A 288,358-nucleotide genomic window follows, 5' to 3' on the forward strand; every position below is an offset into this window, starting at 1 on the left:
TACTTAACTTATTCCTTTGTTTTGGTGAAGCATGTCCTCCAGTAGCCTCCTAAAAAGGGTACATAATAAGACGTAATTTTGAAACCATGCAAGTCCAAACTTTATTTAAGCCCATACTTGGGTTGTCTGGGTTCAGAATTCTATATTGGAAATAATTTTCCTTTTAAATTTGAAGGCCTTGGGCCTCCCTGGTAGCGCAGCGGTTGAGCGCTGCACTGTGGGCTGTCTGCAGCCTCTGTAGCGCAGGTTCGATTCTCGGCCGGCCAGGGAGATGCCCACATGGCGTGGCAGACCTCTCCTGTCTCGCCCACTGCTCCCCTCAGCAGTGCTTTCAGTCCGTCTGCCTGTTCTGCTCCCTGCTCTCTATCTGGTGAATCTTCTCATCCTCCCGTGCCTCTGGCCTGTACCCCAGTTCTTGTATAAAAATAAATCTTTAAAAAAAAAGTAAATTTGAAGGCCTTGCTTTCATTGCCTTCTGGCATCCACTGCTGCTACTAATGAGTTTCTAAGTGTCATTCTGAAAGCATTCTTTTATATGACGCTATTTCTCCCCTTCAGGTACTTTTAGCATCTCCTTTAACCCTGGCATCCTGAAATATAGCCTGCTTTTATGTTTGTTTAATTCATTAGGCCAGCCACTCAGTGGATCCTTTTAATTTAGGAGACTCATTTCTGATATTTTGGGGAAATGTTCCTCAATTTTATCTTCTCACTTCCTTTCTTTTTTCTCTTCACCTCTTATTTATCTAATGTTGTATCCCATTCTGAATTTCTAAATTTATTTTATTCTTTCCTATTTTCCATCTCTGTCTTTTTACTCTACTTTCTGAAATTTCTTCCACTTAATCTTCCATCACATCTACTGAATGTTTAATTCTGGCTTATTTTTCTAATACTTTCAAGTTCTAATTTTTCCTTTTTTATAGCATCTTGTTTTCATTCCATGAATGTAATATATTCTCCTGGTTTTGAGACTATTACAGCTTCTTTGGGGAGTTTTATGTTCCCTGCATTATATGCAATATTTTTCAGATTCTTTTAGTTGTTTTGTTTTTTCTCTTTCATTGTTGGAAGTCCAGTGATCCTTTGCTATGAGGTTCTAAATCAAATGCCTGAAAGTTGTGTATCAATAAGCAGGGCTTATGGCCTCTGATTTTCACTGTAACAAATAATCATATGGCAAACTGTTCAATTGTTCATCTTGCTAGATGGAGTGGGCAGGGCTGGGTATAAGCCCAGTTGCCAGATTCTGTAGCGCGGTGGAAAAGGGGCACTGAAGACTCACGAATACCTACATTCTCTCAACACTCTTTTCAGCATAGAGCCTAGGAACACCAGCATTCTCTCCTTCACACATATCAGTTCTATGTCCAAGTGGGGCTTAGTTGCTCCACAATCCTCCAATCTTTTGCTAGAAAAGAGGCATAAGAGGCATGGTTGCCTAATTACAAAAGGAGGGCAAAAACATACTTTCAAGTAATCCCCTTGTTCTCAACTTTGCGCTTCGTTCCCATCTTCCAGGTTAACTTGTTCTTCAAATCCTTGGGTCTTTGGGGAGTTCTGGAAGGTGTGTTCCAAATTTCTGTGATGATGAGTGAGTGCCAGAATTGTGCTACCTAGCAAATATCTTTAAAAAAAGCAATACACTTAATCTTTCCCTTTTATAGTGAGTGAGAAAGTCACCGCTAAAATATATATACAAACAAAACCCACAAACCCAAAGTACCTGTTTTTGAGATAGTACTTAAAAAATTTGTGTCTGGCAATGTCCGAAAGGTTGTGTGATTATTTTAGCCAGCTATGTGTCTTCTATAAAAATTCTTATATTTGCAACCAAGCTTCCTCTTCCACCTCTCAACAGCAGTTGTATCCTTGGGTCAACTGTGTGTAAGCATCTCTTTCCCCTCATCAAGTATTTGGATGTAAGACAGCAACACATAATGGGAAGAGCTGGGCTGCTTCCTGGGAATAACTGCAAGACTACAGCCCAAGCTGAATCAATGTTACCTGGATCAATGCTAAATTTGCAGGGTTTCCAGATAACATCTAGGGTGCCAGTTAAATATGATTTCAGATTTTTTTTTTCTGGTAGAAGTATGTCCTATATTTCATTGTTTATCTGAAATTCAAATTTAATTGACCATCTTGTATTTCTGCTATATCTGGCAACCCAAGACATTTAAACAAATAACATGAGCTGCAATTACTCTTAAGCCCAGGGAATAAGGCACAACCTCCCAAATGATCCCAGGAATATTCATGTCATATGTCTTCCCGAACTATGATCCAAACCTACACTGAGCTAACATTTTTAAACTGACTCCATGCTGTTTGGGAGCGATAACTCTGGTACTGTCTGCTTGATACTCCAAATTATTTCAGTCAAGCATTTCTTTCCCATATCTCATTGAAAAGAACTCATTGTGACTCTCCCAGGTAACAGAAGATGGGCAGTCTGTAAGTATCAGATTATTGCGGTATTGTTCTTTTTTTGTCTCATACCCCAAACCTTCATAGTATCCATGTATGAGCCTCCTGCTGCCACCAACTGGAAGAGTAGGGCATTACATTCAATGATCACAAAATCATAAGCACCATCAAGATTGTTTTTAAATTGGCAGAGATGCATCACAGATATTTTTCTTTTAATAGCAATTTGACACAGATGAAATACCCAGTGGCCGATATCAGCTATTGTATCTCCATCAACTTTCTGTTGCTCATTGGTGGAATCATATGCCAGCAGTTGACATAAATTGTTTCATGAAGTCTCTGAAGTTTATCCATTTTCTGGGCTTTCCTATATATTGTAGTAACATGAACAAAACATGTCAATGCCTTGTGAATTTAGCACATACAACTTCACATGCTTCTAAAATACCTATTTATCCCCTTGGCTACTAGTGAGGGTTTAAGGGGTTTAATTAGGGGAGCACACTCTCCATACACATTCCCACTGCACTTGAATGGCTGTCCCAGTCACTTTTGTGATTCCCCATTATAAGCCATGTTCAGACTAAAGGTGTTAGGACTAGATCCAAGAAAGCAGAAATGGCATCAGTGGTCAAAAGCTTGGGGCAAATTACAGTGGTTAAATGTTAAATGTATTTTAAAACTAATTTCTTATGAAGTTTTTTTTTTTTATTTCACTTTGCACTCCCAGCATCAGGATTATAGCAGGCACATGGTAATGCTACCTGATGAATGACTAATCTAACAGGAGATTTAAAACAGATATGTTGTTCCAAAAGACAGAGTTCTCTAACATTGGAGTCAAAAATAGAAAATCATTTGAGATATGAGAATTTATGTATCAGTAAAAAAATAACCTAAGTGGCATCTAAGGTCCCTAGTTGTTTTAATAATCTACTAATATCAAAACATTGTCTCTTCCTAGAGAAATTCTGTGATAGGACCCCCAGCAGGATAATTCCCTAAAGGCAGCCTTTTGCCCTCCTCCTGCCATGTATCCATTTTTTTAAAATTCTCTTAGGAAGCTGGTGGGATTTAAAGACATGTCTGTGGTCTCCTGGGCTCAACAAATATGGATTGCTTTAACAAGAAGCTACCTATCTAGATGGAGAGAGAACAGTGCCTTTAAATAACATTAATGGTTGTGGATTTAGAAATCTTGTTTCCTTACTCCTTCTATATTTCTAGAGGCTCATTTCCTTCTTTATCCTAATGGGAAGGCCCATGCAGGGAGTGTACGAAAGTGCAAATTCACCCTAACCTGACATACACGACACACAAAAAAGGCTTATTCAGGTACATAAAAATTTGTGCAATCTGGAATTACTTCATATGGACAAACAAATGGGTTGAAAGCTGGGTCTTGATAGAGTATCTGACATTTTCTTCAAGTGTGTTTCATTTCTACAGCTTCAAAGTCATCTATCTGGTAGATGTGTATGCTGTATCTACTGACTCTATTCAGCATTTATAGAACATTGATGCCTTAAGCCTAGCAGGGTCTATTTCATTTGTGGAGAACAAATGACTGTACTCTGTTCAGCATGTACAAAGCTGTTGGTTTATTCAGCTGCAAAGATGGAGAAAGGTTTCCTTTGAGTGAATAGCAAAATGAGTTCGTGACCAAGGCATCTTTACTGAGAGGCATGTGCGCACACACACACACAGAGAAGAGTATGTTCTGATTACATAAATATCAACATACTTTAATTTTCAGACCTTCCTCCCTCTTCCCCATTTAAAGACGACACAGATTCTTGTAACATTTTAAAAAATTGCAAAACAATTTTTTACAGAACATTTACACAGAATAGTTTCTGATACATTCATTTTGCACTATCAGTTCAGTAATTTTCCATTAACAAATATTCTTACTACCTACTAAAATGCTCCCTTTTCCTTAAGATAACTAGTCTCAGCAAAAATTCTCACTAGATTATAAACATTCTCTCTTTAGAAAGTTGCTATACATTTATAGATGTGATTCCAATAACGTTTCAACGCTTTGATGCCACATTGCACACGGCACTTAATATGGCCAACAGAAAAAAGTAAAACCAACATAAGAATAAAGATGTATCTTTAACAACTGATTTTCTGACTCCCTCTTTATTGTAGGTGTGTGAAAAGATTCAGTGGTTTCATGCCAATTTTATATTGATTTCTATGTTTTGACTCAACTAAATACAGCAAGACTCTCTTATAAGGATACTCTTCCTTGTTCAACCGTTATAGAAAAATAATGATAAAAAACATCAATCTCAGACTGTATTAGACTGAGATGCTCTGTAGTAAGGGTCTTAAGTTAAAAAGATTCCTGAAGTTTGCAAAGGGTATGGAAAGTGCATAAACTATTGCTGCAGGAAACACTATACAAATAAAATGTTCCAGTCCACTAGAATTAATGTGAAGCATAAATGTCCTCACTCCTTTCCCACTGGTCTTCTGAAATGTGTTTTACTTACTCGCGACTAAGGTCCGGGTTCCAAGATGCAGGAAACATACTATTGTTAGGACAGGTGTTTGTTTAAAACAAATCCCAAGGTATGGTCTTATAGGCCAATTCAAAGTCAAGCCGGCACGAGCCTGTGACAGAATTTACGCTGTATTATAGATACCATAACAGGTCTGGGGCAGGGTAGACTGGGTCTGAAACTGCATTCTCTCCCCAAGAATCAGAAAGCCCAATAGGGTACCTTATCTAGGTCTATCTACATAAAAGCTGGAAGATAAATCCATAGCCCCATCATTTCCTTTTGTCGTTATTCAATTTAACTCCCTCTAGCAATGAATGTCAGAGACGAGCATGCTCTGAAAGATGTCACTGGGAGTTAATGACTCCACTTTCCATAATGTGGTTCCGAAGACTGGGTGACACAGGGAGTAGTGGCCTACTTTTTTCTTCAAATTAAAAAATATCTACTTTAAGAGTTCACTGAGAGAGCAAAGTGGGGAGAACTGAATGTGAACAGTCAATTTACTTTTTGTAATATGGTTGCTGCTGACCATTTCTCCACTGATGTTCTCATTTTATCCACAGGGCCTATCCAAGAGCATACAACCCACATTTTCTATAGAAGATTAGGGGATTCCTGGGTGTACATTCTGTCCCTGGAAGTACTCTGGCTTGTCAGGACAGAGCATTGTATGAGAAGGCAGCAGTCTCTCAGCTGTGGGCTGTGGAACTCTGTACTTCCTTCTCAACTGGCAACATGAGAGCTATCTGGCAAGTGGTCGATCTTTACAGCGATGCATTTAGGAGTTTGTTAACTGCCTTCTGGAAGTCAGTATAGGAGTAAGTGGTGTTGATGGGTTCAGTACGGGTTGTCTCCTTAACTGTTTTAGTTAACCAGCCACAACAACAACCAGAAACACATGAGTTTGGGGTCTGTCTTAGGTAGTCAAGTATGGGAGTAGCTCTGCTCAGTGTTCGGCTTAACTGTTTGGTAGCAAACTGCAGTGCTCCATTTAGAGTGGCCTGGTTTCTAGAAAGTCGGCTGGGACTGGTAAGGGGCTTTTGAAAAGGTGGAACTCCACATGAAGCCAGAGGGGGCCATTCAGGAATTGGTTCCAGTTTGGGTACACAGTGGGAGCAATGGGAGAGTCTCAGACCTATCTCTCGAAGTATATGGACAGGTGTGCTCGGGTCCAGGAGTTTAGCATGATAGAGCCAGGAATTAGGATTTAAAGGTTTCCAAGTGGTAGAATATTTTAAAAGGCACTTAACCTGCCACGCAAGACTCTCTAGAGGCGTGAGGTTGGGCATCACAGGGTTATCTTCTTCAGAGGAATCCCACTCTTCCCCAGAACTCTCATTCAGGTAGTCAGCATTTTCTTCTTCCTCACTTTCTGAGTCTGATAAAGGGTCAGGAGAGGGATTTCTGGGACCCATTGGAGTACAACAGAAGAAGGAATCAGAAGAAGGTACCAATCTATGCCAGCAAAACACTAACACTGGCACAAAAAAAAAAAAAAAAAAAAAAAAAGATGAAAAATCCTTTCCACAAGATTAATTTGTTTCTCAGTCCATGACACACACAGTATAGTATGCCTCTGGGTCACATCTCTGTGCAGCTCTTCAAGATTACGCTGTATATTCTTCGATTACAGAGAAGACATCTTAGTTCTCAGGACCAGTTCTGTGTGTAAAAGTGTTAGTCACTTACCAGCAGCAAGGTTAGAGTCTCTCCTTCAAATCCCGACTACCCAGGAAGAGAATCTAGGCTAGCCGATATTCTGAGTGTGGTCTCAAATGGTCATTATATTGTGAGACACTGGTGTACTCTGCTTTGTTGGCAGGGATATTTTATCTACTTGGTAATGAAAAGAAACTCATTGGCTGCCTTCGTTGTTCGCTGGAGCAGGGGGACAGTGGGGATCGGTTGTCAAGGACATCGGGTGTACATGGCGCCGATGTTTTCCACTGGTGGTGCAAATGCTCTTGGAAACTGGTGACTTAGTTGTTGGACTATCTGGAAAGGTAGCCTTAACCTGTGAATGAGAAGACTAGAGACATGATAATAAAGCCTGAAAGTACTGGGTACCATTATTGTCCATCCAGCTGTTGCGTATCCCAGAACGTGGGTGCTGAAGCCTTATTGGCTTTCCCACCTAGAGCTCATAGGCTTCGGCAGACTTCCCTAACATGAATGACTCCTGATAACACAAAACTAGAAGAGGAGTCTGGTTTGTGGCTGTTATGACCATACTCACAGGTATGAGAGAGGATGGCAGTTACTAAGCAGGTATACACTGCAGGCATTACAATGAATATAAACAAATTAAACTTACAGTTAAGAGGCAGATACTCGGACTATATTAAAAAACAAAATAAACTTCCATAAATGCTGCTAACAAGCCATTTTAAATCAAGATGACACAGAAAGGTCAAAAAGAAAAGGGTAAAAAAGGACATCTCACACAACCGAGAAACAAAAAAAGCTGGGGCAGCAATCTCAGTATTCAACAAAGATAAGGGATAAAAAATATAAGGCATAAAGATGGATGATAATACCAGTAAAAAGAAGAGAGTAGGATAACATACATGTCATAAACATACATAAACCTGAAAGCACATCCTAAAAATTTCTCAAGAAACTGATAAAATTGAGAAGGAAGAAGTATAAGCAGGGATGTTAAAGGCAGAAAAATAACTAAAATAGTTAATTCATTTTAGGTATTACATAAGAGTACAGAACTCTACACCCAACAGAACAGATACATGGGCACACAAATCTACACACATAAATCCTGTTATTGTTCCAACGATGTGCCTGCTTTGTGGTTGTGTACTGCTTTGCTAAGGCTATCCATCAGGACTCACCAACCCAATTCTTGGTTTCATAACTAGATCAGGGTCTAGTTTTTTTTTTTTTTTAAAAGATTTATTTATTTATTTATACAGCACTGGGTACAGTCAGAAGTGCGGGAGGGTGAGAGAATTCACCAGAGCCAGAGCAAGGAGCAGAGCAGGCAGAAGGACCGAAGGACACTGCTGAGGGGAGGGGAGCAGCGGGCAGCAGGAGAGGTCTGCGCGCCATGTGGGAACCTCCTCCAGTGGCCGGGGAGCAGCCGGGGATTGAACTGGTGCCACAGAGGCTGAGGGCAGCTTCACAACCCAGCGCTCAACCGCTGTGCACCAGGGAGGCCCGATCAGGGTCTAGTTTTAAGGGTCAATTTCATTCAGATTAAAGTCTCTGACCATAATTTAATAAAAGATACTAAAGGTTAGTTAAAAGTAATCCTCTTCTGGGAAACGAAGTAACTCAAGGTTTACATGGAAATCATAATATTAAGAAATATTAAAAGTTAATAATATAAACACAAGCCAAAATTTATATGATATGGCTAACCCAGCACCTAAAGGAACGAGGAAGTTAAAATGTCCACAGTTAAGCATTCAAGAAAATGGAAAAGAGAAATAGTAAAATAGGCAGAACAATAATAAATGAAATACTGTATAAATATGTAGGAAATAAAATAGTATTTGGCAGAATAATAAAGAAGATTGATAAAAGATGGCTATCTGAAAATAGGAAAAAAGAAACTGAGTCTTATCAAGAAAGGTTTAAAAATAACAAAAAGATTACTTATAAGAACATGACAAATGCTAAAAATAAAAATCTAGATGAAACAGCTCAGTTCTAGAATATAAACAATAAATTTTGTATAGGAGGAAATAGACTTCTAGACCATTAGGTATTACAGAAACTGAGAAAGTATCAAACTCCTATTAAATATATTAGGTTCATACAGTTTTAGCGGTAAGTTATACTAAGCCTTTAAGGATACTTACAAGTAGTATCACAAAAAAAAAAAAAAAAGCATATGAACAGACCAATCTCTTTTAAGAGACTAAAGTATTAATTCCAAATCTATAGAGGAACTAATTTAGAAAAGTAGAGCACATTTCACTTGAAAAATATACAAACAAAACCTAGTATTGTCTTAAAAAAAGCAGCATGCCACAATCATGTAGAATTTATTCCAGGAAAGCAAGAGAATCTTGATATCAGAAAATTTATAAATATGTCACCACAGTAATAAAGTGGGGGTAGGGGGGAAGACCAGATAATTTAATCAATGGTGGATTATCTAACCTTTCCCTAGTTTCCAATCAGCATCTACTTATGCTTTAAGAAACAAAGCACTTATCAAACTAGGAGGAGTTCCTTTCTCAACTGAGTAAAGGTTATCTAGCAAAAAATTTTAGCCATTATCCTGAATGAGGAACTACAGACACCTTCCTTTAAAAAAACTCTGGTAAGGATGACCACGGCTGACACAGTGTCAAATCTCCTGATCAATGTTATACACACCCAGAACAAACAAAACATAACAAAGGAAATAAATGACAGGCATACAAATTGAAAGAAAAGGGACAAAAGAATTTACCTATGATATGGCCATCTAGTTTGAGAAACTAACATATAAAGTATTAGAGCTAATAAAAGGGCTCAACAAAGCTCCTGGACCTGATAAACCTATGAACAGTCATTCATTCATTTATGCAGCACTTACTATTTGCCAGGTACTATGCTAGGAAAATGCCTAAATTTTGAATCATTTTAGATTCTAGCAACTCTATAAGATAGATACTTTCCTTGTCCCATTTTACAGAAGTTTTTAAGCTACCTGCCCAAAGTCATACTTCTACTAAGTCAAAGAATCTGAACACAGGTACTCTGAACTTCTATACCACAACAGTACCTGGAAAAGGAATTACATATTTACCTTTTACAATAGAGGAAAAAAACGAAGAACATCAAACCTATAAAGGTTCTAGGAACTAATCAACATGCAAGACCTCTATGAAGAATGTAAAGTTGTAATAAGGGACACAGAAGATAATTTAAAATAGACATACCTTGTTCTTGGAACAAATAAATATTCAAATTTAACATATACAATCCTAATATGCAAAGAAGAAAATTCTACATGTAGCCAAATCAACTATTTAAATGGAAGTACAAAGAAGGTTCTTGTCCTACAAGATATAAACATATATTACAAAAGCCACAGAAATTAAACAAATGGAGTTAGTTTAAGGGCAAACAATCCAATTAAATAGAACAAAGCTGAGAAACAGAGCCAATACAAAATTTTGGCATGCAAAGCACAATAAATTAGTACATAAAACCAAGGGGGAAATGCATTTAGCACATATTGGTAAAACTGGTCGATGATGTGAAGAAAAATAAAATTGTTATACCTATATAATGTGACATATGAAGGAAAACTCATGAAGGATTAAAGGCTAAACAATAATCTAATTACATTACATACTTAATGTGTAAAACCACAGAGTTAACAGAATATAACATCAGGGACTGTATTTGTGTCTTCCTTCCCAGGGAAGGTGTTCTTAAATTAAAATAAATAAATAAATAAATAAAGCATAAGACCCAAAACAATGAATTTAACAATTCAACATTAATCATTTCTGGATTGAACCGCAGAACAAAGTTAACTACAAAATCAACAACAAAAAAGATAGCAACCTCAATATGGAAATTGTGAAAGCACAAAAATATCCAGTTTACAGAAGAGAACATCCACTAGCTACAGGCTAGGAGAGAGCACCCTATTCTACTAGCATGGTGAAGATGAGGAAGCCAGAGCATGCCAAGTGTTGAGAGGAGACTGATGAACTCCTTTAGGAAGCAGCACTGCTGGTCAATTAGCATGGGACAGCCTTTCTGAAGGACAATCTGGCTGCACTACATAGTCTATTTGCACATCTCCCAATCTAGCCATTCTACACTTACTAGTACATGCAGCAGGAAAACCCCCCAAACAAAAAACCACAAAACAAAACATGTACGGTGAAGTTCTGTCTTGGATGGTAAGGAATTAGAAGCACTCTGGGTTTCCAACTCTAGAGAAACAGACATGTAAAATGCAGTGACAGCACATTAAAAGTAAACACACCAACACAGACAGACTAAGGGCATAGCTCTAAATGAAAAAAGCAAAAAACAAAGTATCAATATTCCACTTATGCCTCTCTATAGGAAATCACTCTACAGGTGATTTCCAGTGAGTCAGTAAACATCTCCAGTTTCAAATACACACTGAGTTGTGTTAATAAGGTCCTATGGTCTGGTTTCATGTCAGTAATCGTCCCCTAAGGAACATTTTTCTGGCTTCTCTACACATTGTTTTTATCTAATTCAGTTCCCAGCAGTGTCTGGCACCTATTAGAGGTTTAGAACATTTTTGAAGGAATTAGTGACAAAATGATGATGGCCTGCTGTAAGGAACTATACAAGCACGCTTTATTTTTATTTTAGGGAGACAAAACTCCCAAATTTTATTTAGGTAATTTGGCAAAATGTCTGACAAACACAAATGAAACTAATTTTTTAAGAGCAATAAAGTACTAAAGGAATATAAACAGAACTGTTTATGACTTTAAGAACAAATACTTTTAAGTTTATAATAGCACCCAGTTCAATCTGAAAACAAAATCAAAATGTATTGTCTTCATTTTATTAATTGAGATGAGAAGCTGCTGGCTTTATTTCTTCTGCCCATTTATATTTCTACCACGTTCATTTCAACCAGATCCCACTGGCAAGATTACTGGTTATTGTGTTAATCATAGTGTTCTTTAAAAGGGTCAACTGTACTTTAGCAGAAATAAGACAAAGTATCTTTGAAGGTATATGTAAATTCTAGAGTGAACTCATCATATCAGGCCTTTGTATTCCATGTATAATCTTCCCATGTCAAAGCTGAATTGACCACTCATTCCATATACTCTGGGGACAACTTAACTTTAATAGGTTTTCTGTAATTTTAGGACTAACTAGTTTACCAGACAAATTCTCTAGTTTCACTATTTCTTCAACTAAACTAAGTTTACTAAAGACAGGAAAAGATTTATTTCCATAGTTGTCGTTATTTGTTCTCTTTTCTCACAGCAAAAGTCAAGAAACAGGTAAGCTCTAAAGCACTAAGACTATGATATTAAGTTCAACACAGCATCTCTTTTTACCAGTCTGGTGGAGGTATGATTGATGAAAATTATATTCTCAACACGTACAATGTGTTGTTTTGATATATATACATTTACTGCTTATATATATAAGCAGTATATATATGATATATATACATATATATATACATTTACTGTTTTGATATATATACATTAACCATCAGGTTTGTTAACACATCCATCACCGCACTCACCATTACCACTTTGTGCCTTATGAGAATATTTGAGAACTACTTTCTTAGTAATTTTCAAGGATACACGGTTACTAATTAAACTGCAGTCCCTATGCTGTATTAGTTATCTGGCACTCAAAACAGAATGTTTATACCCTCTGACAAACATTTCAGGTTTCCTCCATCCTCTAGTCACTGCTTCCAATTTCTTAACAACAAAGATTCTACCTGTTGTTACTGAGTCTCACTTTTTTTTGGATTCCACATAAAAGTAGCATCTTTCAGTATCTGTCAGACTTATTTCAACAGCAGAATCTCCTCCAGGTTGGTCCACATTGTTGCAAGTTGCAGGATTTCCTTCTTTGACAAGACTGAACAGTACTTCATTATATTATATATAAACATATACATCTTCATCACCCATTCATCCATCAGTGGACACTTAGGTTGTTTTCTTATCTCGGTTGTTGTGAATAATGCTGCAATGAACATGGCAGGGCAGCTATATCTTTGACAGTGATTTTATTTCCTTTCAATATCTACCTAGAAGTGGGATTGCTGGATCATATGGTCGTTACATTTTTAATTTTTTTTTAAAGATTTATTTATTTTTATTTATTTATACAAGCACTGGGTACAGTCAGAAGTGCGGGAGGGTGAGAGAATTCACCAGAGCCAGAGCGGGGAGCAGAGCAGGCAGAAGGACCGAAGTACACTGCTGAGGGGAGCAGCGGGCGGCAGGAGAGGTCTGCGTGCCATGTGGGACCCTCCTCCGGTGGCCAGGGAGCAGCCGGGGATCGAACCGGCGCCGCGAGGCCGCGGGCAGCTTCGCAACCCAGCGCTCAACCCCTGCGCCACCGGGGAGGCCCACATTTTTAATTTTTTTTTTTAAAAGATTTATTTATTTATACAAGCACTGGGTACAGTCAGAAGCACGGGAGGGTGAGAGAATCCACCAGAGCCAGAGCGGGGAGCAGAGCAGGCAGATGGACCGAAGGACACTGCTGAGGGGAGCAGCGGGCGGCAGGAGAGGTCTGCGCGCCATGTGGGACCCTCCTCCGGTGGCCGGGGAGCAGCCGGGGATCGAACCGGTGCTGTAGAGGCTGCGGGCAGCTTCGCAACCCAGCGCTCAACCGCTGCACCACCGGGGAGGCCCCACATTTTTAATTTTTTGAGGAAACTCTACACTCTCCTATAATAGCTATGTCAAATTAAATTTCCACAAACATATATAGTTCCCATTTCTCCACATCCTTGTGAACACTTATCTTTTGACTTTTTGATAACAGTCATCCTAATAGGTATGAATTGGAATGTTATTGTGCTTCTGACTTGCATTTCCCCAATGATTAGTGACGTTAAGCACGTTTTCATCTACCCACTGGCCACCTGGATGTCTTCTTTGGAAAAATGTCTAGTCAGGTCTTTTGCTCATTTTCCAATCAGGTTGTATTTTTACTACTAGTAGGATGAGTTCCTTATGTATTTTAGATATTAACCTCAATGGTATAGATAGTTTGCAAATAATGACTCCTATTCCAAAAGTTGTTTCTTCATTTTTAATCTAGTATCTTCTAATTTTTTCAGATTATGATGTTCAAAAAACACTGAATTATTACAATAAAAAAACATTATTCCTAAAATAAATTAATCCAACTCTAGTTAGGCTGACCTCTAGTGGTCATATATCTCATTTTTCAGCATGAGAACTCTCATTTGTAGAAAGACAAGTCAAAAAAAAAGAAAAAAGGATATTGTTAGAAACTTCTGTCAAACAAAGTAACAAAGGTAGTAGCAGGTACCCAAAGCATGAAAGAGCTGAGCAACAATTAATGGCCACAAAAATTTTAAAAACGCTTCTAAACATTAGTTCTAATTTTTCGTTTACCGGCTAACTTTACGTGAAAAGGATAGTATATACAATGGCTCTCAAAGTAAAAATAGTTGACGCACTGTCCAGAGCAATGTCTGGCACATTAAGATCCACAAGGCGTCCATTATCGCTAACAAAATATCAATATAAGCCTCAAAAATATTGAAAATAGCAGTTTGGTGTGAGTATCCGGTGTCAGAACAAGGAAACCACCGCACACTTACTCAGAAATGTACTCATAAGCTGTCAACACATAAAAGTGAAGAGTAAATTCAAAAAAAGTCTTTTCTGCCAGGGAGGGAAGGCAACTCAACAGGACAAAGGTGCACAGGTGGTGCATTAGCGGGTTGTGGGTACTGACATGTCCTTTCCTGCCTGACATGATACCCTCAAAAAAAAAAAAAACAAAAAAAAGGCAAGTGTAAAGCCTCAGTTCCTGCTGGCAGCCACCCCACACTTACCTTACCCACCGCCCTAAACACTCCACTCCCAGCTCTCTTGAAGGCTGCTGTGTAAACCAGGCCTCGCAGGCTGGCCCGCCTAGAATAAGCTGCCTCTGAAGGAAGTCGTGCCTCCCCCCGCAGCGCTCCCAGCCGCCTCCCTCCGCCCTCGCAGCCCCGCACCGGCGAGGGCCGAGGCTGGACCGACGGCAGCCGCCGCCATCAGCCGACCCGGGACGTCTCCCTCTCAGTGGAGGCTGCCGAGCCCCCCAGCACGCCCGAGTCCCTCCTCCCGGGGCCCCTGCGCCCCTTCAGTCGGAGCAGGGCCTGTTCCCCTCATCTGGCGCCCAGTTCTCACCCACGGAGGATGCCTCCTTTCTTTCTCGCCTCAGCCCAGCTCCACCGCCCGCGAGGTCCAGCGCCACCAGCCCGGCCCCCGCCGTCGCACCGCCGCGGCGCTGGCGCGCTCAGCAGACGTCACTTCCGGGCGAGCCCACGCCCCCTACCCCAGCTCGACCTTAGGCGCATGCGCCCCAAGCGGGCTGGGCGAGAGAGGGGCGGAGCCACCTGCTTTCGCCCGCGCCGCGCGACGGGCTAGGTAGTCTCGCGATATTTCGTCCCCCGCGGGAGTTTTTGAAAGCTCTGGCGGTAACCACGCCCTGTCTCTCGGAGGCGGCGGGCCCCGCGTCTGAGGCCCGGGTCGGCGGGGGTGTCGCGGGTCATCGGCGGCCGCGGCGGGCAGGGCGCGCCCCGATCGGGTCCCGGCGCCATGGGGGCGGAGAAGAGGCTGCTGCCGGTCAAAGAGGCCTTCCAGCTGGCGCAGCAGCCGCACCAGAACCAGGCGAAGCTGGTGGTGTCGCTGAGCCGCACCTACCGCACGGTGAGCGGGCCCGGCCCGCGGCCCCGGCCCCACCGGGCTCCCCCGGCCCCCGATCCCCTGGCCCCCGGTTCCCCCACCCCCGCCCCCCCATTCCCCCGGCCCCCCGGCCCCCGGCCCCCACCGGGCTCCCCGGCCCCCGATCCCCTGCCCCCCGGTTCCCCCACCCCGCCCCCCCACTCCCCCGGCCCCCGGCCCCCACCGGGCTCCCCCGGCCCCCGATCCCCTGCCCCCCGGTTCCCCCACCCCCGTCCCCCCACTCCCCCGGCCCCCGGCCCCCGGCCCCCACCGGGCTCCCCTGGCCCCCGATCCCCTGCCCCCGGTTCCCCACCCCCGCTCCCCCACTCCCCCGGCCCCCCGGCCCCCGGCCCCCACCGGGCTCCCCCGGCCCCGATCCCCTGCCCCCCGGTTCCCCTACCCCCGCCCCCCGAATCCCCCGCCCCCGGCCCCCCTACTCCCCGACCTCCCCCGGCCCCCGAGTCCCCCTGGTCCCCCGGCTCCCCGACCCTCCAGGCCCCCGGCCTCCCCGACCCCCGGCTCCCCCGGTCTCCGCGGCCCCTCCGCCCCAGCCTCAGGGCTCCGGCACCCCTTTCTCCCCCCGGCGATCGTTGCTGCTCGGTCGGGGGGTGAGCTCGGAGGGCAGCGCGGGATCGCGCAGCGCTCGGGGGGCGGGCGGCTGGATCCGGGGTGCGCGGCGGGAGCCTTGATCCCCGGGGTCGTCCCTCCGGGAACTCCCCGCACCCGTCAGATGCGCCGGCCAGACCCGGGTTCACTTGGCTCCACCCCATGAGCAGCCGAGGCGTTGGGACCCGCTCTCCCCGCCCTGCAAATGCTGGTTTGTCTTGCGGGGATCTGAAGTGGAAAGTGCAGCCCGGCCTGTGGGGAGCTGAAGTGGGGACCCGGCCCCTGGGCTGAAGGGTCAGGGAGCAGCTGATGAGCATCCTCAAGGCCAGCGCGCTCCGATCATGCATCTCTACAGGACTGTATCCCTTGCTTTCGTCAACGTATACTCTGTAACCTAGTTGCCCTGGGCATACTTTCTCTGCAAGTAACGAATTATTGTTGTAACTTCTTAAATTCTAAACATAGTATTCAAATGGTATGTGTGCAATTATTTAATAGTGGTATGTGACTATGAAGAAATCTTGATTTTTTTTTTTTTTTTTTTCTGTTTCAGTCTCATGCAGCAAACAGCAATGCAGTTAGATTTAGAGTTTGCCAGCTCATAAACAAGCCCTTGGGAGGTATGCCAGTCTCTGGTGTAAAGCCCGCTGGGCTGGCGTACTTGAAGAGCTTCCTTCCTCTTCTCTGCATTAAAATACATCCATTACATGTTAATAAATATCATTACTAAAAGTTGAACTTTTTAAAAAATAATTCCAGCGTTAAACTTTTACTCTCTACAAAGCATTTCTCACATGCATTTATTTTAAGTGAGTTCTTTCATTTTGAGAAAAGTAAGAGTTCCTACAAAGAGGTCTATAATTTAGCAAATTCTTTGGCCTGTGTATATTTTGAGATTATATAATGTATATTTAGTATGCGTATGAATCAAGGTAGCATTATACTTTCTCTGCCTGCTTCCCTGACGGAATTCTGCCATAACAGATCCACAAGAAAAGCAGGACGAGGGAAAAAAATTATCTTGAGGTCTACGAAGTATTAGGTCGACATACCAGGGCTTGAAAGTATGGGATAGGATGTGAAGGTTAAATCAAAAGATATTGCCTTGTAGAGAAAGGCTTAGATGTGACAAAATAGGAAAGCACTTGGGTTCATGAAGAAACCTGTTGTTTACTAAACTCAATATGCCAAGCATATTGAGCATTCAAGGGTATTTAAAATAATCAAAGGATCCTTTCACTGTCAAAACTCACATTTTGTTTTCTCCCTGGGAGAAGTCAAACTCCTCTGGAGAGAACTTTGTGAACATTTACTCTTGGATGGTTGGGATAATTGAGAGTTTAGTAAAGAGTGATTATGGTTTGGGTTACGGCTGGTGCTTTCAGCGGTGTTGTACTAATGTTGGGTATAAGTAATTTTATTAATGCAGTTTGTGAAGGGTTTCATTTGTGTTTCAGATGGATGATAAAACAATTTTTCATGAGGAGTTCATTCATTACCTTAAATATGCCATGGTGGTCTATAAACGTGAACCAGCTGTGGAGAGGGTCATTGAATTCGCAGCAAAGTTTGTTACTTCATTTCACCAATCAGATATGGAAGATGATGAGGAAGAGGAAGACGGTGGGATTTTAAATTACTTGTTTACTTTCTTATTAAAGGTAAGAAACTAGAATTTGGGGGGAAGGATTATAGAAAATATTACTATGTTAAAAGGACCTTAGGAGTTTGCATATTTCAGAGAAAGAAATACCTTGTAATTGGCAGAGTATCTATGAATGAGTTTGCCTTTTATGGGACTTACTAAACTGTCATAAAGATTAAAAGTGGGCTTCTCCTTTATTGTTTTTTTCCCTCCTGGTCCAATGCTGTATTACTTTTTTAATTTTAGGAATATTTTACAAACAATACATCCATTATATGTTAACAAATAACATTACTAAAAGTTGAACTTTTAAAATAATTCCAGCATTAAACTTTTAATCTCTCCAAACCATTTTTCACATACATTTATTTTAAATGATTTCTTTTATTTTGGAAAGTAAGAGTTCCTACAAAGAGGTCTATAATTTAGCAAATTCTTTGGCCTATGTATATCTTGAGATTATATAATGTATATTTAGTATGCGTATGAATCAAGGTAGCATTATACTTTCTCTGCAAGTAATGAATTATTGTTGTAACTTCTTAAATTCTAAACATAGTATTCAAATGGTATGTGTGCAATTATTTAATAGTGGTATATGACTATGAATAAATTTTGATTTTTTTTTTTTTTCCTGTTTCAGTCTCATGCAGCAAACAGCAATGCAGTTAGATTTAGAGTTTGCCAGCTCATAAACAAGCTCTTGGGAAGTATGCCAGAGAATGCCCAGATTGATGATGATTTGTTTGATAAAATTAATGAGGCCATGCTTATTAGGTTGAAAGATAAAATTCCCAATGTGAGAATACAGGCAGTTCTGGCTCTTTCAAGACTTCAGGATCCCAAAGATGATGAATGCCCAGTGGTTAATGGTATGTGTAGCTTCCTTTTTCAGTTTGATGACTTTGTTGTAATTCTCATTAGACTAATTTGTATTATGAACTATGTAAATGTGGAAGAGTGTAGGTTTTTCATGTGTGATTAACAATCCCTAAATCTCTCCACCACCCAACTTAAAAAATAGAGTATCATGAGCACCTTTGAAGCCTGTCTTTTGTCCCACACTAGTTATGTCACTCTCCTCAGAGTCAATGATTTTCCTGAATTTTGGGTTATTCTCTTGCTTTTGTTCCAACAGTTGTCTAGATTTCTAAACAATGTTAAATTTTACCTATCATTTCATATGTTATATGGATCGTATTTTCTGTGGCCGTTTTCTCTAAACTTTATTTCTAATCGTAACATTCATTGTTACTGATATTTTTATGTACTGTTTGATAACATTATGTTGTATGAATGTAACAACAGCTCATTACTAATAATGATGGACCTTCTAAAGGTTTCCAGCTATTTTGCTATTAGAAAAAAAGTATTGTTGTTATAATCTTTTTTTTTATATAGGTAGCTTTTGGTACACAGAGTAACCAGGTTAAAGAGTTTTCCTGGTCCTCCCCTGTTAGCGCAGCGGTTGAGCGCTGGGCTGTGAGGCTGCCCGTAGCCTCTACAGCGCCGGTTCGATCCCCAGCCATGGGTGAGGATCCCACATGGTGCGACAGACCTCTCCTGCCACGCCCGCTGCTCCCCTCATCGGTGTATTTCGTCAGTCTGCCTGTTCTGCTCCCTGCTCTGGCTCTGGTGAATTCTCTCACCCTCCCGCACTTCTGACTGTACCCAGTGATTGTAAAAATAAATAAATAAATATTAAAAAAAAAAAAAAAGAGTTTTCCTAAGGTGTATACCTACAGGTGGACTTGTTTGGTTATATGCACTTCATTATAATGTATAAGTGATCTACAACTTACAAGTGATTTACCAATTAATAATTCCAGTAACAGTGCACAGAACCATTCCGAGATCTCAAGGGCTGTTTGTTTTCCATCTTAGGCTTCATGCTCAGTCCACTGACTAGCTTCTTCTTTGTATTTTTGAAGGAAAGATGGCAGAAAAATCTTAAGCTAAAATTAAATGTGGCACCCTAAAAAAATGCTTTTATCAATTTTAAGATAGCAAATTGTGGGCTATCTTGTGATGTCTAAGTAAATATTTCTTTGGTGTACTAAAACATATTGCTCCATTTTTAGCATATGCTACTTTGATTGAAAATGATTCAAATCCCGAAGTTAGACGGGCAGTGTTGTCATGTATTGGACCATCAGCAAAGACGTTGCCAAAAATTGTAGGGCGTACCAAGGATGTGAAAGAGGCTGTCAGAAAGCTGGCTTACCAGGTAAATAGGTCTACTATCTTGTGTAGGCGTAGTCTTAAAATACAAGAAGCCATATTCTTAAAATATTTTTGAAAATTATCTAGCACATAATAATGATTTCAGTTGAGATTTTTATTGACAGACTATAGATAAGTTATGTAAAATCTTACTGCTTTAATTATGTTATTAGATATCAAATTTTCAGGAGTTTTTTTTTTACATTAAGGAGATATTACTAGTTGTGAAATTTGTAATCTATATTGAGTTTAATGACTATCTTTTTTATTCTCTTTTTAAGGTTTTAGCTGAAAAGGTTCATATGAGAGCAATGTCTATTGCTCAGAGAGTAATGCTCCTTCAACAAGGTCTAAATGACAGATCAGGTAAGATAAATATCATTATATAACTTTAATAGATTTAGCAATCAGATTGAAAAGATTTAGGAAACGTGTCCTAAGTTAGGCTGAGTAAGCCTGTCATTCTATAGCCTGTTGAACTTTATCTTGGTATAGTATATATAGAACACATACCCTAGGATTAAAAGCCTTAGGTACTCCAAAGGAACAGAGTTTGTTTCAGCTTTCCTATGTTTTACAGATGGAGAAATGGTAGCTTAAGACTATAAAGCTAATTTACATCTGAAGTAGGTGAGGTTCTATTTTTTGAAATCCTCATTCATCCATTTAAACAGATGTTATGTAGCTTCTTTGTATATGTGAATGTGTTCATCAGAAACAGCAGTTAGAAATATTAGACCAGTATAATTTTCCTATTTTTTTCAATCCTTCCTTTCCTATGTTAAAATTAAAGAATGTGCTTTCAGGAATGATGAGGAATAATATAGTTTCAATTTCCAATTCTCTTGAGGAGACTAAGATGACTCAATTTTGCTGTAGTAAGAAAATCTGAGTTTGAAAACATTAATTTCAGAGGATAGAGGGATAGGACCACTTTAAAAACTAACCATAAATTTGGTTAGTGATATGCTTATATGACTTACTTCTGCATATAGCAATCACGTGTAACAGAAGAAGTCAGGCAACAAGTGAAGTAATAGGTGATATCTGAAGCCCAGTAAACCCATAGGAGAAGGAACACACTGATACTTTTTGTGGACTCTGAAGTGGTTGGGAATTTGGTTTTGACCCACTGTTATATTTGGAATTGAGCATCCAAATGGACTTCTGCAGCACCGTTGTATTTATTTCTTTAGTATACTTTGTTCTGCCCTTTAATCTCTTCCCAATTTTATTGTAAATAGTGACTTTATGTTAATGTTGATCTGAAAGAAGTTAACTATAACAGGCAAAATATAGGAAATGGAAACTAGAGGGAGCCTCAGTTCACTTTTGTTTCAAATGACTCAACAGATGCTGTGAAACAAGCGATACGAAAACATCTTCTTCAAGGCTGGTTACGTTTCACTGAAGGAAATATATTAGAGTTGCTGCATCGATTGGATGTGGAAAATTCTTCAGAAGTGGCAGTGTCAGTTCTCAATGCATTATTTTCAGTGACTCCTCTTAATGAACTGACAGAAATCTGTAAAAATGATGATGGCAGGTACGTAAAGTATTCATCATTCACAATGTGATACTGATGAACTGCTGCAATTCAAGTTAGTCCTCCCTCCATTACATCATTATTTTTTTTTTTTTGTATTGGATAAGTTAACAATTTCGTAATGAAAGGTCTGCTAATTTCCATTTTTTTTAACTCAATTCAGATTTTTAACTGGATAATAAGGGCATGCTTTCTCTTGTTCTCTTATTTTAAATGAAGGAAATTAATTCCAGTGGAAACATTAACTCCTGAAATTGCTTTGTATTGGCGTGTCCTTTGTGAATACTTGAAATCAAAAGGAGATGATTGTGAAGAATATTTAGAGCAGATTTTGCCAGAGCCTGTAGTATATGCAGAGTATTTACTGAGGTAAGATATTTTCCCTTAGTTTGGACTGTTACATGTGTCAACCTCCCAACCACTCCCCCTCAAAAATCATGCTTGATTGGAAATAAGTTAAAGAATTTTTTGGCGGGGGTGGGCTAGGATAACTAGGTATACATTTTGAATCTTTCTGAAGACTGTCCTGTGCTGGTCAGTAAAGTGAAACAGCAAAGTTAGTATGCTTAGGGACATTTTCTTAAAAAACTGCTAATATGGGATTATGAACATTTCTCCGCAAAGTTGATAATGATGATGTGTTACTCTTTGAAACGGATTGGCAAACTTTTTCTAAATGCCAGATAATAAATATCTTAGTCTGTGGACATGTTGTGTCTATCACAGTGACTCAACTCTGCTGCGGTATAAAAGCAGCCAAAGACCATATGTGATAAGTGAGTGTGACTTTTCTGATAAAACTTCTCTCAACTTTTGTGAATGCTAAAATATGAATTTCATATAATGTTCACATGACATGTAAATCCAGTCATCATAATTATTTCAGGTTTTAATAGAATATTCATATCAATGCTGTGTGCACCATGTTGGAATGTTTTAAACAGGAATGCGTTTGATGTAATGCCTAATAGTAGGCATTATTTATTTATAAATTTATTAATAAATGCTTGTAAGATAATATGAGGAAATGTTATATACTTAAATAACATAAAGGAGGACCTTTTTAAGAACTGCTTCATGGATTAAATTCTTAGCTTCTAAAAAATGAACATGTGAATAACTTGGGACCTTTGACTCTTAAGAGGTCAGGGGGTCCTATATTTCCTTTGTCAGTAAATCTGCAAGTTTTAAAATAAGTAACTTAAATCACATTTTTTATATAAAGAAAAACTTTGAAGATTGTGTTACAACTGTCACTGAAAGAATACTTAAGAAATAGGATTTTTTTTGAAGCAGCACCACTAGATAGGATTAATTTATTTAGATACAGAAACAAAATTAAATGCGAAATTGTTTCTTGATAACCTCAGAAATATATTTGCAGACACTTTGTAGCAGGAGGAGTCAATGACACAGAACTCAAATATGAACAATTTCCTGTCAACGGAGGTAATCACATGAAGAGAGAAATAAGGGATAGTTAATGAGGCTTCTCAAATTTAAGTAAGAAAAAGGGACACCAATACAAAAAGAGCTGAGTGGTCTCTTCATTATGAATATCTTAAATAATGTTTTAATATTATTTAGGCAAGGGTTGTAGAAGGTCTTATTTTGGGTAGTGACAGTATACTAAAAGGGTAGTTGAAGGTGTTCCTTTCCTTTTACCTATGTTAAAATAAGAATAATATAGACATTAGTAGGGACCTTAAGCAAGTATTATACAAATTCATGAAGCTATCTATATTCTGCGTTTGTCATTGTATTAATGGGTTACTTGTGAAATTACTATTATTACAATATCATTATTTCAAACAAAAGAACAATTATGAGGGAAGACCAGCTCTTTATGAATAATTGGGTTTATAGAAAAAGGGTTCAGCACTTTATCATTGAGAATAGTTGTGACGCTGAAGTAATTTCTGATCAATTTGAGAAGTATACTGGCATACCTTTGGAAAATTTCCTATTAGGAAATTTGAATCTTTGATGAAAGCACATTTTTCAAATTCTTTTGATTTAAGCCAGTAAGTTTGTTTGTGAAGGGTTCATTACAATAGCATGGAATTAACTCCATAGACCAAATTAATATAACAATGTATAACCATATTTGTACTAATATGAACTGAAAAAAGACCCCTTTCTAACCTCAGGGGTAACTGTTTGATATTTCCTAATAGATTGCAGTTTCTTAATTCTGCTTGTTTTAGTTATATTCAGAGCATTCCAGTTGTTACTGAGGAACAAAGAGGTGATTTTTCCTGCATTGAAAATTTGATGACCAAAGAGTTCATAGGTCAACAATTGATTCTAATTATTAAGTCTTTGGATACCAATGAAGAAGGTGGAAGGTATGTCTGATTGTTAACCTTTGTTCTAATTTGCTCATCTAAGTTACGTATTGAAATATAGTTGATTATTATATGATTAAATGTATTTCACCTAGCTCTCTAAAGTGCTATAAAATTTTCTCTGTTATATCTATGTAAATACATATAGATAAAATGGCATTTATGAGTTTCTAATTCATTTTTTCATAAAAACCAATAAAATTACCGGTTTTTGCTTAAAAATCTCGTAGAATTACTACAACTGCAGTTTATTCACTCTCAAAAGATTTGGTTCACTTCTGGTATTATGGTATTTCATCATGTTGATTTATGAAAAATTGTAGGTTCTCTATAAGCTTTTTTTTTTTTTTTTTGCAGAACATGAATTTTTGACCTAAAGTATATACATACAGAATTTTTTTTGTGGTGATAAATATAGACAACAGAACTGAAACAAATGTAATTGTCTGAAGAGTAGTTGAAATGTTAGAGGTAAAAAGTTCTTTTTACTGTGGTGACATTTATATTAAAGTTGTTCTTTTTTAATACAGAAAACGACTGCTGGCCATTTTGCAGGAGATTCTTACTATACCCACAACCCCAATATCTCTAGTTTCTTTTCTTGTTGAGAGACTCCTGCACATCATTACAGATGATAATAAGAGAACACAAATTGTAAGTAATTTTCCTCATTGTTGATCAAGATTAGTGATTTGGTTAATTATATGGAGGGTAATCTTATTTTCTCCTTTATGCTTTTTGTTTTTATTGCCTCTTAGTTTTGTTTCTTCATTACATTTTTAAACTTTAAACCAAAGCTCTCTTACACACACACATTTAAAAAAAAAATCTTTCTCTGAGCATAATTATCCTTATATTGAATCAATTTGATACTGAATCAATTTGAAATGGGATAGGTTAGGAAAGAGGAACTGGCTGAAGTTGTAAGTATCTGGGTTCAGTCATCTTTGACACTTTCTGTCATTTTTAACTTTGGACATATTTAAGTTAGCCTTAAGTTATTTGGCAATATATAAAATGAGAACAGCAATGAAGCCTTTCATTGTTTAAAGAAATAATGTTCATAAAGTACTTAGTAAATACAAAAATAAAATGTTATGTATTATACTGTTACTATTTCCACGTGTTATTTTCTCTGGGGTTATCAAAAAAGACTTGCATCATTGCTTTTTGGAAATTCTTATAATCTCAGAATTGCAGATTAATTTAACTTTTGTCCCCCCAATCTCACCTTATATACTAATTCCTTCTACAACACTCTGCTGGTAGTTTTCTACATCTTTTTACCTTCATTTGGGATACAGCCTCTTCATTATTGATCCAACTCCAATGTTCCAGTGGCTCCAAATGGAAAGTCTAGAGTTATGCTGTAATTATTTACACATTGTATTTCCAAAGAAAGAATAAAATAGTATTCTATTTGGTATATTTGACTATCGTGCTGAACAAGGGAGGGAAGTTTAGGGTTTTAGGCATAGTATTTTAGTTTTATGACCCTTAGTTAGACACTCTATTCACCTTTTTCCTGTTTTTCAAACACTATGTGAGAGATAATTTATCTATAATGTGTACGTGTGTAACTAACTTCCCATAATTTTAGATTGCAAAACCTTCTTGGAATTTTATGTAGCAGCTTGGTGTCATTTTCTGATACAGGATATATGTTAAAGAATGTACTTTGAATAACTTATCAGGTTACAGAAATTATCTCAGAGATTCGGGCACCCATTGTTACTGTTGATGTTAATGATCCAGCTGATACAAGAAAGAAAGAACTCAAGGTAAATTTCTTCCAAATTAAAGAAATGCTTGAGTATAATGTGTTGTGCAGTCTTTTATATCTTCCTGCTGTACATTTTCAAAATTGTCCTTAGACTCAAATTGATTAAATATTAAATTATAAGAGTATCTAATATGTTACCAGATTGTATCAGTCTGTAAGATTTGCTGGTTTCCATTATAGGGAACTACAAGTTTTTGTGTTTTTTTATATATTTATTTTTTGTTGGTATTTTGAGAACTACTAGTTTGTCTGTATAGGCACACCCCAGTCGCAGTTTCCGTTCCAGACTATTGCAATAAGGCAAATACTGCAATGCAATGAATCACATGAATTACTTTGTTTCCCAATGCATGTAAAAGTCATGTTTCCCTTATTCTTTGGTCTACTAAGTGTGCAAGAGAGCATTATGTCTAAAGTAACCAGCCCCGTATATACTTTAATTTTAATGCATTTTATTGCTAAAAAATGCTAATCATCATCAGAGCCTTCATAATCTTTTTGCCAAAACCCACAATTTTTTAGAATTATATCTTATTTTATGCTAGTTTTGGCTTGATTCTGTTTACCTTTTATGTTATTGAGCTTTAAAATAATACTCTTTAGTTTACTACTGATTTTTATATTATTAGTTTTTGCTTGATTTTTACACAATTTATTTTTCCATAGATGGCTGAAATAAAAGTTAAACTTATTGAAACAAAACAAGCTTTGGAAAATTGTATTACCTTACAAGATTTTATTCAAGCTTCCAAATTAAAAGAAGAAATAAAAGCTTTAGAAGATGCCAAAATATGCTTGTTGAAAGAGACAGAGCAACTTGAAATTAAGGAAGTCCACACAGAGAAGGTATAGATTACTTTTTCATACTAAATTTCAGCTGTTTTTAATCATCTTAAATCTTGTTTTCTTTCTTAACTCAGAAAGCTGCCAGAATATATTCACTTTGGAGGGATGTATAATACACCATGAATTAATATGAAAAAAAATTCTTTTTCTCCTATTCCTTTCTATTTTGGACTTTGAAAGGCCTTAATTAACTTTAATTATTGTAGCTAGAACTTTATTTCCTCCTTTGTTATTCTTTTTTTTTATTAAAATCTTTTTTTTTTTTTAAAGATTTATTTATTTATTTATACAAGCACTGGGTACAGTCAGAAGCCTGGGAGGGTGAGAGAATCCACCAGAGCCAGAGCGGGGAGCAGAGCAGGCAGAAGGACGGAGGTACACTGCTGTGAGGGAAGCAGCGGGCGGCAGGGGATGTCTGCGCGCCATGTGGGACCCTCCGGTGGCCGGGGAGCAGCCAGGGAGCAGCTGGGGATCAAACCGGCACTGCAGAGGCTGCAGGCAGCTTAGCAACCCAGCGCTCAACCGCTGCGCCACCGGGGAGGCCCCCCTCCTTTGTTATTCTAATTCCTGGAATCTTAAAGTCTTTCTTACTTGCCAAGGAAACTTGCCTTCCAGTGGTTTCTTTTTTTGGGGGGAAGGGGTTTTCTGGATGGTGTCTCGTATGGTTTAGAAAAGGAGACTGCATCACTTTTCAGCCTTTTGACTAAGATCAAGTGTAGAAAAGGAGACTGCACCTGTCTATCCTTGTTTGCCTAATTTGTGAAAGACTCATACCTTTCTGTTAGGAAAAGAATTTTCATGGTAACCATATTAACTTAGACATATCTTTCAAAACTTAGCTACTCTTTTGTATTTAGAAAAAGTGAAGTAGCTTTGTTATTTTATATGAACTAATAAACTTTCATATCTAGCATCATTTTAAGTTGTTTCAGTAGTTTCTTTTTTGATTTTAGCCTGTATTTGATAGATTTATTTTAACTAAGATAGAATGGTATCAATTTCTATAATGTTTAATTCAGTAGGTCTTTTAGGATCTTGCCTTTTGTATACATCATTATTTTACCTTTGAAGTGATAATTAGTATTTTCATAAAGAAAATGCTGGGTAGGAAAGAGTTTGCTATACAGAAGCATTTCATGGCTTTTGTCCTTGAGCTCTCTAGCCATGCATACCCCCACTCCCAACACCTCTCCTTCCCAGTGAGTCTCCCTGAATTTTACTTTCATAGCTAGTCGTTTATGTCTTTTGTTTGGCAAAGTCTGTGCCTTCTTACAGGCTCTTAAATTTAAAGAGCAAATTTAAACTGAAAAGATAAACTAAAAGAATGATATAAATTGCATGTCTGAATTAGGGAAGTATTAACACAGGTGGCATGTTTCAATTACTATCTCTTTACCTTGATCTGCTTTCACCATTTGTGTGTTCGTTTGCCCTATTTAAGGGTTATTGCTACTATAGAATAGCACAGTAAATGCTACGACCAGGAATGTATAGGGATGTTATGGAAATGCATTTAACCCAGGCAGAATGCTATTGGCATCACCAGAGGAAAAAATTGTTTAACTTGAGATTTGAATATATTGGAATTAGTAATAGAAGGATGAGACAAGAAGGTCTTTATTTATTTATTTATTTATTTATTTATTTATTTATTTATGCAAGCACTGGGTACAGTCAGAAGCACAGGAGGGTGAGAGGATTCACCAGAGCCAGAGCGGGGAACAGAACAGGCAGACTGACTGACGAAATACACTGCTGAGGGTGGAGTAGCAGGTGCTGCAGGAGAGGTCTGTGCACCATGTGGGACCCTCGCTGGAGGCTGGGGATCGAGCCGGCGTTGTAGAGGCTGCGGCCAACTTCACAGCCCAGCGCCCAACCACTGTGCCACCGGGAGCTCCAAGAAGGTCTTTTGGTTTGGAAGACTGGGTAGATGACAGTGGTATTTATGGAGGTAGCACAGGAAGAGGAAAGATTTGGGTAATGATGAGTCAGTTTCCTTTTGGAGGTTTTAAGTTTGAGGAAAGTATAAGAGGAAATACTTTGTAGTAGTAAACCTTAGAAAATAGGTAGGCTAGCTCTTAGACAGAAAATGGAGTTGTATGACTGGATAAGATTGCCCAGGAAGTAGGTGTAGAGTGACAGTATACCTTAGAGAAAGCCCTAAGAATGCAAACACTCAAGAGAAGGGCAGAATACACTCTTACTAATGCCTGATTATTCTGTTTCATTTTAGGATGATGCTGAAACACTGCAGAAGTGTCTTATTTTGTGCTATGAACTCTTGAAGCAGATGTCCACTTCAACAGGCCTAGGTGCAACCATGAATGGCATCATTGAATCTTTGGTATGTTGGTGACCTTTGGGCTTTATTTTAACCCTCTCCTTATTCATTTTGTGAGCTGTGTGTTCCTTGGGGTTCAAAAGAATGAAAAGATAACTACTTGAACACTGATAAATACAAATGATAAAAAGAAATAGAAATATAGTGACTACTTCATAATCTTCTCATGAAGATGAAATTAAAATAATACATGTAAAGGATCTGGCTTATAAGTTGTTCTGTTCTTTATTTATTTATTTTAAGATTTATTTATTTATGCATACAAGAGCTCAGGTACAGGCCAGAGTTGTGGGGGGTGAGAATATTCACCAGAGACAGAGTGGGGAATAGAACAGGCAGATGTACTGAAATACACTGCTGAGAGGAGCAGCGGGCGGGCGAGTCAGGAGAGGTCTGCTGTGCCACATGGGCTGCTCCCTGGCTGGGGATCGAACTCGTTCTGCAGTGGCTGCGGACAGCTTCATAGGTTGCACCTTAATCCCTTGCACCACTAGGAAGGCCCCTGTTACTATTCTTTTAAAAGGTTTGAAAATACTGAAAGAGATGTGTGATATCTTCATTCTTTGAATAGTAAAAGGAAAAACAAATGAATCAGGAACATGTAAGTACTGGAATCTTGTGCACACTCTCTCATAGAAAGACTATGAGGAAGCTATATTGTGAGTCCTGTGGAAAAAATGTGATCATTGCTATATATTTAAAGGTATTTTTAATAAGGTAATCCTTCATACATAATCCCCATTGTACTGACCACAATTATTGCAAGACTCTAAAACAACATTATTAGACATACGATGCAAACGATGTGCATCTTTGGGTTTCCTGGTGGCTACGTTTAAAAAAAAAAAACTTTTCACAAAGATGGAGTCAAAGGTAAAGAGGGCAGTCCCTGCCCCCCCAAATTGGAGCCAAAGCAAAAGCACTGATGCCAAGAGAGCAGTACTCAGAGCGCACAGCCGTGAGAGCCGCACATGACCCACCTCTTGGAGGCCCAAGACACTGTGGCTCTGAAAGCAAACCAAACGCCCTGGGAAGAATGCTCCCAGGAGAAACAAGCTTGCCCACTGTGTTCCTCATAACCAACAAGTTAACCTTAAAGAGGATAGAAGACAACAACACATTTGTGTTCACATTTGTGCTACACATTTGTGTAGCACCAAGTCGAACAAGCTATGCAGAAGCTCTGGCATCATTGTGGCCACGGCCATCCTGATGGAGGAAGAAGACAGTGTTCGGCTGGCTCCTGACATCCTGCTTTGGATGTGCTAAAAAATTGGGATGAACTGGCTAATTTAAATAGAAATTTTTTCACCGTAGAGGCAAAAGAAACATGTGAAGTTAATTTTAATGTTTAAACCTGATATACTCCAAATATTATCATTTTCATCATTTACTCAGTATTCAGACTATTGAGACATTTTACTTTTTCTTTCCCTCAAATTGTATTGATTGCCAATTATTTACATAACTGTATTTACGTAACTGTAATTTACGGGCACCTTGATATGTGCCCATACTTCACTCACCCTCTACCCGTGCTCTGGTGCGAATAATACCTTACCACCTCCCCTCCTCGCCCCCCTCTTTTTAAACAGCTGAGTAGTATTCCATGAGTGTGTAGCCCATAATTTCTTTATCCAGTAGTCTGTCCATAGCCTGTAGGTTGGTTCCATAGTTGTGTAGTTGTGACTAGTTCTGCTGTGGACATAAGAATACATAAATCTTTTCATATTAAATGTTTTTACCTTTGGGTGACTACCTAGAAGTGTTACTGCTGGATCTTATATATTTCCACTTTTGAGGAGCAGGGGAAATCTGTCCTATTTTCCATAGATGCTGTACCAAGTGATATTCTTACCAACAGTGGATGTTTCTTTTCCTTCTCTATCCTTGCCAGCATTTGTTTTCAGTCTTTTCTGCTATAGGCTGTTCTCACAGGGGTGAGGGGATCCTTTGTGGTTCTGATTTGCATTTCCCTTCCAATAAGTGACGTTGAACTTTTTTCTTGTGTCTGTCAGCCATCTGAAAGTGTTCTTTGGGAAAGTGCCCATTTTTTGGATTGGGTTGTTTGGATTTTTTTCTCTTGTTGAGTTGTATGAGTTCTTTATATGTTTTGGAAATGAACTCCTTGTCAGATCTGTGATGTGCAAATATTTTCTCCCAGTCCACACATTAGCTTTTGTGGTGATTTCTTTAGCAGTACAAGAACTTTTAGTTTGATGTTGTCCCAAACAACAGAATGTAAATTATCTCAATTTTTTTATATTAATTACATGTTTACAGTGACATTTTGGTTTTAGTGGGTAAAGTAAAATATAGTAAAATGAGTTCCACTTGTTTTCATTTTATCTGATTACTAGAAAATTTAAAATGATAAATGTGACTTGCAATATCTATATTGGACAGTACTGAATGGGAGGTATCAAAGTCAGGCCAATTGAATAAGTGAAGAGCAAGGGGTAGTTTGGTGTGAGTAATACTGCAAAAGTCTACACGATGAGGGATATCATTATGTTGATGGAGTCTGACCATTGTCCTGTGAATGTTTAGAAGCCATTGAGTGAGTTTTAGCTGGTGGAGATAAGTGTCACATGATCAGACCATATTTCATTCTGGCTATTTTTTTTTTTTTTAGCAACTTAGTAGTAGTTTTTTGTATTTATTGGTAATTGACTTTTTTTGAATTAATAGACAGTGTGGAAATAAATCTACAAAGTCATGTAGACATCATTTTGACAATGCTTTTAATATATGCTTGTAAATTTTTTTGCCTGCTGAAAGTTCTTTTAATTTCTAATTCACTTCAGATTCTTCCTGGAATAATAAATGTTCATCCTGCAGTAAGAAATCTGGCTGTTTTATGCTTAGGATGCTGTGGATTACAGAATCAGGATTTTGCAAGTAAACACTTTGTATTACTATTGCAGGTAAGATTTTTCTTAAAATTGTAATTGTACTTCTTGATATAAATGCATATCTGCAGTCATACTTCTACTAGTGCTCCAGACTTAATCTACTCCCATGCTTATTGATGATGATGGTGATGATGATGGATAACTTTTAGGGACTTTCTATCCTTTGATTTTATATAATCTTCATTATTTTTAAATAAGATAGGCCATGAGAAAAGTAAAATAAAATTTTCTGTCCTAATGAAGATTATGTTTTAGAAGAAGAAGCACACAATGAAAAATAATACATAGTATATCAGATGGGGGAAAAAAAAATTAAAGTAGTGAAGTGAAATAGGGAGAAAGAAGCTGTTTGCTCCAGAAAGGTCTCACTAATAAGATGAAGTGTGGGTCAATACTAGAGGAAAGTGGGAGAATAAATCATACAGGTGTCTGGGTAATGTGTTTCCAGGGGAAGGGGAAGAGGTAGGAGGTAGGAGGTCTTGTTTCACGTCTTCAGGGAGCAGGAAAGATAGTTAGGACAGACTAAGCAGAGAATGGTGGGAGAGAGGATTTGCAGGCTACAAGATATCCATTTCTTGTAGGAATATATAGACTGTAAAATTGTCAGCCTTCACAATAAATGAGATGGGAAGAATTGGAAGATTTTGAGTATAGGATTGATCTGACTGGCATAGTATTGGTGTAGACCAGGGATTGGCAAACCTCTCTGTAAAGTGCCATTGAGTAAATATTTTAGATTATGCAGACCCTATGGTCTTTCTCAATTACAAATCTATAACATATGAAAAAAAGTCATAGACAATACATAAATGAAAAGGCGTGGCTGCAGTTCAATAAAACTTTACTTATGGACACTGAAACTTATTTCATGTAATTTTCACATGTAGTACTACTTTTTAAAGGCCATTTAAAAATGTACAATTGTTCTTAACTGGAGACTTTACTGAAAAGGGAGCAGACTGGATTTGGCCCATGAGCTTAAGTTTGTAGACCGCTAGTATTGAGGGGTACAAATGTAGAAGCGGGGATACTTATGAAAAAGATATGGCAGCAATCCAGTTTGAAGATGATAAATGTCTATGGAATTTGTTGTGACAGGTGAGGCAAGAAATTGAAGATAACTAGGAATATTGGCCAGAATAACTGGAAGGATAAAATTTTCTTTTCCTGTGATGGAGAATATGGAGGAAAATGTTTTTTGTTTGTTTGTTTGTTTTTAAAGATTTATTTATTTGTACAAGCCCTGGGTACAGTCAGAAGCACAGGAGGGTGAGAGAATTCACCAGAGCCAGAGTGGGGCGCAGAACAGGCAGACTGACGAAATACACTGCTGAGGGGAGCAGCCGGTGCAGCAGGATTGTTCTGCACACCATGTGGGACCCTCGCCGGTGGCCGGGGATCGAACCGGCACTGCCGAGGCTGCGGGCAGCTTCGCAGCCCAGTGCTCAACGGCTGTGCCACCGGGGAGGCCCTAGAGGAAAATGTTTTATGGCAGGTAGATTAGTTCATTTCTGTGGCTAGTAAGTTTGAAGTTTGAGATCCCAATAAGCATATTGAATAGGCATTTGTGTGTGAGTTTGCAGTTTGGAAAGAGATTCAGGCTGGGAAGATGAATCTGGAAACCTTAAAGATTCTTTTACAGTATTCAATGCCTAGAGACCTAATGTTACTTGGGAAATGAGTGTGGATTGAGACATCTCAACTCAACTCTAGTTCCCAGAGACTCAGAGAACGTTTAGAAGTAGAAGAGATGAAGAGGTACCAGTAAAGACTAAGGTGAAAAAGACAGTAGGGGACAGTGTGATCATCTAGAAGGCAAGTGAAGATAATATTTTAAAGAGGACAAATAACTTAGCTGTCCAGTACAGGTGATAGGTTGATAAGGATTCATAATTGGTCGTTTTTGACTAGCAAGGAAGTGTTCTTAATTTTCCTGAGAGTAGTTTATTTGAAGGGCAAAAGCTTATTGGAGTGAATTGAAGAGAGAATTTTGGTAGGGGAATTGGAGACAGGCAGTGTAGACCTACTTTGCAAATTTTTGTTGTTGTTGTTGTTAGGAGTAACAGAAATGGGGTAGTAGCAAGTGACAAGGTAAAACGAGTTTTTTGGTTTTGTTGAAATTTTTTTAAGATAGAAAAAAAATGGCACCATGTTTGTGTACTCAGGAGAATGACTGACTTGAAAGGAAAAACTGGAGAGGGCAGTTGCTGGAATGGCATTGAGTAGGCAAAATGGGGAGAGTCTAGTTACCAGAGGAGTGCATTTGACTTTAATTCCCTTGGACATTTGTACATTTTGGGCCTAGCTTAACTTGTAAAATATACCTCCTTCCACCTTCCCATGAGAAAAGACTGTGATTCATGGAGCATCTTATATTGCCAGTTATAATGGGATAAAAAAAAACTACAAGGAATTTTAATGTGAATCACTTGCCAACAGGTAAATTTAAATAGCAGAGGAGTACTTTGAGTGCTCAACTTGAAAATAACATATGACAACATGCATCATTATTTTCATTAGAAAGATTATTTTAAAAGACTGAACGCAATTCAAATTTAATTTCCCCCCAAGATAAAATTCTTATCTTGAACTATCCTTTGATGAAGCATATGACATTGCCAAGAAAAAGAAAGCATACAATTAGGGAGAACATGAGGATGTCATGTGTTCTGGAAATGGTCAGAATGCTTGTGGTTTTTATCAAAAGAATAAAATTAAAACCATATTTGTGTCAAATGATAATCCTCAGGAATTTTAGGGTTTTGTTTTAATTTTTCTCTTTTGGAGGACTTGGCATCTAATCAATTAATTTAATGTGCTGTGTGATGAAATTCCTGATACTGCTTTGTTAATATTTATCATCCCATGCTGTTACTATCAAAGAAAAATTTCTATTTGTTAAATCCTTTTGGAAACTTGGAATGTCAGTATTATCTTTAAAATGTGTAAAGTTTTTCTCAAATGAACTGGAAGAAAAATCTTGGTACTTTGTCCAGATGAATCATTTATAGTGCATACATATGTATATATGATTTTTCTCTAGGATGTAGAATGAAACCCCATGTATTATAGCAAGTCATTACTTTTTACATCAGCAGGTATTGACAGTGGGGATTCTGCTGGTAATTTTGAAGTCTTGTTTGCTATTATGAGGTTTATTATTGGCTTTTGAAAATCCTACATTTTCAAAGAGGTTTTGCTTAGATATTAGAACAATTCTCTAGTTTACTGACATTCTAGAACATAGGCCTTGAAGTGCTAGGATAAGCCCTGATCATTAGGTTATTTTAAGTTGAAGAACAATCTTACTAGAACATTCATTGGCAAAGCATTAATGAATGATACTGAAAAGATGTCAAGTTGGAGTATTGGTAGATGTTGTTGGAAGTAGACAAATATAAACTTTCTAGTATTGCAACAAAGGAATACCGTACAATTCTTTCAAGATTTATAAGTGCACATAATCTTTAAAGATGAAATGTGTATTTGATCCCTTTAATTTTGGCTGAGAAGCAACTTTGAGCTTTAATCTTTCTTCATGGGCTAGCCGTTAATATTTGCCTGAAAGAAAAAAGGTTTTTTAGGGCCTCCCTGGTGGCGCAGCGGTTGAGCGCTGGGTTGCAAAGCTGCCCGCAGCCTCTGCAGTGCCGGTTCGATCCCCGGCTGCTCCCCGGCCACCGGAGGAGGGTCCCACATGGCGCGCAGACCTCTCCTGCCGCCCGCTGCTCCCCTCAGCAGTGTCCTTCGGTCCTTCTGCCTGCTCTGCTCCCCGCTCTGACTCTGGTGAATTCTCTCACCCTCCCGCGCTTCTGACTGTACCCAGTGCATGTATAAACAAAACAAACAAACAAACTAAATAAATAAAAAAAAAAGCCTCTATTAAAAAAAAAAGCATTTAAAAAAAAAAAGAAAAAAGGTTTTTTTTGTAATTAAAAATATGAGTAATTTCACATTCAAATACAATAAAATTGTTTGTGAAGTTTTTCGTGTATTTAGATGCGTAACTTTGTAATTTTCTGGGGTGGAATTTTAAGCTTTGCTATAGGATCTAATAGGTTCATGAATAAAAGAAGCTGACCACTGGATAGATTCTGTTATTTATGTTTAGAAAGTCATTTTTAGGGCTATAATTTGAAAATTTTAGATTAAAGGAAAACAGCTATCTTTGGGGTAAAAAAAATCAGTTCTTTTTCATTAAGTTTTAGTAATAAAAGTGATTTAAGAAATGTTTACACACTTATTAGAAATACAGTAGAGGGAAAATGATTTCATTTTAAAATCATTGTTAAATCAATATCCAGTACTGAGAACTTACTGCTAGCAGGTAAGGGACTGAGAAGGATAAGGAAAACTTAATGCTACTGAGAAATTAGCATGTTTAGAATTTGGAGGATGGACTTATTAGTACATTCTTATAAACTTTTAGGTTAGGTGGATTTGCCCATTTTGCCATAAGAAAATAATGTAATAGGTATGTTTTGAAAGTTCCTTCAAAGTTTTATAAATTTTAGCCATCTTTCTTGATTAGCTTATTTGACTAACTTGTTGGTGATTTTCATTCATTTTAAAGGCAAGCTATATGGCTGTATGTAGTATCAATGACCAAAACTTAAGTGCATTTATGAAGATAGTAAGTTTTTTCAAGATAGAAATATTGAGCTCTTTTTGTTTTTTTAAATGACTTTGAAAATTTAACATGTAGGAATTCAACTTTCTTTACTCAAACCAGATTTATACAAACTGCTGGGCTTTATAAAGTTGTCTAATTCATTGAAAATTAAATTCACTGTTAATAAAATCTGAGAGTTCATTGAGCTAATAATAAGAGAAAATCTTACCTTTAATGAAACTTGCCAATCTAGAAGAGTGTTGATGTTCTAATGTATGGTTTTCATCAGCTAAAATGTAATGTTTATGTCCTAATAGATGACTCAAAACAATTTCAGTATAATTGAACAGAGTTCTTAAAAAATAAAATCACAGTTGAACATGTTCATTCTTTCTTAAATACAAGAATAATACAATTTAGTTCACTATAGTTCCAGGAATTTTTTTGACTGTGCAGATGGTCTTATTAAGAGGATATGCAACTAAATGCTGTGGTACAAATGAAAAGATGGAAATTACAGTTCTACTTCTGAAAAAACGGATTATGTAGACTATTGAAATTAGATAAGAAAATAAGATACATGTTAATTTTATGCAACACAAACAATGACTAGTTTACTGAATTTACTTTTTGGTGGGGAATGTTCAAATTTAGGTTTTGCAAATTGATGATGTGACAATAAAAGTAAGTGCTTTAAAGGCGATCTTTGACCAACTGATGACATTTGGGATTGAACCATTTAAAACTAGAAAAGTCAAAACCCTTCAAAGTGAAGGTGAAGAGGTAAACACTGAAGAGCAAGAGTCAAAAGAAACTGAAGAAGAAACTGCTACAGCCAAGAATGTTCTGAAACTTCTTTCTGATTTCTTAGATAGTGAGGTAAGAAACAGTATTCTTATGTACTGTCATTTCAGCGTGCCTGTTTGTGCTCCTTAGGTTTTTTAGTGCTGAGGTTTAAACTTGCCCAGCATTTTCAAAATTTGCCTTTTGAATGTGATGCTTAAATCCAAGTTTCACTTCTGGCATAATAAAGAAAAACACGGGTCCAACTACATTGTGTTTGTAAGGGCCTCTTGTAGAACCAAAGACACAGATAAGCTGAAAGTGAAAGGATGAAATAAAAGGTAATTCTCTGCAAATAGTAACCAAAAAAGATTTGGTTGTTTGTCCTATTATCAAATAATTTTTAAATTTCGAGTTATTGCATCATCCCGTGGTGATGTGCACAAGGCTGTGGGCTCGCTAACGTGGCATGGGTAGGGAGTGGTTGGACATAGAATCTGTTTGACAGTAAAAAGTGAATAGATTTTGGCCTGGTTTGTTTTTTTCATAATATGCTACATTAATCTCTTTCTGACTAAATTAGATTCTGTAACTTTGTCTTTATTTTTGTCATCACCACTAGAAACTCTCTTCATTTTTCTGAGTTATAGATAACAGTCTTTTACATGCTTTAAAGAATTGCAGTCCTGTCCCAATTGAAATTCCCAGCATTTTACTTCAGATAAATTATTATTGCCAGTTTTTCTATGCAGAAATTAAAAAAAAATGAATTTTAAGGGAATTGGAGTTTTCATAGCAATGCTAATAAATTTGTCACTCTGCTTTGACGTAAAGGTGAGAAACAATCTTCTCATTTACCTTTAACAAATTCATAAATAACGTGTGATTGTTGGATAGTTTTTATAGAGAAATATTGTAGGACAGGCTGCAATGTTAGACTTTAAAAAGAAATACAAACTTGTTCTCATGCAAGTCGTGTTTATTAGGTGTCTGAACTCAGGACGGGGGCTGCAGAAGGCCTGGCCAAGCTCATGTTCTCTGGACTTCTGGCCAGCAGCAGGATTCTTTCTCGTCTGATCCTGTTGTGGTACAATCCTGTAACCGAAGACGATGTTCGACTTCGACATTGCCTGGGCGTGTTCTTCCCCATGTTTGCTTATGCCAGCAGGTATCTAGTCACATCAGCCAAATGAGATTTGGCTTGAAATTACAACCAGGCACCAGTGAACTATAGTTATGATATTTTGTTGCTACTTTTTTTTCTTCATTGGTAAGTGGTGAGATGAAAAGAATTTTCTTAGATTTTTATCAACATGAATCACTTGGCTCTTTCCCAGATGAAAATTTACTATGTCTTGATTGGGTGAATGTTTAATTTTTTTTCAATCATGTTTTTTCTTTGCTATCATACTTTGAAATCTTTTCTCCACAGAACGAATCAGGAATGCTTTGAAGAAGCCTTTCTCCCAACTCTGCAAACACTGGCCAATGCTCCTGCATCTTCCCCTTTAGCTGAAATAGATATCACTAATGTTGCTGAGTTACTTGTAGACTTAACAAGACCAAGTGGATTAAATCCTCAGGCCAAGAATTCCCATGATTACCAGGTGGGTGAGTATGTTTGCCTGTGCATGGTGAGGATGATGCTTAGCATGCCGGCCACTGTTGTTCTAGCAGAATAATCACTCTCAAAGATTTTTTTAAATAAAAGCTACATTTTGATCTTGAGATTTCTGGTCTCTATGGTGGTGCTTAACACAAAGTAAAAACAAAAGCTATTTTGGGAAATGTGGAGATAATCGTAAAAATATAAGTAATCAATGCTAACATTTTTGCTACTAGAAAGAAGTTAGCAAAAATTCATCCCCCTCGCTCCCTCCACCCTATGGACTGGCTAATCATTCTGAATAATGTCCTGTGTTATGTGGGACTCACTGAGTTTTCAACTGTTGGCTTACCTGCTATGTTCCTGATTCATGGAAGGAGAATTCAAAGAGTGAAAATAGCCTCAAGCTGATCTTTGTTTTTAATTATAAGAAGATAATTGCAAACTGTCCCACAAATTAACCTTAAGCTGGATTTTTAATTCTTTAATATCATTTCATCATGCCTGTCACTATATTGAACAATAATGTACTATTAATGATTTCTAATGTCTGATTCAGTTGAAAGTTCTGCCCTTCTCTAAACTGATATTTAGTGACTGCACACTCCATTCAGGTAACTATGTTATATGCGAGTAAAGGCAAAGTCTAGGAAGGGCTAGTCTACAGTCACAGAGTGCTTTAGGATTGTAGAAGAGAACTCCGTAAAATTAAATTATGCCTTGTTGGGATTTAAGGAGTGGTTTGGTGGAATGTCTTTTTCTTTTGATTCATGTGATTAAGTGTAGCTGGTTGTAAAGTCATGTTGGGGAATTATGGAAAGATGGTTCTAAGTCCTGAGTTGGGACTGTTTGGGCAGAATATAAGGGTAGGGAATTTGGGGTCAGCCTTATTGACACTCCCTAGGCAGAGTGTGTAATGAAAGGGTTAATGGGATGAAAGTTACTTATTAGGAAGATTACTTTAGTGGGCAGATGAGGTGAATTGTTAAGAGAAAGATAATAACAATAGAAAAAGCAGTTAAAAACCTTCATGATTAGCAGATAAAGCTTGTAGAAAGAAAATAATGGAAGATAGCAGTAGAAAGAATAGTAGAAATTGACATAGCAAAGTAATTATGGATAGAAAAACCTAAAAGAAAATGCTTTGAGAGGCAAGGAAACTAGAGGAGTACAAGGTAATGCTAACTAAGTTCCTAAGTCTGGGTGACAGGTGCTGTTGACATTTAATTGGCAAGGATTCTCACCGTTAACATCTTGGAGGAGTGAGAGAACTAGACTGGAACATAGGACGAAATGCAGCTGTCTGGCGCTGTTGTGGCCTAGCTGACTCCACAGGAAGCTTCAGAATTGAAATAGTTTTGAGTTGTCTAGAATTGAGGCAAGACTGGGCCATTGTACCTGTGCATCTACCAGTCATTGGATGTGGACAACCCTCAGGGAAGAGGTGTGACTTTAGGCAGGACCAGCTGTCTTCAGTCTGGATCAGTTCTATAGACCTGGGAACTTTAACCTCCAGAAACACTGAGCAGCTGGATGAACGTCAGCTGGAGGATGAATGAATGCTTCATTAGTAGAGGGGCAGGTCTGGGGCCCTGTGCCACAGTGTCCACGACAGAGTAGTTAAGGGGAGCTCACTTGGGGAAGGAATATGTGACGTTTGGTTTTAGACATTTTGCATTGGATTATGGCAGGGTAGAGATGTTTGCAACATTTGTATCCAGATGTGAACTCTCTTGTAATCATATCCTTTTCAATTTATGATTACTTTTTTCTTTTTTTTTTTTTTTTTAAGGCTTTAACAGTTCATGACAATTTGGCTATAAAAATTTGCAATGAGATCTTAACATGTCCATGTTCTCCAGAAATTCGGGTGTATACAAAAGCCTTGAATTCTTTAGAACTCAGTGGCAGTATTACTAATGATCTTCTGGTTCTATTAAATGAGATTCTGGAGGTAAGGAAATTCCTAATTACTCTTATAATCCTAGTTACTCTTATAATTCCTAATTACTCTTATAATTACTCCTATAATCCAAGTAGAATTTAATTATTTGTATTAAATTATATCCTAGTATATTGTGATTTCACTTATTTGAATATTTCCATCATTCAATTTAACAGCTTTTTATATTGTTTTTTTTAACAACCTATCACTGTATAGATTTTTTAAACATTAGAAAATGCTACATTTTAACAAAATATTAATGTTTTCTCTTACAGCAAGTAAAAGATAGGACATGTCTGAGAGCGCTAGAGAAAATCAAAATTCAGTTAGAAAAAGGAAGTAAAGAATGTGGTGACCAAACTGTAGCCGGACAGGATGCCACTACAAATATGACCGTTTCTCAGAAAGAAGACGGTAACACATACTATCTGAGTATTTCTAAAATTCTGTCCTTTTCTTTATGAAGACATTTTTTTTCTCCTCTTACATGTGGGTAGATATCAGAAAAAAAAATGTTGTAACTAATCCTCTTGGGAAAGCATACTATGTATGATAAGTGTTTACTTTTCTAGTTCTTTGGTGTGTTGTTTTTTTTTTTCCTACCATATGACTTTGTATACCGAACTCTTAGGAATTCTGCTTGTTTTCCAAATATTCACACCTTTTGGAACACCAACTCATGGTAACTTTTCAGTAGCTGCTAATAAGACTGGTTATCGTTTCTGTTTTATGAGAAATTGACTTGGAAAGATCATTCAGTATTTTTTATGAGGCTATTTTTTATTTACATTGCATTACTTCCTTTAATAGAAAAGAATAAAGAAGCATATATGACTCCTCTCAGGAATATAAAAACAACCCAAGCATCAAAATCCACTCAGCAAAAGACTAACAGAGGTAATGTATGGATTGACAAGCTTTACAATAAAACTTTCATTTTTATCTTTCCAGGGAAATAATTACTTTGTAAATTTCCGTATCTTTGTTTCCTTAGGAATAAAGCATTTTAAATGTTTTAGGTATCTTAATGTTCTTCATTCTTTCAGCTGAAACTAGATTTTGCTTTATTTGTAAAAGATAATATCAATATTAGTGTTCCTTCAAGTGCTTTTGTTTGAAAGTAAATGATTCAAATTAACATTGCAAAGGACTGTTTGGGTTCATGTTTGTTATCAAATGACCAATGAATTTATATTAGTTTGTATTTGATCCTTTATATTATTAAGCACTTTTGTTGCTTTTATTTTTGTGGGCTTTTGTTTTCTTTTTCCATCTTATTTCATATTTTCCCAAAATAATGCATTTCCCAAGGGATATCCAACAATAGGGGATTTGTTGGAGTAAAGTATTGACTGTTAGGGGATCACTTATGTACAAAATTTGAAATTCAAGATCTTTTTATTGTTTTATTGTTTTCTTATTACAAAAGCAATGCATGCTTATTACAGAAGAATCAGAAAATACATTCAAGCAAACTAATATAAAGAACACTAAAAATCCCACCCATGAGCCAACCATTATTTTAATCCTTGAAAAATATTTTTTGAGGCCCTTTCCTATGCGGATTTAATTTTCTAAATGGCATCTGGCCTAATAATGTTTTGTATCCGATCAATTATTTAAACATAAGTTGCTGGATATTGTTCCAAATTAGTCCCATATTGTTGGATGTTTTCTTGGGGGAAACTCCATGAGAAGTTTAAAATCAAATAAGTGTTTTGGAAAAAATAAAAGTCTCACATGAATAAGTAGGGTATACAATTTTTCAACCAAATGGTTAGACTGAACAATATTTATTCATAGTGCTTTTCGTCACAAAATAGACCATGAGAGCCACTTTTTTTTTAAATAGCTCAAATTTCATTTTATTTTTTATCACAAATGAGTAGCATCACTGGCTAAATTTTGTCTTGCAAATTTTTAGTAGGCAGGTAGAATTTTTACAATCCCCAGCATATAAACTCTCAATTTTGCTACTGAAATATGGGTTAGGACACATATTTGAGTTGGTCATGTGTATTTTTGAAAATTTTACAGGAAGCCAGTGATTGAAATTGTTTCATTAGGACCTGTGTATGAACTTTCTAAAACGTTAATTTTCATTAGAGTCTCCATACACCTTGTGAAATAATAGAGGTTTTCTCTTTTTTTTCCATATGCTTCTTTCCCCCAAGTGCATTTAGAATTTGCCTCCTTATAACCTAATTTCCATATTTTCCCTTGTTATCGGAGTTTGCCACAGAAATTAATTTTAATCTTGTTTGGATTCCTTTTGTTTGTGATCTTGATAAATGCTATCAAGGCGGCTGGGAACTAGGAGGAAAAGAGAGGATTTGGGCAGCTCAGAGACTAGATTAAAAGCAACAAGTAGTTGATTATACATTTTGGTAATTGTACTTACTATCTTTAAGGGCGGAGAAAGGTGACAGCTTCAGCTAGGAAGAACAGGAGACATCAGACTACTGAGGCTGACTCTGAAAGGTATGCCATGCACGTCTAGAAGAGAGCACTAGTTTCATTTTTTTTAAAATGTCTAGAAGTAGAAAATGTACTTCTATTGTAAAAGAGAGAAACTAAACATTTAACAAGGTAGTGAAAACTATGAACAGCTATGCCTTAGATATTTAAAATCCATTATTAGGAGCATTTGACTTCCTATGGCTTGTGTGCTTTCCTGTTGGTTGGCCCTTAATACCAGATCGTATATTCTTTTATTTCCATGTATTAATCCAATGACTTGGCATGCATGTGTGACTTCTGATCTTGAATTAGCAAAACCTTGAAATTTAGGTTTGGGTTCTCTACATTTACAATGATAGAATAATTTTGCCTATAATTTAGATATATTAATGATCGTGTTTTTCATTTCTGCCGATTACGCCACTTGTTGGAAACTGAAAGTTTATAGTTACTTTGGTTAAATTATAAGGTATGTTTTCTTAGTATACTACTTTACGTCATGTTTTCACTAAATTTAAATTATCTTTTGGGGAAACTTGCTGTTTACATTATTTTAGGAATTTATTGTCTGGGACTGCGAACTCATCTCTTTTTCACTTCGAGTTTCCCTAAAACCTCCATCGGCCTGTTGCTATGGTTTGGGTTTAATTACAAGCTTCACTGTAAATGTTTCTTTAAAAAAAAAAAAAATCCCCCCCCTTTATAATACCTAGTTCCTTAGGCATAAAAAATAAATAAAATTAGCTAGGTTTTCCGTAGTTCACTCTGCTGGAGAGCCAGTCAGTGTTTTTTGGTTTTGTTTGAGATTTTAGTTTTAAGCTTAGTTAACAGTATCATAATTATACAGTGATAGAATGACAGAAACAAAAATGTTTTATTTATAAATAAAATGTGGTTTTAAAGCTTGTATTAAATTGGTGTATTTTCAACATCTGTTTAGTGATCATGATGCTCCAGAGCCAGAATCGGAAATGAAGATGAGGTTACCAAGACGAGCCAAAACAGCAGCACTAGAAAAAAGTAAACTTAACCTTGCCCAGTTTCTCAATGAAGATATAAGTTAGGAGAAGAGATGGAGGTGGAGTCCTTTTTAAAATAGCCTTTAAAATTGTGTTTGGTTCATTGCTTTAATAAAGTTACCCTTGTGTCAAAATCAGGAGAAGTCTGATATCTGGTGGGACTTTCTGCTGTGCGGGTCCCTATTATTTTGGCTGTATTGAAGCATCAGGACACCATCTTCATCAATGGCAGGTTTAATCAGAATCTGAGGTGGGTACAGGAACCTGCTTTTTTAAACAGCTTCCCAAGTGACGTTTATGAATATTCATATTTAATGGCATTATGAACAACTTTTAAGTCCAGCTAGTAGCTTGCATGGACAACTTTTTTAAGTCTAGCTAGTAGCTTATGACTTGTGGTAGATTCAACATAGATAAAAGCACCTCAGACCTCACTTAACAACTATTTTAAGGGTAAAAGAAGTGCCACAAACTGGCCAGAAAGGAGCTTATCACTTCCAGGGAAGAGGACTAGCATAATGAACCTAAGTACCAGCATCCAGGTTCAACAGTTACAATTTTGATAATCACCAGCATGAGTAATTTCTCTTCCTAAAATATCTGCATATGATAACCCAAGTTTATTTATGTTTGTCATGATGTTTCCTGGGTTAAGGCTTTGTTTTTGGCATATCATTAATAAGGATAATAAATACTAGTGGGAAAAGAATGTGACAGGAAGTTGTCTTTACTAACTTATGAGCACTATTCACTGTCAATTTCATTTGTCTTCTGAAACTGGCACTTTGTCTGGCTCTTGAAACACTATGAAATTGTCCTCTTTCCTTACAACACCCAACAAAACACCTTTTATCCTTCTGATTACCTTTTTTTCCTCTTTAGTATTCAGAAGAGAAATGTCCTCACATTGGATCTATTTTACTAATTGTGCTTTTTAGGTTTATTTACCAGAGACTGTATATTTAAGGTGATGTCCTAAAATGGAGCTAAAGTAAGACTGTTGTGCTTTTTAGAACCAAATTGCTATATTACATACATATATGTGGTTTACAAAACTCAGAAATATAAAAGGAGTCTGAATGTTACGAAGAAAGCTTATTAAGCAAAAGGAAAAGGCAGATATGGTGTAATATAAAACCATGAGAAATAGATGATTGTTTTTCATTTTGTTGGCTCTGTGTCTTTTCCTGTGCTTCAAATTCTGTATGTAAGTTTTCTTGTGTAATATCCCTGTCATTAAAAAAAAAAAAATTGGGGGAGGGGTAGAGAGAAATAATTTAAAAGTACACACAATGTGCTATAAGTTAGTCTCTAGAAACTCCAATCCCATTGAGCCCACAGCCAGGCTGTCCGCAGGAAGGAGCCATGTTCACGCACACGGACCCCGTACCAGGGCTTCCTGTGGCATGGGAAACATTTAAGCACCAAACCTTTAGTGTTACTACTGAAGTTTTACACACAATCACAGAAGCCATTGCTGAAGTTATACTTTGCACTATTAAAGGCAAGGAATATTCTGTTTTTAAGACATCCCTTTACACTTCAATATAAATGGCCAAAGTACAATAAAGCCAATAGCTGTAAATCCATTTACATTACTTCATTCAAACTGGTAACTTACAGAAACCAAACAGTATTCTTGTCTGTAAGAGGCACAGATTTGCTAAGGAGTAAACATGCAATTGTGCCATTGCTCTTATAATCCAGACTTTATAGGCTTAAAAGTACAGAAAAAGAGAACTGAGCAGCTCAAATTCTCCTATGAATGGAACATGCTACTTGATAAACTATGATCAATTTTTCTATACATATATAACTTTGAAAGATACTTCCAAGAGATACCTTTGCCTTTTGCTAATTTGCATCGAGGTAGTTGGTATCCACCTGTTGTACAACTGTTCATGGGTCAGGTCATCATCACAAATCTTTACAATATTAACCTAAATCACTAACGCATTATATATTAAAACTTTGTGCACAGAAATAAATTTCGGGACAATAGTGTATTTAAACTTAAGGAATAAAAAATTCACAAAATACCATTAAAAAGAGAAACATCAAAATCCATTTGTACTGCAAAATTCCACAATGATCTGGTGTAAAACATGTAAAAAAACATACAAAGAATCTAATTAAAATGATTAATGCTAATGATTTAATATAAAGACAAGTCACAGGACTAGAAATATTTCAAGATCAATTGATAAATGCTCATTATTCAGCAGAAAGAATATTGATGTACAAAATAAGGATAGTGCAAGAAGAGCTGCAATCTATTTCTCTTCACTTTTGAGATTTTGGTCATGAACTGGACAGCTCGCTAGAGCTGCTGCTGTCAGATTCCATTCAATGGGACGATTAAGGCACATCTTAATGGGACTCAAAGGACAACTTGCTGTGTTCCCATCAGACAAATTCAGTTTCTCATCAGTTTTCATTTGGAGCATGCTGGAAAAGAAATCATAAAGCATTTTAGTTTTACTTTCAAAGAAATTACCAACCTGGTAAAAGAAAAATACAAGTTTTATCGTTTTGGCCCTCTAAACATTGGAGTAGACAGAGCACTTCTCATTCTGAAAGCACAAGAGTTGTTTAGCTCCCACCTCCTTACTGAAAACAGTAACGTGCAAGAGCGTGGTGCCTGACATGTCTCTCATACCATGGGACAAAACCCACTGCTTATACGGATTTCAACAGTATATCAGAAACATTAACCGGGTGAGCCTGGCATGAGTCATTCCTTTTTAACTCGTCCTTTAACCTCCCAGGAGACAAGAAGGAGTTAACTACTTGAATGCTGTCATGTCCTAGGCACATTCCCATGGATGCTCTCAGTCAAATTTCATAGCTAAGCAAGGTTGATACACTTACAAAGTCTCCATTAAGTGTAAGTATGGCTGAGGTACAGTAACCCAACTGAAACTGGAATACAGCCCTTGCTCGTTCACTTCAGCTTGCCTGCTAGCTCTGATGAGGCTAACAATCACTAGGAATAGAAAAATAGTTCTGGTTTGGTGGGAAGTCTCAAGTTGTCCAGACTATGTGGTGGCCAGCTCTTCAGACACCTGAGGAGTCCACAGGATACTCTGCCTGTTTCAAAGAATTTTACATTGATGGAAAAGTTGGCCTACTTGGATTTATATTAGGTTGGCCTGATTTCTAGTCAACATTATTTCCTAATGCATACCCTCTGTTGGGCAGACTGGAGTCTATTTCACAACCTCATGGAACACAATCCCACCTGCTCCCACCTAAGAAACTTGCCCCTGCATTCTTCAAAGCCTGGCGCAAATCCTATGACATCTCTGAATGTAATCTTTGTACTCAGTAAAACTTAACTGCACTTGTAAATTATTTGGGGTTCTCCACTACTGTTTCATGTCTGATAGCCTTTTACAGCATGAAGCATGTTAACATTCTTTACAGAGATAAGCAAAGTCCTGAATACACAGCTGCTCAAAAGTTTCATAAACATTTGTAAAAATCACATACAATGAAATATCTGACACAGAACGCTACTCTAGCGTTTTTTGATTCACAGAAATCTGATAGTCCTGAGGGGCCACTCCATACTGCACATGGAATCCCGAGCCTCAGCTAATATTTATAATTCACATCCTCAGATGGAAATCCTTATGTTATTAAAACCATTAAATAGCTCGCTATACATTTACTCATTTGACACTTAACTGACTAGTTAATACATCATTCTCAAGCTCTTTCCAACTACAGTCACTAATTCTCATTAATAAAGAGGAAACAACTGTCTAGAACTTAAGTGACTTGTCAGAGTTGCTACATAGCAGCATCCTGAAGACTTCCGTGTAGTATTTTTCTGACCCTTCCTTATTGCAACAAAACTCTTGCTGTTCAAACACAAAGTTAACCTGTTAGATCACATTTTAATGCTCTCATGCTCTCTCTTCTCCCCAGGGAAACAATCCACTGATAGGTATAAACAGATGAAACAGCGACAAACGATGGCAGCTAAAAGACTCATCAAATGTTGTGAATCACTTTAAAAAGCCAAAACAAAGATGTGAATAATACAAATAAATTTAAAATAAATAATTTCCACAGTAAGATTTCTAGGGTTTTTTTTGTGAGTAACCATCGGATACTTATCTTTTTCTGGGTTATTTCACTTAGCACAATGCCCTCCAATTCTATCCATGTTGCTACAAATGGTCAGAGTTTATCTTTTCACGGCTGAGTAGTATTCCATCTTGTACATACACCACATCTTAATCCACTCCAGTCATTGTTTTGTGACAAACAAGATCCAAAGCACAATAGTCTCATTCATGTCAGAAATCTTAACTGAATTTAAAAATATCTACATTGGTTACTATAGTTAGACTGATGGTCTTACAGATCACATAGTTTTTGTTTTCAAGTTAGCAAAACTCAGATTAAGAATAATGCTTTTCCTTCCCCCATGCACTGCTAGTTAACATTTATATTTACAAAACAAAAAAAAATTGCTGTTTACCATTTTGAAAAGCTAAGTTGTAACAATGATATTACGATGGCTTCCAACTCCAAAAAAAAAAAAAAAAAAAATGAAGGCTGGGAACAACAAACCATGGTCATTAAAAACATCTTTTTCTATTTTATGTCTGCTATTTGTTTGACAAGGGTGTATACATCAGAGATTACTTGAACAATGACATTATTGTTCCTTCGGATAGTTTAAAGAGATTTTTAAGCTCACTTTTCTAGACTCTGAACTCCAAATTTGGACACAAACTCTAGGGGTTCACAAAACCATACACATATATTATTCGTTTTTGTTTTTTTTTTTTTAAACTGGTACCATTAGCAGTAATAGACATGCTTGACTCAAATACACAACTAAAAACCAGGCACTGTTGGCCAGCAGGGTCCTGGGACTCCAGCCACCTCACGAAGGCTAGATAGAGCCCCAGGCACTGCAATGGCAGCTGGGGCACCTCCGGAGATGCCCTCCCCAGCTTTCAGAGATGGGGAAACTAAGGTTTATCCAAACAGAAAAATAAGCTGCTCTTTTCCAGTGTCCTAACCAGAAGTAGGTGGGTCTCTCCAGCCTGGATCCATCCAGCACCTCAACACTTACAATCCATTTTGGTATCTACCAAGAACCCACTTGAAAGCACTTTGGGAATACAAAGAGGAAGACAGTGCACATTTACAAAGATTTTGCAATTTAGGGTTTTTAGCAAATACTTGGAAGTTAGAAATTGGACTAAGGTGACTTACCAGTAATTTATGGAATCATCTATACACTTACACCAAGAGAAAGGTTAATAAATGTTCCTCAGCTTTTCCTGATGTGATTTTTAAACAATTTCCCGCCCTTTTTGTATATTTTTAAAATAGGTATTTGCGAAATTTTTAAAAATCACTAAATGTTATACAATGAAGTCTGCCTCTCCAGGAGCTACTGTTACCGATTTTTTGAGTCTTCTGCCAGATTGTATCTTTGCCTTGACAGATATGCAGCTGTTATCTCCTTTCCTCCCACACAGCTCTGTATCTTTTTAAAATAAGTGTATTTTGGAGTTGTTTCCTATTTTTATAATAAGTGCTTGATTCTAACAGCCTCATCAAATTCCACTCTGTGGATATATCATAATTTATTTCACCAGACTTCAACTGATAGACTTTAGGTAAGCCTATTCCAATCTTTTGCCTAAACGATCATGCGTTAAATATCTTACACGCGTCTCTAAGTATGAGCACAAATAATAGCTATAGAATTGAGGTCTAAGAATGGGAGAGCTGGTTCAAAAGTTTTAAATTTTGGAATTATTAAAGTGTCCCTCATAGATTACTATCTTTAGCCATGTCTGAAAATGTCTTTATTCTTTCACATTCTTACCAACAATGTGTAATATAACTTACGGATCTCTGCAACGATGATAGCTAAGAAATGATATGCCATTGCTTAATTCTGATTTCTCTTATGAAGGAGGTTAAACTTACTTTCCTGTCTTAGAAGCTATTTGTATTTCCCGTATGTGTTCTTTGCCAATTGAGATAATCTACGGTTAAGACTAACTCCTTGTGGTCTTGATTTGCATTTCCCTAATAAGGGACGGTGAACATTTTTTCATGTGTGAGTCAACATTACCTGATTAAAAGAAAAAGGAATACAACAGAAAACTAATAATAATCTTCACCTGCTATAAAAGAGCAAAACAAAGATTAATCCTTTGTTTTATGTGATTCATAACCCACTCTCCTCCCCCTCTAGTTATTAGTTGTATCTGATTTATGGTGATTTTGTAATAAGTCCATTCTAAATTTATTTGTATCATCAGTTCATCATTCTTTCATTTTGGGGCCTGTTTTATGTCATGACTTAAAAGCCGCAACAGCAGCAGCTATTTTATCTGATTCTGGCTTATCTAGCCACATCCACTCAGCACCAGCAAGTTCAGTGGTGCTCTGGCGAGTAAGGAGCTGCAGGGGAGAATAGGAAGAGTTGGGTTCATGTTCTGGCAATAGTCAACTCTGTGACCTTGGACAAGTAATCTCAGCCTCCTTCCTTCCTCTCATCTGTAAGGGGAAAAAAGTTAAATGACATCTTCCCTGCTTACCTTATACATTTCTGATGATCTAATGAGAGCCAGTTAATATGCTTTAAAACCATATGGAGCTGTAGACAAATGCAAAGACTTAGTTTAACTTGCATATTTTGGTGAGAAGGAAGCAGCTGGAAGAGAGGTGCTTGCAGTAAGACAGCTTTTATTTCTATCAAACTGGGACCTAGACAGTGAGGGTTAAACAAGGCCAAGAAGCACTTGAAAGGACTATCTAAGCATATTTTCAATATTTCATCAGAGATTCAATCTACTCTGAGATAGAGCCTCTCTAAACCACCTGATTGAAAGCTCACAAAATATTAGAAAATAGAATAGAATAGAATATCTTGGAAAGTATAAATGATGAAAATCTTGTGGGTCATGGGAATCCAAGCAATTAAGATTTGTGATTTAAATGAGTGATTACTGGTAATTTTAATATATCTAGCTTTAGTTTAAACTTGTACTTCTCACAGCAGACAATATGGTGCTGGCATACTGTAAGCTGACAGACAAGTCTGACAATGTAAGCTAGCCAAATTACAGGGAATGACACATTTTAGTGTGATAAGACAGGTCTGGAAATATAGAGCAATTGTTATAAGCCAGACACTATGCTAAAAGTTCTTACATTTCCTCACTTGATTCCAACCACCACCCACTGAGGCTCAGAGAAGTAAAATGACTTACCCAAAGTCACATGCCAAATAGTGGAAGTCGTCGGGGCTTGGGATCTACCCTCTCCTGCATGCTAACTCTTGGGCTGTGCATCAATTATGATCTTCCTTCATATTAACATCAGTTTATCTATTTCTTCAGAATACTTAACACATGACAAGTATCCAGTCTAAAAGTTTCAGACAGAAAGGAATCCCAGTGGGCGACCACATACCTGAATTAAGGAGAGCTACATATTTAGAGGATGACATTTCTTCACATTTAACTAACTGAGCAGCTCTAGTTTTATCTTCCCATTTCTCAAATAACAAAAGGAAAAAGTGCCAGAGCACAAGGGTGACAGGTTTTTGAGAGCTACCACAAAAGCATTCTTTAGATGGTGGGTTTCAAAGGACACATGTTCATCTCTTCAAAGGGAGAAGTCAGCTGTCTGCACCGATAAACTCGACTCAGCTGCAGGATCTGAAATTTGAATAGTTATTATACCTGGAACCATCGAGTTTGCACTTCTTTATTTAACTTCAAATTCTGGATGACTGGTTTATTTTTCCTCCGAAAATGATGTCTTCTAATGTTAACTGAGTAAACTTTTACTAATAGCTATTATGGCCCAGCACTAGCCGTGAGCCTAAGGTCTCCACAAATCTATCCAGTCATCATGAAAGGCTGTTAAATGTGCACAACTAGATGAAAGGCCTTTCATTAAGTAGTCAAGTGTATTGCCATGTTTTGTTTTGTTTTTTTCTGATACAGTAAGACATTATAAAAATCAAGTCACTGATACAACACTGAACTCTAAATTTGGTGGTTTCTGGGCTCCAGGAGGTATATACAGAGGACCCTGCTGTAAAGCATTGATTGAGTTGTATGAGGGGCTGCCATGAGTCCATCGGCCAGTTCTGGTGGTGACTGCAGCGGGAACTCCACTCAGAGTTTCCTCAGCTCTTTAACCAACACACCCACCTAACAGAAATATAAAGAAAGGGCTTCCAATATAAAGAAATTTGCGTAAAGTTTCATTTGCAAATTTTTGGGCTTCCTAACTACATTCAACATTGCTGGTCATTTCCTCTTGTATGGAGTGAGTTGGTGTCTCCTCTTTCACTTATGTTGAAGCCCTACAGAGCCTCCTCTGTAAAGAGATACAAAGCCTTTGGGAGATAAGGTTAAATGAAGTCATAGGGTGGGGCCCTACTCTGATGTGATTAGTGTCCCTCTAAGACAAGAAATGAGAGAACAGAAAGTGGCCATTGGTAACCCATCAACAGAGCTTTCACCAGCAATCAGATCCTCTAGCTCTTGATCTTAGATTTTCTGGGCTCCAGGACTGTGAGAAAATTAAGTTTATGTTATTTATGCTGTGCAGGTTGCATTTTGTTACAGTGGCCAGAACTAAGATAATCCCTTTCTTGAAACTTAAAACTTTTCCTTGGCTTTTAATATAAAACGCAATATTGGCTTCCCTCTGCCTCTACCTTCGACTGCAACTCATCCTACTTTACCTGGCTAACTGTCAGAATTTCTCAAGGCTGAGTCTTAGGCTTTCTGTAATTCCATACTCTCATTAGGATTTCTCATCCATATTCGGTTTCAGTCATCAATGACACCTACATCTTATGCATTGCTTTATTAGAAAGGCTTTTCCTGAGCACTGAACCTCAAGTAGCTCCCCCTCAAAACTAATCTTATCTTATCATTTAACTTCTTTATCAGAATTTACCGCCTTGTATTTTCTATTTCACCTTTTTCCCCATCCCACTAAAATAAAAGCTTGATGAAAATACAGATCCTTGTTGGTCTTGTTCAGCATTTTATTTTCAGCACATAGCCTATAGAAACTGGTTAATTATTTCTAGAAAAGATGAATCTGGGACTTCTCTTCTGGCTATGATGAAGTAATAGTTATCAGATTTACCCTCTCACTTTAAACTACTTTAAAAAATGTGAAATCATGTTTTTTAGACAATGGATAATAGAAGTGCAGGATGATAGTGATGCCTGAAAGAAGGTAAACAAAGAAAGTAACACCTGAACTTTGCTGGCTTACTGCTTGGAGCTTCCAAGCTACAGTATGGTAAGAGGTCCCAGGGCTCCTAAATCACTTAGGAAACTTGTTGAGTTGGAAGGGAGATTGGAGTTGAGAGTCCAAGATGACTACAACTGTGGGGCAGAATAGAGAGAGGGAGCTGCAGACATAAGAGGTCAGAGGTCTGCACTGGCATCCCCTTAAGTTTATAAACACTTGACCAGTGCATGAATGTTCCCCAAACCTGTAAAAAGGACCTCTGAAGAGTACTATGAGGAAAACCCCTAGAGTTGTAGACAGGACTGGATATAACTTGAGTTCCCATAAGCAAGAATGTAAAGATATAGCACATGTGGCTTTAAGTGGAATCCTCAGAAGGGCAGTGGTATGGTTCACTAGTGGGGGCAAATCTGCCCTAGAGCAAGGTTTCTCAGTCTTGGCACCACTGATATTTGGGGACAATTTTTTTTTGTTGTGGGAGTTGTCTTATGCATTGTAGAATATTTAGAATATCCTGGTCACCACCCTCTGGGCATGACAATCAAAATTATCTCCATACATTGCCAAATACACTCTGTAAGGTAAAATCAGCATTAGTTGAGACCAACTATCTTTAGGCTTGCCTCATAAAGCAAGAAATGAAAAAAATCAAAAAGTTTCTCAACAAGTTAATGGCCTCCTGGAATAAATTATACAAATACTTAAGGCATTCATTGCAAAAACAAACAAACAAAACTCCAACATATAATGTAAAAATTGACAATGTCTAGCATCTAATTAAAAACACGTAAAAATTCTAAATGTATGTACCTAATCTCAGCTTCAAAATACATGAACTAAAACTTGACAGACTTAAAAGATGAATAGAAAAACCCAGAATCATAATTGCAGCTTTCAATACCCATTCCTCAAGTATAGGCAGGACAAGTAGACTCAACTTCAGTAAGCATGTCAAAGAGTCAACAATACTATTAACTTCATTAACTGACATTTATAGAACGTTCCACCTAACAGCAGCAGAATCTATTATTTTCAGCAACACTCAGAACTTTCATGAAGACAGATCTGGATAGATTCTGGACCATAAAACTAATCCCCGTAAATTCAAAGGGATTAAAGCCCTATGAAGTGTATTATACAACAATAACCAATTAGGAATCAGTAACAGCAAATATAACCCATAAAGAAATCACAACAAAAATCAGAATTTGTGAAATATAGTTGAAGTAATGTTTAGGGGGATATTTATAACAGCATGATCATATTAGTAAAGAATCTTTCCACCACTACAATATGCTATATCAATGGTTCTCAAAGTGTGGTCCCTGGACCAGCATCACAAGTGTCCCACTCATACCAAGTAAAACAAAATGGTTGGAGTCCTGCTATGCCTTTTTTTAACAAGCCCTTCTGATGCACACTAAGTCTGTAAATCATTGTTTTTCAGCAGCACGCTTCTCACTGGACTACCATAATGGTGTACATTTTTACTCTTGTACTACAGCAATCATTTTCCACAGTGCAGGCAGAGATATTTCAGAAAGCAAACTCTGAAAGTCACACACCTCCCCCATCCACTCCCAATGATAAAAGCCACTGGAAGCGGAGAAACACAGCTATGAGAACCTGCATGGTCTACCCTCTACTTATTCCTCACTCACAACACCCATGTCTCTGAAGTCTATTCTACAACAATAACAAATTAGGACTCAGTAACAGCAAGTATATGAAAAAATCCTCAAATATTTGGAAACTAAACTGTATAAAAAACAAACAACTGCTCATGGCCTGAAAAAACAAGGGAGGGAAAATGGTAGCTAGGATAGCTGAATTAAGAATTTTTAATTCCTGGGGCCTCCCTGGTGGCGCAGCGGTTGAGCGCTGGGTTGCGAAGCTGCCCGCAGCCTCTGCAGCGTCGGTTCGATCCCCGGCTGCTCCCCGGCCACCGGAGGAGGGTCCCGCATGGCGCGCAGACCTCTCCTGCCGCCCGCTGCTCCCCTCAGCAGTGTACTTCGGTCCTTCTGCCTGTTCTGTTCCCCGCTCTGGCTCTGGTGAATTCTCTCACCCTCCCGCGCTTCTGACTGTACCCAGTGCTTGTATAAATAAATAAATAAATCTTTAAAAAAAAAAAAAAAGAATTTTTAATTCCTGAGTGAAGAAATAGAGAAGGGGATGTAGAAACTGGAAGAACAACTGAGGAAGAAATTTAGTTGGGAAGCACTGATGTCAGTCTTTTCCTAACTGGTAGTAGCAACTGGTTAAGAGAAGGGTGACCCTTGAACTTACCTCGAATAGGAAAAGAGGTCTGGAAGTTGCAGGGAGAGAATAAACTTTACAAAACAGTAAACTGGCACTCATCATTCCCCCAGCACTACTCTGCGGGATAAAGGCTGGATATCTCTAGTCCCATAGAGACAAAACAAAAGAAGTACACGGTAAGAGAGACATTGTGTGGGTGGAGGGAATGGGTAACTGGCTGGGGATGGCTGGATGTAACCTACTTTTAAAAATTCAATGACCTTTTTTCCCCTATGGACACCGTATCAAAATTCTACTGACATAAACAGGGCTTAACAAATTTTTTCTGCAGAGGATGATTTTTGGCTTTGTGAACTTTATGATCTGTTGCAGCGACTCAATTTGACGTCTGTAGCCCAAAACAGCAGACCAGACGCAAGGGCATGAGCAAGGTGGTGCTCCAAAAAAACCTTACTTACAAGACAGGCCAGACCAGCCTCCCAAATTTAGAGAATCGATTTTATGTTTGTACTCTTTTCCTCTATAGCCTAGAAAACAATCAAATTATCTTTCTCCAAGTTATAATTATTATGTTGCCAAAGTAAAAATTAGATATTTTTTTGATGAGTCCTCTGAGTTCCTCTCTGACTCTACTGTCTAATGTCCTATACCATGCCTGTTGGATCAATAGAAAAAGTGTCGGCTATTTGTTGAATTGAACAGTTTTCCATGAAAGAAATGAAGGAATTAATAAAGCACAGTATCCTGGAAAAAAATGCAGTAATTGTTGACAAAGCAATGGAATGTAAAATATCCAAGAACCATTTAAAGGAAAAACATCACAGCAAGGGATTACTAGAGGAGATGTTCTATATTTTAGTGAAGAACTATGGCAAGAGTTAGACACACTCCAAACTCAAAACAACTCTCCTTACTTCCTCTGAAGATCATAAGAGGGGAAAAAGTCAATTGCAAGGATAACAGATTTTTATTAAAAATTGCTGATTTCTCTGGAATATTTTAAATGAGTCAAAATTTTAATAACTTTACTTACAGCACTGGCAATAAGCAAAGTGGTAAATGAAAACAACCTAAGAAGTAATGTCAGGGATTTAATTTCTGTATTAAAACGTCTGTCTAGGGCCTCCCCGGTGGTACAGCGGTTGAGCGCTGGGTTGCGAAGCTGCCCGCAGCCTCTGCAGCGCCGGTTCGATCCCCGGCTGCTCCCCGGCCACAGGAGGAGGGTCCCACATGGCGCGCAGACCTCTCCTGCCGCCCGCTGCTCCCCTCAGCAGTGTACTTCGGTCCTTCTGCCTGCTCTGCTCCCCGCTTTGGCTCTGGTGAATTCTCTCACCCTCCCACGCTTCTGACTGTACCCAGTGCTTGTATAAATAAATAAATAAATGGTTTTTTAAAAAAAAAATAAAATGTCTGTCTACATTTCATCCAGGTCTGACCGAGTTAAGTGGGTTTAGACTTGAGAAGACACTGATCTTGATGCTCTCCTAACTTCACAGCAGGTATTTTCTCATGGTTTGTATTTGATGGTAAAGCCCCCCCGAACAGACTGTGACCACAGTTCTTCCTTTCTTAATTCAGCATGAAATAAAACCTAATATACAAAAACAAAACTCAGAAAATAGACTGACTAGAACGTGATCCTCTTTGGCTTACAGATGTTTACCAATGCCCTTTTAATGGTGAATGCTAATGAAGCACTTACAATTTAATTTCAATTACTCTAATTTATGTACACCAGGAACAAGTCCTGTGCATAGATGAACTTGTAGAGTCATCAATTTCTGGGAATATCACAGTGACTACAGAGAAACCCTAGAGAATAAACATAGAACTGTATAGACCAGGATTCCCCAAGTTATGGTCCCCAGACTGTGCTGTGAGAGGTAAAAAGTTGTGACATATATAAAGTCTGAAAAATCCACTGGGACACGGTGACTCAGTAAGAACAGGAAGGAGAACTGAGCACTTCGCCTTGTTATAAAGCCTACAGGACCTTTTGCACACAGGCCAGCCTGGGGGACTGGTGCTTCTTAGAATGCATCTTTTGGAATGCTTGAGCAGCAAACCAGATGAAGGTGACTGAGTCATCTGGAAATGTTTTTCTAGCAAAATTAAATTTAGGAAATCATCTACTCCACGCTTTGTAGTTTCCCCATTAAATACTTAGGATGTTGAATGAGAACTCATGAAGAAAATCTAACTACATTTTATTAAAATGTTTCAGAATATTCTGTGCCAAGCGTTGCCTCAACCATACAAGTTTAAAAGAACATCTTGAGTTAGAACTTAAAAACTATGGTAAGACATTCACAAGCAGGACCAGAGGAGGGGGCATGGTTAGTTGAAGGACTGCACTTTTCATCAACTACATACCTGTGCGAAAATCAGAATTCTGAATGGAAATTTTGAAGACAGATGACAAAGTGGGAGAAGCTGACAAAAGGAACTTTTTCCAGTTATCTCAGAATCCCATTCAGCTTGGATTCTCAATTTTAATGGAAAACCTTAAAATTTTAGGATGAATACTATCAGTTTAGTTGTGTCAAGTTCACAGTAGGTTATTCTAGTCTCAAAATTTCCTCAGAGGTATGCAAATCAGTTAGGAAAAGGCAAACATTTACTTTGGGAACTCAAAAGACACTGGTACTTAAAAGGTCTATATGATTATTATTTTCCACAGTCACTCCATTTCAGGTCATTATGACCTCAAAAATCACCTCTTGCAATTGGCTATTCACACACCCCATTTTGCCTTCCCTCCCCCATCTACATTGGTGGCACTATTAGAAAAGACTCTCCAGACTTACAGTTTGGTCATAGGGCTTCTCATTATTTGCAGAATGAATTCTCGGCTTGATTTCTGTCCTTCTGTTTTACCACCTTGGTGAATCAACTCCTATTGAATCAAGTGCCCACCTTCCTCTAAGCTTACATTCTGGCAGCTGAGATAAAATCACACAGCTGTTCAATCCTCTTATTTCTTCAAAGTCTTTTAAACCATATCCACACATCTCAAAATACCCAATCCCACCCCCCCGCCCCCCCGCCCAATACCTCTTAGACTACCTCTTGATTTATCTTCAACAAGCTGCCCATGAACTTACAGCTGGATCTGAGAGCACCTATGTTTGCGCTCCTCTGTTTTAAGAGGGGTGACGCTCTGGCCAAGGCCAGTCTCCCTAATGATGCCCTGTGATGCCCAATGATCAATTCAGGTCTTCAGCTCCATCGCTTGCCATTTCACCTTTTTTATCTCCAATCTTATATTTTTTATAGATTTCTTTCCATTCACATCCAAACTTTAATTTTAAAAATCCACCTTCAACCTGGCTTCCTTTCACACCACCCTATCTCCTGTTCAATCACTGCCATCTACAGTTTTCTGTACTTTCTTCTTTCTACATTTACTAAGATTTCTGGCTCTATTATTCCATCAAAATTGCTCGCTCCGAAATCACTAAAATAACCTCTTGTTCTATATTCAAACCTCAACAGTTTACACTGAGATGGTCCCCCTACTTGAAGCACTTTCCTCACACCATGCTCATGGCTTTCTTTACCCTGACTCCTTTTGAACACATCTTTTTTCTTCTCCATATCTTTGGGGCTCTGAGATCATAGGCTCTGAACTTTACACTAAACAATCTCTTCCATTTTCGTGGCTTCAATGATTTCCTAACTCCCAAAATCTTATCTCCAACTCAGACCCATGCTTCCTATACCTCTGTTCTCAGCTATCCCAGCAGATAACCTCAAATTCCTTTTCTAAAACTAAACATTAGTGTGCCCTCTTAAAACTTAGTGAATGTTCCTATCATCTACCCAGCTATTCAAGCCAGAAACCTGGATGTTACACCTTTATTCCTCTCTTCTTCAAAACACAGTAATTCTACTTCACAGATGGCTCTCAAATATGTCTATTCTTCTCCAATGCTGTCATGATTTGGGCTCAGAACACTTTTTACATTTAACTGATACTCCCCTTAGTAGCTTTACCCTTTGCCATCTTTGTATCCACTCCTGCCCCATCCTTAATTTCAATGTGATGCCTCAACTATATGAACTAAATTTTGCTCAGTGTTCCAAACAAGCCTGCTAATCCCTCCTGTCACCCAATTTTCCACACGCAGTTTGTTAAGTCTGAAACACTCTGTTTCCAACTTCTAAAACTGGGTTGTTCTTCAGGTCTCAGTTTAGATGTGACTATGCAAAGATCCTTGTCTAATTTGTAAAATCTGGGTCATTTTTCCACCTGTATGTTCCTACAATTCACTGCTCTCCTTGACCATGGCCTTTACACCTTTCTATGAGAACTGCTCATCGCTGTCCTCCATCAGAGGAAAGCAGAGGGCACCAACCAGCACTTCAGCCAACCCATTCAATTACACCATGTAATATCCCAATTCAAACACAAATACGCTCCCATACTGAGGAAATAAATGATGCAGGCACGGTTTACTCATGAATAGAAAGGAACTTTTGGAACCTTCTACATTGCCTAAGAGCTTATTTTTGTTAAACAGGAATAGGAAGGAATGACATTTCTTCTTTCTCCTTTCCATGTTCACAGTTGACAACATAGCAGTACAAATATAGAGAAGTATAAATTTTAAAACTTCTATGTATCAAACTATATCTAGACAGTTAAAACTTGAAATGTACAAAAATAAGAAATTTGTGTTAGAAAACTTTTCATCTATAGGTATATTCTGTAACTCATTATATACATTGTCCTAGGGATTTCTCTAGAAAAGTGCTGCTGTTAAAAGTCTCCATCAACAGTTATTCTACAAAGAAGAAAAACAGATACAAACTAATAATGAATTTTTGTGTCATTTCCAAAAAGGCAAAAAGGATGTATGGAAAACCAAGAATGAGAAAAAAATAACACTTTAGAAACATGTAAAATCAGATAAATAACAAATACGGCTATAAATACAACTTTGTAAAAATAAAGTCCTTGATAGATAGAAAAAAAATGTTAGAAAATAAAGAAGGAAAGTTATCAGCAAAATATAAATAAAGCTTTAAGCAGAACAGGAAATTGTAGTAGAATTTTTAAAATGAGAAAAGATGAAAAACAACCTTAAAGATACCAATTTTTTTCTAATATCCCAAAAGGGTTTTTTTCTGATTAATTTGAGAAAGGAATAGGCATCTTTCATCTTTTCTAAGATGATCTCATATTCAGTGAGATGGTGAAGAATCATATTAAAATAAATTTTCTATTTATAAATTTGTTAAGAGGCTGGAAGGACAAAATACGGTTCTGTTGTAAAACGAGTTAATGCAAACTACATTGATAAACCCTACCAGAATGAAATGAGGATGGTCTTAAAAAGGTTAAATATACTTTATTCTCCATTCATAGCAGTGCTTTTAAAATGTGTGCATTTTTTAGATGAATTACAAGGTTTTAAAAAAAGATTATTATCAGGATTCTTCCCCTTTTTTGCCTGACATTCTATTTGTTATGTTATTTTTAGTTAGCTTGAGGGCAAGAAACAAAGGAAATTATTTTTAGATTTGATTCATGTTTCATAATGAAGACTATTTTTGACCATCTTTAAATTTTAATCCTTGCATGTTAGATAATTAAAAACTTTAATCACTACATTTTAATTATTAAAATAGGTATTTTAAAGATATTCAGTTAAGTAATTGATTTTGGGGGGGTCATAAAAACCTGGTTATTTAATAATAACCTATTGAAACTTGAGTTTAATTACTGCTTTTCATATTTTATTATAAGACCTGATACTATTTCCTTTAGCTTTTAAAAACATTTTTAAAAAGGTAATAAAAATAAAACCACCAGCCCCTCAAAAGTTCCCCTGAAATGTATAATGTACAATGCAACCACATGATAAAAATACCCTTCAACTTGCAAATACAATCTGGCACTCCTCCAAGTCAGGGACTTCATCAATAAGCATGGGCATCTTCCCACAGGTTCTGAACTGTCTAACCCCTACCAGGGGGCAGACCAGGAACTACGACACTGGAACTCCAAGTTCATGTCCTATTTCTGCCAGGTTCTAAAAACAGCCTCCTTGATACACCAATGTCATGTCAGTTTAACTGAGGAAAGCGCATAATTACTTACTAAACTGATTTCAGTGCATTCTGAATCTAGCATTACCTTAACATTACCTGTCTGTGACTTTCTCCCTGCTATAGATTCTGTCAAAAGAAATCTTGATCTTTCTATCTGTGCAATCTAATTCAATGTCTGATATGAAAAAAAACCACTCAAGAAGTTTGCCAATTTATTGAAAAATAAAATCTTGTTTCTCAACATTCTAAATGAGCAGCCTTAAAGCAGTTAATAGTGACTGTGGGCTGATATCATAGCATCATTATATATGTTATAGTCTTTATCAGTTTAGCAAAGCAAAGGTCGGTCTTCCCACATAGTCTCAAAGTTATTAATTTATCAATCAGGACAATACATCTTTGTCTGTGGTGCAGTAACTTTTAGGTTACTTGGGCACATTTTTCTGACAAATCACTTTCTATATTTAAAATTTTATCTATCAAATGCACATGCAGGTAATTTTATATTAATGATATATGTTTAGAAGGTTTTTTTTAAATGTCTGCACTAAATATATTTTAATTTGCTTGAAATCCTGGATACATTAAGATGTGGGTAAGAGTGTTGTTACATTAAGTAGCACCTAATTTCATGAGTTTCAGACTAGGTGCCAAGAAATTAATTTGTTCAAATAATTTGGAAATAAGTGAAAACTGCATCAGTTGCTTTGTTTTTACCCAGTATCTCAGACTGTACTCAAGGCACCTACAATGAAACTTTAAAATTAAGTAGAGAAAAACTTACCTAATTGGGATTTTGAATAATAGTTTGCCATTTGTCCACTGTTGCAAGACTGCTGTTTATGTCTTTTGGCTGACATTTCTGACATTTCTGTGGTCTTCCATGGTGGTCTTTTTCTTTTGTTCAATTTTCTAACAGCTTCAGAACTATCAGAAGAATTCTTGTCATAGCTAACACACTTATTTAATTTACTACTGTCAAGCTGACCAATGTTTGTGTCTGTTGAAGGACTGTTTGTATTTGCAATTTCTATTTCTTTAGATTGCGTTTTAAAGGAATTGTGCCTAGCAGAATGGGATCTTAAGGTAAAGCGCTTTGATTCTTCTTTCTCAGTCTGATGATTACTTCCACCATTAACAGATTCGGAAGAGTAAATAATTGTGTTCAGTTTAAAAGTATTTCGGTGTTCAAGATAGTTGATTTTCCTCAAAAATATTCTACAGTCTTTTAAGGTTTTTGACCTCCAATTATTTGGACATATATTTCCTAGTCTTGGTCCCTTTTCAAAATCTTTCTCACTGCAATTTGTTCCATTCTCCTTTGCTTCTGGCTGAAACTGATGCTCTACAGTAGCAAGTGTTTTCAAGTCAGACACTGCCACCTTCTCCTCCAAATAGTCATCACTGCGTTCAGGTGGCAAAATAAACTGATTATTTCCTGTGTTTTTTCCTTGGAGTGGTAAATCAGTATTTGTTGTCCCCTCGGTCTTATTTAAAAATTTGTTCTGGCAAAAAAATCTGAAGTTCCTCTTTTTAGAGATCCAATCAGTAGCTCCACACTTATGCAACTTTCCCTCTCTTCTCCACCTTTCATGGTGTAACCTCTTAAACTCAGTCCTTTTTAATCTAGCTAGTGTTAAATTAGTTTTTACATTTAAGAGTGGAGAGCTAACCATTTTATGAAGTATATGCAACTTCCCTGCTGATTTTGAAGGAGAAGATAGTGCAAATTTTTTAAAGTGCTTTCTAAAGGGGCTGGTATTACAGTCAGAATATTTGGTCCCCAACTTAATTCCTTTGGTATTTATAACTTCCAAAGGGTTTCTAGCATTTGCTTTTCTAACTAGTGAAAGAGACTGTGTTTCTGTTGTCTGCATAAACCAGGTACGGAGTTCGCTCAAATTGTACTTTTTCCGGAAAAGCATTTTTACAGGTGAAACTTCAAGTTCAAAAAGACAGGTTTCCAAAGGGTTTGCTATCTTGAAATCGTTCTTCTCAATGAGTTCTCTTTTCTTATAAACACAATTTTCAGTTTCATCTCCACTCACCTGCACCCATGCATTTGTTATCTGCTCAAATCTATTGTTTAATTCCTCCAACAAGGAATCATTTGAAGTAGAAGCAGTCCACCACCTGAGCAGAGGGTTTGATGATATTATAGGATCCAAGGATACTTCAGAAATGGGCATTATTTTGTTATCTTCCAAACACTTTTTTGTATTCCTTGAATTTCTAGCTCCTGAGGTACCTTTGGAAGCTTTTATCCTTGATTGCATAGGTTTCTCCCTTTGACTTGTCCCTCTCTGTAACTGGAGCTTATACGACTTATGGAGCAGGGCATTTCTATAAATAAGTGAGCTGGAAGATGATAATGAATGCAAGAAATGCAGAGATGGTTTTCTATGCCTAACCGAGTGTCGCAAAGGTATCGCAGCAACCACACTTTCTGGCGCATCCTGAAGTGCTTCAGGCTCCGTGGGCCTCACATCCATCTCACCACCATGCTGGTCATCACACTTTTCTTCAGGTAGATTTTTTCCTAGCATATTCTCTGGTTCTATAGGAGGTAAGCAGCTGCTTATAGTTACTTCTCTTTCCTGAGGCGAAATTCTATTAATAGTCACAGATATGCCAGAGATTTTAACTTTTGCAGGTCTGCCAGGCTTTCTAATTATTGCTAAAGGCTTCTGATTTGGCCGAGTAATGTTCTTGGAAGGCTGAGGTATCAGAGACTTGTCCTTGATAGGTCTCACATATTCAAAGTCAGACCCCATGACCCCACTGTCAGTAGTCAACTTTGACACAGCACTTACTCTTTCACCCGAGTCCATTTTGTGCTCTCTAATATTTCTGAAACTATTATATTCAGCTGGAAAACCAGCGTTATTGTTTAAAGACACAGCATTGCTTAGGCTTATACTTCCTTCAGAAACGTGCCTTTTAGCTCTTCTTGATCTTCCAAAAATAACAGTTACTGTAATACTCTTTTTATAAATACCTTCTTTTACTTCTGATAGGAGAGATTCTGGGCTTTTCTTTCCAGCATTCAATGAGTCGTTTTGGCAAGTGGTGAGGTCTGTTTGATTAGCCTTAGGTTTTGGTGGTCTTCCAATTGGTCGCTTAATCTGTTTTACAACCTGGGGACCTATTTTCTTGGGTCGACCAGGTTTTCTTTTAAAAGCTGAATCAACAGTACTGCTTGAATTTTCCTGAGGTTCTTCCTGGGGCTTATCACTATTCTCATCTACAAGCATCGCAGAGGGTTCTATACTCTGTTTCTCATGATTACTTTTGTTTAGTTCTCTTTGAAGAGTGTCACTATCGCTGAGATTAGAACTACCATTTTCAAAGTTAGCACCAGGGATACTGTCACTTGTTTCTTTTTTTTTTTCAGTTACATGATAAGCTGGATGTTTTTCAGACGGATGATCAGTGTTTGATTCAGAAGCACCAACTGAAGTTAAAGTATATTTGACTCCTTCACTGCTTTTAACCTCAGATAAAAACATGAGTTTGACAGGACTAGAATAGTTGGAAAAAGAAAAGCGTTCACCGGCTTCATATCTTGTTGGCACATTTTCAACACTGGAAATCAAGTTACCTTTATCTGAAACAGACTTTTTCAGATTATCAAGTCTTTTGGTTGTCAAGTCTATTGTAGGCATATGACTACTTTTGATGTTGTTAGATGGCACCGAAGATTTTGATAAAGTCTGCTCTTTGCATACGACTCTACTTAGAGTAGGAGTCATTTTTTTGCCAACATTTTGATCCTTACCATCAATTTCTATCAATTTTTGGGATGCTTTATATCCTGATAATGACTGATGAGTCCAAGATTTTTGGGCCATATTTATTGTATCTTCCAAACGTTCCACAACAACTTGCAAATTAGAACTTATTGCAATTTTGTTTAGATCTATATTGTGTGAGCTTTCAATTTGAATATTTTTCACTGAATCTTTTTTCTTTGCAGATTTGGGGATTTTTTTGGCCTTAGGGGATTTTTTAAAAACATGATTATTTGTTATATATATAGAATACCACCCAGGGGGCACAATATTTCGTCTAGTTCTGCTCGGAAGTCCAGGAACGTCACTTTTCAAAGGACTTTCAGTATTACCTAATTTTGGATATGCCCTATGATTTTGCAATTTTTTTCCCCCAGATGAAGATTTCTCTTGTGATTTTCTTACGCTCATTTTCTCAGAGGAACTTGTTTTCAAGTTTTCTGAAAATGTATTAAAAGCCAAGTTAGTTTTTAAACTATGTAGAGGTAGTTGCAATGATTGTAATGCATAATCTGGTGAAAACGATGTTTCTGCATGATTGTTATCTTGAAGGTTTTTACAGTCTTGTAAAGAAGGCCCTTGGTAATGATAGAATTCTTCTTTGTCCACTGAAAAGATGTCACTGCGCATCAATTTCCTCGAACTTTTTTCAGTGTATTTTTTCCTTAAAAAATTGTCATCAAGACTAGCAAGTTCTCTTTTTATCTGTAAAGACTGCCTTCTAATCATGGGTGAATCAGGAGAACTGTGGAGTGCCAATAAGGTTTCTTGACGCTTTCGAAATCTTGTCTGAATAATTTTATTTTCTATCTTTTTATCATGTTGACTCAGTAATTCCATAAAACTGTAATCACTGGCCTTTGCATTATGCAAGAGAGAAGTTATTAAATCTCTCAACTTCAAATCATTATCTGTATTACAATCACCACTAGATAATTTTGTAAGATTTGTCATATCTGTAGTTTCTATTGATTTCAATTTTTCATTAATACGATCCATTAAATCTTGAAAAATCATAGTTTCACCTTTTTCATGATTTGTAGGATAATTATTGCTGTCTTCCAGCAAAGAATCAGAGTCACTAGATTTGTTAGCTTTATGTATTTTACCTTCATGACCGTATTTATCACCATTGATTTCTGCTGGTATGAGAGATGGAGGCTGGTTAATGTTTGCTTCAAGTCTGTTATTCTCTAAAGCTGAAAGTTCTGAGCTGACATCTTTGAAGTTTTCAGATCCTTCAGTCTGTACAGGTGATAATGGTGGGGGCGAGGGACTTCGAGACCTACAAACATCTTTAAGACTGACTGAAATGTCACACACCTCCCTTGCTGAGAGAGGAGTGTGAAAGGCCGAGCTTGTGGAGTGAACATTTGGTAATAATCCAGAGCAGCACCTGTGAGAACTGGAACTGTTTACAATTCCTCTATTCACTACTGTCTTAATGTGTTCAAGAGTTACAGTTTGGCAAGATAAACAATGTAAATCTGTGATACAGACTGGCAGAGGAACAAAACTAGCGCTTTGTCTTTCATTTGGTAAACACCCTCTTTCTGCCAGCCTATATTCACAGCTACAAAATAGACCATGTAAATCATCTTCAATTAGGGGCTTCTGAGATTCTGAAGACACAGTATATGATGTATTATAACAGCAAGGAGAAGCAGCATTCTGCTCTTGGGCTAGAAATTTCAACATAGCCAAAACTTGTTGCTGGTGATGTGTGCACAAAGATTCCAAAACTTTGCTTAATGCTGATTTTCCTTTTTCCATTTTAGTAGCTTCCTCTGATTTTGCATCAACAGTTGAACTAAAAATAAAAATCAAACAAAAAATGAATTACAGCAAAAATACCAGCTTTTATAAGGAGTTATAATTTTAAGTTTAACAAAAGGTATTTTGGTATTGCTGGTCTAATTCCTATAATAAGAGCTGTAATAATGACATCTTGATTATTGTTTAGCAGAAATATAATGAAGCACTGATAATTTCTGATGACAAAATATGAGTCAAAGCAAAGCCCTAATATTGCTTTATAAAAGCTGATGATTATAGATGATTGTATTTATATATTGCTAATGTTTAGTGCTTAGGATATGTTAAGACTCTCTAATGGAAAGTGCTTCAGAAGAAGTTAATTTTTTTGTTAAGTTCACATTTTAATAGTTATATTGAAAATTATCAGTCCATATTAGTGTTAAGGAAAATCAGATGTAGGAAAAATTCTCCTCTCTTTATTTAAATGATATTTTCAATGGTATTGATAATAAAATTTTAATAAAAGAGAGCTTTGCATAGTCACAAGGTAAATTAAGGGATTTAGACTTCATATAAATAACATAATGTTGTCTTCTCTAATAAGCTGCAGGCGTTTTAACCTAGTAAAATATAAAAAATGTAAGCTATTTAAACATGAAATCTAGTTTTAATTGATTTTAAATTCTACAGTAATTACATCCAAACTAAAGGCATTACTTACCTAATTATTTAATTTCAAATGCTGGAAAATGTCCCACTGGAGAAACTAATATACATCTAACTTTAAGACCCAAAATTACTTAGCAATCAATGTAGAAGTCTACAAAATTTTTTTTAAATTCAAAACCAGCAGCAAGAAGAATAAAATATATTAAAAGAATTCTGTTTCAGAAAAGTATTTAAATTAAACATATCACCAAACTCTGAACATGAAGTTGCCTCCCACTCATACTTTCTTATATTTGTTATTAGTTCCTGGTATGTAGAAATTTTATTTAGGGTTGGAATCAGGATATGCTGATTATGAACTGTTACTTAAGCATTCTGTCTAAATTAAGGGCTATTAATTTTCATGGGCTATTAAAAAATTCAAGGAGGTTTCTTTTAAAATGAAAAATGAAATTAATTTTTAAATAGTTTCCTAAAACTGAGCTTGTTTCATTGAGCTTGCTTGAGTATGCAAAATTGTAATTACATTTTTTTATAAAAATTACAGTATTTGAGTAGCAAAGACACCAAGTAAATTTTGAACGTTAGATCAAAACTTTTCTAGAAAACAAGAGAACTAGATTCGAACACTGTTTTACTAAAACGAGCATGTGATTAGATGTGAAGTAGCTATCAAAGTGAGAAGAGATATGAAATTACAATAAAACTTAAGTTCACTGCCGCCGCTAGAGAGATGAAGGCATGACGTGAGCCCAGTATCCTGGGATAAGATTTTTTGCAAATTTTTATCATGATTGGAGTGTGGAATGACGGAATTGACTCTCAAAATCACTATTAAATCATTTTAAAAAATATGTAGAGAACAAAGGCATGAGGAAATGTTAACTATCAAGAATGCAGATGAAAGTAGTATTGTAAAATCTTTTCCAGCAAATTTATAATTATAATTTTCATACAAGCAAAAGAAAACCCCAAAAAGCAATGATAGAAACACTTCCACAGTTTCTTTAAAGTTACATTACGGCCTACTAAACATATCTATGACTAAATAGTGACTTTAAGTTTTTCAGAATACATGACACTACATTTTAAAACTTAATATTTTCGTAACAGTTCCTGAAATTCCCAAAGGTTTTTTTCTGTTGGTAAGGTCAAGTACAAATTAGAAATAATAAAACTAACAACTATTGTTAAGCATTCTGAAAACTACTGATTTTTGTCTCTTCTGAGTCTAAGGAAATCTATAATTAATTAAAAGTTTCTTATTCAGTTTACTTCTTTAAATAATGGAATTTTGAAATTGCCAGTGGCTAGAGATTTCCAGCTAATGTTGTATGAAAAATAACTTGTTACAAATATTCATATATACATAACTATAGATTAAATTTATTAGATATTAGATAACCATGTTCTCAAATTTAAAAACTATACACATGCATATTTGGTGTCACAGTTTTTCCTGCCTGTATTTCTTACATGTTAGAATTTCAAAGAATCACCTAATATGTGAATGCAGTGTACCTGAATAAACTCCAATCTAGAATTTATTCTCAAGTGATTACATAAAGGTTCTAAAATTTTAACTGTCATAGTTCCCTTGTTTTGTACATTTTTTTTCTAGTCTTTCCCTGTCTGATTAATAAACAAAAACACCCCGCTTATTTTTTGTAAGTATGTTTCTAATCCATTTTGCCCATTACAAATTTTGTTGTTCAAACAATTCTTGGGATAAAGTCAATTTTCAGTTATTAATAAAACTGCTTCCTAGAGTGAATCAAAGAAGTCAGTGTAGTCAGTTTTTTCTTGCTTTTCTTTTTTTCCTTTACTGAATGAGTAAATCAATCACACACCAACAGTGTTGTAAATTTAAGTGCAAAAGCATTGAAGTGCTTTACTACAAATTACAACCTAGAAACACGTTAACTGAACAATTAAAATTCATACAATCAGATTTAGATATATAACAACACAAAGTAGAAACAGAATTACAGTACATTTACAACACAAGACAGATACATGAATTCATTAGAAAATATTGTAATAAATAATTCATGAATTATAGTGCAATTGATTTATGCATAAATATAACTAATTGCCTAACAATCAGTTTATATTAACAAAATCTGTCAAAATCAAGGCAGCCACAGAGTTTTACTAAATTACTGCGACAATGGAAATACTGCAATTAAAAAACAAATACAAGTATTTGTACTGTAAACAACTAAAAAAATCAGTCTCACTAAAGTTAGTATACAATTTAATATAAAATTGTCATTAGCTACCAGAAATGGTTTAAACAACTTTACTGAGCAGTAGTTTTCTAAAAACAGAGGCACTGTTTTTTCTTTTCCTTTTTTTTTTTTTTTAAATATAAAATACTTGAGGAACATTCAAATAAGTAGAAAGCACATACAGGTTGCTTTCACCTTCATTAAAAGTCTGCTGAAACTGGATTTTTCAGAAAATTGTCAATTAATAAGTAGTATCTGGTAACTAAATTTATAAAGTACTTTGAAAATTTAACATAAAGAACATCTGAATAGAATCACTGGGGAGAAGGGGATCCCATAAATTTCCCTGCCTTTCCTAGTTTGTATAATCAAAAGTTAACTCAATAATTAGAAACATTTTGTTTCTTTTAAAAGTTATGGGTTGATCATTACCTATAAACTATCAAAAAATATTTTAATTTACTATTTCTGACCAAAAATAAATAATACAAATACTAAAATGCTGCAAATTAACTATAATATCACCTATAAAACTACTGATCACTGTGAAGTCAATAGCAAAATGATCCCTGATTTTATGAATCCTGTAAAGTTTTTGGTCAGGTCATCTTTTAAATGATATAAAAGTGTTCTGTAAGTATCCCTTTACTATAAACTTCTCAATCAATTTATTAATGTAAATATAGTGTGAGGAATAAAAAAGCTCAATACCATACAAATACGTAATGCATTCAAACCCCCAAATTTTTGCAAGTAAAATTCTGTATAAAGAGGTCAATAAAATTGTGTTGAAACATTTATTTTAATCTTTAACTTTGTTTTTCAATGGGGGTCAGGGGGGATATATTAAATAATCCAAGTTCCGGCCCTCACAAAATATGGCTTAATTCTTTAAAAAGAAAGATGACCCTGACATCTGCTGTTTTGCAATCTATGATGTATTCTTTCTTGAGAGAATTAAAAAAAAAAAAGAGCAAGAGGATTCATACCCTAGTAGCAGGTAACATTAACAGCTGAAGAGGGGTCGGTATAGGGCTAAGAGACCAAACAACGACTTGGTTGTACAGTTTCCCACTCTTCAGTTTTTTTTAAATATATGTAAGCAGTTTTTAAATGTAATAGCTGAAAATCTCTTTAGTATTACATGTATATGTGATTATTAGATACACACAAACACGAGTGTAAAAACACAAGTATTTGACAAGGTGCACTTATTTTTTTAATTCAGCTTAAGTATTCCTTTTGGACTTAGGACAACTGGCTTAGAAAAATGATCAAAACCTGAATTTTAACAGAGAAAAGGGGCACTCGGAAAATTTTGACTATATGAAGCAAATCCCCATCCTTTATATGGAGGCACATGCTTTATACATTTTACCACTAAAACTGCATACTCCATAAATCCAACATGGATACTCTGAACCACATTTTAAAACTGCTATATAAAAATTATTGGTCTCTCTTATGAGTCTAGTAAAAGTTAAAATGCACTGCCCAGCTTCTAACTACCCAATTAGAGAGTTTACATTACTGAAAGTTCAAAACAGCTTCAGTGTTAAATATTTGTAAATCTATTCAAGACCCTGAACAAACTGCAAATTTGGTTATTAGCAAAATGATAATGTATCGCCCACCAAAATGAAATCTGTGATTCATTTTGATAAACTGAAAATGTTTTGAAATGTCACAGCAGCAAATATATTAAAGTTACACTGAGGTTTTTCAATAGTAGGAGTGTGTCACAATCCTTAAAATTTAAAGTAGTCATAACATCAACTAACCAGCACATTTAAACCAAAATTATCATTCTCAAGCTTTTTCTGTGCACATTATAAACATGCTCTAAGTTGCATTCCAACTTTCTTTTCTAACCTTACACATTAGCTTATTTTTCAAATGAAAAATGAAATTAAATTATTTTAATAATTAAATTTAAATTACTTTTTGTTCTCATATTCCATTAAAGGATTCTATCGTTGCTGGGGTTAACTATGTGTCAGGTTTTTTTTTAAGTATATACCTTATAAACCCCAACTTCCTGCTAAATCAACTATTAAATGATAAATATTAAATTCATTACACATATCATTTAAGGTTTTCTTTTCTATTCCGGGTGGATGCACCTGAGTGCATTTTGTATTTCATAGAATGCACTGTAGTGTACTAATACTGTATACATTAATTTTCCTTAGTATGGAGCTGTCTATTTAAACCTTGATTGGGTGTTTCACATACTTACAATAACTGTAAGAATGTTATATAAAAGTGTTACAAACTATTAATATCATATTTCCATTATAAGATGGTTCAACTGAATGGCTGGAGTGGTCTTTCACCAATAAAAATGTTTCACTTGACAATTACTTGTTTTCCAACAACGCTTTATGCTATTGACTACTAAAGAAAACCTGAATCTTTTTCACCTATTTATACAAGGATTAAATACAAACTATCAGAATTAAGTAAGCAACTATATAATTCTGTCCACAGTGAAAACCCTGAATAAAACTTTTTTCAAAAGGCATGTAAGTGGTTTTTGAACTGTAAAATTCCATGTCTCCTGTCAGAGTGAGCATCTGTAATTCCCACATGTGTGTATAGAAACACAAATACACACCTGTGCACATACACACATATGCAAACACACATACACACACGCACGCACATACACACATACAAACATTTTCCTAACAAGTAATCTACACAGGCTTGCTGCTGTTTTTGCAGCTGCCAGTCCCTGAATCTGTCATATTATATAACCCAGTGTCTGGTAATCGGAGTTTCTTCTTCGGAGGAGTCTTCAGTGTTCCAGATCTTTCTTTTACCTTGTATTCTAAAGTGCTGTGAGGTACCCCATAAATTCCTTGTGCTTTGGAAACACTCATTTTTCCACTCATTACCATTGCAATAGCCTCTTCCATTATTTCATGATCATATTGCCGATAACGGCCACGTTTTTTCCTGGGCTGTTTGTTATCTTTTCGATCCAATCCATCTTCAGTATTTTCAGAGGTTCCATCAACTGTTCCGTTTTTAGAATTAAGACACAAAGGAGAGAGGTCCCCATGTAGAAAATAAGAGTCAACACTTGAGTGAGTTACAGGCCCAGAACATTCAATTTTGTTCTGTTTAGGGAGTATGTTTTTCAGTTTTTGGAGAGCTGATCCTTCTAGGACTGGAGAGGTTTTGGAAACTTGATACATAACATCCAGTAGACCAGGACCATCAGGTTGTGGTTTTGAAACAGAACTTACTCGTAGCTGTGGAATTTTTAACTGTACAGTAGGATGTGACGTTTCATATTGTAGGCTTTCATTTTTTTCTTTAAATTGAGTAACCATTTTCTGTAGAGTTAACTGATGGAGGTAACTGGAAGCTGTTGGGAATTTTAATTCTGAGGTTTCAAGTAGACTGAGTTTACTTTTTTCTGTGCGCTCTGCTTGAGCTCTTGCCCACAAGGCTACTTTTTGCAGCACTGCACAAGTTTCTTTACTGTCTTTATATGAGTAACTATCATTGAAATCTCGAGTTTTGTTTTTAAAAGATGCAGGCTTCCCTGCTGGTAAGGCTTCTAAGTGGAGAAGTAAAGTTTTTTGAGGTATGCCATAAAGTATGCCTGCTTTATTTATGTCCAGTGCTCCAGACTGAATGTCTTTCAAAGCTTTTGAGAGCAAACCATCTGCAAACTCAGCACTTCTTTCCACATAGTCCTCTCTGTTTCTGTGTAGTCTCCTGGATGGATGGAATGAAACGATGGTAAACTGATGCATGAGAGACTCTCACACAGCTATGGAAGGGGAGGGTCCACTCCTTTATTATACTCCTTGCTTAGGTAACATCACTGCTTATGACTCTTAAGTCTGTGAGATGTAGTAGTTACTCCTTATCAAAGCCAACGCTACAGTCCTGGTAGGACAATGTGTCAATCATACGGTGGCCTTAACGGGCAGACCTTCCAAGAACATAAAATCCTAACTCAGTATTTGTAAAAATATTCTCATGATGTTGCTATTCCTCTGATAGATGCTTGCAGAGCAACACTTATAAATTTTATTTGTACAATTAGAGTTCCATTATCAAAAAATACCCAAATCCTAAGGAGTTTTTGTTAGTAGAAACGTGACGTTACCGCTAAACAAGTAATAAAAGAGTCAACCCCTTTAAAGGAAATTTGTAGCAGCAAGAATATTTCCAAACACATACATCCCATATTTCCACAAGACTAATTGTTCTCTAGACAAAAACTTAAAATTTGAAAAAAGTAGATAGTTATATCTGGATAAAATAATTTTAGATATTATAAATGTTATTTCTTTTTCAAATGTTATCATTGTAGTTTTAAAAGCTTCTTGAATAGAAAGTTACTATACCTCATGACTCCAATTCTATTATAGCATTAGTTGAAACAAATTGTACTTTATACCTAAGATTTAAATGTGACAATAAGATTCCTATGCAGTTTTCATGGGAAGATGCAAAGGTTCCAAAAAAAAAAAAAAAAACCAAAAAACCCCAAAATCCAACAGAACAGCATTTCACTACTAATTATTAATTTAATGACAGCTTTCAAAGCATGAAATGACTTTTTGTGGTGATTACTAGAGGTATTAAATAGTTTGCCACCACACCAAAAGCATAATGGAAAAAAAAGTAAACATTTTATGCTAGCCTTAAGAATTAATAAGTACAGTACCTTTCAAATTTGTTGGTTGTTTAAAAAATAAGTAATGAAATTACATTATTTTTCTTAAAACTGCCTCCTAAATATTTAATTTAAAATTCTCTTTACTTGTCCTGCTTCTCAGTTTGTATTCTATGGTTAAGTTGGTAGTTCATTTGGTAACATGAACTAAAGTTTGGTGATTGTTCTGATAACTTTTCTTTAACAGAAAGAATAAAAAAAGAAAGAGAAAAGACAAATGAAAGGTATGAGAGACGCACACTTATGAGTGACAATTCTGGAGGAAAATTGTATTTGTCAACCTATGCAGAATAGTAGTAAGAGTCCTCTGAAGAGTTATTTTATATTACTATTATATTTCCTAGATATTGCTTACCCAGCCATTGAATTTTCAGAAGAAGGATCACATAGGGATGACTCTTCAGATTTTATGCTGGTTTTCTTTGTAGAGAGATCTAACACTCCATCCCCTATAATTTTTGCAAGAGAAAAAACTTTATATTTGTGACAGAAAGATAATCCTTACATTTTAACATTTCATGGCTTGCTGATCTACTAATTTATGACTTAAAAATTAACACTTGTATTTGACATGTGGAATTACCAATTCAACTTGTAGTTAGCAAGATTATGACTGGGAAGGCACTACATAGGAAAAAAGAACAAAGGAGGAGTTGGCATTGCCAGTGATATGAAGCAACAAGCTATGATATAACATCTTGATCATCTTTCCCACTGTTTAACACTGAATAGCCATTTCATTGTTCATCCATGACTATTTTCTATTCAAGCTATGCACATGATGCTTTGGGAAAGCAGGAATCATGTACAAAACAGGGAATATGATGATGAATAAGAATAATAATCAGCATTTATTAAAACTAACAATATGTGCAGCAGGTAACCTGAGACTATGTACAACCAGTTTATTTTTTAGAACTCACAGTGTAAATTTTTACTTTTTTAAATAACTGAGTACAGAACAACAGCTGAATCACTGCCTATATAATATGTGGTGATTATATTTGTAATTGGATGCAACTACAGCTTATAACAACATAACCTTCAGGGAAAATGCTAGAGACAAATACCTAAGTATTTTGTTATTAAAATACAGGTAAAAAAAAAAAAAAAACTATTGCAACATTGAAACTTACATAACCACACCTCAATGATTCAAACTTCAACATCAAAAAGAACAAAAGTAACTAAAATTTGAAACAGCAGTAAATAATACTCTGTGTCTTTACTAACAGCTAAGAAACTGAAAATGTAAGCTATAATCATTATAAGACAATAAGTTTTAAAAATAAACTCAAAAATTCAATCGGCTTAAAAAAATTCAAGTAGGTTTTACTTATCACATAAATTTACCTTGGCACTTAAATGCTTGGCAAAATACTAAGAAAAAAATTAAACAAAATATCCTACCATAACCTACTATGTCTAATTTTTATGATGTTTGTATTTTCATATTGCTTAAGATCTAACAATTCATACAGCACCACCACCAAACAAATTTCAGGTTGTTTTTAAGTACTATTTAAGGACAAGAAAGCAGAATAAGGTTGGCAAGAGTAATGAGGGTAGGGCTGAGGAGGTTATTTTATTGAGTGTTGTGAGTACAGGCTTCTTTGACTTGAACAGAATCCTGAACAAAGTAAGGATATTAACCAAGCAGATCATGTTGGAGAAGGCTTCCAGAAGGAACAGTTTATGCAAAGGATATCATACAGAATCAAGCCTGGAAATGTCTGAGTAACAGCAACAGGTCAGGGTGGCTGAAGTGGACTAAACTTGGTTGAATGAAGAAAGATCAGAAATATTGTAGGAATGCAAATCAAAAACACTGGGCTTTGCATATAATGATGAGAAAGTTGATTTTTATTTTGAGATAGGAAATGAGCAGAGGATTCTAAGTGTTAAGACTGACACAATATTAATTTGTGTTCTTAAAGGCTCAATCTTCCACCAGGAGAAGACTCCAACGGGCTAAGGACAGAGCAGAGAAATATGTTTGGAAAAAAGCTGTTATTTCTCATCTCTGGGCTTTCATACTTTTAGTTTCTTCTGCTTACAATACTCTTATCTTGAGTCTCTCCACTTTCTATCCCCATGCTCACCCTAATTCTTACTAAATCTTACGCATTATTCAATCATTCAGGACATAACCCAGACTTGGTTGACTGTCATTGTTTTAGTTTTCTCTATCTGTAACACTTACCTATATTAATTAGCATTTAGTAGACTGTATTCTAGTTGCTCAAATACTTACCTTATCCAGACTATAAGCTACGTGAGGCAGAGACCACACCTATTTTATTCAACAGTGTATCCCTTTTGCCTAGAGCAGTGCCCTGCACATATTAAGTGTTCAGCAAGCATTTGCTGAATAGCATTTCAAAGAGCTAGAAGAAATTCAGCATGGCTAGAGGTTAGTGTGTGTAGGCTTAAAAGTCAAAGAGAGAATGGACAGATATAAAATACATGGCGTATGGTACTTCTGAAATTGTTACATGGGGTACACTGTCCCTGTTTATCCCTCCAGTACAATTTCATGCCAAGTCTCTAACTCCTCTCAGTCCTCAGACTTCCTCTACAGGCATCCATCTGCACTTCTTCAAACATGCTATGTGGCTGATCTCTCAAATTTCAGGAAGTATGAGGGCTGAGATGAACAAAACTCACTTTTCCATTATAAAGACTATAGAGCTCAGGAGCTAGAGAAATCAAAGCAGTTACCCTTAGGATTGTCCAAAGTAGAAAAACAAAGACAACAAGGGGAAAGGCAGCCTGGAAAGGAGGACTGAAGAAAAAAAAAGTTCAGGAATGGAGAAAAAGGGCATTTTCTTGCTCCTGCTGATGACTTGTATCTAGTTGAACAGCGACCACATCTATCACTGTCACTCTTTCACAATGAAGACATATAATTAACTAGACAGTTTATGTGTATATACATTTCCAATGTGCTAACAATTAACTTGATTAGTTAAAAACTCAACACTTACTATGGCAAATGTTCTAGGTCAATATATGTAAGTAGAAATGAAAGAGAATAAAAAATTATTTACTGTTCACCTATTGCTAGGTACCTAGGTTTAGTTTTTCAGTATTACAGTGTTGAAATGAAACTTCTAAAAGTTCTGTGTTCAAGTACAATGCAAGTGATGGGAACATGATTATTTTGCTGTATTTTTCTGTATATTTCAAAATTCTAATATTAAACACAAATTGCTTCCTTTACTGGTTGTAGACTGAGCATTTGTTTCTAATCAAACAGTAAAGCAAAATGTATAACAGAGAGGACAATGAAATGTTTCAACAAAGTAATTTATATATATATGACATATATATATATATATATATATATGACATTATCAGAGATAACTTTTAAAATGGATGGATGCTTAATAAAATTGAAACTATAATCAATTAGAAAATATCTTGAGTGTCAGTATTCACAGGGTTAATTTTTTTTCAGATTTCACTTTCAGTTAAGATCAAGATTTGAATTTTTATTTACAAATTGTTCTCAGTTCTGTATTTTTGTGCAAATTCCTGACAAAGGATCAATTCAAAGCAGACAAAAAGCAAGCCTCATAATATAGAATTATTTTTCCCTCCAAGATCATCATTCTTTCTCACCTCTTATCTAAACTCTGTCCATTTTTCAAAGTATGCATTGTGTGCTCCTGGACTGGCTAACTTCTACATATGCTCCAGAATGATCCCCACAAAGGTTTTCTTAACTTTTCTATAGCCATCTTTCATACTTGGAGTCCACACACCCTTTATATTATTCTATACTGTACTTCTGACAGTGATTATAATTTAACTACTTTAAGTGCCGATATATGGTAGGATGTAATAACTATGCTTAGAATCCATTTGAGATTTATATTATATTAGATATAATTACTTGAGTGATTTTCTCACAATATTCATTTTCTAAACAAGGACCTGAAAGAAGTCAATGAAGAATGAAGACTTATTGAGGACTCATCACTGACTTGCTAAACCATGTCACCCCCATCGCTGGTATACAGCATTAGACATAGCAGACTGTGACTGATAAAACAGTCATGAATCAATGAACTTGTTCACTGACAACACAATCAAAGACTGGTATTTGTATGGGAGAGATCAGCTTCACAGAAAGGAAAGCTCCACTTATGAGGCTAATGTTTTTTTAATTAGCAATTTCTCTGGTTCTCATCTTTTTTTCCTTCAAAAATGTTGTCAAGATTAATCATCATTAATCAATGAAATATAAGAACTTTTAAAAATATATGTAACTACTTACAATACTATTGGTCCCTAGTTGTTCTGTGAGGCAAATTATTACGCTCAGGGGACCACAACTGTGTATGAAGGTAAGTTAAAAGATCTTTCAAGTCACATTACCTACTGTCAATACTACATACATAAATATCACCATGGTTCAGTACATGCAGGCAAGTGAATTTTAATGACATACATTTTGTTGTCCCACAATCTGGTTAAAAGGAAAATATTCCAAATTAAATTTCATACAGATGTTAATACCACAAAAATTCCAACTATGTAACATTGAATATCATTAAGTGTAAACCTATGTTACTAGTTTTAATAACTATCTAATGCTCTTTCTACCTTTTTCCCTTGACCACTTATTATTTATTTCCTTAAATGGTTCTTCTTGTCTTTCTTTTAGCTCCTCAATGTTTTGTTGTAATCTGTTGCTGGTTCTAGAAGTTTTCTTAATTTTACTCTAAAGGAGATTCCTATAATTTCAATTATTACTCATTTATAGTAAATTGACTTCTAGAAAATATTAGTGATGTACATACAATCTAAATATATAAAACCATCACCTACTACAGTGTACATATGTTGTACAAAACACTGCACTAAGAGCATTTCATGTCTGAATCCATTTAGTGCTCACACCCACCCAACATAAAAATAGGCTTGTTAATTTGCAAATTTTACTGATTAAACTGAAAGTGAAAGAGAGGTTAATTATCTTGCCCACGGTCACAACTGTAAGTAGCAGAAATGGCATTCAAACTTAGGCAGTCTTATTGACGTGTATACTCATCTACAACTCTAATCTACGTAATGTTTTAAAATATGAATCACAGTCTAGATAAAATAATAAACTTAGTACTGTCAAACACTACTACTTAAGAAACACAATCCTGGGCCTCCCTGGTGGCGCAGCGGTTGAGCGCTGGGTTGCGAAGCTGCCCACAGCCTCTGCAGCGCAGGTTCGATCCCCGGGTGCTCCCCGGCCACCAGAGGAGGGTCCCACATGGCGCGCAGACCTCTCCTGCCGCGCCCGCTGCTCCCCTCAGCAGTGTACTTCGTCAGTCGGCCTGCTCTGTTCCCCGCTCTGGCTCTGGTGAATTCTCTCACCCTCCCGCGCTTCTGACTATACCCAGTGCTTGTATAAATAAATAAGTAAATCTTTAAAAAAAAAAAAAAAGAAAGAAACACAATCCTTCTGGAAATAATGTAGCAATATGTTGTAAAAAAATTTTTAAATATCTGCTCTTGCAGGTATCCATTATAAGAAAATACTGAATATGAAGATGGTTTTATATACAAAGACATACTAAAAATTATAACATTACTGATAAACACAAATGCAACTTCTAAACCTTAAGTATTTAGGGGCTCCCTGTTGGCCTAGGGATTAAGTATCAGTGTTATCACCTCTATGGACTGAGTTCGAACCCCAGCGAGGGAGCTAACTCATATATGGCAGAGCAGACCTCTCCTGTCTCACCTGCTGTGTATTTCAGCAAATCCGCCTGTCTCTAGTGAATCCTCGCACTACTGCACCTCTGGCCTACACCCCAGGTCTTCTATGCATAAAAAATAAATAATAAAATAAACCCTATTTAAAAAAAATATTATATTAAATATGGAACCTTCAATTGCTTCATTATCAGGCTTAACATAGTCATTAAGGGAATTAAAAAAAACATGGGAAACGGTGAGTCTACTATGTTTTAAAAAGGTAGGATAAAAAACTTGAACAGGGGTATGTAAGCAGCCATGTAAAAATACCACAAGAAATCAAATACAGAATAAAATCAGGAAGTAAACACAAAAAAAAAATGGCAGTAATGGTGATTTGAGAAAGATCTGAGCAGTTACATATAAATATTGTATATTATATATGATCTATCTATACTTTTCTTGTTTTTCCCAAGTTTTCCATTATGAGATTATACAAAAGAACCCCCCCCACAAACTTATTAACAAAAATACCAAAGTATAAAAGCACTCCCTTGGGTTTATCCAATATTGTCTTAAAATTATTTTTACTGGGCCTCCCCGGTGGCGCAGCGGTTGAGCGCTGGGTTGCGAAGCTGCCCGCAGCCTCTGCAGCTCCAGTTCGATCCCCGGCTGCTCCCGGGCTACTGGAGGAGGGTCCCACATGGCGCGCAGACCTCTCCTGCCGCCCGCTGCTCCCCTCAGCAGTGTCCTTCGGTCCTTCTGCCTGCTCTGCTCCCCGCTCTGGCTCTGGTGAATTCTCTCACCCTCCCACGCTTCTGACTGTACCCAGTGCTTGTATAAAATAATAAATAATAAAATAAATAAATAAATAATCTTAAAAAAATTATTTTTACTGTTACTAGTTTAATTACTGAGTTAATGTTTTAGAGTCATGAGGGAAGTAATCAATATTGGAGTAACACATCAAATAAGCTTTAACACTGGTTTTTCCTTTCTCATTTGTCACCTTGTGCAAGTCAAATGTTTTTTTAAAGAGAAGACACTTGTCTTCTTGATGTGTTTTATTTAGTGCAGATATAGCTGATATCCTACAGAATTCATTCATCTATTATTTAGCAATAATGCTAAGGGACACTATAAATCAGAAGAAAAGTGCTTACAGTGAATTCAAGACATAAAATTAGTAATGCTAAATTTAATGAGGAAAGTACTACTGGTAAAATTAAAGAAGGTGTCAGCACTTCAACAAAATACATTTAGAATTTTATTGTACCTTTTTTTTCTTTTTCAGCTATTGCTTCAAGTAATGAAGTAAAGCAAAGTTTCAAAAGGCTTCAAGTCAATACCTTGGAAAATATTTTAAAAAATGTGTTCTCTTTTATTTTCCCATGTTTTGCACTACTGTATTCTGTTTTAGGCCAACACTTCATTTAAAGTGTGGGACACATACTTATTACATCATCATCATATTGGAAGGATTTAGATTTGTTAACCACGTACTTGATAGCCCTGTCAAGCTATTCCAAAAATGATTTATATGGCTTTTTAAAAACTTTACTGAAATGTGAGTTCATAACAAAATATACATAGTTTAATGAATCTTTACAAGTTGAACACTCCTATGTAAATAGTACCTAGATTACCACCCTGAATCCAGGAGGCATGCCCTCCTTTCCTGTTTCCTATTCATTAATGTACCTCCCTCCCTCCCCACTATTTTCATTTCTAATAATTACATGCATGTTCTTTGATTCAACGATTTCACTTCTAGGAATTTGTCTTATGGTACAAATTAAGATTGAATGTAATACCTTAGCTCAAGCATGGTTACTTATATATCTGAAGACATAGATATAAGACAAAATCACAGAACAGAATGATTCCCCCTTATAGCCACCCTTCACTTTCAGCAATTACCTCAGTTTTTGCTACATATGCTCTTATTTCTATTAAAATATTTTAAAGCTAAATCCAGATGTTACTTTATTTCAATATTCTATCTTTATAAAATATGGACATTTTCAAACAACAATTCCTTGTCATTTTCTAATACCTGGTTTATTGCTATTTCTTCTAGTGAGTCCAAAATGTATTCTTGTTTGTATGTTTAAATTAGCAGGTAATTTGTGTCACAAATTTTTATTTTCACATTTTGGAAATCTCTTTAATGTCTAGTTAAATAGAAGACAGCTAGATTCTCAATATGCTTATGTATTTAATATATGTAGATATCATACAATACATAGTCTTTGGCTGAATCCACTATGTACTTGTGAGAGAATGTGAGTAAAAAGAAAAATATCATTATAAGGCTTGATCTGGTTATTTCCCTGGAGGAGTTTCAGGGATGCTGAGGGCTTCCTCCACCATATTTGAGAACCACTGGCTTAAAGAACTGCTTAAGATTCACTTTCATTCTTTTTGGCAAGATTACTTTAGATGATGCTACATATCATAAGGCACATGAATTCTATTGCAAATGATGAGTGTTCTGATTTCAGATATTGACGTTTGATCCTTTATTGTAAAGCTGCTCAAAAAAATTTTCAAAATAAAAGATTTCACTGCTAAAAAAATAACAAATCCAATAATTAAGTCTCAATTTTCATTTTAGTTTTCAGCAGCATTTGAAAATAATGAAGATTTTTAATCTGTAAGTCCAGTATACATCATATACACTCTAGAGATACAAAAGTAAATGAAGTTTCTGCTCTCAAAGGCAGATTACAATGGGAGACAAATATACAAACAATTATAATGCAGTGAGCAATGTACTATAATGACAGTTTTACAGGAATATAGACTAGATCTCATGGTAATAAAACCACACCAACAAGGTCAAGGAAGTCCTGTTTCCTCATTGCACATCTGCTCTTGTTTTGTATAGACTGGTAAATCCTTTACGGTTGATAAAGGAGCAGCAAATTTCTTTCCACACTTGGGGATATAGGAGAAGTTTTCACTTTTGCCCCAGAATAAAAAAGAAATAAAAAAATATGATATGATAATACTATTTGTGTTTCTTAGTATGCCAAGACAAAAAAGAATCATAGATTCAAGTAATGCTTGACTTACTTCCTCCCAGTTTCTGAGGTTCAGAGTATTTGTACAAATCTGTAAAACTGAAAGTGAACAAAGAAATACTTACAATATTTGAACAGTTGGTTAGAAAGTACACTGGAGAGGTGAACAGATATGTTTGCCTCCTGGTAACTATAAGTCAGAAGAATTTGTGGAAGAGAAGGCAAGGAAAATGAGGATTATGGAATCCTACTTATGAAGAACAAAGAACTTGAAAAGATTTGCAGGGAAAACAGAGGTTTAGAGAGAGATAGAAGACCATACTTGCAGGGATCACTTTATAGTTTGTTACTAGAGATAATACTAGTTTCAACAAATATAAAGCATCAGTAAGTGAAAGGAGAATTTCTGATACTGTTCTAGATATGGAAAAAACCCTGAAGGTTAGCATGGAAAAGAAATGTTTTGGAGATACAATAATTTCTATGTTTATAGTACTATTAAGTAAAATATTGTTTTAAATGGAAAAAAACAGAAAATGAAAGTTGCATATTTAAAAGCTATGCGCTTAATCCATCAGAGCTGTCTAACAGATTTTCTGCAAGTACTAACTGTCAATCAAAGGCTGAATTACATCTCTTAAACTATAGAATAAAGGAACCCTACACACTGGGATGGAGCCTGAGCAGGATATTCTTTTGTGTATCCTTTTCTTTGCTTATTCTTTTATCCTCTGAGAACTGTTTTTGTCTATTTTTCTATGGAGTACTAATTTTCTCATTGGTTATAGTGTGTTTTGCTAGTTGATCAGCTGCCAGTTACATCAGTTACAGATACTGTTCCCAAAATTGAGGTTTGAATTTTCACTCTGCTAACAGTGATTTTTATAATACTTAAGTTTTACATTTCAGTACATCTTTATGAAATTATCATATGACCTGTTCAAAGAAATTCATGTGTCCAAAGAAATTCTTCCTTCTTTTGAGTTCATATAATCCTTTATCTTCTCGTTAAGTTTTGTTTTTTACAGTTAGCCCTTTAACCCAATGAGAATTACTGAAATGAGTAATGTTTTTCCCTTCATGAGGGTAGCCTTGCACCTGAGTCATTTATGGACTATGGCATCCTTCTCAATGTTTCATAATGACATCTCTGTCTTGTACCAAGATTCCACTCAAGTTTGGAGAATGTCTATGTTCACAAATCTGTTCTATTGCATATGGCAAAAAGTGCTTTAATTACTGTACTAATTAAATCTTGATATTTTAGAGCAAGTCCTTATCACCTTGATTTGGTTATTCTTCACTCTAAGTATTATTCATAAATTTTAGGATTGGCAGATCTTTTTTTCACAAAAAAACAAAATTTTGAATAACTGACACTAAATCTGTAAGCAACATTAAGGATGAACTGCCATCTTTTAGAATCTTCCATTTGTTTAGAATACTCATTTGAGAGTCTTCTTTTATGTCCTTCAATAAAGTTTTATAATGTTCTTCCAACATAATTTTATTTCAAGGTGTTTTAATGTTTTTTTCTTGCTTTTGTTGCTATTGTAGATGAGATAATTTTAAAAATGGATTTTCTAACTGTTTTTTTTTTTTAATTAATACCGCAGTGCTCTTGTAAGTAGTACCTTTTTTGAACTTTATCAGCTTGAAAAGGTTACATAGATATTTTTTCATATTGTTTGTAAGCAACAAATCTGCTCATTCTTTCCTTATACCTATTGCTTAATGTTGTTTATTTTCATTTATATGTCTAAAATCATTTATATGTCATAAAATCATTAGGTTGTGACTTTTCTCGTAGTAGGAATGCTCATCTATTTTTGGTTTGATAAGCATTTTTTATCCTAAATGTGTTGGCTTTTGTTGAATTTTTTTTGTATTTACTAGTATGACATGATTTGTCTTTATTTTGATGAAGTGGAGAATCATAAAGGTTTTTCAAATGTGGAATCACCTCAGCCTTCTTAGCCACCATACATATATTATGTTTTATAATTAATACATTCAATTTGCTAATATTTATTTAGGATTATTGCACCTACTTTTGTAAGTAAGAATGGTCTGCAGGGCCTCCTGCAAAGCTGCCCGCAGACTCTGCAGCGTTGGTTTGATCCCCGGCTGCTCCCTGGCCACCGGGTGAGGGTCCCACATGGCTCGCAGAACTCTCCTGCCACCTGCTGCTCCCCTCAGCAGTGTACTTCGGTCCTTCTGCCTGCTCTGCTCCCTGCTCTGGCTCTGGTGAATTCTCTCACCCTCCCGCGCTTCTGACTATACCCAGTGCTTGTATGTATAAATAAATAAATAAATCTTAAAAAAAAAAAAAAAATGGTTTGCAATTTTCCTTTCTTTTGCTATCTTTGTTTTTGGTATCAAGACTGTATTTCAAGTTTACTTTCACTAGTCTTCAAAATACTAAAAGATGGGGTTTATCTATCACTTTAATTTACCTATAAAACCATTTGGGATTGAAAATTTTGTAGATATACAGAGTAGACTATCCATAAAGTTGCCTGCATTGTTTATTATTACAGATTTATAGGTTATATTTTCTAATCTTAATAAATACAAACAACTGGAAGTACTGTTTAGAAATTATAAAGTATGATATGGAACATGTAAGCATTAACAAATAACAAAGGAAGAACTGATATTGCTACTACTAGTATAAGCACAGTGAAATCAGTTCAAAAACTTTTTAATTCTTAAGAAAATCACATGAAATCACATGAAATATGAACTTATATCTCCTATCACTAATGAAACAATCCCAATGTATATTGTGAAATAAGACACTAGTGGATGTCTTAATCATGATTAGCAAAATATTTTAAAATTGTTCTTATCTTTACTTCAACCTTAAATCATTCTTAAGTTGTGGAAAAATAAGTACAAAAAGTGTTACACTAATGTGTGTAAAGTGTTAGTGTGTATTAAATTCACAGTGTGGTTGAAGGGGCACATAAATGCATCAGAGGGTTTGATTTCTAGTTTTAATTTGGTATGCAAATAGTCAGTGTTAAAGTTTGTCAGTTTATACTATAGCAAAATGGTCATATAAAAGAAAATGTGATTTATTACTCTCTGCTTAAAGAAATCTAGCATCATTTTGTGGCTCCAAGAAAATTCAAAATCCTTAATACCTTCTATGCGTCTTTTTCACATTATTGTCCCTACGCATCTCTTTAGCCTCATCTGTTACCATTTTCTTTCTTGTTTTCTATACCAAAGTTACACTAGGTTAAATGATTCCTCTACTAGAAAAATGCTGAAATCACATATGACGAGTGATCCCCCAAATTAAAATACTAAAATTATACAGTGTATAGATTTATATACAGTATCATTACTCTTTTCAACCTCCGGATGCACACATATATACTGGGCATGCTACCTAGAACATCACAATAACAAATAATTTGTTACTTGTTATCGACATATACTTGGGTCTGCGTTAACATTTAATTTCATAGAATCACAGAACTGTAAGATCTTAAAATTTACTTTTTAAATGTCGTTTATTCCAACCACTCATCTGTTACTTTTGCATACCTCTAATGAGAAGATAATCAGGAAATAAGGAAATCAATTTCCCCTTTGCACTTTAACAAGTATATGAATCTTAGAAATATTCTTTCTTATATTTACCTGAAATCTATTTCCACCTAATTTCCAACTAGTTATTCTAAATTTCCTCATTGGACCATTTAGAAAAGTTCACTTCTACTTTAGTGGATCACCCATATATACAAAAGCTTACAGATCATTATTATGTTACTTTATATTTAACTTTCACATGCCCCAATGAATTTGCTATTATTATGGCTAAATAACAAATGAGGAAATTAGAGCTGTGATGGGTCAAGTTATTTGTTCACATAACTTAGGTGACAGGGCTGGGATTTCAACAATTCTGTCAGGTACCAAAACCTATGTGTTAGTCCCTTCAGGATGATAAACAACTTTTTCTCACAGCAGAAGAAATAAAGAGGGTATGAAAGATAGAAAAGCAAAACAAAAAATTCTACAGCTATACTTTCTAATATTCTATGTACTGATAATTTTTCTCCTTAAGTCATATCAGCACATATCAGAATCTCTGACATTTTTTTTCTGATAACCTAAATACCCTAATATTTCTGATTTTTCTATATAAATACACATACCCTAAAATTAGGTAAGCAAAACAAAGTTATTTCCATATTTCAATCCCTCTCAATTTTAATCTGTTTCACATACTGAAAAAAATTATCTTTATTAAACAGTGACTAATGTACTCTTTAGAGCCCTAACCAACACTACTTTCTGCAATCAAAGAATGCTGATATTTTTCTGGTTTTAAGTTCTGACAACACTATCCCTAATTTGTGTCAACAAAAGTTACTAATTCTCTCTGAGAAAAACAGTGACTGGCTACCTTGCATAAGCGCATAAGAGGCCCTCAATACTTAGCTTTCTAGTTACTTATTAAGATTCTCTTATCATACACTTTATTATGAATTGGTAGCAATTCAATCAAGTTTTCTCTTTTATAAACAAAAGCCAAGTCCAGTACAAAAGCACTAATTCAGCACTTCTCTACAGTTCATATTAGATATGCTAATTACAAATAATATTACTTCTAAAATGAATTTTGGTATGAACATAACTATATATGTATCAAACATAAAAATGCATGTTATATTATCAATAACAATCTTACCTTGCTGAGTATTTTGTTCTTGCATTCGATTCACAGTGAGGTCTAAGGGGCCTTCCTGCTCTTCTTGAAGAGAGTTTTCTTCTTGATTCATTTGGATACTTTTACAAATTAGACTTGGTCCAATTGAACCATTTCTATTTTCTTGAATTTTACCACTTTTTGAAATATACTCAATTGCAAACTGACGTATCATCTTTTTCATTAATTCCTGAGCAACTAGGGGAATGTTAGGGTCACAGTTCTGAGGAAGATCTATGGAAAAAATAAATATAATAAGCATTAAAAAAAGAGAAATATGAACTACCAGTAAGTAGACTTATTACAAAATAATTACTTCTAAAGTCTTTTAGCATCATTCTGTAGTTGTCAGTGGCTTCTGGGACTTAGCAACAGAAACCCTGAACATTTAACCGGTAGTATGGCAATACATGGACCCAAAACTTGTTATATTTAATCATCTATTAAAAGTAAACATTTTCCAGTTGCAAAATAAAGTACAGATAAAGAATTAGACATAGAAGCAGAACTAATTCCTTATCTTCAGAGTTCTAATTCAAATACTTAATATTTGAACATAAGCATATATATATATATATATATATATATATATATATATATATATATATACATACACATATATATATATAAATAACCAGGCAATTTTTTCAATTCAATTTACAGAGAAGTACATGGATGAGCTATTTAAGAAAACATCTAAACTCTGTAACTATTTATCACCACTATATTCTTGAGCTCTGTCAATGTATATACATAATGTGAATGTTCACCAAGGTCTTTTTTCTTTGCGCTCTTTATATTGAGGAATTTCAATCATAAAGTAAAGAATAAATACACTGACACAGCCTCCCTCAACCAATACTCAAGAATTGTTAGTAGCATACTACCATATTTTACATTCTTACTACTAATTTTTGCTTGCAGAACCACTAAAAGTAAATTGTAGAATTATGAAATTTCACTTCTAAATGTTTCAGCATGGATTAGGATTCTTCTACTATTATTGAGGGTCTTAATCATCTACTGCAAAACATGTTAATCAATTATAGCTGTAGTAAAGGTCAGCTGTGATACACAATTCTGCTTGAAACTTAAACTAAAACCAACAATTTAAGGAGCACAAACCCTCTCCCTGGTCTCAACCAAGGGGCACACAATAAAGGACCAAGGCACAGCTAGACTGGCCTCAAAAAAAAGCTGAGTCAACACCAACAAACTATGTCTCTGAGCAGATCAGCAATGTTCAAAAAAAGACACTGAAATTTATGGCACTGCTAAAATTCCAGTTCACAGAAGATAAAACACAAACAGATAGGGCGAATTTTAAAAACCCTCCTTGTTTTCTTCAATACATAGACAACATCAAATAGATACATTAACTGGACACCTCCCTGGATACTTTCTCTGTAAAAATCCTTGAAAAATATAAAATCTTTTCCTCGCAGACTGTATAAAATTCTCATTGTGAGGCTCAAAATTTGGACAGCTTTCCCAGAGCTGTTTGGAGTCTACACCTAGTTCAAGTCCTCTATCTTAAGTCTTTAAAAAATTCACTTACTTTTGTTTGGCTCAATTTATGTAAGTCAATAAAACTTATAAGATATTAATAAAAAAAAAGAATTACCTTATAGTAAAAGATGTGGAAGAAAGACTACTTAAAATAATAGTGGCAAAGAATTTTGACATCAGGAGGGGTAGTGGTGTTGACTTTTTCATGAACATGTCTGGCCTCATTCCAATCTTTTATTTATTTCGCTCTTTTAGAGGTAAAGGGTTGGTAAATTGGGACTGATGACTAAGCAAACTTAGTTGGCCTCCACACTGAATTCCTCTTAGAATCTACTTCCAGAGATACTAGTACTCTGCTCCTTAAAAGCCTCAACTGTCACCCAAAGCTGATCAGGGGTTATGTGAGTAGGACTGCCCTGATCCATGGCTGTCTAAGATTGCAGGGTTAAGTCTTCTTAGTTTTGGAGGGTTTGGTACTAGCTAGAGCACTTGTCTAAGATTTCTGAAGGCAAGTCCTCCATCTAGCGTCTACTGTACAATCAAGGCCATAAAATGCAAAGTTTGGAAATGTAGTATCTGGTGGTGAAGAGAAGCAATAAACTACTTTCACTATGAGCACCTCACATTTGGTAGCAAAATGGACCTAAGCTGATAGGAATCTATTTATGGTCTTGCAAAAATATAAATACATGTGATCATAGGGTACTGTTTAAGGCCTGCTGGAGATGTTATATAATAAACATCCCATTATATTACTTTTTTGAAAACAAAGAATTTTAAATCTGACAACTACCTGACAAAAAGGGGCTGTGAGCTTATGAAACAATGTAACTGCTTACCCATTACATTTATTTTTTAAATTAGGACTGATTAGGAAATATAGGTACTATTTGTTTTTAGTTATTAGAGTAAAAAAGCATTAGTTACAGGTTGGAATTTTTAGCCATTGTTACAAACTTTGTCAAATTACATATCCATCCAAGTTTTAGCTTCTCTCTTCACAGACACAGAAATAGGAATAGAACGTCGGAAATCATAATAAAGCTTGTTCACAGGACAGTTTAAGATGATATGAGATTGCAGATAAAACACTGAACTCCTGTACTTGGTATTTTAAGTTTAGTAAATGTTAGCTGTTGAAATAAGAGAAACATACATCCTGAGCTGCTGTATTTTACTGAAATCATAAAATGTCAAAAGTAAAAATACTAACTGGGGAAAAAAGCAAAGGACATAATTTCTAGGTCCGTGTGATATTTTTTTGGTTCAAATAGATAACATTAGAACATGTAATCTAATTAAAGTGATTTACCAAAAGAAACTTTCAAGTTGCATGTAAGAATTCACAATTTATACCATTTCTTGATTATTACCTCCAGAAATCTTTGAGGACTTCAATGTACATTTTTCTCCACTCTTTTCTAACTTAACCTTGCTTCATATTATGTGTTAAAGGGAGATATTTATCTACTTTCAGGTTTCTTGGTTAGTTATCTAATAATTTATGGACTAAAGTCACTTTACCAATTCAAAATAATTTATTAAAAAAAAAAACGCACACAAACAGAAAAATCAAACTCGTAAGTGTGACAAGGTTTATATTTTAAGGTTGAATTTAGAGTTAAGTTTAAAGTAGAAAACTGTGCTACACCACTTTATTCACCCATTCAGTTTTCGTCCCTTTATGAATGACGAATAAATCAACCTGTGAGACACAAAGGAACTTGACAAAATATTAAAAAATAGTCTTGCTGTTGATCAGCTAGTGAGCCTTCTAAATTACTTGTACAAAAAACTGCCATAACTACAAAAAAAAGCAAGTAAGTTAACTAAAGATCCAGTTTTTAGGTCTTTAAATTGTTTGACTGTAAACTCAAATGTTTGCGAGTAACAAGTAGAAGAAGAAACGTTGCCACATGGAACTGTTGTCTATTGCCTCCAAGAAATAATGTGTTTTTGTGTATCTCTTCATTTTCCAATTTAACTCAAAATATGTATGATTCAAAATTCAAAAATTAACAAGATCTTTGCAGTAGCCAGTTTCAAGATGGCCCTTAATGATTCCCACTTGCTGGCTTATTGCTGCTGGGTAGTCCCTTCTACAGTCAATCAGGAGTGGTATCTGTGATCAACAGCCTATTGCAGAAGTGCACATCACTTGGAGATTATATTACCCACTTCCTGTGGGGTGACATACTGCTATGTCCCTTTATCTCTCTCCCATCACTCATTCTGGAAGAAGCAGAATAACTCTATGAGGAGGTTCACACTGAGAGGATCTGAACCCTCTATAGTCATATGAGTGAATTTGGAAGATTCTTAAGATCATTCAGATCTCAGATGATTAAAACTTTAGCTTACCCCTTTGACTGGATCCAAGTGAAAAACGGTGGTAGAAACATCTAGCTGAGCTACTCTCAGAGGAAAATATGAAATAATGTGTGTTGCCTCAGATGCTAAATTTTGGGTGTAATTTATTAAATATTAATAGATAATTAATATTCTGGTACCTATTGGTGGGATGCTGTTGCTTGAAAACTAAAATGTAGCTGTAGCTTTAGCAGCAGGTAGTAGGGACTTGAGTATTAACGTAAGTATAAAGAACCTCAAAGAAGCTATTAATAGCAGTTTTATGGCCTTTGATAAGGTGGCAGAGTAAAGATTTGTAGGGAAATGAGGCAAATGTTATTGGAGAGTGGATGAAAGTATATTTATTAGGTAGTGTCAGGAAATTTTATGACATCGTTGTCTCAAGTAATTTGGGAAGTAGAAAGTGTACCTAAGGAGCTGGTAATAAATATAAGGAAATTTCTAAATAAAGTGATGAGATGCCCTCTGTTTTTGTTTTTTTTTTTTTGCATATTATAGTAAAATATGAGAAGAAAGGGAGAGGGATACACCAAAGGAAGAACTGTTAAACAAACAAAAAAGGAAACCAGGTGCCAACTGCTTGAAAATGTTTAGTCTACACAGGGAGCAAATAAAGCTAAAATTAAGAAATGGCTGACAAAATCAGGGGGTCAGTTAGGAAAATACTATTTTAGAAAGCTGATGGGTTTTCTTTAAATTTGACTTTTAATAATGTTGTGAATCTCATATATATTTTCAATTTTAATTTTTTTTAAGATTTTTATTTATTTATGCATACAAGAACTGGGGAATAGGCCAGAGGTACGGGGATTAAAGGCTTCACCAGAGACAGAGTGGGGAGCAGAACAGGCAGAGCTACTGAAATACACTGCTGAGGGGAGCAGCAGGCGAATCAGGAGAGGTCTGCTACGCCATGTGGGTCACCTTTCTGGCCAGGGATCGAACTCGTATTTGGCCAGGGATCGAACTCATACTGCAGTGACTGCTTACAGCTTTATAGTGCTGAGACTTAACCCCTTGTGCCACGAGGGAGGCCCTTCAATTTTAATTTTTACAGTACGTTTCTATGCAAGAATATTGATTAAACCCTGGTAAGAATAATATGCAATATGATGTTTTAAATTGTCCTCTATCCATTTTTTCTCTCTAGTTCTGAGGTAGTCTGCCCCAACACATAAGTTCCTAGAAAGACCAAGAATCTCATAGTTTTAGATGTTTAATGAAATCTTTGTGCAATTATCACTTGACCACTTAAGCTAATGAAGCAGAAATGTGTGTGGCCACACAATATGAATAAAAAAATACTGAATTTACAGAATTACTACATAAAATTCAGTGAAATGACACACAGAAACAACAACAGAGATGTGAAATAATCTGGTTCCACAGCTGTCATGTTGTATTATTTAAAATATCTAGCTTCTTTTATTAACATTATAAGCAATTCAATTTCAAAATGGGAAAAGATCTGAATAGGTATTTGCCAAAGGAGATATAGAGATGGCCATTAAGTACATGAAAAGATGTTTAATATCGTTAATCACTGGGGAAATTCAAATCAAAACCACAATTACATACCACCTAACAACAGTCAGAATTGCTATTATCAAATGACATGGAATAACAAAAATGTCAATGAAGATGTGGAAAGAAGGGGACATTGTTCTAGTAGGTACATTCCACTGGCAGGAATGTAAATTGGTACAACCACTATGAAAAACAGTATGGAGGAAGGCTCAAAAAATTAAAAAATAGAACTGCCACATGAGCCAGCAATTTCACTTGTGGGTATTAATCTGAAGAAATGAAAATACTAACCTAAAAGGATAAATGCACAGCTATGTTCGCTGGAGGATTATTTACAATAGTTAATATATTGAATAGAAAAAGAAAATGTTATGTAAGTAATATATATATAATGGAATACTGTTTAGTCATAAAAAAGAATAAAGCCTTGCCATTTGTGCCAACATGGATGGCCCTTGTAGGTATTATGCTAAGTAAAATAAGACAAAGAAAGCAAACAATGCATGATCTCATGTACGTGTGAAATCTAAAAGCAAGAAACAAAACACAAAACCAAGTTTATAGATACAAATAACACACTGGTGGCTGCCAATGCCAAGGAAAGAAGGGAGAGGTAAACTGGGTAAAAGGAGTCAAAAGGTACAAACTTCCAATTATAAAATAAATAAGTCATGGGAATGTTATGTACAGCACAGTGACTACAGTTAATAATATTATACAGCATATCTGAAATTTGCTTGTAGTAAATATCAGAAGAAAAAAAAATTATGAGAAATACAAGGAAACTAGAAAGATGGCTTATGCACAGGCCTATTCAATAGAAGAGGTCTCTGAGGAAGCCCAGATATTGGACTTACTAGGCAAACACCCTTAATCAGTAATTTTAAATATGTTCAAAGAAGTAGAGGAAATAATATATAAAGCAATAAAATATTAGAATATCTAAGCAAATAAAAAATGTAAGTAAATATGTGCCTTTAAAAAGAACTACATCTGGGCCTCCCCGGTGGCACAGCGGTTGAGCGCTGGGTTGCGAAGCTGCCCGCAGCCTCTGCAGCGCCGGTTCGATCCCCGGCTGCTCCCCGGCCACCAGAGGAGGGTCCCACATGGCGCGCAGACCTCTCCTGCCGCCCGCTGCTCCCCTCAGCAGTGTCCTTCGGTCCTTCTTCCTGCTCTGCTCCCCGCTCTGGCTCTGGTGAATTCTCTCACCCTCCCTTGCTTCTGACTGTACCCAGTGCTTGTAAAAATAAATAAATAAATAAATCTTTAAAAAAAAAAAAAAAAAAAAAGAACTACATAGAAAATGTGAAATTGAAAAGTATACTATCTTATTGAAAATCCACTAGATACTGTAACATATTTGACCTAACAAAAGAAAGAATTAGTGAACTGAAAATAAGCCAGTTGAGACAAAAAAGCCTGACAGGAAAGCTAGAGAAGAAGGGAGGGAGGGAAGAGAGGAGGGAGAGAAAGAAGAAAGGAAAAAAGGAAGGGAAACAAAAGAAAGGGGTAGGAAGGGAAAAAAAGAAAAAAAGAAAGCTTCAGGAACCCATGGTGCACCATCATCAAGTGTACCAATTTTCACAGGCACGAAGTTACCAACAGGTACAAAGACAGAGTCTGAAAATCTATGAGCAATTAAGTAATGAGAGACAGAAGAACACACCAAAAATGCTGAGGAAAAAAAACAAAACAAAACAAAAAAACAAAACAAAACAAAGAAGAGCACCAACCTAGCAAGAACTGCAGAATAAGACAGAAGGGTAACAACTCCTATGGAATAATATTAATTAAAAAAAAAGGCACATAAAAAACAACAGAATAAAGATAAAATAAGCCGCAAATACAAGCCAATTGTGAAAGAAATTCTAAAGGGGTTATTATAAAGCAACAGAATGACAAATTCTGAGGCAAATGATATCTGAATCACTTAATAAAGAGGAGGATGAAAGCAATAGTGTGGCCCACTCACTAGAACAAACTAGACTATCCAATGGGTCATACAAAGAGCCATTATATACTAACCTCAGTAGAGCCCCAAACAAAAATTAATAAAATACATAAGACAATGGAAGTGAAATTAAAGCAAAACATAATGGCTTGAAGTTATCAAAAATAAAAAAGGCAAGATGAACCAAAAACAAACCAAAAAAGACCAAACAACCAAAACACAATAAATGGCAAAAAGCACCTATGTCTCAACAATCTCCTTAAATGTAAACAGCTTGAACTCACAATCAAGATAGCAGAGTGGCAAAATGTATTTCAAAACAAAGTCCAACCTACTATTGTCCCCAAGAAACTCATCTTACCAACAAAGACATACAAAATTATAGGCTGGAAGATGATTATACAAGCAAAAGGTAAGCTAAAAAATATACATATATATATGTTATATATATAAGAATATATATAACATAGATATGAGAATAAAAAGGACCAGCTATTTCATCTGATAAAAGACTTTCGATTAAGAAAGGCAATGAGAGATAAGAAATGGACACTATATATGGCTATGGGACTAATAAAAGAAGAAATAATAGTCATAAAAGAACAAAATGATGGGCCTCCCAGGTGGTGCAGCGGTTGAGCGCTGGGTTGCGAAGCTGCCCGCAGCCTCTGCAGTGCCGGTTCGATCCCCGGCTGCTTCCCGGCCACCGGAGGAGGGTCCCACATGGCGCGCAGACCTCTCCTGCCGCCCGCTGCTCCCCTCAGCAGTGTACTTCGGTCCTTCTGCCTGCTCTGCTCCCCGCTCTGGCTCTGGTGAATTCTCTCACCCTCCCGTGCTTCTGACTGTACCCAGTGCTTGTATAAATAAATAAATCTTGTATAAATAAATGAATCTTAAAAAAACAAAAACAAAAACCCCTTAAAAAAAAAAAAAGAACTAAATGATGGACCACTGAAATACATAAGACAAGTAACAACTTAAGAGAAATATTGCTAACAACACAGTAATATTAAAGGACTTAATACTCCACTTACTGTACAACAATGGATAGTTAAATAAGACAATAAATAAGCAAATGCCTTAAACTAGACCAAATAATGTCGAGCAGACATCCACAGAACACTACATACAAAAACTGCTGCATACACATTTTTTTTTTTCAAGTGCTCCTGGAACATTTTCAAGAACAGACTATATCTTGGGACACAAGTTACTTGCTAATAAATTACAAAGACAGAATTTATAGTTAATATCCTGATTGTAACGTCATAAAGTTAGAAATCATCTGTAAGGGAAACAACAGGAAAAAGTATGAATACATGGAAACTAAACAATACTCTGCTTACGCACTATTGGAAAAAAGAGAAAATCAAAGCAAAAATTGAAAAATACCTTGAGATGAATGAAAATGATGATACAAACTATCAAGTCTACAAGATGCAGCAAAAACAGACTTAAGGAGGAAGATGAATACAATACAGACCCCAATTAAGAAGCAAGGAAAATCCCAAACAATCTAACATCACACCTAAAGCAAATAGAAAAAGAGGAACAAGCAAGACCCAAAGTTAGAAGGAAGGAAGGAAACAAAAAAACTAAGGCTGGAAATATATGAAATAAACATCATAAAGACCATACACACACACACACACACACACACACACACACACAAATCAGTCAAACTAAGAGATTTTTTTTTTGAGAAGATAAACAAAATAGATAAATCTTTAGGTAGGTTACCAAAAAAGAAGAGAGAAAACATCAATAAACAGAACCACAAATGAAAAAGGAGAAATCACCACAGATATCACAGAAATACAAAGGATCATAAGATTACCATGAACAGTGATATGCCAATAAAATTTGATAACCTTGAAGAAATGGACGAATTTCTAGACTAATATAGTCTACTATGGTTAACCCAGGAAGAAACAAATGAATTGAACAAAATGATCACAAGCATAGAAATTGAAACAAGAACAACAAAACTCAAAAAAAAAAAAAAAAAAAAAACCAAAAGCATAGGACCAGAAAACTTTAATAAATGCATTTCATCAAGTCTTTAAAGAATAACTAATGCCTGTCTTGCACAAATTATTTTAAAAAATGCAAGGGGGAATGCTTCCTAATACGCTTTACCATACCAACCCTACCTTAGTACCAAACCAAACAAAGACAATACAAGAAAATTATAGACCAATATTCCTGATGAACAGCAATGTAAAATTCAACACATACTAGCAAATTGAATTCAATAGTAGATAATAAGGATTGTAAGGAATGAAAGAAACACTGCTAGCTAAGAATTGTATACCATGATTAAATAGGATTCACCCGAGGTGTGCAAGGATGGTTTAATATGTGTAAATCAGTTAATATAAAAATATTACAAAAGCAAAGAAAAATCATGTGGTAATATCAACAAATGCTGAGAAAAAACTGAGAAAATCTATGATAACATTCAGTACGTATTTATGATAAAAATTCTAAACAAGATGTGAATACAACGAACCCATCTCAACACTTACAAAGGTCATATATCACAAACCAACTGCCATTATAATACTTGATGGTGAAAAACTGAAAATTTCCTCTTAAGATTGGGAACAAGACAAGGATGCCCCTGTCATCACTTCTGTTTAATTTAGTATTAGAGGTTTTGGTCAGCGTTATCAGACAAACACAGGAAATAAAGAGACTACAACTAGGAAAAGAAGAAGTAAAACTATCACTATTAGCAGATGATACATATAGAAGCTCTTAAAAACTCTATCAAAAGGTTATTAGAAACTGGGCCTCCCTGGTGGTGTAAGGGGTTTAGCACAGCACTTGAAGCTATCTGCAGCCAATGCAAGTTCGATTCTCCGGCCTGCCAGGGAGCTACTCACATGGCGCAACAGACCTCTCCTGTCTTGCCCACTGCCCCCCTCAACAGTGTATTTCAGTCAGTCTGCCTATTCTGTTCCCCACTATGTCTCTGATGAATGCTCACACATATTCTGAAAAGACATCCAAACAGCAAGTGTTGGGGAAGAAGAGGGGGAAAAGGAACAGCAAATATGAAGTACAGTAATCAAGACTGGTTGTTACTGGCATAAGGGTAGACATAGATCAACAGAGTACAAAATATAACATTGCCTTTATAGTCAATTTCTTCTTCATGAGTGTACCATGACAATTCAGTGGGAAAAAGAATGGTCTTTTTAACAAATGGTGCTGCAACAACTAGATATTTATATGCAAAATAATAAAAGCGGACCTCCACCTCACAGCCACACAAAATAAGGTGAAATGGAATAAAGACCATTATATGGCAGCTAAATATAAAAATCTTAAAATAAAACATGTCTAAATCTTCATGTCCTTGTATTAAACATAATTTCATAGATTTTTCATTAAAAGCATAAGCAATAAAAGAAAGTTATATTGGACTAGATCAAATTTAAAACTTTTATGTATCAAAGGGCACTATCAAGAAATGGAAAGAGGGCCTCCCCTGGTGGCGCAGCGGTTGAGCGCTGGGCTGTGAAGCTGCCCGCAGCCTCTGCAGCACAGGTTTGATCCCTGGCCTCCGGCAAGGGTCCCACATGGGGCGACAGACTCTCCCACCATGCCCGCTGCTCCCCTCAGCAATGTATTTCGTCAGTCTGCCTGTTCTGTTCCCCGCTTTGGCTGTGGTGAATTCTCTTACCCTCCCGCGCTTCTGACTGTACCCAGTGCTTGTATAAATAAACAAATAAATCTTAAATAAAAAAAGAAATGGAAAGACAACCCATAAAATGGGAGTAAATACTTCTATATACTATATACTCTGTGTGAGTATATAAACATATATGTACTATATGCCATATGTCAGTGTTCCCTATATATAAAGAAGTCTTACAACTCTATTAAAAACAAAAACATATTTTCAATGAAGATATTATTCATATTTTCAATGAAGAATCTTCATATTTCAATGAAGATTATTACATATTATTATAATGACTAATAAACAATGAGATGCTTAACATTTGTTACTAGAGAAATTTAAATAAAAACCACAATGGCTATCATTTGACACCCAGAAGTAGCATTGTAATATAAAATGCAGATAACAAGTGTTAGTGAGCATGCTAAGAACCCCCATACACTGCTGGTAGAATGCAAAATAGTGTATCACTTTTAAAGAACACACTGGCAGTACTTTAAAATGGTAAATATGGTATTGCCATAACACCCCGCAAATTCCACTCCTGGATATATCCCCATGAAAAATGAAAAAATATGCTCAAGCAAAAATGTTTCCATGAATGTTCAAAGCAGCATTATCCATAATAACCCCAAAATGGAAATAATGCAAATAAACATCAACTAGTAAAAGTATAAAATGTGCAACATCCATGCAACAGAATATTTTTTTTTAAAGATTTATTTTTTATACGAGCACTGGGTACAGTCAGAAGCGCGAGAGGGTGAGAGAATTCACCAGAGCCAGAAACAGAGCAGGAAGACTGCTGAGGGGAGCAGTGGGCACAGCTGGAGAGGTCTGTGCGCCATGTGGGACCCTCGCCGGTGGCTCGGGATCGAACCGGCACTGCAGAGGTTGCGGACAGCTTCACAACCCAGCGCTCAACCAGGGGAGGCCCCAGAATATTATTGACTCATAAAAAGTAATGAAGTAATGACGACCTCTACAATAAGGATGAACCTCAGATTTTCCTAAATGAAGCTTGCACATCATATGATTCCATTTATATGAAATGTCTAAGACAGGTAAATCCATAGAAACAGGAAGTAAATTTGTGGTTGTGAGCGTCTGGGGGGAAGTTAAGAGGTGGAGGAAGAGTGAGTGCTAATATGCTAATTTTTTAGTGGTCATAAAAATATTCTGGAATCAGTGGTGATGGTTGCAAAACTTTGTGAGATATAAGCCACCAAATTATATACCTTTAAAAAGTTAATTTTATAGTATGTAAATTATCTCTTTTTTTTTTTAACTCATAAAGTGGAACCTACAGAGGGCAGATGTAAAGTCATAAAGAATTATTCCTAGATCTTAAGATCTAATCAAAGAACTTCCAGCAGTTGCCAGGCTGGACTTCAGAACACCTACACTGTTGCGATGGACAGGACCCTGCGTGCATCCCACTTCTCCCATTTTTAAACATATGTGTTTACAGTGATTATTCCATGCCTGTCCCACCACTGTCTATTGGGGTGTGTGGGCAGGCAATTTGTCCTTCTTTACTTTTAAAGGTCTATAGATCAAGAGGAACTGTACTTGAAGCACTGAAATTAAAGAACTCAGATGAGGAGGTTCAGCTGCACCTGGAACTGTGGTAGGTCACCAAGAGTGTGGTCCCTGAGAGGACAGTGTGGTAAGACTTCTGGAGGGCGTGGGCAGGGAGGAGACTATGCTGCATATGGAAAAGATGTGAAATACTAGGAGCGAACTGATACCTGCTTCCTTTTCCTTTTTATTATTTATTATTCCTTTTTAGTTAATTATTCTCCCACACTGATATATACATGCAGCATGTGACACCATTATTTATTTAAAAGAAGCTTCTCTTGGAATCAATCTAAGAACACTTGTTTGAGTTCTCTCAGTTATGAGACTGTCAATGTGGAAAAATATATGTCACCACTAATCGAGTATTAATTTTTTGAAGGCCAAGATGATAGTATTTTTGTCATCTCTTTCTGATCTCCATTTCCTTTTGATCCATGTTTGACAGCAATATTAACACCAATCTAGCACTTGATAGGACATGAAGAACTTTGACAGGCACTGATATCATTTAAAGTACCATTGCTAAGTACCCCATAGGAGCAGATAATTTTATGAACAAAGGTAAAACGGAAAGCAAAGTTCTACGGAATTATTTTAATTTTCCCTCAAATATTCAACTTTAAAAATTTTAATCTAGGGCCTCCCCGGTGGCGCAGTGGTTGAGCGCTGGGTTGCGAATCTGCCCGCGGCCTCAGCAGTGCCGGTTCGAAGCCCGGCTGCTCCCCGGCCACTGGAGGAGGGTCCCATATGGCGCGCGGACCTCTCCTGCCGCCCGCTGCTCCCCTCAGCAGTGTACCTCGGTCCTTCTGCCTGCTCTGCTCCCCGCTCTGGCTCTGGTGAATTCTCTCACCCTCCCGCGCTTCTGACTGTACCCAGTGCTTGTATAAATAAATAAATAAATAAATAAACAAACAAATAAATAAATAAATCTTTAAAAAATATATTAAAAAAAATTTAATCTACAGAAACATTGAAAAGAATGCAATATACTTCCACCAAATTTTATCTCTACAAATTCAACAACCGTTGACATTGTGTCATTTTATTTAGAAACTCACACGCAAATTATATGTGAAACACTTGAAAGTAACTTACAAATAACTTACTTTAGGGCTTTAACCCTAAAATTTTGATTACAAAAATACAACATTACCATATATTACCCATAGTGCCTTTATCCCTTTCAAGAAACTTAGCAAAGATAAAATAATGTAATGAGGTATTATAATCTAAATTCAGATGTTCCCAACTTCCCAATTATGTCCTTTACAAGAAGATTACAAGTTTTTATTCCCCAATCTCAGAATGCAATAGAAAATCACATCTTGTATTTGGCTGTCATATGCCCTAAGTCATTTCTCTTGTCTTTCCTGGGAACTTGTTTTGTAGCATATCCCATGATAGGGGTTAGAGTCCTCAAGATTTAGGTTCAGGTTAAACACATTTTTGACAACAGTAATACGTAAGTGATATGCCTTCTTGGTGTATAATGGCTTGTCCCATTATTAGTTATGTTGTTGAGCACTTGCGATATGGAGGCACCCAAGTATAGCACCGTAAAGTTAACCTTTTCTCCTTTATAATTAATGTGGAGTGATAAATTTAAATACGATTATTTTGTTCCCCAACAATCTTGTATTCACTCAGTGCTTTTAGCATCAACTGATGCGCCCTCACAGAATCAACTGTTACAAAATGATTCTGTAACTTCATTATTTGTTCTCAATTTTTTGTGGCATTCTTAATAGAAAAAATTAATAAAATAAATACCTTCTCTTCTGTGACCTTTTGGGGTTTTGGTTTTTTTTTTTTTTAATCACTATGTAGTCAAGTATTGTCTCATGTTATCCAATGTTATCATCTATATCATCACTATTCATTTTAATGAAAACATTCCAAATTTAGTGAGTAGAAAACCCCTAAGGTTGGTCCATGAATCCATTTGATACATCACTATTTTCGAGGGCTTGCTTATTTTTGGGTAGAGAACAAAATATTCTGCGTCTATTTCTATTTTCCCTGTGGCTGACTTGGACTCAAACACTAATCCAAATATCATATTTTTCCTTCTTGTGGTAGAGCCTCTTATGGAGGCATCAAAGTCTAGACATTAAGTGTGGTCATTGTTACTGTGGTATGCTTTTAGAATCTTATAATAGGACAAAGCTAATAAATGCTGTTACAACACACACACACTTTTTTCTAAGCATGAATTTATATTAATACCTCTAATGCCAGAGAGCACTTCTCTTTTGACCCTCCATTGCATATTTTCTACTACTTCAAAGTAAACAATTTCATTATTTTCTAGATTACCCTTTTGTTTTTAATGTAAAAAATAAGGAAATTAATCCATATATTCTTTCTTAAAAGTTAATATACCAGGGCCTCCCTGGTGGCGCAGCGGTTGAGCGCTGGGTTGCGAACCTGCCCGCGGCCTCTGCGACGCCGGTTCGGTCCCCGGCTGCTCCCCGGCCACAGGGGGAGGGTCCCACATGGCGCGCAGACCTCTCCTGCGGCCCGCTGCTCCCCTCAGCAGTGTACTTCGGTCCTTCTGCCTGCTCTGCTCCCCGCTCTGGCTCTGGTGAATTCTCTCACCCTCCCGCGCTTCTGACTGTACCCAGTGCATGTATAAACAAAAAACAAAACAAACAAACAAATAAATAAATAAACATGCCTCTATAAAAAAAAAAAAAAAAAAAAAAGTTAATATACCATGTATATTCTTTTGTATTGCTACTCTCAAAAATGTATACTTGAGGAATCATTCCTATTGGCATATAGAGAGATTCTTCTGTCTATTCTCTAGTTCCATGGTAATCCATTGTATGTTTCTGTTACAGATTAGTCAACCTGTCTCTTATGGGTGAGCATGTTAAGTGATTTCTAATATTTTGCTGTTATAACTAATGCTGCAATGCATTATTTGCAACAGCAGAGTGGAAAAAATCTTGTGATCACCAACAGATGAATAGATGAAGAAGATCAACCAAATAGTATTCAGTTACCAAAAAAAAAAAAAAAAAAAAGATGAGAGTAACAGCTAAATGGTAGACTAGTACAGACAGCAAGTTTACCTCCTCTATACATACTCAACAAAATAACACATAAACTCATTAGTCTCTGTCTTTAACAGGGGAAAAGTAACAATGTCAGAGGCCAGGAAGAAGTTGTAACATCACTTCTTTTGTAAGGGTTGCATGACCCAGGAGAGGATGGAAGGATGGAATGGCTGATGTGGAGCTTTTTTTTTTTTTTAAAGATTTATTTCATTTATACAAGAGCTGGGGTACAGGCCAGAGGCGCCAGAGGGTGAAAGAATTCACCAGAGACAAAGCGGTGAGCAGAACAGGCAGGTGGATAGAAGACACTGCTGAGGGGAACAGCGGGCGAGGCAGGAGAGGTCTGCTGCGCCCTGTGGGTTTCTCCCTGGCTGGCCGGGAATCGAACCCGCGCTGCAGGGGCTGTGGACAGCTTCACAGTGCGGCACTCAACCCACTGCGCCACCGGGGAGGCCCCTGATGTGGAGCTTTTTTTGGTTGGTGGTGACTGAAGGACTTATGGCCATATAAAAGACTCTAATATGTGGAGGTTACATTCCAGAGAAAAGTGTGCACAACCAGGGATGAAAAATGAAGGGGCCTTCCTATAGAGAACTACGGGACACTGGAGAGCAGAGACCTGTAGGCAAGTACTGAGGAGCAGACAGAGGTCAGCAAGTGCAGACGCCAATGGTTAGACATAAACCAAGGACACAGGGTTAGAGGGTGAAATACCTGCATCCGGTATGTGAGAGGTCACAGAACAGTCATTACAACTACTGGTACAGTGCTTGTCTGGTAGTGACTGTCAGCATGAATCTACAGCCATGGGTGTAGGCAGCTCTAGTTCAAGCCTTTGGGGAAGGCTCTATTAGTAGAAACTGTCCCGATGAGTGGAAATTGTTGGAAGTGTGACAAGGCCAACCTGTGGCCCCCTCATGTGAGAGACTCCTCTCTGCAGATGACCGCTGTGTTATATGAAAGACCAGTATCTTCTCTTCCTGGGGCCCTTGCTGGGATTACATTCACTCAGTGTGCTTACTGCTTCTAGTCAGAATTTAAAGCACCCAGGACCTGGCAGCAGGAGTCTGTATCACCAAGTAAAGCTTGTTGCCACGAACAGATCCTAACTGCGGGTCCTCCCTCCCTCTGAACTCAGCTCCTTCCCTGGGCCACAATATCCAAAAAGGACTGAGAGAGGTCTGTAACAGAAGCTTCTTTCTAGAACTGGCACCCACAAACTCTGAGAAACACCTGCCATTTATACTGGCCTGTCTACAGTTTGAACCTGCAGCTACTAGATCTCTCTGCTCCTGCTCAAATCCCTGAGAAAAATTTGGGTTGAAGAACTTGCTAACTAAAGATGGAATACAGCTGAAGGACTGGTACTAGACTGAGGTTGTTGGGAAAGCTCTGGTTGAAGAATTGGCCTAGAGGAGAGGTGGGTACAGATTTATCCCTATATCATGCAACTTTCAGTCATCCAAACAAAGCACACAGACTACAGTCAAATACAACAAACACATCCGGGGCAAACAATTTAGGATTCTACCCTGCAACTTGTAATCTTAATATAAGGCCAACAAATCAAATTAAGGAGAGAAATCTGCTCAGTTCTAACCATAAAAATGTATGTGTGTATATATATATATATATAATATATATATATATATATATATATATATATTAAAACAAATGAAGATAAAGGAATATACAGAAAATGAAGGAACACAACAAAATCTTGGGGAAAAATTTAAATGTAACAAAACTAGGTAACTTACCTGAAGAAGAATTCAAAGCAACAGTCCTAATGATGCTTATTAAAATAAGGAAAACAATCAATGAACAAAATGAGAACTATAGCAGGGAGCAAGAAAACGAGAAAGTTTCAAACAGAAATAATAGTTAAACTAAATAATACCATAGAGGGGCTCAACAGTAGACAACAGTAGCAGCAGACAATTAGCAAGCTGGACCACAGGGCAGTGGAAAACACCCAAATAGGCCAGCTAAAAGAACAATAAAAAAATTTAAAATAGCAACAAGCACTTTATGGGATAACATCCAGAGGAACAAACATTAGCATCCCAGGGGTACCAGAAAAGACAGAGCCCTTTTGTGAAGAAATGATAGCCAAAATTTTCAATAACATGGGGAAGGAAATGGACATTTAGATGCAAGAGGCTCACAGAGCTAGCAACAAAATAAACCCAAACAGATATATGTTAAGACATACCATAATTAACATGGTAAAACTGAAAATAAAGAGAAAATACTACAAGCATCTAGAGAACCCCTAAGATGGAGGAACTCCTAAGATAATGTGCAGATTTCTTGGCTGAAAGTTTGTAAACCAAATGGTAATGCACAATATATTTAAAGTGATGAGAGAGAAGTATTTTCAACCAAGAATATCCTATCCAGCTAGATTATTACTCAGAGTTGAAGGAAAGATAAAGAGCTTCATAGACAAAAAAATTGAAAGGAATTCATCACCACCGAAATAACCTTTCAGGAAATACCAAAATAATGCCTATTAAAGGGGAAAAAAATCCCACCCAGAAAAAGCAATATACCAAAAATACACAGTGTGTGTGTGTGTGGTGGGGGGGGGGGCGAGATGGGAGTAAATAGGTGAACCATTAGTATGAGCTCAAGATCAGTCTGTCCAACAGATTACAAGTACAGAACTTTACATGTAACCTCATGATAACCTCAAAATAAGAACCTTTTCAGAAACTGGAAAGGGAATGCAACTCTAACACAAAAAGAAGATATTAGGTACAAGAGAGGAGATTCAGAGAAAAATGAAAGAACAAAGACAAGTTCCAAAAACAATAAAACAAGTAAATATTTGTATCTCAATAACTGCCCCAGATGTGCTGAATTCACCAAATAATGAGGATTAAAACTCAAATTCAATTTTTTCTGCTTACAGGAAACTCACTGGCTCTAAGAATAGGCTCAAAATAACAGGCTGGAAGACAATGCTACAAGCAAATGGTAACCAATAAAAGGCAGTCACAGTCATACTCACATCAGATAAATTTCCAGTTCAAAAAGATATGAGACAGAAATGGACATTATATAATGGCTAGGGGACTAACAGCATTTATTAATATATACCAAATGATGGAGCACCAAAATATCTAAAGCAATAATTAACTAAAGAGTGACAATGGGGGTGAGGATGAACGACACTGACAGAAAGACAATAACAACAGGAGATATTAACACCCCACTTAACAACCATGGACATTTTAGTCAAACAGACAATAAATAAGTAAACAATAGTCTTAAATAATGAATCAGACCAGATGGGTTTAACCAGAACATGCCACCCCCAAACAGCAGAATCTACATTATTCTCAAGTACATATGGAACATTCTCAAGGATATACCATATGTTGTGAAACAAAAAAACTGCTGATGAACTTATAAAGACTAAAATCATATAAATACTTTTTTTTTTTTTATGTCTGGCTGCTGTCATTTACCTTTTTTTTAAGTTTTATTTTTACATAGACGAACTGGGGTGTAGACCAGAGGTGCAGGGAGGTGAGCGGATTCATCAGAGACAGAGTGGGGGGCAGACCAGGCAGATTTACTGAAATACACTGCTGAGGGGAGCAGTGGGTGAGAGGAGGGGGCCTGTGGCACCATCTGAGGGTTGGCTCCCTGGCCGGGGATCAAATTCAAACCCTAGGCCACCAGGGAGGTCCCATATCAAGACTTTTTTCCTGATCATAGCACTGTAAAACTAGATATCTGCCACAAAAAGGAAACTGGAAAAAACTCAAACACCTGAATTTATTTGTATGTATTGAGTTAAAGAGCTTTTCCAGTTCATTCTTCACGACACTACTCGTTGAACAGGTTTTCTTTCTCTTTGTCATAGATTAAGTGATACATGTATGGGTTTATTTCTAGGATGTTGGTTCTATTCCATTGATCTCTGTGTCTAATTTTATTCCAGTACTACGTTACTGTAATCACCGTTGCCTTGCAAGATAGTTTGAAGTTGGGTAACAGGGTATTTTCCAATGGATTATGGGGTGGGAGTAGATTTCTTTTTCTTTTTCTATTTTTTTTATAAAGTTTTATTTATATTTATTTATACAAGCACTGGGTACAGTCAGAAGCGTGGGAGGGTGAGAGAATCCACCAGAGCCAGAGCAGGGAGCAGCGCAGGCAGAAGGACTGAAGTACACTGCTGAGGGGAGCAGCGGGCGGCAGAAGAGGTCCGTGCGCCATGTGGGACCCTCCTCCGGTGGGGGAGCAGCCAGGGATCGAACGGGCGCTGCAGAGGCCGCAGGCAGCTTCACAACCCAGCGCTCAACCGCTGCGCCACCGGGGAGGCCCGCGAGTGGCTTTCTAAAGCATAATAAATTCACGTATTAACTTAGGGAAAACTGAAATTGCTTGTATGTTTATGCCCAAATATTTAGGTTTTTTTGTTTTACAACTATAAATGGCATTCTATCATCTAATTATGTGTACATGAAAATCGTCAATTATGCATTTAATATCTTGATACTATAGTGAGTTTTTTCATTGTTTGAGTTCATTTCACTATCAATGTTCATGGCTTTATATTATCATTTTATCATTTACAAATAGAACATTTTCTATTTCTTCTTTTCCAATTATTATGAGTCTAAAACACTTTTCTCTTATATAACTGCTCAAGCCCACAGCTCCAAAGCTCCTATGTTAAATAGTGAAGAGAGAGGATAAGCTTCTCTTGCTACAATTTTAGTGAGAATGTTGCCAGTGTTTCCACATTAAGTGATAGGTTGTATTTAAAACGAGGGTACATGTTTTTTGTAATGTTAAATAAATATCCATCAATTTCTGTTTTGAATATTTTTATCAGAAACATATGGTGAATTTTGCTGAAGATCTTTCAGCATCAGTGGATAAACCTCATTTTTGTTCTTCCTTAGATTAAAGGGTAAACTACATTAATGAATTTCCTAAAACTGACACATTCTTGCATTACTGGGATAAATCTCACTTGACCATTATTCTTTTAATGTAGTATAAAATTGTTTCATTTTTTTTTCCTATTGATATAAGTGCAATTAGTTTGTGGTCATGAGTGTCAACTATGTGAGATTTTTATCTAGGTCAATATCATAATCAAGTTAAAAATAATTTAGGGACTTTTTATGTTGGAAAAATTAATGGAATACAATTTAGAAAAATGGTTAAGCTACAACTTTCAAACCTTCTGTGCTTGATACTTTTGTTGAGTTTTCTTGATATGCTTATTTCTAAAAAAAAAAAAAAGAGACCTATTTAAGCATTCTATCTTTTCTGAGACAATTCTGATAAACTGGATATTCCAATTATCCATTTCATGTGAAATAGAAAATAGTATCTCATGACTTTAAATACAAGATAGTATCTTAAGACTTTAAAATTTCTTCACTGGTTATTTCCTCACTGTCATCTCTTATATATTTGTGATTCTTCCTTCTGTATTACTCTACCTTGCTCCTCAGACTGTTGGTGGTTTATCTTTTTAAAAATGTTTTCAAATAGGTTTTTTTTTTTTTAAGTACTAACATGTTTGTCTTCTACCTCTTTAAAATTTTGCTTTTATTTTTATTGCTTCCTTATCTTTTCAACTTCTTTCCTCATTCTTTATTCTGACTTACTATTTTCTTACTATTTTTGGATGAGAATTCACATCGTTCTCCAATTTTTGTTGATAAAAATATTACAGATTAAGTCTTTTTCTAATCAGTTTCAATTATACCCTCTTGATTCTTTTCTTTTTTTTTTAAAGATTTACTTATTTATTTATACAAGCACTGGGTATAGTCAGAAGCGCGGGAGGGTGAGAGAATTCACCAGAGCCAGAGCGGGGAGCAGAGCAGGCAGAAGGACCGAAGGACACTGCTGAGGGGAGCAGCGGGCGGCAGGAGAGGTCTGCGCGCCATGGGGGACCCTCCTCTGGTGGCCGGGGAGCAGCCGGGGATCGAACCGGCGCTACAGAGGCTGTGGGCAGCTTCGCAACCCAGCGCTCAACCGCTGCGCCACCAGGGAGGCCTTACCCTCTTGATTCTTAAAGGCATTTTTTCCATTATGAGTATTTAGAAATTTTATAATTTTGTTTCCTTATCTTTATTTTTTGTTTCTTATTTTAACCCTAAAGTTATTTGAAAGAATCCCTACACTGTAGGTGACAGGACTTTGAAAAATTGTTATTCATTTCTACATTTACTGCATTATGATGAATAATGGTTTTCTGTGCTGTTTCTACTTTATGGAACTTGTTCAGTATTTCTTTTTTGACTTAGCATATAAAATAGTTTGTGAATGTCCATGTACACTGAGAAAGTATATTTACATTACCTAGGGATAGACTCTGTATCTAAACTATACATTTTTATTCTTTTCGGTTTTCTATATCCTTACTTTAGAAGTACTTCATCTACTATACTGACCATCTACTATACTGCTGATAACATGGTCTGAAAGCGTCATGTTAAACTCCTATGTTTGTCCTTTTTCTTAAGTCTCTGTAGATGTTTGCTATGAAGATTTGGTACCTAGGTACTAATAAATGCTGTATGTACATTATGATTTATGACTTTAACAAAGTTTTCGGTCATCAAAATAAAAGTCCTCAGGACAATCAAAGTAGTATGGTATACAACAGAAATACTTTTAGTACTTCACAGTAAATTGTACAAAATATTTTTTAAATGTCCAACCTAATGTTTAAAATTTCTTAAGTTTAAAAAATGTATTCCTACATAAGTGCACTCTTAACTGAAATGGCCCTTTTTCACTACAGTGTATGTGGCAATGAAGAACATAAGAACTACTAGCAGTTTGTTGCCATTGGTTTGATTCATACTAAGGGGCCTGGAATTTTAGCCAACACTGTTTTCATACCATCAGTACAAATGCCAACACAGCAAAAGTGGCAAATAACATCTTAGCATCCTATTTTTAAAATAGTCTTGACCTTAAAGACTCTTTGAATGAGTCTCAGGGGCTCCAGGATTCTATATAACCACATAGAAAATCATGATCTTATAAAGCCTAGTATCTTATCTCATCACAAATAGCATGCTGGAGGGTAATATACAAGAATAACTAGAAATATATCTTTGTAGATCAGACATATCTGAGACCAAATTCTCACTCTTCTGATTACAGACTGAGTAACTCCAGGCAAGTTGCTTTAAAAGTCTTAATTTCTTGGGTCTCCCCTGGTGCTGCAGCGGTTGAGCGCTGGGCTGCGAGGCTGCCCGCAGCCTCTTCAGCGCCAGTTCGATCCCCAGCCACCGGCAAGGGTCCCACAAAAAAAAAAAAAAAAACAACAACAACAAAAAAAAAACCCTGAATAAAATAACAGAGTGCTTACCAAGTGCCTATCAGGTAATACTTAAAGGCCAGGTAATTTTGGGTAGTCTCTGATCAAATGCTTCAGCAATAACCAAATTTTTGCAGTTCTAATTCCCTAGAATTTCAATCTTTTCCAAAAATTGACCATTAAACCATATCTATCTTCTTTACTTTTAGAGAAACATTTTGTTTCACTACTTTATGTTCATTACCTATCTCCTGTATATTTAGGATTGACTCTCTTCTTACTTTAGATGTTTGACTCATTAATTATGTTCTAAACTTAATATAAAGTTTTAAATGTCTTTCTACCAAATCAACTTGTCCTATAAGTTTTGAAATGTATTCTAATTGCCATTATGAGTTGTCTTTATCCCATGAATTACTTAGAAATGTCCTAAAATTTCTATCTACATGTACTTATTTTTTAAAAGTTATCTTTTGCTATTGATCACCACCTTAATTGAATTCTATGAACATGGTGTCAATTTTTAGTTGCTGATAATTTATTAATTGCACAGAATGCAGTCAATTTTCAAAATATTTTAAAGTAAACTTGAAAAAAAATTTACAAACTATTCTAGTTGGGGTCACGCGTCTACATGCCTGCTGGCTCAAATCTGTTAACTATTGAATATTGATCAAAAATTCTTTCTTATGATTTACTTAGGTCTGTTTGACTGAAGATTTTAAACTCACCCTCTCCAATGTTTTCTACTCCATTTGGCAAATTTTGCTTGATACATTTTCAAGTAATGTTATTCTGATATACATATTCCTAATTTTCACGGTTAACTGCTGAACAGTACCTTTTATCATTATATTAATTTTTAACACCTAATACTTTTCAATGGTGTCCTAATCTCATAACAATTCTTCTGGACTTCATATTGAATTCTCACAGGAAAAGGTAGAGATGGCTAAAGGTCTATAGTTAAACTCCAGAGAGAGTTGCAGGATATAAGGTTTATGTACAGAAGTCCATTGTCTTCCTATATACCCCCAATGAACAAGTGAAATTTGCAATTTACAATGATTTACATTAGTACTCTCAACGATAGAATACTTAAGTATAAACCTAGCAAAATATAAAATCTATATAAGGAAGACTACAAATCTCTGGGAAAAAAATCAAATTAAAAATAAATAAATGGAGAGATATTCCATGTTCATGGATAGAAATTTAATATTTCTACTGAGTTCTTCCTCAATTTGATCTATAAATCAATGCAACCCTAATCAAAATCATTATGTGTTACTTTGTGGATACTAAGAAACTGATTTGAAAGCTTATATAAAAGAAAAAGGACACAGAATAGTCAACACAATAACAAAGAACTAAATTGGAGAAATGACACTAACCTCCCAAGACTCACTATAAAACTCTAGTAATAAAGGTAAATAGACAGTATGACATGAAACAAGAGTAGAGAGTGGACCAAAAATAGCCTAAAAATAGAACCACACAAAAAGATTCATCTTTGATAAAGGAGCAAAGGTAACAAATGAAGAAAGGAGAGTCTTTTCAACAAATGGTGGAGGAACAAGTGGACAACCATATGCAAAGAAAGAATCTAGACATAGATTTTATATTTCTCATCAAAAACCCCCCTCAAAATAGGTAATCTATCTAGATGTAAAACATAAAAACTAGAATTAAAAAAGGAGAATATCTTGGTGACAGTGGCTTGGCAGTGACTATTTAAAACAAAAGCACAATGCATTAAAAAATTGATAAGGTGGTCTTTATTAAAAGAAAAATTCTGGTGTGAAAGACTCTAAGGAAATGAAAAGATAAGCTACAGACTCAGATATTTGCAAAAGATCTATCTGATAAAGGGGTCTTATTTGAAAAATATACAGAGAAATTTAAAATTCAATGAGAAAGGGAACAATCCCATTTAAAAATGAGCAAAAGGTCTGAACCGATATCTTACATATTATCTAATAGTTGTAAATAGCATATAAGCATATGAAAAGATGCTCAATGTCATATTACTAAGAAACTACAAATTAAAATATCATGAGATACTACTACCTCTCCCTATTAAACAGCCAAAACCCTAAATACTGACATCAAATGCTGGTGAGGATGGGGAACAATAGAAATTATTATTCATGTGGAATGTCATAGCCACATAAGGAAGAGATTTGCAAAGCTAAACAGTCTTATTATGGGATCCAGATATTTACTCAATGAGTTCAAAACATGCCGACACATATACCTGTGATTGTGTAGAGCAGCTCGACTTAGAAATGCTAAAAAGTGGAAGCAATAAAAAGAAAAAATTGGAAGCAACCAAGATATCCTTTAATAGATGAAAGTATGGGGCTTCCCCGGTGGCGCAGCGGTTGAGCGCTGGGTTGCGAAGCTGCCCGCAGCCTCTGCGGCGCCAGTTCAATCCCCGGCTGCTCCCCAGCCACTGGAGGAGGGTCTCACATGGCGCGCAGACCTCTCCTGCTGCCCGCTGCTCCCCTCAGCAATGTACTTCGGTCCTTCTGCCTGCTCTGCTCCCCGCTCTGGCTCTGGTGAATTCTCTCACCCTCCCGCGCTTCTGACTGTACCCAGTGCATGTATAAACAAAATAAACAAATAAAATAAATAAATAAAACATGTCTCTATAAAATTAAAAAAAAATACCTTTAAAAAAAAAAGTATGCACAAAATGTGGTACACAATAGCATGTAATTGTATTCAATAAAAAGAAAGTCATGAAAAGGCATAAAGGAATCTTAAATGCATAATGCATACTCAGTAAACAGAGCAAATATAAAATGGTTATATACCACTATATGATTTCAATTATATGACATTCTGAAACAAGCAAAATATCAGTGTTTGACACAGGATGGGAACACAGGGTAGAGGGATGAACAGGTGGAAGACAGGAGTTTTAGGACTGTAAAAATACTGTGTATGACACTGTAAATTAAATTGTACCTTTGGCAAAATCCACACAATTGTACAATATGTAAACAGTGAATGTATTATAAACAATGGGCTTTATTTCATAACATATCAATTCACTAATTGTTAACAAATCCATCGCACCAATGAAAGATGATATGGGAACTCTACCTTCTGCTCAACTTTTCTATAAATCTGAGATAGCCCTTTAGAAAAACTCCATTTAAAAAATAAAACAAAAATTACATCAAGTGGAAAACCCATCTGATTTCACATACTTTCCTTCCTTTAAAAAAACTATTCAATAGATGGCACCAGAGATCCTTTACAATAAGGAATCACAAGATGCTTTCTATGATTCATAATGTTTGTCTTTAATGTTAATATGTGGTTAGAGAGTGTATTTATTCATTAATGAATAATTTGATTGATGCTTTTTAAAAAAAGATGCATTACAGAAAACTAAATTTAGATGCAAATTATATCACCCATAAATAGGTAAATAATCAAGAAAATCTAAAATTGCAGATCTAAAGAATTATGGAACAACAGCAATTCTATATTATGGATAAATAAAAAAGGTGCTATATTCTGCTATTTAAAAAACAAACTCCAACTCACATTTGACAACTACATAGCACATCCATTTGACACTTCTTGACTACTAGTGAATATGCTATCTCATTAATAAATTGTCTTTCTCTATAAACTAAAAGCATTCAGTAAACAAATGATTTTAAAAATCATTTTCTCACTAGCCAGAACAGGGAAAGTATTGTGTCTTTCTAAAAAGCAGAGGACAAACTTTCTTTCCTCCATTGCATATTATTTGCTCCTTTGTCAAAGATTAGTTGACCATAAATCTGTATGGAGCTGGAAGAGATCATGCTCAGCAAAATAAGCCAGAAAGAAAAAAAAAAATACTGGATGGTCTCACTCATAGCAGGAATTTAGAAAACCTAAATAAGGGACGAGGAAAAAGACAAATTATAATAAAGTAAAAATCAAAATCAACAAGCAACTATAAACCAGAGACACAGTATAGGGGGCTGGGGGTGGGGGGAGAGGAGAGAAGGGAGTAGGGTCAAAATAAGGGGGGGTGGGAATTGTATAGGGAATATAACTAAGATGAAAATGCATACATTATGCAAAAATGAAAAATGATGTAAAAATATATAAAATAAAAAAAAGCAGAGGGTGAAAACATGTTTATCACCCACTAAATAACTATCACCTACCCACGTACTAGGCATTCAAACTGACACACTTAATATGTAATTTTATAGAGAAAAATTTAGTTGCTCTGACTTTTTTAAAAACCTCTTCCCCTACTCTCTTTAATTTACATCACTTTAAAATAGTGATTTTTATACCGGTGAGTGGGTTATAAGTTAATGGTGACCAACTAACTTACATTGCCACTTTGGCGGGAATAGCAGAGAAGGGGGTAGAAGAAATACTACATATGCAAAGTCTCAGGAGTAATAATGACTGAAATGTCTATTTTTCTTAGTAGAGAGTGTGTAATTTAGTTTAATTAGAAAGAAGATTTTTGTTTCCCTCAATTTCAAACCTCTCTATATAATTGTATAAGGTTTCCAAGAACCACCACCAAGACGTATATACTGTAGAATAAATATATTAAATTTAACAAATAAGTTAGAAAAGATCATGCTCAGAATACACTTTGTAATAACTTCATAATTCATTATATCTGTGTTATAATCATATACAATTAACATAGAGAGTTACAGTTTTTATAAAATGACATATCCCATTCCCTTTTAATCTCCCTGAACAATTTAAAGGCTTCGGCCTCATTTTAGGTTGGCTCTCTTTCCTTGTGTCTATTTCCTTAATGACAAACATTGCTCTGGGATAACATTCTAACTATTTTAATGTTTTCATACAAATTCTGCCAATACTCTATTTGCAATTGTTTTCCTAGCATGTTGTACTATTCTCCTGCTGCTGGATACATTAAAATGAAACAATCTCTAGCATCACACTATGCCAGACAATTGTGGGGGGAAAAGCATCAAAAATGTTTTTATGGTCTATTAATAAAGAAATACTTTCTGCAATCACTGACCTATATTAAAATGAAAAGATTATTTCTCAATATAAAGAGTAGTGTTAATATATCTAACTTTTAAAAGTGTAAAGTTAGAATGTTAGAGAATGGCTAATAGAACCTCTCAGATTAAAAAAAACAATTTTCATTAATGATTTCATTCTTAATTTACTAAAAATCTGTTGTAATAGAAACAATGAATGGGAAATCTTAATAGACTTAGATTTCTTCCTATTTTTCAGGAAAAATGTTAACAAGCATGACACCTAGATTACCAAAAAACAAATAGGAGGTAAAAGGGAAAAATAGATGAACTGAACTTAACATTCTGTCTGCAATAGTTCTAGAAAACATCATGGAACTTGGAAAGAGGCTGTGGCTCTTCTAAAGAAACAGTTAATCAGGAGTGGGGATGATATCTGGGGGCGGGGGGAGAAGAAATGTATGTATAAAGTCTAGTGGCTTAATCCTTAAAGTATAACATTCTGGGTGCAGCATGGAGATCACCCAGACAGTCAAAGAGGTAGACAAGATTATTAACCCGTTTGTGAAAGAATTCCTTTGGTAGTATGGTGAAGATCTACTCAAAAAAGTATGTTTTCACTGCAAAATTATGTAAGATTACAAAAGACATCAACTATATATATTGGAATATAATTGTCAAAACAAAAAAAAATTTTTTTTTGAGGGATTTATTGAAATACACTGCTGAGAGGAGTAGTGGGCAAGACAGGAGAAGGCATCTGCCAAAACCCAATTTTTAAGTGAGATATAACAATATATGTGTTTTCTTCTTAATGTATTAAAGCATAAGATCTAGTAGTAAGACTAATACATACACCATAATTTTGAAGTAATGAGAATGTTAAATAATAACTTAAGATACAGTATTATGGTAACAACTATGATTTTTATTATTGGAAGAGGTATTACTAATGCTACTGCTACTTACTATCAAGATTTATTAGAAAAAATATAAAATTTCTAGAGGTGAGCAAAAACAAAGATGTCATTTTTCTCAAGTTCATGGATCCATGGAATACTATCCATGAGCTTTATGGGGAATATCATCGGTTAAGAAGCCAGGAGTGTGGCAGTAAAATTACAGAGCCATGAAAACTTGATAAACAATATTACGCAAATTAAAGCAACAAAATTAGCATATGCTATTTTAAAGTTCCAATGATACTGTGCTGCCCACTGCTTCGTTTCTTAAACTATGAAGCAGAACAAGAAAGATTAGAAAATAACATGTTATATAGGGTAGAAAAGATCCAGAATTTCCTTATTATTTTCAGAAAGAAGATAAAGCATAGCTATATTGAAACTAGTTTAAAAAAATGTATCCCCAATAAGAATCACTTGATAACCACCATAACCACAGACTGCCAAAACAACAATCATTCTACATATCCAGGTATTCCATTCCTATCCTGCTTCATCTAAGCTTCCACTTCTTACACAATCTACTGATATTTCTGCCAAACAAGCCAGGGTCAGAACACATGAATAACAATGGCACAAGTCTTTCAGCTGTCCTAACTGCTATCCCAGAGATACGAAACAATTCATTATAACACTGAACAAGAGGGGCAAACCATTTTTTCCTTATGAGCATGTAACCAGGCAAGTTACTCAAGACACTTTATCTCAATGCTCATAACTGTTTACACAATAGTCTGTGTTGTAGTAAAAATATGACAAGAAATTATTTGGAATGCTGAGTCATTTCCCATGATAGTTTTTTTCTTTTTTCTGCAACCTCAGCTGCTATGGCACTTACAGTTAAGTAGTACCAATCTCTAACCCAACAAAGTTGTAAATTTAGATATAGTCTTATTCCTATTATAGCCACCTTCAACAGAGCTTAGAAGTTTCTGTCCAGAGGCTATTGTGGGGGAATCGGGGCTAGGAGTGCCAGAGGTGTTTGTAGCACATGCACCCTTGTTGGACATATCCTGTAACAATGTGGAACTCAAAGAAATACCAACATCTCTAGACAAGCTTTTAGATTGCCTATGCTTTCTGGGAACTTTTCTGGGAAAAACGGGGTACAAAGTAACAGTATGAAAAAGAAAAGCAGATTCCTTACTAAAAAAAAAAAAAATCAAATATTTAAACATTAGCATGGGCCTCCCCTGGTGGCTCAGCAGTTGAGCACTGGGCTGTGAAGCTGCCCGCAGCCTTTGCAGCGCCGTTTCGATTCCCGGCCGCCGGCGAGGGTCCCACATGGTGCGGGTCCCACATGGCGTGACAGACCTCTCCTGCCATGCCCGCTGCTCCCCTCAGCAGTGTATTTCGTCAGTCTGCCTGTTCTGCTCCCTGCTCTGGCTCTGGTGAATTCTCTCACCCTCCCGTGCTTTTGACTGTACCCAGTGCTTATATAAATAAATAAATCTTTTAAAATAAATAAATAAATAAACATTATCATGAAGCCCCAATAAGGTTTAAAAATCTATTCTACATCAGTTAAGTATGATAAGGACTACTATGGATACAGTATTGTTCTCTGGACATGACAAAATCATGTAGAATATCTGCTACAATAACAAGCAGAAATGTAAACTGAGGAATAAGGCTTAATACTGAAGCCAACAAGAGTAATATTTCTTTTTTGCCTATTGAATATGAGTCACAAAAGACCCACCCATACGCTGCTTTCTTACATTATCACCTTTAACTTTTAATGAGACTTCAAATAAAATGTAAATAAATCACTACTAAGTATTTTTAAAAGTTGTTTATCTAGAAAATAATGGACTAGCTAGAGACACAGAGCTATATTTCTACTAAAGTTAATGGTCATTGTTACAAGTAAATTAATTAAAAATCAACTGCCTGGTGGCGCAGGCAGTTGGGCGCCACACTGTGAAGCTGTCCGCAGCCTCTGCAGCGTGGGTTCGATCCCAGCCGGCCAGTGAGAATCCCATATGGCGCGGTAGACCTCTGCTGTTTGGCCCGCTGCTCCCCTCAGCAGTATAATTTGTCAGTCTGCCTGTTCTGTTCCCTGCTCTATCTCTGGTGAATCCTCTCACCCTCCCGTGCATCTGGTCTGTACCCCAGCACTTGTATAAATAAAAAATAAATCTTAAAAAAAAAAAAATCAACACTAATCTAATTAGGATACTGACACTCAGGGTAATAAAAGAGACATTGAGAGAGAATACTTTCTGCTCTCTAGGAATTACTAATCCATTATGGAATGATATAAAGATAGTACTATTTCTTAGCAGAGTATATCAAGGCTCATTTTAGTCTTCAGTTTCAGCATTCTTGAGTACAATAGGTTAAAGATGAGAAGAGAGTCAAGACCACAAGAACTGCTTTCTCTATTTAATCTCCACTGTATCCTAGTGTATAACATGCCTGTGTCCCCTTGAACTAAAGTACTGTATCTTACAGACCTATTCAGTGATCTACCATCATGATGATCACAAGAAGATAACTCAATAAATTTCACAACTAAATAACTCTCTTCTCTTTAAGGGAAATAAGGACTTCACTAACAACTGAGCAATAAGTTAATCTGTTTTTAATTTACAGAAAATAAGAATGAGAAAATATTCCTTTGCTCTCATACTTTACACAAAAGGTACTGAACAGTCATGGAAGAGAATTATTAGAGAAAATGTATCTTCTTTTCTGGTAGTCCAAAAAAGCTAACTGATTTAAAGGTTCATAACAGTAAAAATAGACATTGTTTATGTTCCTTTCATTTTGGTTTACTATGAATAAGCACTGCATCAAGAATAAAAAAAAAGTAAAGAATCAAATGAACGGACACTTTTATCTCACAGATTTCATAGTCTCAATTGCCCATGTGAATGAAAAATTTATCAGGTCAGAGGAACATTAGAGAACATATAACCTTAATATCTCTGCCTTTTATAACATTGTAAGGAATTTAAGGGAAGGAGGATTAAGGAGGACAGAACAATGTATTAAGAACTTATACCAATATTATTTAAAAAGAAACTCTTGCTGCATTCCAGTTATTCTTTCAATTTTCTGTGGCTTCATCTGATGGATTAGAAATAGTTCCATCAGGGCCTCCCTGGTTGCACAAGGGATTAAGTATCAGCACTATCAAGGTATCAGTAGCCATTGCAGCATGAGTTCGATCCCCAGCCAGGGAGTTAACCCACATGTCGCAGCAGACGTCTCCTGTCTGACCTGCTGTTCCCCTCAAGCAGTGTGTTTCAGTAGATCCACCTGTTCTGCTCCCCATTTTGTCTCTAGTGAATCCTCTAACCACCCCCACACCTCTGGCATACACCCCTGCTCTTGTATGCATAAATAAATAAAATGAATCTTGGGGAAAAAAAAAAAAAAGAAACAGCGCCATCAATTCAGTCAGGGACATGAACATGGATAAACCTTTGTCATTTAATCTACCTGTTCATTACTTCATTAGCTCATTCTAATTAAATATTACCACCAAACAACAGGAACTAAAGCCTCTATGTCTTATCAAACTTCACTTGGGCAACTCCATTAATCAAACATTTTTAAAACTGCCTTGTTTATCTTACTAAGTGCTACTGGCAATCACTGCCTCACATTCCTACATTATTTACATTATATATAGTACATGTTCTTTGGTCAAGATATTAATCCATTATTTTTTTGTATGTAAAGGAAAGGAGAAAAATTATCTCTTACTCGCCTACCTACTTTAAAATGTTACAATTGATTGGTCTTTAATTTTTCATAATTAGTAAATCTCTACATCTTAAAATGTATTCCCCCTAGGATCTCTATAGTTTGCTACCTCAATTTATTTTTACATGTTTGTTTAAATGTCATCTGACTACCCCTTTATAATATTGCCATTACACCTCTGTCCTGGCATTCCAACACTCCTCTTCCCCACTGTCTCTATAGCACTTAAATTTATATGTGTATTTTTCATATATATATATATATATATATATATATATATGCAGCCTGTGTGTATATACAACACATTTAACCAGAAATATTATTTACTTGTTTATTATCTTAATCCCCTGACTAAAATTTATGTAAAACTTCTTGAGAACAGGCTGCTAACCAACTACATCACAACGAATCCACATAAAGTAAGGAATTAAAAATAGCCAGCAAGAGAAAGGGCTACAAAAGCATCTTTTATGTATGTGTAAGCTTCAGTAACAGCAATAAAACTAAAGAAAACATTGAGAGAAAAGACTGAAGTCACAGGGAATTTTGCTGATGAAAGACCGTAAGTTCCACAAGACACAGCAGAAAGAATATGCACTGGTTATAAAGGAATATGTGAGAGGGTCAAATTAAAGAATAAAAAAGATAAAAAAAAATCAGTGTCTAGATTATGATGAATGAGCTGACAGTTGGTCTTTAATTTCCCCCACAGATGGTACTGCAGGTAGAAGTGATTTTACCAGAAACGTGAAAATCTTAAATCCAATTCTAATTTTAATTGTGTTCTTAGAATTTCATTCATATTCACCATGGAGGTATGCTGCTTAAAAATTAAGACTTTGAGGGCCTCCCCAGTGGTGCAAGCAGTTGAGCACTGGGTTGCGAAGCTGCCTGCAGCCTCTGCAGTGCTGGTTTGATCCCTGGCCACCAGATGAGGGTTCCACATGGCGCGCAGACCTCTCCTGCTGCCCGCTGCTCCCCTCAGCAGTGTACTTCATCAGTCTGCCTGCTCTGCTCCCCGCTCTGACTCTGGTGAATTCTCTCACCCTCCCGCGCGTCTGACTGTACCCACTGCTTGTATACATAAATAAATAAATCTTAAAAAAAAAAATTGAGACTTTGAAAGGAAAAAGTTCTATGTTCAAAATAGGCAAGGAAAACTACATAAAAACCTGGCTATCAACTAATTTAAGGATAAAAAGCTGGTTAATACTCAGCTTTCAAATAACTGCATCAAATATATCAAGGTCTTGGAAAGTAAAGGCCAAAACAGTATTCACATGAATGCTAAGTGTACGTGTGCCTAAAAGATAAAAAAGCAGGGAAAACAAACTATATTTTGATGAAAGAATGTTTCATCTTATATTTAGCATTATGATTCATTCATCTTTAATTCAGTTACTATGTGCAACTACCCATGTAATTTAGTCAAATTATGTAGCCTTCTTTAAAAAAAAAAAGATGAGACATCTTCTGAATCATAAGCTACTGACTTACACTGCTTACACTTCAGGTGATCAGAAAATATAAAGCTAGAAGTCAAAATAATTTATTTAGCTTACATTTCATGGGGACAGCTTTGCAACAGGTATTCTATATGCATATGCCCGTATCTATTGACATTTCAAAACAAATAAACTGACTGATATTTAAACTATACAAGCAATAAACTTAAGTACAAAGGAAAGATAAATTCTATGTACATGCTAAATAACTTCCTTCTTCCAAATAGCATAAATGAAGTATTAATAGTATGGAGTATTACAGAAACTGAAAGATACCTGGAGAGTTTTAAGTACTCATTCATTCATTCAAGAAGTATCTACTAAAGACCTAAGGCACAACAAATACTACTCACTGAAAATACTGAGGATTCCATGATTAGCAAAACACAGTTCCTATCATGGAATTTTCATTCTCCAGTTTTAAAGATAAATGCTAGAAGGAATTAAATTTTGAAAAATTGCTAACAAATACACAAAACCGGTTAAAAGTTCCTATCTGTAAATATTCCCTCCTCCCTTATTCTATTTATTCATTACTCAAAGAGTATTTCTGACTAACTTCTAAGTACAGAGACTTACCCAAACAATTTTTTGCTTAAGTAGTAAGTTTACTCTGATCACCAAACTGTTCATATAAAGGAAAAATGGGAATCTATGACCTATATAGATCCACCTTTTGTAAGTCTACGCTAGTCAGCCTAATTCAATTCAAATACTTCCAATTCAGGCTGCTAAATAGTGAAGAGGAAGAATTTTCTGCTTGAACAGTTAAAGAATATAGGTGTTCCTCACACAGAATATCTGTCATCTTCTTAAAATTTCTTCTTGCAAACTCAAATGTCCGTAACACAGAAGACACAATACTTAATTTCTTTGTGCTTCATTATCTCTACCAGTTAAAATGGTAACAGTTATCTACACCTCTTACTAATGCTTTAGGGTTAAACTAGATATTGGCGTAAAAAGGGTTAGTGCTCAAATGATAACATCTTTTTGAGTATTGCATTCTCAACAAAAATCAGCTTATATTTATCATCATCTCCTAAAGCCATAGTTAGAAAAGACAATAAATATGTTACAATAAGAATAGTAAAAATTTCTTTATCTTTTGGCAAGGTGATCAGCATGCATATGGTATGTTCTTCAAACTAAGCAACATATTTAAAATATCAGTAATGCTAACATTACTAATATCCAGAATTCCTAGAAGTGGCCAACTTTGGAGACTTTTCTATAATCAGGTAAAAGCTTCATCGACAAGATGCTTTATCAACATTTTATTTGCTACCCCGAAAAAGTAATTCCTGTTTAAAAACACATTTTAACCTTTTATTTCAAAGTAAACAGTAGAACTAAATAGAAGACCAACAGTTAAGGCCATTTAAAAGTTATCTTCAAGCTTCACTCTAGTCAGACCATATTAGAACACTCTGAAATTATTTTACTAAAAAATTTTTAATAAACAAACATAAGCAGAAAAAAACCTTATGCTTAATTAAATCTGGAAAGTGATGGACTATAAATGAAAAGTTAAAAAATTAAGGCCTGAAGAAGAGCAAAAAGACCAGTAAGAATCTTTCACTGAAAAACTCTGAAAACCTTCAAAGATCTTGAAGAAAACCAAGAAATTCCCAAATGAAGAGGTCACTAAATATCCATGAGCACTCACCCAACCATTGGTAGGAGACCTCTTGGAGACCCAGATGCTTGAATCAGCTGAAATAGTACCAAGTTTTTACTGATTACTCTTAACAGGGTAATGGAGCATAGGTTAAACTCCACACTAAATTAAAAATTAAAGGTTATTATCATTGTTAATGCTAGCTACTACCATTACAAATTATTGATAAGAAAAGGAAACCGAATAATGAGTTCTAAGGTGAGGGCAACTTGCTGCATGCATGTGTAAATATACATTTTCTCCATTCAGAGATACAGGTCTGATAATATAATCCTTCTTATAAGTATAAATATACAGGAAGAATAAAGTTTTTCAAATTAGAATGTTACAAAAATCTCAAAGAAAGCATGTAAAATATTTTAAAATATAGATCCAGATAGAGTATCTTGAAAAATGAGTGGTTCTTAAAAGATAATGCTAATTTCTCAACACTAATTTAGTTAAGACATAGGAACTGATTTTCAGTTCCCTAAAATTAAAAAGTATAGTTCTTAAATTTAGATCTTTTAATATAATAATGATTCTTAGAAGATTCTCATATTTCAGCACATAAAAGACTAATGAAAAGAAACGAAAACTTCCTTTCTCAAATGTGTGGAATGTTTCCAATATTACCAATGACAAGCTTATCAATTTAACTGAAAATATCTGGTATTACCCAGTTCCAAAGAGAGTAAAGCAAGGTCAATACCTAGATGAGAATACAGGAATGGATTTCTCAAATTCTGGAAGCTGGGATGCTCTCCAATCTGATCCTCCATTCTCCACACACTATTGGTTTTATTTGAAAGGTATGTATGGTAAACATTAAGACCCTCTACACTACTGCTGAAATGGTCAAGAACAAAAACTCGAAGATTCCATATTTCTCTATTTTCCCCCAGTAACTAAGATATAAAAACTACTTCCTGATATACCTGTATCAAGTTATGTAACAAATGAAACAAGTGGTTCAAGTGGTTTAGGAAGCAAAAACAAACACTGACATTTTAATGTCAAGTAAGTATATTCAAACTGCCAAAGAAACACTGAAATCACAACTTGGCTGATGAATGATTTAACTGCTGTATTTCTAAATATAGTTTTGCAATGTATCTATTACTTACTGACAATGAAAAAAAGTTGAACTCTTGAGATAGATCAGCATCAAAATAAAGACCAGAAGCATAAAAAAAATTTCCCTGTCTGTCTATAGTAAGAGAGTAAAATGTATAAAATAGGGAAAGATTTCAGGATAAAATAGTGAAAAGGAATACCAAATAGAAGACTAGGACTACAGCGATTGGGTATCGTAATATACATGAAAAATATGAAGAAAAAGTAAGGAAAAAGAAAGCAGCAAGTAGGAAATAGAGAATGAGATATAAAGAAAACTTGTATGTGAGAAAAATTCAAACATTATAGATCTCTATTGCAAATTTTAAATGACAGAGTACACCAGTATTACCTTTCTTTCGAAAGAGTGCATTTAGGTAAGTTTCTGCTTGGCATTCAATCTTTTCAGTGTTGGACTGGCCCTGAGATGATAGTTCCTCTGTTGGTGTTGACTGTGAAGAATCAAGAGAAGGCATGCAATCCTAAAATTAAAAGAAAACAACATTTTAAGAATTCACTCTTTTAATTTAAACACACTACTCTATTAAAAAATAGCAAAGCATTGTCTAGATGTTCATTTGTTTCACTTTTTAAATATATCAAGTTATACAGAAAGAACATAAAATTTGGAGTCAGGAAAAAAAAGAAATTTAGCTTTGAGGGGCTAATTACTTAATCCTAAGTAAAACTGTGGTCCAAAGAGGGAATAGCTGATAAAGTACATATTGCTAACTCAATTTGTTGTAATATCATACTTCCAAAGAGTTCTAACAATAAAACAGGTATGTTTATCCACTAATCTGACCAAAAGGTGTACAGGTTCTTAAGTTCTCATTTCTTATCAAGACTTTCTCACAATACATAAAGCATTAGGATTCCTACCACACAAGAAGATGCTGCTTGCATAGTTTAATACGTCCTATTTAGGGTACACAATGATATTTGATTATTTATACACAAGATAATTGTGATATACAAAAGACTTCAAGAGAAAGTAAAAGGCTAAAAGCAGTTATCACATTATCCTCCCAGTACTGCTTCCTAAGAAATTAGACTATAGGGTGGCCTCAGACCAAACTAGGCTTCTAAGCTCACCCTTCTCTACCTAAAAATAAAACAGACATGAACTGAACTTCGTGAGCGAGAGAGCTCTGAGAAAGAAATGTGAAATAAGCAAAAAAGATGAATACTTTGAGATATTCAACTGCAAGTTAAGCTATCAGCTTTCTAACATAAGATTCTAAAATATTCTTCTCATTAACAAAGTCATATATTTAAATTTCTACTTGTAAGTCACAAATTTTCAGAACAAATTAAGTTACAAAATTGTGTTACAATTATGTAATTTAGAAATAATTTCATAGCACTATAACTTACACTGACTGCTTCTCTCTGTAGGTTACAAAATGAACATTTTTCATCCATAGACCAGTCAGTCAGCTCTTCTGGTTCACAGTCTTTAAAAGAGGGAAAAATATTCATTAAATACACTAACTTTATTAATACAAATAAAATTACCACTCTCCACAGCAATGGCTCATATGGGTGGGGGGGAAAGGAGAGAGGCTAGTTACTAATAGTAAGGGGAAAAAGACTAACTTTAAAATTAAACTGGCAACATCTAGAAGAAACAGAAAAGGCCATAAGGAGAGTAATTTTGCACTATTATGGGACAGATTAGCAAGAACAAGTGGGTCATAAATTAATTTTTCAACACCAGGAATTTAAGTATCATCGAGCCATCTTAAAGACTCATTTTATCACTGATATTGTTTTTATTTTCACATTACAGAAATCAGAATGAACAGGGAGATATGAGGAAGGAATGAATTTTGTACATCATGAAAGACAACATTAAAATAAAAAAATGAAGCACCAAAAAAAGCCCACAGATTTGAGACAGTGATATCCTGTCCAAGAAAAAAGTAGAAATCCAAAGCTTAAAAAGTCAGATCAGATTTTCATTACATTGTTTAAAGCCTTTGTTGCAAGTATTAGAGTAAAAAGCAGTAAGTTTTATTATTCAGCACAAATCATGGATTTTCTACCACAACAGCGTTCCTTATAATGCAACTATTGTAATATATTAGTGTTTCTGGAAAACAAACATTTCCTGATGAAAGAATTTTATGAAGGTGTAATTACACTTGTCATCCTAACTATACTTGGTATAGACAGTGACGCTTCAAACTTACTCCACACAACAGAAATTCCCCATTCCCCCCCTCCAAAATTCCTAAGTGGGATCTCAAATACATAAAATTATTATCATTATCTTTGACAGCTAAAAAGCACAAGAGGGGCCTCCCCAGTGGTGCAGCGGTTGAGTGCTAGGTTGTGAAGCTGCCCTTTGCAGCGCCGGTTTGATCCCCAGCCACAGGGCGAGGGTTCCACATGGTGCGCAGACCTCTCCTGCCGCCCGCTGCTCCCCCCTCAGCAGTGTACTTCGTCAGTCTGCCTGTTCTGCTCTCCGCTCTGGCTCTGGTGAATTCTTACCCTCCCACGCTTCTCACTGTACCCAGTGCTTGTATAAATAAATAAAATAAATCTTAAAAAAAAAAAAAGCACAGGAGTACCACATACTTTTGAAATGCACAATGAAATCAAGTACATGTTGCTGCTAAACTACACAGGAAATAAGCTTTTCTTTTTTGTAATGATATGTATAAATACTAGCTAAGATCAGCTCCTGGATACTCCCGCCTCAATCTAGATATATGGGTCAGAAAAGATAATTAACTTAATTATCTTAGATAAACTATTATCTAAGGTTAAGATAATAGTTTAAAACTGCAGTGATAATACCTTTTGACTTTCAGAAATATTCCAAACATTTATCTAAAATTGGAAAGGATAGGGAATAAGAACATGAGGACCTGTATAGGGTAATGGGAAGATACCATTTAGATTTGAAGTGTCCAAAAATCTGGGATGGAACTTGCCATTTGTAACCTTGTCAAGTCGCAAGGTTTTTATTTTTATTTTTTTAAGACTTATTTATTTATTTATATAAGCACTGGGTACAGTCAGAAGAGCGGGAGGGTGAGAGGATTCACCGGAGCCAGAGTGGGGAGCAGAATAGGCAGACTGATGAAATACACTGCTGAGGGGAGCAGTGAGTGCGGCAGGAGAGGTCTGCGCGCCATGTGGGACCCTCGCCAGCCGGCCAGGGATCAAACCAGCCCTGCAGAGACTGTGGGCAGCTTCACAGCCCAGCACTCAACTGCTGTGCCACCAGGGAGGCCCAAGTCACAAGGTTTTTATTTTAATTTCCTCATATATAAAATAAGAATCCTACCACCTTATTTGTGGATCAAATGAAAAAATGTGAAAATAAATTAGAAACTACAAGACTAATTATAAACAAGGTAGAATTTTTATCACCATTTTTCAAATCTTGTACCATTACACTTGCATCTTATAATTAGGTTGGTATGCTGAAGATAGACACTTTTTAATATGTGCTTAAGAAAATCGACAACTTTTTGCATGCAATCCAATGAAGTTTAAGCAATCTACACAATTAAAAACCCAGAATTGCAGCTATGTAGATTTATATACAGTTCACCCTTGTTGCTAGAACAGAATCATTCATTCATACTCTTGAATATAGTATCATTCATAGAGTCTCTTATTAAGAGGGAAAACACTCTGACCAAGGAAGGAATGTGGGAGAAGTAATAACACATATTCCAAGCTCAGGCGCTAGGAGGCATGTTAAGTCCCTCCAGTTCTCATAAGCTTCCACCCATGCAATGTAATACACATCTGCCTTAGACTGGGACCTGGAGTCCTAAGAAGATGATATGATATCTATCCACAGTCCAGAGTCCAGGAAAACAGATCACCCATAAAGCATGCAAGAGATTTTGGAGTTCTTTGTTATGCAGTATTACTTGTAGCAAAAACTTGACTCATATTCCCAACATAATTTTCATAGGTCAAAGAAATCTTACATTTTTCTTTTTTATTATGGTCTCATGAATAGGGACTATGAAAGGGATCCTACCGTCGAAATTTCTGAAAAATGACTATGAGGCCTGGAGATGGGGTGTTTTTAAAAAATGTTTCTATGCTTTTACAAACTTTCAGTGATAAATATGTTGACTTAAGGAACAACAACTTTGCAAGCTAAAATTAGGCAATTCTGAGATTATCATCACTTAATTTTAATTATTTTAGGATAAGCTTTCAAGATGTTCATTAAAATAATGCCTACATAGTTAAACAGCACTGAATAATCAATGATCATACAAATGTCATTAAATTTTGACTGATTCAAAACTGACTTTAAATACAAATATTTAATAATTACTCTTTAACAACTCAACTTTGAGTTGAAATAAATAATAGTTAGGAAACATTTTTTATAAATGGAAAGAGATTTTAAAAAATTAACTCAACTAGCTTTATCTTATCTCTGTGTCCAGGTTACTTTTTCCTGTCATAAAATTAAATAAATACTGCTCCTTTTTATCTCTCAAAATTTGACAATGAATCAGACATTCCTCTCTAAAAGAAGCTCTATCTTGGAAAGTTCATACTTTCACATGAAGCTATAAACTCAAAATTGGTCAAATTATGTACCTTATAGAAATAGCTTTATTAAGAAAAAGCAATGTCATAATGAAACCTGATAGCAAATGATTGATGAAGATCATCAACCTTTCCACCAGGGACATACATTCTTGGGTTCAAAGTCTGGCTCCCATCATTTCGCCTAATCTGTCTTGGAAAGATAACAGACACTAAAACTAGAAGGCCTTGGTACTGAACCGTAGGATTTCCACAAAGTAGCTGTGACCTTGGGCAAGTTAACTTTTCTGAGCTTCAATTTCCTCATCTATAAAATGAGGATAACAATTGCATCCTAAGGCTATAGTAAAAATTAAATAAAAACACATGCAAAATACCAAGTCGAATAGATGTAAATTTCCCTTTCTTTTAAAAACCATACTTTTCTTGAATATTTTTATTCTCTTCAGTATCTTTTAATCATAAAAAATAATTCTGGAATCTCTAAAGCTCAATCATAAAACATAATTTTGGAATCTACTAAAGCTCAATGAAAACTGAAATGGGAGAATACTGAACTAAGTTATTCATGAAAAGGTAGTTTTATTTATTTTTTTAAAGATTTATTTATGCATACAAGAACCGGGGTACAGGCCAGAGGTGTGGGGGGTGAGAGGATGCACCAGAGACAGAATGGGGAACAGAACAGGCAGACTGACTGAAATGCATGGCTGAGGGGGGCAGTGGGCAAGACAGGAGAGGTCTGCTGCGCCATGTGGGTAGCTCCTTGGCAGCTAGGGATGGAACTTGTGCTGCAGTGGCTGCAGATAGCTTCACAGTGCTGTGCTTAACCCCTTGCACCACCAGAGAGGCCGAAAAAAGTAGTTTTAACTGTTGATTTTGGGGAAAGATACTGAACAGTAGGTAACATAATTAAGAGATAGTTTTTCAAAATAAAACCACATATTAAACTATACTGAAAACACAGGAGAAAAGGAAAAATTGTTTGTAATCCCATTACCGAGATAAAGGTTAACATTTTAATTTATATTTTATGCTTTTTTAAAAATCAGGATTAGCTGATTCTTTGAAAAGATCAGTAAGGCTGATAAACCACTAGGCAAGCTAGCCAACAACAAAGATAACATAAATTTCTAATATAGACATGAAAGATGGCCATCGCTACTGAGCATATGGGTATCAAAAGGATAATAAAACAATATTATGAAAAGTAATTGCAAGTTTGGTCACTTTAGATACATTGGACAATTCCTCGAAAGCCACTAGTTACTAAAACTCACATAAGAAAAAAATAGATAATATCAACAGGTTTAAATCTACTAGAGAAGTTAAATCAATCATAATAAATAAAAATCTTCACCAATCAATTCATTAATAAACTTTCAGAACAGAAAGCACCAACCCATATGATCTTACAATCTGCCCTGAATACAGAACCAGAGAAATACTTCCTCACTCATTCTGTGATTCAACCATTACCCAAATACCTAAACATGTTGGAAAAGACACCTCATCCAAGATACAAAGATAGTAAATAAGTTTATAAAAAGATGCTCAATATTGTATTTTATTAGAAAACTGGAATTTTCGACAATGAGATACTGCTACACATCTATCACAATGGTTCAAGTTCAAAACATTGACAACATCAATGTGTGTGAGGATGTGGAGCAAAAGGAACTTAAATTCATTACTGATGGGAAACCAAAACAATAGAACTACTTCTGAAGATAGTCCAGCAATTTCTTACAAAATCAGAGTTTTTCCATATGATCTAGCAATGGTGCTCAAGAGGTATTTGTATTTACCCAAATGAATTGAAAAGTTACATCCACACAAAATCTTGCACATGAATGCTTATACCTGCTTTATTCAAAATTACCAAAGCTTAGAAGCGGCCAAGATTTCTTTCAAATAGGTGAATGGATAAATGAACTGTAGTACATCCATACAAGGCAGTATTATTCAGCAATTAAAAAAAAAGCTACAAATCCATGAAAAGACACAGAGGAACTTTGGGCCACACTGTTCAGTGAAAGAAGTGTCCAAGAAGTCTACAAACTGTATGATGCCAATTACAAGACATTCTGAAAAGAAAAAATAAGGAGACAGTAACTAGATCATTGTTTGACATGGGTTGGGGCAGGGAAGAAAAGTGAAAAGTTGGCATACGAAGGATTTTTAGGACAGTGAAATTATTGTGTTTAACATTATAATGCCAGGTTTGTGACAGTGTACTTCTGGCAAAAAGCATATACAACACACAAAGAATGAATCTAATATAAACTACAGTATGATTCATCAATTGTGATTCAACCATTATCCAAATACCTAAACGCATTGGAAAATGTTTTTTTCATTTTTTCACTTTGTATCACCCAAGATACAAAGATAGTAAATAACAAATCACCATCAATGAAAGATGTTAATGTAAGGAAAACTGAGGGGGGAAGAAATTCTACTTTCTACTCCATGTTACCATAAATTTAAAACTCTAAATAAATTATTTTAAAAATTAGGATCAGATTATACACACGTTGATTTATCACAAAATCTCCCATGCTCTACTGTATACAAACGTATTTGTGCACAAACACAATATATAAATATAAAAATATATTTTTTAATAAGCAAGTTTATCAAAGAGATATATAGTATCTTATTTACAATATACTACTGCCTGATATTTAACCTATTTCCTTGATCTTGGAATCTTGGTATTAAAAACACCATGGATGAATATACTCAACTGAGCTGTTGCATTTACATTGATAAGAGCAGTGTTGATAAGCCAATATTAGATTCTATGGTTTTAATATAAATAATCTATTCATTTTAGAAGACAAGGCACTTCTTAGTTAATACTAGATCGTGACTTGCTGGAGGAAAAGATTCTTATTCGTGTTTCTTTCCATATTACTAATGTACCTAACACAAAATAAGCATTCAAAATATTTCATCCAAGCAACCTTCCTCCCAATACTGCCCATCTGTGTCTATGAAGGTGTCTCTTTTTTCTTTTACTGTTTCCTAGTAAACCTGTCCTTTTAAAATGCTAAGAAAAGTTTTCACCCAATAAATCTTATTAAAAGTTTTATTGTCATAATGCTAATAGTTGCAGAAAAGGATACTGAGTCAAAAGCATTAAATTTCAATTAGTGGTGTAAGTCAAGGATCAGCAGTCAGATAGTAAATATTTTAGAATTGTAAGCCATAAGGACTCTGTCATAACTATTAAACTCTACAGTTGTAATACAGAAGAAGCCATGACAATAAGTCAACAAATGAGAGGGGCCACGCCTAATAACTTTACTAACAATTTGAACTTTATGTAACTTTCACATGTTATAAAATAATTATTTTCAGTTGTTTTAACTATTAAACATACAAAGCCACCCTTAGTTCATAGGTCATTCACAGCCAACGAGCTGGATCTGGACTACATGCTATGGCCTACAGACCTCTGATATAATCTCCCTTTGAAATGTGGACACATCTAAAGAAAAACCAAAAAAGGTCTGTCAGTTTATACAGGCTTACTACACTATTTATATTTTTGTAAATGCCCATAGTCAAGGCAAGTAAATCAGATAATCACATGGGTGAAAGAAACTGGCTCACTAATAAAACATGATAAAGGACTGACTAATGTAGAAAACACAGGTGGATTTTTGCTTAAAAGTTCTGTGACAGCAAGAAAACTGAGTTGTTATGAGGTGGAGAAAGAAGACAGGCCTTGATATTTATATATCAAGAGAAACTTATACTAGTAATCTTAGCATCTAAACATGAAACCATTTTTCAATAACTATTAAGAATAAAGCAAGCACGCTTATCTAGAAGAGGACAGAATAGGAGATGAAGATGTCTGTAATTGATAGCTACTACATGCCTGTTTAATTTTCCTTCAAAACATATGGCTGTCTTCAACCTTGCACAGATACAGATTTACTACCATAACTGATATCATCACTCTGAAGCCTTTAACTTTTAAGAGATTTTTCTTTTAATTCAAAAAAGTAAGAAAAAGGAAGATCGCTTTACCTAAGAAATCTGGGGAAAAAAATTCGGATATCTGGTGATGAAAAAAAAACAATGAAATAAACATGCGCAGGATGAAAAAAACACTGAGTTGCAAAGCTGAGCTCATCTTGTAACTCCCCTTTTCTCCAAAAACACAGAGAAAAGGGACATAAAGTAAAAGATCTACCTGAATTAAAACAATAAATAGAATGAGATATATGGCAATGAGATATTAAATTAGTGAGCTCCACAATGAAATTTATGTGGTCATTAAGAACGATGATCCAGAACTTGACATACCTAAATGACATACCAGTGAACAAATACAACAGGCACAAAAACTGTACACACTGTATTTACAATATATACTGCTAAAATAAAATACATACAAACATATAGTTTACATTTATACAAAAACGTTCACCGTTATCTGTGGGTCATGGGACAAGGGTTAATTTCTTTGTGGTTTTTTCTGTATTTTCTAATTTTCTATAATGAACGTGTTAACGTGTATACTAAAAAAATACTAATCTAAAAACACAAACATTTGGGCCTCCCTGGTGGCACAAGGGGTTAGGCACCGCTCTATGAAGCAATCCACAGCCTCTGCAGCATGAGCTCGATCCCCGGGCCTGGCCAGGGAGCAACCCACATGGTGAGGCAGACCTCTCCTGTCTCGCCCGCTGCTTCCCACAGCAGTGCATTTCAGTCCGTCTGCCTGTTCTGTTTCCCACTCTGTCTCTGGTGGATCCTTCTCACTCCCCTGCATCTCTGGCCTGTACCCCCAGCTCTTGTATGCATAAATGAATAATTCTTTTTCTTTTTTTAAAAAATAAAAACACAAACATTTATTTTTTTAGAACATCCTGTCTTCCATATAAAAACCAATGAATTTCTGAAGGAATATTAATATATACATACATAGTAACTATATAAATAAATAAAAGAAGTTACAAGTTGCAAACTGGGTTACCAGGCAGCAATTAAGTATAATGCTGATTACTGATATAAATGAGGGCAGCTGGTTAAGAAATAGTAGCTGAAGAAAACATCAAACATAGATTAAATTTGTGTTTCTTTAAATTTTTCTTTTGCTCATTTGGAAGCACAGGAAAATAGGTGAAACTGTAATTAGTACTGCTTATAAACATACCAGGTAAAAACATTTAATTCAGTGTTAAACTATGATAAAATGAGAAATGATTAAAGATAAACGGTTTTAGCCTTACAAATGAATAGACACAATTGGAGCCTCCATTTTTAGAGTTACATTCTACAAGATATCATTTGGTTGACTGAAGAATGGTGGTTGGGAGAAATGATAATTCATAGATACTTTCAGTTCTATGATTCATAACCCAACATTAGTAGTGAACAGAAAGGGGGCCTCACTGGTGGCACAACAGGTTGAGCACAGTGCTGTGAGGCTGGCTGCAACCACTGCAGCGTAAGTTCGATCCCCGCCGGTCAGGGAGCTACCCACATGGCGCAGCAGACCTCTTCTGTCTTGCTCGCTGCTCCCCTCAGCAGTGTACTTCAGCCTATCTGCCTGTTCTGTTCCCTGCTCTGTATCTGGTGAATCCTCTCACCTCCCACACCTCTGGCCCGTACCCAGTTCTTATATGCTTAAATAAATAAATCTTTAACAAAAAATAGTGAGCAGAAAACTTTTAACTACTCCCACATGACTCCTCACTCTAAAGATTTATTTATACAGAAAAGAGAATGACCTTCAGAGAATAACACAGTTCTTAGTAGAATGGAAGGTGCCAGAACAGAAGGTAACAAAGCAATAAACACCACATAAATCAAGCAGATATAAGATTCAAAAAACTTCAATCAAAATCAAAAGCAGAAAATCAGTATTAGCACTTACCCATTTTGAAAATTAACTATACTGTAAGAGTTGTCTTACAGTCTTAATGTTTACAAAAATGTTTTCTCCTAGGGCTCTACATTCCCAAGCAAGTAATAAAATAACTAAATTATGGTTTCATAGCAATTAAATCACAGATCAATATCTTCCATTGGAATTTATGCTAGTGCATTTAGAAGAGGAGGCTATAATAAATAATAATATTATACATAATGTAAAACTCTAAATACTTGTCATGGGCTCCAGGAGTGGCAATCTGAGTTTCAGGATGCCTATATCACAGAGCAATTAAGAGATATTTATTTAATATAATCTCTATAAATTTTTTTAAGAGTAAGAACGAGAATGCAATGTACAAACTAACAAAAATTAATTTCACCATTGAGATAAAAATAAGCTTTGTTTTTTATTTTGATTAGTGTACCAAAACTTTCAAAAGATTATATTAACATAAATGAGTGGAATAATATTTGGCTCATTTTATTTATTCATTTAAAAATATCTTCCAGTTAAATGAGATCACAAATTCATGTTCGATATAAAGTTAATGTAGAACAACTATTTTTAATTTGCAAATAGGATAGGTTAAAATTTTCCTTAAAAAAAATTACCTTCAAATAAACTGAGGTCTCTTCGTAGCCGTGGTCCATAAAGCCCTTCTAGAATACTCTCAAAACCTGTGTTTTGAAAAAGAGAAAAACATACATTCACTACCAGAAAAAACTTATTTTTAATAATAAAAAACTATCTGAGTCATACAATTATAAATTTAACATTACTATGCACTATGATTTTTTCTTTAGATCAATGAAGTTGAACTAAGCAATTTTCAACATAGCAAATAGTCAAACCATGATGAGGTATTACACTGCTGTAAAGAAATTAAAATATTCAAATTCTTACTAGTAAAACAGATAAACACCTTTGTCATTTAGAAATATTCCCAGATGGGCAAGTTTATTTTGTAAAAATTTCATAAAGAGAAGACTAATTAGAAAAAAACTATTTGTTACAAAAAATGTTAAAAAACAGTATCTTTAATCTCAATGACAAAAATGATTATATGAGTATCAATAGGAGTGTCAACTGTGTGAAGTAGATGTGTAAAATTTAAACCTACCTGTAAAAATTCAAACACAACAATTTGTTCATGAATATGTATTACCTTGTTTTAAGAGAAAAATGACTGAAAATCTTGTCAAGTAAACAAAACCCATTTGTGTGCCAAGCATTCTATTTTCTGGATATGCTATATATAAGATTTTAAATGTTCCTTTGAAAGTCTGTATTATCAGTTGATAAAGTTATTAGGCATCCAAAGGAAAATGACTAGAATGGCAAAATAACTAAGGAACCAAAAACAAAAAAATTTAGGAAGCTTATAGAGAGGAAACAAAATTAAAGGTGGCATTATAGATCCACAAAATGAAAAAGAGATTTTCTCTGTAGTAGTTCTAAATTGTAAAACAGCGGAAATACTAATTGAAACATTTCATGTATCATAAGATCAACTGTGTGCCACAGGCAAAAAGGGCAACTTTTTTCATTTAACAGAACATGAAGAAATCATGCATCTTACATCTGATACTGCTGTAGATATGACAAAGTTAGGTTGTTATTGTGGTACTTGGGAAAATATGTACTTAGTAAAATTTTTGGGAAATGCACTAAAATGATTTAGTACTAGTCCCTGCAAGTAGAAATTTCAGGCAGAAAAGTGAATGATCCTCAGGGAGAACTTTCAAGAATGCTACAGAAAAGATTTTCATCTTTGAGTAGACTGACTGAGCCCAAACTTTCCATTACAAAGATATTCCAATAATATTTTACCGTGATCAGTATGCACAAAAAATAGCATTGCAAAATAACTTTAGGATGTTATTCTGTGGTATATTGGACAGAATGTATAGCTTCTTCCTGTATAAGCTTACTGATTTTAAATCATACACATTTTCAAGATTTAAGCCTGAAAATAAGAACACAAATAAGAACTTAATACTTTTGTTCTACAGTGTTTCTCAACTCCTCCGAAGATAAGGCAAATAATAATCCTTTCAAGATGTATTCAGACTGCATAATACTGGTGCAAATGTAAATGGTATCTTTAGTTAAAAGTTGTGTTTCCTGTAGGTTTATAAAAACACAACTGAGGTTTGCATATTGACTTTGAATCTACCAACACCTCTAAACTTCCTATTTATAAAAATTAATCTGATGATTCTCTACACAAAAATATCTATAGTTTTATTGTTTCCTTACCCTAATTGCTTTCTTCTTTCCTAGTCTTGCCTTTATGCCTTGACTAGACCTCCATCATGATGTTGAATATCAGTAGTGATTAACAAGAATCCTTGACTTATACCTAATCTTTCACACATAAAGTTTCATCATTAAACATCTGCTTTATACTTTTAAGACAAATACTAATTATTACATTAAAGATGTTTCACTCATGTCTAGCTTGCTATGGGCTTTTTCCTACCACGAACAGATGGAGAAATTTTATCAAATTGATAAATCTATTTAGAATCTATTGAAATGATGTCATTTTTTTTTCTTAAATAATTTCATATGGTGAATTACAAAGAAAGTTAAACTACCCTCTTCCATTCCTGGGAAAATGCAACATTATCATGAGGTATATTTTTGCTGGATTATCATCTGGATAGATCATTTAAAATGTCTGCATCTATGTTCAACACGGAGAATGATCTATGATTTCCTCTGTACGTCAGTTATGATATTAATGTTATATTATCCTCATAAAATGAATGGCAGTATTTTTTGTTTTGCTACTCTCTGGGGTAAAAATTAGGAAATGTAGGGTTCCTTGCCTCAATATTAGTGGAACATGTCAGGTATGTCAACTGAGAATAAAGTCTTTCTAAAGTGTTTATTATTAACCAAATTTATTTAACTGTCATAGGACTCTTCAGATATTCTATTTCTAATGTTACAGCTTTCTAGGAACTGGACCATTTTTATTATTTTCTAATTTATTTGCATAAAATGTTTAATTATTCTTTAATCTATCTAATGTCAATACCATCTGTAGTAATGTACTTTTGTTTTTATTTCTTACTTGGGTTATTTATGTTTTCACTTTCCCCCTCCTCAGTTAAGCGTCATTAGAAGATTCTATAGTTATGGTCTTCTTTCTTACAAACTTTAGACTTGACTGAATATGAATATGGTTCAGCTTTGTTCTTTCTCAATATGGAAATTGTGCACTCTATTTCTATTCTTCTTGAGGTTAACCAGAACTTAGGTTATAGGTCTAAAGTTAATCAAAATCATTTCTCATTCTCCCAGAACTTAAGACTTCCTTCCTATGTTTATTATTGCTCTGTCTGTAACACCAAACATTATGTTCTCTTATGTTTGCACACATATTTACCATTCTCTTTGTTCTTCATTATTTACTGTATCTCAGAGCATCCATCTAGGATCATTTACTTATGCCTAAAGTGCCTACTTTAAAGACTGATTTTTTCTCCTAATATCCTGATGAAAGACTGAGTAAAAGTATCTAAATTATTCTCACCCTAAAATTCATGCCACTCCCACTTACGTATTTTATCTCTTTCTCTTTCCTTCCTGCATGTTGGTTAATTTCTCTACTATGTATATTCTACTCCCAAATTCCCTTTACTGCACAACCTAGAGCTAATAAATCCTGATTGTTGTATAGAGATAAAAATTTCATACAATATACCCATTTCAAAGATTAAATAAGTTTAATAAATTTGACACATGAATACTTTCATTTAGCTAAGAACACAATCAAGCAAAGAATATTTCAATCAACCTAAATAGTACCCTTGTGCCATTTTAAGTTAGTTTTGCCTGAAACACCACAAAGTCCAAGGAAACACTAATTTATATTCTGTCATTATAAATTCTTTTCCAGAGATGCACATAAATGGAATCACAGACCATATACTCTTTTGAGTCTTGCTTCTTTTGATTAGTAAACTGTCCTTGAAAACAGAATTAACAATAGCCTAAATTACATATGTGAGAACAAGGATAAGAATTACATCACGCTTCACATCCAAAACTATATATACACCACTCCCTGTGGCGCAAGGGGTTAAGTCTCAGCGCTATGAAGCTATCTGCAGCACAAGATTGATCCCTGGACAGCAAGCTGACCCACATGGCACAACAGACCTCTCCTGTCTTGCCTACTTTTTCCCTCAGCAGTGTATTTCAAGAGAACCACCTGTTCTTCTCCCGACTCTGTCTCTGGTGAATCCTCTCACTCCCCTGCATCTCTGGCCTATATCACAGCTATAGCTTGCATAAATAAAATAAGTCTTTAAAAAAAAAAAACTCTACAAACCAAAATACAATGGGGGACATAATTCAAATGCTAAAAGAAACTATCAACCCAGAATTTCATACTCAGCAAAAACAAGCTTTCAAAAATGATGGAGAAAAGACATTTTGGACAAAGAAAAATGTAAATAATTCATTATCAGAAAGCCTGCATTACAAGAAATATTGAAAGAAATTCTTTAGGCAGAAGATATCTGTTTCCACACACACATTTAGATCTGAAAAAGAAATGACTCAAAAAAAAAGTTAAGGTAAATATAAAGGACACTTTCCCCCTTAATTGTTCTAAAAGATAAATTACTATTTAAAGTAAAAATTGTGTCAATATTAGTTAAGAACAGAAGTCTTTCTTTTAAATCATGTATCTGATAAAGAACTTGTCCCTAAATTACTATAGAAATCTTAAAGATCAACCTAAAAATAAAACACGTTTTTAAAAAATGGGTTAATATAGTTGAGCAGACACATCACCAATGATGTAAGTATGGCAAATAAGCACATAAAAAGGTGGTACATTTATTAATCAGTGATATGTAAAATTAAAATCCCAATAAAAAAATCACTATACACATATCATAACAGCTATAAAGAAACTGCTAATACCACCTACAGACAAGGATGCACAGCAACTGGGTTTCTTATAAATTGCTGGTAAGTAAGTCCAGGCTACAACTTTGGAAAACAGTTGGATAATTTCTACTAAGTTAGACATGCTACCACGTGATCCAAGAATCCCGTTCTTAGATATTGAGCCAACAAAAATGAAAACTACATTTATACAAAAACCTATATACACAGGTGTTCATTGTTTCATTCACAATTACCCAAAACTGGAAACAACCCAATGTTCTTCAACTATTAAATGGATTAAAAAAATGTAGTACAGTAAATTATTCCTCAGCAAAAGAAACAAACCATAGTTGACCCTGAATAACAGAAGCATTAGGAACACTAACTTCCAGGCAATAAAAATCCATGGATTACTTTTGTCTATCCCAAACATAACCACTAATACCTTGTGGTCAACCAAAAATCTCACCAAAACAGTTGACTAACACATATTTTGTGAGTTATATGTATTATACATTCTATTCTTACAATAAAATAAGCTAAAGAAAATGTTAAGGAAGAAAATCATGAAGAAGAGAAAATCAGGAGGAAGAGAAAACACATTTACAGTATGGTATTTATCAATACTGTAAGTTTACACTGTTTGATGTAAGTAAGCAGATGACCACCAAGGAACACAAGACAAATTTAACTGAATCACTGTGTCAGAACTCTTAACAGTACTCTATAAATCATAAATATAAACCTTGTACTTTCCACCCAAAAAAAAATTTTTTGACACATCCTTTTTTTATTTTTTCACAATACAGGATTTCTCCCCTCAGATGCAATAGCCATATTTTTCCCACCACCAAAGTGCCCACAGTCCTGCACCACACTCTCTTGCCCTGTTCTTTTACCCTCTCCTTCCCTTTCCCCTCCTGATTGTCTTAGATCTATAGTTTGCTTTTTAAGGGTTAGTCTTACAGTTTGTCTGATCCTTTGTTTGGTTTCTTTAGATGCCACATATAAGTGAAACCATCCCCTTCTGGCTTATTTCACTTAGAATAATCCCTTCCAGTTACACCCATGTCACCACAGATGGCATGAGTCTTGTCTTTTTTGAGTGTATTCCATTGTGTGTATCTTCTTATCCACTTGTCTGTTCTGAGGCACTTGGGTTGTTTCCTTATCTTGGCTATTGTAAATAGCGCTGCTTGCTATAAGCACAGGAGTGCAGGTTTCCTTACGAATTGGTACTTCTGCGCTCTTTGGATAGATACCTAGAGAGGAACTGCTGGATTGTATGGTAAATTCTTTTCAGTCTTTGAAGAAATTGCCACACATTTCCAAGGGGCTGGAGCAGTCTACATTCCCACCAGCAGTGTAATAGGGCTCCATTTTCCCCACACCCCTCCAGCACTTCTTTGTGGTTTTATTTATTTATTTTTGATCTGAGTCATTCTAACAGGTGTCAGGTGGTATCTCACTGTGGTTTTGAATTGCATTTCCCTTATAATAAGTGATGATGAGCAATTTTTAATCTGTCTGTTAGCCATCTGCATGTCTTCTTTGGACAAGTTCCTATTTAGCTCTTCTGCCCATTTTATGATGGGGTTGTTTATTTTTGTTGAGTTGTATAAGTGCTTTGTGGAGCTGTAATATCACTCCCTTATCTGATGTAATCCCAGTTGTTTATTTTCTCCTTCATTTTCCTTGCTGCTGGAGATGAGTCTGAGAATATGCTTCTGAGGTTTATGTCATGGAGCGTTTTGCTTATGTTTTCTTCTAAGTATTTCCTGGTTTCAGGTCTTATAACCAAGTCTTTAATCCATTTGCTCCTCTCTCATAAATTAGTTGTCCACAAATGTGTGGTTTTATTTCCTCCCTCTCAAAATTTTTTTAAATATGGCATAGCAGATGGTTCATGAAACAAAAAAGGTGAAGATGATTATTGAGAATTAAGTGAGGTAAGAAACCTTGAGAAAGATGATCTTTAAGAGCAATAAAGTCAGGCCTCCCCAGTTGTGTAGCGGTTGAGCGCTGGGTTGTGAAGATGCCCGCAGCCTCTGCAGCACCGGTTCGATCCCCGGCCTCCGGGCGAGGGTCCCATATGGCACGCAGACCTCTCCTGCTGCCTGATGCTCCCCTTAGCAGTGTATTTTGTTGGTCTGCCTGTTCTGTTCCCCTCTCTGGCTCTGGTGACTTCTCTCACCCTCCCACGCTTCTGACTGTACCCAGTGCTTGTATAAATAAATAAATAAATTAATTAATCTTAAAAAAAAAAATTCCCAAAAAAAAAATCACAGGCCTTTTAAGACTAAAAGATGAGAAGGCCACCATGAGGACAATGTGATATGTTCATATTAATGTGAGATTTTATAGAAGAATTCATCAGATGACCCTAGTCCCTTCTCTGATAGGTGAAATCAATTTTTATATATACAGGTAGAAGTTAAGAGAAAAATTAGGAAAAAAATACTATTTTTAACAAATGAAAGATTAATGAAATAATTTATTTCAGTTACTATACTTAGCCAATCTCTCTTACCACCACTCAATTCTCTAGTCTGGTGTTCTGGGCCTATCTCAACAATTTCCAAAAACTCTGTTCATTCCTTTTTCTCTGCCTCTTTTTGGCCTCCCACTCCTTGTTCTCCATCCCTTCTTTTGCTAAACTCAAATCGCATATCTTCTAAGAAAGCAGCATTCATTATACCATTCCTCATTAATAGCTGTTTGTTTTTAAATGTCTTCTATGCTCACCTGTGTCACACAATTTAAGTGCCTAAACTATATCCAATGAAGCCTTTCTAACCCCAAGTGTAACTAAAGACAACAGAGTTCATAAAACTGAGGTTTTGGGAATTATACCTTTCAAATTTCAATACATGAAATACTTTGGGAAACCTATTGTTTCCATAAGCCATAAAGTAGGCGTTCTACTATTTGACATCAGTATATCTATCACATGGAGGCCTTCCATTGCTGGATAGATCAAGAACCTCCAAATCAAATATAAACTAAAACCTAACCTCTTTTTAGAACATGTATATAGATCTTTGGCTTGGGAAATAGTCACTAACTCTATTACAAATATGCAAGAAGAATACTGTACCTTCTTGCCCCTTTCCTAGGACAAAAGACCAATCCTAAAAATCATACTTCTTTTCTCATGTCCTTTTTGACCCACCGATACCATTTCTGAAGACCTAAACCTAAGCTGAATCTAATCTCTCCTCATTCTGGTCAAACAGAGGTACATCTGAACCTGTTACCAAGTCACGGTGATATACATGGAGCAACGGGTATCTAAAGTAGAGCAGAAGTAGACTAGTTAATCATAAATAACTGCATTATAAACTTGATGATGCTTTCTATATTCTCAATTCTGTTTCTCATAATGGTAGTTGTTAAAGTTGAACTAATAACTCCAAATTCAGTGCTATATTTTTATAATGAAAATACATCACCTATAATGCTTTTCTACCTGTAAATTTACCTTCAGACTCTTGCGCTATAAGTTTCAATTTTGTTTTAAAACTTAATTAAATGTATGCAATTATCATTCATGTAGCAAATCTGACAGCTCTGACCTACTTGACATACAAAGCAACTGACTTTTTCTAAGGTCCCAATTATTTAATGAAGAGCGCCTTCCATCAGAACTTAGATAACTCCATTTAAGTGTATCTTTACTTCCATGGTGGCAAACCATACTTAAAATAGAAATATATCGAGCAAAACTACAACATATATAGAATTTCAGATTTTTGTATCTGCTATACTCTTGCCACTAAACAGTGACACCTGGATTGAAATGTAATAGGCATGAAGGTAAATGAAAAGAAATCAGACTCTGGGGTTGGAGGAGTAGACAATGAGGGAAGGTTTTCCAAAAATGATGGCACCCAAACTAAGAATGAGAGCCAAACAAAACAAGAAAGGGCACATTACTTATCTAGAAAAAGAGAGCAGCATGCACAAAGACATAGGTGAAAGAGAGCTTCAAATCTCATGAACTGAGATATCCTACAGAAGTTTATGTAATGATAAAAATATTCTATATATCTGTGCTTTCAAATACAGGAGTTGAGAAACTGATTTTTAAATTTTATTTAATTTAAATTTAATCAGTCATGTTCAGAAATTGAAAAAGTACACCATAAAAAATGTGATGTGAAAGAAGGAATATAAAAGGCAAGAGATGTACGCAATATCCTGAAGGGCTTAGCAGGTTTTGCTAATTTTTATCCTGAAAGCAAATGAGCCATGGAAGAGCTTGAAGCAGTCAAACGACAGGATTAGCTCTGCATTCAGAAAAAGATCACTCAAGCATCAAGTGGTAAATAAACTAAATGAGAAAAGAATAAAGATAGAATGGTTAGCAAACTTATAGAAATACAGCAGAGAAAAAACAAGAACATAAATTTAGGCAGCATAAGTTTGCCTAAGAGAAAGAAGATGGTTTTGAGTGATGGAATACAATAAAATGAAAATAACTTGGTAGCGTACTTTCATTTTTTAAGGTGGGAGTGAGACGAGTAAAGATTTCTGGCTTGAGAAATTGAGTGAATAAACCTTTACTGAGACAGAAAATCCATGAATTGGTTTTGCTTTGTTTTGTATGATTGGTAGACGTGATAGCAGCTGATTTTAGCATATGCTATCCTGGCTATGTGGACATAAGTAAAACAAAATATCTGGAGGTTATCAGTACACAGATAGAAGACAGAGTCCCATTTTCCAATTAAATGCATTTTCTTCAAGTATCAGAATAAAAAAAATTTAATTTAAAAGTTGTTTCTACTTTAATTGCTAATGTAACAATACTGTTTTCTACCAGAAATGCTGAGTATTTCACTACATAGTAGAAAGGTCAATATGTCACCTGGTAGTATCATGATACCTGCCAACTAGCCACCACCCCTGCCAACACTCAAATCCCTGCAAAATGCTGTACTGTATGCCAATTCAGACATCCACACAAAGCTGTTTCTTCAGCATATAATACATTCCAATTGCCATTCCCACCTCCAAAACATATCTGGACAACTTTGAAATCATAAAACTCCTAGAAAACAACATAGGGTTTGAAAAAGCTCCTTGACATTGGTCTTGGCCATGATACCAAAATCATAGGCAATGAAAATATAAACATGTGGGATTGCATTAAATTAAAAAGCGATTGCATAGCAAACAAAGCAACCTGCATAATGAAAAGGTAATTTACAAAAATTTTTGCAAACCATATGCCTGATAGGGAGTTAGTATCTCAAAAACACTGGGTTGTCGGAAAAGTCATGCTGTATTTTTTCTGTTTCTTACAACCCAATATAAAAAGAACTCCTACAACTCAATAGCAAAAACAAAATCCACGAAACAAAAAAAAAACCCAAAAAAGAAAAACAAAAATCAATTTAAAAAATGGTAGAGGAACAGAACCGTTATCTTTCATAAGATACACAAAATGGCCAACAGGTACATAAAAAGTGCTTAACTTGACTGATAAGGGAGATGCAAATCAAAAATACAAGGCACCCCTGTCAGGGTGGTTACCATCAATAAGACGAGAGATAAGTGTTGGGAAGGATGAGGTAGAAAACAAAACCTAGTACTAGCATTGTTAGTAGGAATGTATACTGACTGCAACCACTATAGAAAACAGTGTGGGGATTCCTTAAAAAATTTAAAAAAAATGGAACTAACACACTGATGCAGCAATTCTACTTCTGGGTATACATCTGAAGGAAATGAAATTACTATCACAAGAGACCTATGCACCCCATTTTCTTTTTTTTTACATTCATGTGTAGACATGTGATTATAACATGTATTGTTACATACATTAAGAACACTTTTTTGCTTATACTGAATAAAAGCTGACCTGATAGCTATTGCTCATTTAATCTACTCCAATGTATACCTAAAAACAAGTAAATTCCTAAATTATTTTTTTATTCTGCATGTAGAAGAGCTGGGGTACAGGCCAGAGGTTCAGTGGGTGAGAAGATTCACCAGAGACAGAGTGGGGAGCAGAACAGGCAGACTGATGGAAAACACTGCTGAGGGGAGCAGTGGGGAGACAAGAGGGGTCTGCTGTGCCATGTGGGTAACTCCCTGGCTGAGGATCCAACTCAGGCTGATGTTGGCACCAGATGACGAGAAGAGCCCCATGTCAGTCGCCATATGATGTTGTTTTTGGAGTTAGCGCAGGGTCGTTGGGGTCACTCTGGGAAAGGTTTCACCCGAACTCCCGTTTCGGCGACACGCAGCGAGTTTCTCCACAAGACAGAGACAGTAGTGATATTTAAAAGAGCAAGTTTATTAGAAAAGGGACAGAAGAGTAAAAGACACTTGCCTAGACACAAGCGGGCAGGAAGAGCTGACCCGAAAGGGACAGGTTTGCTGAGAGAGGCCTACGTGGCCTGGAGGAGAGCGGCCTCCACTGAGGGAGGTCAGCGAAAAGAAGTCCTGGCAGGTACAGGGCACGGGCAGGCAGGAGGCTGCTGCTCTGCGGAGGGAGAGAGCTGGTGAAAAGAGGGACCTGCACAGGCACAGGTGGGCAGTGGAAGTGCTGCCTGCACCCCATTTTCATGGCAGCATTATTTATAATAACCAAGACATGGAAACAAAGTGTCCACTGACAGATGAATAGAGAAAAAAAGATATGATGGAATATTATAGAGAGATGATGGAATATTATTTGGCCACAAAAAGGTGGAAACCCTGCAATTTGCAACAAGGATGAATCTAGAAAGTGTAATTAGCCTAAAACAAATTCCATTTAATCTCACTTATATGTGTAATTTGGAAAAAAAAAAAAAAAGGGAATTCATAGAAACAAAGATAGGGGAGATAAGCTACCCAAGAATGAATAAGCTCTGGGGTGTTAAGGTACAGCACAGTGATTACAGTTAGCAATACTGTTGTCTACTTGAAATTTGCTGAGTAGCCTAAGATTTTTTTACCTCACATACAAAAAAGATAACCATGAAGTGATGACTGTGTTAATTAACCTGATGGTGGTAATCACTGCACAAAGCATATGTATGTCAAATCATTATGTTGTACACTTTCAACACATACAATTTTATCAATTTTACCTCTTTGTGAATCTGGGAGAGGTGGCAAAGAATTACTGCCTCAATTCAAAGTTTCATCTAATCCAATCTAGTTTTCGGCTGGATTAGCTCCATTGTTATATGCTTTATATACTACTCTGTATTATTCCCTTTGGAGCTTGTATCACAATTCTAATTATGTGTAATATTTAAATGTCTCAACCAATCAATTATTCATATAACAAATATTTGCATGTCTCCCAAATGTTCTAGAAGCTGGGAATACATCAATGACTAAAAAGAATTCTGCCTTCAACAAAAATTGGGGGAAGGAGAATGACGTGATGAGTGGGAAATCACATAAATCTTTGACTTGTTTTTAAAAGATTTATTTATTTATGCATACAAGAACTGGGGTACAGGCCAGAGATGGGGGGGGTGAGAGGATTCACCAGAGACAGAGCGGGGAACAGACCAGGCAAACTGACTGAAGTACACTGATGAGGGAAGCAGTGGGCAAGATAGGAGAGGTCTGCTGCGCCATGTGGGTAGCTCCCTGGCTGGCCGGGGATCAAACTCGTGCTGCAAATGCTGTGGATTGCTTCATAGTGCGGTGCTTAACCCCTTGTGCCACCAGGGAGGCTTCAAATCTTTGGGTTTTTTGTTTTTTTTTTTTTTCTTGTGGGACCCTCGCCGGCTGCCGGGGACTGACCTCTCAGCCCAGTGCTCAACCGATGCGCCACCAGGGGAGGCCCCAAATCTTTGACATTTTAATGTGATAAATGTCACAAAATTCTTTAAGCTCCAAGAAGGGACCATGTGAACTAGTTTTACTGTGCCTATACCCAGCATCTGGCCATATTAAGTACTCAAATATTTGTTAAATAAATGTTTGAGGAAAATTTTCACTAAAATCTAAGACATTCATTCACAAAACAACTATCCGAATATAGTCCAATTTGCAAGATAGTTTTGCAAAGAAAAAAAGATCTGTTATTAATAATTATCTTTCTTTACATCCTCTGTATTTCTGAAATTCACAGCCATTTATTTATTTACAACCTACCTGCTCTAAGAACAAACCATATTTCTATCTGGCTTAGTTTAGTTTTAGTGTCTCTTCTATTCCTTAGAATCTAAAATACCTCAGTTTCCATGTAACCAGTGCCTTCTTTTTAAGTGTTTTTTTTTTTTTCCCACTATTTTGTTCAGTCTGTTCTTTGTGTAAGTATACGTAAATATAAGTATGACTAAAGGATTGCAGCACCTCTATTAATAAAGGTGACTTAAGGATTGCGATGCCTCTATTAATAAAGGTGTCTCTATTACAAGATCCTAAGGTTACCCTAATCCTCAAACATGAGCATATAAATGAAACTATTGGCATCTACTACTATCAAGGAAGCTGCTAAACATTCTAAAGTGAACAGGACAACTCCCCACACCAGAGACTAATGCAGCTCAACTTGTCAATAGTGCCAAGATTGGCTCAAAAATCAGCATTAAAGAAACTGACTCAACAATTCTGAATAGACAGTAAAAAAGAAAATCAAAAAGATTACCTTAATTATCCATCTTTTTCTCTAATTTACACTTATGCAACAAATGGAAACCAAACTAGCCATGAAGAATTACTGAGGAATAAGCACAAGTTGAACATACATGTTACCCCGTTCAAGGCTTAAGTACAGACGTGATACTAGACTAATTGTTAAATTGTAAAAATGCTTCTTAGTCACTATGGGGAAAATGATCTCTCCTCTTATTAAGACCCATTAGCATTCCCTGACTTTTATATCTAATATGAAATCCGTCTTGTCCTCTCATAAAACAGAAGATGATAATGGATATAGAAGTAATATCCAGACTGGACTCCCAGATTTGTCTTCAGACCAGCTATGTGATCTCAAACAAATAACATAACTTTTTCAGAATCAGTAATTCTTCAGTAAAACTTGGAATATTATCATACTCCTATGCTGAGTAATAACTGCATTCAAACATTTAATAAAATGGATATATTCCAGGTAGATAGATAATTTGTATGGAATCTTGGAAAAAATGTAAAGCAATAAACAAATAGCAAATGTTATCAGAAATATCCAATTAGTTGTCTGAATTAGATTTTGCTTTGACTGGAGTACACAGGCACAAATTCAGGAAATGCATTCTGAACAGGCTATGTCCACATTACTTCCCTGTTTATCTTTCACTAAGTCTGTTAAGTTACCCTTATAAAGTTGTAAGTCTAGAATACTTGTATTCTGTAGCACTGATACTGGCTATTTTGTGCAAACTAATCAGTGAAACGATTAAATTTACATACAAATGAAAAGACAAAATATAGAGTAATAATTCAGGAAAAAAATTACTACAATTAAAATAGATTTGTTGAGCATTTAAGATAACCAGACACAGAAAAACTCAATGTGCACCTTATGTGAATGCCAGCTAGTACATATCTAGCTCTTATACCAAAATAACTTACACCAGGTATACCACGAATGCTTTATGGAGACTTATATCAAGAGAAAAATATGTACCTCCAGGATGGAAGAAAGGGAATGGGACTTGCAAATGATAAATGAGAATTTCAACTTCAATTTCATCTGTCATGTTTTGTTTCTTAAATGGAAGTTACTTAGATATATATTATAATAACTCTGTAAATTTTTTGGAGGCCTGATACATTCAAAATTGAAAAGTTTTCTAGTTCCAAACAGTAAACTGTTTACCTTAAAGATTCACCTCTATTAAACACTAGTCTCAGCAGTAGAGAAAATGTTCAGTTCATGCACTCTCTCTGAATACCAAGGCTCTTATTATGGATATCAGACTCACTGTTCTAATGGACTTCCTGATTTAAAAGAACAGAAGACAATATTAATTTTGCTTAAAACTCTTCAATGGATCGCTACTGCCCACAGATAAAATAAGAATGTTCTAAGACAGCATACACAGCCTTCCCAAATCTAGGCCCCGTGTATCCTCCAACCTCGTTTTAAATTATGCCATCATAATTAACTTAGATGCCCCTTAATGGAAACTAACCCATTATGCTGTTTACAGGGTTGAGCTTTTGCACATATTGTTTATCTGAAATGCATTCCCCCATCTTTGTTCACCTGTCAAGTGTCCTGTCTTCCAAACTAACCTAAGACAACATCTTCCAGCTTTACAACTAGCTGACCAATTAGCCATAGTAAGGAGCAGTTTATTTATGTGTGAAATAAACAGACCTGATATAAAAGTCCTGTCCAAATGATACCAGAAACCTTCCCACTCTTATATGTCAGAATTCACTGTTACCAGTATCACATTCTAATATCACGGCCTAATTTGAAGTATTTCTATTTTTCTCTTTTGGTTGAAGAAAGGGAAATGTTAGCTCCTTAACAACAAGGACAATATTATTTTGTATTATCCTCGGGATGTGTCATAGCGATTCACCTAATGTAGTTGAATTTCATGGCTGACAGAGGATTTAGCTGAAGGGAAAAAGAGACCAGCCATACACATAACACAACACTTATTTCAATGAAGAAAGGTTTTTAAATAATAAGATGATTAATGTAAAAATGAACATATGCAGCAAATGGCAATGTTTTAAAGAAGACTAGAATGGGTGACAAAGTATATGAATTACATATAGTCAAAAAATGTTTTTGTTAAGCTTCTAACACACACTTACCTAAAGCTTATAGTTTAGTGAAGAAAGACAAAGCAGCAGACAACGATCAATAAGCATTTTATAGAACGTCTGAGATGAATAAAAATAGAAACCTAGTCTAAGAGAAAGAGTAAAGAAATACAGTGATAAGATAAACTCACGCCATTCGCAGCAACATGGACTGATCTTGAAGGGATCATGCTCAGTGAAGTAAGCCGTAAGGAAACAGAAAAGTATGGAATGGTTTCACTTATAGGAGGAATACAGGGGAACCAAATAAGCAATCAAGGAAAAAAAAAACAAACACAGTAACAACAATAATAGTAAAACAAAACTAGCAAGCAAGCAACCATAAACAGAAATTCTGCAAGGGAAGGGGAAGAAAGGAGTCAAAACGGGCAAGAAGAGCACAAGAGACTATGGTGATGGTTCACGGGTGAACTGGTGGTGGGAATTTTACGGGGCCTACACAACGATGTAAAAAATATAAGTAAAAAGAAAAGCAATACAATGATAGAAGGTATACAATCATTATTTAATTGGGGTTGGGGCAAGTGTTAGTAATGGGTATGCATGGTAGTTAAAAAAGATATGAAGGGCCTCCCTGGTGGCGCAAGGGGTTAAGGCACAAACTATGAAGCTAACCACAGCCACTGCAGCACAAGTTCGATCCCCGGCCAGGGAGCAACCCACATGACGCAGCAGACCTCTCCTGACTCACCCGCTGCTCCCCTCAGCAGTGTATTTCAGTCAATCTGCCTGTTCTGTTCCCCACTCTGTCTCTGGTGCATCCTCTCATGCCCCCACACCTCTGGCCTGTAACTCCGTTCTTGTATGCATAAATAAATATTAAATGAAAACATTAGTTTCAGAGAAGATAAATTCAAGATGGAAAAGACTGACACAAAAAGGAAACATTTTTAAAGAAAGTATAATCAACTATAATTTTTTTAAGCTTTATTTATTCATACATACAAGAACTGGGGTACAGACAAGAGATGTGCAAGAGGTTGAGGAAAGGGAGGTTGAGAAAGGATTCACCAGAGACAGAGTTGGGAACAGAACAGGCAGACGGACCGAAAACACTGCTGAGGGGAGCAGCGGGCGAGACAGGACAGGTCTGCCATACCATGTGGGTATCTCTGAGGCTGGCCAGGATCAAACCCACACTGCAGAGGCTGCAGACAGCTTCACAGCGCTGCGCTCAACTACCTGTGCTACCAGGGAGCCCACTATAATTTTTTAAAGAAAGTATAACCAAGTACTATGTAAGTAACTTGTTATGGCACAAGAAACTCAAATGTACAATATACTACAAAGTCTGACTTATCTCTGTGACTTAATTCTATCTGAATTCAGTGACTTGATTTTGCAAAAAATATTTTTTAAAGCCACAAGGGAATGGGGGAGTGGTGCAGGAGGGTGGAGAGGAAACTATTTCAACTCCTTGAAATCTCAACTCAGTTTTGATATAATTTGTAATTTATAAAATTCTTGTCTGGACTCCAAATGGTTCTTGGCTTTTTCCTAAACTTAAGACCACCCTCAAAAGGACAAATAATATTATTTACCACAAATAATTAGATGTACCAAGAGTTACAAAGAATATATCCAAAAATACTTTTCACAACAGCTGTTCGGTACAAAAGGGAATACACAGATGCACAACAAATTTAAAAATTTTAAGAACCCCAAAATAATCTGGTTTAACACTGCAGATATAACTGAAGAGAATAAAAGTCAGAGAGTAATTAAGTGTATTACCCAATTTCCATTAGATTCATGCTTATGTTTATTATTTTAGGAATGAAAGGGCAAATGTATCAAAAAAATTCACTGAGTCAACAATTATTTACTCAGTGGTTCCAAGGACACAAGGAAAAAACATGATTTTTTTCCTTTGCGCGCACACACACACACACACACACACACTTTGAATTTGATGTGAAATATATACCACAGATGTGTGTAACAGAGCAAGGAAAGTGACATCAATGCACATACCAAGTGATATCAAATGCAAATTTGGAAAGGTGAAGAGAGAATTCCTTAAAAAAGTGTAATCAGCCAAAGTGAGACTGTAAAATATTCCAAGAGTTGAATGAAAATTTAAGATGTATAATAAGAACATTAGCTGTACTGCTTATAGTATTGTAAACTGGAAACAACCCAAATGTCACTTAAAACAAATGAATAAATGATGATATATTTACATATTAGATTATAGAACAAAGAAACTATATCTTCAGGCAACCACATGATGAAAGCTAAAATGCTTTACGATTTCATTCAAACACAGCTTCCCTCAAGCAGGCAAATATAATCCACGGTGTTAAGAACTCAGAATACTACATACATACATGAGTATGTTCACTTTGCTCACTTAAGTATAATTTTATGATCTGTATGCTTTTCATTATGTAGCTATACTTTTTAAAGTTTATAAAAAGAAGCAACGAATAGTTGTTGGTAACCCAATAGGAAAAACAAATAAGCAAAGATTCAGCAACAGTGTGCCTGAGAAATCAAAATGGGTTCATTGTGATTCCTCTATAACACACTATTTAACTGTTTTCAAGATTATTGTGAGGGTTAAAGAATAGAACATACGTAAAGCACACATCTGGCAAAGGGGCTCAATAAACATTAGCTGCAATTAAAACTACGTTATTACTGTGCTTCTGATGCAGCTGTTCAATGGCAGTGCCTCAGGTAGAATGGCAGACCAAAAGGCTAAGGCAGTAGATACAGCAGATTATGCTGGTCCTAAACCATATAGTGAATCTGAACTGTATCCTAAGGACAGTGGGGGAACCAATGAAGAATTTTTACACAGAGTACTATCATATTTGAGTTTAGGCAAATTATCCAAGAGAAAATGTGAAGGTTTGAAAAAAGAAGAAAAAAGCATGTCAAAAAGAAGTAAGAGGCTTAACAAATCTTGCGGAGAGGTGCAGAGCAAAAAATGAAAAAAAAAAAAAAAACTGATTTGTAATTCTATACCCAACAACTTTTGATAGAATAAGTTATAGCTTTCTCAAGGTTACACAATTAATGCTTAGAATATAAGTTACTTCAAAATTCATAATTTAGTATAAAATCCCAATTATATGCTTTATAGAACTGGAGCTTGAAAACAAGACATTCTCTTCAGCTGTTCACTAAAATTAAACTAAAAATACTTGTGCTTTTTTAAGAGAGTGAAATGATCACAATTATGACTAATAATTTGTAATATGTGCACGTGTGCGTGCAAATATATAGGACACAGATATCTATATTCATCTACACCTCTATCTATAGCTCTAAAATTCAGACTTTCCAAGACACACCCGCATCTGATGTGGATTTTTAATAAATACCCAAATGTTAAGTATCAAATTATCATGAGTGCTGACAAATTTTATAACATTAACACAAAAAACATTTTTAGTAAGCTATTGTTAGTTCTACAACAACCAAATAAGATGAATGCTCTGAGAGATTTTGACACATGAGCTATGTATCACTATTAATTCAGTGGCTTTTCAGCATATGCAACAAGACCTCTAGAAGCTTTTTCTTTGGTTTGCTTAATGAATATGAAATGGCCGATCCAAGATATAAGCAGTAGTTTTTTCTTCCTACTGGTTTTAGAGTTATTCAAAATATAGAGCATAAAGAGGAAAGAGAAGAAATAAGAAGAGAAGAGGAAGAGTATAGCTTTTAGGGCCTAGAACTCAACTTATTTGGCTTATTATATGACAAAAAAAATATATTAAGCCTAAAAGCAAGCAGTAAGATGCCATGAATGTCATAACATTTTTCACAATTTTGGCATAAATCCATAACTACTGCAACAAAATGTGTAATCTGGGTTCATTCTCATTAGAACAGGGAATGGATTTCAACATTCAGACAACCACTATCTAAATTGCTTTGCTCTGACTGAAAATTTTAGTGTTACATGTTAGGCTAGATTTGCAATAAATTTTAAAGTTGGGTTACAGGAATATGAAGATTCAGTATGCTTTCATCTACTTTTGTACATATTTGAGATTTTCCTTAATGATTTTTATAAGTTATGCCCAAATTTTCAAATACTCTTCTGGGAAAGTTACTTTTGATTTCCCCCAGATGGGAACTGAATCCCAATAAAATATCAGAGTAGGGACTAACTTCCTTAGGACAGTGGAAAAAAAAAATAAGAAACCATACACAATCTGGTCTTAAAAGTCAGTTTTCGTACTACTATGCTATCTCCACAGGATAGATGCTATAATTTTCAAGGAAAAAAACACCCAGAATAGATCACATTCTGCGTTTTTGTCCCTGGTGTAAAAGGAAGTTATTGTCAGGTTAAGGGTAGAGCAAATAACCTCATTAGATTTTTGTTTGTGGCACAGAGGACTAAAGTAAAGAAGAATCACAACTTTGAGGGAAAACTATTAAGAATTTTTGCAGTAGCAGTAGGCAAAGAAGTAAGGTTGACAGACTGGTGGAAACAGGTGGATTTAAGATATATTTGGAAGCCTAATCAATAACAACTGGTGGACTGGATACAGGAGATAAGAGAAAGGGTAAGTGAAAGATGACTTCTAGTCTTCTAACTGTGAACATAGGTAGACACTGAGATGTACATCAGAGCAATATACTTGTTATCTGGTAAAGGGAGATCAAGAATTAGTTTTAGATATATGTAGGATACCTAAAAGACATACCAGTGGAGACAGATCAAGTAATCAGATGTTGAGATAGGTAAGTGACTGGGAAGAAATAAAGAAAAGTGAAGGTCAAGGAAAATGTTTTGGGTTTTGTTTAAAGATAGAAGATTTAGGGCCTCCCCTGGTGGTGCAGCGGTTGAACACTGGACTGCGAAGCTGCCCTGGCGAAGGTCCCACACGGTACGTAGACCTCTCTTGCCGTGCCTGCTGCTCCCCTCAGCAGTGTATTTCGTCGGTCTGCCTGTTCTGTTCCCCGCTCTGGCTCTGGTGAATTCTCTCACCCTCCCATGCTTCTGACTGTACCCAGTGCTTGCATAAATAAATAAATCTTAAAAAAAAAAAAAAAAAGAAGCTTTAATCTTCAAATGTAAGTGTTAAGGATATAAAACCATGTTATATTTACTCTATCAACTTCAACATAAAGTCACAGTGAAAAACAACTTGAGGTAGTCTTTCCAAATTATTTATGTTACAAAAAATGCAACATGTAATTATTCAGTCTATCTAGGCTAACTTTTTCTGACAGTAATTAAGTGATCATGACTGGTAATCAAGGTCTAAAACTATCCTTGTACCTCCAAATGTTAAGAATACAGAGGTGGGCCTCCCTGGTGACCCAGGGGTTAAATCTCAGTGCTATCAAGCCATCACCAGCCACTGTGGCCTGAGTTAAATCCCGATCCCCATCCAGGGAGCTGACCCACACAGCACAGCAGCTGCTCCCCTCAGCAGTGTATTTCAGTAGATCTGCCTGTTCTGTTCCCCACTGTCTCTGGTGAATCCTCTCACCCCTTCTCCTCCTTCTCCCCAGCCCCACCCCCGGGTGCCCCTGCACCTCTGGCCCACATCCCAGTTCTTGTGTGCATTAATAAATAAAAATAAATCTTAAAAAAAAAAAAGAATGCAGAGGTGCCAACATTATTCCTGCATAAGAGTCTCTGATCTATGAAAGTTCAGAACTTATAGGCGTAATAATTTCTCTCTATGATTGGTCTCCTCAGATGTCTTGCTGACATACTCTTGTAACAACTGGCTTTTAGGGAAGCTAGCAACCCCTGCTGTGTTAATCCTAGATACTGGTGAGTCTATATACCGACTCTATTACCTCAACTACTAAAATATGCTCTACTATGTCCTATCCTGGATAACAGTTCCACCGTCCAATTTGGCCTGGGAATGTGACTCTTGATTCCTCCTTTCTTTTCTGTATGCCCACAGTTCACAAATCACTAAAATCACAAATCACAAGTCACAAAAATGAGAGCCTTGTTTTTCCTATCAGACTGTACCTTATGAAGACAATCTAATGCATCTGCGTCCCCTAGTGCAATGTATGAAGCATAAATATTAACTGAAAAATTATGAGGGAGAAAAGAGGCACAAAAGGGTAATATCAAATAGCCATGTTTCTTCCAAATGCTGAAAATCCTATTCCTGATATAAAATTAAGGGGCAATTTTAGAAAGGGTCTGAAGAAAGAGAGTATAGAAAACTCACTATGACTGAGGATAAACGGAACTGTGTGTTCAAAATGAAATGAAAAGATAGTTAAGTGAGTGAATTTTGCCCCATTTAAGTTATACCTATGCCAAAACAGGAATAGTAAAATGTCAAATAATAAGGCAAAGGAGAGAAATAGGTAATGATTAGCCTAATGACATAGTATCGGTATATAAAAAAAATACAAATTTGACAAGGGAACTACTTTCTTACACTCTAAATGGACACGGGGGGGCACAGGCAAAGGAGAGTTTAAATGAAACAATAAATTGTCATTTGCTATATTCTACTTGGCCGTGTCATTCTTGGGAAAAAGTTCAAAAGAGATGGAAAGGTGATGACCATCATTCTTGAAATTGGTAAAGATAGTAACTTCGAATCCAGACCAAAATGTAATATTGACAATCTATGCTGGAGAATATCTTTGCCCTGTTAACTCCCTTCTCTCACCAATGGTAAAAGTATGAAAGAAATTTGGGGATGTTATTCCTTGATTAACTCATCTCAAAGGAACCCTCAACTCTGATAGATTCAAATACAGAATGCCCTTGTTCTCTTTTTCCAGAACAGAAACAAAAGACCGAGGAGGGGGCCTCCCTGGTGGCGCAGCAGTTGAGCGCTGGGCTGCAAAGCTGCCCGCAGCCTCTGCAGCACCAGTTCAATAGCTGGCCATTGGGCGAGGGTCCCACATGGCGCGCAGACCTCTCTGGCTGCGCCCGCTGCTCCCCTCAGCAGTGTACTTCCTCATCAGTCTGCCTGTTCTGTTCCCAGCTCTGGCTCTGGTGAAGTCTCTTCCCTCCCGCGCTTCTGACTGTACCCAGTGCTTGTATAAATAAATAAATCTTTAAAAAAAAAAAAAAAAAGACAGAGGAGGTCTAAACACAGAATATGGTGCCCTAACCCTCACATTCCAGTCTGAAATAAAACAGAGAACAGCACTACTAAAATTTTAATGCAACTATGTGACCAAGAAAGATCAGACTTGCTCACTTTTTAACCAGGTTTAACAAGGGAATAATATAAACCTGGATGTTAATTCCATCTTTATATTCACTAGAGAGAAATTCTTGGGCAAGTCCTCCTAAGTTTTCTTATGTGTAAAATGAGAATTTTTTAAACTAGTTCCCATGTGAAAATTAACTATGTGGTTTTAAGGCCTGAAATAAATTCAATAGAATGTAATACTTTGACAACATTGCTTTTAAATATTTATTTTTATTTTGTAACAATCTTAAATTTACAATGTGTTAAGTATGGTAAGAACTTTTATTGTTTTTCTAAGCATGTGACAGTAAATGGCCTACCTGATGACCAAGCACCCTTCAGTTCCTGAAGAAGTACTTCTTACAAAAGCATTCTTTTATGATACAAGCATTAAAATCAGGAAATTAACAATAATACTTTATGCTCACTGCTACTGAGACGTCTGCTCCTACACATCTACTCTTCACTCCAAAAAGTTGTGTGTGTACATACACACATTCACTTCTTTATTTCTCTCCCCATATAAAATGGAAACCTTGCGTTCACATCAGTATTTCCAGTCTAACACTGCAGAGAGCATAGTAGTTTTCTCCACTTCTGTATCTGCAACTGCCTTCAGACAGAGAGGTCTATCTCCCACCGATGATCTGTAATAGCTCTCACTTGGCCACTCTCCCTACATGTAGCCAATATCCCACTGTGACTGCCTCCCCCTCTCTACATGGTGCTTGTGTTGCCCCCTTTTGTCCAAAATCCCCCTGCGCCCCCTTGGTGTGTAAAACCTCCTCACCTTCTTCTTACCCTGTTCTTCATGCCTTGCACACCTCTCCCACAACAGTACCCAAGGATCTCCTCCTCACCCTGCTCAGGCGCTAACACACCATACTGAAGCCACCACTGGGTTGCATCTCTATCCTCAGGCTCTGACAGCTTGCATTACGATGCCTCCATCACCCCAGACGAACTCCAATATACCCACCCTCCTACATGCGTGCCTTTCTACCCACTCCATCCCTGTCTTCACTCATCCCCCTACCCTCTTCAGTTCTGGAAAACCCTCACAGGGGCCAGCTAACTCTTCCCTCAGACCAGGATACCATCACTCACAGATAGGACGGCTTGTACTCCTGACACCGTGTGCCAGCAAACCCTCCTCCCATGCAGACTGCTTCTCCCCTCACAACTCCATCAACCCACATGGGGACCCTGTTCACCCTTGTCGGCACAACATTCCACACCTACTAGAGTACATGGCTCCTCCTCCCAGAGACCCCGCTTAACTTTGTGTGGTCACATTGGATGCCTTTAAGTACTGAACTGGTCAAAAAGAGAAGAAAAGGAAGATGAGAAAGAACAAGGAAATTGTAAAGAAAGAGATACCCATGAATAAAATGCGTAAGCGCCCATAATCAGAGCTAATTAAAAGGATAATCTAATTGTCAAGATATGTGCTTTTTTGGCTTAAAGAAACAGAACAGTGTTATTTCACATCACTTCTTTCTAAATTTACAGAGTCTGTTGATGAAGAAGTTTATCTTTCTTTTCTAGTGGGCCATGCACTGGATTCGAGTATTCTATAGTTTTGTAGGAAATCTAGTTCATTAAAAAAAAAAAAAAAAAAATCCTACCAGTATTATTTTGAGAGTGTAAGAAATACGGCTGTTTCAATTACTGGAATTAAAAAAATATTCAGAATATGTGAGTTTGACTTGCTTTCAGTATAATAGCAGTATTGTATCCAGTACACTTATGCTCAGATACAACTGAAGAAATGAACCTTGGCAAAAGTAATAACTTCTCCTTGCTTCTTGTTTCTAGGAGGAAGGATACTTTCTAAGGACAGTCGGAGCCTCTCATCACCCCAAGGGAGTAAAGCAACTGGTGATTTTGGAAGAATAACTATAAAGCTCATTTCTACTCCTTGCCCCTAAGAAGTGAGCCAGCAGGAGAACAGATCTACAGAGAACTCACATTCGGCCCCACCTCCCCAGTATGCCTAGGACTAGGTAGATAAAATGGCCTGCGCCAGACCATCCGACTCTCCCACAAATTTCCTCTAACCTGGCCTCTATCAATCCTAGAAGTATTATTTTCACTTTCATCTTTCTCCTTTATTTTATTTTTCAAGTTGTTCAGAGCCCAGACAGAAAAGAGGGATACCATCTGAGAGTACACCAGCAATCCAACATCATAATATACTGAAGTAAAGATAGCTCATTTTCCCAGTTTTGACTTAGAGGGCTGCGTCAGTTAGAGCTTCTTAAAACTATTACCAAAAAAACCCTCAAAGCTGAACCAACAGATGTTCAAAATGAAAATAAGCAACTTTTTTGATCATGCTTATTACCCATTAAAAAAAAGCTTCGAAGGTTCATAATTTCCTCCTATTCAACCCTACTTCCTACCCCCAACTCTGTACTCCAATGATACCTGAGTACTGAATCTTTTCAACATAGATCATTATTTAGACTTCCATGGCTTTGCTTACACTATCCCTCTACCTGTTCTCTCCACCCTACTCTCTTGCTGAATCATTAACTTAGGGGTCAGCTAACAGCAGCCTATAAGTCAAATCTGCCTATTTTTGAAAATATTTTTATTAGAACACAATTATGCTCATTCATGTATGCATTGTTTTTATGCTAAGCTGCTGACTTGAGTAACAAAGAGACCAGAGAAGCCTAAAGTATTTATTATCCTGCCCTTTACAAAAAGTTTACCAACCCACACCATCATTCAATTCTTTCTTTGAGGCTCGTCATTCTCAAAACCTTGAAATCAAAATTAATTGCTCCCTCCCCTCTATCTTTCCATTATACCAACTCTAACATCCCTGATAATTGTGAGCTCTTTAAAAGCACTCTAGCCCTAGGGCCTCCCTGGTAACCTATGAAGCTGTCCGCAGACACTGCAGCACGAGTTCGATCCCCCAGCCAGCCAGGGAGCAACCCACATGGTGCAGCAGACCTCTCCTGTCTCGCCCGCTGCTCCCTTCAGCAGTGTACTTCGGTCAGTCTGCCTGTTCTGTTCCCCACTCTGTCTCTGGTGAATCCTCTCACCCTCCCACACCTCTGGCCTGTACCCCAGCTCTTGTATGCATAAATAAATCTTATAAAAAATTAAAAAAATAAAAGCACTCTAACCCTATTCCTAGCATAGACAATATGCTTTTTTACCCAATCCATAGCTGACCACTCCTAACATTTTCACATTTGTTAGATGAAATTTCTAACCTTTTTCTACCCCTGTGCAGTCCCTCCCGAGGGAAAGAGGAATGGTTAATCTTAGCAGTATCCTGATAGTTGTTCTAGTGGGATGGATTAATGTATTAAAGGTCATTTTTCATGCATGGCGAAGCCTCCCACTCACTCTGCCTAGATGGTCATACTTAGAATAAACAAATCACATGGCAAACTCACGGGGGGTGGGGGGGTAGAGCTTCCCTGTATTTTAGAAGAAACTTGCAGTTCCACCTGCTCTGTCTTTGACAGGTTGGTGTAGGGTAAGGTAAAAGATATCAGGCTTTTCTGCCCTCCCGCCATCAGGATAGATGAGGAAACCCTGTGATCCTGAATGCATGCCTGATGGCGGGCACCTCAAGTGGGTAAACCTGCGCTAAGACTGTGCTTTTTTTTATTTTTTTTTTTTTAAAGATTTATTTATTTATTTATTCAAGCACTGTGTACAGTCAGAAGCATGGGAGGGTGAGAGAATTCACCAGAGCCAGAGCAGGGAGCAGAGCAGGCAGAGGGACCGAAGCATACTGCTGAGGGGAGCAGCGGGCGGCAGGAGAGGTCTGCGCGCCATGTGGGACCCTCGCCCGGTGGCCGGGGAGCGGGGATCGAACCGGTGCCTCAGAGGCCGCGGGCAGCTTCACAACCCAGCGCTCAACCACTGCGCCACCGGGGAAGCCCAAGACTGTGCTTTTTTAAGGGCGGCGTCACAGGGACGCCAGAAGCCGAGAAAGCTGCAGCAGAAGCCGAGAGGGCCGGAGAGCCCAGACAGAGTGAAGATTTGCTGGGGGCTGGGAGGCCTGCCAGCCTCCCGGCCTCCCAGCACCCCTGCCTGCCGTGTACCTGGTAATCCCAATAAAAGCGTGCAAAACCACTGAGGACTCTGACTCCTCCTTTACCCGGTCTGCATGGGATCAGAAAACCTGCACAGTGCCCAGTCCTGCCCCTTTACAGTTGGTAAGCTCAATTCAGAGAAGAAGGGAGTGGAGAAGTCAAATGTACTTTGTTCTCAGTACCAGACCAACTTCTTCAACACAACCTCCCATGTTAAAGGTGATATTTTGATCCCTGAGTCCAGAAGCCAGTAAGGAAAAAACCTAGAATTATAGTCCAATCAATTGGGCTCAACACAGTTGGGCTCAACACAGTTGGGCTCAACATATTTGATGACTGACTGACAACAGTAAATTGGAGGGGAAAAAAAAAGCATTCCTTTAAAATATTATCTTAGTGATGATAATTAGGAAAATATTCTTGAAGGAAAAAAAGGACAAAAAATAAGAGCTCATATTCAAGCCCGTCTATTTATCAACTTTATCTGTCTCAATATTTCATTTCTATCAAATCTCAGCTTAATGAATATTGTTGATTTAAAAAGTATTCTTCCTTAGTATCATAAATGATATCACCCATCAAAAAAAAAACAAACAAACCCTAGACCCTAAATTCTTCTTATTATTCCTCCATTTATCTTCCTTAAATGTAGTTCTCAAATGAGTACTCAACTGCAAATGTTATCTCTACTTACTACCTATTACAATGTTGTAGGGTAAGGTAAAAGGTATCAGGCTTTTCTGCCCTCCCGCCATTAGGATAGATGACGGAACCTTGTGGTCTTGAATGCATGCCTGATGGCGGGCACCTGGAGTAGGGTGTGGGCACAGGTAGATGGGATTCGACTAGGCTTTTAAGGGCGGCGTCACGGGGACGCCAGTAGAAGCCGAAAGAGAAACAGAGAAGAGAGTCCAGATAGAGTAAAGACTTGCTGGGGGCCGGGAGGCTGGTAGGCCTACCAGCCTCCCGGCCCCCCAGTACTCTTGCCTGCTGTGTACTGGGTAAATCCCAATAAAACCCTGCAAAAAAACCACTGAGGGCTTTGACTCCTCCTTTACCTGGTCTGCATGGGATCAGAAAATCTGCACTGTGTCCAGTCCTGACCTTTACAAATGTGTAAATTACTTTCTAACCTATTACAGTACAGCTTCCATGCCCACCACTCTGCTGAAATTTATCTTCTACTCAAGATCTGAAAACCCCCTTGTTGCCAAAATAACAATGTACCCTTCCCTATTTCAAGGTACTTGATATCTGATCAACATGTAACAATCTGTTATAACTGTAACTCTTCCTCCTTAGAGTATAAGCTGTTACTCTTTCCTAGTTTGTCTTCTTAGCCAATGACCTTACTTTTTCACTGTGGAAGTTCAGTGACCTTACTTTGAAACTGTTCTTCCTCTGAGCCCAAAATGTTAAGATTTCTAAAGGCATGGTACTAACCATTCGACTTCTCTGTAGTTCTATCACCTAGGTGATCTCATCCATTTATTTGCTTTAAATATTATTGTTAAGCTGATAACTCCCCTAACATATCTTCAGTCCAGAAACCAATACTACATAAGTATCAGAGCACCTTTCACAAAAATCAGAAAATAGTGAACACTTGAGGACAGGTATATCCTAGTTCCACAGACTGCCATCTGCAAAAAGTGAAATGACTTCTGTAAAGTTGCAATCAGAGAGGCAAAAGAAAAGAACTGCGTGCTTTCAATTCTTAGTCCTTCCTAACTCTTTGAAGACTTCCTTCCTTGTCCTTAAACAGTTTACTACATGGTTACTAATTATGAGGATGACTGGACATGCACGCACACCTTGCACATACCCATCAGAAAAGAACTGACTAATGTGAATTAATGGAGAAAGGTCTCACTTATTTTTCAATACTTTAGAAAAGACTCTAGGATGACACTGAATTTTAGAAGTTACTGAGGATGCAGGACAGAAGATACAACTAAAAAGACATTCAAGAATTTGGGACAATACATACAAAGAGAAGTAAAGGCACATGAAAATGATCGGGCTGTCTGAAGAAGAAACTATTAAAAGAAGTAGGAAAGCAGCAGTCTGGTTGCCCATGATCAACAACTGAGCAGGGTTAGGAGCTTTCACTTGATGGGAGACACTACTGCTTTGTAAACTACAAAATCAAAGCAGCTGTTTCAAATGATGATTTAATATTGGTTATATGCTAAACAAGGCAAAACCAGCAATGCAGATACTAATGTAACCAAAATCTCATGTGAATCTGCTGAAGTGCTTATAGTTCTCAGAAAAACTGAATCCATGAGATACTGTAAAGAAAGTAACAGTAACGTGACAACAAATTAAGGTAAAGCGAAGCAGTAAGAAAACATGAGTAACAGGACAGGGTCGTTGTCAACTACCGGGAAAAGCATGCGAAAGGAAAGGAGTTATAAAAAAAAAAAAAAGTGATCCCTCATTGTAAGTTTTGTTTTCTAGCAAACATAAAAATCTCAAAGCAAATTTTCTACTTAGCTTTAGTTAAGGGCCAGGTGCCATTCTTCAAATACAAATATAGCATTATTGTGTCATATTAATTAATCCCTAATGGTAACAATAGGTTGGTGTGAGTCTATCACATTGTCATAGCTACGTTTTGTGCTAAGTTTTTGTAAGAACTACTTAATGACAGATTTGGTCCCTACTAAGTATAAACCCTATTTAAAGTGGGTCCCCCAAACTTTGAACCTATGAACTTGATGCTCTAACCAAGTGTTATCTACCAATATCACCCATTAAGGTCGGCCATAATATATATATATATATATATATATAAAGGATCACCATAAAGAAAAAAAATAGGAACCCATATACAACGCCCCCTCCACAGGATATCACAACTGAAAGACTAAATTTACTAAGAAGGAAGAAAAATTGCACATCCAATAATCTTCATTCCTTTGCTGCTCCTCCCAGAATTGCGCTGTGATGAAGAATTGAAAGTCAAATTTGAAAGTCAGACAAGTGAAGAAAGCATGGGGGGAGGGCACATAATTGCAACTTGTCACAGCCAAGCAGGGAGGGAAGTCACATACCTAACAGCCACGGGAAGTGGCATGGACACGAAGAGACAGCGCTGTACCAAGTAGAGTACATTAAGCTCAGGTTGGCCTGTAACCTTTATTCTACATCTGTAGAAAAACAAAATCTATAAACTGCAGTATATAAGGATGGCAGAATTTTACTGTTCCAAGTTCAAAATAATCTAGGAGCACACAAAATTTCAACTTTTACCAGCAAAAGTCAACAACATGTCTATTTTAGAGAAAAATGTGAATATGTTACCCATCCAACTACTTATTATCATCATAAAGTCCACCTGCCTCATGCATGTTATTGGATAGTGCTGCACTTTACATTTTTTAATGGATAAAAAAATTTGCTAGCGCTAGAAAAAATAGTTGTATAACCAAGGTTTTTGGGTAGTTGATCCCTCTTCATGAACCCTCATCAAATCTATATTTCTGAGTAAATATACTCTGCTGGAATTTACATGCCAACAGTAATGAGATGAGAGAGATGTAGTAGAAAGATAAATGAGCAGAAAGCAAGTAGCCAGAAAGTGTCAGGTTGCCTAGAATTTTATTTACCTGCACTATATCATCTTTAAGTGTAACAGCTCTACCAACTACTTCCATAATTTCTATAAAAGTTAAGAACAGAGGAAAAGAATATTCTGACACTGATTCTGCTGATTATAGATGGAGCAAGTCATTTGGAAGAAAGTCTGTCTACAAACACTTGGAGAGTGCAAAGCTCTAAGACAGGGATGCGGTTAACAGCAATAGTAAAATAGAGAGTAGGTACCAACAAAAATAGCCCCAAGATTATCTAGTATGAGAGATCTTTTTAAATTAATATAAACTGGGGGCCTCCATGGTGGCACAAGGGTTAAGCACAGCACTATGAAGCAATCCACAGCCTCTGCAGCACCAGTTCGATCCCCAGCTGGCCAGGGAGCAACCCACAAGTGCAGCAGACCTCTCCGGTCTCACCCGCCGCTCCCCTCAGCAGTGTATTTCACTCAGACTGCCTGCTCTGTACCCCACTCTGTCTCTGGTAAATCCTCTCACCTCACCCCGCACCTCTGGCCTGTGTCCCAGAGCTCTTGTGTACATAAATAAATACATCTTTAAAAAAATTAAAAAATAATTAATAAGAACTGATTTATTATATCCAGTTGCTACAAAACCAAAAGATTACTAAGAATGTAGGAATATAATATAGAAAACCAGAATTAGACTAAGTGATATGTTATGGTTCTAAAACTCTATGGCTCTAGAATACCCTAGAATATAGATCATTTCAGCCCTTACTATACTTTCCCCTAACACGCTTTAAGATTTTTTTTAGATAATCAGCATTCCCACCAGAAAGAAACTGTTGGCAAAAAAAGGTGAAGCTTAAAAGACATAATAACCTCTGTGAATCAGTAATAATAATAGTTAGTGGAATGCTTTTTAGACAGCAGGCTCACAATAACATGCATACAACACAATCACTTGTCAAAAAAGCCCATTATCTCCAATTTTGCAGATAAGAAACTTTAGTACCGTGAGGTTAAGTAATTTGTTCACACTGGTAAGTGGTAACGCTAGGATTCAAACACAGGTGGTCTAGGTCCAGTCTGGAATCTTATTGGCTATCCACATAAAAGACATGAGGGAAGATACATTAAGCCACACGTTTGGTTATTTTCAACAGATTTGAAATAAATCGTACCATGGTAGTCGAGATCTTCCTGAAGTATGGAATTATGGAATTATGCTGTCCAATATGGACAACTTCTCTTGCCACAGGTGGCTATTACACAGTTGAAGTGTGGCTAGTTCAAATTGAAATGTGCTCTATGTATAAAATACCTAACTTCAAAGACTTAACATTTAAAAAAAAAGTAAACTAACTTCACTAGTAATTTTACATGGATTAATAGCAAAACATTTTGAATATACTGAGTTAAAAAAATGGGCTTTTTTAATGTGGTTACTGGAAATTTTTAAACTACAAGTTTGAATACCATTAAACTTCTACTGGAAAACACAGGAAGGTTGAAAGACACTGATTAGAATGATTCTAATAAAATTGTCACCGTTTTCTTTAATTGTTACAACAAACTAATTACACTGATTATTAGCTATGTCAGAAAAATGGGATTAAAAACAGTCCTGAAACCTAATTGCGCAGATTTTGGTATCTATTTTCCACTAAAAAGAATGGAGGGAGAGCTCCTTAGAGAAAAGGTTGCTGTCAGAATTGGGACAGTTTAGAGAAAATGTTAATGTCGGAGTTGGGACAGTTGTTTATTTCATTTTTTTTTAAGATTTATTTTTATTTATATAAGAGCCAAGGTACAGGCCAGATGCGCGGGAGGGTGAGAGGACTCACCAGAGACAGAGCAGGGAACAGAACTGGCAGACTGACGAAATACACTGCTGAGGGGAGCAGTGGGCGAAACAGGAGAGGTCTGCTCGCCAGGTGGGTTGCTCTGAGGCCGGTGAGGATGGAACCAGCACTGCAGAGGCTGTGGACAGCTTCACAGCGCTGCGCTCAACCACCGGCGCCACCAGGGAGGCCCCAGTTGGGACAGTTTAAGTTCAAGTGAACCCTCAACATCAAAAAGAAGGAAGTGCTCAAAAAGTCATCAGGTAGGAAGGATTGAGTGGAAGTGTGATTTGTCAAAAAACAAAAGAACCAGCTTGCAGAGGTGCCCCTATTGGTCAAACCTGAGACAATTTAGGAATCAAAATAATAATAATAATAAAGATTTAGCTACTGAATAAAGTCAGAATTCATAAGCTCATGATGATAAAATAATCATACTGAATAAATGTCAGATGAGAAAGATTGCTTTATAAAGTAATGATGAATGTAGAAAATCTTATACGGAAGTTAAAAACGTGAGTTAAATTTTGTTGAGAATATGTAATTATCCTGTTTCCCAAAGTATTTCCCAAATAACATTAAATACAAAAGGATAAGTAATAACTTTGGGAGAGAAATATGGAGAATTACCACACCAATCAAATTTTTAAAGCTAACGTCACCAATATTGAGAGACACCAAGATGGGGAGTCTCAAGGCAGGATGTACCACTGAGAAAGACAGAATCATCTCTTCAGAGACAATCTAATCAGGCAAAAACAACAAATTTGAAAAGAGTCAGTCTACAAAATAACTCTCCTATACTTTTCAAAAATGCCAAGATTGAGAAATACAAGAAAAGCTGAGCACTGCATATTAAAAGAGCCGAAAGAGCTATGACAAGCCAACGCTAGGTGCCATCCTGCACTGGCAGGAAAAAGCTTATGGATAAACAGATACAATTTGGATGTGGATTGTGAATTAGATAATATTATTATGTCAATGTTAGGGAAAAAGTGGTATGATGTCTCCAAATAAACCTCAATGGTTAAGGCAAAAATGCTAAAATAAATGCAATAAAATATAACCCAACAGTACAACCGATGAATACGGGTAAGGCTAGAAGAGTTCCTTATACTATTCTTCTAACTTCTTATAAATTCAAAAGCATATCAAAATTAAAGGTTAAAAAGTAGAAATAAAAAATTTGGCCTATCTTCCAAATCAAATATCCTAATGCAAGTCCTGATGATGTTTAAAAATATATCAGTACAGGGCCTCCCCGGTGGCGCAGCGGTTGAGCGCTGGGTTGCGAAGCTGCCCGCAGCCTCTGCAGCGCCGGTTCAATCCCTGGCTGCTCCCCGGCCACCAGAGGAGGGTCCCACATGGCGCGCAGACCTCTCCTGCCGCCCGCTGCTCCCCTCAGCAGTGTATTTCATCACTCTGCCTGTTCTGTTCCCCGCTCTGGCTCTGGTGAATTCTCTCACCCTCCCGCGCTTCTGACTGTACCCAGTGCATGTATAAACAAAAACAAACAAATAAATAAATAAAAAACATGCCTCTATTAAAAAAAAAAAAAAATATATCAGTACATTTCTTTTTTCCTCGGCTTTAAGTTTTCTGACTTTTTGATATTAATTATAGCATATATTCCATAAGACCCAAGGCTATATATGTTATCATTCCATATCATACCAAATACTAGGATACTATTTACAATATCCAGTAAGCATTTGGACATGTTTTAGATGAGTACATTCAAAAGTGCAACATAGATCATAGAAAAACAATCAAATTATAAAAAGCACCACATTATAAATGGAGCTATTAACTGGGACATAGAGCTTAAAGAACAATCCTTCTATTAAATTGTTTTTAAAAAATAGGAGTAAATTCCACAGTAGTCACAAATCTAAGATAGAGAAAAGTTAAACATCTTAGCTAACTACAGGTGGTCATGAAACTACAATGAGCTTTTTTCCCCCACATAAAATTAGATTATTATATATGAGTTGTAAAAAAAAAATCAGATTACTTTGGCTAAGAAATGAGATTTAACATTTCACTACTGGTTTAATACTAATTTGTTATACAACTCAGAGACGCTGACTACAACTTCCATATCTCATTTAAAGATAAGATTTTGGATTATTTTCTTCCCCCAAAGCAGAAATGATGGGATTCTTATTAAAATGACCTCAAGCAAAAAGAGCATCGACATATTCACGCACATATGCACATGCAAAGGAAAAAAATACGGCTTTATTTTAACAATATTTACAAAGCAAAGTACTGAATGTAAGCACATTAATAGCAAAATTATTTTAAATGATTACACAAACTTCATTTAACTCCAATTAACACAAGAATCAGTGTTTTGCAGTAGGCTACTGAAAAAAAAGAAATCAACAAGTGTACGCCCTCTTGAAAAGTTTCACTGTTAGTGTAAAAAAATAATGACGACCAAAAAAAAAAAAAAACAAAGTATGAGGTCTTCTGACTCTGGGCAACAATATTCAAATCTAGGTAAGAGCCCCAGAAAAAATTTTCCTTTCAAATACAGTACAATGATGTAGAACAATAAAACTATAACCGACTGCGTGTTAGACACACAGCAATAACTCAATTTTCAATGCCTTTCAATCCCACTTGAGGATCCACATAGAGATCTCCTAATTTTTTCCATTAAATCCAATTAAATGCGTTTAATTAAAATTTGATTTTTTCCAAAACCACAGGTAGCTTTGTGATCGTCATATAGTAGTTAAGAAGAAGATGAAAAAAAGAGGCCCCAAAGCATCCTCCACCACGGAAGGGCCGGGCCAGCGCCCGCCTCGGGCCGGGCAGCCCCACGCGGGACGCGGCGGCCGGAGCCCGCGGGGACCCGCTTCACGGCGCGAGGCGCGGGCAGCGCTGGTTCCTCCCGGGGCGCGAGGAAGCCGGGCGAGGCCGGGCTCGCTTTTAAAACTAGACGCGCGGGGAGCGTCCGGCGAGGGCTCGCCTCCCGCCGGCTCCCCAACTCCAAGGATCGCCCCCCACGCGCCGCTCGCCCCGACCTCCAGGGCCCTAGGGGGGCCCCTCCCGGCGCCCCGGCCGAGTCCGCCGCACCCGCAGGTCCCCGCGCGGCCGGACAGCCCGGGCGGGGCGCGAGGGGGCGCGGACGCCGCGGGGCGCGCGGGGGCGCAGGGACGGCGGGCGGCCGCAGGTAAGAAAGTCTTCTCCAGGCTTCGGGGCGCCCCTCCGGCCCCGACGCCCCGGCGGAGCAAGCGCCGCAGAGTCCGTCCCCCGCGCTCTCCTCTGCACCCCCTTCCCCAACACCCCCCACGCGCCCCCCGACCGGGCGACCCGGGGCGCCCACGAAGCCAACCTGCGGGGCCACCGCGGATCCAGGCTCCCCCAGACTCAGAGTGGCGGGGCGGGGAGACGCCAGCAAAGGGGGCCGCGCCGCGCCCCCAAGTTGGCAGCACCCCGAGACCGACCCTCCCGCGAGGGGCGCCGGCGGCGGGGCCGTCACAGGACGCGGAGGACCGAGCCGTCGGGGCGTCCGCGCCCTCCCAGGGGCGGGCGCCGCGGAGGGGGCGCGGGGCCGGGTGCCGTCGCCATGGCAACACCCCCATCCGTCCGGACTTCCAAAGAGGGAGGAAGAACTTCAAATCCCAACCGTCAGCGCTCGAGCGGCTCCCTCTTAAAGGGGTACACCCCGCCGCGCCGCCGCCGCGCGCCGGGGCACCGGGGGGCGCCCCCGCCCCTCGGGCGCCGCCCCGCCGGCCCACCCGCGGCCGGGGCCCCGCGGACGCCCGGGGAGCCGCCGGGGCCGCGACCCCGCCGCGCCGGCCCGCCCGGCCCCGCCGCCGGGAAGGGGGTGTGTGAGCGCCCGGGGGCGCGGACCGGCCCCGGCGCCCCCGCCCCTCAGGGCGGCCGGACGGGGGCCGGGGCCCGCGGAGTTGCGGGGGCAGCCGGGCGGGGGGCGCCTCGGCGGGGCGCGGCGAGCGGCTGCGAACTCTCAGCCCGGCCGCCCGGCGCGGGGCCGGGCGGGGACGGGGCCGGGGCCGGGGGCGCCGGCGGGGCCCCAGACAAAAGGCGAGCGCCGGGGCCGCCGCCCCCCGCCGCCTCCCCGCGGACCGGCCCGGCGGGCGCCTCAACTCGCCCCTCACCGCAAAGTCCGCGGCGGCGGCGGCGGGGCGCGGCGGCCGCCCGCGTCTCTTACCTACACAGTGCATGAGGCGGTGGCGCCAGGAGTCGAGCTCCCGCCGGAATCCCCTCCTCTCCGCCGCGCACCGCGGGCTCCGGCACTGCGCGGCGGCGGCGGCGGCAGCAGCGGCGGCGGCAGCGGCCATTCTCTCTCTTCCCTTGTCCATCTGCGTCCCGCGTCACGCGCCCTCATTTACATACGAGCGGCGCAGGCACGAGGCAGGGGCGCGAGCCCTCGGCGCGAGCCCCGGAGCGCGCGCCCCCCGGAGGGGGTTGATTGACACGTGTCACTACCTTCCCCCGGCCCGGCCCTCCCCCTCCCGGCGCCCCCTCGGGGAGAGGCGGGGAGCGCGGGCGCGGAGGAAGCAACCTGCCGCTTCCGCTGGCCCCGCCCCCATCCCCCCCGTTCCCCCCGTTCCCCCCCCGTTCTCCCCCGCCCCCTGAGTTTACTCGAGCGAGCAGCCCGCCGCCCGCGTACGCGCTGAGCGGGAGCGGGAGGCGCGGAGCCCGGCCAGGAACTGACGGGCCGGGGGCGCTGACTCGCAACGCTTCCCTCCTGCCTCAGCGCCGCGACGCCCGCCGCCCGCCGCCCCGAGACTTCACTTCCCAGGCGCCATTGCGCCGAGGTGCCGGAGCGGAGGGTGCGGGCGCGGCGCGGGGCCTGCCGGTCCTTGTAGTCCAGCCGGGCTGGGCGCTCCGGCGTCCTGCTCGCGCGCTGCGCTGGCCGCCGGCCCCGCACTGGGCGCCCCGGGGTTTAGCCCCCGACGCCCCGCAACCCGGGATGGCGCCCTCCCGGGTCTGCCAAGCTTCCCTAGGCTCCGCGACGGAAGGGGGTGGAAACCGCAAGAGTTGTCAGCCCCGGCAGGGTTCCGGCTGCGCTTCTTGCTTTCAGGGCTGGAAACTTTTCGGGGTCACTGTCACCCCGCTTCTGCAGGGAAGGAGCAAGCTGGTCGTTCGGCTGCGCCCGCAATAAATGCCGACATACCCAGAGAGCGTCCCGGGACGTCAGTTTCCAGGGCGAAGAGACTTCGGAAAGCGAGAGTAATGTGCAAGGGTTAGGGGCTCCTCAGCCGGCTGGTTTTCGGGGAACTGGGGGGGTTGGGGGGCCCTCCAAGGGGGACGCTTTGTGAGCTCCGGGAGGATCGCGACCCGGCGAGGCGCCTGTGGCGGGACCGCGCCCCTGCCCCAGCCGGAGGGCTGCGCGCGGAGAAGCGCCGCTGGGCGCGCGCGATCCCCACCGAATGTCAGCTCCGAGGACACGTTTGCTTTTCTGTCTCAGCACAGGGGGGCAACCCGGAGGATTTGCCGAAAAGTAGTGTGTTTTACTGGAAATTCCTGAACAACCTGTGGGAAATCAGCTTTAATTCTCTTTGGAAACGCCTATGAATTCCGAGTTCAGAACCACGCTCCCTGGGCTGGGTCTTGTCTTCATCCACCTTTCTTTTTCTTTTTCTTTTTTCCAAAGTATTTCTTGACTCATCATTTCTTCTCAGTATGAAGATGTAGTTTTTCACAGATTTTTTTTTTTAAATGAAGTTTGAGGTCACATAATCACCATTTATAAAATGGTGCCAATGGAGTATAGGTGGAATCCGTGCGAGAGGATGCTTAGTTAATGTGTAGTTTCCAACACTGATTCCACTCATGCTGTGGTTGCCAAGACGATTCACCATTGTAGCTTTCCTGAACATTTTTATAATAATCTACATTGGTTAGAATAATAGAGCCCATGGTCAGTAACAAAGGACTCAAAATATTGTTGTTGTCGTTGTTGTTTTTAAAGGGTATTTCCTGGGCCTCCCTGGTGGCTAAAATGTTGGAACACAACCTATGAAACTGTCTGCAGCCTCTGCAGCACGAGTTTGATTCCCGGCCAGCCAGGGAGCAACCCACATGGTGCAGCAGACCTCTCCTGACTCGCCTGCTGCTCCCCTCAGCAGTGTACTTCAGTCAATCTGCCTGTTCGTTCCCCACTCTGTCTCTGGTGCATCCTCTCACCCCCTGCATCTCTGGCCTGCACCCCAGCTCTTGTATGCATAGATAAATGAATCTTTGAAAAATCAATAAATAAAGGGCATTTCCTGCTTATCTCTATGTACTCTCTGATGGAGGGCTAAGGGCAGGGCAGGTTGACTCCAGTAGTTGTCACCAAGCAACAACATGGCCTAGGAAGGCTCCAATCTTTGGGGCTTTACCCACTTGCTTGAAAGGCAGAAGAAAGATGGATGGCAAATTGGTTCTTCTTGAAGGTGATACAAGTCACTTCCATTCACCTTTCAATAACAAAGCAAATCTTATGGGCATGCCAGATGCCAATTCAGGGTCAGAGCCAGAATGACCACAGTCAACAATCCGATTTAGATAGGGAGAGAATGGGAGTCACACATGAATAGGTTCAGCAACCCTTTTGCTACAGATGTCTTGGATTGTCAGCTTTCTCCAGCCTCTTAGCAGCTTCTTGCCACCACCCACTGAGCTTTTAAGTTACAGCTACATATTTTAGGTTTTCTGTCATAACAGTACTTCCTTCTAGGTACCAATTTATGTATTAGTCAGAATGGGTTAGGTTACTCTGCAGTAACAGAAACCTAACATCTCAGTGGTTTAATACAAAGACTTAGTTCTTACTTAAACTAGATGTTCTGCAAAAGTCCGTGTTGGGGGGAGACCTGTTTCATGTCCATTCAGGAACCCAGTGTTAGGGAGTGTGATTATCTAGAAGCTCCCTGTCACCACGACAAGAGAAAGAAGATGATGAATCACAGCCCAGCTCATAAAGGCCTCTGGCACAAGTGACATATTTCACGGGATCAAGCAAATCATATATGGCCTCATCTATCTTCAAAAGAGTGATGTATCAGATGGCTTTGACATCGATAACAAGCCACCTGTTAGGGTAAGGTAAAAAAGTATCAGGCTTTTCTGCCCTCCCACCATTAGGATAGATGACAGAATCCTGTGGTCCCGAATGCACGCCTGATGGCGGGCACCTGGAGTAGGGTGTGGGCATATGTAGATGGGATTCACTTGGGCTAAGACTGGGCTTATAAGGGTGACGTCATGGGGATGCCAGCAGAGAACAGAAGGAGAACCACGAGAAGAGCAGGGAAGAGACCACCAGAGAACGCCAGAGAGCCCAGATAGAGTGAAGGTTGGCTGGGGGCTGGGAGGCCTGCCAGCCTCCCGGCACCCCCAGCACCCCTGCCTGCTGTGTACTCAGTAAAATCCCAATAAAAGCCTGAAAAGCCACCGAGGACTCCAGAACTCTCTTCTCCTTTACCCTGTCTGCTTGGGTCATAGACATCCTGCCCTGTGCTCATTCCTGCCATTACACCACCCAGACTTAATCATTTAAAACATCAACTATTTTATATGGAATGGCAATTTGGGCTAGGATCAGCTGAAAAGTTCTGCTGGCCTGGACCAGTCTCACTCAGGTGTGTGCAGTGAGCTACCTCTCAGTGAGGCCACTGTTCCTGAGGGTCAACTGGGACAACAGAGCAACTGGACCAGAAGCCCCTCATCAAGACACTAGCCCTGGCTTGTACACATAATGGCTATCATGGGCTTCAAGGTCAGTAAGAGAAAGTCCCAATGCACAGCATTTGAAAAATTTGGCTCAAATCACATATTCTCCAGATCCAATGGCTAAAGCAAGTGGAATGCCAAGACCAGAGTCCATATGGGAAAGTATATTCTACATCTTAACAGGAGGAGCTACAAGGGACATTGCAAAAGGGTAATGTTGTAGTCTACTGCATTTGGGAAAGTGCGATGCTATCCTAATCCCCTCCCCCCAAAAGGGGAAATAGAAGTATTAATGAGCAGAACTAATGAATGTCATATCTCTAGAATGTCTGGGGAGGGGGGGAGATCAAGGCCAATTATAGTGAAATACACAAGTGGAGCTAACTTTGGAACTCAACTTAGAAGAGCCAAGAATCACAGGATATATTACAATAATCCAATAACTTGACTTTAATGTAAAACTCAATGAACACAGAGATAGGAGTCTAGCTTATACATCCATGTATTCTCAGGATCTAGTGCTGTTCTGGGCATTTAGTTGGTGCATAACATTAATGATAACATTTAGGATATTGTAGGGTAAGGAAAAATGTCAGGCTTTTCTGCCCTCCCGCCATCAGGATAGATGATGGATCCTTGCGGTCCTGAATGCATGCCTGATGGCGGGCACCTGGAGTAGGGTGTGGGCATAGGTAGATGGGATTCACCTGGGCTAAGACTGTGCTTTTAAGGGTGGCGTCACAGGGACGCCAGCAGCAGCAGAAGTCGAAGGAGAAGCTGAAGCAGAAGCCGAAAGAGAAGCCGAGAAGCAATAGAACGAACGCCGGAGAGCCCAGATAGAGTGAAGAATTGCTAGGGCCTGCCAGCCTCCCAGCCCCCCGACCAGCACCCCTGCCTGCCATATGCCTGGTGAACCCCAATAAAAGACCTGCAAAAAACCACTGAGGACTCTGACTCCTCCTTTACCCGGTCTGCATGGGATCAGAAAACCTGCTCAGTGTCCTGTCCTGCCCCTACAGATATCTATAAAGGCAAGGATAGAGGGTCATATCCAAGACTGGCTCCTACACTGAAAATTTAGTTACAAATGATTTTTGATGTGACAACAGATATATAACATGAACATGTTGACTATTTTTTGAAAGATGTTTTTGTTCTGCTGTTTCCTATACATATGATATCCTTTATCTGATGCTGTGTACCAAACCAATCCATAACATAGTGCCTTAAGAGTACAACCACTTGTTATTGCTGGATAGTCTGCATGTCAGATGGGCAATTCTGCTGATCTGGGCAAGAGAAAATAGCCCAAAATGAATGTTATTCCTTCACTTTGTGACTAAAATACCCAATCTAATATGCTAGTAGAATACCTATCTAATTGTGAGTGATCAACAAAATATATACATTTTCTAAATGAATAAAATCCAAACACTTTTGTATGAATTTGAGATGTGTAATTGTAAGACTTAACTTTTAATTGCCTTAATTAATAAAATGATTCATATTACAACTCAAAAATGACATTTGCGTAAACTTTCTTAGTTGCTTTAAATATATCACATTTTCCTCTTACCACCTACATATTAAATATCTTATAGTTGAACACATTTTTCACTGTATTAGGAAAACTCAGACTCTAAACTGTAAGGATAATAACTACTGAAATTAAGGTATGTTTTACAATTTATTTTTAACAAATTCATATACCTTTGACTATAGCATCTGAATTTAATACCATTTATCATTTATTTTCTTTTATACCCAGGCAGATCATAGTAGGACCTCCTCTTTTTGTGTCCACTTGAAGTCATTCCCTCAGGCTAACTCATTATTATCACTTTTACTTTCAGCCTTTTAAAAAAATTTCCATGTATTATATGCTTAATGATAGCAATTTGATCCAATTTAATCCAATTGCATAGCTCAGTATCAAAGTCGAATTAAAATGTCATCTTCAGCACCTAGACTATTACAGTTTAGAGAGAGCATAGTTCATCTAGGTCGATCTCCTATTTTTGCAAATAGGGAAATTGAGGCCCAGAAAGGATAGGCCATTTATATAGGTCACACGGCTTATAGGCAGCAGTACTAAAGATCAGGTTTCCTGATTATTTCACTCATTTTTCTATAATAATAGCTGTCATTTGTTGTGCACTTATATACCTTATTAATTTATCCAGCCTTTATCAATCACCCTGTGCAATAACTACTATTATTATCCCTATACTGCAGAGAAGGAAATGTAAATTGTCTCAGAGAAGTTTATTTGTCCAACTTCCTCCAGCTAGTTAGTGGTGGTAATGGAGTTTAAATCTCTGTTTTTCTAAATTTAAACACCACTTACACTAGGAAGCGAAGAAAAAAGATGATAAAGCTATTAAGCAACGAGAAATTGAGGAACCTAGACTTTTTCTAATTTGTACAAGGGGCTACTTGGAGGAAGATAGTGATACGAACATAAAAATAAATCTCTCCAGAATTTAATACATCATTCAGCCAACCTGGATTTTGCCTCCCCCTCCCCGTTTGACATTTCCATGCTGTTCTCTCATAAAGTTTGTTCAGTACCTCCAAGCTGAGGATTATTTCTTTCCATGCTCTTAAAATAGTTTTTAAATGATTTTTCTCATGTGTCTTATCATATTCTTTCATGTATTGTAATTATTTATGCATGTATCTTAGTGATCCACTCTATGATCAGACTATGAAGTCAAGGCCTGGTATCCATCAGTCCTGTATTTTACACTTAATTAGTATGAAGGAGACTTTTGTTGACTTGAAATTTAAAGTGTAAGAAAGTGAAAATTTTAAAAGAAAGCAGGAAAGATATTCATCCCCACCCTCACCACTATTTTTAAGCCCTATTCATAAATCCAAACTTAAAAAAATCCCTGATGTCAAGACAGGGACACAAGGAGATGGCATGTTTGTATTTTATAGGGATTATATTTCAAACCAAGAAATTAACATCATTTGGCTTTCCTGCATATTGAAACTGATGCAAAACAAACCACAATGACTTATATCAATAAAAGATATCACTTTATTTATTAAAATTAAGAACAATTTATGACTTTGAAATTTTTTCCATGCTATTGACAAGAGCTAGGATTTAGTCCTCACCTTAAACATACACAAAATATTTATTTTTATGTGAAAATAATAGAAAATACCATTAGTTCATGATAAATAAGCTCAGCAATAAAACTTTTTTTTAAAGATTTATTTATGCGTACAAGAACTGGGGTACAGGCCAGAGGTGTGTGAGGTGAGAGGATTCACCAGATACTGAGCGGGGAATAGAACAGGCAGATAGATTGAAGTACACAACTGAGGGGAGCAGCGGGCAAGTTAGGAGAGGTCTGCTGCGCCATGTGGGTCACTCTCTGGCTGGGGATTGAACTCATGCTGCAGTGGCTGTGGACAGCTTCATAGGTTACATCTTAACACCTTGCACCACCAGAGAGGCCCCAGCAATAAAACTCTTTTTTTTTTGGTAATGATTTTTTTTTTAAGATTTATTTATTTATTTATACAAGAACCAGGCCAGATGTGCAGGAGGGTGAGAGGATTCAGCGGGGAACAGAACAGGCAGGAGGACCAGAAAGACCGAAATACACTGCTGAGGGGAGCAGCGGCGAGACAGAAGAGGTCTGCCGCGCCATGTGGGACCCTTGCCGGCCAGCGGGGATCGAACCCACACTGCAGAGGCTGCGGACATATTCACACCGCAGCGCTCAGCTGCCTGCGCCACCAGGGGAGGCCCAGAAGTTTGTTTAAAAATATTACCATAGAGAAGGTTTTTTTAAGTAGTGAAAATGCTAGTGGCTTGTATTAACATCCATTTAGAGAATAGATATGAAATAATGATATAAAAGAACAAAGCAGTTAAATTATACTATGATTTACCTCATAAAGAAGGGCCATGAATTAAAATGTAAAGCTTATACAATTTTAGTGCCTTCTAACTTGGAAGTCAATATGTCAAAATTATATAATATTTGAAGATTTAAATTATAATAATAAGATTTAAATTATCGTTAATAATCACGGTGCAACAGTGAAAGGTAAAGAATAGTCTAATATTATCCTATTACAGGCTTTCAAATTTAATAAGTAAAATCACCTGATCTTATTCTTATAAAGTCATTAAGCTCTAAACCAGAAACTTGAAAGAAAAAGAAATCTAAATATAAAGCTCAGCAACTATTTTGAATACCATTGGTCTCCCCAATCTCTGTTTCTCTATTGTTCTTGGAAAAAAGAATTGCAAGGCAGAAGTAAGAAGTGAGAGGCAGAGCTAAAAGCTTGGGAATTGGTTGAAGATTGTGTGAGGAGCTATGAGAACCCTCTCCTCTTCCAAGCTTCCTCTCTGCCACATGCAGCCAGACCTCTTTTATCCCAACCCCTGCCAGAGATTGAAAATTTATTCATCAGAGAAATCGAGATGGAGAGAATACCCATAGTAGAGGAAGAGGCTAAAACTAAAACTGAAACAAATTATTAAGTAAAAGTTTACTAAATTTGCGCCATCTTGCCAGTAGAATACTTGTACCCAGCTGCATATCTTTTAGCATAAAATTAGAGATCCTTCTAGAGAGAAATTCAAGTCTTCCAGAAAAGACTTACAGATGCTGACATTTGAATATCTCCACAGTGAAAAGCTGACTTTTTGCTTGTTCACTGTTAGGTAAAGCCCCCTAGTCACCAGGCCATCTACATATAATATCTACATATAATAATATGCATTGGCTACTAAGAGTCCTTAGACATTTGAGGCAGACATCCAATTTGAAAGACTGAGACCAAATCATATGGATAAAAAGAATCCAGAGAAAAACAGAAATGCAGGAAGTAGAATTCCAATTAATTAAAATTGACATCATCAAAGAGATAAAATATTGCATCATTCAAACAAGAATTACTTGACACATGAAGTTACGGGGAAGAGGATAATGAAAAAAATCAACAAAGAGTTCTTAGAGGTTAAACATATGCCAGAGGCAATTTAGGCAAAATGCAATAGAGATGAAAGAAAAATATGGGAAATGTCTTCAAATGATTTTAAAAACATATGGAAACAGACAAAAAAGAGATAAAATTTCAAGATCTAGCCAACAAGTCCTATATCTGAGTGATACGAGTTCCAGAAAGGGAGAAGAGGGAAAACTGACGGAAGGATATTATCAAAGAAATAACAAAAGAAAAGTTCCCAGAACTGAGGGCAATAAACCTCCAGGTTAAGTGGTTTTATACTAACACAGTCATAAAATTTCAGGACCTTAAGAATAATGAGAAAATTCTAAAAACATCTGAAGGGAGAAAGTAGACCCTGTACAAGGGGTAGGAATCAGAGTAGCATTCGACATCTCAGCAGATGACAATGGATCAATATGTCCAAATTATACCCAAAAAGGTGTCCAATCCAGAATTCTAAAATTTGTCAAACTGTTAATTATGGTGTAGGGTAAAGAAAATAGGCTTTTCTGCCCTCCCGCCATCAGGATAGATGATGGATCCTTACCCTGAATGCATGCCTGATGGCGGGCACCTGGAATAGGGTATGGGCATAGGTAGATGGGATTCAGCTGAGCTAAGACTGTGCTTTTTAAGGGCAGCGTCATGGGGACGCCAGCAGAAGCCAAAGCAGAAGCTGAAAGAGAAGCCGAGAAGCAGCAGAACGAACGCCAGAGAGCCCAGATAGAGTGAAGACTTGCTGGGGGCTGGGAGGCTGGCAGCCTCCCAGCCAGCACCCCTGCCTGCCATATGCCTGGTGAACCCCAATAAAAGACCTGCAAAAAAACCACTGAGGACTCTGACTCCTCCTTCACACGGTCTGCATGGGATCAGAAAACCTGCACTGTGTCCTGTCCTGCCCTTACATATGGGTATAGAACAAGATTTTCAGGTTTGCGTGATCTCAAAATATTTACCTTCCATATATTCCTTTTCAGGTACTCCTGAGGGACAATGCTTCCTTATAACAAATGGAACCAATATCGAAGGAGACGGAGAATACAAGAATTCCTAAGATGAAGAAGGGCGGTTATAGGTGAGAGCTGGCAGCAGACTCAGAAAGCAAATATGAGTAAGACGATGGAAGGATTCTAGAACAAAATTCCTGAACAAAAATGGAGCAGCAATTATATAACAAGGTTGTCTTGTGAAAAATTGAAAGTTGGAAGGATATTGGGGAGAGCAAGCAGAATTAATAATAGGTGTATAGATGACCCGGACTTTATTAAAATTCTGAAAAATTACAGATCACAGAATGGATGAAGTACTCAAAAATAATCTGTCTCTTACCACTGCTTGGTTATCTCCCTGCTGTAGGGTTACTGAATTGGTCAGGCTTTTACTCCATTGGCCTCTGTGGCTATCACCTGCAGCCTTGAACTTGTTAATGTAAAAGGCACATAGGTGTGGGGCACGTATGACTGACTAAAGACACTTGTGCAAGTGTGCACATCGGGGCCTAGAGGTCAGGGATATGAGGGTTTCGTTACTCAGAGATGGTAGAAGCTACGAGAGGAAGAATGACAATTGCCAGAGGAAGATACCATGAGAGAAGGCCTGAGAAACCCCAGAGAAAAGACCATATAAAGATTCCCAGGGGGCCCAAGTTGCTGTCTCCCTGCTGACTTGTTTCCCCTGTGTACTATTAAGAAAACTGTGGGGATGATGCCAAGGGCTCCAACTTTCCCTTCTAAGCTGCCTGAACCCACAGTGAACCTGCCCGGCCTGGGATGGTTGCAAAACACCTGCCCAAGTCAGATATTCAGTGAGCTTGCCAAGGTGGCCGTGAGTACTCACAGACAAACCCCCAGGCTGGCAACACCTCTTTTTCAGTACTTACTCCAATATCCAGAGCTGATTCACAGTTGACCAACTTTTATCAATTCCCTGAGTCAACTACTGTGGCCAAGGAAATGAAACATTCTTATTGATTAGGTCCATATCAGCCTCGTCCAAACCACATGGACCCAAAAGCAGAGCAAGGTGGTTCCCCAAGGAAACTATTACCAGAAACAGAGACTATCGACATCCAAACAAGAAAAAGCAAACGGCCACCTTACTGAAAAATTTGTACCAACCTTACCTTAATTTCTATAAGAGAGACAAATATTCCTCTAAATAAGCCTTTCAAAACAGAAAATAGCATTTGAGTTAAATATGACTTTCTATCTCTCTGCATAGCTCCTCTCCAACCATTCTCACTTCTTGGTATGTGGACTAGCTCTGTATCATAGAAATACAATATGAGACTCAAATGTAGGTCACATGTGGAATTTAAAATTTTTCAGTAGCTGCATTAAAAAGTAAAATATGGAATTAATTTTAAGTACACATTTTACTTAACTGTACATCTAAAACATTTCAACAATCCATAAAAGTTATTAATCAGATATTTTACACTTTTTTCTGCATTATCTTTGAAATTCTATGTGTATTTTATGATACTTGCACCTTATTTCAATATAGATTAGCCACGTATTATAGCTGCTTGTGGATAGAAGTTACCATATTGGGAAGTACAGTTTTGTGGGTGAAAGCTTTTGTGTGTTATTAAGTAGAGACTTATTCTTGCCCTCCCCCAATCAATTTCCTCTCAAAGATCTTTTCATCCTAGCTGTCTTTCTTCCTCCAATCAAAGAGTATAATGCATCATATAGGACAAGGTTCGTGTGTTCACAGTCTTGTGATTTGAAAATTGGGGTAAAAAGAAGTGTTCATGTATTTTCTACTTTTCAAGAACAAGAGCTGAAATAAAATAGCAAAGCACACTGGTGCTTTCATTCAGGATGAGTTAAAGCAATGTGAAACAGATGATCCCGTCCTGATGACAATTATGGTACGGCTTGGCAGGAAAAAGTGAAGAAAGCATTTGGCCTGGTAGCGTAAAAGAGCTGCCAGATAAGGTCTACAAAGCATAGGAACAGTGAGAAGAATCAAGTCACCAGCCTGCAGCTAATGTAATAGTTACATCATGCTTTTGGGGTAATCTCAGTTGCTAAGCTAGAACAACTGTTAGCACACCTTTATAACTCAGAAACGTTTGGTTTGCACATACTCACGTTTGAGAATAAATTTTCAGATGTGCTTTTACATAATTTTAAAAGCAGACTTTTTCTACACTGAATCCGTTGATCCAAAGGTTTATTTTAAGATCTTTAGGATTATGTAAAACTTATTGTCAAAGCAGAGTTTTCTGTTATCACATTGACTTCCAAGCATCCTTTAAGAAAGATTAATAAAATAATATAAAAATCTCTCCAAAATGTCAACTAGATTGGGATGGATTTTTCGTGATTTTCTCAGTTCCAATAAAGCTGCAGAATATAAAAAAAGTGACAGAATTTTATTTTGCAAATTTTGTAGGATTAGAATTTTTATGCAGCTATAAAAACACTATTCATTTTTCACAGAGCTATCTTAAACAACTTGCATTTGTGTAAAATGGGTGATTTAATTTTAAAATGTCAATATTTAAGATATACACCTAATCATAAAGTAGATCTTTTATTCAGAAAGCAATACCCCACACAAAATATTTCAGTATTTTTGGTACCTATCATTGGTTAAGTACTAGACTAGATTTATGTTTGTGAAGAAGTCCCAGAAGCTGCTCCTTTGTATGTCTGGTTTTTGTAAATTGTTTTTGTAAACCATCCTTTAGAAATGCTATTTTTATTTCCCCCTTGTAAGGGCAGGACAGGCCACTGAGCAGGTTTTCTGATCCAGCAGACAGGGTAAAGGAGGAGGGAGTTCTGGAGCCCTCAGTGGCTTTTCAGGCTTTTATTGGGATTTACCAGGTACATGGCAGGCAGGGGTTCTGGGGGGCTGGGAGGCCTGCAAGTCTTCACTCAGCCCCCAGCAAGTCTTCACTCAGCCCCCAGCAAGTCTTCACTCTTTCTGGGCTGTCCAGCGTTGTCTCGTGGCCTTGTTCTCCACTCATTGTGGTTCTCCTCCTGCTTCTCTGCTTCTACTGCTTCTCTTCTCTTTGTTTCTGTGACACTGCCCTTAAAAGCCCAGTCTTAGCCCAGGTGAATACCATCCACATATGCCAACACCCTACTCCAGGTGCCCACCATCAGGCATGCATTTGGGACCACAGTGTTCCGTCATCTATCCTAATGGTGGGAGGGCAGAGAAGCCTGATACTTTTTACCTTACCCTACATCCCTGAAGACCACTCACTCTACTATTCTCAATTTATCTACTTCCTATAGAATTGGCTCAATTTATTGACCAGCAAATTCAGATCACTCAGGACTGGCCAATCAGAGCAGCCCCTTCCTCTAGCTGTTGTGATTGGCTCAATGATAATGGGGCAAATGGGAAGCAAGAGATTTCAGAGAGCTGCTGGTCTTTCCCATCGAATGTGCTGTAACCCTCTTGCAACAACTGAAGGTTTAGAGAAGAAAGCCAAAACCAAGGAACAGAACTCCAAAAGGAAGGAAATCCTCTACTGAATGCTGCATGATTGACACTGTCTGGGAGTTGTTTGTCAAAAAGTAATTTGTGTGCCCTATGTTCATTCTATTAGCTGAAGTTGTTCAATGAATATGCTTCATTTTTATCTTTAAATACATGAAAGATTAACTTCAACATGTTTGCTTCACTGAAAAAAACTGCCTTGGAGCATAAATTGCTTGGAAAATGTGGGATTTTGTGAGTATAGCTGCTTTTGAATTTAGGTGGACAATATTACATATTGTCAAAGTTTTACAAATTTTTATTAATCATCTCACTTCAAAAGAAAAGACTGGCCTGGAATATATGGAAAAATTCAGCCAAAAAGGTGACTTTTCCCGACCCATGTAGGACTACATCCACTGGTTTCCATTCAAGTCCGGATTTGCAAATATGCCAGAATTAGAAAGTATTTGCCCAATGATTTTCTTTCCTAAAAAAATTAAAACAATTATCATTAAATTTTATTTATTACATTTTATTAAACAGAATTTGTTTAAGCTTTTTATCAAAGAAGAAAAATAAAGAGGAAAGAAACTTCTGGGTCAACACCATGAATTCTATTAATGAAATGAGACCTACTGAATGACGGTTTCAATAACCTTGGTTTGATTTCTTTCTGAAAGCTTGCTTATTGTAAAATGATGTCTTATAACCCCTGGGATGTTAATGGAAGTGTATGCTGTGATGGTAGCCTGCCCCTTCTGAAGTGTGTGATGTGGCATCACCCTTTTGTTTATGTAACCCCTTTGAAGCCAGATTTGCAAGTAACTCTTGCTCTGTCCATGGGAGACTATTATCATAGGACCAATTCACCTCTTAGTTTGAATACACCTCATTGTTGTTTTGACCATTAATATCTGCGTTCTCCAACCCCATTGTTTTTTCCTCTCAGGGTGACTGTTTTAGAGACAAAGAAAGATCATACAGGTGAATTAAGCAAGTTCTTGTCATGGAATGTTTCAGGTTGAGGAAGCGTCTATTCTTGAGAGTTCAGATCTCAGGAGTGAGCTTGCTATTCATGACTTGCTACAGAGCATACATGACAGTCATTTGTATCCGATCTCTGGATTTATTTTGAGGGGTAGTTTTATGTAGTAGGCAGCAAGGGAACATTGCATAAAGTCACATTTCTAAGCTTAATAAAAATCCTACAATATAATTTTTTGTGTAAGCTGAGGTGCTGATCAGTTATCACTGGTTATGTAGAGAACCATCTCAAATTTACTAGTTTCTGTCTTGTAGCAATAGGCTGTAATCCAACTAGGGGGACAAAAGGATGAAGCAGAGGAACAGGTGTCTGCCAAGTTGACACTGGGCAGTATTTCCTTCTCTCCTTCTCTCCTTCCCTCCCTCACTTACTTTTTCTCTCCCTTTGTCCTTCTTCCCCTTTTTGCGTCTGTTTTATTAGCTTAGCCGGACAAAATGAGAAGATGTTAGGCACTTGTATTAGTTTCTTAGGGCTGCTATATAAATAACTACCAATTGAGTGACTTGAGTAATATAAATGTATTATCTCACATTTCTAGTGGTCAGAAGTCAGAAATCAAGGCACAGGCAGTGCCATACTGCCTCTAAAACCTGTGGGAGAGTCTGATTTGCTCTTCCTAGCCTGTGGTGGTCTTCCGGCAATCTTTGCAGATCCTTGCTTTGGACTGCGTCACTCCAATCTCGGCCTCCATTGTTACACGGCTCTCTCCCTGTGTGTCTGTCTTTACTTGACTCCCTTCTTATAAGGACAGCAGTCATTTTGGGTGAAGGTCACACCCTACTCCAGTATGACCTCATCTTTAAAAAAAACTTAACTGTTTACATCTGCAATGACCTTATTTCCAAATGAGCTCACATTCTGAGGTGTTAGGGGATAGGACTTCAGCAATATTTTTTTGGTCCACAATTTTGGACCCAATTCAGTGCATAGCAGAATAGAACACAGAGGAAGGACTTACGCACTGAAATGAATCTAGTGAGGGGAGGGCATCTTGCCAGCCTGTGTGGGGTTTGTGTGAATTAGGAAAATGCTCACACTGAGACAGAGTACAAGCTAGATTTCAGCCCCTCTCCACGCTCAGCACAGAGTCTTTCTGCAGTGCACAAAGAATCCAAACCAGCGGTGGTTCTGAGACAGAAAGTAGATGATGACTGTGGCGGTGAGAGTGTTGGCAGGACAAGTTGATGAAAATGGAATGTTTTGGTGGAGCAGAGTAGGGAGAGAGAATGGTACTCATAGACTAATAAATTCAACCAGAATTTATTGAGTGTCTGCTAGCTATTAGGTACCAATGGAGCTGCATATACACTGAAGAAGAGCATGGAGCAGACAGGTGCCCTCAGGAGTTCACAGGATTTGTGTAGACAGTGATGAACAAGCAGAGAGCAAGAATATTATTGCAAATTATGGAGCATGTCCTGAAATAATTAGCATGGGTATAATGAGAGCAGAAAATAGGATGATGGAGTAGATAACCTTTTTTGGATGGAGTATTCAGGAAACAACCCCTCAAAGAGGCATTTAAATGGAAACCTACTTGTCAAGACATATGGGTGATAGTGGTTAAAGCTGCATCCGGTTGTGGGGGTGCATGAAAGATACCTAACCTAGATTCCTGGACTCATTGGTTTTATATTTCTTTGTTATTTTTTAAAGTTAGCCTTCTTATGTTACTTCTATTTCCTCTAAGTCATAGAATTCTTTATTTTGCTGGGAGTTTTTTAACAAACTATCCCATTGGATATAATTTCATAAATATAGCTCAATTTAGCTTGATCAGTTGCTCAAAATTTGCAGCAATTGTGAAATGTACATGTTATCATCCAAGGATTTTATTTCCTTAGAGAGCTAGGGCCATCCAGGTTTCCTGCATCACCCAATGACCTTTCCAGAACTGGTTCCAGATGCCAAAAATCTCTGGAAGTAAAACTGAGGCTGGAGATGTGCTTGATTTCTTTACACAATGTTCCCTACATCTTGGGCATCCAGAACTGATCTCAGTTCAGGCAGGACACTGGGTAACTAATCAGCTAAAATACAATTTGCATTTACATGTCCCCATTTCCTCCCAGTTTTGCATCATTATGTATGAAATCTTAGTCCCAACAAGAAAAACAGACTTTTAAAAAAAATCATTTTGAACTACTCACAAGTTTTTCACATTTCAGGTGCTTTTTCTGTGCTTGGATACTATTTGCAAAAAAAAAAAAATAGTGAATTTGAAGAATCTGCTATTAAAAAATAAAGAATTACATATAAACTTTGGCCAAGTATGTGGTCCAAAAGGATGTCATGGCTGAGAGATGCGAAGAGTACTCCCAGTTACACCTTCTTACCACATAGGTTTACTTGGTATCTTTTCCCCAGATATCTGGGACTCACTGAATATTCTGCAGCCCCATCACTCTCCTGCTTTCCTCTCCCATCCCCCCAATATTTATCTGTATCTAAAGTTATAACACTATTTGTTTATTATTTGATTTTGTTTAGTAAGATTTAAGCTACATGTAGTCAAACTTCATCTGACTTCATGGTTATATGCACTGTACCTAGCACAAAAAACATAGCACATAGTAAATGCTCAATAAATAACTGAAAATGCATATAAGAATCAATGGTATTCAGATGAATGGAATGCAGGTATTGAGAAACACTCCCACAGACCATAATACTAAAACTTATTGACTCAATGGTGGTCAAAATTTTCAACATTAAATCATTCTTTAGGGAAAATTATTATATTATAAAGTCACTTTATTTAATAATTTGTTTAAATATTATTAAGCCATGAAGTAACTCTATTCCTCTTGAGTTCAAATGATTATTTATAGATTGTACTTTCATGAAAGCAGAAAATCCCCTAACATACAGCATGTTTACTTTGTAGTGTGTATCACATAACCTTCCACACTGCAAATAGTAACAATGTCATTGTTGCTAATCATCATCATCATCATTATTTATTGAGCACTTATTATGTGACAGATGCTGCCTTATGTATTTTCATAAATTATTTTATATAATTTTCACAACCCTATCACTTATTGACAGTTACTCAGTCAATAAATGACAGAGGCACAATTTGAACCAAGGAAATCTAACTCCTAAACTTACCTTCCTAACCTCATAATCACGTAATATCGCATAATAGCTCCAGGAATATTTGCTCAAGAAACAAGTTGTTACTCTAAAACCATTACATTGATTATTTAATGTATAATGAGTGGTCCATGAATGTTCTTCAAATCTCTGGTTAGTAAGTTATCTGTCTTTGAAAGACTTTCAGTTGTTAAAATATTTTAAAGCATTAAAAAAACTAATCAAATGAAAGATTGTGACCAAATCTCAGAAGGCAATTCTAGAGAAATTATCTTTAAAATGTCTTGTACAATGAAAGAATGATTAGAATGGAATATAGTTTCTTTTCTTAGAGTGTCTTTATTTGCAAATACCAGACACCCACACAAAATAGCTTAACATAAGGGGCGATTTATTTGAAGTAAACAAGGACGTCTTGGAGAAACCCAAATATAAGAAGTAGAACTGTGTTTTGTAAATCTAGAAGCAGGATTTGACAAGTGATCAAAATCCACCCTTTCTCTATGTCTCTGTTTCTCCCTCTGTAGCCACAATTTGCCTATCTCCTTTTGGAGCCGTAATAGAAACTTGCCTATCTGAAAATGAATTAATTTTCATTCTCCCCTTCCTTTTTGGCTTTTCTACTTTTCTATGCTCATGATGATGGAGAGTTGGGAAAAGACCACTGATCAATGAATGAAATCCCACCTCGGAGTTATATATAGTTCAAATGAGTCAGGCAGAGAAAGACAAATATTGTGTGATTTCACTTATGTGTGGAATCTAAAAAACAAAAGAACAAACAAAACTAAACATAACAATCCTCAAAGTTAGAGAAGAGAATGATGTTTGCCAAAGGGGAGGTTAGGTGTAGTAAGTGAAGGGGGTCAAGAGGGATAAGCTTCCAGTTATAAATAAGTCACGGGGATACACTGTACAGCATTTTGGCTAGTCAATCATATTTTAGTGTGTATCTGAAAGTTGTCAAGAGAGTAAATCTTAAAAGTTCTCACATAAGAGAACTTTTTTTTTTCAGCTCTGTAGAGTGACGGATAACTAGACTGATTATGGTGATTAATTTGCATATACACAAATATTAAGTCATTATGTTGTATATTTAAAACTAATATAATGTTTTATGTCAGTTATACCTCAAATTTTTTTTTAAATGGACTCCCAATTCTCAGTATATTACAGCACAGGGAGAAGGGCACCCTAGGATCCCCAAACCTGCCCATTCTAAATAGGTTCTGACATTTGCTACATAAGACCTTCAATGGAAAGGAACTTTAATACAATTAGTGAGCAATACAGAAAAGATAAAAAATATAGTTTCTAAATCAAGCACCCAAAGTTACCCATCCCCTCGTAGGTAAAAGTCCATCCAAACAGGATTGGCCCGAAAACCTGCCACAAGTCTAAAGCACCTTCTGGTGGGGACCCATAGGGAAGGGTCAGAAACGATCAGACAAATCTGGGAGGAAAAGAGCAAAATCAAAATCAAGATAAAAGCTGCCATTGTTAACCTCTCCACGGGTCTCTCACCCACATCTGTTTCACCCAGTCTAGGACCAAGAAACAAGCACAGTGTCTTCACAAGTCTCTCTGCTTCTTGTGCCTTCTTTAGATCACCTCTGGCTGTCCATCTTGCTTCCTTCCTTCCTCCACCCCTTCTCCAGCTTCTTCTCCTCCCTGCGCAGCTCCACCCTCCTTTGGGTGGGGCAGGGAACCTGGAATCTCCCCTTTTCCTCAGGACCACCCTGTTACAAGTACACAAGGTCAGCTCCTGCTGCACCTTATCTCAAGTTTTCAATTACAATTTCCAGCAGAAAGAGCTCAGTAGTCCACATTGCCTCAGTGTCAACCCTGGTCTAATTGACTGTAATTGACAACAAAGTTGACCTAGTACAAAGGCCCATTACACTGGGTGCATTGCGGTGGTTTCGGGAAAGCCCTCACAGAAGAGGAGCAGCTCTGGGCAACATTATAGACGTTTAAGGTGGCAGCCTGGGGTCATTTTGGAGTACAAGTTCTTGAATGTTTGCTTTAGAAAGTCCATTTGATTTCTTTATAGTGACCTCCTCTTTACAATTAGTGGAATTTTGAAAGAAAGTTAATGTGCAAACAACTCCTAGAGGACTGTAAGAAGGTAGGATAAATTAAATATAAGAGAAAATCTTGAAAATCATTGCAATGGGTACAGATTCATTATTTTGTAATATTGAAAACAGGAGAATTTTTATACAGCCCTCCAAATAGTACAGTTCATAACTAATAAATCAAATTTATCAGGCTGTTTTCCATATTACCAGCAATGTTTACTGAGAGAAGGAAGAACAAAAATTGCTATTCACAATAGCAATAACATTTAGACCTAAGAGTAATATTAACAAGAGTATAATATTTAGAAAACTACAAAATTTTGTTGAGAGGTAGTAATAAGGAGATTTAAATTAATAGAAAGATGTCCAGGTTTATGGGTGAGGTGGTTGTGTTGGATACAAAATGTGAAACCTGCAGAACTAAGTGCTCAATGAAGCCTGGACAAGACACAGTGCTTTATTTCCCCTGCTAGAGTGGCTGGGCAAAAGCTATTTGTTCAAACCAACTTTTGAGATATTCAGAAACCTTTTAGGGATTAAAAAAAATTGACCCTAGGGAAAATATTCCACTGGCTTTTAAAGTCTTAGAATGGAAAGGTTATATCTGGGACTCCTGGCAGTCATGCTTCCTACCATTTGCAGAAAACCCAGCTGCAGCTGCAAAAAGTAAAGACCAGAGAGAAAAATTTTGATGATACTTAAAGTCCTGGAGCTGTCAAGTGCATGGATCCAGTTACAGGGCACTCCAGAGCTGTCTGTGGCTATTGCACTAACATTTCAGCAAATGTTCATGCTTTTAAAAAAGTATTTTGCAGCAATTATCAAATATCTTACACATACACAACAAGTCTCCTTATGCTCATAGAACTTACATTCTAATTGGCAGTGACAGAATATGAACACATAAACACGAAAATGCTAGTAAAGGGCTATAATGAATATTAAAAGGGATGATGGAATGAAAAGTGATAAGAGAATAACTTTAGTGTGGGATGTCAGGATAGGCCTCTTGAATGAGAAAATATTTAAGCTGTGACCAATTTATAGTTGATGAATTAAACCATTTGATAGTTGCTGTTAATATATTTTACAAATATTAATAGTTTGCATTGGAAAGTGTTCAGAATAATAAAAATGTGAATTGTTCCCAAATTCAGTTTCAATCAAATTTTTAGTTTTGTCACTTTCAATTTTCAAGATCTGTGAAACATGTTTCAAAGGGATTATTTATTTTTATGTTTTAAATTTTGGGGAGCATGAAATACCAAAACAAACAAGTAATGGGAGGGAACTTGCCATAGCAATGTTAAAATATATTACAAATATTATCATTAAAAATTACTGCATTGAGGGCCTCCCCTGGTGGCGCAGGCAGTTGAGTGCAGCGCTGTGAAGCTGTCCGCAGCCTCTGCAGCGCCAGTTCGATCCCAGCCAGCCAGCGAGGGTCCCACATGGCACAACATGCCTCTCCTGTCTGGCCCGCTGCTCCCCTCAGCAGTGTATTTCAGTCAGTCTTCCTGTTCTGTTTCCCGCTCTGGCTCTGGTGAATCCTCTCACCCTCCCATGCATCTGGCCTATACCCCTGTTCTTGTGTAGATGGATAAATAATAAATCTTTAAAAAAAAATGTTGCATGGAAATACAAGAAGAGATAACCTGATCAATATAAAAATATAAATAGCCTAGAAACAGAATTTTGGTGTATATATAGATATGCACAACATGATGCAGGTGGAATAAAAAACTAACTGGATAGGAGAAATTATTAAATTAAACTTGAAAATTAGATCAGTGGTAAGCAAAAGTCTAAGACAATTCCCAAGTTTCATGACCCTACTTAGTATGAACACACATTCTTCTTCCTATTCAGTCAAACCCTAACCTAGGTACTGCTGTGACGGGATTTTGCAGATGTAATTAACGTCCCAAATCGAATGGCCTTAAAAGTATAGGGAGATGATCTAGATGGACTTGACTTGATCACACAAGCTCTTAAAAGTAATGAGCAATTTCTGAAGGGAAGTGACATGTAAGAAGGATTCCATGTAAGCAACATTCTCCTTTGCTGACCTTAAGATATGGACAGCTTCCAGGAGTAATACATTAAAATAAATCCCAAAATATTAGTGCTTTTGATGCAAGGGATGAAATCTTAAAACTAACTTATCCAATCTCAGAATGTGGACACATTTTCCTTAATTTTTAAATTATGTTCTGTTAGGTACAAGAAGGGACATAGGTAAAATATCTAGGTAAGCTTTAATCATATTCAGAGAATATATTTGAGCCGATGCTGCTGAAATTATCTGTGCTCCCCCAGGGTTCTTTACTTCTTATTCTGGGCTTCCCTTTTTATAATCTATCTAAACTCTATACTAAAGTTTTTATTTATCCTTCTTTGCTTGTGTTTGCATTAGCAATAACTATCATATATGTATATATCCTAAGACAATATATTGTTCAATTTTGCTTGTTTATAAGATTTATAGAATATCATACTCACTATAATCTCCTGTACCTGTCTTCTTTCCACTCAACCCAATATTTAACCTTTCATTTCTATTTTGGCATAGAGCTTTGGCTCATTCAACTTTCTACTATATAATAATCCAGTGTCTCAACATATTAGAATTCATCCAACCTTCTGTGGTTCGGCATTTTGGGTAGTACATTATTTTTGCTACTAGGAACAACACTTCTATGAATATTTTTAAAGATGTTTCCAGGCTTCTCTAGAATTATAGGTCTCCATCTGCTATCTGAAAGTAGACTGTTCCTATGAAAACTTTCCTATGTTGACATTGTAAAGTGAAGACGCCATTACCATTGCTGTGTAGGGAGACTTAGTTCTGGGCTCCCAGACCCCAAAATAACCTACTAACTCACACCAAGTAACATATGAAGCCTAAAATGACATTGGCATATCATAAAAGCAAGAATGACATGATACACACACAACCTGGATGAAGTAGTTCTGAGGAGGAGGTTGATGAGGCTACCCTGGCTTCCTGGGGTACTTAGAACCACTCTCTGCACAACAAACACCATGAACATTATGTTTGCCTTTGGATTTCTTTCAGTTAGAGAAAGCGGGTACTGATTTGGGCTACCTATCATACAAATACTCTTCATAATTTGGAAGGCTCCTAAAATACAGAGACAAGGTCCTAACCTCCACCAGAAGAGTCATAATTATGTGTGAGGGAACAGATAACCTCTCTCCAAGCTTCTATATATGGTAGTTAAAACATAAGGATGTGACCTAGGCTACAAGCACATCACGTGCTCCCATCCAGCGCTTTGGTTCTTACAGTTGTGATGGCGGGGGACAGTGGATGGTAAGCTTCATTCTGGGGGACAGGGTTTTCTGCCAGCAGCATGGCAGTTTTCTGGTGGTGATGACATAGAGCAGTATTCTCAGCAGCTGGGTTCTGTCTTGGGGTTGTGGCTACGCCTTAGCTCCCCTTGACTTGTGCCTATTTCTTGAGGGTTCCCCAGCCTTCCTATCGATCCTGTGAGCTCGCCCACATAGAATTCCAATCAATACAATTTCTACTTACCTTGTAGGTTTGTTCCTTTTATTTAGAAAGATGGATGGTGATGTACAGAGGCCACAGCAGGGTTGACATTGACTGGCATTTTATTTATTTTTTATTTATTTATTTTTTTAATAGAGGCATGTTTTTATTTATTTATTTATTTATTTATTTATTTTTGTTTTATACATGCACTGGGTACAGTCAGAAACACGGGAGGGTGAGAGAATTCACCAGAGCCAGAGCAGGGAGCAGAGCAGGCAGAAGGACCGAAGCACACTGCTGAGGGGAGCAGCGGGCGGCAGGAGAGGTCTGCGCGCCATGCGGGACCCTCCTCCGGTGGCCGGGGAGCAGCCGGGGATTGAACCGGCTGCAGAGGTTGCAGGCAGCTTCGCAACCCAGCGCTCAACCGCTGCGCCACAGGGGAGGCCCTTGACTGGCATTTTAGTCATGAAGAGTGAAAGCAAATAGCATGACAGTCACATAGAAATGTCCAGAGTCAGCTGAATAAGAGCAAGTCGTGCATGCAAGCAGTCAGTGGTAGAGGTACAGTTGGTTGTTACCTACTGAGATGTGATTAAGGCAGTTATGACAGTGCATGAGTTTGCTGAGAGAGGGGGTGTATAAAGAGAGAAAAGAATGCTTAGTGATAATCTTTGGGCTGTTCCCCAATAAGAGACTAGAAGAAAGAAATGAATATCAACAGTTACAGATTTGAGTGAAAAGACAATACAGTCCATCGTCTATGTTAAGGAGGGAGAGATGTTCAGGAAGAAGCCAAACGGTCAAATGGGTCATGAACTGTTCAAAAAGAATGAGAAATAAGCATTTGAAGAGAAAGAACAAAGTATAATTTATTCAATTTATTATTAGTAGCATTTAACACAATTAGCAGTATCAAAGCAAAATAAAACCTGTGTAGTGCTAGCATTCATTTGTATTTTGTGTTGCTTTTTTAGATTTATTTACTTATGTATACAAGAACTGGGGTGTAGGCCAGAGGTGCAGGAGGGGACAAGAAGATTCACCAGAGACAGAGTGGGGAGCAGAATGGGCAGATTGACTGAAGTACACTGCTGAGGGGAGCAGCGGGTGAGACAGGAGAGGTCTGTTGCGCCATGCGGGTCATCTTCCTGGTCAGGAATTGAACTCATGTCACAGTGGCTGACGATAGCTTGATAGTGCCGAGACTTTAACCCCTGTGCCACCAGGGAGGGCTATTGCTAACATTCATTTGGGTATCTACTGTGTCGGGTCCTGTGCTAAACACTCCATGTCATTGTATGTAAAATAGGTAATTGATTATTGTTCACCTTATAGATGTAAAGGAACCAAAACTTAGTCAAATGAGATATGTCTATCATCACATGGACATTAAGGCACAGATCGGGATTAGAAACAGGTTTGTGGAACCCTAGAAATCTGTATGTAGAATTGAGGCCACCATAGGAGGAGGGTCCTAGTGAACCATGGTGGTGGTGTGGTGTGGGGTGGAGTGGTGACGTGCATCCGAGAAGGTGTAACCCTCTACCTCTGAATCACATACAGCAATCATGTTGTAAACCCATATTACTTGTAAAAATAAGGAAGCAGGGGGAGAGAGAGAAAGAGAGAGTTAGTTGTAGGATTCTAGAGGCCATATTCTTAACCACCATAGTTAATAAGCATGGCAAGGTGAAGGACCGCGTTTTAATATACAACTTAAAACCAAGCTCTCCAGTCTTGTTAAACCTCTTCCTATAACTCACTCATTTCTTGTTTCCTGTGCTATTGATTTATTTGTACCTTGCACCATTTTATAGTTTCATACTATTGGATCTTTGCCACTTATAAATGCCATCAGAGATGGCTGAGTTTTAAAACATAGGCTGTGTGGATGTCTCTCTTCTCATAATTTTGCTATTTGACTTAAAAAAACAACACTTGCATACCATGTTCAACAGTTTCCTTAACATTTACAAATAAATTCATAATGTGCATGTATGTAACTGTTTACACGGAGGTGAGTATTTTTACATAGGTGCAAAATAGCTAGAACATTTGAATTTTAAGCCTACAAAGAGGAAAAACATTCTGAAGGCGTCATTTCTCTTGCCTTTCTCCTCCCTCTTCTTTCCATTCTGGCTTAATAATTAGTTCTGGACCTAATGTTAGATTACTTGGGGTCACTCTTGACTGTGTCACTCTTTAAATATTTGGCTGGAGGGAAGATATTCAAGTACTCTGAGTCTCCAGTTTCTCACCTGAAGGTCAAGGTTATAGTGGTACCTAGTACCTGCTTTACTGGGTTCTGGGAAGACTAAAAGAGAAATGCTGAGTAGAGCTGAGATTTATGCCTGCTGCATAATGAGCCCTCCTAAAATGTTAGTTATCTTTATTCCTGGTTACCTCGATATCAAGGTAAAGGGCAGGAAAACTTACTGACATGTAGTTTAAGAGCCTTCAACTGTCTGCAACCTTCTACCTCTTCTTCCTATCAGCTGCCTCTTCCTCTCCATCTTTCCCATTTTTCATTAAAATATAATTTAAAAGTATTTTTATGTGGTCATCCTGATTAATCATACCAATATTGTCATTTCATTCAAGAGTTTTCTCACCATTTCAGTCAATTATTTCTCACCATTGTATTAATTTATAGTTACTTTGTATATCAAGATTTATGTGTTTTCAAGTCATTTTTTTTTTATGACTCCTATATTTGTTGTTATGATGTAGTGGAAAGATTCCTGGACTGGTTTTGGGAGACTTAATTTATAATCCCTACTCTGGTATTAACTTGCTGCATTGCTTTGGACAAATCCTTTATGCTGTCTGGGTGGGTCTCATCTGAAAAATAAGAAGTCAGTTTAAGAATAAAAGCAAAGATTGAGTGATTTCTGTGTGCTAGATGCTTTCTATCACTTTTTTTTTTTCAAAGATTTATTTATTTATTTTTACAAGCACTGGGTACAGTCAGAAGCGTGGGAGGGCAAGAGAATTCACCAGAGCCAGAGCAGAGAACAGAACAGGCAGACAGACGAAGTACACTTATGAGGGGAGCAGCGGGCGGCAGGAGAGGTCTGCACACCATGTGGGACCCTCGACCGGTGGCCGGGGATCGAACCGGTGCTGCAGAGGCTGCGGGCAGCTTCGCAACCCAGCGCTCAACCACTGAGCCACCGGGGAGGCCCGCTTTCTATCACTTTTATAGTAACCTGGGAGGTAATGTGTGGTATACCCATTTTATGAGACAACTGAGGCTCAGATTGCTAGTATTCTTCAAGTAGCCAGGTCAGATGTTTAATATTTGAGTTAGTACTTTTATATCTATAATAATCCTAGAAGATAGTGAACTTTCTGGAATCTGGATGGATATTCTGTGTGTGTGTTTAAATACAATTCCTGTACAAAACAGGACCAAAAGTCTCAATTACTAAACTAAAGCTGCTTCAGTATGTTTTGAGGAACTGGAGCTAAGCAAACTTTAGGCAAGTTGAAAAAACTGATATTTGCATAAGATCATTAACAGCATTTTTGAAAGACTGCAAGTTATTTTTAACATGGTTTCAAAAACTTTTAAAAATATAAAACTCAGAATTTTGAATTCAAATTCTTTGGATGATATCAATAAACACAGCAAGGACTCTGGTTAAATGGGAAGGGGCGAGAGAACAGACAAGGGGATATAAGGGATAGTAGTGGGGGAAAAAAACCCAAATTCATCAGCGGTTCTTAGTTGTTTCCACACTTGTAGAACCAGGTCACTGAGTAATGTTCAAGAGTCTTTTTCTTCTTAACCTTTAAGACATCCTGTTGACATGGGAATAAAAAGCTTTATTTGTAATGCAATAATCTGATAAGGATGGTAAATGTGTGTTTATATGGTCTGAGGAAAATAGGCCACTAGAGATCCCAAAGTTAGATTCTCTTGCAATGAACTGGCTAATTATCTTTGCGACGTCATGAAATGGAGCAAAATTTAAAAGCAGTACAACTGGAAGAATATTAGCAGTCCGAGACTCACACTCTTCTGTTTAGAACACCCCACTCTAATGGGAATTATATTCAGAGCCCTGGATACAGATATGAGTGCCTTTAGGATTAGTCAAGATTCTAGAGAATAAACAAAATATCCCTGAATCTTCAGAGCAAAATGACTTTCTTTTGCTTGATTTACTGTGGCCGTCAACATTTTCCAGAATGTGATCCACAAAGCACTACTTTTTGAAAAGCTGATTCAGTGTTCTCAAAAAAGATAAACACATGCAGTTTGCAGCAACATGGATGGAGCTGGAGGGGGTCATGCTCAGCGAAATAAGTTAGAAAGAAAAAGAAAAATACCGGATGGTCTCACTCCTAGTAGGAATTTAGAAAACCTAAATAGGGGACCAGGAAAAAGACTAATTAATACAAAGTAAAAATCAAAATCAACAAGCAGTTATAAACCAGAGACATACTAGGGGTGGGGTGGGGGGGCGGGGAGAAGAAAGATTATGGTCAAAATAAGGGAGGGGTGCACTTGTATGGGGAATATAACCAAAATGAAAATGCATACATTGTGCAAAAATGAAAAATGATGTAAGAATTATATAAAATAAAATATTTAAATAAATAAATAAAACAAAAACAAAAACAAAACAAAAAAAACAAATCCATTTCGGCAACTCTGGGGAAGCAAAACTGAAATGGGGCCTCCCTGGTAGCACAAGGGGTTAAGTAAGACGCAGCACTATGAAGCTACCTGCAGCCACTGCAGCACTAGTTCTATCCCTGGCCAGGGAGCTGACCCACATGGCACAGCAGACCTCTCCTGTCTCACCCGCTGCTCCCCTCAGCAGTGGTCAGTCTGCCTGTTCTGCTCCCCACTCTGGTGAATCCTCTCAGCCCCCTTCCCCTGCCCCCCCACCTCTGGCCAGTGCCCCAGATCTTATATGCATGAATAAAGTAAATCTTTGGGAAAAAAAAAACAAAACAAACTGGTTAAGTATTTCCACACAATAGCTAGTACCTTCTATTTGCCTTTGGGTCACAGCAGAGCCATCATTTCTGCCCTCAGGGAAGTAAAGGCTGCAGAGATCTCCTGTCAATCTGCAAGCAAATGTAAGGTGTGCAGATTCTCTAACATTTTTTTGGCCACAATAATCTTTCCCCAACCTTCCTTCCCTCCTTCCCTTCTTTCCCTTTGTTGATGGGTCATCTTTGGGTGTTATTTTTCTGAGGAATATGCTTTGGGAAAATGTGGGACCACAGTTATTAACAGCTTCCTGGGACATTGCTTTCCTTAGTTTTTGCTAAGAGGTCCAGAGGCTAGAGAACAAGCCCAGGAAGAGCATGGGAGGAAGCAGATGCAGCTGATAATTTTCTATATGAATATTCTTGGGGCCTGTGCAATAATGTTATGCTCGCAACTATGTGCAAGGTTCTGTGAAGGTTACAAAGATGGAACAAAAAGGAACTTTGTCCTCAAAGAGCATATGATTTGAGTGGGAGATAAGGCATGTACTTTTACCCATGATATAAGGTCGAAAATGAGTAAGGATCATAAGAATGTTACGATGAAGTGCTATTTAACCCTATATATTCCGTTTATAATTTCATTCCTTTGAAATAATGTGAGCCTTTTACGAGAATCCTAAGACTGTTTTACAGTATATCTAGTTTCTTAAGCAAAAATAGTTTGTTGTCAAACCTGTCAAAATCACATATACCTCCATTTAAGCAGCATTTCTACCAAGTTTTGTTTTTGTTAACTGTTATTTCTACTAATAAACAATTTAAATAATTTGTATGGTACTTTCTAAGTTTCAACTTGTTTTCCCACTCATTTGTTCCTCCTATTAGTTACATACCATAAAAAACTAACTAGCACTTCTATTTGACAGATGAGGGAACTAAGGTTCAAGGTTATTAGTTAAATTGCCCAAGTTCAGCTAGGAAGGAGGAGCTGAAATACAACCACAGTTTATTGGTTCTAATTCCTGTGTTCTTTCTTATAGATTGTGGTTTCCTAGGTTGAACTCCAGAGTGCTAGAAAGGCTACAAATTTATTGTAAAAGGTTAGTAAATTCAAATATACACTACAAATCAACATTTTCATACATATCTTCACTATTGTTTTTCCATGCTGTTTATGATGTTATTGTAACAAATGTAATGTCATTTAAGAGCATAATTCATATTGTTTTGTGATTATGCCTTTTCTTCAACTATCATAGAGAATGTTAATTATTATTTTTTTTAACATGGAAAGGAGATCCTTGCTGCCTACTGTCCTGATATTTAAATAGTTAAATATCAACTATTTAAATTAAAATGCAATTCAATGAATTGAAAACAACACTGCAGAAACAGCCTTTAAAATCTTTTTTAAAAAGTCAACTTCCTGCTGGTCAGTTCTTTGGAAGCCTGTGGGTTTTTTGTAGTCCAGATGCTATTTTTAGTCTGCACCCAAAGGCCTGGAATTCTCATATTGACACAGATGACCAAATTTTCCTTTGGACTAAGTTGTTGATGAGACACAAACCAAATGTCTGTTTCTCTATTCTTGCAATTGCTCTAAAAACCGTAGGAGATGTTAAAATATTTATGATTAGGTGATCCTGAAACAAACAAAAAAATTATCTTAAAATTTTACATCAGATTAAACTAAAAGCTAGTTGTGCTACTGTGACATGAAATAATAAAAATCTTTTCATTTAACTTCTTGATAAAAAGAGGAGACTTTTGAAGTAGGGTTAAAAAATTTCTGTTATTACCTTGGGCCAGATAAAATCAACATGAGGTCACAGGGAAGAACACACAAGAGAATGGGGAAACAGGAAAGAGAATCTAATAAGTCTCCTCTTTCCATCCTTCTCCTGACTTATCCCTCATGCTAGGACACATTTGACAGTGAAAGAAAGCACCACTGAGAATTACTCTGGTGTATCCTCCACCCTCTGCCCCTAGCAAAGTGGAAATCACAGTTTAATCACAACAGAGACAAGCAACAAGGAATCAACTTTTTAGTAAGGTACATTTTAAAACAGTGGAAGAATTTTAGAATTTTTTTCCACTCTTGTACTCTTGAACTTTGACTCCCTGTTTGAGCACAAAGGATATGCAAGCTTAGTTGCTTTATTACTGAAAGAGAGCTAGAATAAAAATGTCCTTCAAAATACGTTAGAATGAAGGACCTCCCCAGTGGCGCAATGGGTTGAGCACAGCACTGTGAAGCTGTCCACAGCCTCTGCAGTGCAGGTTTGATTCCCGGCCAGCCAAGGAGATATCCACATGGCATGGCAGACCTCTCCTGTCTCGCCTGCTGCTCCCCTCAGCTGTGTATTTCAGTAGTCTGCCTGTTCTGCTCCCTGCTCTGTCTCTGGTGAATCCTCTCACCCTCCGGTGCCTCTGGCCTGTACCTCAGCTTTTATATAACAATAAATAAATCTTATAAAAAATATGTTAGAATGAAATTCTTCCATCAATCCTTGTGTTTTGGCTATTTCATGAATCAGTATACCATAGGTAAGAGGTTGTTAGGAGCAAATGTTGCCAAACATGCAAATAAGGGAGAATAATTACAATAACAGTTATTTCTTCTTAAAAATGAATGTGGTCCAGTCCTTAGAGAAATAAGAAATCCAATTAAAAAGATACTTTCGTAAAATTAATGTGAATATAAATTTTCAAAGTGTTGAACATCTTTTCCCAGTTTGCTTAATCCTTAACTTCACCATTTCTTGTACACTGGTTTTTGTTGCATTAATTTCATTATTGTGTTACCACTTTTGGCTAATTTATTTAAAAAAATGAAAATAGTTGACTATTCTAAAAATTAAAAAACAGAGATTGTTTGCTCCTCATAAAGTGGATGTTGTATTGAGACTCCTACAGAAATTCCAAAACATTCAAGAAAATAATTTATAGTGATTTTGAAATAAAGGAAAACCACAGTGTGCTTAAGTCTTCAGAAAAGATGGCTGATATGATCACATAAATATTCCTTACTCTTAGGAATTTAAGGAGGGCAGTAGTGGTAGATTATGTTCAGAAATACGTTGACATTAAAAGTAAAGGAAAACACCTGGCAGAATTTGGACTGTAGTGTTGGAATTTTTTTTCAGAGTTATGTAAAGTTATAAATTGTAAAAAATTTGTGCAGTATTTGAAGGTAAACAATATGAATTGATTCTTATTACTCATGGTGACTTTTTAAAAATTTTTTTTAAAGATTTATTTATTTATACATACAAGACCGGGTCAGAGGTATGGGGGTGGAGGGGTGAGAAGATTCACCAGAGACAGAGTGGGGTACAGAGCAGGCAGACTGACTGAAAAACACTGTTGAGAGTGTTATAGGACAGGGAGAGGGGCACCCCAGACCCCCACAAACCTGCCTATTCTACATGGGTTCTGCCATCCGCCGCATCAACAGAAAACATAGGAGACTTTAAGGGGAAGGAACTTTAATGAAACTAGGAAACAATACAGGTAAGGCAAAGAGTCTAGTTTCTAAATGAAGCACCCAAAGTTACCCATCCCCTCGTGGGTAAAAGTCCATCCAAATGGGATTGGCCCAGAACAAGGCCCCAAAGCATGCTAAAAGTCTAAAGCATCTTCCAGTGGGGACCCACAGCAAAGGGTCACAAACAACCGGACAAGCCCGGAAGGAAAAGAGCAAAATCAACATCAAGATAAAAGCTGCCATGGTCACCTCCCCACGGGTCTCACCCACATCTGTGTCACCCAGTCCACGACCAAAAGACAAGCGCAGTTTCTTTACGTGTCTCTAGGCTCCATGCGCCTCCTCCAGGTCTCCTTCTGGCTCCATCCTGCTTCCTTCCTTCCTTAGTCTCCTCTGCAGCTTCTCCTCTTCCTGCTCAGCTCCACCCTCCCTTGGGTGGGGCAGGGAACCTCCCCCTTTCCTGGGGACCACCCTGTTACAAGAGGAGCAGGAGGTGAGACAGGAGAGGTCTTCTGGCCATGTGGGTAGCTCCCTGGCAGGCTGGGTATCAAACTCGTACTGTAGAAGCTGCGATTAGCTTCATAGTGCTGTGCTTAACCACTTGCGCCTCATGATGACTTTCTATAAAATTTATGTGTACACAGAATTAGTGAATACTGAAGTGCTTCTCCTAGGACTTAGGTTGGGGTCAACCTCCGGTGGACACATTTTCATCAAGTGATCAATATCTACTCTTGTTTTTATGTGTATTCTTCTGCTTTAAGGGTTGACTCATTAACATTGAGTTCGTGGCCAATGGCACTATAACTGACCATTTCAAGAAGCTTATCTAAAACATGTTAAGTTCTATACCAGGTGCTTTGAAGCCTCCTGCGGGGTGATGGGGACTTTTGAAAGTGTCAAATCACCCCCTTTCCCGGAGGGAGGGCACAACTGTGAAAAAGTGTGGCACCAAATAGCCCGTGAAGCAGACCCTCCATGATAGAACAGAAATAAGGAGGTGTGACTTTTGGTCAGATCCCACTGGAACTTCTATAACAGGGGGGTCCCCAGGAAAGGGGGAGGTTCCAGGTTTCCTGCCCACCCAAGGGAGGGTGGAGCTGAACAGGGAGAGAAGAAGCTGCAGAGGAGACTGAGGAAGGAGGAAGCAGGATGGAGCCAGAAGGAGCCCTGGAGGAGGCACATGGAGCCGAGAGACACGTGAGGAAACTGCACTTGCCTTTTGGTCGTGGACAGGGTGACACAGATGTGGGTGAGACCCGTGGGGAGGGGACAATGACAGTTTTTGTCTTGATTTTGATTTTGCTCTTTACCTTCCAAACTTGTCTGGTTGTTTCTGATCCTTTTCTGTGGGTCCCCTCTGGAAGATGCTTTAGACCTATGACAGGCTTTGGGGCCTTCTTCTGGTCCAATCCTGTTTGGGTGGACTTTTACCCACGAGGGGACGGGTCACTTTGGGTGATTGATTTAGAAACTAGATTCTTTGCCTTTTCTGGATTGTTTCCTAATTGTATCAAAGTTCCTTCCCATTAAAGTCTCATAAGTTTTGTGTTGATGCCGTGGATGGCAGAACCCATGTAGAGTGGGTAGGTTTGTGGGGTCTGGGTCTCTCCCTGCCCTGTAATAACTCCACTTCTGGCAACAAAGTTTTCCAATCTGGGAATGCCCATATGAAAAGTCTGTGAGCACAGATTTGCATTTACAAATACATTTTAGTGAGGGGGCAAATTTGCAAATACAGAATCCATAAAAAATGAGGATGGGTTGTATTTTTTTCCTTTGTGCCTCTGATAGCTACAATCTGCATGTAGTCTCCTAGGAGCTCAATACATACCTAGTGGATAAATAGAAATAGTGTTCCTTCATTTTAAAATGAATGCCAGTGGTATCTTTGTATTTTGTTACATGCTCTTAAGACGTTTGTGGTATACTAAGTTTGTAAAATGAATATTTTAGAATAATATGGTTATTAGGCTCACAAACCCTTCTCCATAGAACTTTAAAGATGTGGCTCCATTTGCTCTGGCATCTAATAGTGATGAAATTCTGTTGAGTTTGCTGTCACCATCTGGGACCGAGCATCCTGAGGGCAGGCCCTGAGGCTAGCAAGTACTTGAAGTATTTGAGGAAAAATAAGAAGCCAGTGTAACTTGAGTGGAATGAGGGTGATGAAGAGTGGCTGGAGAGGAATCTCAGGTGGTTAAAGGAAATTAACTACGACATTATAGGAGATTTTTAGGAATTTGACTTCATTGTAAATGAAGTGAGGAACTATTGTAAACTTTTGAGCAGAGAAATGAGGTGATATGATTTATGTTTTTTTTAATTTTTTTTTAAGACCCATTTATTTATCTATACAAGCACTGGGCACAGTCAGAAGCGTGGAAGAGTGAGAGAATTCACCAGAACCAGAGCGGGGAGCAGAACAGACAGACTGATGAAGTACACTGCTGAGGGGAGCAGCGGGCGGCAGGAGAGGTCTGCGCGCCATGCGGGACCCTCACCCGGTGGCCGGGGACCGAACCAGCACTGCAGAGGCTGCGGGCAGCCTTGCAACCCAGAGCTTATCCGCTGCGCCACCGGGGAGGCCCAATATATGATTTATGTTTTAAAAGGATTCGTGTGATTTATATTTGCTGAACAGGTATGGCTTGGAAGACCAAAAGTTCAGTTTTTTCCATCTTAAGTTTGAGTAGCTTGTCATCTCCAGTAGAAATATTGGATGGGCAAAGGGATATGGAGACTCAAATCCAAAGGAGAGAACTGAATTGGAGATACAAATTTGGAAATTGTCAGCACATAGATGGCCTTTAAAATAATGAGTTTGTATGGAAATATCTAGGGAATGAGTGAAGATCGGGGAGAAGTCCAAAGGTTGAGACCTGGGATTCCAATGTTAAACAGGAACCAGCAAAGGAGATTGGGTAGGAACCCCCACCCCAGAGAGGACGGAAGACACCCAAGAGAAAGAGGCGTCCTAGAAGCCAAGAGAGGCTAGTGCTGAAAGGAGTAGGAACTAGTCAAGTGTGTAAAATGGTCCAGAACTGTTGTATGTGGAAGAGAGAGGAGAGAGAAATATTTGGGCATCAGTTTCTTTGTTTCAGTTAAGAGAGTTTTCTTCCTCCTGCGTGCTCTGCAAATCCAGACGTGTGGTGATGTAAGGTGATGGACTGGGTTGGGCGCCATGGTTGACTTGTTTCTGGTTTGTGTAATCCCCCTGTCTCTCCTCTGTTCCGATTACTGATGATCTTGGCGAGGAACATTTCCATGGGGATGTGTGCATTTGCTATGTCTGGCTTGTCGACAAGTAAATACAAATGCTGCGTTATCAATTTACAGAACAATTGCTCTGTGGCCAGAAGCAGAGATGGAATTTTGCCTCCAACTGACTTCAGGATAGAGGCCAAACTCCTTAGCAAGGCAGTTCAGCCTTCATCAGATGACTTTATTTCTTGTCATCTTCCATTTCTCCACCTCCCCTACCTTCCCCCAACCCACTGCTCTCCCTCACCCCTCCTCTACCATCTATGCTCCATTCACAATGGATTTCTTGCTTTCCCCTGGGTATACTGTACACTTCTATGCCTCTGACCTTTACCTGTGGTTTTCCTTCTGCTTGCAATGCCCTTCCTTGCTTTTGTGCTTAGAAGGCACTGCTCATCTTTGGAAGCCCAGCTCAGGTGGCATTTCCACTGTGAAGTTGTCCTGACCCCCAGGCTGGTGTACTTATTCCTTTCTCTGCCTCCCTCTCTCCTGTTGAATTTCCATTGTGCTGAAATTGTTCACAAGTCTGATATTTCTCATTGAACTTTATAGTCCTCATAGTCAAGAATCTTCCTTATCCCAGTACCCCCTACTTTGTCTGGCACTAGCAGGTACTTAACGATAACAATAGCTAGATTTAAAAAAATTATAGTGAGTTAAGGGTTTTTATATGTATTTTATCCTCATAACAGCTCTCTGAGGTAAGGTTTATTATGTCCCCATAATATAGATAAAGAGATTGAGGTTCATGGTTGTTAGGAACTTGCCGAAAGTCACGTAACCTAGGTTTTAAGTCTAGTTGATTGCAGCTCCTGAGTACTTAATTTCAGTTCTGTACACTTAAGTAAAGGAGAAAGGGAAGAAAGATTGAGAATAGAAGTTCTTTTTGCATTTTCTGGGGCCCCAGACACCCATATTTTTATCTTTCATTAATTTCTAAGCTAATGTGCCTTTCATCTGCTCTGTTTTTATTTATTATCTGTCTATGTGTCTATCTATTTATCTTAGAAGAACTGGGGGTATAAGCCAGAGGTGCAGGGGGCAGGAGGGGTGAGAGGATTCACCAGAGACAGAGTGGGGAGCAGAACAAGAAGATCTATTGAAATACACTGCTGAGGGGAGCAGTGGGCAAGACAGGAGAGGTCTGCTGTGCCATATGTGGGTCAGCTCCCTGCCCAGGGTTTGAACTCAGGCTACAGAGGTGATAGCACTGAGACTTAACCCCTAGGCCACCAGGGAAGCCCCTATGCTGTTGCTAAATGACTATGTGGCATCCTTTCCCCTTCCTTACAGTACTCCTATATGTTTATCTGGGACGTGTTCTACAGGGATGTGAGCAAGGGGCATCCCCAGGCAGGCAGCCAGCCCCAGGTCCCCGCTATGGCTCCAGTGTGATCTCAGATACACTCAGGGAAGATGGTGGAAAGATTTGGGGGAGAGAAATGGTTATCTGTTTTAGCTTGGCTGGGCTATAATTCCCAGTTATTCATTAACCGGCCTCTGGGCTTTGCTGTGTAGGGATTTTGTAGATCTGGTCAACAGCTGCAATCAGTTGACTCTAAGAAGGGGAGATTATTCTGAGAAATCTGGATAGGCCTGATCCAATCAGTTGAAAGGTCTTAAGAACAGAAGTGAGGTTTCACTGAGATTCTACCTGTGAGATTCTACCTGTCCATCCAGCCTGATAACCTGAACCTGCCCTATGGATTTATGAGCTGCTCAGTTAGTCCCACAGCTGTGTGAGGCAATTCCCCCCCCATCCCCCCCATCTGTATATATCCTCTATTTCAGTTTTTCTGGTGGAAGCTTGAATGATAAAATAGCAAGTCAAAAGGTGCCTGTAAGAGAAGTCAAAGAGAGGGCCTCCCCTGGTGGCGCAGTGGTTGAGTGCTGGGCTGCGAAGCTACCCGCAGCCTCTGCAGCACTGGTTCGATCCCCGGGCCACAGGTGAGGGTCCCACATGCCTCTCCTGCCATCCGCTGCTCCCCTTGTTATAGGACAGGGAGAGGGGCACCCCAGACCCCCACAAACCTGCCTATTCTAAATGGGTTCTGCCATCCGCCGCATCAACACAAAACATATGACGCTTTAATGGGAAGGAACTTTAATAAAAACTAGGAAACAATACAGGTAAGGCAAAGAGTCTAGTTTCTAAATGAAGCACCCAAAGTTACCCATCCCCTCGTGGGTAAAAGTCCATCCATATGGGATTGGCCCAGAGCAAGGCCCCAAGGCCTGCCACAAGTCTAAAGCATCTTCCAGTGGAGACCCACAGAAAAGGGTCACAAACAACTGGACAAGCCCGGAAGGAAAAGAGCAAAATCAACATCAAGATAAAAGCTGCCATTGTTACCTCCCCATGGGTCTCACCCACATCTGTGTCACCCCGTCCACGACCAAAAGACAAGCGCAGCTTCTTCACGTGTCTCTAGGCTCCATGTGCCTCCTCCAGGTCTCCTGGCTCCATCCTGCTTCTTTCCTCAGTCTCTTCTCCAGCTTCTCCTCTTCCTGCTCAGCTCCACCCTCCCTTGGGTGGGGTAGGGAACCTGGAACCTCCCCCTTTCCTGGAGACCACCCTGTTACAATCCCCCCTTTTAATTTTTATTCCACCATATCTATGGTGGGATTGGCCCAGAGCAAGGCCCCAAAGCCTGCTACAAGTCTAAAGCATCTTCCAGTGGGGACCCACAGAAAAGGGTCACAAACAACCAGACAAGCCCGGAAGGAAAAGAGCAAAATCAACATCAAGATAAAAGCTGCCATTGTCACCTCCCCACGGGTCTCACCCACATCTGTGTCACCCCGTCCACGACCAAAAGACAAGCGCAGCTTCTTCACGTGTCTCTAGGCTCCATGTGCCTCCTCCAGGTCTCCTGGCTCCATCCTGCTTCTTTCCTCAGTCTCTTCTCCAGCTTCTCCTCTTCCTGCTCAGCTCCACCCTCCCTTGGGTGGGGCAGGGAACCTGGAACCTCCCCCTTTCCTGGGGACCACCCTGTTACACCCTCAGCAGTGTACCTCAGTCCTTCTGCCTGTTCTGCTCCCCGCTCTGGCTCTGGTGAATTCTCTCACCCTCCCATGCATCTGACTGTACCCAGTGCTTGTATAAATAAATAAATAAATCTTTAAAAAAAAAAAAAAGAGAGAGAGAGAAGTCAAAGAGAGAAATTGAGTAAAGGAAAAGCAGGAATTTGGTAATATTATAATAGATAATATGAAAAGGACTGAGGAGCAGAACTGGAAGGTTGTCACCCTTTAAGAATTAAGATATTTCCTTATCCATGTAAACTTCTTTTGCCTCCCAGCCTCTGCCATTTTCTGTCTCACTGATTCTAATTGTTAAGGATTTTGTTTGCATGCTCTCATGCTGGAGATCATTACCCTCCTTCACCACGCCCAGCTTTGTGAGTTTTGGGACCTCAGGGTATAATTCATCCTTTATCTCTAGCACTTAGCTCAGTGCTTGACTCTGACTGAAAAAACATTTGTTGATAAATGAATGAGAGTTCAAAACCGTAGGTGCTCAGAGATACCCATCCCAGCCCAGTCAATGGACCAGGGAAGACTTTCTGGAGGAAGCAGTTTCTGAGAACCATCAGAAGAAAAACTCCTGCCAGTTGTTCTGGCTTTCTCTCCATCCATTTATTTTTGCCTTCAGGGGCACACAGTTTGCTGGGTACCTTCTCCGCAAGGTGGTCCCGCCCATGTGCTTTCAATGTCTCTGGGAAATGGTAGTCAGTGTCCCTTATGTGGTACTGCTACATTGAAAGACCTACTGGCCGTGTTACATACACTGGCACCACTCCCAGGGGCATCTCGATATCTTGAAGGACTTGTGCATATTTCCATCTTGACCGGAGAGTCATCCGAAGCTCCTTTCATCCTTTGTTGGCATTAGCATTTGAAACATTTCCGGAGGGTATGCTGCATGGGGGTCTGTAGGGTAAGGAAAAAGTATCAGGCTTTTCTGCCCTCCCGCCATTAGGATAGATGACAGAACCCTGTGGTCCCGAATGCATGCCTGATGGCGGACACCTGGAGTAGGGTGTGGGCCTAGGTAGATGGGATTCACCTGGGTTAAGACTGGGCTTTTAAGGGCAGTGTCACGGGGACACCAGCAGAAGCCAAGAGAGCAGAAGCAGAAGCATAGTGAACCACAAGAAAAGCAGAGAACCAGAGAACACCAGAGAGCCCAGACAGAGTAAAGACTTGCTGGGGGCAGGGAGGCCTGCCAGCCTCCTGGCCCTCCAGCACCCCTGCCTGCTGTGTACCTGGTAAATCCCAATAAAAGCCTGCAAAAGCCATTCAGGGCTCCAGGACTCTTCTCCTCACTCAGTCTGCTGGATCCAAAAACCTGCTCAGTGGCCTATTTCTGCCGCTACAGGGTCCTTCCTTTGCAAAGTCAGATGCAGGAAAGAAGAGCAGAGGTTAAGTTCTAGGGTGAGTACACACTTTGTGGGTATTCTGTGGGGATCCAGGTAGTGATTTCCTCCTGCAGGTGGGCTTTTCCTCTCCGACCATCTGGAAATGTGACTATTAGGAATTACACAAAAGGGGAAATGTGAAACCCCTTCTTCCTTCTTGTAGAGATCTGTATCTTTTGAACTTACGTTGTTGTGTCTGCTTCTTGTCTCTCCTTTGTTAGAAGCAAAAGGAAATGGGAAATTCATGCTTATTTATTGAATAAAGAATTGTTGAAACAACTCAAATGGATAATTGGCAAAAATGAAAATATAATTGGTGAAATGACTGATTCTAGGACTGGGGCAGGATATAATGAGAGCCTGGTGCATCTTGTCTAAAAGGAAGTAGGTGCTGAGACCAAAACCAAACTAAATCAAACAAAAAAAACAAACCCATATTGCTGTGAGTATGTTAAAGGGCATCGGAGTCTAGTGAAAAAGTCACCAGTGGCTTAAGCTGAACAATGTATTGGATCATAACACAAAGTATAAAATAAATATCTATGAGTCCATACTGATATAGACAAAAGATCAAATAAGTATAAAAATGAATGAATAAATATATGAATGAATGAGGAGGCAAATCTCCCATGTAAAAGAAGTCCAAATAAATTGTGTAGTTACTCCAACATTTAGGAAGGAGGGGAATCTAAATCCTCCCTCTTCAATTGCTTTCCTTCAAAATGTAGAGGAAGTACAGAAGTGTGAAAAAAGAGTAACTTTTTAGTGGATAAATCTGAAAAACACTACTTCAGTCAAGTGATCAAAGCTTTTAACAATAATCAATCATGTTGACAATATATATCCTTGATGTGATATGCAAGATGTCCCTTTGCTTTTATGGTGTCCCCAAAGTCCATAACCCCAACCTAAACATGAGCAAAACATCAGACTAATCACAATAGGGGGCATCCTACAAAATGCTGACTGGGAATGTCTCAGAAAATGTCACAGCCATAAAAGCCTAAAGGGACATGACTAAATGGAATACGTGTGGTGTTCTGGATGGGAGCGTGTAACAGAGAAAGAACATGAGGTGAAAACTAGGGAAATCTTAATAAAATATAGACTTTATTTAATAATAATATACCAATATTTGTTCATGAATTGTAACACATGTAGCATAAGATGTATACAATAGGGTACACTGTATGTTGGACACGGTGTATGGGAGCTTTCTGTATACGTGCTCAATTTCTCTGTAAATCTAAAACTGTTCTAAAAAACTTATAAACTGACAAAAAAAGGAAAAATGGCAGAAAGGCCTGCTTTAGTCAAATAGGTATCTAGAATCAGGTGCACTCATACACTCCCAAGTCAACAATATATGCAATTTACTAGAATGACGGGATAATAATTATGGTGTGTCATCTGCTTCTTACTTCACATATCTTCCTTTTAAGGCTTTGGCCACTGGAGCTTGGTTATTCATTTTTATTGCCATGATTTCATGGAGAGAGATGGAGGCGGGAGGAAGAGAGGAATGGAGGGGCTGGGTCCTCTGTCTACTTGAAATGCATCTATCGTCTTGAAATCTACATGTTGTTTAAAGTTCTATTTGCTTAAGACAGTATGACGAGAATACACAGTTCACAGGCTGAACTCTGAGGATCTCCTAATCCCCACTCTTCAAATTCACAATTCCCTTGGATGAAAATGATAGTGGCTATTCAGTTGAAGGAGAATATCATTTCATGTGAAGTTTGATAAGCTTTTTAATATACCCTACTCAGTATGGTCTAGCAATGGTTCCAAATCCTCAAAAATATTAAGTTGAATTACTGAGGATAAAATGGTTAAAAAAGGGAAAGAGAAAATGAAAGGAAACTTGCTGGGATTTTAGATTCAGGGTCAATTGTGTCTAAGTTGAGAATTAAGTGAGGGTTGTTGAAGAATATACCAGAAAACAAGTAAGTGTTTTATATTAAACCATATTTTCCAAACCAAAGTCAGGACACAGCATGAGGGAATTCATAGAAATAAGGGATGAACACTTTCAACAAAGGCTGCTACAGGATATCTGGATCACAGAGTCAATGGAAAACTAAGAGGTGACAAAAAGCAAAGAAAGATTAATAGGTAAAGGGGAGATAAGTTGTTGATATTACCAGTCCTGTTTAACTTTTGATTGATGTGCAAATTGCCAAAACAATATCCATTCTTTCTTTTCCTCAATTGAACTGAACCCCTATTTTATTATGTGGAAATAATAAAACATTTCCCAGCCTCCCTTTCAGCTGCAAGTAGCCACTTGACACAGTTCTAGATAATAAGAGGTGAGCAGAAGTTCCTGGGAGAGGCTTCTGAGAAAATTCTTTAACGGAATTAGAATTAGCTGTCCTTTTCCCTTCCCCTCTTTTCAACTAGAACATGGACTCACCACTTGAAATGATAAAACAGTTTTGTCACAATGAGGCAGCATAAGAATGGAAGACACCTGCTAAAGAATGACGGAGTAGAAATTAGGAAAAACCTAGGTCTATGGAGTATCAGAGGGCTACCATTCCATTCTTGAACTGCCAAATTCTGAACTTGTTTTACATGAGAGAAATAAAACTTGTGGATAGTGTAGGTTTTAGTTTTATGGTTTCTGTTACTTCCAGCTGACCCCAAATTGAACAGACCTTTTAATTTGAGCGTTTGTTGCATACTACCAAAATTCTTCTAAGCAAAAGCTGAGAGCAAGCACTGTTGGGAATAATAGAATCTCTGCTGTAACCATGAAGAATATAAATCTTCCAGAGTAGACCTCAAATCAAATTGGTGCTGGCATTTTGGTTTCTTTCCCGATTGAAAGTGATAGCCCTGTGGCTCAGAGGCAGCCTGGTGAAATGAAGTTAGCGGACTCGACTTATATTTGAAAACCATTTAGTTGCCATCAACCTGTGTCATCTTTGCAACTCTTTTTCTTCCAGTTTTTAAAAACATCGTATTTGTTTCTAACATGAATGCAAAGCAAGTATGCATTTTTATACTACAGCAAACCAGTAAATCAAAACATAATACCCACTATCAAATCTTAATATTCAGAGACTAACATCTCTATGAGATTGACCTGAAGATACTGGCAGTCTTTGCTTTTGAGGTAGCCCATATTTAAGTAGTGGGGGCATTCAAGTCACTTTCAAGTTTATTTCTGGTCATTTGGATCTTTTTGGTCAGGCCTTTTTTCCCCTCCTACTGGGCAGTAGGTGAACACACATCCTTCACTAATATGCTTTAGCCTGCACAGTCAGGGCCCAAGCTTTTCCCTCCACAGAGCATCCTTGGAACTGGTAAATCAGACAAAGTGGTCAGGTCACCACGCAGCTCCACTTTGGTAACTCTCTTAACTGCTTTTTTTTTTTTAACCTGTTTATTTACAAAATGGGGTTAACAATATCTATCTTATAGGATCACTGAGAAAATGGAGTAAAATGTGGTGTATATAAAATTTAGCATGGTTCCTGGCACATTCTAAATGTGTGAAAGTAAACGGTGGTTATTATTTCATGTATTTTTTTTTAAAGCTTTGCAAATTGTAGGGGACTGTGCAAATATAAAGGATTATTTTTCTGATTCTAATGGTGTCAGTTATTAAGCTATTTATTGCCTTTCAGCGCAAAGCCTCCTTTCTAGATTCATCTCTACGATGTTGGGGCTGACATTCTGCAAACTCTAACTGTGCTTTGTCAGCTGTTGCCCCTTGTGCTAGGGGCCTCTAGAGGGAGGCTGGAGGGGTAGGAAGAGCATGCATCCTATATGCTTCCTGTCCCTGCAAAGGCAGCTGCTTCCCTCCCTCTTCCCCACTCCCACGTCAGTATTCAATCTACTTTGCAGTTTCCCTGATACTTTCAAATATTTGTGGTTCACTTCAGAGTCGCCAACATCAGCCATGCTTCCTATGTATTTCTTTCTTTTCACACTTTTCCAATGGATTTTGTCTTTTTTTTTTTAAAGAAGTGGATTTTGAGGAAGGAAAAAAATGGGCTCAGAGTGTCACAGCCTCTAACCCAAAATAGTGGGTCCTTAGTTCTCCAGGGAAAGAGTTCACCCGAGAGTGCTGGATGAACCTGGCAAGGTTGCATTAGCGAGACTCAGTCAGGAGGAAATCAGTGTGAGAACAAGAAGACTTGTGGCCACTCATCCTCGGCTGGCAGTTTCTTTTCCCTGGGTCATGCCAGAAGGTATGGACCAGAAGTGCTATGTGAATGCAAGTAATTTTGCTGATGGTTTGTAGAACCACAACAGATGGGGACAGAGACTATTTAGTGGGAAACAATTAAAGTTCAAAGAGCCAGGTATTCGCTTAGATGAGGGGAAGGGTGCATCTCCCATACTTGCAAATCAGGGTGCAGTCCTGTTTCTCACTGGATTGCTGGGGGTGTGACCTTAATCAGATTTAAATTGAATGGCCGCCTAGCCCAGGCAGAGGTAGATGGAGTGTTTGGTTTCATGTGTGAGGTTCCTACCCAAGGCCCACACCTGCAGCAGAGCCCAGCAGTCCAGTTTCAACTCTTCCAACAGGTCTGCCTGGAGGTCACATTTGATTACAGTGGAGGGGGCGCTGGTGGACTGCTAGTTCTCTTGGGGAAGGGGCTGGCGAGGCCCTACCCATTCTTTTCAAGTGTCTTCTTTTTAGGGTCTCAGGCTATGGACCACCATCTTCTCCTCTCCCAATGTCTGCTAAGTACCACTTCACCCTCTGATCTCTAAATTGCAGCTCTACAGTCTCCCCGCCCCCTTCTAAATTTTAATAATTCCAGCCTCTTATTTGTTCCTCCTTGCTAATAGGGTTGTTTCCTGCTGCTGTTTTCTCCTGCTGAAGCCAGCCCACAATGGCTTGCGAGCCCACTGTTAAATTTCTAGGAATTTTGCAAGTCCATTGTTAAAACTTGGGCAGCTGCCTCAGTGAGAATATTTATACCATGGACATTGGCAAATACTACATGTTCCCCCAACCAGAGAGTTGATTGCAAACACTTAGTGGTCCCTAACTACTTAGAGTTCTTGTGTTCAGTACCTAGTTAGCAACGTTTTATGCGGTTAAGACTGTTTTATATTCATTTCTTTCTGTTCATTTAACTAGGGTGGTTTTTGAATTCTGAATGGACCCTGAATGATACATAAATCTATAGAGCTGTGTGTCTCTCCACCCAGTTGTACTCCAGGAAAACTGGTGTGTATATTTTGCTAAATAGCTTTTGTGTGAGGTGCTGGACACCTAGAATTTTATAAATATTCAATTAATATTCACAGTGTTACCAGCAATAACATGAATTGATGCTGGTTCAGTTTTGTGTGGAGCTCATCTTTCCTGTGTTAGGTTGTAGTTTGTAATTCTTTTCTCTGTATAGACGGAGTGAGATATAGTCACTAACACCTCCTTTAAAAAAATATTTATGCATACAAGAGTTGGGGTGCAAGTAAGAGATGTGGTGGGTGAGAGAATTCACCAGAGACAGTGGGGAGCAGAACAGGCAGGTGTACTGAAATACACTGCTGAGGGGAGCAGTGGGCGAGTCAGGAGAGGTCTGCTGCGCCATGTGGGTCCCCTTCCTGGCCAAGGATTGAATTCATGCTGCAGTGGCTGCACATAGCTTCATAGTGCTGTGTCTTAACCCCTTGCGCCACCAAGGAGGCCCACTAACCCCCTTTTTGCTGAGCAAGGAGGGTAGCAGGTAACTTGGAAAAACCCAAATAAATCTTGTTTTAAACAGGTTAGGATGTTTTGGGTCATAGGAATCCTATTATAAATCTTTTGCCAAAAAATAACTATTCCCTATTTTGGCACTGGTATTGATGTAGTTTCAAATGTCACTTTCTGAAAAGCAAGGTATACTCGGTATCTCTGATTCCTTAAGATAGGCACTCTGGCTCTTACTAGCTATATGCTTAATGTGAGGCTTTTGATCTTCATTTTAATTGTACCACTTTGCTTATCAGACTCAGGGAAACCTTGGGTTGGCTTTGCAAAGCATTGAGCTTTCTAGCGTCGAGGAGGCTGCACAAGGTTGGATTCTGAAAAGAGATGCCAACATTCGAACACAATCATCAAAATAACTTGTAAGAAAAAGCAAACTTTTCACACAAATCCTATATTTAAAAATGCCTTCTTCCCAATAACATTCATTAAGCGACCATCTGTTTGCCTTTGATTATCATCTGGACCACTAATAAGCGAGTTTAATCTGAGCAGTGTTATTTGCACGCTACTTCTAAATTTAGCGCTTTTCAAAGAAGTCAGCAAGGCTGGCCTCCAGGAAATATTGACTTTGATGTAACATCTGGTTTTCAGAGAGTTTCTGTGTAGTGTCCAACTGGTGAATGGACCCAGGGCAAGGGAGAAGCCAAATGACTTGCCCGGAGTCATGGAACGAGTTAATGACTTAACCTGGATTACCTGTGGTTTCTGCCTGTGGCTAACAACCGTGGCCTACTTTTCTATGCTGTATGTTGTACAGTTACTGTTCTGTAATCATAGCCACTACCCCCAGTTCACAAACTGAGAAATGTGTGGAGTTGTAGAACGTATTACAGATTTATCTATCTACATCTTTTTTGGTGTTGCCTCTTTGTATTTTGAGAAGAAATTTCACTGGGGAATGCAGTGCCTGTATTACCTTCATTTTTGCCTGCAAAATCTTCTCTGCATGTTAACAGATTTTTTTTTTTTTTCTTTTTGAGGGAATTAGAGATTTAAATTGACTGGGCCACTCACTTGATTTGAGAGGGTGATTGAAAGGCATCACCCACAGACATCATCATTCAACCTTTTTCTCTTCTCAATTGTTTTCTCCATTTTCCCTCCTTTTCCTTCCTGGGCTGGAGGCCACAGAGCTGGAATGCCTGACTGATATAAACAAAGTTCAAGTTTATGATGCTTTGTTACAAATGTAATTCTTTTTTTTGTTACTTTACTGGATCAGTACATTTTATAGTCAACATGTGATTTTTTAATATCTTACACTAATTTTAATATAATATATTCAATCTAATTAGTGCTTTTAACTTTAAAGGTATTTTCACATTTACAGTTTAATCTTCTTAGGTTTTCATTACAAAATAATTTGCATATTATGTATCTTAGAATTGTTTCCCCATCACCTAAAGCACTACTTTAATTTTTGTACAGCCAAGCATATCTTACTTAATAGATTACAAATAAGAAAATTTAAATTCTACTCTGACAAATTAGGGTTTAAGTCTCAATTCTACTGACTGTGTGACCTTGGATATATTGTTAGATCTTCCTTACCTTCAGTGTCCTCATCTGTGAAATACTATCTCATGACATTGAGAGAATGAAATGGAGTTACATGTAAAGCTGTTAGCATAACGCTCTGATACATAAGAAGAGGTCAGAAAATCATCCTTAATTTTATTTCTTACTCTTTTCTTCTTCTGTAAAGTATGTTGGTCTCCTGTGTTGGTTCCTTCCAGACTTTTAGAATTTTATGAAAATCACTGTCACATTGTGGGGTGAGAGGAATCTTGGAAATCTTAGAAACCTTTATTAGAAAATTCCATGAAATGGTATGCTAAAAACTATTGTATTCAACTGGACAAGATCCACTCCCTTTGCTGTGAATGGTGCCACCTTATTCTCTTTTGCTCTTTTCTCTGCCTTATCTCGAGTCCTGTCAGGAGGGTGACATGGCTTGGCATGAGACCCAAACTTTTCTAATTGTGGCCTCTCTCCTGGGACCTTCAATCTTGGTGAAATAACACAAGGGCAGGAAAAACGGTTGAAGTCACTTGGGGCCCCAAAGGGACTGCCCATCAGAGTCAGGTGGTACCCTGAGTGGCTGAGACAGAGACTGGGGTCAAGACCCTTAATAAGTGACCAAACTAGAGCAGGCTGTTTAACTGCTTTATGCCCCACTTTCCTCTTCTTTAAAATGAAATCAATAATAGCACCTATCTCATAGGATTGTTGTGACAATTACATAACTTAGCATATCAAAAGGCTTTAGGATGTGCCTGGTGCATAGTAAATGCAATAAGCCTTAAAAGGGAATTGCTAATTCCAGTATCACTATTACACTGCTCTTTCCTGGAGACTCTCAGTCCTACCTTTAGTTCTTCTTTCTTACTGGTTTTCCAGCCTTCCCTTTGATTCTGAGAGATGCTCAATATCCTTTTATAACTTTTTGCCTAGGGGAACCAGTGTTGATTTCTGTTACTTGCAACAGTATGATCTGAAGCAGTAAGAATGGTCCTGAGAAACCATGACATGCTATCGCTCTTTTTATGGATTGTGATAAATGTTATAGATTAAAGCTGGATGAAATCCCTTGGCTGAGATCACTTAGCATGTAAGTGCTGTATTTGGATTAATGCCTGATTAGTCTGACCACTCCCCATAGACTCTTCACTGGGCCAGGATTATGCTTAATTTCTCCTTACCATTCCCTTTCATCAAAGCAACTTTGCCTTCTGTCATCATCTCTGTCTTTTCATTGTCTGCTTTCCATTTCCCCCCATTTGACAGACCAAGGCAGTGACAGCTTGAGTCTTACTGCTATTTAAGGACTCAGGTCAGGTGCTTGGTCCTTGCCTCATATGCTCTTCCTGTCGAACTCCTAACTTTTTATTATTTGAAAAGTCTTATTACTTGACTCTTCCACCAGTTGCTGCATTCATTCATCTATTCACTCAGTCAACCCATCAGTACTTACTAAGCATCTGTAATGTGCAGGGAACTGTTCTCGGTGCTGGGATATGATGGTGAGCAGAGCAGTGTTCTTCACTCAAGGATCTTACATCTTTAGTGGAATTATAGACCAATAAATACAATTTTAGTAGTATATTTACCACATAAAAACTATTGAGGGCAAGGCTTTGGAGAGGGAAGTGTTCTGCTTCATAGAGGGCATGGGGGAAGTCACATGTGTGCAGAGACTTGAATAGGGTGAAGATAGGAGTCTTATGAGCATCTGTGGAAGGAACAGTCACTGAGATGGTCATATGCTTGAAATATTTGAGGAAAGACAAGGAGACTGCGTGACTGGAGCACAATGAACAAGAAGGGTAGTGAGATCTGAGTGGCTACAGGGGCAGGTTGTGGAGGCCTTTGCACTTAAAGGAAGGGCTCTGGGATTTTTTTTCCTGCCTGTCCTGTGAGCTGTGATGTCCTTGTTATGACATCAGCGTTGGCGTCTCTTTCCAAACCTGAGGGTGGTGACTGCACACAAGTTACTGAATATCGACCAGCAATACCACTGAGTGGGAACCTTGTGGAGGTTCAGAGGAGCAAAGTGGCACAATCTATCTGCCTTTCAGATGTACCCCTCCCGTGCTCTCTGGAGAACTGTTTGTAGGAGGCCAGGAGTGGTAGCAGAGAGACCAGCGGGGAGTTTTGTTGAAGTCCTGGGAGCATTGTGCTGACTGAGAGCTAGAATTAGTAGTAGGATATGTGTCAGATAGTGGGATGTAGGGTGTAGTCTAGAGCTAGAATGGCAGTAAATGCTGATGAATCAAATAATGGGTGTGAATAAAAGAGAGGAGTTGGGAGGTGGGGTGTGTGTATGTGTTGGGGGAAGTGGAATCAAGAATGACTTCAAATTTGAATTCTGAGGGACTGGGTTAACGGAGGTGCAGTTCTCTGAGATGAGGAAGGGGTAGGAACAGACTGGGGTAGGAACTTACACTCAAAAATTGCACTTTGGATCTCTGTTTCCACAGTATAATAAACTAAAACGAAGTAGAATAACTTTTGGGAAGAGTAACTTTTGTTAAAAGCCCGTGCAAAGGGGAAGATGAAATGAGGAAGCTGTTGGCCAGTTTATTGCAGGGAATGAGGAATTGGAATTGAAATTCTTTTTTTTTTTTTTAAAGATTTATTTATTTATTTATGCAAGCTCTGGGTACAGTCAGAAGTGCACGAGGGTGAACAAGAATTCACCAGAGCCAGAGCGGGGAGCAGAGCAGGCAGAAGGACCGAAGTACACTGCTGAGGGGAGCAGCGGGTGGCAGGAGAGGTCTGCGCGCTGTGTGGGACCCTCCTCCTGTGGCCGGGGAGCAGCCAGGGATCGAACCGGCGCTGCAGAGGCTGCGGGCAGCTTCGCAACCCAGAGCTCAAACCGCTGCGCCACCGGGGAGGCCCTGGAATTGAAATTCTTAAGGGCAGGTACTATCCTATTAGACAAAGAGTCAGTTTATTCTTTTTAAAGTATAAATGGGTTTCTACCTACCATTAAAAATATACCACTTGCATAAAGACCTTGAATGAACATATATACAGAAATTAAAAACATTTAATTGTTACATTTCTAAGTCTCAAATTCTCTCCAATGCCTGTAGAAATTGCTGAGTATTAATACTTCTGAAAATTTCACCTGAACACTTTTAGAACAGTGTGTTATAGTGGGGGAAACATGGAATGATGGTTAAGAGAACTGGTGCTGGAGTTCAAATGCCTGGGTTCACATTGCACCTCGGTGCATTTTCAGGTGTGACTTGGATGTATTGGTGGAAAAATTTCCACCTGTATCTTACAGATGGTTTGCCATGTGTTAACTCTTGAAACTTCTTTATAAAATTGACAAATATGACTTTTGCTTACATTTCATGGCCAATGGTAATCACATAGTCAAGTCTGACATCAACAGTAGGGATGTTTAAGGGCAACGGAAATCATAAGACCAAGCCTGATTTTAGTCTCCAGAGAGTATAAACATATTTTGAATGATCATATAGACCACTTGGAGTAATGTAAGCACAGGGTAATATCTAGCTCTCATGTGATTTTAAAGCTTGGGTTCCATGTTTGTTATTCCTGACAGCATCAAGATTTAAAAATGAAAAATTCTCATTAACACCTGGAAGGAACAGATTGGTGAATTGTACCCTGGAAGCTGACTAGGAGAGAATGACTTTCTAACCTTAGGATTTTAGATTGTGCTACAATAGTAAATTTTTTTTAGAGGACTTGAATTTCTGTGGGTTTGGTGTCTGGACATTAGAATTGCCAGCTGCTGCTTGGATTTCGCCCCTGCTTTGCCCCCACAGATGTACGGTAGTGTTACCCTTCAGCCACCCCTTGGGGCTCATCGTTTTTCTGTGAAACAAGGTAGACCAGTTGTCATCCACTGACTCACTGTCACATGAGGATTAATGAGTTAAAGTTTGTAAAATGTCTCAGGATGCTAGAAGGTGATAAATAGAAGACATAATTATTGGTATTTTCCCATCTTTATTTAGACTTGAAAGGTCTCTCTAGTCACCTTTGAGATTTTGATAGAAGCTAGAGACCACAGTGATTTCCATTCGCTTCACCTCTCTTCTGTTTGACATTTCTCTGCCCTCATCCTGTCACAGTGACTTTAAAAAAGGACTGTCAACCTTAACCTTTCATGTCTTCATCTGTTGGGATTTTTGGCCTGTCTTATTGGTATTTTATACATTTTATTCTATCAGACCTATGCTATTAGCTGAGTAACAGAGAGACATAAAGGGCAAATTATAGTCACAGGTTTGTTCTATATAGTGCCTGGTAAGTTCACAAAATAGCTCAGTGATTAACCAACATTATTCACAAACACAGGCTTCTGGTGAGCTCTTGATCTGAAAGTCTCATTACTCATTTAAAACAGTTCAAAACAAATGTTTATTATTAATATATTCAGTTCATTAACATATAGGTACTCTCCATGCCTTGCTTTGACCAGAGAGCATATGGAGAGAGGAATATTCGGTGTAGAGGCTGTCATTGCAGGAATGTCATTTAAATCAGCACAATTTTGTTCACTGTGATTTCGGCTTTGGGGTACAGAGCTAACTGCAATGCTTCTCCATCCAGGCAATGTGGTTTCTCTCAAGAACATTCATTTTCACACATTGCCACTCTAACAGCATACTTTTCTGCAGATTCCTGCTTCTTTCAAACCTTCCTCAGCTGAGCAGACTCACAATTGGGCCCACTTGACTCCAATCATGAGTTATTTGACTTTTATTATATTTTTTAGCACTAATGGAAGCAGAGTGGTGTGCTAGACCATTAAAGAGCTAGTTTACCTAAAACCCTCTATATAGTGAGACCTGGGTTACATACGAAGTCTGAATCAGAAAATTAGGGGTTCAAGTTTTGGTTAATTCCTATATCCAGTCACCAGATATTTATGAGGTACTTATCAGGAGTCTGGCATTATGCTTAATTTTGGATGCATCTGATCACTCAAACCAGCATTCTCCTTTGGCATGAGCCTTTAAGTCTTGCGTTTTAAGCCTCAGTTTCCTATCTGTAAAGTAGAAATAATACATGTTGTCTTCTTATGCAGGTCTGTCATAATTTTCTTTTGGTTGCAAGTTTCATTGTGTCCCTGATTTCTCTGCCTTTAAGCCAATTTTTGCTAACTCAATGCTAATAGGTATGGGATCTCAACAGCAAGCCCTTGTAAATCCTTGTAAACTTTTTACTTCTTACTTACTTTATTCCTCGACTCAAATTGTTTATCTACTTTTATTATGTTACTGTTGTTTTTGTATTGCCTACGTTACTGTTGTGAATAAAATCCTGGCCCAGCTTTAAGATTTGGCCTGTGTAGGTTGACACTTAGCCTTTTCTCTCCATTACTTCTGATAACCTTGGTGTACTACCATGCGTGATCAAGTCTTGACTAGTCCTGACATCCTGTCTTGTCTTGACCTGCTGCACTGGTGACTTTATTGGGTCTGTTCTGGTCTGCTATAAAGGGAAATTTTTACAGATATGTTCTTGTCCTCACTGAGAAGGACCAGTAAGTGTTTGTGTAGTCACCAAAGCTCTAGTTGAATGGTGTGAGGGAAGGGCTCCAGGTCTAATGAAAGAAGAGGAGTCCTATGCAAGGCAGGCAGTGCCAGTCGTATGGTTGTGTCCAGAAGTATTTAGAGAGTGCCTTGGTTCAGTGGGCTGTGAGTATTCAGGGCTTTTTTTTTTTTAGCACACTGGATACTAAACTCCTGGGACTAATCTCATGTATCCATATTGGTTGCTGGATCTAAGACAGAATGGATCAGAAGTGGCTATGAGATCACAGGTTAGGGTCTTAGGGTTCACAGCAGAACCAGGAAAGACATATTAATATTTTGCAAACTCCAAAGAATGGCACACATTTGGGTATCATTATTACCAATACCATGTGGCATAGAATAGCTACTTAATAGGTATTTATTGAATAAATGTATTACTTAGTTATTGGTTTATTGCTTATTTGATTATTAGAAACAGCTCATTTCTATTATGTATTCTTATCTTATTTCAAAGGCTTGTTGTTTACATCAGTACCACCAGTACTTGGCAATGTTCAAGTGCTTGGCATTGGGGATGTTAGTACATGATACTAAGTAGCTCGTTCATGTAAAGGTTTGTATGTTCAGGAAGCCTTCAGAAATCACATGTGAAATTTGAATCAGAAAGTTGGCAGTTTGGTTTTGGCTTATTCCTATATCCAATCAGCAAAGATTTATTAAGTACTTAGTAGACGTGGGACTACCTACCAGATCACCCAGGACTATGTGTCCATGAGTCCTTGATTCAACAGTTTATTCAGTATGTAGTTGTTGAGTACAGACATGGCAGAAGCTGTGAATTTCCTTTACTCGTTTTATATGGTGTGTACAATCATGGATTGGCAATAACATAGGCCTTCCTGGGAGGTAGTGATTTAATATATGTTAATTTCTACCCCACAAGACCTTTTTGTCAGTTAGAAATTAGATGCCCAGTTGTAACTCTGTTTCCTTAGGCTGACTAACTGCTTTTCATTCCTTGGCTGGAGGACTTGTTTGAAAGCTGAACAATATTAATGACAATGAGTATCATTAATCATTGCTCAGCTTTGATTAAGTAGACATTGTACATTGCTCAATGTGTTATTCTGTTTATGCTTTCAAAATCCTCTGTGATTGATCTTGGGCAAGTTACCTACCTTTTGTGAATCCTAGTGCAGTGCCAGTGACCTTGGCTACTTGTCAGGATTGCCATCAGGACCAATGGAACAGAGAAGTCCTCAGCAATATTTACTGAGTCCATGAAGTTTCAGGACTCAGCCAGCTCCTGTGGTATGGTTATGAAATAAATTTGGCATTTTTCTCTGTCCTCATGGAGATTACAATCTGGGAAGGGAAATAAGCATTAAGTAATGCAGATTACTACTTGATTATAGTTGTGATCAATGCTATAATGTGAAAAACAAAAGCAAAAACCAGGATGCTGTGAGGGAGTATTTCAGGGAAAGTAACCATGAGTATGGAATCAGGGAAGACATTAAGGAGACATGTGACCTAAGACCTGAAAACTAGGAGGAGTGAGAATTGGGAAGACTAGGGGGGAACATTTCAAGAAGAGGAAATATCTGTGATGGTAGGAGTCCAGTGTCTTTGTCCTGTGGTGGGCTTTCAGTGGACAAGCATGAGAGAGATGCATGTGAGTTCAGGATATGACTGGGGATCTGATGGTGCAGGGCTGGGTAGGCAGCAGTAAACATTTCTGACTTGTTTCACTTGGTGTAGTATTCTTTGGCATCATCCTTGCTGTTGCAAGGATTTCCTTCTTTTTTATGGCTGAATAATATTTCATATTTTCTTTTATCCATTTTATCTACCAATGAACTCTTAGCCTGAATCTTGATAGAAGGTATAGACTTGTCCCTATTGAAAGACCAAAAATAATTTTGTATCTAAGGGTTATAAGAAACATTCAATCATTTTAAATAGATTTGCAATACATTTAACTTTAATTTAATTCTGATATCAGTATGGAGAAAAGTATAAAAAGCATTCAGAGTGGATACAGGGATTCCATGGAGGCTACAATTAAATTGGAGGTGTCTGTGAAACATTTATAAGGGTTTAGAGCTCAGATAACAGATGTGGATGGAGAATAGATTTTGACATAGAAGGGATGGTAATTAAAGATGACATGATTTTGGAATGGTACAGAGTAAGAAGAGAAGAGGACCTGGTACCTCACTGTAAGGGAATACTGGCATTTAAAGTTGGATAGAGTAGGCAGGATAGACTAGGGAGACAAGAGTTGAATGCCAAAAAAGATGATAGGAAAATGAAGTATGTACTGCCTCAGGACCAAGCACAGGAGCTTTTTAAGAAGAAAAGAATAGATCCAAAGCATATTGTTGGAATGGTGGAATGGAACCACTGTAATGACGACTCCATGATGCAGACTTAACTCAAAAGAATAGAATTTTACACTTCAAGTGAATGAATTTTATGGTAAGTGAATTATACTACAATAATTGATCAAGAAAAGGTCTGGTAACCAAGTTGATGAATGAAGAGGAACTGGAATGGAAGACTAAGGAGTATCTTTTATTTTTTTTCCATGAAAAGGTCTTTGTGAGAAAGGTAGAAGTGTATTTGGAAGGAATGAGGACTGAATGGATGAGGAATGGGCAAAGTGAGCACTGACAATGCTTCATAGATACTCAAGTGCTTTGAAAACTATAAATCACATTATAGTGTATAGGGATTTTATTTTTCTAAAGCACAGCAGGCTTTTCCTTAGAATGGTGATTTCCAAAGTATACCCACGAAGTGTTAGAACTGGCAAATATTAATACCATTATCTAATAAAATGACAAAGGATCTTTCCTACTTTTAATACATGGGTTGACAATGGTTCTCTTCCTTGGCCCACATGGGCTCTTTCATAAGTAGTGTGTTTGATGTTGGAGGAAAATATGGGAGTTTGCAAAGTTGTGGGTGTGTGGTAGTACCAACCTTGTTAACTTGTTCATGTTCAGTGTATACAGAATATTCTAGTTTATGTCTGCATAAGAAGTTTCACAGCTTTAATGAAAGGAACTTCCAAAGAAATGAGAAGTTTCTTCAAATTGTTCCTGTAATTAAATCATATCATCAAAGAGAATGTTAATGATCTAACGACAAAGAACAAAAAAAGCCTCTCCCCTTCTAGTGCAAGTTACATTTAAGCCACATTACAATATTAAAGCAATGATTAATTCTATCCCAAAGTAGACCAAAACATTTGAAACAATTACAATGAATTGAAATACAAATTCCATCCACTATTATTACTAAGCTTGGTCCCATTTGTTTCCTATTATGTAAATTGTGCCATTGCAAGCTATGTTTTCCAGTTACAAAAACAGTTATAAATCCATCAGAACCAACTAGTGAAATAAACTGAATTCAGAAGCAACCTTTGAATTGCTGTTGTAAAGTGGTAAGCTAAGGATTTTAGAAAAACCAAGCATGATCAATGCATTGCTATCATCCAAATTAATACTAATTATTTTCTTAGGGGTAAAATAATACAGTAAAAGATATTTAAAATAAGTTTAGACAACCCTTGCTATACTACTGTTACCCTGTAGTTAGTACAGTGTAAAATTTGTTTTTGCATTCTTTGGGTAGATACCTAGAAATAAAATTGCTGGATCATATGGTAGATTTATTTTTAATACCCTGAGGAACCTCCCTTATTTGAGGGGATATTTAGCTCTCCTGTCCATATTTTTTGGTTGGGTGATAAGCTTTCTTTTTGTTGAGTTATATGAGTCCTTTATATGTCTTGTATATTAGCCCCTTGTCAGATGTATAATGTATAAACATTTTCCCTCATGCAGTTGGGTGTCTTTCATTCTCTAGAAGCTTTAAATTTGATGTGGGCTTATCTGTTCACCTTTGCTTTCGTTTCCTTTATCTTTGTAATAGAGTCCCCAAAGACATTCCTGAAGTCAACATTGTGGAATATTTTGTCTATATTTTCTTCTGCGTGTTTTATAGCTTCAGATCTTACATCCAAGTCATGTGAAGTCCATTTTCATTGTTCCCCTCCACAGCTCCCCTAGCGCCTCTTCCTCCAATCTGACCACCTTTGCTTCTGCTGCTACCAATCCATCCCACGTGAGCCTGCTCTGCAGTCAGTTCTGCATATCCCTTTGAGAAGCTATAGTGGCTGTAGGTGACACAGCAGTTCTCAGGCAGACCTGAAGCATGTATTTTCTTACCTTGTCTGGGAGAGGATAATTTGACAATACGTATGAAGATCTTTAAAATTCTGCCTAGCCACTGAATCCAAAATTACACATTCAAGAATTATTATAGGGACATTTTTTGAGCATCTTGTAATATTTGGCTTGAAAGATGTAACATTGCTGATAATACAGAAAAATTGGAAACTATTTTACTGTCTAATCGACAGGGTTAAATTATGGTCCTTCCACACAATGGATATTACCTAGTCATCGGGAATGATATTGCAGAAGGACTTTTAGAGAGCAAGGCGTGATATATGACATTTAGTAAAAAAAAAGAAAAGGTAGGATATGAAAATATGTGTTGGAAATTTATTAGAGAAAATGAATATGAATCACAAAAGGACTGGAAGGTTATATAGAAGGACACTAAGAATCATTGCCTTTTTAGGGTATTGTGGATGATTTAAAATTTCTTTGTGTTTATCTAGATTCTCTACATTTTCTAGAAGGAACATAACATGTGTAACTTTGTTAACAAGGAAAATTGAGTTATTGAAAAAGTTTGTCTTCCTCTGCTTCTTCCTATCACTCCCCAACAAAGAGCATTTGAGATAATTAGGAAGATCAGAGTTTCCAGTGAGGACATTATTGACTGCAAGAGGCCAGGATCCCTGATGCTCAAGATCCTTTAAAATCCAGTATGTCTTTTCAGGGCAGATGTAGGGGCAATGAGCTCAGAAGCATCAGCCACAGTTACTGGGCACCTGTGTGTGCTGATCATTCATCCAGGTTCTAGGAACATAGCAACAAACAATATGCTGTCCCTAAATGCAGGAATTTACATTCCAGAAAGCAAGGACAGTCAATTAATAAATAAAACAATTGATACATGATGTGTCAGATGTAGTAAGTTCTGTGGGAAAAACATAGCAGGTAAAGTAGATAATAATTTGTGTGTGTGTGTGTGTGCATGTGCGTGTGTGCGTGGATGCACACAGTTGTGGGTTGATCCAGTCCAATAACAAGGTTCTTTAAGATACCAAAAATAGAGCTACCACATGATTCTTAGGTATCTACCTGAAGAATGCAAAAAACACTGATTTGAAGGGATATATGCACTCCTGTGTTCTTATAGCACTATTTACAGTAGCTGAGTTATGGGAACAATATAGGTCCCCCGAGTACAAATGAGTGGATTAGAAACACCTGGTATATATACACAATGGACTCAGCTATTAAAAGGGATGAATTCTTGCCACTTGTGACATGGATGGAAGTGGAGGGGATAATACTAAGTAAAATAAGTCATAAGGAGAAAGAAAAAAAAAATCAGACAAAACCAAACCAATAACAGACCCTAGAAGTCTGACTGGAACTGAGGCACCCAGAGTAGGAGAGGAAACATAGCAATTCCACTTCTAGCAATCTATCCAAAAGAATTGGAAGCAGGACTCAGGTAGATACTTTATACTAAGGTTCATAGCTATGGTATTTGCAATAACCAAAAGGTTGAAACAACCCCAAAGTCCATCAACAGATGAATGGATAAAGTAAATGTGGCATAGGCATACAATGGAATATTATTCAGCCTTGAAAAGGAAAATGAAATCTGATACATGCCTGCATCATGGATGAACCCTGGAGATATTAAGTGAAAAAAGTCAGATATAAAATGGCAAATATGATTTCACTTGCATGAAGTTCCAAGAGTTCTCAGACAGAGGCAGTGAAATAGAAGTTACCAGGGCCTGGTGAGGGGTTTGGGGTATTGAGAATTATTGTTTAGTCAGTACAGAATTTCTGTTTGGAATGATGGAAAAGTCCTGGAAATGGATAGCAGTGATGGTTGCACAACATTATGACTGTACTTAAGTCCACTGAATTGCCCTCCCCCTTAAAATAATTAAGATAAGTATATTTCACCATAATTTAAAAAAAGCAATAGTGACTTTAACTAAGAGTCATAGGAGGGGGTGGTGGCAAGTTTGAACTTGGGATATGTTTTAAATGTTAGCCAAAGGGATTTTCTAATGGTTGGACTGTTGTGTTTGAGACCAAGAAAGGAATCAGTGTTGGATACTAAGTTTGTGGGCTAGAGCAACTGGAAGCATGGAGTTGCCATTCCTGAGGTGCAGAACAAGGGAGAAGGTAAGAGATTCAAGGAAAATCTTAGAAATGTGCTGAATTTGAAATATTTACAGGACATCCAAATGAAGATGGTGAGTTATCCCTGTGTCAGGCATTCCTTTTGGAAATCTGTTAGCACCTCGCCACAAGAAGTATAGCTTAGGGCCTATTATTTAAAATAATGTCAGTTATCTCAATTGCCTTTCAGATTTTATTGGATCATAGCATGTGAAGCACTTAAACAGATAGATGGCTAAAAAATAAATATGTGAAATAATTAAAGCAAGTGAGCTTTCTAAGACAAAAGACGTGGCGTTCTAGTGATTATCCTTAATGTAGAATTTGTGGCTGTATAATTGGGGGCTAATTGCACTTTTGAAATCAGTACATTTTGTTCATTATCTTTTGTCATGAGGTGGCCCTGATTCACTTGGTACTTCAGGTAAAGTTTAATGGAAGAATCTCAGAGTCATCCTGATCTCCCTTACCTAACAAATTAGGGTAATATAGAGCTCAGATCTAACTGAAGCTCAAAGTTGTTAAATACTTTAATTTTCATCTGCGTTTTGTGTTGGAAAATAATTTTAATATTAAAGGACAGCTGTAGACTGCTAATGACTTGAATACAGTTTGACTGTTTTCATGAAGTGCTCTGTGGGATGTCAGAATATTTAATTCAGGATGTTAAAAACATCCCAAAATGTCACAATAATTATATCACAGCAGGCAATTAAAACACTGGAAAATGCCAACTGACTAAGAGTGTTCCTTGTTATTTAGGAAACTATTAAGAACCTGACATATAAAGTAAAAAATGCTAGTTACGACTTTCTATTTCAATAGACAATTTCATCATCATCATATATAAAATTGACACTTGATACAATCAGGGTCATGATGAAAATGCAGCCCTCGAGGAGCTCAGGAAGAGATCTCCACTTGATCTTTAACTTCATAATGTCTATATTCATGCATTATAAAAAACATTGTTTGGTTTTGCATCTCATACCATATGTGCTGCAATACCCTCCATACAATGGTTGTGTTAATTATATCATATGTTGGCAGCCTTAATTGGTCTGATTTTACCATCCTAAATTATGGAATGGAATTACTACCTCCTTTTTCAAATTGTACTTTTGTAAATCCCAATGGATTAGCAATGTACTGCTGAAGACCAGGGGCAGTGTTTGCTTAATCCCCAAGGATTAGAGTGTCATTCTCAGTGGGGATGTTAAGACCTGACTAAGATGAGCTGGAAGGGAATATATTCAGGCAGGGGGAGATACAGCAAGCAGTGTACCCAGTCCCAAGAGTTTAACTGCAATTGCAGGCATGGTTATCTTAGATGGATGTGAAGAGTTTGCCTGTGTAACATTTGATGAAGGGGCTGTGCTTATGAACAGAGAAAGAACCCAAATTAATCTGAAGCTGGTGAACTGTGGGAATAACATTCTAGTTTAAGATGGGTCACCTGAAGGGTTAAATGTCATCTTTTAAGGAGGACTTGTTAATTGGAGTTAAATATAATTAGCACCAAAGCATTCACAGAGAGTAGAAATTATTACAACCAGTTTTGATTTTGGAAAATGTGGAAAACAATTGTGCGACCTTCAAGAAATGTAAGTGATTGAATGATGTAACATCATATAACACCTTAACATTATGTCCAGCAGAGAGTAATTGCTTGAAACACTTTAGTTTCTTTCTTTCTTTCTTTTTTTGTGTGAAAATAAACATCAACCCAAAGAACTTTGGTGCTGAGGTGTCATTTGGGCCGTTAAAGAATAAATAGACTAGGTAGAATATGAAGAAAATGCCTTCAGGCATTTTCAAGGGCAGATTTTAGTGTTTATACAAATTGGGGGAGCTTTCTTTAAGAAATACAATAGAGAATTGCCAGTATAAAAAATGAAGGCCAAATTTATTCAATTTTGAGTGTGAAAACACAAAAAGTTACACATTTGAAAAATCTGACAAATGCCACAAATATCCTAACGTTGAGAAAAACACTTTTATTTTTACTCATTATCTCCCTGCCACTTGCTTTCTTCATTGCTTAGCTGTAGACTCTTTGCTCATCCTCTCTTATGTCAATGGTTTCGTAGTATTTTCTATAGAGAATGTAGGTATGATAATGCAATATTCTCTTTAGTGTGGTATGAACATTTGATTTCGTAACATTACTGGTTTTTTCTTTATGCGACTGTTTTATTTTTTAATGAATTATTTTTATTTTTTAAATTTTATTTTTTAAACTACTTTTTTTTTAAGATTTTATTTTATTTTTGTACAAGAACCAGGGTACAGGTCAGAGGCACGGGAGGGTGAGAGGATTCACCAGAGACAGAGTGGGGAACAGAACAGGCAGGCAGACTGAAATACACTGCTGAGGGGAGCAGCGGGCGAGTCAGGAGAGGTCTGCTGTGCCATGTGGGTAGCTCCCTGGCTGGCGAGGAATAGAACCCTTGCTGCAGAGGCTGCGAACAGCTTCACAGTACTGCACTCAACCTACTGCACCACCCGGGAGGCCCTTAATTTTTTATTTTGAATTGAGATAATCTTTGGCTACTCCCATCAGGTATAATTACTGTTGTGATCCCACCACCCAATCAGTCACAGCCACGAGGTTCCTTTCCCTCTTTGTTCCTATCCTTCTCCCTCTACCATCTGGATGCTGATTTTTACAGAAAAGTTTTTATAAAAGCTTCATGGCTCAGTATTTACATGCTATTTCACTGTTTACAACTATTGTAAAATTTGGGTAATCACTATTAAATATCTTCCAAATATGAGTTGTAAGATTTCAGTGTATTTCAGTTCTTCTTGGTCAGTGACTCCACTTTAGTACCAGTAGAACCATGATACACGTCGAGCAATTTGTTGTCCTTTCTGCGGTGTCTAGTCAGAGTTAGCTGTCATCTTTGTTGATTTGGGTATTTTGTGTCGAATTGGCAAGAAAGTCTTTTCCCAATGTGACTCACTCCTCTTCATTGATGGAGTTATCAAAACATCCAAAAGAGTCTATTATTCTATTCAAAATTTATTTCTCTCTCTTAATCATTGCATTTGGTTTGATCTGAAAATTTTGTGTTACAATTTGTTTTCACTGTCAGAATATTTTTTACTGATTTCATTCCATATTGTTACTGTTTCATATGTCATTGTTTTAGTTTCACATTGATCAGTTACATAACAAAGAATTTGAATGTGATACGATATCCATCATATGTACCCAAGCTAGGAGTCTATAGATTTGTCACTTGTTTTAGGGCAAAATCTTCCCAAACAACAACAAAAACTATGCATTTAATCCTTTTCAAAAATGCCATTCTCATAAAGAAATGGAAAAAGACTTTTTTACACTGATAGGACTTGCAAGAAGCTGACCGTGGTTGGAAATGATTGTGAATACTAAACCCAACTGTGTGGTCAGCTCCACTTCCCTAAGCTGGATCCCTTCAACTGCCCCGGGCACTCCAGTACCAACTGACACAAGAGGAAATTTAATGGCTGAACCAGAGTGAACTAGAGTTAGGTCTTTGCCAATTGTAGTGAAAGCATCATCATTATACAAATTTTCCCTCAAAATGACTTTGGTGGACCCCCCTGTTTTCGCCCCTCCCGGGAACTTGTCCATGGAAGTGGAAGGCTTGAAGCTTAAAGTCCATTACCTTACGGATAATTCTGCCCTGGGCCAGGATTCTTAATATTTAACTGTGGTTTGGCTTCTGCTAATGTATCCAGCTCAATCTCTCATCACTTTCTCCCCTGGCTCTCTCTGCTTGAGTCTTACTCAAGTCCTTCCAGTTCTTTGGTTCTGCTTTGCTCTCTCATATGCTGTAGTTTGGGGGAATTCACTAGCACTATTTTTTTGGCTAAACATTCATTTTCCACACATCATGTTAGAAGTCATTTAGCTTCCCCTGACTACCTAAGTCTCAGATAAATGGCCCTATACTTGCTCTTTTGGTACAGTATATTGATCACCATAATTAATAATTCCATGGTATAATGTAAAAAGGACAGTAATTAAAAATCTGTATCATATCTGTATTTAAAGTATATTCACTTTCTTGCTATATCTGCCACTAGAGGTGAGCTCTGTGAGGGGAAGAGACTTTGTTGTTCTTCTTCTCCATTGTAATTCTATCTCCAGGCATCATTTCTGGAATATTCAATAAACACTGAAATGTTAAAATGAAGGAGGCGGTGTATTCCAGGCTGAGGGAATAGTATCAACAAAAGTTGAAGCTTAAAAGTCTTATTGCATAGTAGTTGGGAGTGTATGCTCCGTCAGACATTTCCTTTTTATTTTTGAAACTTTTTGTGAGAACATTGAAGTTTTATTCTCTTAGCAAATTTCAATTATGCAACACAGCATTATCAACTATAATCACCTTGTTATATGTTATGTCCTCAAGTCTTATTCACTCAATCATTGAAAGTTTGTACTTTTCACCAACCTCTTCCTATTTTTTTCCTAGTCTGTGGCAGTTTCTGGCAATACTCTGCTTCTGTGAATTTGACATTCCCCTTACCCCAATACTTTGGCTATGAGGTTATTTCTTGTCTTTTAATAAAAGCTATCCTAACAGGTGTGAGATGATATATTGTGGTTCCGATTCATTGCATTTCCCTAACGTTAGTGATGGTGAGCACATTTTCAAGTACCTATTGATATATCTTTAAAAAAAATGACTATTCAGGTCTTTTGTCCATTTTTAATTTTTTTTTTTTTTGCTATAGAACTACATGAGTTCTGGGTACATTTTGGATGCTAACCCTGTATTGACTTTATTTTGCCAATATTTTCTTCCATTATATACAATTTTAGAAGACAAAAAATATTAGTTGAGAAAGGTAGAATGGACAATAGGGAATAAACTAAGCTTACCTTACTAAGCTCATGTTACTATATCCAGAATACAAATAGTAAAAAGATAGATAGACCACCAGGCAGCCAGCCAGCCAGATAGATGGACAGATGAATAGGACCAGAATGTGTTTGGTCTGCTTTTACCCTATCTTTAGAGTGCTTATGGTCATGTAATGCCCTTGTCAAATGGGGTATCTGTTACTTTATTTCAGCTCTGCTTATTTAAGTCAAATTACTTTAACATATTTATTCAACACTTACTACTTAATGAAGCTGTGCTGTGCGGATTTTTTTTTTTTTTATTAAAAAAAATCCTAAAACCCACAATGAATTTGAAAACTCTTATTCATCCAGTCCAGCCTATAACTTTGCCAGCAAGGCCACTGTGGTTTAACAGTGCAGAGCTGGTCAGTAGTCCAGCTGAATCACAATCAGGGTTCCTGGTGGCCAGTCTAAAGTCCTTTCCCCAATTGCTCCATAATACAATGTAAAACAAAATATAAGGAAATGTGTGTACTTAGTTGTTAGTAATTTTAAAAACGTACATCATTTATACTTTTTTTTAAAGTTAGAAGAAATTGTTAAATCTTTAATTTCTAGATAGAAGATAATTTTCTAAGTTTTACAATAGTGGAGGAGATAACACAAAATATTTGGCAAAAATAAAAATTTTAGCCAAAATAATATTTGGCTGCAAAAAAAATAAAAAGTAAAGGAAACCAGGGTAAATAATTTACAACGAAGGTGTCAGTGAGATGATGATTATCTTCCATACTTAAAGATATGATTTAGAAGCATTGATAAGAAAAATACATATGACAAGAGAGAAATAGATATGTACAATTCCCCTCCCCTCAAATTGGCATACATTGTGCAAAAATGAAAAATGATGTTAAAAAAATATATATATATAAAAAAACAAAACCCTGTCACTAGGAAAGTTTATTAGATTCTTCAAAGAAATTTGAATTTGTTTAGCATCATTTATACTTTTTTTTTTGAGGAAGTAAGTGTTTTGCTAATTGTGTTGTGAAGATAACTAAATGTAGTTCTTGTCCTTGAGCAGTTTACTTTTGAAAGGATCTGGTACAAGGTTTGTGACCTGAGCCAGATAGGAATTACTTCTTTTTAGTTTTGTTGCTTTCTTTGTTTTGGGAATTATTCTTTTACTTATTTTCAGGTTGATTCATTCACTGGGCTAGCTACTTCTTGGCGTCAGAATGATTTTGCTCAGAGAGAGCCACTTCAGTTGGTTAGAGTTCTGTCCTTCACCGTCTATTGGTATTCAATTACTCAAATACAGTTACGATTAGTATTCAAGTATATTTGTTCATTAGTTTTTCCTTTCCAATTTGCCATTGCACGAGTCTCAGCAAAGCAGGCAAGAGCACAGTGAAAAGATTCTCTGAATAATGCCCTTTGCCTGTGATTGCTGAGGTGGAAAGAGGCTTATACTTCACTGTGGTTTGGAGCAGGAAAAAAAGATAGTCAAGGCTGGAAATTGCCTAGGAGACAACTCCCTGTCACTTAATGCAAAAGTCCTTTCCCATAGGAGAGTTTCCTGTCTCACACAGGCACTTAAATTCCCTCTAAAATAGGGAACATTCAGAATGAAGAGCCATTCCTTGTGCAAAAATGCAGTGTTCTTAGACTTTTCCTGTTGAGTCTCCTGTATTCTCTGTTCATTAGCCTAAATAACAGCATGTGAAGGCTGATTTATGACTATGAAGACTGGTCATTAATTAGGTTTGCTTAAAATTGCAAAGATTTTAATAAAATTCATGCATTCATATCTTGCATTTATATCATGTGTGTAACACAAGTGCATATTTAAATCTGATTTTCTTTTACATCTTTTTTTTTTTAAATAATAAATTTTATTTTTATATTCCCCCATACAATTGCAAACCCCTCATTCTGACCCCAATCCCTCACCTCCTGCCCCCCAACCCCCATAAAGTGTCTCTGGTTCATAGTTTTTTGTTGATTTTGATTTTCACTTTCTATAGTTATTCATTTTCCTGGTCCCTTATTAGGTTTTCTAGATTCCTGCTATGAGTGAGACCATCCAGTATTTTTCTTTTTCTTTTTGGCTTATTTCTCTGAGCATGATCCCTTCCAGCACCATCCATGTTGCTGCAAATTGCATGTGTTTATCTTTTTTGAATGCTGAGTAATATTCCATGGTATATATGTACCACATCTTCTTGATCCAGTCATCTATTTTTCGGCATTTGGGCTGTTTCCAAAGCTTAGCTATTGTAAATAGTGCTGCTATAAACATAGGGGTGCAGGTTTTCTTTGGAATTGATGTTTCTGTGTCCTTTGGGTAAATCCCTAGGAGTGGAATTGCTGGATCATATGGAAGCTCTATGTTTAGTAGGTCCAGAAATCTCCACACAGCTCTCCATAGTGGTTGGACCAGTTTGCACTCCCACCAACAGTGTAGAAGAGTTCATTTTCTCCACAACCTCGCCAACATTTGCTGTTGCTAGTTTTTTTAATAGGTGCCATTCTCACTGGTGTAAGATGGTATCTCATGGTAGTTTTGATTTGCATTTCCCTGATTACAAGTGATATTGAACATTTTTTCATATGTCTGTTGGCCATTTGCATTTCCTCTTCAGAGAAGTTTCTTTTTAGCTCTTTTGCCCATTTTTTGACTGGATTATTTTCTTTGTTGTTGCTGAGTCTCATCAGCTCTTTGCAGATTTTTGTGATCAGTCCTTTATCATTAGTGTTGTGTGCAAAAATGTTCTCCCAGTTGGTGGGGTTTCTCTTTGTTTTTGTTATTGTCTCTTTTGCTGTGCAGAAGCTCTTTAATTTGTACACCTTTTTTTTTTTTTTTAAGCACATAAATCTCTTGTAGCCTTCTCTTCTCATCTTCAAATTTGCCCAGTGGTATAACTGGGGTGTGTAAGATGACTGTCTACAGAGTAGGAAACTGAAACTGAAAACTTTGCCTTAAGGTAACATGAAGCAGCAGAAACAGGGCTTGTTAAATGCTTGTCTCCCTAGAATCTCTCCCCTGTCTTTCAGTAATAACTTCCAAGTTTCATTTGGGGTGCCAAGACTTCCTCCTCATTTTTCCCGTGGGCTGCGTGGGGGATTTCACCCATAATTTCAGGGCTATATCTTGTCCCAGAGGCCTAAGACAACCTCACTTCCATTGACTGATGCCAGTGTTGAGTTCTGAGCAAGCAAGTAACCAGGGGGCCCATCCGAAGGAATCCAGGGAGGCAGCATGGGAAATCGATCCTCTTTCCCTCTGTGTTTGGTGTTGGGAGCAGTTGGGGTTTTCCATTGTAGGGAGTCTTGGCTGAAAGCCAGGGCAACAGAAGGCAATGCCAGATAAAGGGAGAAAAGAAACCATGTGTTGGCAACACTGTTGAGAGAGGTGAGCACTTACATCCAGCCACACCTCAACGTGAGCCTCACCTTTGGACTTTTTAGTTCTGTGAGAAGCCTTTTTCTGCTCAAGCCTGTTTGTGTGGTTTTAAATTCTAACTGATACAGCTCTGTAGGTGAATAAGCCACAGTGCTAGTTTTCAAGAACCCCAGTTACCCAACATAGAAGCTGAAGGTGCTTCTCTAGCTTGTCCCAGAGTTGTGTCCCCATCCCAAGTCTCAGTGCCAGCTCGAGAGTGTGCCCAAAGGCAGTGCATGTTCTTTGGTATGTGACCATTTGAGTTTACTTCTGGGTGTGGTCTCTTTCCCTTTGGCAAATAGTTGCTATTCCTAAGGCTAATAAAATCTAGGATGACTTATTATAACCTCAGATTTTGATTTGGAAATGCTAATAAGAACATTGAAGAACTCAGAGGTCATCACTGGCTAGATGATATCTCTTCCAGTCAACAAGCATCTAACCATGCACAGTTGTGACAGTAAATAATCTGTGTTTACTATATAAATATAAATTCCCTCCATGGTGATGAATGTGGTCTCCCAAAAATGTAGTTGTGAAAACTGCAGTGCCTTGTTGTTATAAAGTCATACAAAAATAATAAATACATATTTTTAAAAGTATCATTCCAGTTACAGAGAAAAACATGTTTTTCTTTTTTTAGGCAGGTAGGAAGCAAGTCAATTATTAAAATCAAAATGTGCATAATATATTGAACTAAAAAAAGATTGAATAATGGTGTAAAAGTCACTTTTAACAATGCCCCCTCTTCACAGAGGGGAAGTAGCCCTTCAAAGTGGCAAGGTGGGAATACTGAATGAAGAATGACAGTTGCTTTATGGCCTTGTTTGTTGCATTGTGAAGTTTTACTGTATTTGATAAAATGGCGTGAATATCCCATTCAAGTGTTTGGGGGTTTCCAGAAAGTGATTATTGATGGTTCTCTGAACATGCCAGTGTATATCATATTTCCATGCTTTGGTGTATGCAGGTCTCGCTAGTCTGAAATGCTGCTCCCTGCCTTTTACCCTGAATAATCCCCTGCATGTTTTTCAACAGATAGTTCAAACTCCCCCATGGATATTTGCTTTCTCTGTCCATGGTCCCACCACTGTATTTTCTCTATGTCTTTTATTGTAGAATCAGTTAGAATCTATTGCACTATTTCCCCATTCCCTGTCTCTGGCACTGGACTCTGAAGACCTTGGATTTAAAGACTTACCCGACCTAGTACATGTTTTCTGAATGAATGAATGACCTTAGTTGTCCTCACTTGAATAAACTTTCTAAATGTAAATATAACCAGTAATAGTGGCTGTGCGATTTATATGCACTGCAATGTATTATAATGTAATCGTTAACCTTGCAAAGTGCATATTCTGTGTCTCCCCATTTTGTAGATGAGAAAAGTGAGGCTCCGAGAGGTTTAGAGGGTTGCCCAAGATGTCACAGTGAGTGGTAGTGTAGGGATTCAAGGTCACACTCTTTTCTACACATAATATCTCCAACGTCGGTTGACATAGTTATTCGAAAAATTTTCTAAAATGCTTCCTTTTAAACATTCCCTCAGTATTCCCTCGAGGGCTCTGTTTCCTGCTAGATTCATGCTACCTGCTTCCGTCTGCGAAATCAAATAAGCCACTTTGTGCAGCTCCTTCCTCAGGAAATCTGGAAAACGGAGCTGTTCTTTCTAGGGACACTAACAATTCATCTGCATTTGCTGGCCCAGCTTATGATTTTCAACTTAACTCATTGTGGGTCATGTTCCTTGGTCTGTGGTTATTAGCATGATAAATCTAAAAAGTGTTTATTTCCAGCAAGCAGAATTAAGAGGTGGAAGCAGGATTCTGGTAAGACTGGTTAAGAAAAAAAATTATTCCACTAATTGAAGCCCCCAAATGTTTTGATTATAGTGGTGGAATTCCAGGTCTTGGCTTTGCTGTACAAGCTAGATGTGGTACACACCAGACAGCTCTGTGATGAGCTTCACCCCAGTGATTGCCAAGTACTGGCTCCTGGATTCTACCTGCTCAAGGTTTTGATGAGGTTTTCATCACTCTGAAGAGGCAGAATTAAGAGAAAACAAGAATGTGCCTCTCAATATATATGTACATATGCATCACACACACACACACACACACACACACACACACCCTCAATTGTATCCCTTTTTGGAAAGGATTGTTTTTTGTTCCGAGGTTATTTCTCTGTACCTACTTTTGACATTAAAATGTCCTTAAGAAATTATGGTACGAATAGAAGGTAGATAGCTTTCTTAATGTACCTACATGCCAGAAAAAAAAAGAAACGTGTCTTTCACCTTGATTTTTAAACATATTCCATGCTCTGCCTCCCCAGCCTGGGGTCACGGAATTCCAGAGCCCAGGATGTCTCAGTTACTTTTCCCCTGACTTCTGTGGTTGGGCATAAATAACAAATCTGTCCAAGAAGGAAGACTCGTGTTTTCAAAGTGGTTTCCTCTTCTGGACTCTAGTCTCACCTGTTGTCTTTACCTATCACTGGCAGTGACTGTTGTTCTTGGTATCATTAATACAGATTTATGTCTGAGCTAACAAGATAGGTCATAACTGCACCTACCCCAGGCTGGGCGCATCACTTCCTTTCCATATATTGTTAGGAGCTACAGAAAATAGGAGCTCATTTGCTTTAAAATAGATTTAATGTCAGGAATTGGGGATGGTCGGAAGCTAGAAATTAATAAGATAATGACAATAGATTAGTTAATTATTAAGTGTGTCCTTTATACTAGGTTCTATTTGAAGTATTTTCTAAGGATGGCCTTTTTAATCCTCACAATCACCAAAAGAGCTAGAGTTTATATTGCCTCGAGAAATTGAGATAACAAGACATAAGAATCAGTGGCTTTCAGTTGGCAATGGTGGAATTTGAACCTGGATAGGTTGATCTGGAGAGTTCCACCTTCCTCACCACCACATCACGCTGCCTCCTGCAAGGCCAGTTCTGACATCTGCATCTGGAGAATAACAGTTACAGCATGATCCCAAGGCTGTTTGTGTACTGAGGGCTTTATATGCATTATTATATGTTCATAACAACCTCATGCAACCTGGGCTCCTGTTATCCTATTTTATAGATGAGGAAGGAGAGGCCTTAGGTAACTTCCTCAAGGCTGGGAAGTAGCAGAAACTGAATTTAAGCACAGGTGTGTCTAACTCCAAACCCCTTGACTTTGGATGAGCATTGGACTTTCAACAGGAAAATTCAATTTCCAGGCTTTCCCGTAGCTAAGTCACCTTGGCCATGTCACTGGGCTCTCTGCTATTGTGCTGTCACCTTTAAGGAGGAGGGTATGTGTGTAAGACACTTAACAACAGTATTGTGCTGCTTACGATATTTACTCCCATGTTCTGGAGAGGCTTTTTCCTTTTCCTGATCCTTTGAGCAGTTCTGAGGATTCTGAAAGCTCGCTGCTTTTTTCCTTCTTGCACCCCATGCTAGCTTCCCATGCCAGCAGGCAGCTCAAGAAGGTTCAGGCTGCTGGTACTCTGTAGCTCTGGGAAATGTATTTCAGTTGCTGATCACCTATTGCACAGAGAGAAAATCAAGGCTGACAAGCACCATGCTCATTAGGCAGAAGCTCAATTTTATCCAGCCACACAGATATTAGGAAAAGATATTTATAGCTGACCTTTCAAGAATTATAATTCCTGTGAAAGAGAAACTGTGGTATTCAACACAATTAAAAAAAGCCTTGAGTATTAAAGGAAATAATTCTTTTACTATTTGTAGAACAGTTTGTTACATTTATTAAAAACTCTGTAAAATGCATATGCATATCTATCACACTTAAAAGAGAAATAATATAAAATCAGTTTGCTTCTTTACAATTGGATGTGTGACATTCTGATGACTCCTATTTGTTTTGATACTTTCTTAAAAATATGTGCATAAATCTAATAATTTTAGAGATTAGAATTCCATAACAATCAGTTAATAAGAAACTAAAAAAAAACAATGAATCTTTTAAGCATACTAAAATCAGTACTAAAGCAGTCATAATTTTAAACATTAGGAAATAAAGAAACACCTAAGAAATTAGTTACTATCTTTTCCTTATCTAACTTCATGTTCAGGTATTGTGTGTTTGGAGATTTTCATGGCTTATTTTATTGTATAGAAAAAAGCAAGAATTAGGAGGATCCATTTTGTCCCCACGTAAATGCATTCTCATTGAGATGGCTTCAGTTGAAAAAGCTTGTACCGTAGATAATTCAATGCTCTGTGCTTTAAACATAAGACATGTCATACACCGAGTGCCACAAAGCCCCATAATCTTTCTAAATGGAACAATCTGAGATTTTGAGATGGACAGGGTGAAGGTGGAGGCTAACAGGCTAACAGGATACAGTTCACATTGTGGGACTATTTGCTTCAGTGGAAATAAAAAGTTGTTACAAATTAAGCAGAAAACAACTTAAAATAATTTTATAAACAGCATTTCCTGAATGGAAGCACCTCATCCTTTCTTTTAAAAATTGTAAATGATTAAAAACAATTTTAGAAGGATTTTTTTAATCATCATTAACACAGCCATTTTATTATGCATATTCCTTTAACATCTTTGTTCACATATTATTGTAAGAATTTTCAATTTTATTTCAAAAATGTGAAATGATTACTATACTAACGCTATCATTGTTGTTATTAAAGTCTACATATATTTTGATTAGGTTAGTATTTTCCTTTTGTTTTTGATAATTAGGTTTTACTTTGTTTTGCATTAGAAATGGCAACACAATATTCTAGGTTTCCTAAGTATTTTGTTTCATTGTCCCTATAATTTTTTCGTATTTGTGTATCCTACCTAAAGAAAATTGGTCTTTATAACCATAACTAATAGTACAGTAAGCCTCTATGCACACAAGGATATCATGTGTCTAATAGGCACATAAACACCTGTATGCCTACAGATTTTTCCCTATGGTGAGTTATTTCTTTAGGACAAATTTCTTCCTTCTGTCTTAATTACCATTTCTTTTTTTTGCATAGTCTCATGAAGTCCTATTATTTAATACCCAGTTTAAATATCTTTTTGTTGAGGTTTTCACTGATGTTTGTCTAGTAGTTGCTACTTTTAATTTTTTTTAAAGATTATGTTTTATTTATACAAGAGCTGGGTTACAGGCCAGAGCTGCTGGAGAGTGAGAGGATTCATCAGAAGAAGAGCGGGGAGCAGAACAGGCAGATGCCCGAAAGCACTGCTGAGGGGAGCAGCGGGCGAGGCAGGAGAGGTCTGCTGCTCCATGTGGGTCTCCCTGGTTGGCGGGGAATTGAACCAGCACTGCAGAGGCTGCGGACAGCTTCATAGTGCTGTGCTCAACCCACTGTGCCACCGAGGAGGCCAGGTTGCTATTTTTTATACATTATCTCTTCTTAAAAGGGAGTACTTTGCAGGACAACGATATATTTAACTTAAAAAACTTACAGCCTCTACTCCACTGCACTGAATTATCTACGGTACAAGCTTTTTCAAATGAAGCCACCTCAATGAGAGTGCATTTATTTGTGGACGAAATGGATCCTCCTAATTCTTGCTTTTTTCTATACAATAAAATAAGCCATGAAAATCTTCACCAAACACACAATACCTGAACATGAAGTTAGATAAGGAAAAGATAGTAACTAATTTCTTATTTGTTAAGTACAGGCCCTGAGTATATTTGGTATATACACCCTGACTGACTAGAACAGTTTTGGGCAAATTTGAATGCTAATTAATAACTGACTAAAATAGTTTATGAGGGTCTAGATGTGTGGGAAGGAAAAAAAAAAGCACTTTTTTAGAGGAGTTCAGGGCAAGCGATACCTTTGGGGGGTAGGAGGGGAAGAGCAGGAAATCTATTTCTAAGAGTTTTGTTATGCACCAGACACAGTGCCAGATACTTTGCACACCTCATCTCATTTAACCCTCAGAACAACTCTGCAGTAAGTTTTGTTGCTCTCATCTTGTATATTTCAGGAAAAAATAGTGTTCACAGAGACTGAATTACTGCAAAAGTTCAGTCCATTAATAAATAATGGAACTGGAGGGGAAGTAGGGAAAGAGGCTGGTTTCACTGACGTTCAACGAATGCATGGATTGAGGGGCTTAACGAGGAGTGGTCAGCTAGTTTTTGGCCACCTTGTTAACCTGGAGAGTTTGCATGGGGTGGCCATCTGTGTTCATGGCATCCTGCACTGTAATAATCACCAGGTCATTAGAGCTCTGACTGAGTGGAAGGGGTTAAGGTCTGCTGAAGGCTGGGTCTGTACAAATAGTGATTAAAACTAGGTTGGCCTGGGCAACTCCTGATACCCAAGGCAGGTCATATTCTTTTTACTGTTCTGTTACCAGATGATTGAGCCCAGAGGAATTAATTTACATTGCCAAGAGCCTTTGGGAAGGCCCAATTGAGAGTTTTAATGAAACAATAGAGATAGTTGAACTAAGGAAAATAATTCAAGACAGAGGGCTCTGTTACTTGAAGGGTTGCATTAAAAATCAGAAGCCCTTTTTTAAAAGGGAAAAGAGGATTAACAAAAGATGCTATTTCTGTTGGCTTCTTTATGAGAATACTTACACAAATTAGGGATGCAACTTTAAAACATGGTGGCGTCTTAAGGCCTGTTCAGTCTGCTATAGCAAAAATATCTTAGATTGTGTGTCTAGTTGATAACAGAAATTTAATCCTCACATTTCTGGAGGCTGGGAAGTCCAATATCTTGTACTGGCAGATTTGGCATCTGATGAGACCTGCTTTTTGATTCATACACATTTGTCTTCTTGCTATAGGTTCACATGGCAGAACAAGCAGGGGAACTCTCTGGAACCTCCTTTATAGGGATTTTACTAATCCCATTTGTAGAAGCCCTGTTCTTATGACCTCATCACCTCCCAAAGACCTCCTCCACATACCATTACATTGGGGATTGGTTTTCAACATAAGAATTTTGGGGGACATATTCAGTCCAGAGTAGGTGGTGGTGGGCACCCTCTTATCATTGCTTTATATTGGTGTTTTTGTGTCCTCCCCACTGTCACCATTATCATCACCAAGTCATCAGTCCCATCAGACATGGCCTGCTGAGGTGCCACACTGCTCCACTCTCAGCACATACGTCACCCTAATATACACAGAAAAGGGGTCACCATCCAGAGAGCTGACATGGCACAAGAGCTTTTGTTTAGACAACTTTGTTAGGCTACTTTGGTGGTGGAAATTGAGGCTAGGAGTCCTGGTCTGCAACAAGTCTGTGTCCTAATGAGATGGTAAAAGTGAAAATCAGACACATGGAGGTGAGGGCTGGTAGGGCCAGGTGCAGTGCTGTACTGTGCTCATCTGAGATGAGCTATAGATGAGCTTCCCTGCCCTAAGCCAGTTCCTGTGCTTCTGTGTGCTTGCATCCTAACTTCCTAAAGCAAGGAAGGCTAGGCAAAGTTTTGAATTCTACCTTGGAGAGGTGAGACTCATAATCTCAGAATTTCCTCAAATATGTGAAAGCTGGTGAGGAGATGGTGAAAAGGGCTAAATACTACAGACCCACTACAAATAGAAATGCTCCTTGGAATGTACTTTAATCTCCTTTTTTCTTTTCTTTTTTTAAAAAAAGATTTATTTATACATACAAGAATGGGGGTACAGGCCAGAGTTGTGGGTGGTGAGAGGATTCACCAGAGACAGAGCGGGGAACAGAACAGGCAGACTGACAAAATACACTGCTGAGGGGAGCAGCAGGTGAGTCAGGAGAGTTCTGCTGTGCCATATGGGTAGCTCCTGGGCTGGGGGATTGAACTTGAGCTGCAGCGGTTGCAGACAGCTTCATAGGTTGCACCTTTACCCCTTGCACCACTAGGGAGGACCCTAATCTCCTTTTTTCTTGATTATAGAGACCCATGAAAAATAGTGCCTAGGCCACTGCATACAGAAGTATTACTTGTGCACTGAATGAATTCCCAGAGTGAGCTCTCAATATGGACTCCTGTGTGAATGACTTCCCTCCACAACTTGGAAGCCTTCAGTGTTCCTGGCATATACAATATTAATCAGGGAGAAAAAGCATGATCCAGGCACCGTCCTCATGCAGGACAGTGGAGTGTTCCAGCATATGGGTTTGGGTTTCATATCTGCCACTTACAAGTCATGTGGCTATGGACAAATCTTATAAATCCTGAGAATTTTATTTTTTCTTGTAAAATGGAGGTGCCAGTATTTACCTACTCATGGAGGGTGAGCACATAGCAATCATAGTAATAATTATGATTCATAAACATTATCTTAGTTCACCCCCATTGCACTCTTATAATTGAGCTCTAATGCTTAGGGAAACTGAGGTGAGGGAATATAAGATAGCCGAGATAAAGCTGTGGGTTGGCAAAGCTTGGGTTTGCACTTGGATTTAGGAGCGTGTACTCACTCTACTAACAAGTTGATTTTTACCTATTTCCAAGGATGAATCTTCAATCCAGAATCCTTTCCTTGGAGCCTTTCCTGCCTTTTCCAACATAAATATTAATGTAGCTACCATCTGCCATCGTATAAAAACACTTGGTCAAATCTATTTTAGCAAATGCAATAAAATTGCCTTTTGTTTGTGTTAGCGTATGTGTGTTATGCTTTCCTTTGACTATCCAGTCCATTTTTGAAGTGGGGTCTTGGTTTCCTAGGGAACTAACATACAGTACTGGTATTTTTTTTTTTTAATGAGATGTCAGTTCAAAGTTGTTAGAATTGTTGGCTGAATTTCAACTACTGACCTCTGTGTTCACTGAAAAGTGACATAATTTTACTTTTTTATGTAAAAATAAAACGAAAGGTAGGAGAAAATGAAAATACTCGATGGGAGTTGGTGATAAATAAGCATCTTCTTTTTTAAATAAAGATTTTATTTATTTTTGCATAGAAGAACTGGGTTTTAGGCCAGAGGTGGGGGGGGGAAGTGAGAGAATTCACCAGAGACAGTGGGGAGCAACTGAAAAACACTGCTGAGGGGTGCAGCAGGCGAAACAGGAGAGGTCTGCTGTGCCATGTGGGTCAGCTCCCTGGCCAGGGATCGAACTCAGGCTGTTGAGGTGACCTTTGTGGTGGTGGTGGTGTTGAGACTTAACCCTTAGGCCATCAGGGAGGCACAAAGAAGAATCTTTAAGTTACAGACATTTTGCTTGCAGTTGGAGGCTAGCTAATCAATATCTTTATATCAGTTCTAATCAGCTAATCAACATCTTTATATCAATTCACACATAATTCTTTTTTTTTTTTTAAAGATTTATTTATGCATACAAGTGCTGGGATACAGGCCAGAGGTGTGGGGAGTGAGAGGATTCACCAGAGACAGAGTGGGGAACAGAACAGGCAGATTGATCAAAGTACAGTGCTGAGAGGAGCAGTAGGCAGTCAGGAGAGGACTGCTGCACCTTGTGGGTAGCTCCCTGGCTGGCCGGGGGATTGAACTCGTGCTGCAGTGGCTGCAGACAGCTTCATAGTGCTGTGACTTAACCCCTTGCGCCACCAGGGAGGTCCACACACGTAATTCTTAATGCTTTAGGACATACTTTATATATATATATATATATATATATATATATATATATATATATATATATTAAAGAGAAACAAATTTTATGTGCTACATTATAAGGCCTATGTAGCCATTAATTGTTTAAGTTCTTTTCTGGAATGGCATTAAATTGAGACTGTGGGTTCTTATCTCCCTCTAGATTTACCCTTCTTTTTAAAGTAGCCTGATATTAGTTCAGTGATTCAAAACTTTCATAATGCACCATCATTTAAAAAAAATAATTGAAATTAGAAAATGAACTAAAAATTACCTAGAGCCTCTTACTCTACCCTGGGCCTGCAACTTATAAAGATGGACCATGAAAGAGAGATTCAACCTGAAATGAACAGGTCGAATTCAATCTCAAGTGAACAGGATTTTGGAAGCTAAAAGCAATATTTGTCCAAGAGATATGAGGCTCCTTTACCAAGGATTATACCATGAACTTCAGCCTAAAAGGCTGGAGGGATGAAAAATGAATGAGGGAAGTTGGATACTATCTGTATTTTACTTTAATGGTGACAGGTAGTCGAAACTTGGGTTGGTCAGCCTAGAAGAAGGGCAGACTCCACACAGAGTATGTGTTTTAGTTTTCCCATGTTTCTTACCTTTTATACTAAACATATTTACATTTGGCCACGATGGACTCTCTTTAGTCTGATTTCCCAAAGGCAGAACCTGAGAATAAGATGATGTCAATAGAAGTATGTAAAATAGCCTGGGGCTTAGGTTGGACTGAGAGACATGCTTGTCACTATCAAAGTGCTAATTTAATAGGTGTGGGCAGAGAGCTAATCAATTATGTGGTAGAATGAGAGGCACCAAACAGAGCAAGCTGGGTGGGAAAAAAGGCAGGAGGTGCCCTGAGGTCTTAGGTATACCCACAGAAGCATTTTGTAGAGGGTCTGTGACTTGGTCGATTACAGCTAGACAGAAAATGCCTATGAGCACTCAGTTTAGACTGATCAGACTCCATAGGATGGATAGGATGTGATGGAATGATCTAAAGGGGGGGGGGTGCCCAGAATGAGCCAAAATGGGAGATGAGGTTGAAATGATTCATGGCTTGGGCCTCCCCTGGTGGTGCAGGCAGTTGAGCGCAGCGCTATGAAGCTGTCTGCAGCCTCTGCAGTGCCGGTTCAATCCCGGCCAGCAGGAGAGGGTCCCACATGGCACGGCAGACCTCTCCTGTCTCCCCGCTGCTCCCCTCAGCAGTGTATTTCAGTCCATCTGTCTGTTCTGCTCCCCACTCTATCTCTGGTGAATCCTCTCACCCTCCTGTGCATCTGGCCTGTACCCCTGATTCATGAGTCTCTGAATCCGTTCCTCAGCTGTGTGACACCAATATTATGCCATTTAAGACTCACTTTTGTTTTGAGGGAGACTTATGATTATTGTTTCAATTTCCTTGCAGATAATTTTTCTGAAAAAGGTTTTCTGTTTCTTCCTGATTCTGTCTTGGAAGGTTTTATGCTTCTAGAAGTTGGTTTATTTCTCCTAGGTTCTCCAGTCTATTGACATAAGGATGTTCCCAGCAGTCTGATGATTTTTTGTTTCCGAGATGTCTATCCTCATTTCTCCTCTTTCATTTCTGATTCTAATTTATTGCATCTTTCTCCCCTTGTTTCTTTGTGAGCCTGGCTAGAAGCTTGCCTATTTTGTTTATCTTTTCGAAGAAGTGTTGGTTTCATTGCGCTTTTGTACTGTCCTGGCCTCCAGTTAGTTCTCTGCACAGGCACACCTTCCTGCACCCTCTGGCCTTATCCCTAGGTGTGAGGCTCTGGGTCCAGGCTTGCCCTCAGGTCCCAGAAGCCAGCAAGGCTTGGAGGCTGGCTTCAGCGTGCCAGTTACTACCGCCTTTGTGCAGCTGTGCTGGCCTTTGTGAGCGACACCTGCTGTCTTCCACATGTGGCTTTCAGGTCGATCTCTGAGACACGGACATAACCTGGGTAGGACAGACTGCATTCACTCCATGTAAAGAAATCTGGGTGTTATTTCTCCCCTTGTATACTGCCATAGTGTGTGTTACAAGCAACCAACTGGGTCACCCCCTCTTTCCCTGGACTTGCTCTGTTTCAGAGGAAGATTGCAGGTGGTTAGTGCGTTTGGAATTAAAATCTGCAGCTGTCTTAGATAATCATGCAGTCTCTTGAATACCAACCTTTGAGGTGAGGCATACTATTTTGTAATAGTTCAATTTTCTAGAATTTATCTTTTATGTATTGAACACAAATCTTCATTTCCTTTTATCACTTGGTATTAGGTAATTTCCAGACACCTCACAATTCCTGTCTTAAGGACCTATGTCAGGGTTTTGCGTGTGTGTTTGTGTGTGTGTTTGCACATGTGTAATGTGTTAATATGTGTAAATTACCTAGAACAGTTTCTAAGATACAGTAATTGCTGGTGAATTTTAGAAATTCTTACTATTGCTGTTGTGTATCTACTTTGTTGCTAAATGTTTACAAACAGCAACACCTGATATTGGCTAGGTGGGGAAAGTCAGCATACTTAATACAAATCGTAGATGAGTATATAAATTGGTTTATTACTTCTGGAAGAAAACTTTATAGTTCATCTCAAATTATTAAAAAAAAATCTTGAAAAAAGAAAATCTACTTTTGGAAAGTCAACCTGTGATGTATGTAATTATTTGTTCTTGGGGATAATTATAGCAGTGTTACTTATAATGATAAACAATTTGTAATTACTTGACTGACAGGCAAATAACTGATATGAATGTATACATTTCATTTCCTCTCTAAACATCATTAAAACTACACACAATTCCTGCTATGAGTGAGACCATCCGATATTTTTGGTTTTCTTTCTGGCTTATTTCACTGAGCATGATCCCTTCCAGCTCCATCCATGTTGCTGCAAATTGCATGAGTTTATCTTTTTTCATTGTTGAGTAATATTCCATTGTGTATATGTTCCACATCTTCTTGATCCAGTCATCTATTTTTGGGCATTTGGGTTGAGGGACCAGGAAAAAGACAAATTATAATAAAGTAAAAATCGAAATCAACAAGCAACTATAAACCAGAGACACATTAAGGCGGGTGGGGGGTAGTAGGGATTACAGTCAAAATAAGGGGGTTGGGAATTGTATGGGGACTATAAGCATGATGAAAATGCATACATTGTGCAAAAATGAAAAATGATGTAAATATATATATAAAATAAAAAAGATTTAAAAAAAAACAAAAAACTACACACAATTTAATTTTTTACTGAGGTAAAATTCACTTCTAGGGAAATACACAAATATTAAGTATGGACTTTGATGATGTTTGAGAAATGTATATGCCCATAGTAACAAACTCTTAATCAAGGACATTCCTGTCTCCCTAGAGACTTTCCTTATGGCTCATTCCAGTCAGTTCCTCCATAGACAATGCATTCATATTTCGATTGTAGATTAGTATTGCTTGTTCTTGGATTTCACATAAATGGAATCATAAAGTATAGATTCTTTTGTGTCGGCTCCTTTCATTCAATATAATTCTGAATACCCAGTCATGTTGTATCAGTAGTCTATTCCTCTACCCTTCTTTATTTCTATATCATCTGAGTAGTTTTCCATTTGTTTTGTATATACCATTATCCTATTGATGATATTTTGACAGTTTTTAACTATTATGAATAAGGTTGTTATGAGCATTCTTGTACAAGACTTTCTGTGGCCATATGTTTTCATTTTGCTTGGGTAAATACCTAGGAGTGAAATTGCTGGGTCATAGGGTAAGTGCATGTTTAATGTTATAATCTGCAGAACAATTTTATAAAGTGATTGCACCATTTGATCCTTTCACCAGCATGTATGTTTAATGGACATTGTTCCATTAAGCTGTGCCACTGGTGTGAAGTGGTATCTAGCTGTAGTTTTAATTTGCACTTCCCTGTTGACTAGTGATGTCAGTGCCTTTTCTGTGCTTATTTGGCCATTTATACATCTTGTTTAGTGAAAGACTGATTCAGGACTTTTTTCCAAGCTTATAAAGATATTCTCCTGAATTTTCCTCTGGAAGCTTTATGGATTTAATTAACTTAGACATGTATCAATCTAAAATGATCTCTGTATATGATGTTATATAGAAGATGAGGATTATGTTGTCCTATCTTTTTTAGTTGTTATTACTCAATTTATTAAAAAGGCTTTTCTTTCTCCATTTATATCTTGTTGAAAATCAATTAACTGTATATATACAGGCTTTTTTCTGAACTCTATATTATGTTCATTGATCTATTTACCCATTCTTAAACTAAAACTATGCTATTCATATTACTGTAATTTATTAAGTCTTGAAATCTGGTAATGTTATCAGCCCACCATTGTTCTTCAAACTTATTTAGACTGTTCTAGATCCTTTGAATTTCCATATAAAAATTAAAATCAGATTTTTAGTTGCTTCCTAGAAGCCTACATATGCTAGAACTTCCTAGAAACCTACATACATCAAAGAATATTCATTGTTTAGTTTTATGTAGCAACTGATTGTGAAAATCTAAACGTTAACCAATAAGAAACTGGCACAATTTACCATTTCACATCCACCCAATGGAATCTTATGCAACTATTAAGGAATAGTAAGGTATCTACCTATCAGTGCTAATATGGGCATTCTGTAAGATGTATTGTTAAGTAAAGAAATCATTATGCAAAGTACTATATAAGTCATGTTCCTATTTGTTTAGGAAATGAGAATATAGATAAAATATATACTTTCTATATGTGTATGAAATTTACTGACTCATTTAAATGAAAAATTTAGAGTAGAGCTGTTCTCAAGACTAGGACCAGAGATTCACAGAATATATTAGATGCTGCCCTCACTCTTTAGCGGGACTCCACTTTTCTCTTTTTGGCTTCATTGTCAGACAGCTTCCATGTCATTGGTATAATTTGCATACAACACATATCTTAAGTGTTCAGTTTCATAGATTCCAATAGTTGTGTACACCAGTGTAACACCACTTAAAAAAAGATAGAGTATTTCCATTACGGATGTTATCTCATGCCTCTTTTCTTAATCCCTATCCCACAGAGACAGCTGCAGTTTTGATTTCTAATATTTCTAAATTTAAGATTGAATATAGATGGAATCACACAGTAGCTATTTTCTTGTTTCTAGCTTCTTTGATTTTATTTTTAAGATATATCCATAGTTATTGCAAATATTAGTAGTGTTCTTTTGTGTGAAGTTATATTACAAAAATTTGTTCTGTTGTTGAAAATTTGGGTTATTTCTAGCTTGGGGCTATCATGAATGTGACTTCTTGTGGATATATGTATTTCATTTATTTTCTATTGGGTAAATGCTTAAAAGTTGTATTGCTGTGTCAGAAGGTATGTGACTGTCTAGCTTTTAAAGAAACTGATATGTAGGTTTCAAAAAATGATTGTATAACTTAATACTCCCACTAGCAGCATATGAGAGTTATAAATGTTTCTCATTCTGGAAAACATTTAGTATTGTCAGTATTTGAGATTGTAGCCATTTTATATCTGTGGAAGTATTAATTTCTGTTTTTCTTTTGAATCATGATATTGAGTTCCTTGATACATGCTAGTTGGCCATTTGTATATCTTTCAAAAGGGTTTGTTCAGGTCTTTTGTCCATTTTTAATATTGAATTTTCTTTTATTATTGATTTATAGGAATTCCTTATATATTCTGGATAAAAGTTCTTTATTATATATATTATATATATATGTGTGTTGCAAATTTTTTTTGAGAACATAGCTTTCTAAGTAGACATTTTAATTAGGATGAAGTTCAATATGTCAGTTTTTTCTTTTAAACTTACTTGTTTCTTGTGTATTCTAGGATTTGCCTACCACAATGTTACAATGACATGCCTACTAGATTTTCTTCTAGGAGTTTCATATGTTCTATTTTTCCACTTTATGCTCTATCTCAATTTAACTCTGCTGTTGGATTGAGGTAGGGGTCATGTTTATTCAGTCTTCATTTTTTTCTTTAATAACATTTTTCCAACACATGGTTAAAGTAGCTTTATTTTAGCTTTTACTTTTAGTTTAGTTTTCAATATCATGGGTATAAATGCTGCTTTATTATTGTTATGCCCTGAAAACCTTGACTTTGAATATTTTCTGGGTTTCCATATTCTTCTAATTTTCATTCAGAAGGCTAACTTCTTGACTTCAGAAAAGAATCTAATTTTCTTTTTGAGAGATGTGAACTTACCTTAGTGGGTATGATCCAGTGATATCTGTGCCAATAAAGATTAGAAAATACCCAGAATTATTGGCAGGCATCATGTATTTTAAATTAGTAAGGATTTAGACTGACTTATGAGGCATTAAGAAGGCCAAATTTGTCTGATGTTGCTCAACTGCAAGAGGCTGAATGTCCAACATAGGTTAATGTGCAGTAAAAGAGTATATCAAATTCTTGAACAATTATAATAACTTAGATCTGTAAAGCATGGAATAGGTTTCCTTGGGAAATAAAAGAAATCTGTCTTAAACATACATTTAATTGAAAGAAGAACAGAGGACACATTTCTAGGAAGTAACTTAAGCTGCCAAGTTAAACCAAATTACTTAGGTGGTTTTGCCCTTAGATTTCTATGACCTACATAAAATATGAACCTTCCATTTGATGTCATACCTGACTTTCTCAGAAAAGGGTAAGTCTCAGCCCCACTGAGTTTTTCATAGATTTTACTACACACAGATGGGCAAGAGCTAAGGAGAGTAAAACATTCGGAGAGTTAATGTCTGCAAAAAGTGACGAGCTAAGCAGCCATAATAATTTCAATAGAGGACATTTACATTTTTCTAATAATACATTTCATGTAATTCTTTATATCACATAAATCTTTTCCCACACACTTCCAGAGATTTGCCTTCCAGGTGCTCCATAAAAGTGATAAAATAAGCTCAAGTCTTCCTTTTCTCTGCTATTTTTCCATCAGTTTCCTTCTTCTTCTGACCTCTCGTAGTACTAATTGCTGTGTCATTTGGGCTTGGAATCCCAAATAATTTTTCCTTCATTCTCCTCATCTTTTCTGACAAATGTCAGAAAAATAGGATAAAGATTATCTAGTTATCTGAAAAATATTTCTTACTTATATTCTACTATAGTTTACATTTTGTTACTCACCACATCTTTATTTCTTATTTTTTATTTGAGGACTAAACATGAGGCTGGGCTTCAGCACAAAGGCAGGTGATTGCCATAAGGAGAGCATGGTTATGACAATTTCCCTCAAGGAACATCATCTTGTTAAGTCTTTAAAGTTGCTGAGCACGTTTTTCTTAAGAGATTTAGCATTTAATTTTTTTGAGTTCTTTTATGCTGCTAAAACAACTATTCTGTGTATTGAATAGAATTCTAGTAACATCTCTGACAACAATCCCATCAAAACACTTGAAAAGGATGCTCACTCATGGAAATTTTGAAAGCCTGGGTCCTTCTAAAATATGTGTTTTGCCTTGAAAGTTATGCAAAGCAGCTTAAATTTTAGAACATCATTTGGGAGCAATTCTCAGAGAAACAATTTTAGTTTTCTAAATGGAGAATCCAGGACAATGCTATAGGAACCAGTCAAGACAACACTTTATCCAAGGCAGTTCTAATAACACCTTCTAAAATGTTCTCTGTAACAAGAATTTAAATCTTTCAGCATTGTCCTGACAGTGCATCAGTACCTTAAGGAATCGTAATACAATGATGTAAAAGATTAAAAAAAAAAATCACAGTGCCTTAAATGCAAGTCATTGAAGATCCAACTGTTGTGAGTTGAGCCTGTCTGACAGAGCAGAAAGGCCAGTAAGTCAAGCCCAAATGGTGTAATCAGAGCAGTGCATAATTAAAAGCCATCTGCATGTTTTGTGTGCCCCTTTCTGTATGTGAAATAGGACTAGCACTATGTGAGTACTTAAAAGCCCCTTTCAAAAATTTCAAATCCTTATTGAGACATTACCCTGCAGTGCAGAGTCTAAGACAAACCCACGTATTCATGACCAGCCCCCCCACGTTTTTTTTCCTCATGAGATGTGTGATTGATTTACAGACAAATTAACATAATGCCATACCACCACATGAGAAATGTTTATTGTCGTTTAAAAAATATTCTGTAGTTCATGAAAAGAAGCGAAGTTGTAGGAGCTAAGAAAATAAGGTTGTTGTGTGTCTCCAATGAGATTATAGTCCAAAGTTCATTCTGAATTCTAACAGAGGCTGTTTTCTACTCCCACAAGTGCTAGTTACTAAGCATTTGATTCGGAAGTTTTATTTTTTCTTCTGTGGGATGACCTTGACGTCTAAGCAGATATTTAATTTGTTTTCATTAGTGGGAAGTAGCTAGTATAGGCGTCTGCCTATTCATCATTTCTTGTAATAGGTTTGAGTCATAACTAGGGGATGTGCCTTTTTAATCCCATAGTGATAGTCTGCTTGCTTAAGGGGACATATTTTAGAAGACTGAATCATCCTGCGCAGATCATCAGTACCAAAAAGAACATGTTTTCTTGTGTTCCTCTGGTCTAGGTTGTTACAGATGGGATCTGGATTGTTATAGAGGGGAAGTGCTTCCTGAACCTTCCTTCCAGCTCCTAGATTATATGATTTTATGTTTTGCTGTTAGAATGCTATATTTCAAAAATCAGTGCAAGTAGGTAGGGTTATGTAAACTGATAGAAGAATATTCAAAGGTCTGGAGTTAAAAAGAAGTTTAAATTAAAAAAAAATTAACGCTTTTGCTTTCTACCTATCCTACCTGTAGAACAGTTCTCACTATTCTATAAACCCTGTTTCCCTACATAGAATTTATTATATTATTTTTTGAGATGTCAAGTCTAACTTCTCAGAGGTTCAGTTCAGTGCTCCTTTCCAAATGTAACTGGTATGTTCAGGTTGGGATACAAATGACTGATATTTCCAAATGCAGTAGTTCTGCATTCCCACAGTCCTGCATATTAGCGGGGGATCAATATTATCTTCCCTTGGAGCCTCTCCACCAATATACCCCATAATTCCAAGAGGTTTACTGGTATCTAACAGGTCGTTTCAGGTTGTTTCTGTCATTTACAAATGTAGCCAGACCCAGTCTGCACAGCTCTTTTAAAGTCAGAGGTTTTGGTGACCCAGAACATCATCCTTTGTCTATGTGATTCGTGACACTGTTGCCAGAAAACTGCAAGACTTCAAAGGCTGCTTCGACTCAGTGGGATTATGATTCAGTGCTCGGGTCTTCTAAGTACCCTTCCTCTCAGACACCCCATGGAAGAGATTAATCCTCCACCAGAAAATAGTCTCTTCAGCTGGAAGATGAAGAGACATTTTCTTCTTCCCAGAACTGAAACCATCTAGACAGACTCTTAGCTCCAGAGAGGCTAGGAAGACCCCAGTACTGAATCTCTTGAACCCCTCAAAGTTCTATGGAAATATGGATGACATTCACAATTATTTCAAAAACTGTAAAATTAGACTGACAAAGAATTTGAACTCTATTATTTGTACAAAAGAAAAAGCAATTTTCTTAGAGAATTTCTGTTTTCTCCTTGATGATGGCAAAATGTTGCTGCCTGGCCTTCATTTCTTATTTTTCCTGAAATATCAAAACAAGATTTTTAATCAAAAGAACTAAAAATGTTTAGTTGCAGTAGTGCAAGGTCTATGGTTTCATTGTTTAAGGGCTGTTTTACATAACTGAAAGGCACAACTTCAAGGATGTTGGTATTGAAATAAATTTAATTGCTGACCTAATGTTGCCAGTGGAAATGGCAGGAAACTGACATTTTTTTAGGTCACATAGAACTTGATATTAGATGCTTTCCATGTATTCCTTTATTTCATTTTTACAACTCTAGGGGGTTGCACCCATCTACCCATAAGCCCAACAAATTCCTACTGGCCAACCATAATGATGGCAGTAATAAAAACAGTGATGTGTTTTGTGAGTAAATGGTGAAGTCCATCTTATGATTGAGAGGGCAGTGCTGGTTTTGGACTCCAGAAATCACTGGATGTTAAGATCCTTCTGATCTCAGCCCTGGGAACTGTTACAGGAAGCAAGCAAAGACAGATATCGGAACTAGTTGAAATTTCCCAGGGTGCCTAGGTTGGTGTCTGTGTCAAATGGGCAGTCAGCATCATGGAGGAGGCTCCTTTTCATGCGGTGATGATGTTCTCTGGCACCAGTGAATGGAGTTGTTGCTGTGGACAGAGAAGGCGGTACTTGAATCCAAGGGATTACCTGGATTGAGCATGAATTGAGAGGCCCAGCGGAGGTCTGAGTTGCAGTAATTTGGATATTTAAATACTGTGTTACTGTTACATATTACTGTGTACCTCAGGGTGGTATGGTTGGACAAATGGGTTGTATAAATACAGAGAGTATGAAGCTTTGAAAAGTCAAACAGATGAAAGACAGTGAGATTCAAACGCAGGTTTGTACTACCTCTTAGGTAACAGTTTAAACTATTTGTAGACACCTACCTAAAATATTTTCCTAGGAATTTGTCTTTGCTACATCATGAAAGAAAATCTGTATAAAGTAGAATACTTTTTGTAATAGTAAAATGCTTCAGTAAATAGTGAGAAAGTCATTCCAAGTTGTACTCTGACTCTCTGTCTTTTGTTCAAATTGTACTATTCACATATTCAGAGACAGAGTGTCTCTATGACTTAATTATGATGAACATAGTAATTGAAAGAAGGTGATTATATTATGCCAGAGGAGATAATTAAATGGGGAATTGCACTATTAGCTGGGCTTTTAGTACCATGCATTATCTTTATGAAAGATGATATTATGATCCCACTATACATTGATCAGATAAAAACTATTTACAGAGTCAACACATCAGATCAGAGGGCATTAGGAAATACATTAGATAAAGACTGCATCCCAGAGATATCATTAAAATACTTTGGAAATTTTACAAGCAGAAAATGCAGGGCATTCACTCCCTTTTTGACTAGTAGTTTTATTGTCAGTAGGACTGGCAAATCTTCCTGCACCTACAGTTTCAGCAGAAATAAATTAATCATTGAAGTGGGTATGATAGGAACAGGATAGAAACTTAGTTTTTGATCTACTTACCACGTTTCTTGACAATCACATAAGGAGAATAAGAAAGAAAAAGAAAAATAAGAAAAAAAAAGCTAAGAAACAGAATCCATGGACTCCAAGTTACATGAATTGTGGGCCAAGAAAATTAAATCAGCATTAACCTTAGGGGGCTTGAGGGGAGTAAAAAGAATAAAGAATGGGGGGTCATGGAAAGGGCCAAGCAATGGTGGATCTTAGATGTCAGAAGCAAACATTCAGTCCTAGAAGGAGCAGGCCCCTCTCTGAATGGGAAGTACTATGAATGGACTGAAATTGAAAAGGGTATAATTACTGAGGGAGGTGGGTGAGGAAGTTGCAGAAAGTATCCGGGGAAATTGAGAGGTGACTGAAAATCACCTTATCTCAGAAAATTTCATATCCCAAAAAGGAGCGAACAATTTGGGTGGCAGTAGGTATACCCCTCTGCTGTTAGTGGCATGTAAAGGAATCAAGGGAAATTAGAAATAGGAATAAAAGCTCTTCTGAGCCAGTTTATGTGCTAAGAGCAAAGAAGAGATGTGTTATAAATGGCCTACTACTTTAGCAATATCAAAAGGAGTTTTGAACAAAGAAAGCTAGAAAACTTCCCATTGGCTCTTTTGCTAATAATTAGTTTAGGAAATCTAACATATTTAAATATGAATAACAGAAATAGATTAAAGACAGCATTCAGATAAAAATACTTCAAGAAAAATTATGCAAAAGTACCAAAACTCCTCTACATGGAAAAGAAACTTAATAGAAAATACTGAATGGAGCAAATGAAAATTATAGTCTAACATTTCAATGTGAATTAAAAAAAATTAGTGTAACAAGCAATGTGGCTTTGAATTAATACCATGAAGCAGAAATAAAAGAAATAAGGGTAAAGCTGAGTAGTCAAGGGAAGGTCAGTTTTACTGTTGAAGGAATTGAAGCAGGAGTGGTAGATTCCAAGAACAAAAGGAAAGAAAAAGAAAAAAAAAGTAGAAAGAAAGACTTAATTTTTAGGGGTAAAACAGAACAGATATTTTAGGAAATGCAGTAAGGGATCTTGAAGAAAGAAATGAGAAAAACAAGAAATGAAACATAGAGATAACATGATTGGTGAGAAAAGTTATAGAATGGAGATAAAGAAGTTTCAGCATAAGCATAATTGAAGCTCCAAGAGCAAAGTGTGGAGGGGGACAAATAGACAATGGTGAACTTGGGTGCCTTGGTGGTGGGTATGATTTGGTGACATGCATCTGAGGTGGTGTGATCCTGTGCCTCCGAATCATGCATAGTATTGTAAAGTGATGATGCCTCAAAACAAAACAAAACAAAACAAAACAAAACAAAACAAAACAAAACAAAATAAAACAAAACAAAACAAAACAAAACAAAACAAAAAACATTCTGCTCTATGATGCCAGAGCTGGGGCCGTGGCTTCCTTTTCCTGCTGACTTCTGCTAGTAGGGAGCAATGGAAGAGTGGTAGGAGCAGTAGAGAGTGGACTCTCATCTAGTTTGTTGCTATTTCTTTTTGTCATTCCAGCAACTACATGACCCCAACAGGAATGGTTAGTTCAATCCTTCTGCTTCTGATGAGATCCCACGAAGCAATTTCATTGAGCCCCTAAAACCTGAGCCTCTATTCTCCTAAGCACCTCCTCTAAACTTCCGTGTTCTTGGTAACTCCACCCCTTCGTCTGTGTTGCTCAATCCCTGAGTCTATCAGTTCTCTGAAGTTATCTCTTGCTGTGACTCAAAGTTCCATGCTTGCTCCTTCAACTTTTCCACACCTGTGTAACTAATGGCGATATTAAATTCCATCTACTGAAAGACAAGTGTTTTCACCCCTTGACTTAACCTCTCTGTGCATCAGTTCTCTTAAATGTAAAATGGAGATGATGACAATCAGCATAATACCTTATTAAAGTTGTGAAGATTAAAAAACTTTAAAAGTGTAGGTATTTCCATTGCTATTTTATCTATTCTAAAGCACAGAAAAAGAATAAAAACTTTCAAATCAATTCTTGTGGGATGAGTGTAGATACAGTAACAAGTTTAAAAAGAATGTTAATAAAAAGAAAATTAAAAAAAGATCTCAATTTACAAATAAAAGATGTAAAATCCAAAATAAGCACCAGCAAGGACAACTTGCAAGTACATTAAGAATAGCATGTCATAATTAAGTAAGAAATGATTAAAAACTTAGTATTAGGAAGTCTATTAAGATAATTCATCATATTAGTAGGTTGATAGGTGTGATTTAGTGTTGGAGGACCCAGGCTCAGTCTGTGGTCTTCTCCATCTGCATTCACCCCTTGGTGACCTCAAGTTATCTTGACTTCAGAAGCTATCCATGGCCTGCTTTTGTACAATCTTCAAGTTAAGAATTTTTTTAAAAAAGATTTATTTATTTATGCATGCAAGATTTGGGGTGCAGGCCAGAGGTGTCAGGGTGAGAGGGGGTAGAGGATTCACCAGAGACAGAGTGGGTTGCAGAACAGGAAGATCTACTGAAATACACTGCTGTGGGGAATAGTGGGTAGACAGGAGAGGTCTGCTGCACCATGTGGGTCAGCTACCTGGTCATGTGTGTCAACTCGCTGGGCGGGGATTGAACTCAGGCCACAGTGACTGGCAATAGCTTGATAGTGCTGAGACTTTACCCCTGTACCAGCAGAGAGGCCCTTAAGAATGTTTTTTATGCTTGCAAAGGATTGTAAAAATCCAACGAACCAACCAACCAATCAAACAAATGTTTACCAAAAAAGAGAGACAGTATGTACCTCACGAAGCATACAAAGTTTGTCTAGTTTTGTAAAGAAGACTTTTGACTACCCCTTAGGTACAATATGATGACTTTTGTAATGGACTGTCTTAAAATATTTTCATTTAGGTGTAATGCACATCCAAAAAGTATACATATCGTAAATGTACTACTCCTTGAATTCCATCAACTGACCACATTTTTGTAACCAGGTCAAGAAACAGAGTATCACTTGGTCCCCAGAAATTCTATTTTGCTGGGTATGGCCTAACTTTTGTTCTTGCAAGTAAATGCACGTACCCTCATATTCATTCTATTGTAATTTTTAGAGTACAGTTTTTAAAATTGTTCCTCAAATTCTGGATCACATTGCCTATTCTTATTAATTTCCCTCTCACCTGAAAGAAAAGTGTCTCAACTTTATCATTATCTTGTTCTATTTCTTTCCAACAACTTGAAAACTTTAACAGAAAATTCAAAACTACATTAAACTGAAACTAACACAACAGCATTGTGTAGGATGGCAGTATCTCCCCCAACCCCTCAAACAGATAGAACACAATGTTGAGAAATAACATAGTACTTCACTTTAAATAGATTTAGAGAGAATGACTCTTTGTGTCTTCAAGGTAGCATATACACAATCTCATACCGAAGTTGCCATGGAAACGACTGAATGATAGAAAGAACTGTAGCATAAAATTTGTATAATTCATGGATTTCTGAGAATTTTCAGTTCTAAGTTTATAATACACAGAACTTCCTACTCAATGGGGGCATTTATCTATCTGATAAACATCTTTTTTTTTGACCTGTGTGTGCTGAAATACTTGTATTGATTGAATTGTTCTGAAAAACCTGCCTGAAATATCAAAATTCTGTTTTGAAAGCTTAAAATCATTAAATATCTTTGTTTTATATAAAGTAAAGAGTACACACACACACACACACACACACACACACACATACACACACACATTTCATATATGTAAAGAGCCAATAAGGTCCTAAAATAATTTAAATTATTATATAAAAGCACTGTTCAGCCCTTTAGATATTGAATAGAGATAGTATATGAGAAAACAAGAACATAATTTGCAATGAATATTTTTCATATATTAATTTTTGACTTTACAATTGGGTCTGAAAACGATTGGAAATGACAGTGGAAATGTATGTGCTAGGCCAAAGATGCTTTCCCCACTCCTTTACAGAGAAAGAAAATGAAACATGAATTCATTAATTCAACAAATATTTATTAAAGTCTTGTGATTTTAACATTTTTTCCAGGCACTGGTTTACATCAGAATTCAAGACCTCAGAAGCAAAATCCCTGTCCTGAAGAAACTAACATTCCAGCAGACTGATGATAAATTGAGATACTGCCTCATGATTAGTGTTACAGTGGGAGAGAAACAGAGAGGCTGCTGTTCTACTAGTGAGTGCTTAGGAAATTCTCATCAGATTATATTTGATCTAAATCCTAAACAGTAGGATTGGAGGCAGGTAGGTGAAGGTAGGGGTAACAATAACCAGGTCAAGGAAAAGCCGGGGCGAAGGCGCTGGGACATGGGTTAATTTATTTTTTCTCTCTCAAGAGTTGTGAGCTGCTTTTAGTACCTTATGTCCATGTCCACGTGAAATTCAGAGTTGACTGTGTTGTCCTTTGGAGTACAGCATTCAAAGGAAAGAAAGTTTTTTTGCCTTTTTTGTTGACTGTCTTCTCTAAGGTCATGGCCTTGGCATTTCAAAGTGGATGTGCCCCTGCTCTCAGACAGAAGTAGAAGATGCAGCAACAGTCTTTTGCTAATTCATCTTTTCCTTTTCTTCTCCATTCTCTCGTCTTTTGTGCCACCCATTGTCCTTCGTTTCTTCTATCTTTCCACCACCCTCCCTAAGTCCCTCTGCCTTCCTGCCTTCTTCCACCCATCCATGAAATGCCCAGTGCGTGTGTGTACATGACACAGGCACGATAAAAGGAGTTTCATGGGAACAGATTCATCAGTTGGAGTTCACCAAGAGCAGGTGGTCCCCATCCAAGAAATCCAAATGCACAGCTTGCTTCAGCCTTGGCTAATTTTCTGAGGCAGAATTTAAAAGTTCCAGATTCCCAAATTTCAAAAAGCAATAACCTCTTCTGTTTGTTTCACTTATTATGGCAAATGTCTCTCATTTGTGTCATCAACATTTTTGCCACGTGTGTTTTGAGGTGGGAGTGTGGAGGAAAGTGTTATGTCAACAGTGAGGGGGAAAGGAAACTTTGTTCTCTGTAGGAAAATAATGACTAATTCCCTTATATCATGGTTGGCCTCAGGGTATTCATTTGGAAAACTTAGCTCATTGGTAGGGGAAAAAAATCCAAAAGACATGCAAATGAAACCATCAAAAAGTGCAAAGTTGATGAGGTGGCAAAGGTGAACATTATGACCTATCAAAGCACATGGCCCATGCACGCACACGTATATTGGAGAGTATTTTATAGCATTTGTATAAGGGGGTTTGGAAGAATTCCTTGTCAATTCTACCCACTCTAGACTGCCAAACCTTAAATATAATTTATATTAGAGTCAGTATCATTTGGATATTAATACTGTTTTAATTAACTCTATCTATCTGGGGAGGTTCTTTTAACTGGAAAGTTTATGATGATAATTAACGGGTTAACTAATGAATCCACACTAGCAAATGAGAACTATGCACAATTTATTACATATACAACTTAATCATAATTGCATTTTAGTTCAATAAAAATAATACCCCAGTATGAACATCCTGTCTTTTCTCACTAGGAGCTAGTGTGACCCTCGCCTCGCATTGTTTAGGAGAAGGTCCCTGCTCTGGGGTTACTCGGATTCCTTCCGTGGTCTCGGTACATCCCCACCCCACACCGGTTGGTTCTGGGAGTGCTGCTTCAGTGTATGGGATAGCTAATTTCGTGTCAGCTTTGCTGGGCTAGAGATGCCTTGATAGTTGGTAAAATATTATTTCCCAGTGTGTCTGTAAAAGTGTTTGCAAAACAAACTAGCATTTGCTTCAGTAGCTAAGTGAAGATTTACCTTCAAGAATGTGGGAGGGTATGATCCAATCTGTTGGGGCCTGATAGAACAGAAGGTGCAGGAAGGGTGCTTTCTCTCTTGATCTAGGATGTCCATCTTCTGCCATTGGACAGCAGAGTCCTAGTTTCCAGCCTTGGAACACCAGGACTAAACAGTATTGGCTTCCCTGGTTCTCTTTGGACTCTAATTGAATCCTATCCTTGGCTTCCTGGTTCTCTAGCTTGCAGACAGCAGACTATGGAGCTTCTTGTCCCACATAACCACCTGAACTGACCCTTACAATAAATCTCTCCTATCCATCTCTAAATATCCTATTGGTTCTGTTTCTCTGAAGAACTCTGACTAATACAGTGTATTAGAATTTTAAGGCCAGTTTGGAAAGTTCCCCATCTCTGCTTCTTCAGTTGTTTGATACTTAAGTTCTGCTACGGCCTCAATATTTGTGTTGCCCCAAAATCATCTGCTGAAATACTAGCCTCCCAAGGTGATTATATTAGGAGATGGAGGCCTTTGGGAAGTGATTAAGTCAAGATTCCAGAACCTTCATGAAGTGCTTTAGTGTATTTATAAAAGGGGCCCCAGAGAACTCTCTCTATTTCTTCCCTGGAAGTCTGTGAACCAGAGGACATCACTAGAACCCTAACATGCTGGTACCTTGATCTTGAACTTCTAGTCTCCGGAACCATGAGAAATGAATTCTGTTGTTTATGGTCCCCCTACTATGTGCTTTATTGTGGCAGCCTGAACAGACATCTCTCTTTAGTCATTGCCTTCTGAATTATTACTTCCAGCCTAAACACTTGGTATCTCCACTTGGGTCTAATAATCTTTCAAGGTATCAAATCTGCCCCTGGTCTTCTGCATCCTGGACTGTCTTTCCCCACTTGCTTGGGATGTGGACCCATCCTTGACTTCTCTCTTTACCCACAATTTTACCTCCAGTCCCTTTGCACATTCTGGGTTCTTGTTGTCGGTTGACAGCCTCATGACATGTCAGTTAGTGAGGTCCCGGTATCCGTATAGTGTGCGGTGTGGCTTTAGTGCACTTCTGGATGAGGCCCCCAGACTGCTCCCCTTCCACCAGAGAGAAGACCAATAATGAAGAGGTGGACACTCAACAGCCCCTCTAGTCCACTGGCCCCTTCATCTTGATTTCATTTGCTCACCTCCCATACTCCTGAACTGGGTGAAGTGAATGTCTTTTATTTATAAGTCACCCATCTAAATGGACTAAGACATTTTCTTATTACAGTTTTTGTTGTTTTTCTTCAATGATCTTTTCAAAACACTGGCTGCTCAGGGCAGCAGCTGTGTGGCACTGCATTCTCAGTCATGCTAGTCTGCTCCCCCTGGGCCCTCCAGCCTTGAGCTTTGGCAGTGGGTAGGTACTAATCCTGGCTTGTTGTGTGCAAGAAGCAACTTCCTGACTGGATTAGAACCAGTAAACAATTCTCCTTTCCAGGGATGTCTGCTGCTCCCCAGTAGCCCTCTGGCTGTCAGAACCTATAAGCTCAGCCTCTGTCCACACCTACCCTGTCTCGCTCTGGCTGTCTTGCTCTCTGTGTCCCAGACACACTGAGCTTTTTATGCTTCCTGATGCATCAAAATCTCCCCTGTTTCCAACTTAAAATGGGTTAAAGAACTGGACATAAGACCTGAAACCATAAAATACATAGAAGGAAACATAGGCGAAACACTACATGACATGAACCTCAGTAACATCTTTAAAGACACATCACCCAAAGCAGTGACAGTGACGGCTAAGATAAACAGCTGGGACTACATCAAATTAAAGAGATTCTGTACAGCAAAAGAGACAGTAACCAAAACAAAGAGACACCCCCACTGATTGGGAGAAAATTTTTGCATACAACACTAATGATAAAGGGCTGATCACAAAAATCTACAAAGAGCCGATGAGACTAAACAAAAACAAAATAAATAACCCAGTCAAAAAATGGGCAGAAGAGCTAAAAAGAAACTTCTCCAAAAAGGAAATGCAAATGACCAACAGGCATATGAAAAAATGTTCAACATCGCTTGTAATCAGGGAAATGCAAATCAAAAGTGCAATGAGACACCATCTTACCAGTGAGAATGGCACATATTAAAAAAACTAGCAACAACAAATGTTGGCGAGGGTGTGGAGAAAAAGGAACTCTTCTGCACTGCTGGTGGGAGTGCAAACTGGTCCAACCACTATGGAGAGCTGTGTGGAGATTCCTCAGTCTACTAAAGATAAAGCTTTCATATGATCCAGCAATTCCACTCCGAGGTATTTACCCAAAGGACACAGAAACATTAATTCAAAAGGGACCTGCACCCCCATGTTTACAGCAGCAATATTTACAATAGCTAAGCTATGGAAACAACCCAAATGCCCAAAAATAGATGACTGGATCAAGAAGATGTGGTACATATACACCATGGAATATTACTCAGCAATCAAAAAAGATAAGCTCATGTAATTTGTAGCAACATGGATGGAGCTGGAAGGGATCATGCTCAGCAAAATAAGCCAGAAAGAAAGAGAAAAATACCAGATGATCTCACTATAGCAGGAATTTAGAAAACCTAAATAAGGGATCAGGAAAGAGACTAATTATAATAGAGTAAAAATCAAAATCAACAAGCAACTATAAATCAGAGACACACTATGGGGGGAGGGTAGGAGAGCGTAGGATCATCTTCGTTATGGGGACTATAACGAAGATGAAAATGCATACATTGTGCAAAAATGAAAAATTATGTAAAAAATAAATAAAAAAAAATGAAAAAAATTCTCCCCTGTTTCAGGGATGGTTATCTGCTGCTCCCTCTGCCTGAACACTTCTGCTGCAATCAGCCCTTCTCCCATCCTTGCTGCCCCTTCCTGCTCGCAGTAGCTGACTCCTGCCCATGTTCAGGTCTCTGAGAAGTGCCTCTACTACAGAGATGTCCTTCACCATGGAATTGGCATTAGACTTGTTTGTGTACATTCTCTGCATTAGTTTGGGTGTTGATAATTGTTGCAATAATTAAACTTCTGAATTTCTTAGGGCAGATGTAGTAAGTACCCAAAACTGGGTGACTTAAAGCAGCAGAAATGTATTGTCTCATGGTTCTAGAAGCTAGAAATCTGCAATCAAGGTGTCAGCTACTCTCTCTGTTGGCCCCAGGGGAGGATACTTTCTTGGGTTTTCTAGTTCCTGGTATTTGCCAGACATCTTTGGTTCCTTGACTCCACCATCTGGAGTTGTCCCTGTGTCTTCCCTCTGTGTATGTCTGTTTTGGCATCTAAATTTCTCTTTTGATAAAGACAGCAGCCACACCAGCTTAGCAAACACTCCAAGACCTCATTTTCACTTGGTCACCTCCATAAAGACCCAATTCCCAAATAAGGCCACATTCTGAGGTATCAGGAGTTGGAAGTTCAACACACTGCAACCTGTCACATATATGTTTTATATATATATATATATATGTTATATATATATACATACACACACACGTGTGTGTGTGTGTGTGTGTGTGTGTGTGTATACATGTCTGTGGACAGTGGGCAACTGGCTGCCTTGGTGATTTAGGAACCAGACTCCCCCTCTTCATGACTGTCCTGACGCTGCAACTTGGAATCATCTCTGTCTAGCTCATGAAAGAAGGAAAGAAAGAATGTGTCTTCCTTCCCACGTATGCCCTCCTCCTCACACACCATCAGGGAGGACTCGACCCAGATCCACCTAGATGGAAGCGCCAAAGGGAAAATAAAGTTTGCTGGGTAAGACTTCTTAAGCCATATGTGTTGAAGAACTGGTATTTCTGTTTACAGTCTATCACATGGCAATATTTTATCAGAATTAAAAATGTATTATATCTATATATTAAAGATTTATTTATTCATACAAGCACTGGGTACAGTCAGAAGCATGGGAGAGAATTCACCAGAGCCAGGGTGGGTAGCAGAGCAGGCAGAAGGACCAAAGTACACTGCTGAGGGGAGCAGCGGGTGGCAGGAGAGGTCTGTGCGCCATGTGGGACCCTCATTGGCAGCCGGGGATCAAACTGGCTCTGCAGAGGCTGCGGGCAGCTTCGCAGCCCAGCGCTCAACCACTGCACCACTAGGGAGGCCCTAAAATGTATTATACATATATTTAAAGATTTTTTAAATTTATTTATGCATCCAAGAACTGGGGTATAGGCCAGAGGTGCAGAGGGTGAGAGAGGATCACCAGAAACAGGAGCAGAACAGGCAGATGTACTGAAATACACTGCTGAGGGGAGCAGCGGGCGAGGCAGGAAAGGTCTGTTGTGCCATGTGGGTCAACTCCCTGGCAGGGGATGGAACTCAGGCAGTCACAGTGATAGTGCTAAGCTTAACCCCTAGGCCACCAGGGAGGCCCCAAAAATGTATTATATTTTTAAAATGAATTTAAATATGCACAAAATATAATATCTATTTTTTATTAATAAATTTAACAGACATACAATTACCCAAATTCTGTAGGTTTCTAAAGAGTTTACTTCTCAATTTCTGGTCTCATGCTTTGACAAGCATGGCTTACACTTTGCAGGGGTCTTGGTTTAGTCAGCTCAGACTGCTGTAACAAAAGACTTAGGCAGTTGCTGAGGTAAGAAGATACACTCCTGGAACACACACAGTGTGTAAACATACGCAGATGTTACCTCAATAAAGAAGAACAAAATTTTTCCAAGAAAAAAAAGCCAGAAAAGAGTAGGCCAAGAGTAAAGGGTTATGCGGAGAGTGGCATTAACAGTAGACCATGGAATCTAAACTGGGTAAAAGAGAAAAGGAATTGGATGAGTTTGATGAGAAATAGTTGCAGGCTCTAAAGTTGTGATCCCACTGCATACAGGTGACTTAAGCACAGACATCCATTCCCATGGTCCTGAAGGCTGGAAGTCCATGATGCAAGTGCTTATGGCAGGACTGGCTTGGTGAGGGCTCTTTCTGGCTCCGAGCTGCTTCTCCAGGTACCTTCACATGCTGGAGATCTAGCAAGCTCTGGCCTCTCCATCCTCTACAGGCACTAATCCCATCAAGAGGGCCTCACTTTTATGATCTCATCTAAATCTAATTACCTCCAGAAGCCTCTTCCTCCAAACACTCATGCCTGGTGTTAGGATTTACTATGAATCTTTTGAGGGGACACAAAAATTCGTTTCTCAACAGGAGCATCCTATTTGATGGCAAATGTTTTTTGTCTTCTCTGATAAGTCATGGCACTTGCCCCACCTTTGCCTTTAGACTTGGTGATTATTGTTTGTTTGACTCTTGTCTGATGTGCTTTCCTCCTGGCCTTTTGTGAGGACAGAAGTCATATTTGTCTTGTTAATGGGTATGTCCTCCACATCTAGTGAGTGCTTGGCATAAAGTTGAGATTAATAAATGTCAACTATCTGTTTCTGGTCTGCATCTGGAACAATCCCTAAGCAAATATCTTTTTTTTTTTTTTTTGGTGGGACCCTCGCTGGCGGCCGGGGAATGAACCGGTGCTGCAGAGGCTGCGGTCAGCCTCGCAGCCCAGTGCTCGACCGCTGTGTGACCAGAGGAGACCCCCTAAGCAAATATCTTGCCTAATGTTATTACATTAATTCAATAAACAGAAGCTTCTATTCTGCCTTTTAAGTGTTTTCCTTTTGGCTTGTTTAGCAAACACTCATGTTTTAAGTCTGTATAATGCAAAAGAAAGGGACTTCCTTGGAAGAGTGGGCCTATGAAATGATAAACAGGAGATGAGGCAGGGTAACTGACTTCAGTTAGGGAAAGAAGAGGGACAATAACTGTCAGAATTTCTAATTGACATGAGAAGAATAGCTTTATAAGCAAAATAAGAGTATTTTGCTAAAGAAGTAAATATTGGTGTAAAGAGAAGGCCCAGCTAGTGTACACAAGCAATGAGAACTCTTCTGTGAAGATAGAGAAATTATAGATAATGGATGGTGAAAACACATCGCCATGGAGAATGGAATGTTGCAGAGTTCTTAAAAAATAAATGTGAGTATTCTAAATGCCAAATTCAGAAGTAGCTCCATTAGTCAAGCAAAGAATCTAATGAAAGACTTGAGCAAGATTATTTGCAATATTTTTCTCCAGCAGAAATATTATTGTTCTTTAGAAAGAACTTGGACTTTTCCTAATTTTGTAGCTCTGTCTCTTACCTAGGAGTTTGCTTGCTGAATGCAGAAAGGGATTTATGCAGAGTATGTATACATTACATACAATAGCTAGCATTTAATGAGGCAACTTCTGTTGCAACTTCTGAACTTCTTACTTTATGTGCATTTTTCATTAAACTCCCACAACAAGAATAACACTATCATTTCTATTTGTCTCTCCACTCCATAGGTAAGGGAGCTGAATTTGTATAAAGTTATTTGTCAAAGTCCCAGAACTTGTTAAGTGGAGGAATATTCACCTGGCTGTGGTAATTTCTTATTTTGATATCAGATTCAGTCATCCCCAAATCTGTTCCCCGCCAAGGACAAATTACCATAGATATCTTTTTTTTAAAATAAACAATGGCATCCTCTGTAAGCTTATCTTTCCTCATCGTAACCCAGTGTTGTTACATTCTGTTGTGTTGTACTATGTCATACTGTGTTATTAATTTTTGGTGACAAAAATTTTTGGTCACAAAAGATTTTCTTAGCTGATAATTGGTTGACTATGGTTTCACACTGATTTTCAGAGCTGATATAATTCAGAATCAGAGAAACTAGAGAAATAGATGGGGATTTAGATGAACCATTTTCGGGATTTCACAGGCAACCCACTGTTTTCAGATATTACCCTCAGGAGAAACTCTTGAGCAACAGAGAAAAATGTTAAACTCCAATGACAATAAAGGAGCAAACTAATGTGCTCAGAGAATGTTGACTGTAGATGCCATTTCAATAAAATAAAAGTTATTGCTGAAAGAAAGGAGCTGATGACAACTTTCCGTGACTCAATTTCTTTCCAGCAGTTAAAATGTGCTTTAAACGCAGAAGCTTCTGTTGTGTATCACTTGAGTTTCCTGTTAAGCACTTGTGTTGATTTAATACAGCTTGGCCTTCCTTTCCCTCTGCCAAGTGACAATCATTTCAGGTCATGTGTTCCTTTGCTCTCTGTCTTCTGCTTTGTGGTCCACGTGTGCCTCAGTTAGCCTGCAGGGTACCCTGAAAGGGAGATTGGAGATACCTGGCTTGTCCTGCTCTCCTGGTTATAGTGAACCATGACACAGTCTGTTGTATTGTCATAGTGCTAAGTTTGACTAACGGGTTCTGTGTGCACAGATGAGGGAATTATTTGTATTTGTATGTATGAAGGGAGGCTTAACAGAAAAAGAAAAATTTAAGCTGGGGTTTTAAATGCACCAGACTAGCTGCTCCATGAAGGTGTAACTTAACTCTATTTGCTTATCACTGTATTTTCCATAACTTATGATCATTCTTGAAATATAGATAAAACTAAATAAAATATTTGCTGAATAAATGAATGAATGGATACATGATTGAGAAGCCACTGTGGTATAGGAGAAAACTGTATGGATATTGGAGTCCAATATTCCTTTCTGGGTGTGCTCCGTACCTGCTGTGTGAATAGCCATATATCTAATAAAGAAAATTAACTTGTAATTAGAATTTTTCACAAAGAAAAATCCAGGCCTAGATGGCTTTCCCTGGTGAATTCTAAATATATTTGAGGAATAAATCATATCAAGCTATACAAATTCTTCCAGAAAATTGAGGAGTAACTACTTCCTACCTCTTTCTTGAGGTCATAATGAGCCTGATACTAAAATGAGGCATGTTACAAGAAAACAACTGATAGTTATTCATGAACATAGGTGAATGCATTCAGAACAAATTTTATCAAATCAAACCTTCATACATTACTAATGGGAATTAAAAATGGAGTTATTCAAGTTGCCTACTTACGTGAACTTCGGCAATTTAGGTCTTTCAAGGAAATCTGTTCATTGCACTTCATTTAAATTTATTGCTATAGAATTGTTCTAGCTTATAAAAAACATCCTACTATTATCATTATCTTTATTTTTTCTTATTTTATTGATTTTTTTCACTGTGATCTTTTTTGTTTCCACATACTTTGGATTTAATTTGCTCTTATTTTTCTCATTTCTTATTGTGTAACCAAAGTTCACTTATCAGAGACTTTCCTGTTTTTCCCCTTGCTATCATGAAATTTAATTCTAGTGTGGAGAAACAGACAATAAAGCATAAATATAACATCTACAGTTTCTGGTGGTGATAAGTAAAACAAAATAATACACAGTAAGAGATAAAGAGTCATGGGGCCGTAGAAAGGGATGAAGCCTTCTTTTATCAAGAGCTGTTTGAGCAAATATCTGAATGAAATGAGAGAATGAAGCCTGATATTAAAAAAAAAAAAATCCTTATTATAATGGAGACTAGATGGCAGTGGGTCCAGAGTGGAAGCAGGTAAAACTGTTGGGAAAAGTCCACATGAAAGATAATGGTGGCTTGGATTGTTGAGGAGGTAATAAGTCAGATTTTGATTGTGTTGAGCTCACATTGGCTTACAACACCATACAGGGTCACACCTCTATGTATATACGTCACTACGCTGTTTCTACCACAAAAACACCAATCACCCTCCAGTGCAGTCCATGGGGATCCCCTTCCCTTTCCTCTTTGCTCCCACTCTGGTCCTCAAATCTCAAATCTCGACTCATATTTCCAGGATTTATTTGGTTTAGTTTTGTTGCACCTTCCTTTTATAAAATAGGAATTTAGCGCTACAAACGTCTCCCTAAGCACTATTTTAATGACACTGCCCCAGACAGACATTTTATGTTTTCATTTTCATTAAGGACAAAGTACTTTCTAATTTCCCTTTTGATATGGTCTTTGATCCATGAGTTATTAGAAATCTGTTATTTGCAATTCAAATATTTAGGAATTTTCAGAGATGTTTTTGTTCTTGAGTGCTAATAAAATTCCATGTGGTTAGAATCATATTTTTAAAATCATTGAAAAATTTTTAATGATTCAGAATATGACATAGCCTGATAAATGTCCTGTGTGCATTTGAAAAAAGTTAATTTTATTGTGTGGAGAGTTTTATAAATGTATAAATGTCAATTAAATCAAGTTGGCTGAAAGCATTGCTGTATCGTCTACGTTCTGACCAATTTTCTGTTTTGTTGTTGTATTGGATCCTGGGCAGTAATTAAGGTTAGGTGAGGCCCTGAGAAAGGAGCTTCCAGGAGGGATTCCTGCCTTCATATCAAGAGACACCAGAGAGCTCTCTCTTTTTCTCTCTCTCCTCTTCTCTCTCTGTCTTTCTCTTCCTTTCCCTCTCTCTCTGCCCTCTAAGAACCCAGCAAGTAGGTGGCAATCTGAAAACTAGAAAGAGCAAAAGGATTATGAGTTGCTCAAGGCTCAGAGGATGATTAGCACTTTTCACCAACAGAGGATTTTTAAATTAAGGATGTGTGATTTTTAAAGACATACTGCTATTAGTGAACTTATGCTTAGTGAACTACAGTATAATGTAAACATAAGTTCTGTATGCACCAGGAAAACAAAATATTTGTGTGATTTGCCCTATTGTGGTGGTCTGCAGCTGAACCTGCAGTATCCCTGGGCTGTGCCTGTACTACCCCAGGGTATTTACCCAAGAGAAATGAAAACATGTGCCCATTCAATGACTTGCACATGAATGGCTTAGCAGTCCCATTCCTAGTATCCCGCCCTGGAAGCAGCCTTCCATTTAACACCAGGTGAGTAGATAAATAAGCTACAGTGTATTTCTACAAAGAAGTAGCCATCAGCAATAAAATGGAAAAAAAAAAGGATTGAATCTTGCAAACCAAGTGCATGAGTATTAAAGACATTATGTTGAACAAGTGAAGCCAAACAAAGAAGTACATACTGTATGGGCCTCCCCGGTGGCGCAGCGGTTGAGTGCTGGGTTGCGAAGCTGCCCGCGGGCTCTGCGGCGCCGGTTCGATCCCCGGCTGCTCCCCGGCCACCGGAGGAGGGTCCCACATGGCGAGCAGACCTCTCCTGCCGCCCGCTGCTCCCCTCAGCAGTGCACTTCGGTCCTTCTGCCTGCTCTGCTCCCCGCTCTGGCTCTGGTGAATTCTCTCACCCTCCCGCGCTTCTGACTGTACCCAGTGCATGTATAAACAAAAAACAAACAAACAAATAAATAATAAATAAATAAAAACATGCCTCTATAAAAAAAATAAAAAAAAAGTTAAAAAAAAAAAAGTACATACTGTATGACTTCAGGTAGAAAATTCTAGAAAAGGCAAAACTAGAAACTGTAAAAACAGATCATGTGCATTCTGAGAACTTTTGTGGGGAGAAGTAATTGATTGCAGAGAAGCACAAAAGTATTTTTTTGGGGTGATGTATTTTCATTGGAGTAACATTTACATTAGCATATGTCAGAACTCATAAAACAGTACAATAAAAGTGGTTGCATTTAACTTCATGCAAATGTTCCTTCATAAAGTTGATCAGAAGAAAAAAATAGAAGGGAGTTTTGAAATGGGTCTGAAAACTCAGACCTCAGTGCCTGGAACTAGTGTCCTTGATCAGAGGCATGAAGTTGCTTCTGTCTGTGTGGGAAAAACCCAAACTGCATTCAGCTGCTGCTGCAGGAAGGCGCTGCCTAGAGACAAGGAAACATTTCTAAGATGCTGCTTGCTTAAGACAGGCAACAGACAGGATGTCAACAGCAAGCAAATAAAAATGAGCAATGGCTGTCTTCCTCCTCGTCCCCACATTCTCCCTCCAGAATCCCCAGGGCAGAGGTTTGGTTGCAGTTTTAGTCCCCGCATCAAGTGGTATGTAGAGCAGGTGGGTTTGGAGTTGAGAAACAGTGACAAAAATGGGCACACCTCCTCAGGCGCCACTCAGTGTGCTCAGCTCCCCAGGAGGGACAGGGGCAGAGGCTAATGTTCGCTTTCAGGGATCTTGCAATTCGTAGGACAGTTTTGCACATGTAGGCAGAGGCATCGGAAGCTTTAACAAAAGAGGAGATATTACTATGCTAAGAGTATGAAAAGAAAATGCTGTCATGGTCAGAGGGAGGATGAATCATTTTCAGATGGGTTTGGAGAAACTTCTTTGGGGGAAGTTGTATTTCACTTGGTGATCACTTATCCGTCAAGAGTCCTCTGAAAGGCCGGGTCTTTGGGAAGGTTTCCCTCCCCTCTCTCCCCAAAAAACAACAAATGGATGTCCTTTCCCTTGTGTTTCCATATGTCACTCTAATGCTTATTGAACACTTATTATGGGCTGACCTAAGTGCCATTGTAGGTCACGGTATGAATGTGAACTATGAATCTTCACAGTAACCCCATGAAATTGGTATTCTTCTTCCCCATTGTACCAGGGAAGAAGCAGAGAATAAATAGCCTGCTTTATTGATAGTTACAAGTGCCCCAGATTCCAGTCTGGGTGATGTCAGTCAACAACTTGTTCACTGACTGTCACATTTGGCTGCATTTCCAATAAAGTCAGTTTACAGCTGTTATTAAAAACTTTACTGTATTGTTATTGTTTTGTATATTGTCTGGTCTCCTTTAGGTTAGGTATTATTCGACTTTGTCTGCACAGTTGCTAGCCCTGTATTGGGACCTCATAACTCCTCAATAAGTGTTTTCTGAGTGGATGGATGTGGTTGTCTCCTTCATGCTTGGCATTATGAGATAGAAATTACTTCGTGGTTCCACCTTGAAGAATCGGAAGCTCAAGGAAGAGTGGAGAGGGCTCATTGTTCAGCCAGGACAACAGAAATCAATAAATAGATCACAGGGAATTTAATGCAGACAACTGGGCATAAGGTTTGGGAGGGAGGGATGTCAAAGGATGCTGTGGCAGTGCTGAGATTAGGGATGGCGGGAAGCTGTCAGTGCTCAAGGAGGTGGAGACTGAATCAACCTGAGCAGATGGAGGGCGAGGTCTGTTTTGCCTCTCTTTCCTCCTGCCTTCTAATCTCTTCCCATTGCCTGGCGCTGGCTTTCACAGGTGCCTGGAAACTCTGCAGGAGTCACACTCGTGGGATGCAGAGCAGAGCAGGTAGAGACTGAGAACTGGATCGAGTGGCCCAGGCTAGTGGGTTTGGACATCAGCACATTGTGGCTTGTAATTTGGGACCCACTTCAACAATGGTCTCTCAAGTGCTCCATCCTTTCTCTCTTCTCACTTGAGTCTGGACTGGTTTAGGGTTTGGGTTTGGCCCTGGAGACTAGTTAATGTCATGCAAGCAGGAGAGCCAAAAGTGTATTCACATGGGGACTTGCCATCTCTCACCATGTGGGGAGGCTTGGGCTACCCTGTGAGCGAAATTGAGTAGCCTTCTGAGTCACAGGAGCCCTGGACTGGGAACCCCAGTGCCCTACCCACTGACTGAACACCTGAGCCAGCAGCAGACTGTAGATCCTTGCGTGAAGTGAGCTGAGATCAGTTGTGCTCATCCTAAATCTCTCATCTAAGATTTTTTGAGCTAAATTAAAAGGTGTGGTTATAAGCCACTAAGTTTGGGTGTTATTTGTTATGCAGCAAAGGTAGCTGCTAGATAATCCTAGCTCAGCTACTTATAAGCTATTCGACTTTGTGCAGATCATTTAGTCTCAAAGTCTCTCTTTGACATAAGGGGATGAAAATAACACATCACAGGACATGTGGGAAGATGTAATGAAGTAACGTGTGTCAAGCAGAGCCTTGGTGCTGGGTGCACTCTGTGCTGAGTACTCAGTTCACTATCGCTATTATGATAACTGTCTTTTCCGTCTCTCTAATTGTTAATTCTCTCTATCTGGAAAAATGATGGGGAGGTTATTCCTTAATAGGGCACAGGGTCGACACAAATGCTTTATTAAGAAGCTGCCTTAATTTTCCTGCTGGCATGAGGCAAATTAAAAGGGCAGATATTTTGTTAATTAAAAATTTAAAAGTACATAATTCTCTCTTTGAAACAAATCTATATGGAACTCTGCAAAGCCAAATCTGTGACAACAGAAGATAATCACAAAGGTGTGGCTCGAATAACAATTGTGATCCACCCAGAATGTACATTTGTATTGGAGACACTGTGGATAAGATTATGTCAAAAAGTGAAGGATAATAAATTGCAGAAACTCATCAGTTCACATAAAATCGACTTGTGCTGCCATATTCCAGATGCTTGATTACGGTTCTTTAATGTAACGAGTTGCCAATTCCCTTCTCTGGAGAAGGATTGACAGATTGTAATGCAATCTGTTGGTGTTCTTTGATGGCAGCTCTCAGTCATTGCCGGCACTGCTAAGGAGACTTTGCTGAGGGAACTGTATGTCTCTGTTAGGTGTGCTGTGGCCATTCCCATTGATCTTAGGAAATATAAACCATCAGCTAAAGAGAGAGATTTGAGGAGTTTCAAAAAAAAAAAAAAAAAAGAAGAAGAAGCAGAAACTGGCTTAGAATATCACACGGAGGTGCCAACAATTAAATTATAGCGTGTGTTTTACAGAACAAGATGTCTTCATGGGAGACAAAGGAAAGCTGATAAAAATGAATTATAGGGAGATAAAAAGACCATAAAACCTCAAGTTTTTTGGGGCTTGTATCTTTAAATCTCTGGGCAGGGATGAGGCTGGGAAGAAGAGGTGTGATGTGTCAGGAAGGTAAGATTGCCTTGGAAATATGTAAGAAAGATCACCGGGGATAGAATGGGCACAGGAAGTTGCTCACAGATCATAAAGATATTGATTTCTGGTTAGTAAATACAGTTACTTTCAGTTGATATTTAAATGTTATTTACTTAAATTGTAAAAACAGTGCATGTGCATGGTGTGGTACAGTGGTTAAGACCTGGAGACAGCCTTCCTGTACTCTAATCCTTCTAGCTGTGGGATTTGAGGAAAGATATTCCACCTCTCTAAGCCTTTCATGTATGGCAGGGGTAATGGAACTACTTACTTCATATGCTTATTTTGAGGATATAATCAGATAAAATATACAAAACACTTAGTGCCTAGAAAACAGTAAGCATCCCACTCAGTATCAGCTATTGGAGACAATTTGGAAAACTCAGCAAAGCTAATTAATAAGTAAGCAATTACCATTAATATTTTGTTGTATTTTCTTTGGAGGTCATATCTTTAAAAAGGATATTGGTGGGGGCCTCCCCAGTGGTACAGGGGTTTAAATCTCAGCCCTATCAAGCTATGGCAAGTCACTGTGGCCTGAATTCCATCCCCCGCAAGGGAGCTGACTCACATGTCACAGCAGACCTCTCCTGTCTCGCCCGCTGCTCCCCTCTGTGTAGATCTGTTTCAGTGTAGATCTGCCTGTTCTGCTTCCCACTCTGTCGTGAGTCCGCTCAACCCTTGCACCTCGTGCCTACACCACAGTTCTTGTATGCATGAATAAATAAAATAAATCTTTTTAAAAGGGGTTATTGGTGAACTCAGGCAAATCTAGAAAAGACTGGCATTTCTTTTACTTAGGTGAATTTCTTTAGGGAGAAAATAGAAAATAACAGTTAATTCAAGCGAAAACAAGTTATACACTATTGCCGTGTAGGTTTTAAAAAAAGACTATAAATTCAGGAGATGCATTGGGATTGAAGAATACTTCTATTAGCTCCGAGATAGGCTGGTTTTGAACATCCTACCATATCACAAATTTTGCAAGGTATGATAATATCCAGCTTTGGCTAGAGTGTGGGGAAAAGGCTGTATCTAAACACTGTCTTTGAGAGTGCAAATTGTATAAGTGTTTTGGGAGCCTGTTTAGCTTGAATATCTCCAAAATAGGGCATGCCCAAGAATGTTCTTAGTGACATTATTAGCAATACCGAAGATTAGAAGAAAGCTAAATGTTGGTTAAAAGGGGCTAGTAATGATAAAAAATGGTATTTCCATACTATGAAATTACTGTGAAAATAGTAAGGTGTATCTACATACAATGATGTAATAAGAATACCATGACATGTTAGGGGACAAAGACCAATTGTGGGAAACTATATATGTATAACATTTATGTTAGACATAAAAACAAAACTATAAATGTCTCTGAGTAGGCAATGTGGAATTGGATAAGAAATGACGTGCACCAAATTAAGAATGCTTATTTCCAAGTCAGGGAGGGGTGGAGGTGAGGAGGAGCGATTCAGGGAGGACTTGACTTTGTTAATATTGTTTTAATTATTTACAAGCAGAAGGAAGTTATGCATTTCTGTGTCATTATTAATATATTGAAAACATTAGAAATTTATACAAACTGTTGTAAATTTATAGGATTTTAAAAGAGGAAAATGGCACATTTGATTGTTAGGACATATTTTCAGAGATGTGTCTAATTTTGTAAAAAGCATTGAAAACATGTTCAACACAATTTGGCAGGTTCATTTATGAATGAGCAGAAAAGCACCCAAATATATGATGTGTTTTTCAGTTCTGATTCAGACATTCTACCTTATCTTCATTAAGAAGTTTAAAATGTTTTCCTTTTAAAGGCTCAGAATCACTGGCTTGCTTAAATTTTTGCAGGGGGAGGATTTTCAAGATATTAGTAATAATGACTTGGAGGTTGGACATGTGGTGAGCTCATCCTTGAGAGGTTAGTATACAGATCATGGATCCTCACCAGCTGGGCTCTCAACTGGTCTGCCAATTTGGGGAATTTCTAGGAATCCACTAGATGAGTGGTTCTTCCCCCCATGCCCAGCTTGGATATGTAACATTTGTAGGCTTAAGGCACACAATACTGCACATTGACTTGATAGACCTGTCATAGGAAAGCGTACACCATTAGTAATATTAACTAACACCCACATCACATCCCCTGATTACCATTTCTTTTCTGTGTTGAGGAATTTAAGATCTGTTTTCTTAGCATCTTTCAAATATATAACACACAGTATTATCAATTATAATTTTATGCTATATACTAAGTCCCTAGAACTTATTTATCTGGTAACTAGAAGATTGTACTTTTAAAAAAAATTTATTTTTTATATTTTTTACATAATTTTTCATTTTTGCACAATGTATGCATTTTCATCTCGGTTACAGTCCCTATACAATTCCCACCCTCCTTGTTTTGATCCTACTCCCTCCTACCCTCCCCCACCCTTAGTGAGTCTCTGGTTTATAGTTGCTTGTTGATTTTGATTTTTACTTTATTATAATTAGTCTTTTTCCTGGTCCCTTATTTAGGTTTTCTAAATTCCTGCTATGAGAGAGACCATCCAGTATTTTTATTTTTCTTTCTGGCTTATTTCGCTGAGCATGATCCCTTCAGCTCCATCCATGTTGCTGCAAATTACATGAGTTTATCTTTTTGGATTGCTGAGTAATATTCCATTGTGTATATGTACCACATCTTGATCCAGTCATATATTTTGGGGCATTTGGGTTGTTTCCATAACTTAGCTATTGTAAATAGTGCTGCTATAAATATAGGGGTGCAGGTGCCCTTTTGAATGAATGTTTCTGTGTCCTTTGGGTAAATACCTAGGAGTGGAATTGCTCGATCATATGGCAGCTCCATCTTTAGCAGGTCAAGGAATCTCCACACAGCTCTCCATAGTGGTTGAATAGAGTTTGTACTTTTTGACCAACATCTCCTCTTTTCCCCAGCCCTGGTAGCCACCATTTTAATCTCTGTTTCTATGAGTATGGAGTTTTTAGATTCCACATATTAGAGATACCACCAAGTTTTTGTCTTTCTCTGTCTGACTTGTTTTTCTTAGCAAATGAGCTTGAGATTCATCCATGTTGTCACAAATGGCAGGTTGTCTTTCTAGCAACTGAATAATATTCCATTGTATGTGTGTATGTATCAATATCTCTCTCATCTATCAGTAAGTCTATCAATCAGCTATCTATACCACATTTTTATTCATCCACTGATGGATACATAGAATACTTCCATATCTGGACTACTGTGAATAATGCTGCAGAGAACCTAGGAGTCTGGATATCTCTTTGAGATCCTGCTTCATTTCCCTTGTGTATATATACACAGAAGTGGGATTGCTGGATCATATAATTCTATTTTTAATTTTTTTGAGGCAACTTTGACCAGGGGTTAGTAAAATCTGGCTCTAAAAAGAACATGTGCCTTACCTGCATCTGTTGGAGGATGCAGATTCTTGGGTCCCACCTCAGAGGTGAGAGTGAGAACCACTATGTTGGATAGTGAACACTTTAAGGCATGAGTTGTTGTATTGCCTAGACCCATGCTCAGACCTTAGGATGTGATTGGTGCTGTGTTTATTCAGTGAATGAACATGTTTGGGAGGTCTGGATATAGGAGGAGAAGTATTTGTAAAAACAGAGGTATGGGGGTACTGATGAGTTCCTACAATATTGATAGATAAACAAATAGTAGGGAAATTAGATCTATATTTTCATGAAATGTGCAGAGGGCTGATAAAAATGCTGATTCTTGTTTTGGATATAAGTTTAGAAAAATAGAACATTTTGATGGGCTAAATATGAATGTCTCTTTAGCCTAGTGAGTGAATTATAGATTTATAGATTATATTCCTTCTAAGAAGACAATCAAGGTTAAATAATATTAACATATTTTTTAAATAGCAATTTGACTATGTCACTTTCCTGCTTCAAGGTTTTTTGGAACTATATGTCCAGTTTTGCAATGATTTTGATCATTAGCTTAAAGATAGGAACTTTCCTTCAGTTATTGTTCATTTTTTCATCAACATAGATGGCGATTTTATCATTAGTCAGGAAATAATAATTTTCTGAATGTGACTAATGGTCTTCAAAGTGCTGAATTTAAGAAATGTAAATGCTATGTCATAAAATCCTTCTTTGTCTCAAGTGAAATTGCTCACTCATGTAATCAGTCCCATTAGGTAGTGAAGATTTGGCGGCTATTTAATCATTTCAATCATAAGTTAGATGGGTAGCTGATATTGTGAAGCTGCTTTCTTGGATCAAAGGATCTGGCCTTGTCAACTCCAAAGATCAAAATGAAAGGAGAGCTGCCAGAAATCTACTTCATTTTTCTATTGGGTGGACACAGTCAGAGATGGGCAATAAAGTCGGGTTTTTAAAGGCAAGATGATCTCAAAGCCAGAGAAAGCTCTGGAGGAATGAACTCTGTCATGTGAAGAGCATGGATTATGTAAGGCCAGATGAAGCAGGGGTGCCAGCAAGGGGGATCAACATATCTGAGTCTCTGTGATTAGTAACGGAATCAGTGGGAAGTGCATGACGGACACTGGCCTAATGGTTGACTTTGGGAAAGAATCCCCCACCATAAAGTCTTCAGTGCACTGCTGAAACCTATAGCTTCAGGCAGGTGAACAGAGCAGTGTGTCTACTCTGATCTTAGATTTTCCATTTTTAGTTGTCACCTACAGTTAGTGGCTGGGAAACTGGCCATAACTTTTACTAGTGATGGATGACCCAGGACTGGTTTCTATGGAGTGATGTATCTGAAATCCTGGATTGCTCAGAATTCCATGCTGTGATCTCCTTTAGTGCAGGGTCTAGGTCCAGCTCACCTTTGCATCCTGGGGGCCCCGAACCCAGCTCAGTGAGGGCCACTTGGAGTTGTTAGGTGTCTGTATCTCTCGATTCTTTATGGCTCTTCAGGTTAAGTTGCCTCTTCAGTAAACTCTCCCTAAAGTTGGAAAGACCTAGATTATCTGAGAAAAAGCACTTATTTCTGAAAAGATACTTTCATCATGGAGCCTCATGTTTAATACGAAGCACCTGACCATCGGTGCCACAAGTTTTAAAGAACTTAAAAGAGTTTTGCTATTTTCTGTCTGTTTTACAATACTTTTTACAAGGTATATGCCAATTTATAGCTGTCAAAGTCATCAGATTATTTTATCTTTTTAATTTTAAATAAAAATAGTAGAAAAATCCCAACTACTTATTGTAAGATCTCCCCATACCCCCACTCTACCCAAACCTAGAACACCAACATGAAATATGGTGTGAGGAGAAAATCTGAAAGAATGAATGAACATTGTTTTGAATAATTCAAGAAGACACGAAGATAGCCATGGAAAATACTGAAACACAGATCTCTCTCTTTTCTTTCTCTCTCTTTCATATGTGCATTCTTTCAATGAGAGTGTCGGGGAACCTGGCCTGTGCATTTTGGATGGGCGTAGGAAGTTGGAGGTTTATCTTTGCCTAATACAGCCCTTCCTCACTCTCTTTCTCTCTCTGCCCTTGTTTTCACCAGAAAGCCTAAACTAATGAAGCATGACACTGCGGAAGGAACTTAAACCTCCTACAATAAACTCTACTCTGTCATCTCAGTACAGCTAGTCTTCAAGAAATGCCTGCTCCTTCTCCTTTCCCTGCTGTGTGTGAGTCTTCAAGACTCAGCTCATATGTCACCTTCCCTGAAGCCTTCTTTGCTCCCTGGGGCAAGATTTCCCTTCTGAGCACATTATATTGTAATGACATGTCTTCATGTCTACTTCTTGACTAGGCTGTGAGTGTATAAAGATGGCACTTAAAGCTTGCAGTAAACTCATTGACTAAATTGCTCATACCTTGAGGTTATCTGCACTGGGAACTGACTTTTCAAACTTAAACTTTGAAAGGGGCATTTCAAGGGCAGATTGGAGAGACTTATGAAATATTAAGATCTTGCCATTATTCCTGAGATATGTTTGAGCTCAACAATTGAGTGGAAGTCAACTAGATTAAAGAACACCATGAATGCTTTGAACAGTTGCTCCAAAAGAAGATTAATAAAAGTGAATTTAACATATTGTAGGCAGAGGAAACATTGCTTCTGGCATTTGCCCTATTATTATTGGGATGGTTGTGTAAGAATTCAAATGACTTAGATTTATGTGGAGGCTCACAGTTTTTGAGTTCTTTCTATAGGTGATTTCATTACACACTCATAAACTACTTTGAAGCAGGTAGAAATTTCTATTCCCAAATCAGAGGTGGTAAAAGTGGGCGTCAGAGATGGTAAATGACTGGCCTAGGTAAGAGGGGCCAGTGCATTCTTCATTCCTCTATGACTCCATGGAGATGCTATCTCATATCTGAGCAGAGCTATGCTGTGGGTTTTGCAGTACAGCAATAAGAATTAATGTCTAGCAAGTTGCCATTTTGAGCCAGATGCTGGTCTAAGTACTGTGTATTGACTTATTGGATGCTCATAAAATGCTTTATTGTTATCCCCATTTCATAGATGTGGAGACTAAAGTATAGAGAAATGAATCAACTTGTTCATGGCCACATAGATGTTAAACAGCAATGCTAGCTTTAGAAATCAGATGGTTGAACTCCAGAGAATGTGTTTTTAACCATTTTAAGTATGCTAGGGGTCATTATTTTGCAAGAATACAAGTTCTGAAATTAGATCACCTAGTCTACTATTATTACTGCTGCTACCCTATTGCAAACTGGGTAGTCTTGACCAAGAAATACAACCTCTCCAAGTCTCAGTTTTTTGATTGAGAAAATGAGATTAAAAATAAATTTAGAAATAAAAGAATGAAATATGCCACAGTGACTGGCACATAGTAAATGTTCAACAAATGTTAGTTGTTATTTTGGCAGTAAATATTCTGTTATCCATTCCTAGATGACTGGATGGGTAGGCAGTGATGGAACTTGGAGAGTTTGATTGATGAAATCAGAACATAACAGATGAGAACAGAACCTTGAAATTCACTCTACAAAGTTTACAACTCTCAAGATTCCAAAGTCTGATCACAGCTTAACTGATAGGATGCCAAAGAGTATGAGGATAGGAGAGCAACATTCAGCATGGAAATTAAAAATGTTTTTTTTTTTTTTTGAGGCATTCCTTGGGTATACACATTCCACACTGTCCCTGTGTAATCTAATGAGGCTATGGTTTTGTTCAGGTGCTTGGTGGGAAGATCAATTCAAAATTCGGTATGGCTGCATGAAATAGGAAGCTGCCTCCATGGCTTAACCCCTTGGAGGGCTTATTTTTCTTTTACATTAAGTCTGGCAGTAGGTTATCTTGGGCTGCAACCGCCAGAGGAAATGGATGGCATATGTGAGAATTGGGATGATTTGAAGGTCGTTTAACAAAGGAACTATTTAAGGAATGTGGGCAGGAGTGGGGCACAAGTTCAGGCACTGCAGTTCCTAGGCATAAGGAAAAACAGGATGTCCAAGGCACGGATAGGTTGGCAGAACCAGGCACAACCTCTGGGGTGGTGCAGGTGACAGCTAGAGGGTTATTTGAATTCAGGTCAGTCAGGAAATGGGCCGTCATCAAACCTCATCAGGGTGCAGGAACGCCAAAACTTAGGAAATTGTCAACCACTCTGGAGATACCAAAGTTGAATCCTGACTACTTGCTTTCTGAAATCTTTTATGTTTCCTGCTCTGGCATAACAGAATATGTATGTTTAAACATGTGATTTTAGCCAGAGGAACAGAATTGAAAAGGAACAGCAAACAGGGAGAAAGGGTTTAGGAATGCCAGACTCTCTTCCACTAAGACCTTTATTAGTTAAGACTCTGTTTTAGAAGAATCTAAAAGAAGTTTGTTCCAGTTCGGCGATTGAAGTCACATAATCAGAAGTTGGAAAGAGTTCAAAGAGTCTCTCATCATTAAGAATCCACAGAATAAACAGCATTGTATTACTACTTTCTTATGTGGTTCTGATTAGACATTATTTTTAACTTAATAATACCTTAGAATTCCATAGCATGTTACAGTTTTCAAAATGTTTTTACTTGGATGATCTAATTTAATCCCACAGCAACACTGTAAAGTAGTTATTATCACTGTGTTGTAGATTCAGTTTGGTTCAATTCCACAGACTGTTTATTGAGCACTTACACTATGCTTAGCATTTTCCTGCATTAACTTCCTTCACATGCAAACAAAGACAGACCAAATGCGAACAAGCAAAAGTGATTTATCCTGAGCTTTCTATAGCAAAGGAATTACCCACTATCACTTGAGCTTGGTAGACTCAAAGGAAAGCAGAGATGTGGGAAAGCAATGAAATGAAGATACATCAGATTTAGAATTTAATGGGCAAAATGCTCTGCACTGCTCAGCTGGGTGGTAACTGTACTAACTGTATTAATTGGATTCTTATTTACTTAAACCTTAACTTTTAAAAAAATGTCACTAATTTCAATACCTGATTATTTCATCTCTGTAACTCTTTTCCTACAGATCACCCTGTCCTCTCTCTCCTAATGGGGCTGCACCAGTGCCTGTGTGTGTGTTTTGTGATTTAGCAGCAGCAGCACTGATGGACAGCACGCGGGGGACCTCATCACACACATTTACACACATGGAACATGTCTAATTGTGTTGTTCTGATGTCTCATCTCACATTGTTCTTGCATCCTGGGGTCTATGGGATGGGGGTGATTACAGTTGCTCAAGTTTTCTCTGCTTAACATAGCCTTTCAACTCTGCTGTGGCTTGACAGTACACTTGACATTGCAGCATGTGATGGGTTAAGAAGGGGCTGCCTATGGAAGAGACTTGCATATTGCTTCTGCTCAGAAGCATCTAAAGCTACATGGAGTTTTATTAAGTTTCTCGGACCTTCGTTAAAAACACACAGAAGAGTCCTCAGACAGCCATTCCCTGTGCTCAAGTCTTACACCTTCTACTTGCCTTTCCCCATTAGCTTTTTGAAAGTTAATCTATTTTTGTTTTTTAAAAAAGTCCTGAGCAATATGATTTATTCTTTTCTCTTCTGTAGTAGATGTTATAAACTTTATAGTCCAAAACTTCAAAGCCATTAAAATTTGAGTTTCAACTCCATTTCTTCCTCTAAAAGTTTGTAAACATGGATGATTTTATCTTTCAAAACTAGAACATCAGCAATAATAATCCACTCAGACACTCATGTTCCTTCCTGGTTCTTGTTTTTTTTTTTTGTCTTTCCTGCAAAGTGATGAAATTCCCTATTCTAAGGATCACAGGGGGACTGAAGGAATGAGAAATCTCCTTCTCTCTCGTAGACTTTTATCCCTTTATGTGCCAAAAGGGGCAAAGGGCCAGGAGACAGCCAGACCCGAGGCAGGGATAACTTTCTCTTAAGTGGACATTGGTGCCCTCAGACTCTCAGAAACGTACCGTGAATTACAGAGAGGGGAAGGGTAAGAGCAACAGATATAAGTGGACCGACCATTGCTTTTACTAACTGGTAACTGATTCGAAACACTTATATTTTTATGTTAAAAGGAATGTTTTACATGTCTATCTTCGGAACACACAATTTTCTTCGAATTTCAATGTAGACCCGTAATTAAAGCCTCATACTGATAAAGGGCTCCTGAAACCTCATCCCATGGGCTTGAGGGGCCTGTTGGTGCGTTCCTGCCTTTAGGTGTATGTTGTGGACACGACGGAGAAACGCTGGGTGAGGGGGCTGTCCTGAAATGCTTGGCTGTCTATTAAGACTTAATTCCCCCTTCCTCTGAAATGCAATCGTCTATCATTATCAAATGGCTAAAGCCCAATCTGCCGAAGAGAGGGCGCTGGCTCTGTGACAGGAATCTGTGTGTCTGTCCTCCCAAGCCCCATCTGTGCCCTTTCTGTCACCTGGAGAGACAATTTTTAAAAGCCAGGGCAGGTCAAGGGCAAAACATGGTGGAGACAGTCAGGGCCCCAGTAAGGGCAAGACCTCTTCCTGCCTCC

General features: G+C 37.8%; 3 protein-coding genes across 10 annotated transcripts; 1 reads left to right on the top strand and 2 right to left on the bottom strand.

The window, feature by feature from the left end:
- Positions 1-1,295: 1,295 nt before the first annotated feature.
- DCAF16 (DDB1 and CUL4 associated factor 16) lies at positions 1,296-14,892 on the bottom strand. 2 transcript variants are annotated; one of them, XM_037529418.2, is made up of 2 exons: positions 14,816-14,892; positions 1,296-6,963 (listed from the first exon to the last, which is right to left on the bottom strand). In XM_037529418.2, the coding sequence occupies exon 2, from the start codon at positions 6,362-6,364 to the stop codon at positions 5,714-5,716; it is 651 nt and encodes a 216-aa protein (XP_037385315.1). In that variant the 5' UTR covers positions 6,365-6,963; positions 14,816-14,892; the 3' UTR covers positions 1,296-5,713. The 2 variants fall into 2 exon arrangements, with proteins under 2 accessions (XP_037385315.1, XP_037385314.1); XM_037529417.2 differs by having other exon boundaries at positions 1,296-6,978.
- A 267-nt stretch (positions 14,893-15,159) lies between these two features.
- Positions 15,160-44,165, top strand: NCAPG (non-SMC condensin I complex subunit G). The gene is made up of 21 exons (XM_037529091.2): positions 15,160-15,337; positions 17,416-17,619; positions 18,247-18,475; positions 19,685-19,830; positions 20,108-20,192; positions 21,180-21,372; positions 21,592-21,741; positions 23,580-23,720; positions 24,251-24,374; positions 25,415-25,501; positions 26,170-26,349; positions 28,583-28,693; positions 31,498-31,617; positions 36,869-37,093; positions 37,984-38,165; positions 38,430-38,604; positions 40,396-40,557; positions 40,824-40,962; positions 41,359-41,445; positions 42,960-43,029; positions 43,949-44,165. Exons 1-21 carry the CDS (start codon positions 15,227-15,229, stop codon positions 44,070-44,072), a joined length of 3,045 nt encoding a protein of 1,014 aa, XP_037384988.1. The 5' UTR covers positions 15,160-15,226; the 3' UTR covers positions 44,073-44,165.
- Positions 41,026-172,361, bottom strand: LCORL (ligand dependent nuclear receptor corepressor like). Of its 7 annotated transcripts, none has more exons than XM_054688048.1 (8): positions 172,088-172,238; positions 136,229-136,294; positions 126,560-126,639; positions 125,535-125,664; positions 88,202-88,453; positions 75,120-75,213; positions 62,398-67,214; positions 46,416-46,475 (listed from the first exon to the last, which is right to left on the bottom strand). In XM_054688048.1, the coding sequence occupies exons 1-8, from the start codon at positions 172,236-172,238 to the stop codon at positions 46,462-46,464; spliced, it is 5,604 nt and encodes a 1,867-aa protein (XP_054544023.1). In that variant the 3' UTR covers positions 46,416-46,461. The 7 variants fall into 7 exon arrangements, with proteins under 7 accessions (XP_037384983.1, XP_054544023.1, XP_037384985.1 ...); XM_054688047.1 differs by lacking the exon at positions 46,416-46,475 and adding an exon at positions 50,609-51,440; XM_037529086.2 differs by lacking the exon at positions 62,398-67,214 and having other exon boundaries at positions 41,026-46,475; positions 172,088-172,361.
- Between the last annotated feature and the right edge of the window lie 115,997 nt (positions 172,362-288,358).

This window comes from Talpa occidentalis, unplaced genomic scaffold (genome assembly GCF_014898055.3).
Source record: "Talpa occidentalis isolate TD23 unplaced genomic scaffold, MPIMG_talOcc4v2.1 talOcc4.6, whole genome shotgun sequence".
NCBI classification, from domain to species: Eukaryota; Metazoa; Chordata; class Mammalia; order Eulipotyphla; family Talpidae; genus Talpa; species Talpa occidentalis.

Coding starts and splice junctions, on each gene's coding strand:
- DCAF16 (XM_037529418.2), bottom strand. CDS start 6,364: ATGGGTCCCAGAAATCCCTCTCCTGACCCTTTATCAGACTCAGAAAGT.
- NCAPG (XM_037529091.2), top strand. CDS start 15,227: ATGGGGGCGGAGAAGAGGCTGCTGCCGGTCAAAGAGGCCTTCCAGCTG. Junction 24,375..25,414: donor ATAATAAGAGAACACAAATT/GTAAGTAATTTT, acceptor ATAACTTATCAG/GTTACAGAAATTATCTCAGA. Junction 28,694..31,497: donor ATGGCATCATTGAATCTTTG/GTATGTTGGTGA, acceptor AATTCACTTCAG/ATTCTTCCTGGAATAATAAA.
- LCORL (XM_054688047.1), bottom strand. CDS start 172,238: ATGGACAAGGGAAGAGAGAGAATGGCCGCTGCCGCCGCCGCTGCTGCC. Junction 125,665..126,559: donor TACAGAGAGAAGCAGTCAGT/GTAAGTTATAGT, acceptor TTTTAATTTTAG/GATTGCATGCCTTCTCTTGA. Junction 67,215..75,119: donor TCTGAAAATTCAATGGCTGG/GTAAGCAATATC, acceptor TTTTATTTTTAG/TTCAACTGTTGATGCAAAAT.